The sequence below is a fragment of the Chrysemys picta genome, chromosome 13 (genome assembly GCF_011386835.1).
Source record: "Chrysemys picta bellii isolate R12L10 chromosome 13, ASM1138683v2, whole genome shotgun sequence".
NCBI lineage: Eukaryota > Metazoa > Chordata > Testudines > Emydidae > Chrysemys > Chrysemys picta.
Window position 1 is genome coordinate 9,164,966 of NC_088803.1, and position 283,250 is coordinate 9,448,215.

A 283,250-nucleotide genomic window follows, 5' to 3' on the forward strand; every position below is an offset into this window, starting at 1 on the left:
AACCCCCAAGGCTCCATCTATTCAGTTTAAGCAAGAGAGAAGGATAAGGAGTGATTTGATTGCAGGCTAAGTATCTACACACTCCATCTATTTATTAATGATTCCCCTTGTGACAGAATCCCCAAAGCTGTGAAGTAGCATCTTCTTCATCGGGCCCGGGAAACCTCCGAGGGATTTCAGAGCATCTCTGATGTTAGTGGCAGCGTTAGTGCATGGGTCAGATGTGATATAAGGGGAAGATTTCTGAGGCAGTGTCCTCTTTGGTACAACATCCTCTTCCCCTGCCTGTTGGGAGAACAATAATCAGTCTTCAAATGTGACTTTCCCTGGCCACCCCGATCATTAGGAGGCAGTCGGATCTGGGATCACCAACACGGCAGATTGTACGAGGTAGTGACTATTTTTATAAAAACTGAAATTTACTACAAGTGATGGGCTTTGTTACTGCAGGGGGGAAGAGGTGGTTGGGAGGCTTTTCAAATATAGGCATGTTGTTTAGAGACGTCTACGAGTTACGAGAACACCCCACAGAGCCTTTACAACCAAAACTATCTGAGACCTTTGTACGACAAGCTCTGTCTTCTCCTTAGGCAGCGGCTCTATGCTGCTCTGATCTGAAAAATGTTTCCCCTGGGGCTGGTTGGAGCTGGGAAGTTAAAAATGGAAAAAGCTGAGGGAAGTGCTCATATCTGCTTATGAAACCTAAGTGAGATTCCCAGCACCTACCTCCCTAATTCTACTTTGACAATCCTAGACTGAGAAGTGATGTGAGTTACGGAGGGTCCCAGAAGGTGTCCATGGTAGGGCAGAAATTGAACCCAACTCCCCAGAATCCACAGCCAGTGATGTATCCATAAAGCCATCCTCCCTCTCACCTCCTGACACAGAGCACTGTCCTTTCAGAATGTGACTTTTAGAACTGGTTGATATTTTTTGCCCAAAAAAAGAGAGAAAAAAAATCTTGAAGAAAATGAGGTTTCCTCAAAACGTAAATTCTGGGGAAGAAAATCAAGGTTTCCATTTTTTTGTTAGAAAATTGGATCTGAACATGTCACTTCTTCCTTTTTCATGTGCAAGCAAAGTGAAAGAAAGTGTTCCCTCACTGTGATGTTATCTAATTAAAATATAACCATATAGATTATTGTTGCAACCACTGTTATATATTTGCAGCAAATATTGTACAAAGTTTGTTGAGTGAGGTGTCTGTGAAAAGGTTATGGTTTGCTGGTTATGATTATGCTGTCTGTATGAATATACCATTTTTTGTATGTGAAGTTATAAGTATTGACTCTATACTTGGATTTCAAATGTTGGCTCCTGAGGTAACACCCACAAGGCAGCTAGCCAGCACATCTTGGAGGAACTGTTCAAATTAAGTGGTTCATCAAGAAACACTTGGTTGACAATGGACCATAGGAGATGCCCATCTACACTAAGTGGACTGTCGTGTAAATGTGCTGTCTGGAGTGTAGATAATGGCTTCCTGCAATGACTGAGGGAAATTGGGCATGAACATGTGACTTGCCCATGTGACTCCAAACTCCATCTTGTTGCTATAATTTTCCACAGTAAGAACAATGGGGTGCCCTCCACATGGCAAAAGCTATCAAAGGTCCTGGAAACACCTCCATTTTGTCTTCAATCCTGCTTCTTACCTCTGGAGGGACCTTGCTACAAACTGAAGCTCTGAACAAAGGACTGAATAACCCATCCAAGCTGTGCATGTATTCCAGAGACTTGACTTAAGACAGCAATTTATTCCATCACTGCTGCAAGCCTGAACCAAGAACTTTGCCATTACTGGATGTAACTGATTCCTTTAACCAATTTTAACTCTCACCTTTCTTTCTTTCTTTCTTTCTTTCTTTCTTTCTTTCTTTCTTTCTTTGAATAAACCTTTAGATTTTAGATACTAAAGGATTGGCACCAGCATGATTTTGGGGTAAGATCTAAGTTATATATTGACCTGGGTGTGTGGCTGGTACTTTGGGATCAGAAGAAGCAATTTTTTGATGAGATTATCAAATAATGTAAAGAACCACTCATCTCTGAATCCAGTGGTTGTGGTGGTGATATAAGAACTGGGATGCCTGAGGAAACTGCCTTTATGTTTTCTTGTTAGCCAATGTGCTGAACCAGGAGTTTACTTTTGTGGCTGGTTTGGTAAATCTTATAAAAGAATAGCCACCAGTTCTGGGTTCTGTTTGCCTATTTCTCAGCAGTTCGTCCTGAATTTGGCATCCTCAGTTGTGACCCACTAAGGCCTGGTTACAGTGGCGTAGTCTGGCTAGGATCCACAGAACCCCACGCTAGTCAACATTTGTTTTTTGATATTGAGAGTTTTAAAGGTTAAAGATCAGTGGCCATGAGGCATCAGCAGAAGCAATGAAACTTCAAGCCCTGAGAGACACCCCGTGTCTTAAACAGGAACAAAGACTGGCAGAGCTTAGAATGCAAGAGAAGCGAGCCTTGGCCCAGCTGGAAAGAGAAGCTTACAGGAGGCGTATGGAACGGCTGGCTGCAGAGGAGAAGGTTTGCCAGATGCAGCAAGAAACTGCCAGACTTGAGCTCCAAGTCAAAAAAGCAAGGGAAGAACAGCACAAATTGTATCATCTTTAAAGTCCAGTTTATAACAGTGTTGGTATGTTGTATGACTCTGAACGGTTCCTGTGTTTAACCAGGTTTGCTCTGGCCAGGGACGGGGTGACTCTAACCTGGGAAAGGTGGCAAATAGCTGTTGGTCTGTGAATGAGGTTTCTGAATGTCTGTCTAGTGTCTCAGAAGAACTCACTGATCAGGAAAATGTTTATCTAGAGCAGATTAAAGTGGATGGTCAGGTTGAAGCCCTAATTGAGGAAGAAAAGGGGAGAATTGTTATGAGTGATGGATTGTTGGTTAGTAAAGCGTGGGAAAGTCAGCCTGACCCAGGTAACAGTGATGTGCTTAAAGTAGCTCAGCGTAATAAGACACTATTTGTGGAAAACAGCAGTTTGTCTGTTAAGGGAGGGGAAGGCAAAGAGAGTTTAGATGAGCAGAGGCAGCCCTCTGAGCTGATGGCTTTATCTAATCAGCAGTTTGGGAAGGCCAGGTTAGTGGAACATGAGTATCCCTATACCTTACCTGTTACCAGTGTGGAGAATTGTGACAGTGAAGGAAATGTTCCTGTTTCCATTTGGGGTAATGACTTGCCCATGAAGGGAGCTACCCCAATCTCCAAGCCATTGTCTGTGAATAGCCATGTGTGCTGGGACAAAGGAAAGGATATCCCAAGCTGTCTGTCTGGTAAAGGGGACTGTTTCTCCAGCTCTTTCTTGTCTGTAAAGCACACAGAAGAAGGCTGTCAGCCTATGATGGTTGAAAATTTATCAGTTGACCTAGAGTTGATTCTGGATACAACTAAAACCCAGGAAGGAAGTGGTCCTGAATTTGTGTCTGCTGGGGATGATGACACTGTAATTAGGTTGCATCCAGTTAATGTCACAGATAGCTCCCAGAGACCAAGCGATTCTGGTGTTTCTATTTTGCCTGTTGCTAGTGTGTTGCTGAGTAAAGATATGACAACTTGTCTGATCAGGGTGGTATCATGGCCAAGGCACAAGGAAAGCATGAAGGTGAATTGACTATGTTACCCAATGACAGTGTGGAAACTTGTAACAAGGAAGAGAATACTTCTAATCTGTTAACTCTGAAGTCTAGTCGTTTACTTGAAAGGGGGTTGTGTGAAAATCCTCCTGATGGGCCAGAGGCGAGTCTGGATGTATGTGAAACTCAGAAGGAGTTTGATGATTTCTCTGTTGTGCCAAAAGGACATAAATAAATCTCAGAAAGAATCGGTTGCAGTGCAGGATATTGCAGAAGAAAAGGAATTTCTTGGTGAGGTCTTGAAAGTCTGGGAGAAGGAATTGTTTCCATTGACTCTTAATGGGCCATTGTTGATAGTAAACAGTCTCTCTTCTGAGGAAAGGTGTTGGTGCCTAATGGGCAAAGTCTTTCAAACGTGTATGAATCTGCTGGCCTTGCTTTAGAAAGACCCAACGTGAATAGCTTTGAAAAGAGTTCAGGCGAAATAAAATTTGTTAGGGAGTTTAAACAGCCTTATAAGCTTAACCAGCTTGTTGGGAAGACAATGTTATTGGTACACGAATGTCTCCATGCTGATTCTTTGAGTAAGCAGTCTGTGACTCAGGTACTGAGGAAAGATTGGGTTACTTGTTTTTCGGAGCAGAACAGCCTTATGACTGAACCCAGGAGGATGCAGGGGATGGCAGGTAAGCTCTCATCTCTAGACACTTTGGATATGACTTGTAGTCTCTTAGTGGACTTAACGTCTGATTCCATTTGGAAGCAGAGGTTGGTAATGGAAGGACAAAAGAACCTTGAGTCTAACATGCTAGTGAAAATGGATGGTATCTCTTTAAGACAGAGTCCAGCCTTGGAATTGGTAAATTAAGGATCTGAAAACTAGTAAACAAGCTAGTGTCTGTGTTGATGCAAATTACCTGACTGACTGGGGGGAGAAAGACTTGCCTGTAGCTGTTAGCAAAAAGGACAAACCCAGCCAGCCAATGGATTCTGTTAAGCAAAAGAGCTCAGATTTTGACCCTGTGGAACAGAGAGAAAGGGAAAAAGTTTATCATGCTAATGAAAGCCACAGGTTAACCCTAAAATGCCAAAATCCCAATGGTATTGAGCCAAAGGCGTGGCATGAAAAAATGATTGTCAATGTACACCTGCAATGAATTTGATGTTAATATTAATGCTAATGTTAACTCTTGTGACTAATGTGTTGCTAATACCAAGAACTGTAAAAATTTACAATGTGCCTAATCTTTTGGAAAAAACCCTTGAACATGTTAAGAGTGATACATAAGAGCACACTTTATGTTAAAAGACGTCGTGATACTAATATTTCACAGTTAGTGCCTGTAACTAATCTGGAAATTGTACACGGAACAGAAGACATTGCAGACCTAATGTGCAGTATGAGAAGGGAAACTGAGGCACACTACCATATTGGTTTCATGGCTAAATGCCAAGATTCCAAAACTATAAAGAACGTTAAGATCTACATTGACTAGTTCTTAACTGGATTCCAAACATTTGCCAGAGCTCTCTCTCTCTCTTTAACCTAAGAAAGCCAGCAACTTTGGGTCTCCGGGAGAGATTCTGACCAAGGTAAGGGTCAGTCACCATCTTTCTGGAAGGCTGTGGGTGAGAAAGATTATCTCAATCAAAGCCTTGAATCGAAACTTTCTAGATTTAGATTTTGACTTTTAGCTGTGTTTTCACTTTTGTTTGCTGGTAACCATTTCTAACTTGGTCTCTTATATTTGAATTCACTATAAATATTGTCTTTTTTGTTAATAAATTGGTTTTATTTGAAATCTAAAGCAATCCAATGCTGTGTTTCAACTGAACTGTTTGGTAACTCCAGTTTAACTAGCAAACCATTGAATATTGACTCTGTAGAGGAGCAATGAACCTTTACTAGTTGAACTGTCCAGCAGAGGGCAGCACAGTGCAGAACACAGGTTTTTGGGAAAATTTGGGACTGGGTGTGTGCTGGGGTCAACCTGCAAGTAGCAACCAAGGCTGGTGGAAGCCGCAGTGTGGCTGGTGTGTTGCTGACAGGCTGCTGGGGTCAGAGATACGGGACCAGTGCTGCATCTCTACACAGACACTCAGGGTGTAACTCGCATGCTGCTAGGCTGGCTGTGAGTGTCCCAGGTTGGGAGCTACACCAGCAAAGCATTGTGAGGCACACGGGGTTATGGAGCAGGCGGTGCCTCAAACCCTCACTGGTCTGGATTGCACCCCAGAATGTGACAGACCCTCCCCCCACTCCCGATGAGAAACCTGGACTGTTAGAACCCTTGGACTCCCAGAAAATCCACATTCTCCCCAACCCTGAACCTCTAGGCCAGTGGTCTCCAAACTTTTTTGATCACGCACCCCTATCAGTAAAAAAATTTTGAGCACGCACCCCCTGCCGCGCCGGCTCTACCATTTTTGCTGATTCACACACACACAAAAAAATAGCCGCTCGCACTCCCACCCGAACTGATGACGCAAAATAAAGAATTTTTTTTTTTAAAAGCGCTCCTCCTGCTGCACACCCCCAAGGATCTCCTTGCGCACCCCCCGGGGTGCACGCACCCCACGTTGGAGACCACTGCTCTAGGGCACATGCGGAATCTGTGGCCTGCACGAGGTGTGCACCACCAGGACTTCAGGAAGACCAATGGAGACAGTTGTTATCCGGGGGCATTACGAGTGTGTAGGTTGCTACTGTTCATGCCCAAACACCCAAAACTGGGGATAACCACTGGTGGGGTGTAGGTGTTTTGCTGTAGCAGGGCACTCACCACTGGGGCTAAGGACACAGTCTGGAATTTGGTAAACAAAGAAAATTTCCAAGCATGTGTATCAGTTAACATGGAGTTAGTATCCCTTTCATATCCGTAATGTACTAAGATCAAATTATAACTATTAACATCAGCGTTTCCTCTTCAGGACTATTTAGAGGTTAACAAATGGAGAAGAAGAATCTCACCAACCCAGTGACAGAATTTGTCCTCTTGGGCCTCACCCAGAGTCCTGAGCTGCAGCAATTCCTTTATGTGGCTTTCTTCATAATCTACATGAACACCTGGCTGGGAAACTTCATCATCATCACCACTGTGATCAGTGACCACCGGCTCCACACCCCCATGTACTTCCTGCTGGCCAACTTGGCTTTCCTAGACCTCAGCGACTCATCAGTCAATACTCCAAAATTGCTATCAGGTCTCCTCTCACAGCATAAAACCATTTCGTTCTATGAGTGCATTCTCCAGATGTTTTTCTTCCACTTCATTGCTGGTGCTATGGGGTTATGCCTTGTGGGGATGGCAATTGATCGGTATGTGGCCATCTATAAACCACTGCGGTACTTGACTATCATGAACCAGCGTGTGTGCGTGGGGATAATGGTACTGGCATGGCTGGGTGGATTGGCCCACTCTGCTGTTCAGATTGGACTGCTCCTCCAGTTACCGTTCTGTGGGCCGAACGTCCTGGACAATTTTTACTGTGATGTCCCACAGGTCATCAAACTGGCCTGCACTGACACTCAGTTGGCTGAACTGCAGATGATCTTCAACAATGGAGCAGTGATTATAATAATATTCATCATTCTGCTTCTTTCTTACACCGCCATCTTCGTCAAGATCAGGACACACATCACGGATGGGAAGCAGAAAGCTCTGTCCACCTGTGGAGCCCAGATTATCGTGATATGTTTACAATTCATACCCAGCATCTTCATCTATGCTCGGCCCTTCAAGAACTTTACCCTGAATAAGGTGATCTCAGTCATTTACACTGCAATCACCCCAATGCTGAACCCGATGATCTACACGCTGAGAAATGCCGAGATGAAGAAGGCCATCAGGAGGCTGATGAGCAGAATGCTGTGCTCAGGGAAAGAGATAAATTATGTCTCTATCTTTCAATGTCCATTTGTGTTAAAAACTAGGGCTGGTGCAAACATTGAGGAAAAGTAGGCGGCCGCCTAGGACGCCTAGTGGTTGGGGGTGCCTAAAAGCCCGCTCAGGCAAGGAGGTGAAGGTGAGCTGGGGTGGGGGGGCACGGGGGCGTGGGGGGGCCACCCTCAGTACCGGGGGGGGCGCACAGGAGAACCGCTCCCCGCCCCAGATCACCTCCACTCTGCCTCCTCAGCTGAGCACACAGCTCTCGCTCTAAGTCTCCTCCAATCGGCGCCGCAAGCCTGGGAGGGGAGGAGAATTAGAGCGGCGCCGGCATGCTCAGCAGAGGAGGCGGAGCCGAGGTGAGCTGGGGTGGGCTCCCCCGGGCGGGGTTAGCTGCTGCGGTGGGCGGGGGGGGGGGAGTCTCCCAGGGCGGGGTTAGCTTCCATGGCGGGGGGCGGGGGGAGTCTCCTGGGGCGGGGTTAGCTTTCTAATGAGAAATCCATGAAAATCAATATCCTCTTTACAAAAGTCTGTTGAATAAATTATGTATCATAATGAATGTACTGATTGTGATGAAGAAATTTCTATCAAATGTTTCAACAGAGAATAAGATAATTCTTTTACTTTATGGCTAATTCTTTATCATATCTATCTATCTATATATACACCACTTATCTACATTTATCGTGTCAAGTCTCATCAGAATTTTTTAATAAGATAAACAAAACCTACCTTCAAAAATAATTGATTTTAGTTGTGTCTAAATTACATTTCTATCTATAACTTCACAGGTTAAACTGAAGTTATCTTTGTTTCCTTTTTCTTCTAATCCCGATATAGAATGGGAGTAGAATAGGAAATATGTTTGATGGATTTTCTTAAAATTATCCTTTTCATTCAAAATATACAAATTTTGATTTTTCCACATTTACTCCTTTCTTTTCTAAGAAAGAAAGAAAGTGAAATTTATATAAAGCGGGGGGGGGGGGGAGCCTTTGAAATTATACTATAAGAAAAAAAAACAGTTCTTTACACAAATTTCAAAATAAAAAATATTTTTGTAAATTTTCAAAAAAAATGTCGGGATTCTTTCTCATCAGTTTCTATGTCTTTAAAGTTTAATTCCTGAAGAGACTGTTGTGCACTGAAAAATATTTAAGTAAAAATTAGCACTTCTTCCTGAACAAAGCTCTGGGAAATGAGTATCACACTTGGATTTTCTAATCCAAAAATGATTTAAAACTGTCTGAACTCCTTTTAGACCTCCTGACCAACTCTGCACTGAAAGAACAGCTAAATACTATTTCTGGCAGTAATATCTGAAAAAGAGCAGAGAGAGAAGGGGTCGGGGTGCAGAAAGGCCACTGAGGGCAGGGTGTGGAGGGGATGGGGCTGCACAGGGGTCACTGGGGGCAGTGTGTGAAGAGGAGGGGGCTACACAGACGTCACTGAGGGCAGGCTGTGGAGGGGAGGGGGCTGAAAAGGGGTCAATGCGTGAAGGGTGTGAAAGGTAGGGGGCTGGACAGGCGTCACTGAGGGCAGGTGGTGAAGGGGAGGGGACTGCACAGGTGTCATTGAGGGCAGGTGGTGAAGGGGAGGGGGCTGCACAGGGGTGACTGGGGGCAGGGTGTGATGAGGAGGGGGCTGCACAGGGGTCACTGATGTCAGGATGTGAAGGGGAGGGGGCTGAAAAGGGGTCACTAAGGTAGGACGTCAAGAGGAGGGAGATGCACAGGGGCTACTGGGGGCAGGGTGTGAAGGGGTGGGGGTTGCAGAGGGGACACTGAGGTCACTCTATGGTGGGGAGGGGGCCACACAGGTGTCACTGGGGGCAGGATGCAATGGGGAAGGGGTCTGCACAGGGGTCACTGAGATCAGGGTGTGGAGGGGAGGGGACTGCACAGGGGTCACTGAGGGCAGGATGCAATGGGGAAGGGGGGTGCACAGGGGTCACTCAGGGCAGGGTGTAAAGGGGAGGGGGATTCACAGGGGTCACTCAGGGCAGGGTGTGAAGGGGAGGGGGCTGCACAGGAGTCACTAAGATCAGGGTGTGGAGAGGAGGGGGCTGCACAGGGGTCACTGAGAGCAGGGTGTGGAGGGGAGGGGGCTGCACAGGGGTCACTGGGGGCAGGATGCAATGGGGAAGGGGGATGCACAGGGGTCACTCAGGGCAGGGTGTGAAGGGGAGGGGGCTGCACAGGGGTCACTGAGGGCAGGGTGTGAAGGGGAGGGGGCTGCATAGGGATTACAGGGGGCAGGGTGTGGGGGGAGGGGGTTGCATAGGGATTACAGGGGGCAGGGTGTGGGGGGGAAGGGCTGTCACGGAGTCACCAGGGCGATACTCTGGAACTGCTCCCTACGAAGCCAGGCAGGACTCTGGGGCGTCTCCTCTCTGTGATCAGACTGTCTCCGGGGCAAGAAGCTTCCACAGCTTCAACCTTCCTGGGTCTGAGCTCGGAGCATTCAGCTTCCCCTGCCCCACCGTGCGCTTCCCGCAGCGAGTCTGCCTCGGCGGGGTCCTGGGGGGGCCAGAGGGCCCTGCCCCCCGACTCCGCAGTCAGACGCGACTCTCAGCCAGCCGGTAAAAAAGAAGGTTTATTAGTTGACAGGAACACAGCATAGAACAGAGTTTGCTATTACAGGAATCAGTGACTTTCAGCCAAGTCCATCTTGGGGGGAGGGGAGCCCATAGCCAGGGCTCTGGTCCTCCCCCTGCGCCCCAAGCCGGCGGAGACTGACTCGCTTCCAGTTGCCTGGTCCCTGCCCTGCCCGTTGCTCCTCCGCCGGCCTTTGTCTTGCTTCCCAGGCCAGGGTCACCTGGTTGCATCCCCCTCCTGGATTTCAGGTTATGAAGCTGCGGCCATCGCATCCATGCAGGCAGCTGGAGCAGCCTCAGCAAAAGTCACACCCAGCATTAATTTACTGGTTTAGTTGGGGACTGGTCCTGCTTTGAGCAGGGGGTTGGACTAGATGATCTCCTGGGGTCCCTTCCAACCCTGGGATTCTATGATTCTATGATTCATGCAAAACAGTAAGACTCACAGACAACATAACAAGGGAAAATCCCCATTTCATCACTTCTCTCCCCCGAACTGAGCGGGGTCACTTTAGCCAGTGACCTGGGGAAGTTCAGGCCTCCTTCTCCGGGACAAGCATCAGCTATAACATTTGCATTCCCCTTAACATGGACCACCTCCATCTCATAATCCTGGATGGCAGACTCCACCTCAGGGCTTGACGTTGGTCCCTCTTATCTGATGCAGCCACGGCAGGGTGTGTGGTCCAGGTACAATGTGAAACGCCACTTAAATAGATCCAGCTGCAGGCTTTTAAGAGAGACAGGCAGGCTAAAGGCTCATAGAGGTGTGGCTTCAGAAGGTGCAGGAGCCTACAGCTTAACCCTGAGAAAGAGTGGACCCCCAGGAAGGGCTGTCACACTGAAGGGTTCCTCCCAGGGACCATGGAGAGCAGAGAGAGCACAGCCTGTGAGTCTGTGACCACTTGGGAGCAGCGTGGAGATGGCCTATAACCACCTCCTTAAGAAGGACATTGCAGAGCTGTGCAGAGAGAGGGCGGTGCATTGGAAAGCTCACTAATGCACAGCTGATTGCTCAGTTGGAAGAGGAGGATCGCTCTAAGGAGCTGGTTCCTGACCCAGCAGTGGGCACGAGAGAGGCTGGGAGGAGCCAGGCAGCCCCAAGACCTGCATCATCTCCTGATCCAGCTGGGGGACATGAGAGAGGCCGGGAGCAACCTGGCATTCTGGAGACCCGTGTCCCCGACCAGCCAGGGGTCTCCACCGGATTCCCCGTCGGTGGATCTGAGACGGAGGGAATTGCAGCGCCGTTTGAAGGAGTGAGAGGACCATGAGCGGTAGGGAAGGCATGAAGCAGAACAGCAGGAGAGACAGAGGTAGCATGAACTGGTGATGGCCGAGTTGAGAGGCAGAAGGACCCGCCGAGGGGTGAGTGGGGATGGACCCTGGGGTGCCAATTCAGCAGGGAACCTTGACACTAAATTGCTGCCCCAGGTTAAGGAGCGGGGAGCTATAGATGCCTGTCTCACGGCCTTTGGGAAGGCTGGCAATTGGAACCAGGCTGGCCCTGAGGAAAGGCTCCGGCATCTAGCCCCCTTCCTGGGTCCCAAGGCCATAGAGCTGTTAAACCAGATGGGTGGGGTGCCTGACTGGCTCTAACTCCCAGCCCCAGCATATATGTCTGCCTGGAGTCTTCTGGGCTGAGGACCCTCAGTCCCCCAGTGGGAGTGGAAGGTGGTGGTCTTTGGGGAGACATTCCTGGGATGGCGAGATCCAGGGACAGAGAGAACTGTTGTCAGACCCCGTGTGGTGCAGCCTCATGAGATGCTAAGGGGCTGTGTGACCTGGGTGAAGGTCCCAGGGATGAAGCCCCTCGCCCTGCCTATGACACAGGAGGGGTTGGGCTGGCTGGTAGTTGGGGTTCTCCAGGATACCGGCTGTGAGGTCCTGTTGAGGAATGAACTGTGTCTCTTTGGGACAGGATACAGGCCCTGCTCCTGTAAGGGCCGAGGATTTGAATTTGAATCCAGGGAACCAATTGGCTGAGAGTGAAGCAGTCCGTGAAAATACAAATGATCTGGCTGGCTGGCAGGAGGAGCCGCTGGGCTCAGGATACCTGCCTGTCTGTAAACAGAGCCCTTGAGCTGAATGGGACAGAGAGATGCCCCCCCCACCCCCACACACGAGGGAGGTGGCTTACGCTAGTTCTGGTGCTGTGAGCAAAGCCGCGGGGTCGCTGCCTGCCCTCACTGGGCTAGCAGGGGCAAAGCTGAGCCCAGGGGGGTCGGAGACCCCAGTTGAGTGTGGGGAACCACAGCCAGGGTGGGACAGCTTCCAAGCAGGGCTGCCTTGTCCAGAGGGGCAAATGGCCTGGGACAAGGGGAAAGCAGCCTTGTGACACCTGCCTGTCCTAGAGGAGCCTGTTCAGAAGGTGGCCTTGGGCTTGGTGAGGGACTGATGGGCGGGGAAGGCCTCCCCCGATGGAAAATCAGTGGTGGACCATGTGCTGACTTTCCGGGGAAAGCTCGCTGAGCTCATGGGTCTTCATGGGCATGGGGGCCTCTCCCATGGTGCTCGTCTCATGGGCAGGGTATAAGGGGAGGGTCACTGATGTGAAGGTGTGAGGGGGAGGGGGATGCACAGGGGTCACTGAGGGCAGAGTGTGGATGGGAATGGGCTGGGCAGGGGTCATTGGGGCAGGGAATGAAGGGGAGGGGCTGGACAGGGGTCATTGAGGGCAGGGTGTGATGGGGGAGGGGGCTGCACAGGGCTCTCTCAGGGCAGGGGTGAAAGGAAGGACGCTGAGTCGTGGTCACAGGTGACAAATCTGAAGACTCTGCCCAGCAGCCCAGCGACGGTCCATAGCAGCTTGCGGCATATGGGCCCTTGGCAGGGAATCGCTAAGGGCAAGGATTGAAGAGCCAGCTGTCATCCTGCCATGAGTTCCAGGACTCCATTTGTGGGGGTGCTTGTGATTAACTGCTCCCTAGTTCCGTTGACTGAAGGGTGAATTCACAGCTGTCATTCTCAGACATCTCTGCGATTCAACCACTCATCAGGACCTCTCCATTTCATGGCACAAGGCAGCAAAAGGGAAGTGGGGTAGACAGCTACAACTCAGGAACCCCGTGGTGCAATGACCCCAGATTTGGAACACTAACGCTGCACTATCCCACCATGAGACACACCAAACTTGAAAAGGGGGACCTAGACAAATTAGCGGATTGGGCCAAAAGAAACCTGATGAGGTTCAACAAGGACAAGTGCAGAGTCCTGCACTTAGGACGGAAGAATCCCATTCACTGTTACACACTAGGGACTGAATGGCTAGGAAACAGTTCTGCAGAAAAGGACCTAGGGATTACAGTGGACAAGAAGCTGGATATGAGTCAACAGTGTGCCCTTGTTGCCAAGAAGGCTAACGGCATTTTGGGCTGTATAAGTAGGGCATTGCCAGCAGATTGAGGGACGTGATCATTCCCCTCTATTCGACATTGGTGAGGCCTCATCTGGAGTACTGAGTCCAGTTTTGGGCCCCACACTACAAGAAAGCTGTGGAAAAATTGGAAAGAGTCCAGCGGAGGGCAACAAAAATGATTAAAGGTCTGGAGCACATGACTTATGAGGAGAGGCTGAGGGAACTGGGATTGTTTAGTCTGTGGAAGAGAGGAATGAAGGGGGATTTGATAGCTGCTTTCAACTACCTGAAAGGGGGTTCCAAAGAGGATGGATCTAGACTGTTCTCAGTGGTGGCAGACGACAGAACAAGGAGCAATGGTCTCAAGTTGCAGTGGGGGAGGTTTAGGTTGGATATTAGGAAAAACTTTTTCACTAGGAAAGTGGTGAAGCACTGGAATGGGTTACCTAGGGAGGTGGTGGAATCTCCTTCCTTAGAGGTTTTTAAGGTCAGGCTTGACAAAGCCCTGGCTGGGATAATTTAGTTGGGAATTGGTCCTGTTTTGAGCAGGGGATTGGACTAGACGACCTCCTGAGGTCCCTTCCAACCCTGATATTCTATGATTCTAAGATTCTATGATTCTAGGAAAGCAATCCTAGCGACCATTTGGATTTTAGAGCACTTACAAGAGTTAAGCTTTAAATCACATAACATGGCTGGAATGGAAAGCCAGGGCCCTATCTCTGTGTTGGTGCGTACGGACTGTTCACAGGGAACCTTTCCTTAAATACAGTGAGGGATTCGAAGCCTGAGGGAATAAACTGGGCAGATTGAGACCTTTTTGACCCGTATCACATTAATGGTCTGAGCTCCAGCACTGTGCACAAAAACAGCCCTAGAAACTTTTTCTCTCTGCAACCCCCTCACTCAAAAGACTTTTGGGAGAAATTGCTTTTCCCCCAGGACTTTTATCTCTGCAACTCTTAGCTCAAATGACCCTAAATTTGGGTCACTAACCCTACCTTGAACCCAGCTAAAGACCATCAAATGTCAAAGCACCAAGTTAAAAGAAAGCATGTCAATGATAGTGTTCTTAGAACGGTCACCTTTTAAACTGTAGTCATGATGCAACTTTGACTATACTGGTGCTGCTGCGCCCCCATATTAATCAGTTCATTTACCAGCTGGGTACACATCTCGCAGCTTTCTGCCTATTAACCATCAGCTTGGAATATTAAAACAGGATTTGGGTGTTAAACCGTGAGAACTCAGATGGAGGAATAAACATCACACTAAGTTTCACACTTCAGATGTTCAGCTCATGTAAATTGGCCCAGCTCCACAGCAGTATACCAATTTACACCATCTGGGGATCTGGGCGTTTATGTTTGTTGAGCCTCTCTGCCATACCTGCAACCAGGATGAACTAAACATCTTAAAATGTCATGCAGCATTGCACCTGCAGCCTAATGCGCCTTCAGGGTTGTTTGAGGTAAGAAAAAAATGCAATTGCTGAGAAAACAAGCAAGCAAGAGAATTTGGATCATTCATCCCAATACAAACTGAAGCTCAGATAGAGAAAATCGTAGCAACACTGAATTCTTCCAAAGTTCTGCCCTGGTGGGAATGAATCACAACATAACCTTTAAAAGTTACATTCTTGTAATTAATCCCATGGGACAAAGAACTAAGGGCACGTCTACACTACCCGCCGGATCAGCGGGTAGCAATCGATCTATTGGGGATCGACTTATCGCGTCTAGTGAAGACGCAATAAAATCGATCCCTGATCGCTCTGCCGTCGACTCCGGAACTCCACCGCGGCAAGAGGCGGAAGCGGAGTTGACGGCGGAGCAGCAGCGGTCAACTCGCCGCCGTCCTCACAGCCAGGTAAGTCGACCTAAAATACGCAACTTCAGACAGATCAATAATGACAAAATAATCAGAACCCTGGAGGATCAAATGCTTCGCTAGCTGTGAGAAATTCCACAAAAATCTGCATCGTAAGTTTGCTTTTTCAACTGAATATGTTGGTGTATTAATATAAAGGGCAGATTTAAGAACACAAATTTGTATGAGAGTCAGAACTCTTGAAGACTTTTACTATCAATTTAATCTGGCACCAGTCAGACTGATTTATTTGCATATTTTGTTGCAACAAAAATAGACTTTTCATTGAAATTGGGAAAACCCAAACATTTTTTGTCATTCTGGGAAGTGAGAACAAGACAATTTTAGGTAAGAGCTGTTGAAAACGGAAGAGTTTTAGCCTCTGCTATCCTTGAAAAACAAAATACATATGGAGGATAGCAGAGATTTTCCATCAACATGTGTTCAATTGAAAACCCAATTTTCCTTTGAGATAATTAAAGCCAAAAAAGTCTGATTGTCCTTAATTGGAAACTTAGATTTGTGCTAGGATGCGGAAAAATAATATTTTCTATTCATATTAAAATTTCATCCCCAAGTCCCTCTGCCCCATCCTCTATTTCTGTTACAAAGGGGTAGTTGCAGGCTGGTTAATCTGAGTGAGAAGCAAAGTTAACAGCCAGAATATATTTTAAACATACTAACGCCTTGAAGCGAAAACACAGAGTCAAAGCTCCCAGCCAAAACCTTTCCATCTTGACCATGCCCTAGGACATCACCACTGTAGTCTCTGTCCCACACTGCAGCCAGCTAAGCGGCAATGCTGCCAAGACGTGCTCAGAACATACACATAGACACTGGCCATCCACCCCACAGCTCCCAGTCCTAGAAGACAAGCCAGAGAAAGGGGTGTGGGGAATCAGTGGTACAGGGAGGGGAAGTGACTGGCCCAAGGTCACACAGCAGGTCAGTGGCAGAAACAAGAACAGAACCCAAGTCTCCTGCCTGTACAGACATAAAGTCACAGAGGGAAAGGATACAACACAGCAGTAATGGAGGGATGCTACTAGTCTGTCATCACCCAGAGATGGAAATGCAGTGGGATTTGGCGCCTTAAATAATAAGAACATAAGAACAGCTGCACTGGCTCAGACCAATGGTCCATCTAGCCCAGTATCCTGTCTGTGACAGTGGCTGGTGCCTGAAGCTTCAGAGGGAATGAACAGAACAGGGCAATTATCAAATGGTCCATCCCCTGTCGCCCATCCCCAGCTTCTGACAAACAGGTTTAGGGACACCCAAAGCATGGGGTTGCATCCTGACCATCTTGGCTCTTAGCCATTGATTGACCTATCCTTCATGGACTTGTCTAATTCTTTTTTAAACCCAGTTATACTTTCAGCCCTCACAAAATCCCCTGGCAATGAGTTCAACAAGTTGATTGTGCATTGGTTGAAGAAATTCTTCCTTTTGTTTGTTTTAAACCTACTGCCTATTGATTTCATTGGGCGATGCCTGGTCCTTCTGTTCTGTGCAGGGGTAAACACCACTTTCCTATTCACTCTTTCCAGAACATGCATGATTTTATAGACATTTATCATATTCCCCCTTAGTCATCTCTTTTCTAAGCTCTAGTCTCTTTATATCTCCTCATATGGAAGGTGTTCCATGCCCCTAAGCATTTTTGTTCTTCTCTATATCTTTTCGAATTCAAATATATCTTTTTTTTTAGATGAGACAACCACAACTGCACATAGTATTCAAGCTATGAGCGTACCACGGATTTATATGCTGGCATTATATTTTCAGCTTTATTATCCAACCCTTTCCTAATGGTTCCTAACATCTTGTTCGCTTTTTTCACTGCTACTGAACATCGAGCAGATGTTTTCAGAGAACAAACCACAATAACTCCAACATCTTTCTTGAGTAGTAATAGCTAAATTAGACACCATCATGTTGTATGTATAGTTAGGATTATGTTTTCCAATGTGCATTACTATGCATTTATCAATATTGAATTCCATCTGCCATTTGATTGCCCAATCACCCAGTTTTGTGAGATCTCTTTTTGACTCTTCTCTGTCAGCTTTGGACTTAATAATCCTGAGTAATTTTGTATTGTCTGCAAATTTTGCCACCTCATTGTTCTCTCCATTTATGAATTTGTTGAACAGCACAGATCTCAATGCAGATTCTTGGGGAGCCCAGGTATTTATCTCTCTCCATTATGAAAACTGAATATTTATTCCTATCCTTTGTTCCCTATTTTTTAGCAAGTTACTAATCCACGAGAGGACCTTCCCTCTTATCCCATGACTACTTGTTTTGTTGAAGAGCTGTAAGTGTGGGACTTTGTTGAAAGCTTTCTGAAAGTCCAAGTACCTTATACTAACTGGATCATGTTACATTAGCTACCCTGCAGTCATCTGGTCCAGAGGCTGATTTAAGTGTTGGTTTATTTCCCACATTTAGTAGTTTTTGCAATTTCATATTTGAGTTCCTTCAGAACTCTTGGGTGGCTACAATCCGCACCTGGAGATTTATTACTGTTTATTTTATCAATTTGTTCCAAAACCTCCTCTACTGAGACCGCAATCTGGGACAGTTCTCAGATTTGTCACCTAAAAAGAATGGCTCTTGTGTGGGAATCTCCCTCACATCCTCTGCAGCAAAGACTGATGCAACGGCCTTGTCTTCCTTGAGAGCTCCTTTTGCTCCTTGACCATCCAGCGACCCCACTCATTGTTTGGAAAACTTCCTGCTTCTGAAATGCTTAAGCAAAATTGCTTAGTTTTTGTGTCTTTGGTTAGTTGCTTTTCGCATTCTTTTCTGGCCTGCCTAATTATACTTTTACACTTCTCTTGCCACAAATCAATGTGTAAATCAGTAGTTGGCCATTTAAGGGATGTTGGAGTAGAATCGTTACAGATAAGCTGCCACGTAGGAGGCTGGGTGAATCAATGTTGAATTTCTCTGGAAAGTGGGAATCCCTATTTCAGCATTGCTATCAGTATTAGCTATGTTAGTATTTACATTTCACGGGCAAATTTAGAGCCTTCTGTTTCTCAGAATAGGGAACCATATTAGCTAGAAATGTTTTATTTGTGTTATACTTTATTCCAGCCTTAATACTGCATTGGTCAGATCCTCAGATGGTGTAAACTGATCCATCGCCCTTAGCTTTAAAGGGGATAATCCAGTATTCAGCGATGTGACAATGCATCTCACTAGTGCTCTGACTCTCAGGGGTAAGGAGCACGCTCAGTGGAAGTGACAAGAACTGTGCACCATTGACATGCCCATCATGGGATGTTAGGGAGAGAGAATTAGGTCATTTTCTCTGTCACCCTAATCTTGCCCATTGCCCTTGTCCTTCCATCCACAGGCAGGACACAATGTATGGAGAGGGAAATGTCCAACCGAACCACCGTGACCGAGTTCCTTCTCCTGGGATTCTCTGACATTCGGGAGCTGCAGATTTTGCACTTTGTGGTGTTTCTGGTGATTTACCTGGCAGCCCTGGTGGGGAATCTTCTCATCATCACAGCTGATGCTTTTGACCACGATCTTCACACCCCCATGTACTTCTTCCTGATGAATTTGTCCATTCTAGACATTGGCTCCATTTCAGTCCCAGTCTCCAAATCCATGGCCAACTCCCTCATGAACACCAAGTCAATTTCCTATTCTGGATGTGTCACACAAGTCTTTTTCTTTATGCTCTTTTCTTCAACAGATATTGCCTTACTCACCGTCATGGCGTATGACCGATACGTCGCCATCTGCCAACCACTCCACTGTGAGAGAGTGATGAACAGGAGAGCTTGCATCCAGATGGCAGCCAGTGCCTGGATATCTATTTTTGTCTATTTTTATCTATATTTACAACTGTATAAATAAGATCAGAATCTATCTATCTATCCTGTATTGCCACCCACCATCACACCATCTCAGCACCTTCCACCTAAAATGAATAGCCATAATCAAGATCCCAATGGACTCGATGAGGTCTCTGACCCTTTTCCTTTTGCGGGTATAAATGCTGATTTGGATCTGCCCGGGCGGACTCACTGTGGGAAGTGCATGGTGTGGAAGGGGATGCTGAATGCTCCAAGGAAGGTGGAAGTTGTGGAAGGTTCTTGCCCTGGAGACAGTCTGCTCAGAGAGAGGAGACTCCCTCAGAGTCCTGACTGGCTTCGTAGGGAGCAGTTCCAGAGCATCGCCCCGATGACTCCGTGACAAAGAGTTCATCCCCTCATTATTTTCTCCTCCAGTTTGGCTTAATATCCAACATACCAATTATTGCAGGTGGGGTGGGGTGGAGGTGGTCCCTTCTGCACCTACAGCAGCTGGGGCTGGTCCCTCCAGGAGTCACTGCTCTGAGCAGGGCTGTTCCCAGGAGCCTGAGGAAAGAGGCACCTTTATTCCCATAAAGCTCAGCTGACTCTCAGGGCTGGATCCAGACACGCCAGGTCACGCATGGGAAAGAGAAGCTGGGAACGTGGCAGGGGACCCCTGTTCCCTCCCAGAAGAGGCAGCAGGTGACTCTCCCCCACCCCTTGGGATCAGCAAGGTGCCCACAGACAGGCATGGGGCAGCCGTGATCACCCCAGTCTTCACCTCCACACCTAGGCTGTATCCCTTGATTGAAGGGGTAGGGAAAGCCGTGCTCCTCCCCTCCTCCTGCAGACAGAGCCTCCTCATGGGGTGAGGTGGGTAGGAGCCTCCAAAACAGTGGGCAGGAGTTCGAACCCATGGAGGTGCCTGGAGCAGTTCCCCCGTCTCAGAGCCATTGTCTCAGGCTCTCTGCAGACTCAGGCTGCTGCACTGGGGGCAGATCTCCACATCACACCCCTATTGTTACAGCCTGTGGGTAGCGCAGTGTCTGGAGCTGGCCTAGGGCACTGGACTCCTGTGGAAAATGGGAAAATTCTGGTGGGGCGGGCAAATATTTCACCAAGATCTCATTAAGAGCTCAAACAGAACTGAATCATGGATCATCTCTAAATAAATCATTCACTATGAATTATTCAGCCAGCCTCAGTTATAATCCTCCAGATTTTGGTAAAGTGAGGCACAGAGAGTTGAGCTGGGCTTAGATCACAGGAGTTCCTGGCATCTTGACCTCCTCTCTCTAGATGGCTGGCTCTACTTGTTATCATTTCAGACTGGGATTCTCAAGGGAGTCTAAGGGAGTTAGGATCCCAAGATGTATGTGCCTTAATCCCATAGGCTCCTTTGCAAACCCCAACCCTCGTTTTCTGAAATTTAGGACAAGCTCAGGCCATGGAAGTTAACAATACAGACGTGAAGCCAGAATTACAAAGGAGTTTAGGAACCTCAAGAAGGAGATAGGAGCCTATTGGGATTTACAATAGCATCTAAGCAGGTTAGGCGCCTAACTCCCACTGAATGACCATGGGGTTTAGCCACCTAGCTCACTTAGGAGCATTGATAATTCCCAGTAGGTGCCTGTCTCCCTCTTTGTAATCCTGGCCCATAGATAACGCAGAAGTTGGGCTGGAATCAGGGAACCCTGGGGGAGATCACGGGCTCTGTGCTATGTGGGGGTCAGACTAGAGGACCAGAATGGCCCTTTTTAGCTTTATCACCTAGGCATCTATGCACTTGCCTCTGGGCCTCTGCTGCTGAGCTGTGCAGAGCTCCAGGGAGTGAGTCCCACTAGCCCTTAGGAAATAGACCTGGATAAATCACCTTGCTGCAGCATCAGTCCTTTAATGGCAATGCAGCTCAGAGCCAGCTCCACACAGGTCATCTGCAGAGAACAACAGGTGTGAATCCAGTTGTGTCAGTTCAGTCTCAGATTGAGGGGTGAAGGATTCTCAGATACTTGTGCCTTCAGCTTCTAGATTCTACTATGCAGATGGATATTGAACAGAGAATCCTGGTGCTGGATGACTGCATGCGTCATCTTTAGGGGGGAAATCCACAAAGACCAGTACAGTAAGTTTGTTATTTCAAATAAATATATTGGGGGATCAACATACAGGGGGAAATTAAGATGATAAATATGAATTACAATATGAACTCATTAAGACTTTTCTCAGTTTAATCAATACCTACGGCTGATTGGTATTTTCCCACCCTGCAGGAAAATTTTGACTTTTCATTGAAAACCCAAAATCTTTTTTTTTTTTTTCCATTTTTTGGCAAATGAAAACTTTCTGCTGAAAACTGGATTTTTTAAAATCACAAACCCAAAACTCTTTGGTTTTTGAGTTTTCGTTTCTTTACAAACCAAACCAAAATGTTTGAGAGAAGCAGACAGATTCTGAGATTTGTTATTGTTTAGCAGGAAAACCAATCTCCATTAAAAGGAACACAGCTGAAAACTTCCAACCTGCCATACACTTTAAATAAATTGGGGAACATTAATATTGCCTGGTTAGACATTAATTCCAAACCCATTTATTCTGTTGCGTCTGGGCAATTTCTCTTTCAACGAGAGAGTTGCACAGAAGTAACGACTGAATAACCAGTAAAGTTGCCAGCGCACACAATGTTTTGTACAGATTAGCCCCTTAAACCCTGGCTTAGAGTAGAACCAAGCAGCCAACGCCTGTCTATCCTGACCCCATTCAAGGGCATACGGGAGCTCACTGGGAGTGGAACCCAGAACTCCACACTGGTGCTGGCTGAGTACAAATGGAGTAAATTACACATAACAAGACACGGGACCATGTTTTCAAAGGGATTTAGGCACCTAGTGGGATTTTCAGAAGCACCGAGGAGCCTGGGGTTGGGTGCCTAAGTGGTTTTGAAAACCCCACTAGGTTTCTCAATACCTTTAAAACTGCCGCACAGCCCCTTTGCAAAGGACCTTACAGTCCTAGTAGCCAAGGCAGAGAAAGGGAGGGAGGGGAAACAGAGGCAGAAAGAGGGGAAATGACTGGCCCAAGGTCACACAGCAGGTCGCTGACAAAGACAAAAGTAGAGCCCAAGTGTCCTGGCAACAATGCACCGCACAGTGCAGAGCAATTGAAACAACATGGCAGTAATGGAGGGGTGCTGCTAGCCCCGTGTTACATGCCGGCAGGAGAGCAGCTGGGATTTGGTGCCAGAAATCAATTTGGAAGCAGTCTATAGGCCGTCCAGGCCCAGATCTTGGGGTAGAAAAATTACCGATGAGTTGCCACTTATGATGTTGGGTGAGTCTATGTGATATTGCCCTGAAAAGTGGGAATCGGGCTGTGCTGGCATTTTAGCAGACCAGTTTCGTCGCCAAGCTGTGAGCTTGGAGAGGGACGTTCTTTGCAAGAGTTGCTGGGTTTGGATTGTGCTTTGTTCCGTCCTTCATACTGCATTTTAACAAGCCACACCCTGGGCCAAATCCTCAGATGGGGTAAAGTGGGGAAGCTCCATTGAGTTTAAAGGAGCTGACCCAATTCACACTAGTGTGATAACAGGACTGATGGATCATCAGAGGCGAGGAGCATTAACAACACCTGGTCATAGTAAATGATGAGTGCTGGGCACCTTTGACATTCATACAAAGAGATATAAAGAGAAGGGGAATCACGGCAATTCCCTCTGTCGCTCTTATCCTGACCATTGTCCTTCTTATTCCCCCTACAGCCATCACATGATGTTCGGAAGAAGGAAATGTTCAACCAAACGAGAATGACCGAGTTCCTTCTCTTAGGATTCTCTGACATTCAGGAGCTGCAGATTTTGCACTTTGTGGTGTTCCTGGTGGTTTATCTGGCAGCCCTGGTGGGAAACCTTCTCATCATCACAACCATAGCCCTCGACCTCCACCTTCACACCCCCATGTTCTTCTTCCTGATGAATCTGTCCATCCTAGACCTCGGCTCCATCTCTGTCACCATCCCCAAATCCATGGCCAATTCCCTCATGAACACCAGGTCCATTTCTTATTCTGGATGCGTCACCCAAGTCTTTCTCGTCTTCTTCTTTGCGTCAGCAGATTTTGCCATACTGACCATCATGGCATACGACCGATACGTGGCGATCTGCCAACCACTGCACTACGAGAGAGTGATGAACAGGAGAGCTTGTGTCCAAATGGCAGCCAGTGCCTGGATCTGTGGCCTTCTCTACTCTGCCCTGCACACTGGGAATACGTTTGCAATTATCTTCTGTGGAGGGAACGTGGTGGATCAGTTCTTCTGTGAAATCCCCCAGCTCCTCAAGCTCGCCTGCTCTGACACATACCTCAGTGAAGTTGGGGTTATTGTCTTTAGTGTGTGCTTAGTCTTCAGCTGCTTTGTTTTCATAATTGTGTCGTATGTTCAGATCTTCACCACAGTGCTGAGAATCCCCTCTGAGCAGGGCCGGCAAAAAGCCTTCTCCACCTGCCTCCCTCACCTCGTTGTGGTCTCCTTGTTCCTTTCTACTGCTACCTTTGCCTACCTGAAACCTACCTCCAGCTCAACCTCAGGTCTGAATCTCATGGTGGGAGTACGGCAGAAAGGGATCTAGGGGTTATAGTGGACCACAAGCTAAATATGAGTCAACAGTGTGATGCTGTTGCAAAAAAAGCAAACATGATTCTGGGATGTATTAACAGGTGTGTTGTGAGCAAGACACGAGAAGTCATTCTTCCGCTCTACTCTGCTCTGGTTAGGCCTCAGCTGGAGTATTGTGTCCAGTTCTGGGCACCGCATTTTAAAAAAAGATGTGGAGAAATTGGAAAGTGTCCAGAGAAGAGCAACAAGAATGATTAAAGGTCTTGAGAACATGACCTATGAAGGAAGGCTGAAAGAATTGGGTTTGTTTAGTTTGGAAAAGAGAAGACTGAGAGGGGACATGATAGCAGTTTTCAGGTATTTAAAAGGGTGTCATAAGGAGGAGGGAGAAAACTTGTTCACCTTAGCCTCTAAGGATAGAACCAGAAGCAATGGGTTTAAACTGCAGCAAGGGAGGTCTAGGTTGGACATTAGGAAAAAGTTCCTAACTGTCAGGGTGGTTAAACACTGGAATAAATTGCGTAGGGAGGTTGTGGAATCTCCATCTCTTGAGATATTTAAGAGTAGGTTAGATAAATGTCCATCAGGGATGGTCTAGATGGTATTTGGTCCTGCCATGCGGGCAGGGGACTGGACTCGATGACCTCTCGAGGTCCCTTCCAGTCCTAGAATCTATGAATCTATGAATCTATTCTGTGTTGCCACCAATAATGAATCCAATCATCTATAGCATGAGAAACAAGGAGATCGAAGGTGCACTGAGTAAATGGATAGGTTGGAGGTTACTCACTAAGAATAAACTGTCCATATTTTTCCTTCAGTAGCAATTTCATTCTGAGTTTCCTTATGAATATAATCAGCTGATGACATTATTGCCTCCATGAGAAAATACTGTGCAAACCATTTATGCCGAATTGGGTATTTACACTTGTAAAAGTCCCGACAAACATGACTCAAGATAAAAGGATTAACTATAGGTTTACACCAATCTAAGTAAGAGTGGAATCTATCGATCATATCCTGCTATCCATCACCATGCTATCTTGCCCATAAAATCAGTAGCCATAGCATAGTCCGTACTGGGGTCTCTGGCTTTTCTTATTTTGGGGGATAAAAACTCAGATTGAGGTATCAATGTATTTGTTATTTGTGCTTTTGTTTGTTTGTTTGCCAGATTTTTATATTATTTTTGTTTAGCTGGTTGGTTGGTGATTTGGTTTGTTTCTTTGTTCCAGGAGGTCTTAAAGGTGCAAAGGGGAGATGGTGAGCATTTGGTTAGGCAGGATTTTCAATGTTTGCACTCTCTTGGGGGGCCCATATGGCATCTCTTTGATGGGGTTTTCTGAGCAAGCTGAAGGTTTGCTCCCTGCAACGATAAAAGGGGGTAAAAGAGGTTTCTGCAGTGGCTTAGGACACACTGAAATGACTGTGTGTGTATTGTTGGGGTATTATTGGATTATTGATGGAAAGTTAAGGACATAAGAACCTCAGCTGGGCCTCTTTTTTATTATTTTAACCTAAATGAATATGTAAAAACGGTGTCATTCTTGCTAGGGTGGAAAGGCTGATTTGGAGAGAAACTTTTTCCAGAGTTTCCTAAGGAAAACCTGACTCAGGTAACGAGGCCAAATTGGGATTCCATGGAAATCACTGTGGTTTAGAACTTCACTTCAAGGACATCAAGATTTCTCCAATAGCCTCTACACACAAGGATCCAGATTTGGCTGACAGCACCCTGGAGAAAGTGAGTGTGACAGGGAAGTAAGGGTCAGATTTCCCAACTCAGCTAGACCAGCCCCAATGCAGAGATGACCCATTGGCATCACCAGTTTAATACTGAGGCGTTTCTGGCCCAAAGTCTCTGGGCTGCACTCAGTAGTGACATGAACACCAGTGTAATTTTCTTGTTTGGAGTCATTTTGTTCTAACCTTTGTGACGGGGCAAGGCCAGGTGGCTACAGTAAAGTAGTGAGGAACAGGTATGTTAGCCCCAGGCTAAACAAATCCCTGGTACCATGGTAACCAAATGGCAGTTGCTCCAGGTTAATCAAGACACCTGGGGCCAATTAAGATCCTTCTAGAAAGCAGTGGCAATAGCTAGATTGATTGGGACACCTGAAGCCAATCAAGGGCTGGTTGGAACTAGTTAAAAGCCTCCCAGTTAGTCAGTGAGGCGCGTGCCAGGAGTTATAGGAGGGAGCTGTGCTGTTGGAGGAACTGAGCAGTACAAATCCATATCAGGTGCAAGGAAGGAGGCACTGAGGTAACGGTTAAGTAGCTATTGAAGAAGTGGGGGCTGCTGTGGGGAAGTGGCCCAGGGAATTGTACATGTCCTATCTCCAAAAAGTCAGCTACCATAGCTGCTAATTTTAGGGTCCCTGGGCTGGAGCCCGGAGTAGAGGGCTGGCCTGGGCTCCCCCCTCTCCTCCCCAATTAATCACTGAGACTGGGAGGCAACAGAGACGTACGAGGGAGGGCTGCTTCTCCTCGCCTCCCTTGCTGGCTTCTGATGAAAATGGTTCAGTAGGCTGTGACCCTTGTCTCTAGAGAGAGAAGAGCTAATTTATTCATAATGACAGATTTCTATTTGATTGTGAATTATGTCAGCTAGCTAGATAATGGGTAATCTGTGGAGATGTTTGTGCAAATTATTATGCTTCTTTTCCTGTTAATGATTGTCTATGTCCAGATCATAATTTTCTGATGAGTACTCCTTAGTAAACATTATTTATCAAAGATTTTTTTATGACTACATCTTAGTCCATCACTCATTTACAAACAGTTCATCTTTAAGTGTGTGGGGTTTGAACCTGGAGCTGTTTTGACTGGATACATTTTGAACATGCTCTGGTTTGCTTCTCTGAACAAACGTCAGTTTCACTCTCGGTATCTTTGAAAATCCAGGGGCCGATCGTCAGCTGGTTTAACGTGACACAGCTCGACTAGAGCTCCGAGAATTGACACAGCTGAGGATCTGCTCCAGACACTCCTGATTCTGAATACAAGACTCATTTCCTTTGACTAGTCTGGACAGAGGCCCTGATTCCACAGCTGCTTCAGCACATTCTTAAATGTAATCATATGAGCGGCACCATTGAATTTAAACGCATGATTAAGTCCCTGTTGGATATGGGTTAGGAATATGGACAGGGTTGTCGTGGAAAAAGTCACCCACGCATTGATTTTAGTTCACAGACTCAAGCCTGTGGCCAATTTATTGCAAAACAAACCAACGCGTTGGGGTAGCAGTCCAAAAACTACCACACCTAGCACAGCACGCAGGCTGCTTTATTCGCTCAAACCGCAAGCATAGTACAAAGAATGGGTCATTTATGCATCATTTATGCGAAAATAAGAGTAGGGGTCTGTCCCTTTTTTCCGGTAGCTCCCTCATTGTTTACAAGAATTGGGGGCCTATTGGGTGGGGGGGTTTCCGACATGGGTGGTACTTGGCACCAGTTGGAGTGTTGTTTTCGTCAGGGTACATATTGTTTTTTTCCGGGGTTTTCTGGTTAAGGGCATGGGATGCCCAAAGATGATATATGATTGGCTGATTGGCAGATAGCTAGAACTATAGGGGAAGTTGGCCTTTCCTAGAAGCAATTTCTTCATATAAGCCGTTATTATTTTTCATCAACAAGCACTTATCATGTTTTTACAGATAGGCAGTTATCATGTTTCACAACAAGCGGCTATCATGTTTTTCATAAACAAGCCGTTATTATGTTGCTAAGCCTTTCGCATTGCTCCCTCCCGCCCCCCTTTCCCTCCTCTGGTCATAGCCTTGACAGGGGCTTGTACAGCTGTGTTTTGTTCAGGCCCTGGCCTGTACTGTTCTATGTAAAGGCCGTCAGTATAGTCAGCTTCTGTCAGAGGGCCTGAACTTGGGCCTTTGGTGTTACTTTGGCTGCCAGAAAGAAGGCCACCTAGTTCTTTGTCCCCACAGGGTTTAAGGCTAACACCAAATTGGTGTCAGACCCTGACACTGTCTCCATTTCTTTCCTTTCCCAGTCAAATAAAGCCCTACAATTGGTGCATGGGAATTACTCTCCACTTCTGGGGTCTGGATTAGTAACATAAAATAAAAGAACAGGAGTACTTCTGACACCTTAGAGACTAACAAATTTATTTGAGCATAAGCTTTCGTGGGCTACAGCCCACTTCATCGGATGCATAGAATGGAACATATAGTGAGGAGATATATATACACCTACAGAGAACATGAAAAGGTGGGAGTTGCCCTACCAACTCTAAGAGGCTAATTAATTAAGAGGAAAAAACTTTTGGAGTGATAATCAAGATAGCCCATTACAGACAGCTTGACAAGAAGGTGTGAGGATACTTAACATGGGGAAATAGATTCAATGCGTGTAATGCCTCAGCCATTCCCAGTCTCTATTTGCATATCACTTCAAGTTCAGCAGTTTCTCATTGGAGTCTGGTTTTGAAGCTTTTCTGTTGCAAAATTGCCACCTTTAAGTCTGTTACTGAGTGGCCAGAGAGGCTGAAGTGTTCTCCTTCTGGTTTTTGAATGTTATGATTCCTGATGTCAGATTTGTGTCCATTTATTCTTTTGCGTAGAGACTAGCAATGCCCCTCTGCCATGTACATTGTCCAAACCAGACAGTCTCTTATTTTGCAATAAGCTTCTGTAGAGGCAACATGATGGATCAATTCTTCTGTGAAATGCCCGAGCTGCTCAAGCTCTCCTGCTCTGACATGTACCTTGGTGAAGTTGAGTTACTCATCTTGAGTGTTTGCTTAGGCTTAAGCTGTTTTGTTTTTATAATTGTGTTGTATGTTCAGATCTTCACCACAGTGCTGAGAATCCCCTCTGAGCAGGGCCAGCATAAAGCCTTCTCCACCTGCATCCCTCATCTCATTGTGGTCTCCTTGTTTGTTTCCACTGCCATCTTTGTCTACCTGAAGCCCACCTACAGCTCAGCATCGGTTCTAGATCTCATGGTGGCTGTTCTCTACTCTCTGCTGCCATCAGTGATGAATCCCATCATCTACAGCCTGAGGAACAAGGAGATCAAAGCTGCCCTGAGGAAACTGACTCGGTGGAGGTTATTCACCAAGAATAAAATGTCCATATTTCTCTTATGAACATAGTTTTATCTGTGTTTCTTTACACATACAATCAACTGATGACATTTTCCAATAAGAATATGGTGTGTGATTTTTTTTTATGCAAAATGTTGTATTTAAAGTGGTAAATCCATGGTAACTCCACAAAATCCATGGAGTTATTCTAGGTTTATATCACTATAAGAAAGACGGATATCTCTATGTTTCCTGGTTTTATACTGCCACCCATTGCCATGCTATCCGAGTGCCTTCCACATAAAATACCCAGTGGATTTCACGCAGTATCTGGTGGTTCTGCTTTTCTGGGGTCAACATTTTGTTTGTGGTCTGATGGCTTTGGGGTGTTCTGTTCGCTGGTGTGGCAGAGTGGGCTATGACAGCATCAGATCATGGTCTCTGTGTTGTACTAGGTGTGGAACTATCAGCACGGTGACCGCCCCAGCCCGGGTTTGCTCCATAGCAGCCTATTGCTCTTTGTTCATCGCAGCTCTTCTACCTGAGAAAGGTGCATGTGACCTCGCTGAAGGACCATCACTCAGAGCCAGCAGGAGTGACGGTTGGTGCCTTTCACCTCCATGCCCTGCTGCATGGAACAAAGGCTTTGCTGTATAGGACGTCTGCCAGTGGGGGCTCGGGGAGCATGACTGGTGGGTCTGGAAATCTCACTTTTAGCACAGGATCCTTAGAGAGTGGACCAATTTATGTGGTCAACTGACTCAGGCTCATGGGGCTCGCACTACAGGGCTGGACATTCCCACTTGGGCTCCAAAACCCGGCAAAGGGGGGTGGGTCTGCAAGCCTGACTGGGACTGTCTACACTGCTATTTCTAGCACTGTAGTGCAGACCCAGTTCCAGGCTCTGAGACCTACTGCCATTGGCAGTGTAGACGTACCCAGCGAGGTATTACCCCTCTCTCCTGTCTGTCCCCCCGATCTGTTCCCGCCCCACTCTCCTGTCTGTTCCCGCCCCACTCTCCTGTCTGTTCCCGCCCCACTCTCCTGTCTGTCCTGGCCCCAATTTTTACCCCATAATAACAGGGCCACCCAGAGGATTCAGGGGGCCTGGGCACTTTGGCGGTGGGTCCCGGGCAGAAGGATCCCTAGCCGCAGGTCTTCGGGGCACTTCGGCGGCGTGTCCCGGAGTGGAAGGACCCTCCGCCGAATTGCCGCCGAAGACCCGGAGCGGAAGAAGCTTCGGGGGCTTGGGCCCCGCGAGAGTTTTCCGGGGCCCCCGGAGGAAGTGAAGGACCCCGCTCCAGGGGCCCTGAAAAACTCTCGTGGGGGCCTCTGCAAGGCCCGGGGCCTGGGGCAAATTGCCCCACTTGCCCCCCCCTCTGGGCAGCCCTGCATAATAATCATCCATAAATGAATCATCCACACCTCCCTTTGGAATTTTTTGGGGGTCTGCAAAAGAAAAACAGTTGAAAACCACTGATCTCCACCAGTCATGATTTTATAGACCTCTAGCATATCCCCCCTTAGTCGTCTCTATTCCAAGCTGAACTGTCCCAGTGTTTTTAATCTCTCCTCGTACGGAACGTGTCTGTAACTCCTCGGGGGAGGGGGATGGTTGGGTGACCAGATAGCAAGTGTGAAAAATTGGGACACTTATTTTTCGGAGCAGGTGTAGAGTTGCCTGGATAAGACAAAACCTCTAATATCAGGGGTCTGCTCACACTAGGGGATGATAATGTAGTTGCTCTGGTTATCAGCCCCTTTGAAGACACCCCCCTGGAGTGGTTCTCGTCTATTTGCACAAACTGGATTCTCCAGGAAGCTAACAGGCAAAGGAAGGGTTTGTAAATGAACCGCCTGGTTTTCAGTGGTCTTGGGCCTTTTTCCCAATGGACGGAGCCTCTGGCCCACGGCGGGTCGCCGAGCCTTAGGGTGCAGTTGCGAGGACTTGGCCCGCGGAGCCCCCCTAAGCCTGGCAGCTTGTTCTGAGCTGACGTTGTGATGAACAGAGAACCACAAGGAATTCCCGTGGGTGAGGTCTTGAAGCAGTGCTCCTGTTAGAGGACTGAGGTAGGGGGTGTGTGTGTGTGTGTGTGTGTGTGTGTGTGTGTGTGTGTGTGTGTGTGTGTGTGTGTGTGTGTCACTGCTGCCCCCTGCAGGAGAGGATGAGCCCTGCTGTGTGTGTATGTGTGTTTGTCCCTGCTGCCCCCCGCTAGAGGGGCTGACCGCCTAGAGGGATATGATGGGGTTCAGTGGCTAGAGGAGAGGGGACGTCCTGTCGTGACTGTGACCTGGGGTGGCTGCAGTATTGGGGTTCAGAGTTCACAGGGACAGTCAAGAGCCTCTGAACAGGGGCAACCGACGACGACAGCTGTTGGTAGTTGGGGCGCCGGAGTGGGCACCTGCTGGGACTGGGTACTGGAAGCTGGGTGAAGGATCCCATCCGGGCACCATCCAGATGGGCACCTCCATGTCCCCCTTGGGGAATGTCTGTCTGTCAAACGGGTGCGGGGGAAACCTGGCTGGGAACCCTCATCCCCCCGACCTCATTCTTCTGAGTGCTGTGCCCATTGGGCAACTAGCCGTGTATTTTGCTCCCCCGTCTCCTCTTCTCTTCCCCTGCTGACCAGGCACTGCTGAGGGGAAGAGAAGAGAAGAGAAGAGGGGGCATTGCGGTCAGCACTGATTCACAGGGGAGAGCACCCCCTACTGAGACCCCCACCCCGCTCCTTGCAGCACAGCGCCCCCATTGTATCAGTTTCACCCCCTTCACCACCCAGGGAGGTCTCCCAGCCAAACGCTGACCCTGGCTGACCTGCTCCACTACAGCTGTGATCACAAGCAGGCTAGGACAGACACAGGCTAGGGACCAGCTTCGCGGGTTTGCCATTTATGAAATTCAAGGAAAATCCCAGGATGGGGATCCAAAGTAGGAAAAAAATTCCAGTGTCTGATCACCTGCCCCGCCCCGTGCCTCAGTTTGCCCACCAGTCACATGAAGCTCATGAATCCTGCCTCCCATGGGGGAGGTTGTGATGGTTTATAAGTGGGGCTGAGCTGTTCTGCTCACATTCCTTTCCAGCTCCTGGATGGTGCAACCCTGTTACGCTAGAACCTCTGGGGTCACTCAGATCCTGCCATTGCAACCTTCCCGGCTTCTTCCCTCCAGAGATGAGAGTTTGTGGTTAATGTGAAAGCTGGGGGCGTGGGAAGAAAAGAAGAGGACGGAGAGAGAATAGGAGAGGGGAAAGAGCCCGGACTCCTGGGTTCTCAGAAGCCCTTAGAAAGGAACGTATTCTCCTGGTTACTGCAGGCTACTCCTTGCTCATTCTACCACAGACAGCACATGCCCTTGTTTCGGGCCAGTCGCTCTTCTCGCCTGGGCTGCTTTCCTGTGGTTGACATGCTCCTCACATTAGCTGTAGCCTCTGTCAGGTTTGTCCTCTGTGGTCCCTAAGAACAGGAAGGAAGCCGGGTGGCTCCTCACCCAACCACACTGCTCACTGTGACTCAGCCAGAAACGGTTGCAAAAACCTCCCGGCCCCGACCAAGGAACTTAAAATGCTCCATGCCGTGGAGCCTGGTGGACCTACCAGCTCACTCAGCCCCAGGACAATGCTGACCCACCGGACGTCTGACCCATCCGTAGTGGAACCTAAGTGAGATCTGGATTGGGCAGATGTTTTCAGCTGCAAAGCTCGGGCCCTCATCCGAGTCTGTTTCAACTCTGATCTGGCCCCTGGATGGGGGGATGGTTTGCTCAGGGGACTGGGACACGGGGACTTTCCTCTGTAGGTGGCATTGGCTCTGGTCAGGGCAATGGCTCTGACCTGGCCACAGGGCAGGGGGACTGGCTGACTCATTGAAGGAGGGTGATCGGCAAATCAAAAACACGTGTTTGCAGCACAGGCTAAAGCTTGTTGGAAAATTTTCCTCCACACATGCTGGTTTTGTCAAAATTGAAATATTTAGAAAAAAGTATCAATTTTGGCAAAATGTCACAAAACAAACCTGCCCCAAAATAAGCATGTTGATGATGATCCGTTTGGACCCTTTTAAAACTGAGCACTTTGATTTTTCATTTTGGAGCAAGTTGTTGCAGCAGAAATCTTTCTATACGGAAAAGTTTTTAAAGATCAAACTCAGAACAAAATCTTCTGTCCCTGTTCCGGCTGAGAGGTCATAAGAACATAGGAATGCCTTGCTGGGTCAAACCAAAGGTCCATATAGCCCAATATCCTCTTCCAACAGTGGCCAATGCCAGGTGCTTCAGAGGGAATGAACAGAACAGGTAATCTTCAAGTGATGATGCCATCTGAGATCTGGGTCCCTTTTGGGCCCAAAACTGTTCTGATTTCATCAAAACATGACGTTTCCCTCAACTCACTGGTTCGACCACTACCGAAATCCTGTGCCCAGCTCTGAGTTAAACGGGAGGTCGCACTAGATGGTCAGAAAAGCCTCGAAATCTTGAATTATGGACCCTGTAGATTCACAGGAGGATGTTGATAAATTGAAGAAGGGACAGAGAAGAGCTATGAGAAAGATTCAAGGAGTAGGAAACCTGCCTAGAGTGAGAGACTCCAGGAGCTTGATCTATTGAGATAAAGAAAGAGAAGATTATAGGGTGACTTGATCACAATTTATCAGTGCCTATGGGGGGAAGAGAAATTGGATAATTGAGGGTTCTTCCATCAGCCTACGAAGATCTAACATGATCCAATGGCTGGAAGTTGACGCTTTACAAATTCAGCCTGGAAATCAGGTGCAAATTTTCAACGGTGAGGGGAATTGAGCGTTGGAACCACATCCCAAAGTCTGTGGTGGGTTCTCTGTCCCAGCAATGTTAAAATCAAGATAGGACATTTCTCTGAAAGATCGGCTTTCGGAATTCTGTGTCACAGCAGAGGTCAGGCTGGGTCCTTGTGGTGACCTTCTTGGCATAGCTGATGAGTTCTTCTCATAATCGTATTTCACAGGGCATTTTGAAACTCTTGGTTTTCGTTTCAGAAGGGGAAGTAAAATTGAGATAGCCAAATCTACCACTGGTCAATACGCCTGGTTCCCAGGCAGATCTAGCAGAGACGTTGGCTTCACGATGAGGTCAAAGGGAACGGCACAGCTACCTCTACTGCAGAAGGAGCCCTGTGACCCTCCACCAGAGGGACCATCATGATCATCTAGTCTGACCTACTGCTCCTCACAGGCCACAGAACCTCGCCCACCTGCTCCTCTACTAGCCCCTAGCCTCTGGCTGAGTTACTGACTTTACTGTTGACTTCGTGACAGGCCCAACACCAGAGCCAGTTCCGTTGAACAAAACCAACCCTGCTCTCATCCCTGGCCGCTTGCGCCATGCCTCTGTGCTGCAGCTGGTTCCCTGTTCCTGGTCTCAGCACAATTTGGGGGACTTCTCTTTTCTGGGGGGACTTCTCTTTTCTGGCTCTGTTTTTCTTTAGAAAAAGAAACCCATGTGCAACGCAACCCCCTTGGTCATCAACTGCATTCTTCTATTTGTTCTAGTAATAGTTGCCAGTCTCTTTACTGGTTTTCATGAGCTCATGTTTGTAGTTAATATTTTTATTGTGCACTAAAACTGTGGATTTTACTTTTGTAACCACACAGATCTCTGTATTTCCCAGCATTATGTGAAAGTTTAGATGTCTTTGCCAGGAACTATGTGTCTAATGTAAATCTCAGATAAGATCACAGAACAATGGCATAGCAGTTAGAATGTGGTTAAAAACGAACCTTTGTTTTTTAATTCATTTTAGTTCATCTTCATTTATCTCCTCTTATCTCATGCTCACAGATTAACATAATACTTTGTAGCTTTACGTTTACTTAATATTTAAATATTGTATTTACTATTTAAATATTGCTTTCCCATAGTTCATCTTCCTCTGACTCCAGATTAAATTGGATCAGTTAATTTTCTTAATTCCTGCCCTTGCGTAACCCTGAAAGTGAAATTAGGTTCTTTCTGCTTCTTTCATCTTCAGCTGTAATGCATTCAACACTTCTGTTGTTGTCTGAGGCCAAACAGAAGAGAGCTTGTGTTCCTTGACTGATATTGGTTCTTGCACCATTAAGAGTAAAAACATGTTTGTACCCATAAAATGAACAGATTTGACCTGAAACAGAGCAAGTGGAGGCCTGTGACTGTGGTGATGTTTTTGCACAGCCGCTTTTCTAACTACATCTGGACTTTAGAGAAAAACCCACATTTATTTTGGTCAGGCTGGACATACAAGATATGCCAATGAACAATCTTATTCTCCATCATCTCAGTCATTAACTAGGAGAGGGAGCGGTCTGGAGGGTAGAGGAGCAGAATGGGGATCCAGGCTGAGAGACATTTCCAGCTCTAATACTAATATGTTCTGACATCTTGTGGTAAGTCACGTAACGTTTAAAAATGTAATGTTCCTGGCCCCACAGATCTCAATCGAATCCTTATACAATAATCCCATATGTCAGGCAGGCAAGTATTATTCTTCCCATTTCCCAGAGAAAAGCAGAGGTATGGGAAGAAATATCCCTAGAGCCCCAGGCAGGTGCAGTAGCCTGGCCCAGGAGCAAGGTGTGTGCCCGGGTTGAGCCCCGGAAATCTGCCAGAGGGGGCTTTGTGCAGCTGGCAGACGGGAAGTGCTTGGTACGGCCCCAGGCAGGACACGACGCCGGTGGCTGAGCAGAGAACTCAAATTTCAGCAGCAGAGAAACCAGCTTAGCATGGAATTGACTTTCCTTCTGACTGTGCTGGGTGAGAGACTTTCTTTCCAATCGCTCTCCTTTTCTTTCTTTCTTTCTTTCTTTCTTTCTTTCTTTCTTTCTTTCTTTCTTTCTTTCTTTCTTTTGCAGAATTCTCACTCCCTTGCTTCTCTTTTTCAGCCTCTCTCCAGATTTTCCCCAGCCTGGTGTCACCTACAGGTAAAGGGACTTTAATGTACCCAGAGGTGCTGTATCTGCCCTGGGGTATTTCCTCGTGTGGAGGGGGGAGGAAAGGGCAGGGGGATGGGGGAGGTCTGTGTCGGGGTTTCCTCCCGCATTTCCTCTCCCCCTCACTCCCCGGTGGTCTCCGCCTCTGCACTAACCTCTGTGTTTCCATTGCAGCTCCCCTATCAGCCCCCACACTCTCTCTGCACCCCCCACACCCGGAGTTCTTTGAGGGGGAGCGTCTGACACTCAGGTGCTCGGCTCCCAGGGCTGCAGAACTGACAGGGTACCGGTTCTTCGACCAAAGTGGGGAGCGGCTCTTCGAAACACCCCCTGATCTCTACAGGGAAGGCCACCTCCATCTCACAGCTCAGCTGGCCACCACCGGGGCCTACAGTTGTGCATACTGGAGGGGGGCATCTGGGCAAGAAACCCCATCTGAGAAGAGCCAGCCCGTCTCCCTTCAAGTGAAGGGTACAGTAACTCCTCACTTACCGTCCCCAGTTAACTTTGTTTCATTGGTGATTTATTAGAGAACATACTGGTTTAAAGTTGTGCAATGCTCCCTTATAACCTTGTTTGGCAGCTTGCTGTGCAGGTGGGGGGGAAGAGGGGTGCTGATGTCAGGGTGTCCACCTCCCCCCGCTCCTGAACCCCATCTCCACAGAGCGGGTGGGGGGACACGACAGGGCTCAGGACGGAGGGAGCTTGCTGGCACCAGCTGCTGTCTCAACTTGCTGATCTACTTAAAAAGGCAGTGTAGTTAGAATGGGGTCAGCGTACTTAAAGGGGCAATGCACATCTCTGTCTCTGTGTCTGTCTGTCTCTCTCTCACACACACACGGTGTGTGTCTTTGTCTCACACAGACATGCAGTTCCCCACCCCCAACCGCTGCCATGTGTCTATTGTGTGTCCTTCCTCCATCCCTGCTGCCTTGTAGAGGGTGAGGCTACATTAACAACAACCTGTTAACCCTTGCAGGCTCAGCCGAGTGCTAGTTCATCATTTAGCAGCAAGGAATTCCCTGGGAAATATCCCACCTTCTGACTCCAGCACCTCAAACAAGCTTCGCAATCAGCAGACTAGGGATGGGTCCCCCACAGTCTGAAGGGACTGGGTTGGGATTAAAGATGCTGGTCCTGTGTTCCTTAGGATGGATAGGTGTCATTGATGTTTCCCAGATGCTCCTGCGGCCCCATCCCTCTCCTTGAATCCCCGGCGCCGGGTGTACCATGCTGGTGACTCCGTGGGACTCGTGTGTTCAGCACCCCCTTCAGTGGACAGGGTTAAAGGTTTCCAGTACTTTGGAGATAGAATAGCTGTGTTAGCGCTGGCTTCATCCAAGAACAACTATACCTACAACTTGAACATCACTGGACCAACGGTATTTGGGTCGTACAGCTGTTCATACTGGGTACGTCTGTCCGGACGGAATGTCCCAGCCAGGAGGAGTGAACCAGTGGTCATCAGCATGAGAGGTGAGCCCTGCCAGTCTGTAATACCCCTGAGGAGAGAGCGTAGTACTTCTGCGCCTTTTATCCAGCATACCTATTTTGAGAGATTTCCATGTCCCCTTTTTGCTTTATGTCCCACCTTCCAGTCTCATTTACGGACGTGTGCACTTTTGCCATGTTGGGCATTTTGGAGAAAAGATTCATGTTTTCATTTTTCTTTCTGTGGGGAATTAGGAAGCTTGTGTGTGTTTTCACGTGTTCAGGTTAGAAGATTTTTGAACAAAACCGGGTGTTTACACATTTTAAATAACAGTGAGTAAAGGGAGGTTGAGCCCCTTTTAAATCATTTACAAAAGAAAGCGGATTCTCACCTAGCGATCAAGAAAGGAAAAGGGTCAGAGAGAAAGTCTGAAAACTGCAGGAAAGGAAAATAACAAGGAAAGAGTTTTAAAACTGCAAAAGAGGGAAAGGATAAAAAATGTTAAACCTGCAGGAAAGGGAAAAAAGGAAGAGAGTGAGTTTTAAATCAATCAGGAAGGAAAAGTGTTAGAGCATCAGGAAAGCCCTCCGGGCAGTCACAGAAAGAGAGAGAAAATCAAGTGAGAGAAAACGTTTTAAAGCGATCACGATCTGCGGCGGCAATTCAGCGGGAGGTCCTTCGCTCCGAGCAGGAGTGAGGGACCATCCCCGAATTGCCGCCGAAGAGCTGGACGTGCCGGCCCTCTCTGAAGTGGCCGCCCCAAGCACCTGCTTGGTAAGCTGGTGCTTGGAGCTGGCCCTGGGTAAATGCTGCTACCACCCATGTGCAAAAAAACCCTCTTTGGCCCCAGGAAGGCGCACTTGGAAATTCCTCCCTGTGGGGTACCCTCAAGCTCTTTCACCCCTCCTCTGGGGAAGAGATGAGAAAGAAAAGAAAGGTAATCAGCTCTTGCCACCAGCTAATCAAACAGGATATGCACAAACCTCTTAGGACACAAAAATCCAATCCTGTTCTTAAAAAGGGTAACTTTTCTTAAAAAAAAAAGAAAGAAAATACATCTAAAACTTAGGCTTTTTGCTAGATTTTAAAAGAAACACAAAAATTAAGCATGTAGATAGCTTTCTTGAGGTTTAGCTTAAAGGTTACAAGCAAAACAAAAGCATTTGGAGTTAGCACAGAGGAGTCCACAAGCGAATACAAAATAAAAGAAATAATCCTAATTGCCTCTTCCTAGACATTCCCTAATTTACTTACATGTCTGGGGTTTGAGATAAGCAAGATCTAGGTATGATCTGATGGTTTTTCATACCTTAAAGCTTCTAACAGCACAACTGCTGCCCTGTTCCCCTCTTCTCCCGAGAACCACAACACACACACAAGGAGTCTTTTCCCAATTTTAAAAAGTTCTACCCCTCCCATTGGCTCTTTTGGTCAGGTGCCCACTCACTTCCCTTTACCTGTGGGTTTCTTAACCCATTCAGGTAAAGCAAGTAGAGAAGAGCTACCAATAGTGTTTTTATAGCTAACTGGCTGGCTGGGTGTCCATAAAAGGAAGTAACCCCTCCCCACCTTCATTTATCACATGCACAAACACTTCCGCAAGTCATGTGGCATTATTTTCCCCACAGTCAGTGGGCTACTAAATAAATAAGACCAACAGAAACATTGGGGAAGACCGGAGATCTTTTGTACCTGTACCTGCAAAGCAACAGTTACATTTTGTGGTTGTTGTTTTTTTGCATTTGTTTATTATTGCAATCAAGTGACCCCAAAGAATTATTATATTATATTGTTTTGTTTCATACGTTGGATCTTCATTTTCTGTCTTTCTCAGTAGCTACCGGGATGTATGATCCCCAGCCCTCGCACGCACACAGACACATACACAGAGCAGGGCTCACCCCCTGCAGCAGGGGGTGGCAGGGACCCACACACACTCTGAGCAGTGCATTGCCCCTCCCTCACCATCACGTTTCTTCTCCACAACCCACCCAGGCAGCTGGTCCCGGGAGTTGGCCGTGGGGGGCTCATTCTTCACCCTCAACTGCCTCATCTTCCTCGTCACCTACTTCCTGATGAAGTGCGAAGGTAACTGGCTTCTTACGGGGAAGGCAGCTTTGATTGGCAGGGTCTTGGGGACTTGTCCCTGAACTCAAAACAACCCACCAAGGCTGAAATTTCTCCCCTTTTCTTTCTCAGCCTACACAAGGTTAGTTGCAGAGGGATGGTTGCACCTACCAGTACCACAGTTGGCTAGGTATCGTGTATGTCAGAGGCTCTGTTCCCATGGGCAGCTCTTCAGCCATCGGCTGACATGCAGCCACCTCTGGGGCGGGGTGTGTTGGGTACATGACAGCTGCCCAACCATTTTGGATGGGGAGCAAAGGAGTCTCCTGAACTGCACTGAAATGGCAGGGGTGGGAAGGGGGTAGGCAGAGCGGAATCAGCTGTGTTGGGATTGAACGCTGGGGGTCACACTCCAGCAGTCGGTCGTGGGGCTCCCGGCAGCACAGCGCCCCCTAGAGCCTCCCTGTGATATCGAAGTCAATCCCTGACTGCCAGGGGAGACCACCAGCTCCTGATTCCCCGCCCCGCGCCCCGCCCCGCAGTGCCCCGTATTGCAGCTCTGGGGAAGTGGGGTCACCCCTGGCTCCAAGGGGGACAGCGCCCCCTAGTGACCTGCTCACCCTGCTATCTGTAGCACAGGGCCCCTAGCCCCATGGAGAGCATCGGTGAGTCAGCCACCGGTTGTTACTCCAGCAGTTTCATCCCTCCTTCCTCAGAACTTGCCGTCCCCCCCCCTTAGCTAGAGATCTAAATAACAGGTGGGACTGAAGCGTGGTATAGACTCCAGTGTTGTCACTTTTTTGTTTGCAGGTTCCTAGGAGAATCACAGGATGGACATCCAAGCCCGAAGAAGAACCTCCAAAGGTCTTTAGCATGAATCTTTCCAAGCTGTCTGTGATGCCAAGTCCCAATCAGTCTTCCCTGCCCCCTGCCTCAGTTTCCCCATCTGACAAATGATGTTCATGATCTTCATCTTCTATGTGGGGTGTTGTGAAGCTTAACATATTTGCTTTGAATAGTCTGCAGGTCGCTTCCCTGGTCATGTGGTTTGGAGCCCTGTGCAGCACCGGGAATGCAACACAAAATATATTTTAGCCTGCTGTTGTAATTTTCCATGTCACATCACTGCCGTTGGTTCCACTGCTGACATTGGAGCCGCTTTTAAACTGAAAGAAAGAAAGAAAGAAAGAAAGAAAGAAAGAAAGAAAGAAAGAAAGAAAGAAAGAAAACTGACCTTTCTTCTCATTTTCCAGATCCCATCTGCCACTCGTTTCCAAGCTGAATGAATTCCTATAAACTCCCCTCCCTTCCTGCTTCATAATTAAAGTTTACTCCAACCCACTTCAGTTTCTGTCTCATTGATGGACCTGGTATTTGTGTGCTCTCTCACACGGTTTGTGTCATATCCTCCGCATTGCCAGCAGATGGGGTGATTCTCCCCCCACTTTGACCAGCAAATTCTTTCCCACATAGATTATTAGAGTCCAAGGCCAAAAGGGACCATTGTGGTCACCTAGTCTGAGTTCCTGGATAACACAGACCATAGGGCTTTCTCAAAATAATTCCTAGAGTGGATCTTTTAGAAAAATATCCAATCAGTCAAGTCCAGAGAGCTCCGCAGTCATCTCTTTTAAAACTCTTTGCTGCAAGTTACTTGCACTTGCTGATTTTAAAATATCTAACTTTAGTAGCTTCTGTTTAGCACCCTCTAGAGATACTAGAGGAATAGAAAGAGTGTTATAATCATCATATGAGGCGACTACATCATCTGTATATATACAGAACAGAAATATTTATTGAACACTTCAGCCTCTTCTGCATTACTATTGATAATTCTACCATTTCAATCTAGTAATGGCCCAATAATATTGTCAGGATGCTTTTTATTCCTAATATACTTAAAACCCTCCTTCTTATTGTCCTTAATGCTGCTGGCCATAGAGTTCTCCTTGTGTTCCTTTTGCTTCCCTTATCAATTTTCTATAATTCCAAGCTTCTGTTTTATATTTATTACTATCAATTTCCTTTTCTTCCATATGTAATTAAGCTGCCTTCACTTTCCCTCTAAGCCAGGTCAGGCTTTTAACCAATATGGCCTTCTTGTAGATTGGCTGGGCATCTGATCCTTTAACTTCAGTGCAGCTAGTGTCAATCGGCCATAGCAACATTGGAGTTTATGGACCAGATCCCCAGCTGGTGCCAATGAGCTATTTCTCAGACATTGACTGTGTCTATTGACATGTCTCAACCAAAGGAAGGAACATGTGCTTTCCTTAATTTGCATTTAAGCAGTAAACAGAGTCATCAAGCAGGGAGGGAAAACAGAGGAATTTCAAACCAGTGAAAAAAACCAGCAGGGAACATCCTTCCAAAGAGACTCTTTGGCTCCTGGGTCTTAGCTGGAAACATTTTCAAGAGGGGGACTGAAACTATCAAAAGGAATGACAAACACCCCAAGACACCCTCCCCACTCTCTCTCCCTGCGCACCTCATTCTCTGCACAGGAGAAGACAAAGGAAACAGCTGTTGGACTCTGTGGCAGAGGGTCCTGATGTGATCTGCTGGAGCACAAGGTGAGAAAGTTTGCTTTTCAACTCCAGTACTTTCTTAAGCAGATACTAGGAAGTGTTTTATCTTTATTTTTCTTGGAACAATTTCTGACTTTGATGCTTCATTGCTCATACTTTCTTGAAATTTGTCTCGTTATAATTAATAAATTTGTTCTACTGTTTTATCTAATCCAGTGTTGAAGTGTGTAGGTAAGTGTGGTGTTATTGACATGAACTGTGACTGTATAGATCATTGTTGCAACCAGGGTACTATGGTTGCACCAGATGTTGAACAGAGGAGGTCAAGTGGGAAGGTTGTAGTTTGCTGGTTATGGTTATGCTGTCTGTATGTTTGGGGGACGGAGCAGCAGCCCCAAGTGACTGATACCTCCGATGTTGGGCCAGGGGTAAATGACCTCAGATGACTTACAGGCTCTCTGGTTCCGCGCTCTGAGCCTTGTGAGTTTCAAGCCTTCGTACGAGGCAGAGGTTTCGATGAACCCAGTGACAAAGAGCTTTAGGGATTTTCTTTGTCTTCTCTTGCATGGCCCATAAACACCATGGATGTAATTTTCCAAGCTTTGTGGACATTTTGCAGTAGGAAAAAGCATAAAAGAGAACAACAACCAAAGCGGGCTGGAAAGGTTAACTGAAGGAGGAGTAACTGTGTTATTCCCATCTCCAACCCACTGGCTCCCACTTCCCTCCCAGAGCTTGGATTAGAACAGAAGCTTTCTGACTCTGAGCTCCCCTCTGCTCAAACCCATGAGACTCCACCCCACTCCCAGCGTCCAGAATAGAACCCAGGAGACCTGGTTCCCAGTCCCCCTGCTGGCTGCCTCAAAAGAACAAAAGGGAGGACCAGAGACAACTCTTCATCATGAACCTTCAGTCAAACCAATGGAGTGTCACAGAGATGAAGGGTACCAGAGAATGTCACTGTTCTCCTAGAGCCACTGTGGGCTCTGCCTGCGGGCCTCGTGCAATCCCCGGAAGACAGTAGCACAAGGAGCAATGAAGGGTCACCAACTCTTGGGGCTCCATTTCCCACAATGTCCTGCCTTGTGAGCTGTGATCCACTCCAATCTCTCATGCTCAGCAAGACTGAGTGACCCCAACCATGTTCGCTGGATTGCCCTGGGGGTGCCATGGCACAGGGAGAAAGGGGATTAGCAGGGGTGCTCTCCCATGGCAGGCAGTGCTGGCTGCCATGCCCTGCATAGTGCTAGGGGGCGCTGTGCTTCAGGAAGCAGCATGAGTGTCTCCTTATGGTGCATTGTTCTGCTGGACTTGTCACCTCATGGAAGGTGTGCAGAGAAGCTAATGACATGTAGGGTCATTAAATACCCACTGGCTCGTCTTGTCCCCAAAATTCCCACCTCCTCTTCCACTGGGTACAGAAATCTCGCTCTGCTGAGCTCATGGATTAGGTCTGCGCCTTTTTACAACAGCTCCGGTGTCCTACACTGGGGGGTTGGATGGGTCAATATTGGCTGGGATCGCTGCTCACTGACATGGCAGAAAAGCCGCTATCCCCCACAGGAGGGGGCTGAATGGAAGCGCTGGGTGTCACGTTTTGGGGTTTGATCCAAAGCCACCTGCCCTGTAACCCTGGTGCCTTGAAATGCTCAGCTGCTGCAGCTCCCTGTCTGGACATTCCCGGCCAGCAGACAAACATTTACTGAGTGTCTGCGATCAACAGCCCTGGTTTAGCAACACCAACTCCAGCAGCCTGCTTGATATATCCTGCCATGCCTGGTCCCCAGCAGCCTCGGTTACTGCTAGCCAAGGAACCCCAACATCCCCTCGGCCTGAATGTCCCTCAAACCATCTGCCCTGAAATGTCCAGCCCTCTCCTGCAGCATCCAGGGAAATAATAAGGTTCTCTGCTCCCTTTAAGAGACAATCCCCAGCTGCTCCCCACATTAACTGGAGTTACCAGTGCCTTGAATTCAAACCCAGCCCTCGGTTGGTTTAGATTGAAATAAACCAAGTTTATTAACAAGAGGCCATGGGTTAAGCGAAGCCAAGTGAAAATAAACCAAGTTAGGGATGGTTACAAGTAAATCAAAGTGAAAACACACAGCTGAAAGGCTCAAACTCAAGGCAGCAAGGCACAGTCTGCGTTGAAGGTGATTTCGCTTTCCGGTTACTCTTGGTCTGGCCTGGGCAACAGGCTCTCGATCCTGACCTTCCTGGGAAGTGCGAGGTGCTGGTTTCCCTTGTTGTCGTAGGGGGAAGAGAATTTGGGGGTTCACTGCCCCTCTCTCTATAGTCCAGGAGAGCATGTCTGTCTGTGTTCATTGACACTGCTTCAGGAAGGAAGGTCTCCTGGGGGTGCCTTCTCCCACCCTGTCGATAGCTGAGTCGTCACCTCCTCTCCTTGGTGGCTCGATGGCTTTGTTTAACACCCATGTACATCCTAATTCTCTTGTCACTGGTCACCCGGCTTCATTTCTATTCAAGCCCTGGGCAGACCTGGTTCCCCTGTGTTCAAATACAGGCTTTAAAACAGATTCACACAGGTCAGCCATATCTCCACCTGCAGCGTTCTCACCTATACTCCACAGTGATATTATTGACCAGTGTGTGGGAGTTTCAAATGATACCTCGCAAGGCAGAGTTTGTACACACGTCCTTTAAGCTGTGTGTAGGATGTGAATACAGGGGTGCCTGGGGTCACACTGGGCAAGCAAACCCTGTGCGCAAGGGTTGTGCAGCTGTGAAACAGCGGCCATGCCCCACCCCAAATAAAGCTGCATTTTGGTAAGTTGCTGAAGCGTTCATGGTGCCTAAAGCCCTTTCAGATCCTGTGGATGTTTCTCAGATCTCACACCTGGACTTTCCACCTGAAGCTCCCCCTCCAGGCTGTAATTGAAGGAGAGAGATTGCAGATCAAACGGGTCACCTTGTGGAGAGAATCCAAGGCACAGAATGTAGGGCCCCCTTCACAGAGGAAACCAGTTACGTGGATCTAGAAGCAGCAGTGGGAGACAAGGAAGATGAGGCCATTAATGAGGAAGAAGGAGCCACCTACCGCCAGCTCCTGGACCCAGAGGAAGCTGCGAGCTGCAGAGAGAGGAGAAGCTTGAATGGAACCAGCAGGTTAACATCTCTGCTGAGCGCGATGCACATGATGTCCATGTGTCTGTGCTTTTAAGACTTGTGATGAACTCCCCGGGATCTCAGGAGCCACCCAGCTGAGATGTGAAACCCACCCACAGCACTTCTCTCTCACGCTGGTGGACACCGATTCCTGATTATTCCAGTCTGTGTGTCTGTCCCCAGGGCCGGCTTTAGGCCGATTCAACCAATTCCCCTGAATTGGGCCCCGCGCCTAAGAGAGCCCCGTGCCCAAGCCCCAGTATAGCATACCGGTAAGAGCCCCAGGCCCTTTCAATTGCCACCAGAGCCCCACTGCTGGAGCCCTGGGTTAGGGTTGCAGGGCTCTGAGGGCTATTTAAAAAGTCCGGGGCTCCCGCTGCCTCTACCGCCCCAGCCCTTTAAATAGCCGCCGGAGCCCCATCGCTTCCCCAGGGCTCCCACGGCTATTTAATGGGCCGGGGCAGTAGAAGCAGGGGAGCCCCGGGCCATTTAAATAGCCCCCAGAGCCCTGGGATAGTGGGGGGCTCTGGGGGCTAATTAAAGGGCTGGGGCTCCAGCTGCCTCTGCTGCACCCCCCGCCTGCACCAGCCCTACATCCCCTGCCCTGCTCGCAGCCAGCCCCTGTCTCCAGCCAGCCCTGCACCCCCTGCCCGCAGCCAGCCCCTGCTGCACCCCCTGCCCTGCCTCCAGCCCCACACTTCCTGCCCGCACCAACCCTGCACCCCCTGCCCTGCTCGCAGCCAGCCCCTGTCTCCAGCCAGCCCTGCACCCCCTGCCCGCAGCCATCCCCTGCTGCACCCCCTGCCCTGCCTCCAGCCCCACACTTCCTGCCCGCACCAACCCTGCACCCCCCTGCCCTGCCTCCAGCCAACCCCTGCCGCACCCTGCTGCAGCACTGCCTGAAGCCAGCCAGCCCCACACACACCCCTGCCCACACCAGCCCTGCACCCCCTGCCCTGTCTCCAGCCAACCCCTGCCGCACCCCCCGCCGCACCCCCCTGCCTGAAGCCAGTCAGTCCCGCACTCCTCTGTCTCCAGCCCTGCCAACCCCTGCCGCACCCCCCTGCGGCCCAGCCTGAAGCCAGCCAGCCCCACACACACACCCCTGTCTCCAGCCAGCCCCGCACCCCTTGCCCTGCCTGCAGTCAGACCCTACCTCCAGTCAGCCCCTGCCCTGCCTCCAGCCAGCCCCATGTCCACTGGTGCCCTGCAGTTCCCAGGGCAGTAACCCTGCACACCTGCTTCAATGAGAGGGGCAGGGAGCAGCTGGGACCCACACATGTGCACACCACTAGGGTGACCAGGCAGCAAGTGTGAAAAATCGGGACGGGGGTGGAGGGTAATAGGAGCCTATATAAGAAAAAGACCCAAAAATTGGGACTGTCCCTATAAAATCAGGATATCTGGTCACCCTAGCACACCCCCAGGGAGTGGCAGGGACCCACATATGTGAAACGGAGCTCATTAATAACCGATCAACAGCATATATGACGCAATGTACGTAATATATACTTTTATTATTTATATAGTTATGGAAAGTAAATAATACATGGAAGAAATGAAAGGCTTTTTTTTACATGGGTTTTTTTTTTGTTAGTCATCCATGCTGGGGCCCCTCAAAAATGTTCGAATTGGGCCCTGCACTTCCTACATCTGGCCCTGTCTGTCCCCCTCCTGTCTGCCTGTCCTCCAACAGGGCCGTGACCTGCCCTGTCTTCATTTGGCCATCAAGGGAACTGGGCACGAGTGTGTGGGGTTAAGAGGGTGAATTTCTCTGGGGAGATGTTAGCATCCAAGAGCCGCCTCACCTGACACTGTGATGTTCCTGGCGACAGTCACGGCCTGGCTCCTGGGGGATGGGATCCATCTCCCGCCCACATTCTCCTCGTACCCACAGCTGAGTTCCCCGGTGTTGTTTGAACTGGCCAGCGGGATTCTGAGCACAGAGGTGTTCATAGAGACAGTCCTGGGATCTGTCGTGTTGATCTCAGACCACACGTCCCCAGGGATGAGCTCGGCTCTGTCCTTGTAGAAGTGAAACCTCCGCTGACCGGCGTCCCTGGGGGCCGTGCAGGTCATGAGCAGGTGGATCCCTTCGCTCACTGTTCCAAATGGGGGATCCACACTCAGCGCTGGCTGGGGAGGGGGATCTGTGGGGAGCAGGAAATGGGAGGCGTTCAGCTGGGACATGGCAGTGGGAAATGTGGAGATGGTGCCTAGAATTCCACTTATTCAGAGCTGACCTGTGTCCTCTCTCCAGAGCCTCTTGTTTCACCTCAGGATCCTGAGGGTCTCCCCCCAGAAATGAACGAGAAGTGGGTTAGGAGGAGGGGATTCTATATGGGTCCCAGATGTGGGATCAGAAGGAGCCTGGCATCACCAGGACATGACTTGTTTTTTGTTATATCTCTGTTACTAATGTCCCAGCCCCTGATATTTCTGGAGCCCTCTGTAGATAGGGAGGGCCCAGGACATCTGGCGATCCCGCCCCCTCTGGACATACTGTTTGAGAGCTGGGTGGCCCTGCTGGGATTCTACTGTCCCAGAAGATAGAGGCGCAAGGCGGCCATGTTGAATATCCAGATCTGTATATTCTTGGGCTAGCTGAGCAGCCATATCTTGTGCTGCTGTCTGAAAGTCAGTCAGATTGGAGATCAGGCAGCTTCTCCAGTTACATAGACAGGCTGCTGCAGGGACACAGTGAGCTGGGGAGCTGGGACGGGGGATGGAAAAGACAAGGGGGTCGGGGGAGGAGATGGCTACTTGGGCAGCTGGTGACACAGAAGCAGAGGAAGGGCCAGTGAAGAGCAGAAGAGGGCGGGATCCTGGACACAGACCCCAGCCAGCCCCAGCTCAGTGCCCAGGGACCACATCTCCGCCAGGCCATGCAAACACTGAGCAGCAGAGATCTCACTGCCGGGGAACCCAGTGGGATCAGCGTCCCCTCCTTGGTACCTGAGGGGGCAGCTCCTGCCCAGGGCCAGCTCAGCCTGCCGGGGCGGGGAGGGGAGGGCTTGTGTGGCTGAGACCAGGGAGTCAGGGAGCTGCCCCCAGCAAGCACAGACCAGGCTGCCTCACGCTAAGGGCAGGTGGAAGGAACGTGCCCCAGAGCCCTGGGTGTCCCCAGGGAGTGTCACACATGCTCTCTGCTGAGTAGGTCGTGCTGATCACTGACCATGTTGGATGCCCAGGTCTGTATCCAGGCTGGTGGAGAGGGACTGGCTCTTCCCACCTTGGATCTTCCGGCCGGATTGGGGTACCCGGTACAGACAGGTGCCGAACCCAGAGCCCCCCAGCTGTGCAATGCTCTAGGGATGAGTGAAGCTGCCCCTGAATGAGCCCCCAGCTGAGGTGCTCCATGCCCCCACCATGTTGAATTGGATCCTTCAGCTTTGTGACCCCAGGGGCAGCCCAGCATGTGAGGGGAACAGGCTCACTGGGCAGGTCCCCGGGGAGATCAGGACTCAGGGAGAGGGAGGGGGCCAAAGGGGGGTCTGGAAAAGACAATGGGTGAGATTTCACTGCAGGAGAAGGGGCTCAGAGAGCGGGGAGGCGGAGATGCCGGGGAGAAGGTTGTTACTGACTAACTGGAGCGAGGGAGGGATCCCACAGGAGGAATAGTTGCCCTGGCAATTCCACTGCATCCCAATCTGACCCTGCATCCCAATCTAGCATCACACCACTCCCCAATATTACACTGCACCCTGACATAGCACCGCGCCGCACCCCAGGATCTCACTGCAGCCCAATAGGAGAGGACGTTGTAGCCCTAGATACCTCCACACTGCACCCAGTACAGCATTGACCTGAAACCCAATGTACCGTGTGACTTGTGTGTGATGTAGGAGATCGGGTAGGTCGGCCACGGGGCTCAACACAAAGAGCAGCACTGCTATTGAGAGAGGGTCACTCACCGTGGATATGGCCTCTGCTGAACTCTTGTGTATTACGTAGTCACAGGAGTATGGCCCTGGCTCAGCCTTGGTTTCCACCTTGTCCCGGTTGTTGGGGTTGGGGATTTCACCCAAGTGCTTGTAGAACCTGGATTTCATCCCTCAGACAGGCCAGGGAGATGAGCAGATGAGGGTGATCGGCTCCCCTCAGAGATACACAGTGTGTGGGGGGCACAGAGAGAGTGTGGGGGTCGGCAGGGAGTCTGGAACAGAGATAGCGGGGAGACCCATAGGGAGTGAGGGGAAGAGCAGGTGGGGGAATGAGGCACCGACACAGGGCTTCAACCCAGCCCCATCTTCCTGCCCCATGACTGTGAAATAACCCATGGCAGATATACATGGAGGAGCTCTCCAGTAAACCAGTGGGAACAGAGCCCCCTTCCCGGTACCTACTGGGCCCAGCACAGCATGGTTGAATCCCTTCCCAGTGGTTGAGCCCTACACCCACCCACCTGAACAGGAGAGGAGCCAGGGACACCAAGGATTGGATACCACCAAGGAATGAGCAGCCTCCGGTCCCTGCTGGAGTCTCCCCTCCTTCCCGAGGGGTGTTGGAGTCTCAGCCAGTAACATGCTCATGCTAGAGAGTCGTGGGACTGGGTTCTCACTGCCACACATTCTGGGTTCTCATTGCCACACTGGGGGAAGTGGGGTGCAGAGAGGGGGTTGAATGGGGCAGGGTTGTTGATGCAAATGGTTCAGCCCCAAGACCCTCATTCCCATCAGGGTATTCACCCCACATCCTCCATCTGGGGGACAGAAGTGCAAGAGGGAGGAGAACCCATCAGCCGACTTTCAGACCTGCCTAGCAATAGCTGGAAAGCATCAAAATGAAAGAGAAATGAGGAAGCTCAGGCGGATGTGGGGAAGGGAGGGGGGAGTTTTTCTATCCCCCGTGTTTCCTCTGGGGTCTCTGCAGAACCTACTATTAATGTCCCGCTGGGCAGTTCTGGGTCTGTGACCCTGGCTCCGAGTTGACTGTGGGAGCCCAGAGCTGGGGCAGGGAGAGCTCCCCACTCCACACACAGCTCCACATGCATGGGGGGGACTCCATGAAATGGGGAGGTGGGTGCTCAGTCTCCACGGCCATCCAGCCCCCGCTCTATTTGCTGAGGCTGCCAATGAAGGACTGGGGCATCTTCTCCCCTATGGCCTGGGCTTGGACCCACCAAAGGGACCCCCCAGAGAGGCATTAGCTGGGGTTTCTCTTCTGCCCCCAACGACGTGGCTCTGGACAGGAACTGCTGCTGCTGGGGCAGGTTCCACAAGAGATGCCTGTGAACTGGACGACCTGACCCACCCAGGGGATGATCCGGGGGCATGCGGAGATGCCCCCTTCCTTGCAATGCCAAACATCACAGTGTGGGAGGAGGGGGATCCCATTGCCTGAGACCTCCCCACCCTCAACGAGAGCATCTCAGCAAGGACAGGAGACGTTGTTACCTGCAGGGGACACCGGCCTGGGGAGAATCTGGAGAGAGGCTGGATGAGAAGAGAACAGAGGGAGTGAGAGCTCTGGGGATGGGATGGGGGTGTATGAGGATGGAGGGATGTGGGACGGGGTTATTACTGGACAGACACACAGAGGGATGGGGGCTGAGGGAGATCACTTACCCAGCAGAGGAAGAAGGAGAGTTAGCACCATGCTGAGCTGGTCGTTCTGGGCTCAGAGCTGGGTTCTCAGCTCAGCCACCGGCCCTGTCTGGGTGCAGGGAAAGAGATGGGCCCCTCATCTCTGATGAAGGCAGAGGAAGTCACAGCCTCAGGTGTGGTCACTGCTCAGCTCAGGGACTGGAGAGACACCAGTGCCTGGTGCGTAGGGTGTGCGTAGGGGAGGTGGCCATTTTATCAGGGCTGACAGTGGGTGGGGGACGGAGCAGTAGTCCCAGGTTACTGACACTTCCAGGGGTGAGCCAGGGTGCAAAGGAGCTTCAGATGAGTTACACTGGCTCACACCCGCTGGGATCTAGACTTAGAGTGACTCCAGTGGAGCTACGGCCCATTGACCCCAGCTGGGATCTGGCCCATTCACTCACTGGAGCTACGGCCCATTGACACCCACTGGGGATCTCGCTCATTCATACCAAAGACTCGGAAACCAGCCCTCTGGTCCTGCTGTGGCCTTGGGGTGTGTTTTAAACTGACATTTGGAGGTGCTGGTGCGGTGCAGGGAGCTTAGCACACACGGGGAGTGATGGGCCTGGGGAGGGTTTCCAGTCCCCAATCCCTGACCCCGTGTGTTGGGTATTGACTCCGCACTGGCACTGAGAGGGGGAACAGGAGCTGGAGGGTGGGCCCAGCCCAGTTGGAAGTGGGGAAAGTGCATCATTTTTCATTCCCCTACCAGCCCCCGGGAATGGGGGCCGGGATTCCTAGACACAAGGAGGAGAAGCACCGCCGAGGTTGGGAGAGGGTCTCCAGGGGGAAAGTCCTAGGAAGCGTTGGTCTGTGCCAGAGCCGGATGAACCTGGGGAGGGGTGAAGGGGCTGCGGGGGCAGGGGAGCCGGGGGAGAGATGGAGAATTATGTTTATCTGAGTTGAGTTTACTGGACTCTTTGTTTATCCCCACAGGGGAGAGTCTTTAAAGTGACCCAGCTGAAGGGCCCCATCATGGGAGGAGAAATCATCCCAGGGCTTGAGCTGCGCCCCACCCCTGACACGGCTGCATTTCAGTAGGTTGCTGGAGCGTTCATTGACCCCTCTGCTGCTATTGTAGTTAGCCGGCCTTCCCCAGCAGTCTCTTGGGATCCCTGCTGCAGCCGGTTTGCTTCCGAACCGCACCTAGAGACCAACTGTACCCGCTCGTGCTCCACACGTTGCATTTCCTCACCCACAAAGTGGTGGGACTATTTACCACCTGTGGAGGGTGAAGAGCCCCAGTGGGCCAGTGTCTATTCCGCCCTGATCCCACGGCCCGCCGGGGATATCGGTTGGCGGCTCCTTCACAGAGCCGTGAGCACAGGCATCTATCTGGCATGGTTCACTCCCATTCCTGAGGCCTGCCCCTTCTGCAGCGTGAGGGAGAACCTGGCGCATACCTGCCTCGAATGCACCAGATTGCAGCCCCTATTTCGGCTCCTCCAGAACCTCTTGTTGAAGTTCTGGCTGCAGTTTTCCCCACACCTGTTTATTTTCGCACACCCTATCCTTGGCCCCACAAAGTCACGAGACCTCTTCGTCAACCTCCTCCTGGCCCTGGCTAAAGTCACCATCTAGAACACCAGGAGGAGGATGCTGACGAGGGGGTGCTCTGAGACTGTGGGGCCTATTTCCGTTCCTCCCTGCTCTCACGTCTCCGGGCAGAGTTCCACTGGGCAGCGTCCTTGACAGCTTTGAGGAGCAGTGGGCGCTGTCTGGTGTCCTCTGCTCGGTGTCCCCATCCGATACCCTCATTTTGAACCTCTGACCACCACTCCCAAACCTGTTTTCTCGTTAGTTGTCCCAAGGAATCAGTTGAAACCCGGGTCCAGTGGTTCCTCCCGCTAGGCTGGGGGAGGGGCCTTTAGAAGTGGGCGGCTTGCGCCCACTCACATTCCAGGCTTTCCAATAAGCCTCACTACACACCCCAACAGGTGATTGGTTCTATGATTAGATTTCACCAAGCCAGTAACAAATGTGGCCTCCTGGATCACTATACCAACCTTATCATGGAGTCACAGGACGGTCCCCTTAGGGCAGGCCTGCAGAACATACGGCCCGTGGGCTGCATGCGGCCCGTGGGGGCTCACTGTGCGGCCCGCGGGGGGATTCTAAACCCCATGCACACATCTGTCTTGCGTCCCAACCACACATTGGTCGGGACGCCCTTTAACCACTCGCTCACCATCACTGCCAAAGTCCCGAGGCTGGCGTGGCAGTGCTTCCTGGGGCAGCTCCCGGTGGCGTGCCCGCCCGCCGACAGGAGCCAGCAATGCGGGCGGCTGAGTCCAGCCCAATCAGAGCTGCGCCCCCCCCCCCCAACCCAATGCCGGCGCAAGGATATTTTTGCGCCTTCTCGTGCCACCGGACCCCCCTGCCCCAAGCAGGACACGGGCACAGAGCCCTCGCGCGCTGCTGGTGCCCCCCCCACACCAAGTGGGATACAGGGATGGAGCCCTCGTGCGCTGCTGGCCCCCCTCCCACTCCAAGCGGGACACGGAGCCCACGCACGCCGCCGCGCCCCCCAGTCCCCAAGCGGGACACGGGGATGGAGTCCTCGCGCGCCGCCCCTCCCCCACAGCGGGACACGGGCACAGAGCCCTCACGTCCCCCACAGCGAGGCTCAGCCACCGCCCCAGTCCTTTGCGCTTTTTGGCCCACCCCCCTGGGACTCCTGCCCCATCCAACCCCTCGCGTTCCTTGATGCCCTCCCACCCTCCTTCCCTGTCCCCTGACTGCCCCCCGCTGCCCCATCCAACCCCTCCTCTCATTCCTGATGGTCCCCCGGGACCCCTGCCCCATCCAACCACCCCTTCTCCCTCTCCCCTGACCACCCTTGGAACCCCTGCCCCTGACTGCCTCCCACCGCCCCATCCAACCCGGGCTCCTTTCTGACTGCTCCCTGGGACCCTTGCCCCCATTCAATCCCCCTGTTCCCTGGCCTCTGACTGCCCCGACCCCTATCCACCCCCCCACCCCTCTGAACTCCCCTGCCCTCTATCCAGCAGCCCGTCCCTGCTCCCTTACCGCGCTGCCTGGAGGTGGCTGGCGGCGCTACAGCCGCGCCGCTCGGCTGGAGCCGGGCCATGCTGCCACCGCGCAGTGCCTGGAGCACCGGGTCAGGCTGAACTTGCAGCCCCCCCGCTTCCCGCCAATCAGCTGTTCTCACAGGAAGCCTGGGAGGGCTGAGAAGCAAGCGGCGGCTTCGCGCTCAGGCCCAGGGAGGCGGAGCGGAGGTGAGCTGGGGCGGGGAGCGGTTCCCCTGCGTGCCCCTCCCCCCGGGTTACCTGCTGTGGCGTGGGCGGCTCCCCCCACCCCAGCTCACCTCCGCTCCGTCTCCGCCTCCCTGGACTTGAGCACGAAGCTGCCGATTGCTTCTCTGCCCTCCCAGGCTTCCCGCGCGAACAGCTGATTCGCAGGAAGCGGGGGGGGAGGGGAAGAAGCGGGGCGGAGTGTTCAGAGGCGGAGGCGGAGCGGAGGTGAGCTGGGGTAGGGGGAGCCGCGGGGTGGTGCTGAGGAAGGAGGGGTTGTTTCTGCGGGGCCGGGCGGCGCTGGGGGGGGGTGTTTCCGCGGGGACGGGGGGTTTCGGCCCTCAGCTGTTTTCTTTGCAGTAATATGGCCCTCGCCGCTTTACGAGTTGTGCAGGCCTGCCTTAGGGTCTACAGTCTACTTTGTCAGCCAAACAAACTGGAATTAATTGTAATGGTCTCTTACACCAAAAATCACATCACGTTTAGGTTGCTTCCAGGTCCAAGAGGCCAGTCACTTACCCCAGATCAACTGGTACCTTAGATCCTACACCAAAGACAACACCTGTAGCCAATCCTGTGATAAACTGTCTAAAGCTTTATTAACTAGGAAAAAAGAATAAGAGTTATCAGCAGATTAAAGTAAGAAAACATTTACACGACAATAAACTACCATCAAAATCCGAAGAGTGACAGATTTGTAGTGATCTGTCAATTCAAAGAGTCTTTAAGGCCAGACCTAGAAGGCAGCCCTGGGGATCTCTGGCTTCAGTTCAGAGTCTCTGGCCTCTCTGAATTCAAAAAGTCGAAAAGACGAAATTTCTTCTCGTCAGGGATTTTTATTCTCTTCCCCCAGATGTGAAGAGGACGGGACGAGTTCCCATCCACGTTTCCTCTTCATGTGTGGGGGGACACAATCAACAAAGTGTTTCGTCCTCTGATGTTCCACAATGGTGTGTCAGGTCTCTATGGGCCTTCTTTTGCTGGGCAGGAAATAACACCTCCTCTGGCAAAGTTGTATTTCACACTTGGTCATGCTTCTCTCCAGACTGCGTGGGCGTTTACAGTTACAGAGCAAACAAATATCACCTTATGACGTGGGATATTGACATTATGCATGAGATTAATGAAGGCAGCAACATACAAGCGTTTTATAGAGTCTAAACACGAAAGACATTCTTAGAAGAGTATTACCTATTTAGAGCAAAAAGAATATACAGGTGACCTGCTCTGATCTCCAGCTACGAGGTTGTCAGTTCTTAGCTAATGCCTGCAGCCTGGCAAGAGTGGAGATCAGACTTCCCAGCATCACACAAGCCATCCTGTTTTTCTTATCTGCCAGTTTGCTTGATGCATGGAGACTCATAAGTCCACATTCCTTTGTCTCGGGCCACCTTGTTTATCAAGAATCAGAGTGGTAGCTTATGCTCCAATACGTCTGTTAGTCTATAAGGTGCCACAGGACTCTTTGTCGCTTGTTTAGCAACCACACCCATAACATATTTCCAGCATACATATGTAACTCTTTCTAACAACCCCTACATACATCATACAGTGATATTCCCGGGCAGTGGGTCACAAGTTTTTATATGATACCCGACAAGCTGCTGGTTGGTTAAATAGTCTGACAAGTGTGTTGGGTGTGCGCTTAGCCAAGTGGCATAAAAGGGAGCTTGAGATATAAAGGGTTAAGGATACGGCTGCCTGGAGGAGGAGAAGATGCAGAGAGACGTAGAGAGGGTTTCCCCTCCTTATTTAGCTGCCTTTCGGGTGTGCGTTGTCACCACCTCGCTATACAGCACATGCTCATCTTCAGCAGGCTTGGCTTTGTTTTTCGACTGGGTTGCCTGGGCCTCCAAGGTCGGGAATACCATGAGCGCGTAAGTGACTTCAGAGCCCTGGTGGGGGAGAAAGAGAAAGGGTGAGAGGGAGGGGTGAACGGACTGGTTGCACTGGTTGCAAGGATATTGGAGGACAGGATGAAAGTGAGCTCAAAAAATTGGAGAATTGCCCTGAAATCTGTAAAATGAAATTGAGGGAATTACCAAGTACTCCAGCGAGGAAGGAAAAATGAAAGGCGGCAGTACAAAATGGGGTATAACTGACGTGACAGGAGTATTGCAGGAAAGGTGTGCTAGTGGGGCACAAAATCCATATGAAGTAACAGCATGGTGCTGCTGACAAACGGCTATCCCATAGGTAAGACATGGGAGGTAATTGTCCCGCTCTACTCAGCACTGGGGAGCTCTGATCTGGCGCGCTGGGTCCAGCTCTGGGCATCGCACTTTAAGAAAGGTGTGGATGAACTGGAAAGAGTCCAGAGAAAAGCAACCAAAATTATAAGACATTTAGAAAATACGGCCTATGTGGAAAGGGTGAAAGAATCGGGCATCTTTAGTCTAGAGAGGAGGAAGCTGAGGGGGGGACATAACTGTCTTCTAACATGACATTCTAAAGAGAACAGTGATCAATTGTTGTCCATGTCCACAGGGCCGGTGCAAGGAAGTTTCGTGCCCTAGGCGAAACTTACACCTTGCGCCCCCTCCCAGCTCCCTGCCCCCCTCTGCCCTGAGGCGCCACCCGCGGCAGCTCCCCTCCCCCCGGGGACCCATGCAGCTGCACCCCACCCCAGCTCACCTCTGCTACGCCCCCTCCCCGAGCACGCGGTCGCCGCTCCACTTCTCCCGCCTCCCAGGCTTGCGGCACCAATCAGCTGTTTGGCGCCGCAAGCCTGGGAGGGCAGGAGAATTCGAGCGGGGGCGGCGTGCTCGGGGAGCAGGTGGAGCAGAGGTGAGCTGGGCTGGGGTGCTGCTGCATGGCTCCCCGGGGGGTGGGGAGCTGCCGTGGGGGGGAGCTGCCGCAGGGCTCCCTACCCCAGCTCACCTCTGCTACACCCCCTCCCCGAGCACGCCGCCCCCGCCAGCAATGACAATAATTGCATGGAGTGGCCGCTGCGCTGGGAGAGGGAGTCTGAGCCAGACGTGTCAGTGAGCCGCCGGCAGCCCAGCCCAGGAACGCTGTAAAAAAAATTGGGGGCACTGCTTTTTGGTGCCCCCAAATCTTGGCGCCCTAGGCAACCGCTTAGTTTGCCTTAATGGTAGCACCGGCCCTGCCTGTCCACTGATGGTAGGACAAGACGTAATGGGTTTTATCTGCAGCAAGGGGGATTTAGGTTGGATATTAAGAGAAAATTTCTAATGAGATGACTCCTTGAGGTCCCTTCCCAGCCCTACATTTCAGTGACTCAGTGGAGGTTTGGGGTGATGGTGAAAGGGGTGACGAATTCCCAGCCCTGCCTCCTGGATGAACAAACTCTGTGCAGCATCTCGTTGTGTCTGTTCTCTGTCTGCCCCACCCTAGACAGGGAGCTCTATCTCAGGACTGCGGAGAAGATCCAGACTGTGCAATGTTGAGGCCATTGGACTGTGCCTAGGTTTGAAGCTTAGCCTATAAATCCATTTTGTTACCTGTTCCATCTGCTCTGCACCAGGAACCCTGGCTTCAGATCCCTGATGATCATGACCAGGATGCAGGTTTCTGGCACATCCTCTGGGCTCAGATCCCTCTGTGCTTTTCTGAGGCTTTGGAACTAAAAAGGAACCAGATGAAAATGGAGATGAAGTCTGGAGTATCATGAGGAAATGACTTGCTATAATGTGCAATCTGGAGAAAGAAGAAGTTACACTCATCTTTTTACCTGTTGATTTCTGTACGTGTGTGATTCTGCAGCTTCTACCAGGGCACAGGGTGAAAACGGAGCCAACAATTTATCTCTGTTTGTTTAAGTTTATATTTCCCCGAACTTAACCATAACCACAACTGACGATCTTCATACTCACATCTAACCATAGAGCTATTGCTTAGCCACAACCCAGCCCCTCACCATAACCCTAACAACTAACCCTAACAACCTGAGAAGAGGTTTGGACCTATCTCAGTGCTCTTGCCTTGGGTATGGGGAAACCAAGTTTGGACTGTCTGCTCTGCCACCCACTTCCTGTGTAATCTTGGACACCATGGGAGTTGGGCACCTCAATACCTTTAAAATTCTGGCCCATGGTGCCTCATTGTTCCGCATGTGAAATGGGGATAATTGTCTTTCTCTGTCTTGCAGCAGTGTTGGGAGGATAAACACCTTAAAGACTGTGACATGCTCAGACACTTTGGTAATGGTGGTGATGTAAATACCTTAAAAATGAAATATGGAGCCCTTAGCCCAAACTCAGCTAATTAGTGATGGGGTTTCTTAGAATGGAAATAGATGCCCAAATCCTGATGAAATTAATTAAGGGGAGAAAAACTTTTGAAGTGATAATCAAGATGGCCCATTTCGGACAGTTGACATGAACGTGTGAGGATACTTTACCATGGGGAAATAGATTCAATTAGTGTAATGACCGAGCCATTCCCAGTCTCTGTTCAGACGTCTAATGACTCTTTGCCTCCTTTGAGAGTCACAACCTACACTTAAGATGAACCTCAGAAACCCAAAATTCAATTTGAACCCAAACCCTGAAGTATCACTGTAATGTTAACCCTAATTCTAAATCCTATATTAAGTGTACCCTTGATCTAAGCTCTGAGGTCTGTGTGTTGTTATGAAGACACAGAAAACTTGCATCCAACAGTGGAACTCTCTGATATTCAAACAGAGTAGAACACAATAGCCAGAGTTTGCTGTTTGTAACAGTCCGTAGTTTCCTGGTCTACCTGCATCGCTCACCTCCGCCTTGCAAGGGGAAGGTTGATCTTTGATCTCTGTTGCCACATCCCACTTTCTTACACAACAATGACAGCTATTCATCCTCAGCCCCTAGCTCAAAGCAGCCGGGACCTTGGGTGTTTTTACCCGTCCTCTGCAGCAGGGGGAACACATCACCTGCTGGGATCATCTGAACACGTCTCTCCCAAGCAATCCCCTGCCCTTTCAAGTGTGTCCAGGCATTGGTGGGACGTTGGTCCCTCCTGTTCTCTGCTGGTGGGCTCAGTATAGGGGTGCCTGGCTGACATTAATAGCCCGTGATATATAGGAGGGGAGCGTAGATGATCTAATGGTTCCATCTGGCCTTGAACTCTATGAATCCCCTAATTCCTAGATTTAAATTATGCCCCAGTGTGACACAGGGGCCTACACGACTTGCAGGCTAATTGACCCGGATTCAACCTTTACAGGCAGATTAGTAGATAATGATTGTGTTTTGTGTGTGTTTACATATATATTGACAGGTTTCAGAGTAGCAGCCATGTTAGTCTGTATCAGCAAAAAGAACAGGAGTACTTGTGGCACCTTAGAGACTAACACATTTATTTGAGCATAAGCTTTCGTGGGCTACAGCCCACTTCTTCGGATGCACAGAATGGAACATACAGTAAGAAGATATTTATACATACAGAGAACATGAAAAGGTGGAAGTACCCATACCAACTGTAAGAGGCTAATTAATTAAGAGAAGCTATTATCAGCAGGGGAGAAAAACTTTTGAAGTGATAATCAAGATGGCCCATTTCAGACAGTTGACAAGAAGGTGTGAGGATACTTTAACATGGGGAAATAGATTCAACTAGTGTAATCACTGAGCCATTCCCAGTCTCTGTTCAAACCTAAGTTAATGGTATCTAGTTTGCATATTAATTCAAGTTCAGCAGCTTCTCATTGGAGTCTGTTTTTAAAGCTTTTCTGTTGCAAAATGGCCACCTTAACGTCTGTCACTGAGTGATTAGAGAGGTTGAAGTGTTCTCCTACTGGTTTTTGAATGTTGTGATTCCTGATGTCAGATTTGTGTTAGTTTATTCTTTTGCGTAGAGACTGCCCGGTTTGGCCAATGTACATGGCAGAGGGGCATTGCTGGCACATGATGGCATATATCACATTCGTAGATGTGCAGGTGAACGAGCTCTGATGGCGTGGCTGATGTCCATCCAGGACACACCACACGATCCATTGTCTACAGCCAAGCTCTAAGATACAACCGCATTTGTTCCAATCCCTCAGACAGAGACAAACACCTACAAGATCTCTATCAAGCATTCTTAAAACTACAATACCCACCTGCTGAAGTGAAAACACAGATTGACAGAGCCAGAAGAGTACCCAGAAGTCACCTACTACAGGACAGGCCCAACAAAGAAAATAACAGAACACCACTAGCTGTCACCTTCAGCCCGCAACTAAAACCTCTCCAGCGCATCATCAAAGATCTACAACCTATCTTAAAAGATGACCCCTCACTCTCACAGATCTTGGGAGACAGGCCAGTCCTCGCTTACAGACAGCCCCCCAACCTGAAGCAAATACTCACCAGCAACCATACACCATACAACAAAAACACTAACCCAGGAACCTATCCTTGCAACAAACCCCACTGCCAACTCTGTCCACATATCTATTCAAGTGACACCATCATAGGACCTAATCACATCAGCCATGCCTCAAGTACTCCTGTTCTTTTTACATATATATTGTTAGAGGTTCATAATGTAACCAAACAGTTCCTGTCTGTATTCTGTTAGTTCAGAGATCAAAAAGAGATGTTAACACTTAGATGAACTGTGAATGTAGTAATATCATCCTTCTTATTTCTCTTTGAAGTTTGTAGTAAACTACCTATAAATGGCTGAAGATGGGTAATTACCTTATGCTAATCAATGTAGCTAATTACCGGTGATGCTTAGAAAATAAGAGGCCTACTTCAAAGGGACAATGCTTTTCCTATTGTTCACCCAAGAACTATATGCTGTCCAGAAGCTGCAAGAGAACTACAAGATAAAAGGGATCTTGGGTCCTGATCGTGTTATCTCAGATCTGCTTAAGCTTCATCAGGGGATGTTTGAGCTGCAAGACAGAGGTTTCCAGTTCCATTCTGGATCGCCCTGATATTGGACATTGGACTGGAACCTATGGAACTTGTTTCAGAATTCTAAAGCTCACCATCTCTACTACGAAACTGACCTAAGATCTCTATTCAGACCGGTGTGTACAATGATCTGTTAAGCTACACTCTCCCTATCTTTTCCTTTTCAATACATCTTAGTGTAGTGAATAAGAATTGGCTGGCAGCGCGTATTTGGGTAAGATATTCATTATCTTGGTGGGTAAGTGTCCAATCCTTGGGGACTGGTAGAGCTTTTCATATGATGAACAAAATGTTCAGTAATATTTGACTTGGCTGTTGGGTGGGAGCCCAAGGCTGGGTTGCTTTAAGGGAACAGTGTTTTTGCTTCTGGGTAACCAGTAAGGTATCGTGGAAGCTGTTTTGTTGCTAGCTTGGTACATCTAAGTATTAGAATAACCATCAGTCTGGGGGATCATCTGCCCCTTCTTTGCCGTTTGCCCTGATTGCGCAATCTCAGTGTGGCCCCTCTGGAGCCCCAGTCACAACCAGTTCAACCCTCTTCTTAACCCTAACCCTAACCCTAACCACTGAACTAACCCCTCAGTCCCCAGCACAAAACCTGCTAACCGTTTTCAACTCTTTTGAATGTACTGATAATCTGCTGCTTGAAAACACAGATTACTGCCTCTCAAAAGCCTGTTTCTTTACCGGTTTATTGATGTTACTATTGGTAGTAAATATTAATCTTTTATGATGCTCTTTTGTATAAACAACTCTTGTTATTCCTCGGCCCAAAAGCTCAGCATCCTTTTAGCTAAACTCTACTCCCAAAGAGTGTTTTGGTTTAGACTAACGAATGTCTATAATCATAGTAGGTCTGTACTCAGCCTGTTCTCCACTCTACTTTTCCCCTGACCTTTTTGACCTACCCAGATATCCAGAAAGCAACTGCTAGTGAATGACGTGTCATTGCAATAGACTAACTGGTGTAGTTTATAAGGGATGCTTATAAATGCTCACTGTGGTTAATAAAATATTAGTAGTTAGCAACATTTACAGGGAATATTTGTTATAACACATGTATTCTATAATCAGTATAACTGCAAACCATTAAATAATGTATTGATTAATGTCCAAGTCATTAACAGCAAATTGTGGTGATAGACAGTCCCAGTAGTGATAGATTATCAGGGTTGAAAGGGACCTCAGGTCATCATCTCGTCCAACCCCCTGCTCAAAGCAGGACCAATCCCCAGACAAATTTTTACCCTAGTTCCCTAAATGGCCCCCTCAAGGATTGAGCTCACAACTCTGGGTTTAGCAGGCCAAATGCTCAAACCACTAAGCTAGCCCTACCCCTTCATCACAGGTGTCACTGGCTTATTAATTAAAAAAAAAGAAAACACAAGAAAGGATTTTCTTTGTTTTAAACCAGTATATAAAGTGTGACTTTGGGGGAGTGAGTTAGAGGTGAAGTAAGCTGCCAACACTTCTCCAGGCTCAGAGGGTTTGTACGTTTTCTTTCTTTTCTCCATAGACTGCAGTATTAAGTATTGATTCCCAGAGCCCAAAAGCAAGCTATTCCGCTGGTTAGGAAAGATAGAAAATGTGGCAAAAGACCACCTTGGCTTAATCATGAGATCTTGCATGATCTAAAAAAATAAAAAGGAGTCATATAAAAAATGGAAACTGGGACAGATTACAAAGGATGAATATAGGCAAACAACACAGGAATGCAGGGGCAAGATTAGAAAGGCAAAGGCACAAAATGAGCTCAAACTAGCTACGGGAATAAAGGGAAACAAGAAGACTTTTTATCAATACATTAGAAGCAAGAGGAAGACCAAAGACAGGGTAGGCCCACTGCTTAGTGAAGAGGGAGAAACAGTAACAGGAAACTTGGAAATGGCAGAGATGCTTAATGACTTCTTTGTTTCGGTCTTCACCGAGAAGTCTGAAGGAATGCCTAACATAGTGAATGCTAATGGGAAGGGGGTAGGTTTAGCAGATAAAATAAAGAAAGAACAAGTTAAAAATCACTTAGAAAAGTTAAATGCCTGCAAGTCACCAGGACCTGATGAAATGCATCCTAGAATACTCAAGGAGCTAATAGAGGAGGTATCTGAGCCTCTAGCTATTATCTTTGGAAAATCATGGGAGACGGGAGAGATTCCAGAAGACTGGAAAAGGGCAAATATAGTGCCCATCTATAAAAAGGGAAATAAAAACAACCCAGGAAACTACAGACCAGTTAGTTTAACTTCTGTGCCAGGGAAGATAATGGAGCAAGTAATTAAGGAAATCATCTGCAAACACTTGGAAGGTGGTAAGGTGATAGGGAACAGCCAGCATGGATTTGTGAAGAACAAATCATGTCAAACCAATCTGATAGCTTTCTTTGATAGGATAACGAGCCTTCTGGATAAGGGTGAAGCTGTGGATGTGGTATACCTAGACTTTAGTAAGGTATTTGATACGGTCTCGCATGATATTCTTATCGATAAACTAGGCAAATACAATTTAGATGGGGCTACTATAAGGTGGGTGCATAACTGGCTGGATAACCGTACTCAGAGAGTTGTTATTAATGGTTCCCAATCCTGCTGGAAAGGCATAACGAGTGGGGTACCGCAGGGGTCTGTTTTGGGACTGGCGTTGTTCAATATCTTCATCAACGACTTAGATATTGGCATAGAAAGTACGCTTATTAAGTTTGTGGATGATACCAAACTGGGAGGGATTGCAACTGCTTTGGAGGACAGGGTCATAATTCAAAATGATCTGGACAAATTGGAGAAATGGGCTGAGGTAAACAGGATGAAGTTTAACAAAGACAGATGCAAAGTGCTCCACTTAGGAAGGAAAAATCAGTTTCACACATACAGAATGGGAAGAGACTGTCTAGGAAGGAGTACGGCAGAAAGGGATCTAGGGGTTATAGTGGACCACAAGCTAAACATGAGTCAACAGTGTGATGCTGTTGCAAAAAAAGCAAACATGATTCTGGGATGTATTAACAGGTGTGTTGTGAGCAAGACACGAGAAGTCATTCTTCCGCTCTACTCTGCTCTGGTTAGGCCTCAGCTGGAGTATTGTGTCCAGTTCTGGGCACCGCATTTTAAAAAAGATGTGGAGAAATTGGAAAGGGTCCAGAGAAGAGCAACAAGAATGATTAAAGGTCTTGAGAACATGACCTATGAAGGAAGGCTGAAAGAATTGGGTTTGTTTAGTTTGGAAAAGAGAAGACTGAGAGGGGACATGATAGCAGTTTTCAGGTATTTAAAAGGTTGTCATAAGGAGGAGGGAGAAAACTTGTTCCCCTAGCCTCTAAGGATAGAACCAGAAGCAATGGGTTTAAACTGCAGCAAGGGAGGTCTAGGTTGGACATTAGGAAAAAGTTCCTAACTGTCAGGGTGGTTAAACACTGGAATAAATTGCCTAGGGAGGTTGTGGAATCTCCATCTCTGGAGATATTTAAGAGTAGGTTAGATAAATGTCTATCAGGGATGGTCTAGACGGTATTTGGTCCTGCCATGCGGGCAGGGGACTGGACTCGATGACCTCTCGAGGTCCCTTCCAGTCCTAGAATCTATAAATCTATGAATCTATGATTCATTGTCTTAAATCAAGCTTCAGCTCAGTTGGTTATTTGACAACATGTGTTATTAAAATAAATACGTACCAAGATACATTTGAAAACCCATAAATATTTTTACATCTCTATCTTCTGTTTAAACACTGCCTTCTCATTGAAAGGTACATACCTCATTTGCCAGGCATAGTTCAGTTTTGGTTTCCATACCCACACCATGGCCCGTTGCTTTGTGGTTGTTAATAGTTTAAAACTATTTACACTGATCACTACAGAATAGTTATTGGCAAAACCATATCGAGGGAGCAGATGGGCGATCACAGTGCGTCTCCCCCTTTCACTCACCTCTTTCCTTCCTCCCGCAGTAACAGATGAGAGCAGCAATGGCTCCAACCAGAAACAAGAGGCCACCTGTTGTCAGCAGAATATCACGGGTACTGTAAGAGGCTGTTCACGCAGCAGAATAAAAAAAGAGAGGGAAGGGCCATGAGAACAGCCAGACATCCCTGAGAAAAGTTCTGAGACCCACAAAGGAGTCAGATTTTGGTGCAAGGGCTTTCTAACCACTGTTCACTGTTGTCTATGGCACGTTCACTCTGTAATAGCCTTGTTCCAAAGAGGGGAAGGATGGTTCAGTGGTTATGGGGTTGGCGTTGGGTATTGGATATTGGAGTTCAATTCCCTGTTCTCCTGCAGGCCCCCTGTGGGACTTACCCTCTTCTTGCCTCCATTCCCCATCTCTAAAATGGGCACCGAAGGGCTAAATCAGGGGTTGGGCAACGGCGACGGCATGGCGACTGCGGCGGCGGAGCGAGCAAGCTGAGGCTGTGGGGGCGGGGGAACAGGGGAGGGATAAGGGAGCAGGGGAGGGGCTGGGGCTAGCCTCTCAGGCCAGGAGCTCAGGGGCCGGGGAGAACAGTCCCGCGGGCCGGATGTGGCCTGCGGGCCATAGTTTGCCCACCTCTGGGCTAAATCTATTAACAACATTGTGAGGGGCTCAGATACTTGGGCCATGGAAGTGTCATAGATAGAAAGGACCTGGGAGGAGAAGTGGGGTTTTCATCTCTACTTTGTTTTCTATCCCCATTTGACATCTGTCACCTCATCCGCCCTCCCTTTCCCAGGAGAGCTCCTGGGGATGGTTCTCCTCGAATGGGAGTAACACAGGGAGGTGAATTAAGAAATTAGGGAAGTCTGACCTGTCCCAGTGACATTCATAGTGACGTTCACAGCCCGGCTCCTGGGGGACGGGATCCACCTCCCGCTCACATTCGCCTCGTACCCGCAGGTGAATTCCCCGATGTTGTTGGGACCGGCCTGCGGGATGCTGAGCACAGAGACATTCACAGAGCCGGTGCCAGGCTCCATGGTGCTGATCTCAGACCCCATGTCCCTGGGGACAATCTCGACTCCGTCCTTGTAGAAGTGAAATCTCCACTCTCTGGCATCCCTGGAGACCGCGCAGATGATGAGCAGGGGGAGTCCTTCACTCACTGCTCCAGAAGGGGGATCCAGCCTCAGCCCTGGCTGGGGAGGGGGATCTGTGGGGAGCAGCAAAGGAGAGGGGTCAGCTGGGACATGGCAGTGCCCAGAATTCAATTTATTCACAGCTGACCTGTGCTCTCTCTCCAGAGCCTCTTGCTTCACCTCAGGATCCTGAGGGGCTCCCCACTGAAATAAGTGAGAGCCGGGCTAAGGGGTGGGGATGGCTTCCTTCAGATACAATATGGGGACAGGATGTGGGGGTGAGAAGGTGGCCGGGATGTGACTCTTTCCTGTCACTTGACCATTACTAATGTCTCAGCCCCTTGTATTTATGGATCCATTGGCAGATAGGGAGGGCTCAGGTTGTCTGGAAATCCCGCCCCCTCTGGGCAGACTGAGAGCTGGATGGCCCTGGTGGGATTCTACCGTCCCAGAGGGTAGAGGTGCAAGGCGGCCATGCTGGATACCCAGGTCTGTGTCCAGGCTGGTGGAGAGGGACTGGCTGTTCCCAGCAGGGATATCCCGGCCTGATGGGCATATCTCACGCAGACAGGTGCATGGCCCAGAGCCCCTGGCTCTGTGATGCTCTAGGGGTGAATGAAGCTGCCCGTGGATGAGCCCCCAGCTGAGATGCTCCATCAGCCCACCATGTCGAATTGGATCCTGCAGTTTAGTGAACACCAGGGGCAGCCCAGCATGTGAGGGGAACAGGCTCTCCGGGGAGTTATTTGGGGTGCTCTGGGCTCAGGGAGAGGGATGGGGCTGCACTGGGGTCTGGAAAACAGGTGTCAGCTTTAGATACCAAAGAAGGGTCAGACCTGGCAGGGATCTGGGAGGTGAGGGGCAGATGTTACTAGGTTACATTCATCTCAGAAATAAGGGGGAATGGAACTTCTCCATGGGAAACTCCCGGCACCCCTGTGCCTCACTGATCCCCAACCCTGCACTGTGCCCGTATGTAACACAGCAGGAGGCAGGGCCTCTCTGTGTGGGATCCCCTGGCTGGACTGCTTTAAGGGACAGGTGGTCTCTGTCTCAGCTGTGAGCATCAGCCGGTCACTCCACTGGGGACCAGAGAGCTTTTTAGAGACCAAATCCCTGCTTTGAGAGAAGAATTTGCATTGATGGCGCTTTCCCCTGGGTGCTGAGCACCTGTGGGTAGCACCTTCTCATGGGCAGCAGGGGATCCTGAGAGCATTGGCGCTGCCAGGGAGTCGGGGTAACATCAGTAACTGCTCCCGCTTGTGATAATAATCATGAATAAAGAGGCGGGGCTGGGACCTTAGAATTGGTTGCCCTGTCAGGTGGGATGACAGTGCAGCGAGCTCCCCCACAGCAGTGCCCTCTCAGTGCCAAACTTTACTGATCAGCTGGGAGCCTCTCCCCACTGCTGGGGCGCCCGACCTCCCCACAGCGTGTCTGACACCAGGGCCTGACCCCTGCTACAGATGGGGGAGATTTGAGGTTTGTTTCCTTAAAGCTCCCCAAGTTTTCAAAACCCAAAGTCGCACCAACACTCCCCCAAAACCCACCAGAAGAGCCAGAGAGCCAGGGAGTGACATTGACCCAGTGGGGGGCGTGGCCCTGTCCGGAGCTGAGGGACCGGGCGGTGTCACACCCTGTGCATGGAGCAGAGATACCCCACCAGGGGGCCATCAACAGCAGGACACAGGGGTCTCACCTGTCAGTGCTATGGAGATCAGTCGGCTCCTGTTTGATGTGATTTCTCGCCCAGACACTGTCTTCCAGGATTCACAGGTGTACACTCCGGCTTGTGATCTAGACACCCCTAACAGTTTAATCGATTTGGTGTAACTGTACCGAGGTGAGGGGAGTTCCTTCCGTTGAATTTCCTGATCATCTCTGAAGAACCGGACTCCGGACACAGTGGACGTCCTGGAAGCTGAGCACGTCAGGGTCACAGCTTCTCCAGTTACATAGACAGGCTGCTGCGGGGACACGGTGAGCTGGGGAGCCGGGTCACGGTCTAGAAAAGAACAGGGGGTAAGAGGAGGAGATGGCTACTTGGGCAGCTGGTGACATAGAAGCAGAGGAAGGGCCAGTGAAGAGCAGAAGAGGGAGGGATCCTGGACACAGACCCCAGCCAGCCCCAGCTCAGTGCCCAGGGACCACGTCCCCGTCGGGCCATGCAAACACTGAGCAGCAGAGAACTCAGTGCCGGGGAACCCAATGGGCCCAGCATCCCCTCCTTGGTACGTGAGGGGGCAGCTCCTGCCCAGGGCCAGCTCAGCCTGCAGGGGCTGGGAGGGGAGGGCTTGTGTGGCTGAGGCTGGGGGTGTCGGGGGTTTGCCCCCAGCAGGCACAGACCAGGCTTCCCTGCACTGGTGGTAGCGACGTGCCTCACAGCCATGGTACCCCCACCCCCGAGAGCATCACACACGCCAGCTGGAGTCTGCCCCATTGACTCCAGTGGAACTACGGCCCAGTGACCCCATCTGAGAATATGCCCCATTGACTCCATGGGCAGTAGGGAATTCTGCCGTACTGGTGCTGGCAGGAGGTCGGGTTATGTGATAGTAAACAATCCTTTTCCTGACAGAAATCATGACTGAGGAATCCAGGCAGCTGCAGGGCCAAAGATTCACATTTGGTCTTTGCTGATCAGCTGGCACCCTAAGCCCACTACAGAGTTGCTGAGATGTGTGGAATGGGGCTGACCAGAGACAGGGTGAAGCTGAGGTGTTGGGGTGGGCTTCAGATCCCTAGAGACTCTCCCATCAAACAGCAGGAAAAACAGGGGCTCACCTGTCACTGGGATGGAGACGGAGTTGCTGTTCTTAGATGAGATCTCTCGATTGGATTCCAGTCTCCAATACGCACAGGTGTATGTCCCAGCATTTCCCTTCTCAGCTGTGAGCTCCAGCCAGTGTCTTGTATTTGATTGTTGGACTATGTCGGAGCCCCACTGCCTTTTTTGATAGAAGAATCTGTATCCCGAAGCCAGCTCATGTCCAGGAGCCGAGCACGTGAGGGTAACCCGCTCCCCTGGGAGATACACTGTGTACCTGGTGTCCAGAGAGAGTGTGGGGGCTGGCGGGGGATCTAGAACAGAGGCAGAGGGGTCAGTGGAGAGGGAGAGGCCACGATGGAATGAGGAGAAGGGGAAAGAGATGAATCCTGGACAGACATGATCACAAACCAGCCTCATCTCACTGCCCAGCAGCCACCCCCACGCTGGGAAATACACCATGGCAAATAAACCATGGCTCATCTCTCTCTCTCTCTCTCTTCCCCCCCACCCCGAGATCTTTGTATAGATCCCAAGGCCAGTAGGGACCATTGTGATCATGGACTCCGATGTCCTGTGTCACCCAGGCCCTAGGGCTTCCCTGAACTGATTCCTCTGTGACCTAGAGCAGATCTCTGAGAGAAACATTCAGGCTTGATTGAGAAATAGCCAGCGCTGCAGAATCCACCACGACCCCTGGGGAATTCTCGCAGTGGTTAATTCCCCTCACTGCTAAAATCTGTTCCTTATTTCTAGTCTGCATCTCTCTAGCTTCAGCTCCCAGCTTTTGGGTTGTGTTCGTTCTTTGTCTGTCCAATTGAAGAACCGTCGATTATCAAATTTCTGTTCCCCAGATAGGAACCTTCTCGTTGTTACAATAAACAGCTCGAGCTCCTGGAGTCTCTCACTCTAAGGCAGGTTTTGCAACCATTTAATCATAACCCTGTGGAAGCAGAGAAAGAACTGACAGGAAGGGGATGCAATGCATGACAGTTCGTTAGCAAGAGTCAGGCTAATTGTAACCCTAATAACGCGAGATTTGTAGAAGCGAGGATTGTGTGAGGCGAGTGGGAAAGAACTGTGTGAGAAGTTGTTGCGACCTTGTGTAGATAATGGGTAGAAAATATTGTATGTAGACTAGAGTCAAAACAAGTGAGAAAAGTAAGATATCAAGATGGCCTATGTCTAAACAAAATGCAGCTGTTGCTTATTATTGTCTGTAATGAAAGGTATAAAGGTTTGCTGTAATTGTTTACCTGTAGAGAGACCTGCTTAGCTCTCTCCCTCTACGCAATTGTTAGAGAAAATAAAGTATCTGACTTGCTGTACCCAAACAAAAACTGAGAATTCTGTTTTTCTCCGACAATCTGGGGGCTCGTCCGGGATGGCAACGCCCGCAGAAGCACCGGCAGCTGCTACAGATCGTTCCCTTTCGAACCCCATGGCGCCACAATAGAGGTAAGAGACCTTTTGAAATCTCTATTGGGGTGTCGGAGGAGGACTGTCCATGGGGCCGTCTGTCCCTGTTGGGCTCACGCCATCCGAACTTATTGACTGTGCAGCAAGGTCAGATGCAGAGCGGTTCTGGGGAATTGTTTTGCCGCCCCCAATAAGGTAGTTGTATGCAGTTCTGGGGACCTGTTAGTTTGGCCGCCCCCATTTTCCAATCACACACACAGGGAGGAGGATGCCCTGTCCGCGCTAGCGGCTTATAAACTAAGGATCTCTCCCTACAGGGTACTCACACAGGGGAGGCTAACGAGGATGGCCACGACCCTCCTACACCTCCCTTCAGCAAAGAGCGTCGGCTAGTCTCAGAAAGACGGCACCGCTTACTCTGTTGCATCCAGTGAGATGATCAGACTGTCAGTGGCTCACACAGAGCGGAAAAGGGGAGGGAAGGCATTGCAGTGGGATCTGGGTGGGGGGGGATGGTTGCTGCAGTTAAACGAGATTGGTGTGCATTCGATTTCCCAGTCATTGCACATCACTACTGTCAACTTGGAAAGGGCCCTTCCAGCGTGGAGCCAGGGCAGTCTTTCGCTGATGGACCTTTATGTAGACCCAGTCTCCTGGTTCCAGCGCGTGGCAGGGCTGCACAGGATCCTTGGGTAGTGCTTCTTTCACCTGTGTATAAAAAGACTTAACACATTTCATTAGTGCCTGGCAATACTTAAGCATCGTGCCATCCATTAAATGAATGTCCATCTGAGCTAGGGTCTGTGGGAGTGCAGTTGGTAGTCGCATCGGACGCCCTGTCAAAATCTCCTGAGGGCTGAGTCCAGTCTTTCGATTGGGAGTGGCCCTCATACTCATTAGTGCCAGCGGACGGGCATCTGGCCACTTTAAGTGTGTTTCAGCACAAATCTTGGCCAGTTTATTTTTCAGAATTCCATTCTGGCGTTCCACTGCCCCGGCAGACTGCGGGTGGTGGGGGCTGTGAAGGTTGTGTTGGATCTGCAAAGCTGCACATAACTCCTTTACAATCTGTCCAGTAAAATCAGTTCCACGGTCACTGTTGAGACTCACAGGGATGCCAAATCAGGGTACAAAATCTTTAAGCAGAAGTTTCACAACAGTCCTGGCATCTGCTTTCCTGCAGGGAAAAGCTTCAACCCAATTTGAAAATACATCAACTAAAACCAATACATATTCATCACCACAACATGTAGACAGTTGAATAAAATCAACCTGAATATTTACAAAAGGTCCCCAAGGGGGAGGGGGAGCTGCCTGCCTAACTTGAACAGCTTTCCCAATGTTATGCTGCTGACAAATCACACACTGTTGACTGTAGTGATGTGCAATGACTGGGAAACCGAATGCACACCAATCTCGGTTAATCGCAGCAACCATCCCCCTCCTAGATCCCACTGCAATGCCTTCCCAGCCTCAGTGATATTCAATACCATCTCTGTCAGCAAACGTAAACTGAAGCCAGGAGAATTTGTCACTGTTCATGACTACGTTTGCTGGGAGGGTAGGGGACAAGGAAGTACCCTGACAGGACACTTACTTTTTCAAGCCAAGGATAGCTGTGTGTATGTTAATGCCACCACATTGCAAGACATACATTTTAATCTCACTACCACTGCAGGCAATCATATTATCTACTGGCCTGCAGATAGAGTTTTGCAAGTAGCTCTTAGGTTCCAGATACCCTTTAATTCCAGATACCCTTTAATTAGTACCTGATAGATTTCAGAATTTGTTTTCACTGTTACCAGAGGTTCAGAAAATCTCTGAAGTACAAGGGCGAATTCGCATGCTTCAAAATATATATCAAGTTGAAAAGTGTGCCTTTCAGACAGCCTATAGTACTAAGTATGATGTATTGTGTTTTATGACTAAGATTGTACAACAACCCCATTATATTATCACTATGGGAATGTTATTGCTTGTGTTGTTGTTAGCTAGTGTAGGAGTGTGTTATTGTTGTTGTAAAGGACGTAATAATAGTAATACCTTTCATGTCCATGCTCACCATGCATTGTCATTACATCCAATCAAAACCACTAAGGTTGAAGCATCTGATGTAGAATCTGAATTCCAAGACTTAATGCAAATAGAGATTTGAGAAGGTTTGTTGTACTAGTAGTACAAAAGGGAGGGGGGGAGGTTGTGGAAGCAAAGAAAGAACTGACAGGAAGGGGATGCAAACAAAAAGTGACCCTGCCCCGCCCCTCTCCAATTTATCTCCATCCTTGAATGGTGGAGAACAGAACTAGACTCAGGATTCCAGCAGTGCTCGCCGCAGGGCCAAATCCAGAGGTAAGATGACTCCTTGAACCCTGGTATGTTTGTATGTGTATGTGCCATCACCCCACCCCTGAGAGGCCAGGAGGAGGAATTATCCGCATTCTAATGGGGGAAACAGACGCCCAGAGTTCATCATGAGCTTAAAGGAGTTAGGCCCCCAACAAATCTCAATGGGATTTTGGCTCCAAACACCCTTAGTCTCCTTGGAGATCCCCAAGGGAAGTGACTGATCCAAGGTCAAGAGGAGAGTCTGTGGCAGGACTGGGAACTGGACCCTCTCCAAGTCCCAGTGCACTGTCGAATTGTCAAGGCACATCTGGCTCAGGGCTTCCTAGAATGTCTGCCATGGCACTACCTAGCAGTATAAATTGGACCCTGACCCACTGAGACTCAGTTCAGTGTCCAAACCACGCATCTAATCTGCCACCTCTGGGGTATATGGGGTGCTGATCGCTGTGGTGTCTAGGTGGATGACCAGCTCCCGGCTGCTCTAGGAAATAAACCCTGGTGTAGATTTTGCCAGGGAGAAGTGGCTGAGGAGCGGGGATGGGGAGGGCCCTTGATGGTCCTTGTACAGCCACCAAGGTCTCTATGTTCTCTCGCCAGCTGTAACTGGGCAGAGGCTGGGAAGCTGAGGCTGGGAGGATCATTGATGGAACCCTGACAACCCCATTCCCATTGTCCTTGTCACCCCACACTGTCCATCTGGGGATGTTGGGGAAAGGAGCTCAGCTGGAGGTGGGGGAAAGGGTTTGGGGGACTGGCATTCAGTAGAGATCCATGTATTAGTGTGTGTGTGTGTGTGTGTGTGTGTGTGTGTGTGTGTGTGTGTGTCTCTTTCCCTGCTGCCCCCTGCTGGAGGGGATCAGCCCTGCTCTGTGTGTGCGACATTCATCTCATTGGCTGCAGGTCCTGGATTCCCCAAAGGAAATGGGGTGTTTCGAGAATGTACATACTCCAAGAGAAGATGGAGACAGCTCAGAGGTCACATTGATGAAGACAGTGGAAGTCTCCACAGATTTCATCCTACAACCTGATGGCTCTACCCAGTACGCACAGGTGTATGATCCAGTGTCTTTCTGTGTTATATAGCTCAGGGGGTGTGTGTCACTGTTACCGGATGAGCTAATCTTTCCAGCAGCTCTGGAGAACTGGAATCCTGTAACAGTGTGATCACTGGGAGGAGCCAAACACGTGAACATAACAGACTCCCCGGAGAGGTACAGCTGGCATGGGGGGGCTCAGGGACAGGTTGGGGGCCACCGGGGTGTCTGATAAAGACAACGTGTGAGATTTCACTGCAGGAGAAGGCGCTCACAGAGCTGGGAGGAGGAGATGCTGGGGAGAAGGTTATTACTGGCTAACTGGCGTGAGGGAGGGATCCCACAGGAGGAAGTGTTGCTCCCGGAAATTACACTTCATCCAATCTGGCATCACACCACACCCCAATATAACACTGCATCTTGACATAGCCCCACGTTGCACCCCAGGATGTTACTGCAACCCAATAGGAGAGGAAGCTGCAGCCCTCGATACCTCCACACTTCACCCCAGTGCAGCATTGACCTGCAACCAATGTACCGTGTGACTTGTGTGTGATGTAGGAGATCATGTAGGTCGGCCCCAGGGCTAAACACAAAGAGAAAGAGGCCTTATTCTGGACTGATATTGAGAGAGAGTCACTCAGCATGGATACGGCCTCTCCTTGAACCTGATGTATTGTGTAATCACAGGAGTAGGGCCCCGGCTTGTTGTGTATTTGGTTGTCATGGTAATAGAATCTTGTGTTGCTATGGCAACTGAGTTAGATTATTAGGGGATAGCCCAGCCAGTTTTGGCTGGCGGTTGGCTAGTTCTGGTGTGGCAATAAATGGCTGCTCCAAGGTTTACAGCTCTCTGTGTCTCCAGTGATTTCTTCCTAAAACTGTTGCCCCCAAGGATATAACAACGTGGCGACGAGGGTGGGATCCCTGTGCTGCCCCAGTAACAGAAGGAAGTTGAAGTTAAGGTACAAAAAAAACAAACAAACCTTTTTGCTGCTGGAAGGGGGTGAGAACTGGCTTGTTTGCACTGACCGTGCAAACTGAAACTAAAACCATGGCTACACTTACAGGGCCGCTGGAACCTTTCGAGGAGACTGTAGTGCAATGGCCCATATATACTGAGTGTTTTGAGCTTTTTGTTATTGCAAATGACATTGCAGAAGAGAAGAAGGTGCCAATATTCTCAAGTGTTGTGGGGCTAAGACCTACTCCCTGCTACGCAGCTTACTCCACCCTGTTAAGCCAGAGACTAAATCTTACCAGGGTCGGATCTAGGTCTTTTGCTGCCCCAAGCAAAAAAAAATTTGGCCGCCCATCCCTCCCCCCCCCCCCATTTTTGGCTTTTACACATTTGCACTTTGCAATGTTGTTGTTTTGTTTTGTTTTGTGTTACTGGGTGCGGTACTGATGCAGCATTGGGGAACGACTGCATCTGAATCTGCTTGAGCCGGTGTATCTGCCTGAATTTCTTATTGAGACAGAGGAGCTGAAAAGCCCCATGGGCCACTAGAGCGCCGGAGTAACTCGTGCCCCTGGGATATGTGCGGAGGGGAAATACAGACTAGAGAGGGACATTTCAAGAGGCTTAAATCCCCGCGTGCTTTGCTGCCCCGGTGTCACGCCTGGGTCTCTTGAAGGAAGGCTACGGGGTTGTGCAGCCGCGATCGGAGGCTGAGCGAGAGCCCTCAACAGGGGACAGTTATCTCCTGAGACAGCCCTGGGCTTTCCTGGGCACGCTCCGTAGTTCAGTCTTACTAGGCAGCAGCGGCAGCAAACAGGGCGGCTAACAGGGGAGTTTGAGAGGGAGTTTGCAGGGGGAGGTAAAGGGGGAGGCAGGAGGGCGCGGTGTGGTGTGTGCTCTGAGTCCACAGGTGCTGTGGGCAGAGATTGCAGCAGCCATGAGCCAAGCAGCAGCAGCAGACAGAATGCAGATGGCGACATGTGGAAGCTGTGGTATGTATATGGTCCTAGCAGGGGAGCTGGAACACAGGTATGTGTGTATGAAGTGTCGCCTGATAGTGTTACTGGAGGAAAAGATTAAGGGGCTGGAGATGCAGGTAGAGACCCTGGTGGAGTTTAGGCGGGGGTTTGAGAAGCTGATGGAGGACAGGCAAAGGGGGGCTGAAGGAGAATGCCCTGTGGCGGAGGTAGAGGCAGAGGTAGAGGACGGTGAGAGGGGAATGGAGGGGGGAGAACATGGGAGGTGGAAGCATGTGACTGTGAGAAGCAGGCCAAGGAAAAGAAGGGCCAGTGAGGGGGGAATAGAACTCAGGAATAGGTTCGAGTGCTTGGATAGCGAGGTGGAGGGGCAGCGGGTGGCAACTGAAGGTGGGAGGGTGAGAAAGAAAAGAAGAGCAGCTAGTCCAAGAGAGAGAGGGGAGGAGTTGATGGAGACAGCACTAATTCTGGGCCCTGGGAGGATTCAGGAAGGCATAAGGGGGAGCATAAGGGAAGATAAGAACAGGTACAGGTCAGGACTAGAGGGATCAGAGACTAGATTACTAGATCGCACTGTTGCCAGGCAACAGCAGGTGTATGTAATTGGAGACTCTTTACTGAGGAGATTGGACAGGCCTGTGACCAGGGCGGACCCGGAGAACAGAAGGGTGTGCTGTCTACTAGGCGCAAAGATACGCGATGTGGACCTGCGGTTGAAAAGGATCCTAAAAGGAGCAGGTAAGAACCCCTTGATAATCCTTCATGTAGGAACAAATGACACGGCTAGGTTCTCATTAGAGAGGATCAAGGGAGATTATGCCAGGCTGGGGAAGACGCTCAAGGAGATAGAGGCTCAGATTATCTTTAGTGGGATTCTGCCCGTTCCGAGGGAAGGGCAGCAAAGGGCTGATAGGATTGTGAGAATAAATAGTTGGCTAAGGGAGTGGTGCTATAAGGAGGGCTTTGGGATGTATGGCCACTGGGAGGCTTTCGGGGACAGACACCTGTTCTCGCGGGATGGGCTTCACCTGAGTAGGGAAGGAAATAGACTTCTGGGAGGGAGGCTAGCTCATCTTATCAAAAGAGCTTTAAACTAGGAAGTTTGGGGAGACGGTTGGGAGATGCACAGTTAATCTCCACGCCAGATTCCAGTATGGAGAAGGTGAGTAAAATGAGAGGAGACATAGCCGGGGAGATGAGATTGGACATAGGAAGGACAGGGGGGACGGACACAAGGAGGCCCGCAACATATAGTGCTGCTAATGGGAGACAGGCTAAATGACATACATTAGGGTGTCTATACACCAATGCCAGAAGCCTAGGTAATAAAATGGAGGAATTGGAGCTCTTGGTCCAAGAGCTGAAACCAGATATCGTAGGAATAACGGAAACGTGGTGGAATGACAGTCACGACTGGAACACAGGTATGGAGGGGTATGCGCTGTTTAGGAAAGACCGGAACAAAGGTAAAGGTGGGGGGGTGGCATTGTATGTCAATAGTGAAATAAACTGTAAAGAAATAATAGTTGATGGATTAGATAACACAGAGTCCGTCTGGGCAATACTCACACTTAGTAAAAGGACTACTAGAGCCTCTCCGGGGATAGTGCTTGGGGTGTGCTATAGACCGCCGGGATCGACCCAGGATATGGATAAGGAACTATTTAATGTGTTTAGAGAAGTAATTACTAATAGAAACTGTGTAATTATGGGGGACTTTAACTTCCCGGATATAGATTGGGGAACAAACGCTAGTAGCAATAATAGGGCTCAGATGTTCCTAGATGTGCTTACTGATCAATTCCTCCATCAAGTGGTAGCTGAACCGACGAGGGGGGAGGCCATTTTAGATTTGATTCTGGTAAGTAGTGAGGACCTCGTTGAGGAAGTGGTAGTAGGGGACAATTTGGGCTCCAGTGATCATGAGCTAATTCGGTTTAAAATACGTGGAAGGAGTAACAGAATTAAGTCAAAGATTAGGGTTTATAATTTTAAAAAGGCCAATTTTAACAAATTAAGGGGACTGGTAAGGGAAGTGGATTGGGCAAACATATTAATGGATTTAAAGGCAGAAGAAGCCTGGGATTACTTTAAGTTAAAGATGCATGAGCTGTCGGAGGCCTGTATTCCAAAAAAGGGAAAAAGATTACTAAGCAAGAGATTTAGACCGAGCTGGATGAGCGACCGACTCAAAGGGGCGATTAGGAAAAAACAGAAAGCTTACAAAGAGTGGAAGAGGGGAGGGATCAGTAAGGAAATGTACCTAAGTGAAGTCAGAGAATGTAGAGAGAGAGTGAGAAAGGCCAAAGGCCGTGTAGAGTTGGACCTAGCGAGGGGAATTAAAAGCAATAGTAAGAGGTTTTACAGCCACATAAACAGGAAGAAAGCAAAGAAAGAAGAAGTGGGACCGCTGAAGACTAATGCCGGAGAGGAGATTAAAGACAATCTTGGCATGGCGCAATATCTCAATGAATATTTTGCATCGGTGTTTAATGAGGCCAATGAAGGGATTAGGGATACTAGCACCACTACAGAGGGGCATTCAGGATGGGGGATTACCGTATCCGAGGTAGAAACAAAACTTGAACACCTTAATGAGGCTAAGTCGGGAGGACCGGACGATCTTCATCCGAGAATATTGAAGGAATTGGCGCGGGAAATAGCAGGCCCGTTAGCGATAATATTTAATGAATCTGTAAACTCGGGGGTGGTCCCGTTAGACTGGAGAATAGCTAATGTGGTTCCTATTTTCAAGAAAGGGAAAAAAAGTGATCCGGGTAACTACAGGCCTGTTAGTTTAACATCTGTAGTGTGCAAGGTGTTAGAGAAAATTCTGAAAGAGAAACTAGTTGAGGACCTGGAGATTAGTGGCAATTGCGATAAATTACAACATGGTTTTACGAAGGGCAGATCGTGCCAAACGAATCTGATCTCCTTCTTTGAGAAAGTAACGGATTTATTAGATAAGGGAAATGCGGTGGACCTAATATACCTGGATTTCAGTAAAGCGTTTGATACTGTACCCCATGAGGAATTATTGGTTAAACTGAAAAACATGGGGATCGATATGAAAATCGAGAGGTGGATAAGGAATTGGTTAATGGGGAGAATGCAGCGGGTCGTATTAAAGGGTGAACTGTCAGGTTGGAGGGAGGTTACTAGTGGAGTGCCTCAAGGTTCGGTTTTGGGACCCATCTTATTTAATCTATTTATAACTGACCTCGGAACCGAGTGCAGGAGTGGGCTGATAAAGTTTGCGGATGATACGAAGGTGGGAGGCGTTGTAAATTCGGAGGAGGATAGGGATATCCTGCAGGGAGACTTGAATGAGCTTGTGAATTGGAGTATCAGAAATAGGATGAAATTTAATAGTGAAAAGTGTAAGGTGATGCATTTGGGGATGACTAATAACAATTTTAGTTACAAGATGGGGACGCATTGGTTAGAAGTAACGGAAGAGGAGAAGGATCTAGGGGTCCTTGTAGACCGCAGGATGACTATGAGTCGACAATGTGACGTGGCGGTGAAAAAAGCCAATGCTGTCTTGGGATGCATTAGGCGAGGTATATCTAGTAGGGATAAGGAGGTCCTGCTTCCGTTGTACAAGGCGCTGGTGAGACCTCATTTGGAGTACTGTGTGCAGTTCTGGTCTCCCATGTTTAAAAAAGACGAACTCAAACTGGAACGGGTGCAGAGAAGGGCCACTAGGATGATCAGAGGAATGGAAAACCTGTCGTATGAAAGGAGATTAGAGGAGCTTGGGTTATTTAGTCTGACAAAGCGAAGGCTGAGAGGGGATATGATTGCTATCTTTAAATATATTAGAGGGATTAATACAAGGGAGGGAGAAGAATTATTCCAGCTTAGTACTAACGTGGATACAAGAACGAATGGATATAAACTGGCCGTGGGGAAGTTCAGGCTTGAAATTAGACGAAGGTTTCTGACCGTCAGAGGGGTGAAATATTGGAACGGCCTTCCGAGGGAAACGGTGGGGGCGAGGGACCTGTCTGGTTTTAAGATTAAGTTAGATAAGTTTATGGAGGGAATGGTTTAATGGTAAAACATAGTAGTCAAGAAAACCAAGCAATGGTAGGTAAATAGCATAATGGCTAACAGGGGTCAGGATGGAGACTCTTGCCTATATGCTCGGGGTCTTACTGATCGCCATATTTGGGGTCGGGAAGGAATTTTCCTCCAGGGCAGATTGGCTGAGCCTCTGGAGGTTTTTCGCCTTCCTCCGCAGCATGGGGCAGGGATCTCTAGCAGGAGGGTCTCTGCCGATTGAAGTCACTAGTAACAGGATTGGGGACTTCAGCAGCAGAGTCCAGGGAAGGGGTAGGGACGGTTTTATGGCCTGCAGCATGCAGGGGGTCAGACCAGATGATCATAATGGTCCCTTCTGACCTTAAAGTCTATGAGTCTATGAGGTTATGGACCTGGTGCTGCATGGAACATCTCGACGAACCTCTCTGGTCTCATCCGACCTTGTTACCTACATGTCCAGGAGGACAGAGTTATCAATCCAATCTGGTTGTTTGTTGTGGGGGAGACGTGTAATTATCCCACCACCACTGAGATCACAGATGTTAGAACAGCTCCATTCCGGTCACTGTGGAATAGTGCGCATGAAGGAAATTGCAAAAAGCTATTTTTGGTGGCCTGGATTGGACAGTGCTATTGAAGAGAAGGCAAGAGCTTGTATGTCATGTCATTGTGTGAGGAATGCACCCCAGTGGGCACCCCTATATCCATGGGAGTGGCCTGAAAACCCATGGCAATGTATTCACGTTGACTTTGCTGGCCCCCTTGAAGGAAGCATGTTCTTGGTGGTGATAGATGCCCATTCTAAATGGCCAGAATGCAGTCCACTACTGCAGAGAGTACTACCCAAAAACTATGAGGACTCTTTACTCGTTTCGGTCTGCCAGGACAACTGGTGAGTGACAACGGACCGCAGTTCATCTCTCAGGAGTTTCAAAAGTTTATGAAGGCAAATGGGATACACCACATCACTTCAGCACCATATCATCCATCCACCAACGGATTAGCTGAAAGATTTGTGCGGACAATGAAACAAGCTTTGAAATCGGCAAAGGGACAATTATCCATTCAAAAGCGTTTGGACACCTTCTTACTATCCTACAGAAACACACCTCATGCTATGACCAAGGCGTCCCCAGCCTTTCTAATGATGGAATGACAGCTGCGCACTTGCTTTGATCTGTTGAAACCTTCTGAACCCCGACAAATTGTGCAACGTCAGCAACAAGATCAAGTCATCAGGCGTGCACCCAGAGCAAAAGATCGAACCTTTAGCCCGGGATAGCCGGTTTTGGCTCGGAATTATACTTCTGGAGCTAAATGGGTCCCTGCCACTGTCATCGCTCAAACGGGACCTGTTTCCTACACAGTCCGCACTGCAGAGGATCTCACCTGGTGGCGACATGTAGATCAGCTGCTGCCAGGTCATACCAGTCCTCAGGACACATCTTCAGTTGAGTTGCCCGACTTCACCACCTCCAGCGAGACACCAAATCAAGAGTCACCTGTTCCTGACTTTTCCCCTCCATTACTACCAGTGGCAGATACCCCTCTGCCTGTCACGAGCTGATACCCCATCCTCACACATTCACCCTACAAACCCTGAGCCCATTGACAGGCCCACGCCCAAGACACTTTTGGGTGCAACAACACCAGAAGTCCACCATAATCCACCTGGAGACAGAAGGCCTCCTCATCGTCTGGATCTTTAGCTAGGGCGAACCCACGGTTATGGGGCAAAATAATCCCCAGGGTTTAGCCGGGAACGGAGGCAGTCTACCCTCCTTCTCTAGTTTAGTGTTTGTTTTATTTAGGGGACATACTTATTAAGTGGGGAGGAATATATTGTGTATTTGGTTGTTTTGGTAATAGAATCTTGTGTTGCTATGGCAACTGAGTTAGATTATTAGGGGATAGCCCAGTCAGTTTTGGCTGGCAGTTGACTAGTTCTGGTGTGGCAATAAATGGCTGCTCCAAGGTTTACAGCTCTCTGTGTCTCCAGTGATTTCTTCCTAAAACTGTTGCCCCCAAGGATATAACAGTGGAATCTCCTTCCGTAGAGGTTTTTAAGGTCAGGCTTGACAAAGCCCTGGCTGGGATGATTTAGTTGGGGATTGGTCCTGCTTTGAGCAGGGGGTTGGACTAGATGACCTCCTGAGGTCCCTTCCAACCCTGATATTCTATGATTCTATGACACCAGGGCCTGACAGAGACCACATATGAGGGAGATTTGGAGTTTGTTTCATTAAACCACCCTAAGCTTTCAGATGTTACTACTGACTGGCAGCCCCTGAACCTCAACGTAGCAGCTATGCCCCCTCCAAACACACCAGGGGATCCAGAGACCCAGGGAGTGACACTGAGCAGAGACAGGGGTTGAAACTGACCCGGTGGACGGGCCCATCTGGAGCTGAGAAACTGAGCTGTGTCACACCCGGTACTTGGAGGAGAGATACCCAGGCACAGGCTGAGCAAACAGCAGGAGACAGGGGGTCTGAGCATGTCAGGGTCACAGATTCACCACTTTCAAATATCAAGAACTGTGAGCTCAGAGTGAGTTTGGGGGCAGATGGACGGACTGAAGGGAGGTGGAGGAGGGTGGCGAGAATGTTCTTTAGAAATGACATCCTACTCAAGTAAATAATACCCCCCAGTATGAAATAAGTTCCTGCCCCCTCAGCCAGCCACACCCAGAGATTCTCCCGCCTCCCCTTCATCCCAAGCTGCTCTGCACAGTTCTGGTGCCCCCTTCCAAAGGGCTCCAGTGGTGCCAGGGTGGAGGGATTGAGACCCATGAAGCGCACTGGGACCCGTCCTAAGGACCTGAGAGTGGGGTCCTTGAGTGGGCAGATCTGGAGCCCAGGGCAGGGGGAACCAGGGTCTCTGATGCTCCCTCTTCATCACCAAGGGAGACAGATGAAGCAGCTGCCAGTAATGCTGGCATGTCAGGCCGCATAGGATGGTCTGTCGGGATACCCAAGGCTTGGGGTCACCTGATTGGCTGGCACCCATTACGTAAACCAGGAAATGACCTGGCTGGGGGCTGTCAGAGCAGCTGTGACGTCCTGCTGCTGTGTGGGACCCTGCTCTTTGCCTGGCTCCTGAAATCTGCCTCCAGCCCTGTTCCTGCTCCGCTCCCATCCTGGTTCCTGCCTTGCTCCGAACTTGTTCCTAGTTCCGGCCCTGTTCAGACAATCAGGCCAGACCACCTACGTCCTGGCTCCCGGCACCCAGAGGGGGGCAGAGGGATGCCCCATCGCTGGTGATTTTTCAGTCTGGACGAGGTGTCTTTTCTCACAGAGCTGCCCTAGTCCAAGTAGGGTTAATCCAGGGCTCTTCTATGGCCTGTGTTCTGCAGGGGGTCAGAGCAGACGATCAGTCGTCTCCTCTGGCCTCGGAATCGATGTTTCTGTGATACTGACGAATGTTACAGTCCTGGCCCTAAATCTGGGTTTCAGTTAAACACCCCAGGTGATCAAATCCTGCTATAAACTGAAGCGACGTCTATTGGTTGCCTGGGACCTCCCCTTCCTCCCTCCCTCCCCATATCACTGCAAGCACCCCTCCCCCGAACCTCCAAACTACCAGGGTGCCCAAGGACCCAGGGATTGGCACTGACCAGAGGGGGGGTGAAACCGACCCAGTGGGTGCCCTTGTTAGGATATAGATATTCAGGCCTGTCTGCAAAGGCCTAGAGTTTAAGAATTTAGGTGTATTCTTATCACTTAGCTAGTTATAGACATACAAAACACGAATCCAAATCACTGTCTGCCTGTGTCTGGGCCTTCGCTCACTAGGACAGTCTGAGGCCTTGTTCTTAGGCTAAGGCCTTTGGCTAAGTAGCAGGGGCAGCCATAAGCTGGGAAGCAAACGGTCACATCCTCACATCCCAAACCAGCCCCACTGAAATAAGGTGGGATGGGCTGTTAGGAAGACAATCCTGTCCTGATAGTGCCCATCCCCACCAGATAAAGAAACAGATCTTAAAATCGTTAAAGAAAATTTAATTTGGTAGCATCCGGTCTGGCAAGAAATCACTTATCAATAGCTGGGATGTGAAATCCTCATTTCTTTGTTGTTCTATCACTGTAGTCCCCACTTCCCTATTGTTTGTCTGTATAATCTCTGTCTGGTTAGAATCATAGAATATCAAGGTTGGAAGGGACCTCAGGAGGTCATCTAGTCCAAGCCCCTGCTCAAAGCAGAACCAAATCCCAACTAAATCATCCCAGCCAGAGCTTTGTCAAGCCTGACCTTAAAAACCTGTAAGGAAGGAGATTCCACCACCTCCCTAGGTAACCCATTCCAGTGCTTCAACACCCTCCTAGTGAAAAAGTTTTTCCTAATATCCAACCTAAACTTCCCACACTGCAACTTGAGACCATTACTCCTTGTTCTGTCATCTGGTACCACTGAGAACAGTCTAGATCCATCCTCTTTGGATCCCCCTTTCAGGTAGTTGAAAGCACTATCAAATCCCCTCTTATTCTTCTCTTCTCATTGTTCTGTGATTGTTTCTGTCTGCTGTATATTTAATTTTGCTGGGTGTAAACCAATTAAGGTGGTGGGGTATAACTGGTTAAATAATCATGTTACAATATGTTAGGATTGGTTAGTTAAATTTCAGTAAAATGATTGGTTAAGGTATAGCTAAGCAGAACTCAAGTTTTACTATATAGTCTGCAGTCAATCAGGTAGTAAGGGGGGGAATGGGAACAGGGATACAGGCAAGGCTCTGTGGTGTCAGAGCTGGGAAGGGGGACATCAAGGAAGGAAATTGAAATCATTTCTTGCTGGAAGTTCACCCCAATAAACATCGAATTGTTTGCACCTTCGGACTTCGGGTATTGTTGTTCTCTGTTCATGCGAGAAGGACCAGGGAAGTGAGAGGATGAAGGAATAAGCCCCTAACAGCCCTGTGTGGAGCTGAGTGACTGGGCTGTATCTCACTCAGTACACGGAGCAGTGATTCCTGCTGTTTGCTGCCCCATGGCAGGGTGACAGGGGGTCTCACCAATCACTGCTAGTGAGATGGGTCGGCTCATCACTGATGGGATCTCTCGCCCAGACTCCATCTTCCAGTAAACACAGGTGTACGCTCTGGCATGCGATCCCGACACCCCCAACAGCTGAATGAAATCAGTGTAACTGTAACCAGGTAAGAACAATCCCTAGTTGTGAATTCTCTGGTTGTCCCTGAAGAACTGGATCCGGGCCACAGTGGACGCCCCAGCAACTGTAGCCCACGAAAGCTTATGCTACAATAAATCTGTTAGTCTCTAAGGTGCCACAAGTACTCCTGTTCTTTTTGCGGATACAGACTAACACGGCTACTACTCAAACCCAGCAACTGAGCACGTCAGGGTCACAGCTTCTCCAGTTATGTAGACAGGCTGCTGCGGGGACACGGTGAGGTGCGGAGTTGGGAGGGGGGCTGAAAAAACAGGAAGGGACTGACTGTCATACGGCAGAAATTAAGAGAGAGAGAGAGAGAGAGAGAGAGAGAGAGAGAGAGAGTGTGTGTGTGTGTGTTTGTGTCTCCACTGCCCCCTGCTAGAGATGACCAGCTCTGCTCTGCGTGTGCAACATTCATCTCATTAACTGCAGGTTCTGGATTGCCCACAGGAAATGGGGGGTCTTTGTAAAGCAAAGGCACCAAGGGAAGCTGGAGAAAGCACAGCACTCACCTCTCACAGAGATGGAGACCGGGGCACTATTCACAGATGGGATCTCCCTTCCGGATGGGTGTATCCAGTACAAGCAGGTGTACGACCCGGAGTCCTCTGGCTTCAATTTAAAGTTTGGGGCCCAGGAGTTGGATAAGACATCAGGTGAGATGTTGCTTCCCCTGTACTTGTAGAACTGAAATCTTGTAACTGCCTCATCTCCACGGGGAGGCGAACACGTGAGCCGAACAGACTCCCCGGTGAGGTACAGCTGGTGCGGGGGGCTCAGGGAGAAAGTGGGGGCTGCCGGGGTGTCTGGAAAAAACAACGGGTGAGATTTCACTGCAGGAGAAGGGGCTCAGAGCCAGGAGAAGGAGATGCCGGGGAGAAGGTTGTTACTGGCTGACAGTAGTGGGGGGAGGGGATACCCATAGAGGAATCGTTGCTCCCTTGCAATCCCACTGTACCCCAAACTAGCATCACACCACACCCCAATATTACACTGCACCCCAACATAGAACCACGCTGCACCCTCGCATCTACCACAACCCAATAGAAGAGGAAATTTCAGCCCTAGACACCTTCAGACTGCACCCAGTACGGAATCGACCTGCATCCCGATGTACCCGTCAGGTTATTCACCCCATTTTCTCCATTCTGGGAGCAGAGGCAGAAGAGGGGGGAGAACCCGTCAGCCGACCATCAGACCTGCCTAGCAGTAGCTAGAAAGTACTGCACAGAAATGAGGAAGCCAGTGTGGATGTGGGGAAGGGAGGAGAAAGCTTTTCCACCCACCATGTTTCCTCTCACTGCTCCCCTGTATCTCACTGAGCCCCAACCCTGCACAGTGCCCACATGTTTCCCAGCAGGAGGCAGGGACACTCTGTGTGGGATCCGCTGGCTGGACTGGGTTGCCCAGTGCACAGCAGGGGTACGGGACGGGTAGTCTCTGTCTCAGCTGTGAGCATCAGGCGGTCACTCCACTGGGACCCTGCTTTGAGAGAAGAATATGCATCCTATGGTGCGTTCACCCCCGAATGCCGAGCACCTCAGGGTAGCACCCTCCCCTCCGATACACAAAGACAGCAGAGGATGCTGGCGTACTGGTGCCAGCAGGGGGCCAGGGTAACATGACATTAACCAATCCCTGCCTGATAGAAATCATGACTGAGGAATCCAGGCAGCTGCAGGGATGAAGATTCACAGTGGGTGGCCCTGACACTGCCCAGCCAGGTCTCCAGCGCTGTGAGCTTCCTCCGAGCAGTGCCCACCTGGAACCCCAGGGCTGGAGCTACCCCACTGTAGTGCCCTCTCAGTGCCCATTCTTTGTTGATCAGGTGGGACCCCTGTGCCCACCACAGAGTGTCTGAGATGCAGGGAGTGGCCCTGACTAGAGGCAGGGAGTAAAGCTGAGGTGTTGGGGTATGTGACTCCCTGTCAATTTTCTATGAATATGGTGCATGCCTCAGTTTCCCCTATGTACTGCATGGGGAATGTTTACTCTTTTAAGAGACCCAGATATTGGGTGTGGCTGATGCGGACTGACCCAGATGGACTTTGCTGTAACATTCTGTTCTCTACCGTAACTAAGGACTTTTTACGCTGGTTCCAAAATAGCCAATAAACCTCCTGCTGTTACCGCACTCGCTGAGAGTCACTGCAGTTTAAGGAAGGTGGGGGCGCGTTGCTCCCTTTGGGTGTGCAAGTGTCTGTCTCAGGTGTGCAATGAGGTGGTGTCGCTGCGGGGAGCTCGAGGCGTGACCCAGGGGTGCTGAAGGCTCCAAGGTTCAGTCCCAGGAGGTGCTGCAGCCAAATGGCCCCTAGTGAGACTGTGACCCTACAGGGGCTGACACATGGAAGGGGCCGTCCCAGGCACGGCTCCAGAGCGGCTCTAGAGCACCGCACCTGAGGCTCTGTCACAGGGTGGGCGTCAGATCCCTAGAGACTCTCCCATCAAACAGCAGGAAAACCAGGGGTTCACCTGTCACTGGGATGGAGACGGAGTTGCTGTTCCCAGATGAGATCTCTCGATTGGATTCCCATCTCCAGTATGCACAGGTGTATGTCCCAGCATTTCCCTTCTCAGCTGTGAGCTCCAGCCGGGCGACTTCATTCCGGTGTTGGACTGTGCTGGGGTCCTGCTGCCCTTGATAGAAGAATCTGTATCTCCAATCCAGCTCACTCCCTGGAGCCGAGCACGTGAGGGTAACCCGCTCCCCTGGGAGATACACTGTGTACCAGGGGTCCCGAGAGAGCGTGGGGGCCGGCGGGGGATCTAGAACAGAGGCAGAGGGGTCAGTGCAGAGGGAGAGGCCATGATGGAATAAGGAGAAGGGAGAAAGGGGAAGAGATGAGTCCTGGAGAGCCAGCCTCATCTCACTACCCAACACCCACCCCCCATGGTAAATACACCATGGCAAATGAACCACAGCCCATCTCTCTCTCTCTCTCTCTCTCTCTCTCTCTCTCTCTCTCTCTCTCTCTCCAGGATCTTTTCATAGATCCCAAGACCAGAAGGGACCATTGTGATCACGGAGTCCGACTTCGTGTGTCACCCAGGCCCCAGGACTTCCTTGAACTGATTCCTCTGTGACCTGAAACAGATCTGAGAGAAACATTCAGGCTTGATTCAGAAATCGCCAGTGCTGGAGAATCCACCTTGACCCTGGGGAATTGTCCCAGTGGTGAATTCCCCTCACTGCTAAAATCTGCGCCTTACTGCCAGTCTGAATTTGTCTAGTTTCAGCTCCCTGCCTTTGGGTTGTGTTTGATCTTTGTCTGTTCAATTGAAGAGCCGTCGATTATCAAATTTCTGTTCCCCAGATAGGAACCTTCTCATTGTTACGTTAAACAGCTCGAGCTCCTGGAGTCTCTCACTCTAAGGCAGGTTTTGCAACCGTTTAATCAGAATCCTAACCCTGCCCTGCCCCCGCTCCAATTTATCACCATCCTTGAATTGTCGAGACCAGAACTGGAGGCAGGATTCCAGCAGCGGTCGGCCCAGGGCCAAATCCAGGGATAAGATGGCTCCTCTCACCCTGGCATCTTTGTATGCCATGGACATTTTGCATGTGCTATCACCCCACCCCGGAAAGGCAAGAAGGAGGAGGAATTATCCCCATTCTAATTGGGGAAACTGAGGCCAAGAGTTCATCAGGTGCTTAAAAGAGTTAGGCCCCCAAGAAATTTCAATGGGATTTTGGCACCAAACACCATTGGTCTCCTTGGAGATCCCCAAGGGAAGTGACTGGTCCAAGGTCACAGGGAGAGTCTGTGGCAGGCTGGGAACTGGACCCTCTCCAAGTCCCAGCGCACTGTCCAATTGTCAAGGCACATCTGGCTCAGGGCTTCCTACAATGTCTGCCATGGCACTACCTAGCAGTATAAATCAGATCCCGGCACACTGAGACCCAGTTCAGTGCCCAAATCACACATCCAATCTGCCACCGCTGGGGTTTCTCAGTTGCAGATGGCTGTGGTGTCTAGGTGGGTGACCAGCTCCCGGTTGCTCTAGGAAATAAACCCTGGTGTAGATTTTGCCAGGGAGAAGTGGCTGAGGACCAGGGATGGGGAGAGCGTTTGATGGTCCTTGTACAGCCATCAAGATTTCCACATTCTCTCTCCAGATGTAACTGGGCAGAAGGTGGAAACCTGAGGCTGGGGGCCGGCAGGGAGTCTGGAGTAGAGGCACAGGAGAGACCCCCATGGAGTGAGGGTGTCGCGGGGTGGCCACCCCGCTCCAGCCCTGAAGGGGTTAAAGCCGCCCTGGAGAGGGCTGTGCCTGGAAAAAGCTAGGCTGATTGGAGAAGCAGCCACAGCTGAGGCCATGCCCCACCAGGCCACAGCTGGCCCTAGAAGAGGGCTGAGGGCCAGAGGCTGTAGGAGAGACTCTCTCTCTAGAAGCTAGAGAGTGAAGGACCTGGCTGCTGGGAGCTGAGGTGGGTACCTAGGGTGGAGCTGTGCTGGGGAAGGCAGAGGGAGCTGGGGAGCTCCAGCCTAGCTAAGCCCAGGCTGAGTTAAGGGCCCACAACAAGGGCACTGGGGCTGCAGAGGGGCTGCCCAGGAATAGGCAGACGCCGCTGGTCCAACCCCCCTGGCCGATGATGAGTGGGTTACAGACGGTGTCTGCCCCAGGGAGCGGGGGCTAAATGGAGACTGGCAGTAGCCACTGAGGCAAGGTGGGGATAGGGGTTTGGGGGGTTCCCCTGGGAGGGGAGTTTGTGGGTTGCTGCTAAGGGGCAGAACCCTGATGTAAAGGACACTGGGGTCTGGGAGGGACATGGGGTCCAGTGGCAGGTGAGACACCGGCCTGCAGAGGCTGCTCCAGAGGCTGGAAGAGCTAATTCCCGAGATGACCGGCAAGAGGTGCCGCAAGGGTGAGTCTCACTTTGCTACAGAGGGGAAGAGCAGGTGGGGGAACAAGGCCCAAACCCAGGGCCTCACTTGATGGCTGATATACATGGGGGAGCTCTCCAGTAAACTTGTGGGAGCGGTGTCCCCTCCCCAGTACCTGCTGGGCCCAGCACAGCCTGGCTCTATCCTTTCCCAGTATCTGAGCTCCAACCCTCACCCACTTGGACGGGGGAGGGGGACAACTGTGAGAGGATCCCACCAAGAAATGAGCCACCTCTGGTCCCTGCTGGACTCTCCCCTCTTGCCTGGTGGGTGCTGGAGTCTCAGCCAGTAACACGCTCACCCTAGGAAGTTGTGGGGCTGGGCTCTCACTACCCCACACTCTCCATGCTGGAGAAGTGGGGTGCAGAAAGTGTGTTGGAGGGGGGAAGGGTTGCTGATGCAAATGGTTCAACCCCAAGACCCCCATTTCCATCAGGGTATGTTCTGCACTCTGGGGGCAGAGGCAGAAGAGGGAGGAGAACCCATCAGCGGACCATCAGACCTGCCTAGCAGTAGCTAGAAAGTACTGCACAGAAATGAGGAAGCCAGTGTTGATGTGGGGAAGGGAGGGGGGAGTTTTTTCACCCACCGCGTTTCCTCTCACTGCTCCCCTGTATCTCGCTGAGCCCCAACCCTGCACAGTGCCCACATGTTTGCCAGCAGGAGGCAGGGATACTCTGTGTGGGATCCGCTGCCTGGACTGGGTTGCCCAGTGCACAGCAGGGATACGGGATGGGTTGTCTCTGCCTCAGCTGTGAGCATCAGCTGGTCACTCCATTGGGACCAGGGAATTCTTAGGAGACCAAATCCCTGCTTTAAGAGAAGAATTTGTATCCTATGGTGCCTGAAAGCTGAGCACCCCAGGTTAGCACCTTCCCCTCTGATACACGAAGGCAGCAGAGGATCCTGGCGTACTGGTGCCAGCAGGGGGTCAGGGTAACATGACAGGAACCAATCCCTGCCTGATACAAATCATGACTGAGGAATCCAGGCAGCTGCAGGGATGAAGATTCACAGTGGGTTGCCCTGACAGTGCCCAGCCAGGTCTCCAGCGCTGTGAGCTTCCCCCGAGCAGTGCCCACCTGGGACCCCAGTGCTGGAGCTACCACACAGCAGTGCCCTCTCAGTGCCCATTCTTTGTTGATCAGGTGGGATCCCTGTGCCCACCACAGTGTCTGAGATGCAGGGAGTGGCCCTGACTAGAGGCAGGGAGTAAAGCTGAGACGTTGGAATGTGTCACCATATGGCAATTTTCTATTAATAGAAATAGGTGCATGCCTCTGTTTCCCCTATGTGCTGCATGGCTAACGAGGTGGTGGGAAAAGATTGTTTCCTCTTTACAGAGACCCAGATATCCGGTGTGGCTGATGCCTAGGGGAATTGGGGCATGGGGACCATGCACATGAAGAGCCCCGGAAGACAATGGCCACTCGAATTGCCTGGACACTTCATGTCTAGCAGCTAACGACCATGGATGGCCCACCCTCTGCAGGAAGGCAGTGGGCTGTGTCCAGCTGGAGAACAAAGGGCTAAGGAGAAAGGTCAGGTCACAATGCTTCCCTGGTAACAAGAACAAAGGACTGAGGAGGGGCAAGGTGGGGTTGCTAAGTGTGGGCTGCTGGAAGCAGAAGACGCTCAGGGACTGAGACTACGGAGGGGTGTGATGCTATGAGTGTAATATAATATCTCATTGAAAGGTGACAGGGCCAGAAAGAGTTAATTACCTCCCAGACTGACCTGACCCATGGCCGAACTTTAGTGACTGGTTAGGAAGATATGTAAATGACCAGAGCTTTGAAATGCAAGTCTGCATTGTTAGAGGTAAAAGGGGAGATGTTTGCTTACATCACAAGCCCTGAGCAAACAAGTCTTCTCTATTGCTATAGCTTTGATTCAAAGATCAAAAAAGGAGCATCAGTATTTAGGAAGACACTTGAGGGAAATAGTATTATTGTCTCTATAGCCTTGGCTACACTGGCGCTGTACAGCGCTGCAAGTTGCTGCGCTCAGGGGTGTGAAAATGCCCCCCCCACCCCCGAGCGCAGCGAGTACCGCGCTGTAAAGCGCCAGTGTGATCACAGCCTGCAGCGCTGCACGCTCGCTTGCAGCACTGCAAGCTATTCCCCTCGGAGAGGTGGAGGACAGACAGCGCTGCGAGAGCTCTCTCGCAGCGCTGGCGGCGCAACTACACTCGCGCTTCACAGTGCTGCCGCGGCAGCGCAGTGAAGTCCCAAGTGTAGCCAAGGCCTATGTCTCCTTGAAGGTTGTGGTAACCTGGATCTGAACTGTTCAATGGATAAATTACCCTGTGCTAATTGCCAGGATGTTTAGAAGAAGGAAAGCTGAGTTTTCTCAGGCCAAAAGGCTGCTGGAAATGTATAAAAACCTTGGGACACGATCCTTCTGCATCTCAGAGCTGCTCTGGGTTTCAAGAGGAGGAAACCTTAAGCCATAAGGATTGAGATCCCCAGTCACTGACTGGAGCCACCCTGAATGTGGACATTGGACTATAACCTATGGACGATATCAAAAAGGACTTTTGGCAATTACAAGCTCATCTCTGCTGTGTATCTGACCTCAAGAATTGAATTCACGTCTGTCTGTATATTGATCTTTTAACCAACTCTCTCTCTTTTCTTTTTTAATAAATTTTAGTTAGTTAATAAGAATTGGCTAAGATCTAAATTATAATTGGACCTGGGTATGGGGCTGATCCTTTGGGATTGGAAGAACCTTTTCTTTTATATGATCATCATCATATCTGACAGGTGTGTCTGGATGGAGGCCTGAGGCTGGGTACTTTAAGGGAACTGCGTTGTATGGACTTCTGAGTAACCAGTGAGGTACTATAGAAGCTGTTTTTTGCTGGTTGGTAAATCTAACTATTGGAATATCCACCAGCGTTTGGGGTTTGTCTGCCCCGTTTTGTTTGCAGTTCACCCTAATTGAGTGACCTCAGTTGGCTCCAACAGGCAGCACCGTCACAAGGGTTCAGAGGACTATGGACTCCGGACTGACCCAGATGGACTTTGCTGTAACTTTCTGTTCTCTACGGTAACTAAGGACTTTCTACGCTGGTTCCGAAATAGCCAATAAACCTCCTGCTGTTACCGCACTCGCTGAGAGTCACTGCAGTTTAAGGAAGGTGGGGGCGCGTTGCTCCCTTTGAGTGTGCAAGTGTCTGTCTCAGGTGTGCAATGAGATGGTGTTGCTGCGGGGAGCTCGAGGCGTGACCCAGGGATGCTGAAGGCTCCAAGGTTCGGTCCCAGGAGGTGCTGCAGCCAAATGGTCCCTAGTGAGACTGTGACCCTACGGGGGCTGACACATGGAAGGGGCCCTCCCAAGGACTGCTCCAGAGCGGCTCTAGAGCACTGCACCTGAGGCTCTGTCACAGGGTGGGCTTCAGATCCCTAGAGACTCTCCCATCAAACAGCAGGAAAAACAGGGGCTCACCTGTCACTGTGATGGAGACAGAGCTGCTGTTCCATGATGAGATCTCTCGATTGGATTCCCATCTCCAGTACGCACAGGTGTATGTCCCAGCATTTCCCTTCTCAGCTGTGAGCTCCAGCCAGGCGCCTTCATTCGGGTGTTGGACTACGCTGGGGTCCTGCTGCCCTTTTTGATAGGAGAATCTATATCCCGAAACCAGCTCACCCCTAGGAGCCGAGCACGTGAGGGTAACCTGCTCCCCTGGGAGATACACTGTGTACCTGGTGTCCAGAGAGAGAGTGGGGGCCAGCAGGTGATCTAGAACAGAGGCAGAGGGGTCAGTACATAGAAAGAAGCCATGATGGGATGAGGAGAAGGGAGAAAGGAGAAGAGATGAGTCCTGAAGAGCCAGCCTCATCTCACTGCCCAGCACCCACCCCCAATACTGGTAAATACACCATGGCAAATGAACCACAGCCTGTGTCTCTCTCTCTCTCCCCCTCCCTATGAGATCTTTTCATAGATCTCAAGGCCAGAAGGGACCATTGTGATCATGGAGTCCAACCTCCTGTGTTACCCAGGCCCAGGGCCAGCTCTAGGATTTTTGCCACCCTAAGCAAAAACAGGTTTGGCCGCCCCCCGTTTTTTTCTTACCCCACCCCTGGCCCCGCCTCAACTCTGCCCCTTCCCCAAATCCCCAGCCCTGCCTCCTCCCCTCAAGCCTAGGAGGGAGGGAGGGAGAGGGAGAAGCAGCGTGCGCGCCGCGGCCACTTGGGGTCTCCCCCTCCCTCCCAGGCTCTCAAACCTGGGAGGGAGGGGGAGCAGCAGCGCGCAAATCAGCTGTTTTGCACACCGCGGCCATTCAGGATCTCCCCCTCCCTCCCAGGTTTGAGAGCCTGGGAGGGAGGGCGAGCAGCGGCACGCGAATCATCTGTTTCGCGCTCCAGGGCGCGCGAGCGGCAGCAGCGGAGGTGAAATAGAGCGGCCAGGGCACATTTTTAGGGGCGGCATGGCCGGCGCCAGAATGCCGCCCCTAGAAATGTGCCACCCCAAGCACCAGATTGTTTTGCTGGTGCCTAGAGCCGGCCCTGCCCAGGCCCTAGGACTTCCCTGAATTGATTCCTCTGTGACCTAAAGCAGATCTCTGAGAGAAACATTCAGGCTTGATTTAGAAATCGCCAGCAATTGAGAATCCACCTTGACCCTGGGGAAATTGTCCCAGTGGTGAATTCCCCTCACGGTTAAAATCTGCACCTTATTGCCAGTCTGCATTTGTCTAGCTTCAGCTCCCAGCCTTTGGATTGTGTTTGATCTTTGTCGGTTCAATTGAAGAGCCGTCGATTATCACATTTCTGTTCCCCAGATAGGAATCTTCTCGTTGATCCACTAAACAGCTCGAGCTCCTGGAGTCTCTCACTCTAGGCAGGTTTTGCAACCGTTTAATCAGGACCCTAACCCTGCCCTGCCCCCGCTCCAATTTATCTCCATCCTTGAATGGTGGAGACCAGAACTGGATGCCGGATTCCAACAGCGGTCGCCCCAGGGCCAAATCCAGGGGTAAGATGGCTCCTCTCACCCTGGCATCTTTGTATGCCATGGACATTCGTGCATGTGCCATCATCCCACCCCTGAGAGGCAAGAAGGAGGAATTATCCCCATTCTAATTGGGGGAACTGAGGCCCAGAGTGCATCAGGCGCTTAAAAGAGTTAGGCCCCCAACAAATTTCAATGGGATTTTGGCACCAAACAACATTGGTCTCCTTGTAGATCCCCAAGGGACGTGACTGGTCCAAGGTCACGGGGAGAGTCTGTGGCAGGCTGGGAACCGGACCCTCTCCAAGCCCCAGGGCACTGTCGAATTGTCAAGGCACATCTGGCTCAGGGCTTCCCATAATGTCTGCCATGGCACTACCTAGGGTGACCGGACAGCAAATGGGAAAAATCTGGATGGGGTTGGGGGGGGTAATAGGAGCCTCTATAAGAAAAAGACCCAAAAATCAGGACTGTCCCTATAAAATCTGACATCTGGTCACCCTAGCACTACCTAAGAGTATAAACTGGACCCAGACCCACTGAGACCCAGTTCCGTGTCCAAACCACTCATCCAATCTGTCACCGCTGGGGTTTCTCGGTTGCCGATCACTGTGGTGTCTATTTGGGTGACCAGCTCCTGGCTGCTCTAGGAAATAAACCCTGGTGTAGATTTTCTCAGGGAGAAGTGGCTGAGGAACGGGGATGGGGAGAGCGTTTGATAGTCCTTGTACAGCTACCAAGATCTCCACGTTCTCTCTCCAGATGTAAGTGGGCAGAAGGTGGAAACCTGAGGCTGGGGGCCGGCAGTGAGTCTGGAATAGAGGCAGGGGAGAGACCCCCATGGAGTGAGGGTGTAGTGGGGTGGTCACCCCGCTCCAGCCCTGAAGGGCTTAAAGCTGCCCTGGAGAGGGCTGTGGCTGGAAAAAGCTAGGCTGATTGGAGAAGCAGCCACAGCTGAGGCCACGCCCCAACCAGGCCACAGCTGGCCCTACACGAGGGCTGAGGGCCAGAAATTGTAGGAGAGACTCTCTCTCTAGAAGCTAGAGAGTGAAGGACCTGGCTGTTGGGAGCTGAGGTGGGTACCTAGGGTGGAGCAGTGCTGGGGAAGGCAGAGGGAGCTGGGGATTTCCAGCCTAGCTAAGCCCCAGGCTGAGTTAAGGGCCCACAACAAGGGCACTAGGGCTACAGAGGGGCTGCCCAGGAATAGGCAGACGCAGCTGGTCCAACCCCCCTTGCCGATGAGTGGATAACAGATGGCGTCTGCCCCAGGGAGCGGGGGCTAGATGGAGACTGGCAGTAGCTACTGAGGCAAGGTGGGGATAGGGGTTTGGGGGTTCCCCTGGGAGGGGAGTTTGTGGGTTGCTGGTAGGGGGCAGAACCCTGATGTAAAGGACACTGGGGTGTGGGAGGGACATGGGGTCCAGTGGCAGGTGAGACACCGGCCTGCAGAGGGTGCTCCAGAGGCCGGAAGAGCTAATTCCCAAGATGACCAGCAAGAGGCACCACAGGGGTGAGTCTCACTTCGCTACAGAGGGGAAGAGCAGGTGGGGGAACAAGGCTCCAACCCAGGGCCTCATTTGATGGCAGATATACATGGGGGAGCTCTCCAGGAAACTTGTGGGAACAGCGCCCCCTCCCCAGTACCTGCTGGGCCCAGCACAGCCTGGCTAGATCCTCTCCCAGTATCTGAGCTCCAACTCCCACCCATTTGGATGGGAGAGGGGAGGGGGACAACTGTGAGGGGATCCCACCAAGAAATGAGCCACCTCCGGTCCCCACTGCACTCTCCCCTCCTGCCTGGTGGGTGCTGGAGACTCAGCCAGTAACACCCTCACCCTAGGGAGTTGTGGGGCTGGGCTCTCACTACCCCACACTCTCCATGCTGGAGAAGTGGGGTGCAGAAAGTGCGTTGGAGGGGGGAAGGGTTGCTGATGCAAATGGTTCAACTCCAAGACCCCCATTTCCATCAGGGTATTCACCCCATGTTCTGCCACTGCCCCCAGAATGCAGAAGAGGGGGGAGAACCCGTCAGCCGGCCATCAGACCTGCCTAGCCGTAGCTAGAAAGTACTGCATAGAAATGAGGAAGCCAGTGTGGATGTGGGGAAGGGAGGGGGGAGTTTTTCCACCCACCGCGTTTCCTCTCACTGCTCCCCTGGATCTCGCTGAGCCCCAACCCTGCACAGTGCCCACATGTTTCCCAGCAGGAGGCAGGAACACACTGTGTGGGATCTGCTGGCTGGACTGGGTTGCCCAGTGCAGAGCAGGGGTACGGGACGGGTGGTCTCTGCCTCAGCTGTGAGCATCAGCCGGTCACTCCACTGGGACCAGGGACCTCTTCAGAGACCAAATCCCTGCTCTGAGAGAAGAATTTGTATCCTATGGTGCTTTCACCCCCGAATGCCGAGCACCCCAGGGTAGCACCTTCCCCTCTGATACACGAAGTCAGGAGAGGATCCTGGCATATTGGTGCCAGCAGGGGGTCAGGGTAACATGACAGTAACCAATCCCTGCCTGATAGAAATCAGGACAGAGGAATCCAGGCAGCTGCAGGGATGAAGATTCACAGTGGGTGGCCCGACAGTGCCCAGCCAGGTCTCCAGCGCTGTGAGCTTCCCTCGAGCAGTGCCCACCTGGGACCCCAGTACTGGAGCTACCCCACAGCAGTGCCCTCTCAGTGCCCATTCTTTGCTGATCAGGTGGGACCCTCATGCCCACCACAGTGTCTGAGATGCAGGGAGTGGCCCAGACTAGAGGCAGCAAATAAAGCTGAGATATTGGGTTGTGTCACCATATGGCAATTTTCTATTAATTGGGTGCATGCCTCAGTTTCCCCTATGTGCTGCATGGCTAATGAGGTGGTGGGAAAAGATTGTTTACTCTTTGCAGAGACCCAGATATTGGGTGTGGCTGATGGCTAGCAGCCTCGGGCCCCATGCCCATGAAGAGCCCCAGAAGACAATGGCCACTCCAATTTTCTTGTCATTTCATGTCTAGCAGCTAACTACCATGGATGGCCCCACCTCTGCAAGACGGCAGTGGGCTGTGACCAGCTGGAGAACAAAGGGCTAAGGAGAAGGGGCAGGTGACAAGGTTTCCCCGGTAACAAGAACAAAGGACTGAGGAGGGGCCAGGTGGGGTTGCTAAGTGTGGGCTACGGGAAACAGAAGATGCTCAGGGGCTGGGCCTACAGAGGGGTCAGGACTCTGGACTCCGGACTGACCCAGATGGACTTTGCTGTAACTTTCTGTTCTCGACGGTAACTAAGGACTTCCTACGCTGGTTCCGAAATAGCCAATAAACCTCCTGCTGTTACTGCACTCGCTGAGAGTCACTGCAGTTTAAGGAAGGTGGGGGCGCGTTGCTCCCTTTGGGTGTGCAAGTGTCTGTCTCAGGTGTGCAATGAGGTGGTGTCGCTGCGGGGAGCTCGAGGCGTGACCCAGGGGTGCTGAAGGCTCCAAGGTTCAGTCCCAGGAGGTGCTGCACCCAGATGGCCCCTAGTGAGACTGTGACCCTACGGGGGCTGACGCATGGAAGGGGCCCTCCCAGGGACTGCTCCAGAGTGGCTCTAGAGCACCGCACCTGAGGCTCTGTCACAAGGTGGGCTTCAGATCACTGGAGACTCTCCCATCAAACAGCAGGAAAAACAGGGGCTCACCTGTCACTGGGATGGAGACGGAGCTGCTGTTCCTAGATGAGATCTCTCGATTGGATTCCTGTCTCCAGTACGCACAGGTGTAGTTCCCAGCATTTCCCTTCTCAGCTGCGAGCTCCAGCCGGGCGCTGTTATTCGGGTGTAGGACTGCGCTGGGATCTTGCTGCCCTTGATAGAAGAATCTGTATCCTGAAACCTGCTCACTCCCAGGAGCCGAACACGTGAGGGTAACCCGCTCCCCTGGGAGATACACTGCATACCCGGGGTCCTGAGAGAGCGTGGGAGCCGATGGGCGATCTAAAACAGAGGCAGAGGGGTCAGTGCAGAGGGAGAGGCCATGATGGAATAAGGAGGAGGGGGAAGAGATGAATCCTGGAGAGACATGATTGCAAACCAGCCTCATCTCACTCCCCAGCACCCACCCCCCACGCTGTAAAATACACCACGGCAAATAAAACACGGCTCCTCTCTCTCTCTCCCCCCCTATGGGATCTTTTCATAGACCCCAAGGCCAGAAGTGACCATTGTGATCATGGACTCCGACCTCCTGTGTCACCCAGGCCCTAGGACTTCCCTGAACTGGTTCCTCTGTGAACTAGGGCAGATCTCTGAAAGAAACATTCAGGTTTGATTCAGAAATCGCCAGTGCTGGAGAATCCACCTTGACCCCGGGGAAATTGTCCCAGTGGTGAATTCCCCTCACTGCTAAAATCTGCACCTTATTGCCAGTCTGAATTTGTCTAGCTTCAGCTCCCAGTCTTAGGGTTGTGTTTGATTTGTCAGTTCAATTGAAAAGCCGTCGATTATCAAATTTCTGTTCCCCAGATACGAACCTTCTTGTTGTTAGGCTAAACAGCTTTGGGTCCTGGAGTCTCTCACTCTAAGGCAGGTTTTGCAACTTTTAATCAGAATCCAAGCCCTGCCTTGCCCCCTCTCCAATTGATCACCATCCTTGAATGGTGGAGATCAGAACTGGACGCAGGATTCCAGCAGCGGTCGCCCCAGGGCCAAATCAAGGGGTAAGATGGCTCCTCTCATCCTGCCATCTTTGTATGTCATGGACATTCGTGCATGTGCCATCACCCCACCCCTGAGGCAAGAAGGAAGAATTATCCCCCTTCTAAGTGGGGGAACTGAGGCCCAGAGTGCATCAAGCACTTAAAAGAGCTAGGCCCTAACAAATTTCAATGGGATTTTGGCACCAAACATCATTGGTCTCCTTGTAGATCCCCAAGGGAAGTGACTGGCCCAAGATCACTGGGAGAGTCTGTGGCAGGACTGGGACTGGACCCTCTCCAAGTCCCAGTGCACTGTCAAATTGTCAAGGCACATCTGGCTCAGGGCTTCCTATAATGTCTACCATGGCACTACCTAGCAGTATAAATTGGACCCAGACCCAGTTCAGTGTCCAAACCACACATCCAATCTGCCACCGCTGGGGTTTCTCGGTTGCCAATCGCTGTTGTGTCTAGGTGGGTGACCAACTCCCGGCTGCTCTAGGAAATAAACCCTTGTGGAGATTTTGCCAGGGAGAAGTGACTGAGGACCAGGGATGGGGAGAGCGTTTGATGGTCCTTGTACAGCCCCCAAGATCTCCACGTTCTCTCTCCAGCTGTAACTGGGCAGAAGGTGGAAAGCTGAGGCTGGGGGCCGGCAGGGAGTTTGGAATAGAGGCAGAGGAGAGACCCCCATGGAGTGAGGGTGTAGTGGGGTGGTCACCCCGCTCCAGCCCTGAAGGGCTTAAAGCAGCCCTGGAGAGGGCTGTGGCTGGAAAAAGCTAGGCTGATTGGAGAAGCAGCCACAGCTGAGGCCACGCCCCAACCAGGCCACAGCTGGCCCTATAAGAGGGCTGAGGGCCGGAGGCTGTAGGAGAGACTCTCTCTCCAGAAGCTAGAGAGCGAAGGACCTGGCTGCTGGGAGCTGAGGTGGGTACCTAGGGTGGAGCAGTGCTGGGGAAGGCAGAGGGAGCTGGGGAGCTCCAGCCTAGCTAAGTCCCAGGCTGAGTTAAGGGCCCACAACAAGGGCACTAGGGCTGTAGAGAGGCTGCCCAGGAATAGGCAGACGCAGCTGGTCCAACCCCCCTTGCGGATGAGGAGTGGGTTACAGATGGCGTCTGCCCCAGGGAGTGGGGGCTAGATGGAGACTAGCAGTAGCCACTGAGTCAAGGTGGGGATAGGGGTTTGGGGGTTTCCCTGGGAGGGGAGTTTGTGGGTTGCTGGTAGGGGGCAGAACCCTGATGTAAAGGACACTGGGGTCTGGGAGGGACATGGGGTCCAGTGGCAGGCGAGACACCAGGCTGCAGAGGATGCTCCAGAGGCTGGAAGAGCTAATTCCCGAGATGACCAGCAAGAGGCGCCGCAGGGGTGAGTCTCACTTCGCTACAGAGGGGAAGAGCAGGTGGGGGAACAAGGCCCCAATACAGGGCTTCAACCTAGTCCCACCTCCCTTTCTCCTGCCCCGACTGTGAAATAACCCACGGCAGATATACATGGGGGAGCTCTCCAGTAAACCAGTGGGGACAGAGCCCTCTTCCCAGTACCTGCTGGGCCCAGCACAGCATGGCTGGATCCTCTCCCAGTGGCTGAGCCCTACACCCACCCCAGCTGGGTGGGAGATGAGCCGGGGACAGCTGGGATTGGATACCACCGGAATGAGCAGCCTCCGGTCCCTGCTGGACTTTCCTCTCCTTCCCAAGGGGTGTTGGAGTCTCAGCCAGTAACACACTCATGCGAGGGAGCTCTGGGGCTGGGCTCTCACTGCCACACATTCTCCACACTGGGGGAGTGGGGTGCAGAGAGGGGGTTGAATGGGGCAGGGTTGTTGATGCAAATGGTTCAACCGAAGACCCTCATTCCCATCAGGGTATTCACCCCACATCCTCCATCTGGGGGAACGAAGTGTAAGTGGGGGGAGAACCCATCAGCCGACCTTCAGACCTGCCTAGCTGTAGCTAGAAGTCGTGAAAGAGAAATGAGGAAATTCAGGCGGATGTGGGGAAGGGAGGGGGGAGTTTTCCACCCACTGTGTTTTCTCTGGGGTCTCTGCAGAACCTGCTTTTAATGTCCCACTGGGCGGTGCTGGGTCTGTGCCCCCTGGCCCCGAGTCCACTGTGGGAGCCCAGAGCTGGGGTAGGGAGAGCTCCCACCTCCACACAGCCCCATCCCGCTGGAGCCCTGTCTGGGGGGGACTCAGTGTAACGGGGAGGTGGGTGCTCAGTCTCCATGACCCGTCCAGCCCTCGCTCTCTCTGCTGAGGCTGCCAATGAGGGGCTGGGTAGCTCCCATGGGCATCACGGCATCTTCTCCCCTATGGCCTGGGCTGGGACCCAGCAAAGGAAGGCATCAGCTGGGGACTCTCTTCCACCCCCACGGACATAGCTCCGGACCGGAGCTGCTGCTGCTGGGACAGGTTCCACAGGAGATGCCTGTGAATGGGGCGGCCTGACCCACCCAGCCAATGACACGGGCGCACCCAGGGATCCCCCCTTCCTTTGAATTCCACACATCACAGTGTGGGAGGAGGGCGATCCCCACCCCCCACTGCCTGAGACCTCCCCACCCCCACCGCGAGCATCTCAGCAAGGACAGGAGACGTTGTTACCTGCAGGGGTCACCGGCGTGGGGAGAATCAGGAGAGAGGCTGGAAGAAAAGAGAACAGAGGGAGTGAGAGATCTGGGGAGGGGATGTGGGGTGTATGAGGATGGAGGGATATGGGACGGGGGTATCACTGGACAGACACACAGGGATGGGGGCCGAAGGAGGTCCCTTACCCAGCAGAAGGAGAGTTAGCGCCATGCTCAGCTGGTACTTCTGTGCTCGGAGCTGGGTTCTCAGCTCAGCCACCGGCCCCGTCTGGGTGCAGGGAGGGGGATGGGCCCCTCCTCTCTGACGAAGGCAGAGGAAGTCAAAGCCTCAGGCGTGGTCACTGCTCAGATCAGGGACTGGAGAGACACTGGCGCCTGGTGCGTAGGGCGTGCGTAGGGGAGATGTCCATTTATCAGAGCTGACAATTGGTGTGGGGCAGCAGCCCCAGGTTACTGACACCCCCAGGGGTGAGCCAGGGATTCAGCTGGTGCAAAGGAACCTCAGATGAGTTACACTGGCTCACACCCGCTGGGATCTAGCTCTAATGACTCCAGTGGAGCTACGGCCCATTGACCCCAGCTGGGATCTGGCCCCATTCACTCAATGGAGCTACGGCCCATTGACACCCAGCGGGGATCTCGCTCATTCACAGCAAAGACTCGGAAACCAGCCCTCTGGTCCTGCTGTGGCCTTGGGTGTGTTTTGATCTAACATTTGGAGGTTCTGCTGCAGCGCAGGGAGCTTAGCACACACGGGGAGTGACGGGGCTGGGGAGGGTTTCCAGTCCCCAAACCCTGACCCCGTGTGATGGGTATTGACCCCACACTGTCACTGAGAGGGGTAACGGGAGCTGGAGGGCCCGGCCCAGTTGGAGATGGAGCCGAGCTGGGGAAGGGCTGGGCAGTGAGCAGAAAGGGAGGCAGCCCAGAGGAGATGTGGGGCTGTGGGGAGAAGCTCTCTCACCTCTCTGGTCGCTGGAGGCTGGAGTGAAGGTCCAGAGAGAAGCATCTGTGCAAACAGCCCAGGGAGGAGCTGGGGAAAGGACCAGGAGGGAAGCCAAGGTAGGAAGGAGTCCGTTTATTGATCGATCCCTCTGCCGCTATTGTAGTTAGCCAACCTTCCCCAGCAGTCTCTTGGGATCCCTTCTGCATAGTGTACCCACAGGGGAGCAGGTTCTCCTGAGGTGTGAGGCTCCTTGGTGTGAACTGGTGTTGGGGTACAGATCCTTCTAGCCAAATAGGCAGCAGCTCCCCAACATAGTCCCAAATGCAGGAGCCCGGATGGAGCTCATGGCAGAGAAGTGAAACGCTGGGTCATAAACCAGTGTGTACTGGAGATGGGAATCCAATGGAGACATCCAATCTAGAGACCGTGTCCCCATCTCCACCACACTGACAGGTGAACCCCCTTTTCCTCCAGTTTGAGAGAGTTGCTGGGAATCTGAAGCCCACCTGAACATCCCAGTTCCTCCCTCTGTTTCTAGTCAGTGCCACTCCCTGCATCTCCGATACTCTGTGGTGGGCTTAGGGATCCCATCCTCCCCCCAGCAAAGACTGCGCAACCACTAGGCACTTCTGTGGGGAAGCTCACAGTGCTGGGCTCAAAGCCTTCAGCAGGTCCAACGTTCAGGGCAGGCAGGATATAAGTAGCAAAGGCTCAGGAGGCCCTTGGGCAGGGGCTCAGCATCAAACTGTCTGGGAGGCTCAGGCCAGGGGCAGGGCAGTGAAGGTTCAGGGCTCAGGCCCTGCTGCAGAGCAGAGCATGGAACAGTCTGGGAGGCTCAGGGCTTGGGCTGGGCAGAGCAGTGGATAGTTTAACGTCCTGGCTCTGGCGGACGGGAGGCTAGCACAGGCCTCCTGGCCTTGGTGGGAGCTGCCCCCTCAGGGGTGGGGTTGTCAGCAGGGCATAGAGGAACTGGGGCCCACCTGACTCCACCATCTCCCAGCCTAGGCCCTAACGGTGGTGCAGTGCACTGCCACTGGGTCAGCAGGGAATCCAGCCGTAAGACGCTGACTGCGTTCACACTGCAATGCAGCCAGACTGGAGTCGCTATCGCTGAGCCACGTCCTCCCCTCCCTTCGGGGTGTCCCTGGGTGACCTCTGTCTCCTCGGGGGAGGGAGCCAGCAGCGGTCACAGCCACTTCTCAGTGTCTATGTCGGCTGGCGGCTCCAGCAGCTCTGGCCAGTCCCCAGCTCGGCGAGGCTCCCTTCAGTCTCCAGGCTCGGGAGTGGGCAGAAGGCGTCTGTCTCCTCTGGGGGCTGCAGATCAACTGAGCTCCAGGACCCGCCCTTTATACTTCCTGTCCCGCCTCCTAACTTCCGATGGGAGGGTCAGTCACAGCCTGACTCTGCCCATCTGGGCTCAGAGCCTGGTCCCTCCCGCTTTGGCTCAGTGGGAGGCCACTCCGCCTCAGCACACACCATAACTGGTGGTTGGTTCTAGAATTAGATTGCACCAAGCCAGTAACAAATGTGGACTCCTAGATCACTATACCAGCCTCGTCATGGAGTCACAGACAGTCCCCTTAGGTTCTCCAGTCTGTCTTGCCAGCCAGACAAGCTGGAATTAGTGGTAATGGTCACTTACACCAAAAATCACATCACATTTAGGTTGCTTCCTGGCCCAAGAGACCAGTCATTTACCTGAGATCAACTGGTAGCCTAGATCCTACACCAAAGACAACATCTGTAGCCAATCCTGTGATAAACTATCGAAAGGTTTATTAACTAGGCAAAATATTAAGAGTTCTCTGCAGGTTAATTTTTTTTTTTTTTTTTTTTGCTTTAACACACCAATGAGTTACCATCTAAATCCAAAGAGTGACAGATTTGTAGTGATCTGTCAATTCAAAGGGTCTTTCAGGGCAGTCCTAGAAGGCAGCCCTGGGGATCTCTGGCTTCAGTTCAGTGTCTCTGGCCCTTCTGAGTTCAAACAGTTGAAAAGATGCAATTTCTCCTTATCAGGGATTTTTATTCCCTTCTCCCAGAGTTCAAGAAGATGGGACGAGTTCCCATCCACATCTCCTCTTCATGGGTGGGGGGATGCAATCAATAAAGTGTTTTGTCCTCTCATGTTCCACAATGGTTTCCCTGGTGTCTGTGGGCCTACTTTTGCTGGGCAGGAAATGATACCTCCTTTGGCAAACCTGTTTTTCACACTTGGCCATGCTTGTCTCCAGACTGTGTGGGCATTTACAATTCCAGAGGAAACACTTAAATATCACCTTATAACCCCAGTTGCCAACTTTCATGTGGTAAATCACAATAAGCCCAAAATCAAGCTAATCCAATTTCAAAACAAGGCCAAAACAAGCCAATCCCTAAGAACCCCAACACTCTATGTGACTAGATCCCCCCGGCGTGCAGTCTGGGACTGTGGTGGGCCCACTGTGCGTCCCTGACTCTCTCCCCCCTTGACCCTGCTTGCCAGGAGCCCATCAAAAAAAAGAAGCAACAAGCTACAAGAAGTTACAAGACAAACAAGCTACAAGCCAAAAAATAGCCAACAAGCAACTCACAAGCCAATTAAGCCAAAAACAAGCCCAATTGCCGCGTTTTTTTTCTGTGGGTTTGGCATGTCTGCTTATAACATGGGATATGGATATTATCAGTGAGATTAATGAAGGCAGCAACATACAAGCATTTCGTAGAGTCTAAACACTAAAGATATTCTTAAAAGACTAATACAGTAACTCCTCGCTTCATGTGGTAATTATGTTCCTGAAAAATACTATTTTAAGTGAAATGATGTTAAGCGAATCCAATTTCCCCATAAGAATTAATGTAAATAAGGGGGATTTGGTTCCAGGGAATTTTTTTTTGCCAGACACAAGACAATATACATACACATACACAGTATAAGTGTTAAACAAACAATTGAATACTGTACACAGCAATGCTGATTGTGAAGCTTGGTTGAGGTGGTGGAGTCAGAGGGTGGGACATTTCCCAGGGAATGCCTTGCTGCTAAATGATGAACTAACACTCGGCTGAGCCCTCAAGGGTTAACACGTTGTTGTTAATGTGGCCTCACCCTCTACAGGGCAGCAGGGATGGAGGGAGGAGACACAATGGACACATGGCAGTGGCTGCAAACATTCCCTGTGGAAACTGAACATGATGATGAACCCAGGTTATCCCACTGGAGCGCACCACTCCCATGGGCACCAGGTTTGTACAATTTTTGGTGGTGCCCAGAACAGGTCTAAGCAGAGCCGTCCTGTCCCAGTCCCAGCGCACCCCGCTCCGCCCCGCTGGCTCCCGGCCTCACTCAGGGAAGGGGGTGGAAGCCGGAAAGAGGCAGGGCGGGGGCTTGGGGAAAGGGGTGGAATGGGGGCGGAGCAGGGGCAGGTTGGGGCTGGCTCGCTAGCTGCTGCCAGCACCAGGCTGCCCACTAACTCCCCAGACCACCCTGGATCCAGAGCCATCCTGTCCACAGGACAGACCGGGACAACTGCCCCGGGCCCCGCGCTTTGGGGGGCCCCGTGCTTCAGGAGGACATGGGGTCCAGGGCGGCCTGGGGGGGTTAGCGGACGGCCTGGGGCCAGCAGCAGGGAGTGACCTGGCCCCAGCCCGCCCCCATTCCACTCCTTCCCCCAAGCTCCCACCCCCACCTCTTTCCAGCTTCCGGCCCCTCCCCCGAGCGATGGCAGGAGCTGGTGGAGCAGAGTGGGGCGGGCTGGGGCCGGGTCGCTCGCTGCTGCCAGAGACAGGCCGCCCACTAGCCCCCCAGGCCTACCTGGACCCTGTGTCCCCCTGAAGCACGGGGCCCCTCAAAGCATGGTAAGCCCAAACATTGGTGGAGCTGGGCCCACATTCCTAAATATTGGTGTAGCACGGGCACCACAGGCCCATATAAGTCGCCGCCTATCACCACTGCCTCCACTTTCCAAAGTGTGTGTGTGTGTGTGTGTGTGTGTGTGTGTGTGTGTGTGTGTGTGTGTGTGTGTGTGTGTGTGTAAAAGACCGAGACGCACCTTCCACCTGTAAGCAGTGATGAGCTGCCAAAATCTTAATGACTGGTTCCCTACCGGGACTTTGGCGGAAAGTCCTTCTCTCGCTCCGGGTCTTCGGCAGCACTTTGGCGGCGGGTCCTTCAGTGCCGCTGAAGACCCAGAGCGAGTGAAGGACGCGCTGTCAAAGTGCCGACAATGACCCGGTAGGGAACTGGTTATTAAGTGCTGCCCAGTGAGTACAAGCCCCCCACCCTAACTGCCCCCCAGGGCCCCACTCACTATCCAACTCGCCCCGCTCCCTGTCCCCTGACTGCCCTGACCCCATCCACCACCACCCCGACAGACCCCCGAACTCCCACGCCTACCCAGCTTTGTGGTGATGGGGTACAGGAGTGGGGGGCAGGAGCGGGGGGAGGGGTACACCCTGACATCAGCACCCCTCTTCCCCCCCTCCCAGCAAGCAGGAGGCTCCTGGGAGCAGCCCCAAGGCAGAGGGCTGGAGCAGCACAGGGCATTGAGGGGAGGGACACCTGAACTGCCGGCGATTGATAGCCTGCTGGGCGGCTGCCGCACAGGGAACTTAGGGGAGCTGCCGGGGGGGGCTGCCGGCCCACTCTGGTTCCAAGCCCCCACCAGCTCCAACGGCTGCTCTTCCTGCAAGCAGTGGATGAAGCGGGCAGCTGCCAAACAGCGTCAGAAGGGAGCATTGCACAAGGTGCGTTTCTCTGTGCAGCGCTGTATGAGGGATTGATTGATTGTCTTCCATCAAACGTCAGCTGAGCTGCTTATTGGACATCCTGCGCTCATCAATGGAACATGCACCAATGGACATTGGGAAGCCCATCGATATTTCTTTAGAACTCCATCTTCTTCTTCTACTTTGTCTTCTCATTGAAAGGTAAATACCACATTTGCGAAGCATATTTTCGATTTGGTTTCCATACCCACACCGTGTATGGTGCTTTGTGGTTGTTAATGGTTTAAAACTATTTACACTGATTACTACAGAATAGGGGTTTTTTTTGGCTAGACAATATCGTAGGAGCAGGTGGGAACTCACAACCCCTCACCCCTTTTCACACACCTCTTTGCTTCCTCCTGCAGTAGCAGATGAGAGCAGCCAGGCCTCCAACCAGAAGCAAGACGCTGCCTGTTGTCAGCAGAATATCAGGGGTATTGTGTGAGGCTGTTTATGCAAGAGACAAAGAAAAGAGAGGGGAGGGGACATGAGAACAGCCAGGCAGCCCTGGGACAAGGTCTGGGTCCCACAGAGGAATCTGCACTTGCAACAAATTTGCTGTGACAACCCTTTACCGTGTCTATGGCACGTTCTGTCTGTAACAGCCTGTTTCTTGTTCCAAAGAGGGGAAGGATGGTCCAGTGGTTATGGGGCTGGCCTGGGGCATTGGCTATCGGGGTTGGATTCCCTGTTGTACCTCAGGCCCCTTGTGGGACTTACCCTCTCTTTGCCTCCATTCCCCATCTCTACAATGGGCATGGAGGAGCTATATTCTTTAACGAATTGTAAGCCACTCAGATACTTGGGCCATCGAAGTATCATAGATAGAAAGGGCCTGGGGAAGAAAGGAAATTTCCACCTCCACTTTGTTTTCTATCTCAATGTGACATCTCTCACCTCATGTGATCTCCCTTTCCCAGGAGCTGAATTAAGAAATTAGGGAAGTCTCACCAGTCCTGGTGACATTCACAGTGACGTTCACAGCCCAGCTCCTGGGGGACGGGATCCACCTCCCGCTCACATTCTCCTCGTACCCACAGGTGAATTCCCCGATGTTGTTGCAACCGGCCTGGGGAATGCTGAGGACAGAGATGTTTGTAGAGCCGGTGCCAGGCTCCATGGTGCTGATCTCAGACCCTACATTCCCAGGGATGATCTCAGCCTCATCCATGTAGAAATGAAACCTCTGCTCACCATAGTTCCCGGGGGGCCACACAGGTAATGAGCAGGGGAAGCTCTTTGCTCACTACTCCGGATGGGGCACTGTGGTGCAGGGAATGTGGTAGGGGGCGCTCTTCCCACTGAGTCAGCACAGACTCTAGTGCGGCACTAGGGGGGCGCTGTGCTGCAGGGAGTTTGGTGTGGAGCTAAGCAGGGGGTGGTCTCCACTCACAGTCAGTTGTAATCCCACTGCTCCAGGGTGATGCTAGGGGACGCTGTGCTGCAGGAGCTGTATTGTCGTTTCACATGGAAATCTGGCTGCCTCTTCACTCACGTTCTTTATTGTTCCCCTGGCACCTCTGTGACCAGCTGATTCCCGAAAATGTCCCCTAAAGCCCCAAGTGCAGTCAGGCTTCTCCCTCTTTTGTCCCTTATGCAGCGTTGCCATGTGGCTCTTATAGATCTGCCATGGCCCACCCCAGAGGTGGCTGCATCTCAGCACCGGCAGCGAGACTCCTGCGTAGTGTTGAGTTTGGGCCTGTTTAAACAGCTTTCAAATCCCATCATAGATTCAGGGTATGTCTACACTACGAAATTAGGTCAATTTTATAGAAGACGATTTTTAGAAAGCGATTTTATACTGTCGATTGTGTATGTCCACACTAAGCGCATTAAGTCAGCGGAGTGCATCCTCACTACCGTGGTTAGCATCGACTTACGGAGCGGTGCACTGTGGGTAGCTATCCCACAGTTCCCGCAGTCTCCACTGCCCATTGGAATTCTGGGTTAAGCCCCCAATGCCTGATGGGGCAAAAACATTGTCGCGGGTGGTTTTGGGTACATGTCGTCAGTCGCCCCTCCCTCCGTGAAAGCAACGGCAGACAATCGTTTCACGCCTTTTTTCCTGGGTTACCCATGCAGACGCCATACCACGGCAAGCATGGAGCCCGCTCAGCTCACCGTCATGCACTTTAAAAGCTCACTGGCGCTGTTTGCTGACTAGATCAGACCTCAGCGCAACCAACATTCCCATTGTTATTGCTGCTTGCTGTGTGCTCCATAATATCTGTGAGAGTGAGGGGGAGACGTTTATGGAGGGGTGGGAGGTTGAGGCAAATCGCCTGGCATACAATTTTGAGCAGCCAGACACCAGGGCAATTAGAAGAGCACAGCAAGGCGCGCTGCGCATCAGAGAGACTTTGAAAACTAGTTTCATGACTGGCCAAGCTTCAGTGTGACAGTTGTGTGTGTTTCTCCTTGATGCAAACCCGCCCCCTTTACTGATTTTAATTCCCTGTAAGCCAACCACCCTCCCCCCTTTGAAATAAAGTAGCTATTGTTTTGAAACCATGCATTCTTTCTTTATTAATTAAAAAAAATGAGATAACGGACAAGATAATCCGGGTGGGGTGGGGGAGGAGGGAAGGACAAGGCTACATCGCTTATTGTAGCCACACTAAAAATCAAACTGTTTGAATGACAGCCTTCTGTTTTTTGGGCCATCCTCTAGAGTGGAGTGGCTGGGTGCCTGGAGCCTCGTCCCGCCACCACCACGTTCTTGGGCATCTGGGTGAGGAGGCTATGGAACATGGGGAGGAGGGTCGGTGGTTATACAGTGGATGCAGCGGGGGTCTGTGCTCTTGTTGGCTTTCCTGCAGCTCCAACAGATGCTTCATCATGTCCATTTCTCCCCCAACAGACACTTCATCATGTCTGTTTGCTCCCCCATTAGCCTCAGCATTGCGTCCTGCCTCCGCTTTTCATGGTCACTTAATTCTTTCCTGACCTCTGCCACTGAATGCCTCCATGCATTAAGTGGGAGGACTGCATGAGCTCAGAAAACATGTCATCATGCGTTTTTTTTTTGGTTTTTTTTGCCTTCTAATCTGCGATAACCTCAGGGACGGAGATGATAGGGGGAATGTAGAAACATTCTACGCTCTACGATTCTGGGGGGACTGCATGGTCACCTGTGCTGCTGAGTTCGCCACGCTGACCAAACAGGAAATGAAATTCAAAAGTTCCCAGGGCTTTTCCTATGTGCCTGGCTAGTGCATCGGAGTTCAAAGTGCTGTCCTCAGCGGTTACAATGGAGCGCTCTGGGATAGCTCCCGGAGGCCAATACCATCGATCTGCATCCGCACTACCCCAAATTTGACCCAGCAAAGTCGATTTTATCACTACTCTCCTCACCGGGAAGGAGTAGAGAAGTCGATTTTAAGAGCCCTTTAGGTCGACAGAACGGGGTTGGTTGTGTGGACACAGTCACTTTTAAATCAACCTAACACGACTAAATTCGACCTAACCGCATAGTGTAGACCAGGCCTCAGTTCTATCCCAGCATCAGCTAGCTGATCAGCTTGTGTCAATTTCACACTGATCAAGATTTCTCCAGGACCAACCAACCCCTCCTGGCTGAGAATGGTAGGGAGAGTTTTCCACCCACATGGGTCACTTTGATGGGAGACTCGGAGATGCAGAATGAAGGGCTGTTTACTGGGCTCTAGAAGCAGCAGTGGGTGACGAGGAAGATGAGGCTGTTGGCGAGGAAGAAGGAGCCACCCACTGCCAGCTCCCGGACCCAGAGGAAGCTGCAACCTGCAGAGAGAGGAGAATCACAAATGGAACCAGCAGGTGAACGTCACTGCTAATGGTGACCCAGATGATGTAGGTGTGTCTTTGCCTCTAGGATGTGTGACAAACTCCCCTGGATCTCAGGAGCCATCAAGCTGAGATGTGAAACTCATCCACAGGCCTTCTCTCTTAGACTGGTGGATACCGACCCCTGATTCTTCCCTTCTGTGTGTGTCCCTCCCCTGTCTGCCTGTCCTCCAACACCCCTGTGACCTGACCTGTCTCAGCTGCGCCGTCAGAGGCTCTGGGTGCTCTCCTGTGAGGTGTGTGTGAGGGTAAGAGGGTGAATTTATCTGGGGACACTTTAGCAGCCATGGGCCACTTCACCTGATACTGTGACATTCCAGGCCTGGCTCCTGGACCCACCTCCCGCCCACATTCTCGTCGTACCCGCATGTGAATTCTCCAGTGCTGATGGGACTGGCCCGTGGGATGCTGAGCACAGAGACGTTCATAGAGCCAGTGCCGGGTTCCGCGGTGCTGATCTCAGACCCTGCATCCCCGGGGATGATCTCAGCTCCGTCCTTGTAGAAGTGAAACCTCCTCTCCTGGCGTCCCCGGGGGCCACGCAGGTGATGAGAAGGGGGAGGCCTTCGCTCACCGCTCTAGACGGGGGATCCATGCTCAGCACTGGCTGGGGAGGGGGATCTGAGGGAGGCAACAAAGGGACGGATCAGCATGGGCTGGGCACCGTGGGGGAGGGGGGAAGGCAGACAACCCCCAGACCTTACGTTGGCGTGAATGGAGCTGGGTTCTCTCTCTGCAGCTTCTGCCCCTTCTCCCAGGTCATGCAGCAGTGGCGTGTGGTGGGGCTGGGGTAGATGCCGTGGTTGTGGGGATTGGGGGCTGGGTCCTCAGGGGACCAAGGACTGTGGGACCAGACAGTGTCCAGCACCTCTTGAATGCTAATGCCCCGGGCCTGGCTGTGCATGAATCCCCCAGCTGAGCTCTCCCCTGGGCCAGCCTGATTGGGATGTGGGGTGCTGGGGGACCCTCCAAGGGAAGCAGGCACTGGGAGGGGGTGTTGGGTAGAGGGCGGTTTGGTGCAGTGGGAGGTTTCGCTGGAAGATTTCCTCTTCTGCAGACAGGAATTGATGCAGGTCAGGTCTCTGGCTCATGTTATGCCGGAGGCCGGGTGAGATGATCAGACTGCTCCTTGCTGACCTGACAATGTATGATTCTTCAGATCCCCTCACCCCGACCCCACACACACACACTGAGCAGGGCTCATTGCCTCCAGCAGGTGACAGCATGGACACACATGCACACACACATGCACACATTGATCAAGTCTCATGTATGAATCTATGAGTTTCCCACCCTTTGACCTGCAGGTAGGTGACCTCACAATGCATTAGACAGCGACAAGTCAGGCCCTGAGTGGATCCCGGGGGCAGATCTGCAATTTAGAAGAAGCTAGTGTTAAAAAGTCGCATTTTGGAGCTGACCTGCTCTTTAAGAAGAGAGGGACGGGTTGTTGAGATCAATATAAAGCAGGGGGAGGGGGATACTAAAAAGGGCAATTTAAATAACCATCCCTGAGTAGAAATTCATTCCTGAGCTTGCATATAAAAGTCCATGCAAGTGAAGGAATTGTTGTGAGTTGGGTGGTACCTCTTTGAATACAGAGCTATGAGTGTAAATGCGACACTTCACGGAACAGAGTTGTAAGAAGCCAATAATCTCCTTTATAGAATGAGGAAGCTCAAACAAGCAGCCTCCACCCAAAGCGCACGTGTGGATATTGTTTTAATAGAGATGTGACCCTGTCATGGAGTTAACAGAGGTGTGTGTGGGTGTCATGATGAATAGTGTTGTCTCATTATTCCCTTGTACTCCCCTGTCTGTCGGTCTCCATCTGATTTCTCTTGTCTTAGATTATCGGCTCTTCATGGCAGAAATTTTCTTTTTGTTCGGGGTCTATACCGCAACTAATGCGGTGGGGTCATGGTTCATGACTGACGCTCCTGGGTGCTACCACAATACAAACAATAATAAGGAAGCAGATGACACAGCACAGAAGGAGACAGAGGAGGAAGTCCCGTACACAGCCCACAGAAGGACCGGTAACCTGACCCTGAGACAAAGCTACGAGAGAGAGAGAGAGAGAGAGCTGTTGGGCAGAGTGTTGACTGAAAGAGGCTCGGGATTGCATTTCAGTGCAGCCAAATGTAAAAAATGAAGCTGAAAGAAACTTCCTCCTGTTGTTTGAGTCCTTCTGTGTTCAGGCAAACATGATTTTGTGCGCTCTTTGTAAATCAAGACCATTGCATCACAGGAATAATTGACACCACCATCAATTTCTTCTCCTAACAGAAACAACACAGAAGACCCCAAATTTTGGATAGCTGCTTGGGTGACAAAGTGTTAACACCATCTTGCTGGCTGGGGGATGGTTTCTAGTTCCACTGGTCAACCTGACCTGTAGTCAAAATAATCAAAATCTAAAAAGAATTTTTTCCAGGCAGTTTTCAGCCTCCAAAAGCTAGGGGGAGGGATAGCTCAGTAGTTTGAGCATTAACTTGCTAACCCCAGCCTTGTGAGTTCAATCCTTGAGGGGGCCACTTAGGGAACTGGGGAAAATTCAGTACTTGATCATACTAGTGAAGGCAGAGGGCTGGACTTGATGATCTTTCAATGTCCCTACCAGTTCTAGGAGATAGGATATCTCTATTTATTTAGAAACCCAACATGGACTGAAAATTTTGCATTTTGGGGGGGTTTGATTGTCCAAAGAATTTTTTTTTAAAAAAATGGGGAAACAAGACAATTTCCACTGAAGATTTTGTCTAAGGGAAATTGGACCAGCGCAAATTGGTCCAATAAAAGATATCACCTCACCCGTCTTATCTCTATGAAACTGAAGGATTTTTGGTGAAAGCGTTTTCTCTGCCCATTTGGAGATTAGCTAGGATGGGAAGGAATTGTCCGAGCCTGATTTTGCCAAGTATTCACATCTGGATGCCCCATCAGTGCCAGGACTTCAGGACTGTGAGCTTCCCCACAGCAGTGCCCTGTTAATTCCTCCTCTTTACTGCTCAACTGGGCACCTGCCTCGGTGCTGCTGGCACCCCTGCTGCCTGCAGAGTGTCTGAGACCCAGAGAACAACACTGATCAGAGACTGGGTGAAGTTAATGGTGTGGGGTGTGGGGGGGAACTGCAGATTCCTAGAGATTCTCCCATCTCACAGCAGTTAAAGCAGGGACTCACCTGTCACTCTTATGGAGATGGGGTTGCTGTCCCTAGATGAGGTCACTCGCATGTTTTCCTTTGCCCAGTATGCACAGGTGTATGCCCCGGTCTTCCTCATCTCTGCTGTGACCTCCAGTCGGGCTTCTCCATTTGTATCTGGGATCTGATTGAAGATCTGCTGCCCTTCCTGATTGAAGAATCTGTAGTCCATCACCTCCAAGCCCTCCGGAGCCGAGCATCTGAGGGTCACACGCTCCCCTGGGAGATACGCAGTGTATGGGGGGTTCAGAGAGAGAGTGGGGACTGGCAGGGAGTCTGGAATAGAGGCATAGCAATGTGGGAAGGAATATGGAGGACAAATGTATTCTGCTTCTAGAATTGGTTGTAATTCTTCCCCAACATTTAGAATTTTGTCAAAAAACCCCAAACCAGAAGAGTTTTGGCTGAAAACTGCCGACTCCCCAAAGCTTTTTTATTTTGGCGGTGTCTAATTTTCCCCCAAATGGGAAAAGCCGATCCTTTCTGAGAACTTTTCTGTTTAATCTACACCCGTTTCCCAACCCCACGCCTTGCCCCCCATCCCAGGAGGAATGGAATTCTCTGATCTGTAATTGAGACTAAAAAAAGGTTTAAGAAAAGGCCAGGGGGAGGTCGGGCCTGAAATGAGCCTGGCTGAAATGATGAAAACAAAATGTTTCAATTGAGACAAATTGAAATGTTTTGGCTCCCAAAAATCCACGAGATGGTGCTGTTTTTGTTTGATCTAGGATGGAAAACTTTTCAAAAAACCTCACAAATTCTTCCAGGATGGGGAACCCCTATCCCACCCCACTGCAAGTTGAATATTACAATATATTCACCCAATATAACACCACGCCTTGTGTAAGAATAGGTGCGAAAACGGGCCCTAAGTAAACGGATGGTTTCAAATCGAGTTCAAACATTAGCATGAGTAATGGGCTTAAAACATGTGACCAAGATGGTAAGAAAGCAAAGTTGTTTGTGGTCAATTTGTAGGATCTCTGGATATACCAGAGTTAGTGTATTGAAGTCTGGGCTAAAGTAATGGAAATACAGAAAATATAGTTAACTGGCCATCATGTAGAGAGTGTAACCTTAAAACTCCCTTTTTTGGCGTTGGCTAACGTCCAATGACCAGCAATAACGTTACTTGTTTGTTTTAAGGGGTATAAAGCAAGAGTAGCTGTAGTCATGCCAGTCCCCGGATATTAGAGAGACAAACTTTCAGCCTTACACAGGGGTCTTTGTCAGCCGTTCACCAGCGCAAATTGGTCAAATAAAAGATATCACCTCACCTGTCTTATCTCTATGAAACCGAAGGTTTTTTGGTGCAAGCGTTTTCTCTGCCCCTTTGGAGAGTCACCAGGATGGGAACGAATCATCCAAGCCTGATTTTGTCATGAGTATTTTGACTTATAACTATATTGCTGGTAGGCTATAAAATCGAAGGGTCTGTAGGGCTCTGTTGGTATTTTCAGTGTAATTAACCCCAAATGGCCTGTGGACTAATAAAGGAATATGGAAGTGGAGTCGTGGGAAACCTTAATAAAAATCAACAGGAGATTAGTTCTACCACCAGGCCCCAATGTTGCATATTAAGAGGAGAAATGGTATGAAAAGGGGGAGGCTCGGCAAAGATACGACTTCCTGGGCGGATTGCCGGGTGATGAAGTCACAGGTGTATGGTCCAGGTGCAGCTGCGAGCTTGACCAGATCCTGCTGGGTCGGGTTTGGGATTTCTTCCAGGATCTTCTCCCCTTTTAGCTTCTAGAGCCTGTATCTCGTCGCTCTGTGGGCCCCAGGAGCCGTGCATTTGAGGGTGACCAGCTCCCCGGGGTGAGAGGCAGAACGAGGCGGGTGCAGCGTGAGCATGGGGGCCGGCAGGGGGGTTGGAAGAGAGGCAGGGGGGTCAGCACAGACAGGGAAAAACCCAGGGGAAGAGGATCCGAAGGAGCAAAACCCCGGCTAGGCTCCCGGTGCAATGGATAGGGACATCTCCTGCTATTCACATAGGCCAGCCCCACCTGAGCTAGCCCATGAGAGATGCAAAGAATATGGAGGTACACTAAACACCCCACCTCTCCCAGAGTTAGGTGGTTATCTCTGGTTGAGATTCTTAGTCGGGAGCTCAGCACCTTTTTGCAAGAAGCCAGGAGACTCACTGTGACATCTCAGCTCTCGAACCGAGGCCTAGGCATTCCCAGACAGGTGCCTCAGCCTCGTCTCCACCCAAGAACCCTAACAGCTGGTGGCACCAGAAACTAGGAGGACCAGAACCTCGGCCAAGGCACCACCCATAGGAACCATGATAGGAGGATCGCCCGTCTCCACCGATTGGCCTGACCACGCTATTTAAGCCAGAAGGAAGTTGTCTGAGCAGCTGTGTGATTTCCTGTTGTGGCTGCTTTCTGCACACAGCCCTGTTCCTGCTCTGTTGCTGTTCCCACCTTGCTCCTGCTCTGTGCTTGATCCTTCCTTCTCCTCCAGTTCCTGCCCGTATCCCTGGCCTTGAACCATTAGTTCCCAGTCCTGGCTCCGACCCCGGCCTCCAGCTTCTGACTCTGGCTCAACCCTTGTCCCTGGTGTTTGGTATCTGACCTTGGCTCCAATCCTGAGCTTCACTCTCTGCCTCTGGCTTGACCCTGACTCTCCTAACTGGCCGTTGTCTCTGGTGTTGACCCTCAGCTTTGTTCCCCACCTGGATGCCTGCTGTGCCCACTACACCGGACTACTTGGCCAGACCACCTGTGTGACTTTATCAATTAAAATATGACCATATAGATCATAGTTGCAGCAAATATTGTACAAAGGTTGTCGAGTGAGATGTCTATGAAAAGGTTTTGGTTTGCTGGTTATGTTTATGCTATCTGTATGCATGGATCACTTTTGTATGTGAAGTTATAAGTATTGGCTCTATACCTGGATTTCAAATGTTTGTTCCTCGGGTAACACCCACGAAGTAATTAGCCAGCACATCTTGCAGGGACTATTCAAATTGAGTGGCCCATCAAAAGAACATTTAACTGACAATGGACCATGGGAGACACCCACCTACACTAAATGAAATTTCTTTCTGTGACTAGGTGAAATGCATGGACATGTGACTTGCCCACGTGACTCCAAACTCCATCTTGTTGCTGGAATTTTCCACAATAAGAACAATGGGATGCCCTCCACATGGCAAAAGCTATAAAAGGTCCTGGAAACACCTCCATTTTGTCTTCAATCCTGCTTCTTATCTCTGGAGGAACTTTGCTACAAACTGAAGCTATGAACAATGGACTGAATGACCCATCCAAGCTGTGGATGTATTCCAGAGACTTGACTTAAGCCAGCAGTATATTGCATCACTGCTACAAACCCGAGCCAAGAACGTCTACCATTACTGTATGCAATTGATTCCTTTAACCTATTTTAACTCTCACCTTTTCTTTCTTTCTTTTTATAAATAAATCTTTAGATTTTAGTTAATAAGAATTGGCTGTAGCGTGTATTTGGGTAAAATCTGGAATATTCAATAACCTGGGAGGTAATGTGTCTGATTCTTTGGTATTGGTAGAACCTTTTCTTTTATATGATGAAAGAAGATTTTCAGAAATCATCATATTTGACGTGGGTACCTGGATGGAGGCCTGAGGCTGGATCACTTTAAGGGAACTGTGTTGTTTGGACTTCTGAGTAACCAGTAAGGTAATAAAGAAGCTGTTTTATGCTGGCTTGGTAAATCTAAGTATTGGAAGATCCACCAGCTCTTTGGGGTTTGGCTGCCCATTTCTTAGCAGTTCACTCTAATTGAGTGACCATAGCTGGATCCTCACTGGGACTCCGGTCACAGCCTGCATCCCACTTCTTAACCCTCATAGACTACAAGGCCAGAAGGGACAATTATAATAGTCTAATCTGACCTCCAGACCCACACCCACCCACCCCTGCAATAGGCCCCAGACTCCAGATACTGCAGTCCTCACACCTTCCACCAGTTCCTCTTGTTCCAATCAGAAAGTGACCCATGCCCCGCGCTGCGGAAGAAGGTGAAAGCCCCACAAGGTTGCTACCAATCTTACCTGGGGCGAGATTCCTTTCCCGACCACATGTGGTGATCAGTGAGACCCTGAGCATGGGGGAAAGAAGCATCAAGCTGAACACCTGAGACAGAGGATGCTGGGTGCCAACTCAGAGCCCTGCCCACCCCACAATGGCCCATCTCCAGCTGTGGCCATTCCTAATGCTTCAGAGCAAGAAGATAAAAAAAAAAAAACACAGAACACATGGGGGTGGGGAAAATCCCTTCCTGACACTTACGGGTGGCCGACTGAAACCCTGAAGCATGAATTTTAAGGAAAATAAGACCTAGCTTTCCTAGATTCCAAGGCCAGAAGGGACCATCTTAGTTTGACCTGCTGTGGGGGACAGGCCAGAGAACGTCCCCAACATCATTCCTCAAGCAGATCTCTTAGAAAAACATCCAAGGTGAGTGTCCCCCACTGAGCTATGGGGTGTTCTGATGGGGAAGCCTCTCAATCTCTCCTGTTGAACAGTTCCACTGGCATTGGAATGACCCTGGTGTGTAGAGCACTCCCCCAGCATGTGGAAGTCCCACAATCCAGTTTCCCTGCTCCCTGATCTGGGGTCAGTAAGGAATCTCCCCCTCAGGTCAGACTGGCAACAACCTTGGGTTTTTTTTGCCTTCTTCCATAGCAGGGGACAAGGAGGTGGGAAGTTTGAGGACTCCAGCTCCTCATCAAGCAGAGGGAGAACTCAAACTGGGGGGTACCTGGGCCTCTGGACTAAAAGTGAGGTGGGAGCTCCCGCTCTGGCTGTTTTGTGTGATTCAACCCCACAACTCCTGCAGCTGGGGCTCCAGGGAAAACACCCCACATTGTGAAACTAAGAGCATGGCTCTTGGCTAACCCCCTGGAAGAAACCTCTGGGGCTGCATTTTGGTGGTGGGTCCTCTCCTAGCCCCTGGGCAGAATCTGTCTGTGCTTCACCTTCACTGGGTGACAGGGGTTAAAGCAAAAGAGATAATGTGAGGACAGGAAGTATCACAAGTTCCTCTGTGAAAGGGAATCTATTTATAACTTCCTTGCAAATAACCGCTTGTTGGCCAGGTTAGGATAGTGTATACCATATTATATAAATCCTCAGCACTTATAAGAACTGATTTAACCCATGTTTTCCTAGAGTTCTGTTCACTTCTGCTAAGCTACACCCCACAATACCCTGCAATAACACAACTGAGCATTTCGAATAAACTGATAGGAAATGTGTTAAAATCAAGACATATTCATTCTCTGTCTTAGTACAAGCCAGGGAGATGTCTTCACGGATCAGTGCCCAGCTAAGGAAGGTACCGAACAAGTTAAGAAACTGATACAAACCAATAGGTTGGATTTGAGTGAGGTGCAAAAAGATTTTAACTTGTAAAATCATGCTATGACTACTCCTAGCTGAAACATGTACCTTTGGGGGCCCACCTTCTGCCTAACACTGCTGCAAATTCAATGTCAAGAAACAGAAAGTAATGCACATTGGAAAACATAATCCCAACTGTGCTTGCAAAATGAAGGGGTCTAAATTGGCTGTTCCCACTCAAGAAAGAGATCTTGGAGGCATCATGTGTTGTTCTCTGAAAACACCTGCTCAATGTGCAGCGGCAGTCAAAAAAGCTAATAGGATGTTAGGAACCTTTAGAAAAGGGATAGAAAATATAACGCCACTATCACACCTTGAATACTGCATGCAGTTCTGGTCGACCAATCTCAAAAAAAGATATACTTTAATTCGAAAAGGTACAGAGAACGGCAACAAAAATTATCAGAGTGTGGAACAACTTCCCTATGAGGGGAGATTAAAAGACTGGGACTGTTCATCTTAGAAAATAGATGACTAAGGGGGGGGACATGATGGAGGTCTATAAAATCATGACTGGTGTGGAAAGAGTGAACAGAGAAGTGTTATTTACCCCTTCTCATAACACAAGAAGCAGGGGTCCCCTGATGAAATTAATAGGCAGCCGTTTTAAAACTAACAAAAGGAAATATTTCTTCACACACAATACACAGTCAAACTATGGAACTCACTGGTGGGGGATGTGGTGAGATCCCAAAGTATAACTAGGTTAAAAAAAGAACGGGATAAGTTCATGGAGGATAGGTCCATCCATGGCTATTACCCAGGACGGCCAGGGATGCAACCTCATGATCCGAGCCTGAATTCTCTTGTCCTGAAATGCTCCATCTGCAGCCTGAAATCTCCATCCTCACCCCCTGAGCCAGTCAGTCCCCCACCCTGGAGCCAGATCAGAGACACCACCCGCTAGAGGGGAAAGGGCCCCATGTCCCATTCCCCACTCCATGAGCCAGTCAGTCCCCACCCCTGCGACCAGATTCAAAGGGGAACCTTCTTGCTTACAATTAATTGAATCTATTCATTGGAATAATCATCACCTTTTACTTCATTATGAAACAGCTGTTTCAGAACCAGCGGTGTCTCACGGCCCAGCTTTGATCTTCGATTCAGTGTTCAGGGCTTTGCACATGAGATTATCCTCTGTCTGTCCATCCCCAGACACATCTAATCTCTCTATCTACCTCCAAGAGAGGAACACGATTTATAAGTGACACCAGCTGATCAATATCATCTTTATTTCCACCTAACAGGAGCTGGGGGCGGGGAGGAGTTGGCACATCACCGAAGAGCAATACACACAAGAGCATCAGTAACCAGAGTGAGGGGAAAGCCCAGAAGCTGGAAATGCCACCAGGTGAGAGAACCCAGGTGAGCGTCTCTAGGAGCAGATCTTGGAGATCCCATGTGAGGCCTGTGACCTGGCCCAGGGAGATGCCAGGCCTGTGCCAACTGCTGGAGGGCCTGGGAGCAGAACCACAGGGAGGTTTAGGCCCTGGGACAGCATGCCTGCCCCACACAGGCCGGTTATGTTACCTAACCGCACCTGGAGGCAGGGCCGGCTCTAGGTTTTTTGTCGCCCCAAGCAAAAATTTTGGCTGCCCCCCACCCCAGCCCTGGGCTCCCCCTCACCCCTCTGCTGCCCCAACCCTGCCCCCCCCGCACCCCCCTGCCGCCCCATCCCTGGGCTATCCTCCCCCCCGCCCCCAACTACACCCTCCTGCCACCCCTGCCCTGGGTCACTGGTAACTGGCTCCCAGGGCGGGTCATTCAGCAGGAATTTTGGATGTGCACAGAACACAGACAGGATTGGTTCCCATATGGTTACAGAACAGCAGTAAAGTGGAACCATTTTCAGCTTGTGTGACTGGAGGATATCTGGATGCATATTATAAGACTGTCCTACATAAATGAGGAAAAGTTGAGGTGCCTTTATTATTCTTTCGTTCCACTCTTTGTTTCTATGGGGAATTTGCCAATGCAATATCACTGTCTTCCTTTTAAACAAACAAAACTAAAAAAAATGGCAATGGCTGTTGAAAATAACCACTGGGAAGCATTTCTTGCTCAATTTATCCTACTTTTTCTACAGCAAGTTACAGTGGATCAGTATATTTGATTTGGGAGAAATGAAGTAACAGCTGCCCAAATTGAGCGTGAGCACTCCTGAATTTTGGGGTGTTCAAATCTTCAAGGCAGGTGCTGGATTCTCTTTCTGAATATTGGCTAAATCTGGAAAGGAAAAGTCAATTTCTGCTTCCAGGGCTCAGAAGTGGAAAACCTCCTATGTGCCTGGTTCTGTATCTAAAGCTGCCCAGGTCCAGAGCCTCCCCTCCCTTACTTTTCATTTTCAATTCTAGTGGGATCCACGTACCTCCCTTGCTAGGCTTCAGATAGAGAGAGGCACTGTCCATTTAGTCCACCCAATTCTTTCTTTGGGAGCTGCCAGGTGAGGTCACACCAGTATCCCTAATCCAGTCTGGGGATGTCTTCTGAAGGGGCTATCTGGGCAAAGCCTTCTACTCCTTGGCCATACTTGTTCCCCATTCTAGAGTTACCTACTATCCGTCCGTATTTTCACAGACATGTCCGGCTTTGGGGGTTTTAAATAGCCATCTGGGAGGAATTTGTAAAACTCTCAAAAGGTCCGGGATTTCCCTCCCAATGCAGAGCACGGCACGGCTGACAGGGCGGCCCGGCCGGATTGACCCACTCACATCGGGGCCTCCAGGAGCCAGAGCCCCTCCCCTGCTCCCCCCTCTCCTCCCGTGCAGCCTCAGTGCGCCGCACCGGCAGCACTCTGGGGGAATGGGGCTGCGCGCTGCTCTGAGCGGCACGGTAAGGGGGACATGGGGTTGGAGAAGGGGCAGGGGATCCTGGGGGCAGTCAAGGGACAGGGAGGGTTGGATGGGTCCGGTGTTCTGGGGGTCTCTCAGGGGGTGGGGGTGTGGATGTGGTCAGGGCAGTCAGGGGACAGGTAGGGGGTGGGATCCTAGGGGGGCAGTTAGGGTGGGGGGTCTCAGGAGGGGGCAGTCGGGGACAAGGAGAATGGAGGCTTAGATAGGGGGTGTGGTCCAAGGAGGCCTGGGTCCTAGCCCTCAGTGCTCAAACCACTAGACCCAACTCCCCTCTCAGCATTAGGGACATGACAAAAACCTGTGTAGGGGGGGAGAATGAGCCCAGGGACCCTGAAAGAAGGGTCAAGCTGGAGCAGATGTGGGAGGAAAGCTGGAGAGAAGCTGGGCAGGAAGAAACCTGTGGGAAAGCAGCCCCAAGGCGTGGGGACAGGTGCAGACCTTGGCTTGCAGCAGGGGCCAGGTTGCCCACCCAGCCCTGGGACGGTGGCGTGAAGACCCCTGATTTAAGGGGCTAAGCACACTCCGGAGCCCGCAGTGATGTGCTGACCACAGGGAACAGAGATCCGACATAAGGTCTCAGAGTTACTTTGGTTGGTCTTTCAGTTGCTGCCACTTGTTACCCCAAAAAGGTTGGACATCAATAGCGTGACCTGGCCGAGGGACATCAGCAGGGGGTGCCAGAGCGACAGGCAGCTGCTACGCCCCACCTAGCCAGGAGAAGGCGCTCTCGCAGTGAGTCAACCCCTTCGCAAGCCCCTTAACCAGAGAAGGTTTCTCAGGTGCCTATGTAGGACGACGGGGGAGGCGTGTAGGTGGCTGCCTCATTCTTGGCGTTGCCACACAAAGGCCGAGCAGGGGCTGCAGATAACGCACCAAGTGGTTGGCCAAGTGAGAGGGACAAGGGCTGTTCTGGCTTCAGAGATTAACAGATCTCAGTGATTAGCCACTAACGAGGTCACCTGCTGTTTGCGGCAGAATGAGGAAGGAGTTCCCTGCAATACCCAAGTCCTGGCTCCCAGCCCTCCACTGCTCTAACCACTAGACCCCACTCCCCTCCTGGAGCTGGGGAGAGAACCATCTGCCAGGGAACTCGTGGGAGCATTTTCCTGAGTCAAAGGCTATGGCTGCACTTGCAGATGTAGAGCGCCGGGAGTTAAACCAGCCCCTGGAAACAGAAGCAGGGAAAGCGCTGTCGTGCGTTCACACTGTCAGCTGCAAGTGCAGTGATGTGGCCACATTAGCAGCTCTTGCAATGCTACAGAGAGCAGTGCATTGTGGTAGCTATCCCAGCGTGCAAGTGGCTGCAGCGTGCTTCTCAAATGGCGGAGTGGAGTGTGACAGGGAGTGTGTTGTGTGTATGTGGGGGGAGAGACAGTGTGTTTTAGGGGGCAGTGTGTCAGCATGCTGTCTTGTAAGTTCAGACAATGGCAGGGGGAAGGGGGAAACCCCGACATCAGCCCCCACCCCCTCACCTCTCTCTCACACACACACATGCACAAACGCCTGCCTCAGCAGCAGGAGTGTTCCACAGTGATGGTTTGCTGTGTCCCGGAGCAGATAAGCAGCCAGCTGTCAGAAATGGAGCTTTGAAAGGGGACATCCGCACGCCTGCAGCCGAGTTCAAAACAATGACCAGAGCGGCCACTTGACTTCAAGGGATTATGGGACGTTTCCGGAGGCCAATCACAGCGCAGTAATGCAACACGTCATCCACACTGACACCCTGGTGCTCCAGCCGGGGCGCAGCAAGCTCTATGCTTCTCGTGGAGGTGGATTACTGGGGCACTCCAGCCGTGCGGTCCAGGCGCTCTAAGTGCCTTGCCAGTGTGGCCACCTCAGGAGTTAGGGTGCCCGGGGCTCATTTAATGCACTTTAACTTGCAAGTGTAGCCAAGCCCTGACAGAGGTCTGATAAAGTGTGTGAGAACCAGCCATTGTTAGAGTGTCTGGGAAACCCAGGGGCCATAGCCTGGGGCATCTGAGATCAATTAGGTGACCAAGTACCTACTCCAGGTACTGGGAAAAACAAGGCCAAAACAAGCCAATCCCTAAGAACCCCAACACTGTATGTGACTAGATCCCCCCGGCGTGCAGTCTGGGACTGTGGTGGGCCCTCTGTGCATCCCTGACTCTCTTCCCCGCCCCGCCTCTCCTTGCCCCTGCCTGCTGGGAGCTCATAAAAAAAAGAAGCAACAAGCTACAAGCCAAAAAATAGCAACAAGCAACTCACAAGCCAATTAAGGAAGAAACAAGCCCAATTTCTGTGTTTTTTGTTTTTGTTTTTGCAGGTTTGGCCTGTCTGGTGCTGAGCTGCTGGTGGTTCTGCGATGGGGGGAGGTGGGTGTCAATAGCAACCAGGCTTCTTCTCCCCTGAGGAGAGAGCGTAGTACTTCTGCATCTTTTATCCAGCATACCAATTTTGAGAGATTTCCATGTCCCCTTTTTGCTTTATGTCCCACCTTCCAGTCTCATTTACGGACGTGTGCACTTTTGCCATGTTGGGCATTTTGGAGAAAAGATTCATGTTTTAATTTTCCTTTCTGTGGGGAATTAGGAAGCTTGTGTGTGTTTTCACGTGCTCAGGTTAGAAGATTTTTGAACAAAACCAGGTGTTTACACATTTTAAATAACAGCGAGTAAAGGGAGGTTGAGCCCCTTTTAAATCGTTTACAAAAGAAAGTGGATTCTCACCTAGCGATCAAGAAAGGAAAAGGGTCAGAGAGAAAGTCTGAAACCTGCAGGAAAGGAAAATAACAAGGAAAGAGTTTTAAAACTGCAAAAGAGGGAAAGGACAGAAAATGTTAAACCTGCAGGAAAGGGAAAAAAGGAAGAGAGTGAGTTTTAAATCAACCAGGAAGGAAAAGTGTTAGAACATCAGGAAAGCCCTCCGGCCAGTCACAGAAAGAGAGAGAAAATCAAGTGAGAGAAAACGTTTTAAAGCAGCAAGAAAGCTCTGCCCTGCCCCCCAGCCTGTTACAAGGTAAGTAAATGGCAGAGAGAAAAAAGCACCACACCCCCAGGGCGGTCCCCATCCCCACACAAATGCCAGCAAGTCGAGGAGCTGGCAGTCTCGGGGATCCACCGCCGCATGGCTGAGCCCAGCAGAATAGGTTTTCTAAAGCCGTTGCCGGTTATGCCCGGACGCCAGATCACTTAAGGACGCTAAGCCGCTGGGAGCTCAACAGTTCTCAGCAAGCATCGCGTCCTCCTGCCCTGTCCCCTGCATTTGAATCAAAACGTCAAACCTCGGGAATATTTTCTTCAAAATACAAACCGCAAGGGCTATTGGGTAGAAACAGTGCTCTTGAATCACTCGCTGATTGCCTGTTCTGCTCATTCCCTCTGACGCACCTGGCATTGGCCACTGTCAGAAGACAGGATACTGGGCTAGGTGGACCATTGCTCTGACCCAGTGTGGCCGGTCTTATGTTCTTATGAAAGTTTTGCCCAGGGTGCAAAAGCAACCCAAACTGCTTGAAAGACTTAAAGAGTAAAAGAGCTGATCGCCCTTTGCATCAGAGAGAAGAGCCTGACTTACTTTTCAAAAGCTGTTAAACCAAGGGAAGTTTCCACAGACTTTTATAACCAATCCTGTTTGTAGCTGTTGCCCACGCTTTCGAAGAGGGAAAATAACCAAAATCCTTGTTCTAGGGCCGTGGTTTTCAACCTGGGGTCCATGGATGTTTCCAGATTATTTTTTAAATTTCCAAAGTTTCCAATGTAAAACAGGGTCTGGGGATAAACATGCTGTCTCGGCTTGTAGGGGAATATCGATCCCTTTTTTTTTTTTTAGTGAAACCATTTTGTAGGTGGCCATTTTTTTAGTTGTCCCACAGGTTCTGACTTTTGTTTTTTCCTGGTGGGAGCTCCTCTCCGCCCCTCCCCCCATGTGAGTGGGAGGCAGCCTGTGGAGGGAAGAGGCTGCATGGGGGCGGGGCCTTGGAGCATTGCGGGGGGCGGGACCTCACGAGAAGGAGGCTAAGTGGGGGTGAGGTGTCAGGGGGAAAAGGCTGAGTGGGGACAGGGCCTTGGGGCAAAGCAGGGGGCGGGCCATGGTCCAGATGCCGGGCCCATGAAAGAGTCATCTATCCCTGTGGGTGCTGAGCACCCCCTATTTTTTTTGGTGGGTGCCTGAGCCCCGGAGCACCCGCAGAGTCGGCACCTATGAGTTGTTCTGCTCTTCCAGGGGCAAACGTTTGTTATGCACCGTCAAGGCTGATTCCCCACTCTGGCACTGCGAGTGCAGAAGGTGGGGCCCACAGGGATTCTAAAAATTAATACTGGCCACTCCAGGCTGCTATTAAACTCCCAACATCACAGCTTCTCTCTGACCTTGGATGGGTAGATGCTGCCACCACCCATGTGCAAAAAAAACCTCTTTGGACCCAGGAAGGCGCACTTGGGAATTCCTCCCTGTGGGGTACCCTCAAGCTCTTCCACCCCTCCTCTGGGGAAGAGATGAGAAAGAAAATAAAGGTAATCAGCTGTTGCCACCAGCTAATCAAACAGGATATGCACAAACCTCTTAGGACACAAAAATCCAATCCTGTTCTTAAAAAGGTAAATTTTATTAAAAACAAAAAGAAAGAAAATACATCTGAAACTTCGGCTTTTTGCTAGATTTTAAAAGAAACAATTACAAAAATTAAGCATGTAGATAGCTCTCTTGAGGTTTAGCTTAAAGGTTACAAGCAAAACAAAAGCATTTGGGGTGAGCACAGAGGAGTCCACAAGCCAATACAAAATAAAAGAAATAATCCTAATTGCCTCTTCCTAGACATTCCCTAATTTACTTATATATCTGGGGTTTGAGATAAGCCATCTCTAGGTATGATCTGATGGTTTTTCATACCTGGCTTAAAGCTTCTCACAGCATAACTGCTGCCCCGTTCCCTTCTTCTCCTGAGAACCACAACACACAGGGCTAGTCTTCACTTACCGGCTGGTCCGGAGGCACGCAATCGATGCTGGTTAAGACGCGATAAATCGATCCCGGATCGATCCCGGAAGTGCCCACAATCGGCGCCGGTACTCCAGCTCTCCGAGAGGAGTACGCAGCGTCGACGGGGGGAGACTTCCGGCCGCGTCTGGACCCCGGTAAGTCCGGACTAAGGTACTTCGAATTCAGCTACGTTATTAACGTAGCTGAATTTGCGTACCTTAGTCCGAAGTCCGGACTAAGTGGGGACCAGCCCACACACAAGGAGTCTTTTCCCAATTTTAAAAAGTTCCAGCTCTCCCATTGGCTCTTTTGGTCAGGTGCCCACTCACTTACTTTTACCTGTAGGTTTCTTAACCCATTCAGGTAAATCAAGTAGAGAAGAACTACTAACAGTGTTTTTATAGCTAACTGGCTGGCTGGGTGTCCATAAAAGGAAGAAACCCCTCCCCACCTTCATTTATCACATGCACAAACACTTCCCCAACTCACCTGGCATTATTTTCCCCACAGTCGGTGGACTACTAAATAAATAAGACCAACAGAAACATTGGGGAAGACGGAGATCTTTTGTACCTGTACCTGCAAAACAACATTTTGTGGTTGTTGTTGTTTTGCATTTGTTTATTATTGCAATCAAGGGACCCCAAAGAATTATTTTATTATATTGTTTTGTTTCATATGTTGGATCTTCATTTTCTGTCTTTCTCAGCAGCTGCCAGGACCTATGATCTCCAGCCCTCGTGCGCACACAGACACACACATAGAGCAGGGCTCACCCCATCCAGCAGGGGGTGGCAGGGACACACATACTCTGAGCAGTGCATTGCCCCTCCGTCACCATCACGTTTCCTCTTCACAGCCCACCCAGGCAGCTGGTCCCGGGAGTTGGCCATGGGGGGCTCATTCTTCACCCTCAACAGCCTCATCTTCCTCGTCACCTACTTCCTGATGAAGCGCGAAGGTAACTGGCTTCTTCCGGGGCAGGCAGCTCTGATTGGCAGGGTGCTGGGGACTTGTCCCCGAACTCAAAACGACCCACCAAGGCTGAAATTTCTCCCCTTTTCTTTCTCAGCCTACACAAGGTTAGTTGCAGAGGGATGGTTGCACCTACCAGTACCACAGTTGGCTAGGTATCGTGTATGTCAGAGGCTCTGTTCCCATGGGCAGCTCTTCAGCCATCGGCTGACATGCAGCCACCTCTGGGGCGGGGTGTGTTGGGTACATGACAGCTGCCCAAACATTTTGGATGGGGAGCAAAGGAGGCTCCTGAACTGCACTGAAATGGCAGGGGTGGGAAGGGGGTAGGCAGAGCGGAATAAGCTGTGTTGAGATTGAACGCTGGGGGTCAGACTCCAGCAGTCGATCGTGGGGCTCCCGGCAGCACAGCGCCCCCTAGAGACTCATTATGACATCAGCCCTGACTGCCAGGGGAGAGCGCCAGCTATTGGGTCCCTGTCCTGCGCCCTGCAGTGCAGAGCCCCGTATTGCAGCTCTGGGGAAGTGGGGTCACCCCTGACTCCAAGGGGGAGAGCGCCCCCTAGTGACCTGCTCACCCTGTTATCTGCAGCACAGTGCCCCTAGCCCCATGGAGAGCATCGGTGAGTCAGCCACTGGTTGTTCCCCCCAGCAGTTTCATCCCTCCTTCCTCAGAACTTGCCCTCCCCCACCCTTAGCTAGAGATCTAAATAACAGGTGGGACTGAAGCGTGGTATAGACTCCAGTGTTGTCACTTTTTGTTTGCAGATTCCTAGGAGAATCACAGGATGGAGATCCAAGCCCGAAGAAGAACCTCCAAAGGTCTTTAGCATGAATCTTTCCAAGCTGTCTGTGATGCTGAGGCCAAATCAATCTTCCCCGCCCCTTGCCTCGGTTTCCCCATCTGACAAATGGTGTTCATGATCTCCACCTTCCATGCGGGGTGTTGTGAAGCTTAACATATTTGCTTTGAATATTCTGCAGGTCTCTTCCCTAGTCATGTGCTTTAGAACCCTGTGCAGCACCGGGAATGCAACACAAAATATATTTTAGCCTGCTGTTGTAATCTTCCATGTCACATCACTGCCGTTGGTTCCACTGCTGATGTGGGAGCTGCTTCTAAACTGAAAGAAAGAAAGAAAACTGACCTTTCTTCTCATTTTCCAGATCCCATCTGCCACTCGTTTCCAAGCTGTATGAATTCCTGTAAACTCCCCTCCCTTCCTGCTTCATAATTAAAGTTTACTCCAACCCACTTCAGTCTCTGTCTCATCGATGGACCTGGTATTTGTGTGCTCCCTCACACGGTTTGTGTCAGATCCTCCGCATTGCCAGCAGATGGGGTGATTCTCCCTCCACTTTGACCGGCAAATTCTTTCCCATATAGATTCATAGAGTCCAAGGCCAGAAGGAACCACTGTGGTCACCTAGTCTGAGCTCCTGGATAACACAGACCATAGGGCTTTCCGAAAATAATTCCTAGAGTGGATCTTTTATAAAAATATCCAATCAGTCAAGTCCAGCGAACTCCGCAATGATTTTTTTTAAAACTCTATGCTGCAAGTTATCTGGACTTGCTGATTTTAAAATAGCTAACTTTAGTAGCTTCTGTTTAGCACCTTCCAGAGATACCACACCCCGCTCGGACGCATCTGTGGTTACTAGGAATGGTTTGTCAAAGTCTGGGGCCCTGAGCACAGGGTCAGACATGAGTGTCGCCTTAAGCTGGTTAAAGGCCTTTTGACACTCATCAGTCCACTGAACTGCATTTGGCTGTTTCTTTCTGGTTAGGTCTGGTTAGGTCTGTCAGTGGGGCGGCGATTTTGTTGTAGTGTGGTACAAATCACCTATAATATCCGGCCAAGCCTAAGAAGGATTGGACCTGTTTCTTTGACTTTGGAACCGGCCACTTTTGGATAGCATCTGCTTTGGCCTGTAGGGGATTTATAGTTCCTTGACACTTTTTAGCCTTAACAGTTAGTCCTGCCTGCCTGATGCGCTCAAAGACTTTTCCCAGGTGCTCCAGGTGTTCTGCCCATGAATCAGAAAAAATGGCCACATCACCTAGGTAGGCAACTGCACATTCTCCCAATCCCGCTAGGAGACCATCTACAAGACTTTGGAAGGTGGCGGGTGCATTTCGCAGCCCGAAAGGGAGTACATTGAATTCATACACCCCTGCCTGGGTGACGAAGGCTGACCTTTCCTTGGCGGGTTCATCTAGTGGTACTTGCCAGTACCCCTTGGTTAAGTCTAAGGTAGAGATGAATTGGGCATGTCCCAGTTTCTCCAATAGCTCATCTGTGCGTGGCATTGGATAGTTGTCAGGACGAGTTACAGCATTTAGCTTACGGTAGTCCACGCAAAATCGTATTTCCCCATCTGGTTTGGGAACTAGAACCACTGCAGATGCCCATGCACTATTAGAGGGGCGGATTATACCCATCTGTAGCATGTCCTGGATCGCCCTGTTTATAGCAGTTTGGGCATGAGGTGACTCCCGGTAGGGTGGGGTTCTAATTGGGTGAGCATTACCTGTGTCAATGGAGTGGTATGCGCGTTCGGTCCATCCTGGGGTGGCTGAGAATATTGGCGCAAAGCTTGTGCACAGCTCCTTGATCTGCTGCCGCTGCAGACGTCCAAGGGTCGTGGAGAGGTTCACCTCTTTCATGCCACCATTACTTTTTCCTTCGTAGTAGACACCTTCAGGCCACTCCACATTATCTGTTTCCTGGGCTGTAAACTGGGAAACCTTTAATTCTCTGGAATAGAAGGGGTTAAGAGAATTAACATGGTATACCTAGGCTTTATGTTGGAGGTGGGGGAGGCTATGAGATAGTTAACAGCTCCTAGGCGCTCCTGGACCGTGAATGGTCCTTCCCACGACGCTTCCATTTTATGGGCCTGGAGCGCCTTTAAGACCATGACTTGGTCTCCTACTTTGAAGGACCGTTCTCTGGAATGTTTATCATACCAGGCCTTTTGCTCTTCCTGAGCATCCTTGAGGTTTTCTTTAGCAAGAGCTAAAGAGTGTCGGAGGTTGCTTTGTAGGTTGCTCACAAAGTCTAGAATGTTAGTTCCTGGAGAAGGCGTAAGCCCCTCCCATTGCTGCTTCACCAACTGTAATGACCCCTTAACCTCACGGCCATACACAAGTTCAAATGGTGAAAACCCTAAATTGGGATGTGGTACAGCCCTGTAGGCAAAAAGCAACTGCTGCAACACTAGGTCCCAATCATTGGAGTGTTCATTTACAAACTTACGTATCATGGTCCTCAAAGTTCCATTAAACCTCTTCACGAGGCCATTGGTTTGAGGTGGTAAGGGGTGGCAACCAAGTGATTCACTCCATGAGCTTCCCACAGGTTTTTCATGGTCCCTGCCAGGAAATTAGTTCCCGAATCTGTAAGGATGTTGGAGGGCCAACCTACCCTGGCAAAAATGTCTGCTAATGCCTGGCACACACTTTTAGCCCTGGTGTTGCTTAAGGGTACTGCTTCCGGCCATCGGGTAGCAAAATCCATGAAAGTCAGTATGTACTGCTTTCCTCTGGGTGTCTTCTTTGGGAAAGGACCCAGAATATCTACAGCTACTCGCTGAAATGGAACCTCAATTATGGGTAGTGGCTGGAGAGGGGCTTTGACCTGGTCTTGGGGCTTTCCCACTCGTTGGCACACCTCACAAGACCGGACATAATTAGTAACGTCCTTGCCCATTCCCTCTCAGTGGAAGGACTTCCCCAACCGGTCTTTGGTTCTGTTCACTCCAGAATGGACACTGGGATGATCATGGGCTAAGCTCAAGAGCTTTACCCGGTACTGAACTACCAACTGTCTTTGAGGATGCCAGCTCAGGCTCACTAGTGCCCTCTGGCGTTGGAGTGGTAGACGAGTTTGCAAGCGCTGGACTCAGTGCTGACAGTGCTTCTGGTGCTGGTTGTGTTGCCAGTTCCGGTTCTGGGACTGGCTTTGGCTGGGTCTCTGGGATTGGATCCACTATGGCTGTTGCAGTCATTGGCAGGGGATCCGGTTCCACCACCTTTGTCTGGTCTCTGGGGCTGGTGTGGGCAGGGCAGGGGGTGCAGGGGCTGGAGGCAGGGCAGAGGGTGCAGCAGGGGCTGGCTGCAGGTAGGGCAGGGGCCCCCCTGCTTCTACCACCCTGGCCCTTTAAATAGCTGCCGGAGCCCTGGGGAAGGACCGAGGCAGCAGAGGGAGCTGGAGCCCCAGCATTTTAAATAGCTTCCGTCAGCTGGGGACCGGCCCCATTGCAACCCCCCGCCCCATGGCATGACTCCCCCTCACCCTATTGCAACCCCCCGCCCCATGGCATGACTCCCCCTCACCCTATTGCAACCCCCCTCCCCATGGCATGACTCCCCCTCCCCCCCTTGCAACCCCCCGCCCCATGGCATGACTCCCCCTCACCCTATTGCAACCCCCAACCCCATGGCATGACTCCCCCTCACCCTATTGCAACCCCCCGCCCCATGGCAGAACTCCCCCTCACCCTATTGCAACCCCCCGCCCCATGGCATGTCTCCCCCTCCCCCCTTGCAACCTCCCGCCCCATGGATGACTCCCCCTCGCCCTATTGCAACCCCCTGCCCCAAGGCATGACTCCACCTCACCCCATTGCAACCCCCCGCCCCAAGGAATGACTCCCCCTCGCCCCACTGCAACCCCCGGCCCCATGACAGCCCCTTGTGTGCAACCCCCACCCCATGGCATTACTCCCCCTCCCCCCATTGTAACCCCCCACTCCATGGCATGACTCCTCCTGCCCCCATTGCAACGCCCCGCCCCATGGCATGACTCCCCCTCGCTCCTCTGCAACCCCCCTGCTTCCCATTGCAGCTCCTGGCCCCATTGCATGAATCCTCCACGCACCCCCGGGCAACCGCCGGCCCCATGGCATGACTCACCCTTGCCCCACTGCAACCCCCCGCCCCATCGCATGACTCCCCTTCACCCTATTGCAACCCCCCGCCCCATGACATGACTCCCCCTTCCCCCATTGCCACCACCGGCCCCATGGCATGACTCCCGCTCCCCCACCACCGGCCCCATGGCATGACTCCCCCTCGCTCCTCTGCAACCCCCCCTGCTTCCCACTGCATGACTCCGCCTTCCACCACTGCAGGGGCTGGCTGCAGGCAGGGGCTGGCTGCAGGTAGGAAAAGGCAAGTGGGGCTGTTGGGGTCACTAGGCCTACCTGAGCCAAAGTTCTTCCATGTTTAAGTCTAATCAGCCTCAAAAACCAAGGACAGGAATTGGAATGTGTAAACAGCCAGTTAGCAATTCCGACCTTGCTCATACCAGGTACCAAACGATAACGATGAGATTTGCATGTTTCTAGCTGGGGAAGGGGTAATAAACTCAGGGTAAACAGAACCAAATAACTGTTTAGAGGAGTGTTACTAACAAGCTAGATTTATAGCCCTAGAATGATTTAATTGCTTAAATGTATAAACATGCCTTCGGTAGAGAGGGGAGGGGGAGTGGAGGGGGGGTGGTAGAGAGGGGGAGAGAGGGAGGGCTTAGTTTTAAAATGTATAAGAAGAGAGAAACTGTTTTTGCTGGTGTGCTGGATTTGAGACTTGCCTGTCTCCTTGTATCACTTTGAGATCTCAAATAAACTTTCATTGTTTCTCCATCCCGGTATGTTTATTGGCGCGAAGCACACTGGGCAACGAACCCCACTGTTGCTGTCCTCGCACCCCCTGCCTGCAGCCAGCCCCTGCTGCAACTCCTGCCCTGCTTTCAGCCCCGCACCACCTCTCCTGCCCGCAGCCAGCCCCTGTCTCCAGCCAGCCCCGTACCCCCTGTCCTGCCCGCAGCCAGCCCTGCACCCCTTGCCCTACCCGCAGCCAGCCCCACACCCCTTGCCCTGCCTCCAGGCAGACCCTACCTCCAATCAGCCCATGCCCTGCCCCTGCCCTGCCTCCAGCAAGCAATATATGTAATATATAATTTTGATTTTATTTATATAGTTATGGAAAGTAAATAATACTTGGGAGAAATGAAAGGGGGTTTTTTACATGGTTTTTTTTTTACTCATCCCTGTCGGGGCGCCGCCTAAAATGTTCAAATTGGACCCGCACTTCCTAAAGCCAGTCCTGCATACAGTAATGGCAAAGTTCTTGGTTCAGGCTTGTAGCAGTGATAGAAGCACAGATCAGAATGAAGTGCCTCTACCTTCAGCAGGGCTAGATAGCGTGCCTGAGGTAACATCAGACAGTGATGCACTCATGCAGTCTGAAATGGAAGAACCAAGTCTAGAGTCATCAGAACCAATGGAAGTTTACATGGAGAAATATCTTCCATACCCACCACCACCTTACCCATGAGGAGAACCAGAGGGACTGGGAGAGGACTCCTTCAGTATGCGACCCCCTGAAGTCACTGGACAGTTTTCCTTACCTCCTGGGAAGAGGACGAACTTACGTAAAACTGGCTCAGAGAGGATTGCCCATGGAATGAGAGTGAAATTCAACCCCCTTGCATTGCTTTTAGATTCATCTTTGGAGGGAGAATTTGACCTTGTGCAGAGAATCATTTATGAGGTTGAAGATCCCAGCCTGCCCAATGACGAAGGAATGACAGCACTTCACAATGCCGTGTGTGCTGGTCACACCGAGATTGTAAAGTTTCTGGTACAGTTTGGTGTGAATGTTAACGCTGCAGATAGTGATGGATGGACCCCTTTACACTGCGCGGCATCTTGCAATAACGTCCAGGTGTGCAAATTCCTAGTGGAATCAGGTGCTGCTGTGTTTGCTGTGACCTACAGTGACATGCAGACAGCTGCAGACAAATGTGAAGAAATGGAAGAAGGCTACACCCAGTGCTCTCAGTTTCTGTGCGGAGTGCAGGAGAAAATGGGGATAATGAACAAAGGAGTGATCTACGCACTCTGGGATTATGAAGCACAGAATGAGGATGAGTTGTCCATGAAAGAAGGAGACTGCATGACAATACTACGCCGGGAAGATGAAGATGAAATTGAGTGGTGGTGGGCACGGCTAAATGACAAGGAAGGATATATATCACACAACCTGCTGGGGCTGTACCCAAGGATTAAACCAAGGCAAAGAAGCTTGGCATGAAATTGCACAGAATCCCGAGTTATGAAGTTCTAATCAAGGGTGATTTATCACTTCTCTAAAAGAAATCATTTTGTGTTAGTTCCAATTTCATGAGAATTATTTTAATAACAATGTAACTTGAAAGCAATGAAGAATGTGCTTGAAAACAAATGAAGGATCAATGGATTCACAAATGGAGGAGGGCATTCCATAAGCTGAAATGCTGCTTACAAGCAAATGGCATTGTGCTACATCTGGCCTAAGCAAGCCTGACGTTCAACTAGTGCCCTCTGCTTTTCTAAACTGCAGGTTCAAATCAAGTCTTTGGAGTACATCCACAGCTGGGATGGGTCATTCAGTCCTTTGTATAGAGCTTCCTTTTTTAGCCAAGTCCCTCCAGAGGTATGAAGCAGGATTGAAGACAAGATGGAGACAAGGCATGAGCCTTTTATAGTCTCTTGCCGTGTGATCTTTGCTTTCTTAGTCCCAAGGACACTCTCTCCAGCATGTGGCATAGAAAAACCTTAGAGTTCTGTCCATAGGCAGGTCCCTGCATGCGTTGCTGAGTCACAAGGTGTATCTACCTTCTCTCAATGGGTCAGTTATATAGGTCATGGTCCGTAGTGGGCCATCAAGCAGGCTAGGCAGAACTAATACCAATTTGTCTGGGGTGTTCCCCGGAAGCATAGCACAAGTTTGAAATACAGACAGTATAGAGCCAATATTCAGAACGTCAACTACAAAACTGCTACACATATACAGAGAGCATAATTCTAATCAGCCAATCAGAACCTCTCCATAGACCCCTTCCACGACAACCTTTATACAATATTGGCTGCAAATATATAACAGTGATGGCAACGGTGATCTATACAGTTACAGATTATGTCAATAGCGTCACAGGAGGTGACACGGCATCAGTGAGACCGATATTGGAATACTGCATCCAGTTTTGGTGTCCTCCTTTGAAAAAGATGTTGTGAAATTGGAGCTGGGGCAGCAAAGAGCCACCAAATGTTCTGAGGGCTGGAGAAAAATGCCTTCTAGTGAGCGATTGAAAGAGCTCAACCTCTTTAGCTTATCAAAAGAAGATTGAAAGGTGACTTCATTGAAGTGTTGAAGTGCCTTAATGGAGAGAAAAGATTGGGTATTAAAGGGCTCTTTAATCGAGCAGAGAAAGGTAGAACAAGACCCAGTGGCTGGAAGGTGAAAAGAGACAAATTCAAGCTACCAAGGAAAGTGGTGGATTCTCCATCTCTTGATGTCATTGAATGAAGACTAGATGCCTTTCTGGAATGTGTTTGCCCCCAAAGTAGCTATGGTGTTATACAGGAGGCCTGTGACATGCAGGGGGTCAGATTAGATGCTCTAATGGTCTCTTCTGGCCATCAAGTCTAGTAATTTCTGAAAAACGGAGTGTGGCATTGGGAGCAGCGTCTGAGGTTTTACTGTCTAGTCGGCTCGCTTCCTAAAATGAACACGCCTTGAGTGGGGTGATCCACAGGGAGTAGCTCAAAGCTCCCAAGTGCTTGGCCAGGGGCAGGACATTAGCACAGCAAGGGAGGGGCATGGCAGTGACATCACAAAGGCCTTTTGCAGGACCTCAGACTATTGGTCAAAGGTGGTGACCTCACAGAGAGATGCTGACATCAGTCAGGCAGGACAGAGGCGAGTGGCCCGGGAAATCTCAGAGACCCCTGGGGCTTTGCTTCAGCAAGTCTCTGTCTCGAGGTCTCTCTTTGAGGACTGAGAGAATATTCGGGTTCACGTACGTGAGCGGCAGGAGGAACCTCTGTCGAGTGTTCTCCTTCCCTTTTCGTGATTGTACTAGAAAGCAGAGGTCACTGTGTAGAAGGTAAGAGCCTCCTCCAGGTGTGAAACCTGTTCAGTCTGATCCATCGGGTGGGAGTTGAATAATAGGCATGGAAAACACAAGCTTAAGGAGGCAGCATTTTATTCCGCACCCGGGATTTTGTCCCTTAGAATCACTGGGGACATTGGGGTCCGTTGTGTTTCACCTTTTCCTCCAGCCCTCCCTCCTTTCTCTTCTTCTCTTGCTTCTTTTGTCCTTTGCCCTGTTCCTCTCCCAGCACCTGAGGCTGGCCTGAGGAGCCAACGGGGGGGGCCGCGGGGGTGCAACGGCACGGCCGGAGGAGCCATGGAGATGGGGGGGCTACGCCACTGATCCCCACCAGAGACCTGGGCCATCCTTTGGGCTCTCTGGTGAGAACCCTCAGCCTCCTGTCCTCAGCCTCTACCCTGACTGGCTGAGCAGGGGGTTATTGATAGGGAGGAGACTCATGTCTTGTTATCTTTTAAGACTAAGTAAATAAGTCATTAGCAGTTCTAGATTTGATGAATTTTGCTGCTTCTCTACATGAATTGTCTCTGAGCAGCTCATGATTCTCTCTACCATTGCAGTTCTCCTCAAATACTTGCTGAATAATTACTGTGCACTGTTGTTGGTCTGGAACTCATCCGAGAGCACTTTATTCAGGTCATTCAATGTATGAAATTCAAGATCCGATGGTTAGTTTGAAAATCAGGGCTCTTGGGTCCTAGTCCCAACTCTGCCACTGACTGGCTGTGTGACCTAAGACAAGTCAATTCTCCTTTCTCAGCCTTAGCTTCTCCCTCTTTCAAGTAGGGATAATAATGATCCGCTCCTACCTACCTCACGGTGGGTGGAGGATGGGGATCCATTGGAGAGTGTCACTAGGAGCAGTGCATAAGATGAGGTGTCCTATCACGTTTACTCAGATCAGACTGTGACATAATAGAATAGCTGAAATAGTTGATTTTATTTGTATTTTTTTATTTTGAAATCGATAAGAGCAGCAACTACTTAGCTCAGGCCTGGTCTACACTACGACTTTAATTCGGATTTATCAGCTTTAATTCGAATTAACCCTGCAACCGTCCACACAACGACGCTATTTAATTCGATGTAAATGGCCCTTTAAATCGATTTCTGTACTCCACCCCGACGAGCGGAGTAGTGCCAAAATCGATTTTAGCAATTCGAATTAGGGTTAGTGTGTGGGGTTCCATGCGGAGCAGATAAAGCACACGACCACTGTGGTTGCAGGCTGAATCCGAATCCTGTTTATTGCAAGCTTTCTTTTATAGTTTTTTCTCAACATTACATAACACAATTAGGCTATAATCACACATCTACGGATTGGACAAGAAGGAGAATCATGTGTTTATCACATGTATAGCCCCACACCGATTGGTTCAACCGTTCCTTACATAAGGCCATGATTTGTTTACCTCATCTTATATAATCCTAGACCACCAGGGGGCCTTACATAAGGCCATGATCATCTTATATAATCCTAGACCACCAGGGGGTCTTACATAAGGCCATGATCATCTTATATAATCCTAGACCACCAGGGGGCCTTACATAAGGCCATGATTTATTACCTGGCAAGTGTCCCATCGTGACCCTTACCTCCTCATGGAACTTTTCATTAGGTTGGTGTAGGGATGATACATCCCCACACCTCCCCCCTTTTTCTTAAATAAGGCCTATAGGAGGGTCCAACTAACATTAGGACAATTACTAGCCACCTGACTACTTTTTTTTGAACCTATAAAACTGATGACAGGTGACATTTAACAACTGGGAAATATATGGAGAACTATTAAAAAACATAACATTACATAAATACCCACGAAAACCATTGGGGATCCGATGGGGTGGCCATGAACAAGCAAAAAGGGCTTTTTGGCCAGTTTGGTTTGCCTAGGTGATCCAAACATTTTGTCGTGGGTTAACAAAAGGTACAGAGTTTGGACATACAAAGACCCCTGCTCCTATAATAAGGAGTCCGAACAAACAGAAGCACAGCATTATCAGGTGTTTAGGTTGTAGCAAACAACAAGTGCAAGTCCGGTGCCGCGGGGTCGTCGTTTGGCTTCTGCGTGGCGGCATGGTGTTCGGGTAGCATGTGCCGGAGGGATCTTATCCGGTGGTTTTTTCCTATATGTCCTTTCAAAGTTAGATAAGCCTGGCTTCGCCATTCTTTTTAACCTATTCTGCAACTGCTCACCCTGCCCCGGGAACTCCGCCCGGAACTCTGGGGTACAAACATTATTGGTGACAGGAAAGCCGGGCTGTTTCAGGGCTCGCAATGTGTGGGACTGCGGGGGATGGCTCTCACCGGCCAAATGGGACAACTGATTCAGCATGTCCTGTAGCTGAAGGCCCTGTTTGTACATTCCCGCGTTTCTGCCCCCATTTCAACAAACGGGACAACGCGTCAGAGGGAAGCTTTTCTCCCCGCTTTTTAGCGATGCGTAATAAAAAATCATGCACCGTCTCCTCCTCTGCAGACAAAGCAGAGCCCATTTTATTAAATGCAGCCGCTCACCTGTGAGCTCACGAACGTCTCTCTCGGACGACCAGGAGCCGGTATCCTCCGGTACCTCCTGCCGCGGCTGCCACCTCCGCCTTTTCTCACCGAACGCTTCAGTCGGCTGTGAGCTCACGAACGTCTCTCTCGGACGACCAGGAGCCGGTATCCTCCGGTACCTCCTGCCGCGGCTGCCACCTCCGCCTTTTCTCACCGAACGCTTCAGTCGGCTGTGAGCTCACGAACGTCTCTCTCGGACGACCAGGAGCCGGTATCCTCCGGTACCTCCTGCCGCGGCTGCCACCTCCGCCTTTTCTCACCGAACGCTTCAGTCGGCTGTGAGCTCACGAACGTCTCTCTCGGACGACCAGGAGCCGGTATCCTCCGGTACCTCCTGCTGCGGCTGCCACCTCCGCCTTTTCTCACCGAACGCTTCAGTCGGCTGTGAGCTCACGAACGTCTCTCTCGGACGACCAGGAGCCGGTATCCTCCGGTACCTCCTGCCGCGGCTACCACCTCCGCCTTTTCTCAAACCATGTTCAGTTTTTGGTCATGCTCCAGTTGACACTGAGCTTGGCAAACCATCTAAATCTTGGTAGCCTGCCCTCTTATTCCCACAGATTCCCTTTCTCTGATGATCTCTGTGAAGAAGGCCTGTCTCCACCTTAACAGGGCATGTCTGTTTGCGCTTTTTGGTAGAAGGAGTGCTGGAAGGAGAAGAGCCAGCACTGAGAGCCTCTTCAATATCTAAATTCAATTGTTCCAGTTTCTTCATGAGAGATGACATAGAGTCTGACCACTCAGATCCTTTTTCTGGTTGGATCTGCTTTCTCTTTGCTCAGCTTCTGAGACAACACCTGTTGGGTCTACTGTCTGAGAACATTGATCCCTGCTCCACTGGCGGCTGTGTCTAGTATGATCTCTGCTAGCTCACTCTGGGCAAAGTCCTGGCTGCCTTGATGTCCAAGCCGAATCACGTCGGGGTCACCATTTGTGGGGTTCCATGCGGAGCAGATAAAGCACACGACCACTGTGGTTGCAGGCTGAATCCGAATCCTGTTTATTGCAAGCTTTCTTTTATAGTTTTTTCTCAACATTACATAACACAATTAGGCTATAATCACACATCTACGGATTGGACAAGAAGGAGAATCATGTGTTTATCACATGTATAGCCCCACACCGATTGGTTCAACCGTTCCTTACATAAGGCCATGATTTGTTTACCTCATCTTATATAATCCTAGACCACCAGGGGGCCTTACATAAGGCCATGATCATCTTATATAATCCTAGACCACCAGGGGGTCTTACATAAGGCCATGATCATCTTATATAATCCTAGACCACCAGGGGGCCTTACATAAGGCCATGATTTATTACCTGGCAAGTGTCCCATCGTGACCCTTACCTCCTCATGGAACTTTTCATTAGGTTGGTGTAGGGATGATACATCCCCACATTAGTGTGGCCGCAATTCGATGGTATTGGCCTCCGGGAGCTATCCCACAGTGCATCATTGTGACCGCTCTGGACAGCAATCTGAACTCGGATGCACTGGCCAGGTAGACAGGAAAAGCCCCGCGAACATTTGAATTTCATTTCCTGTTTGCCCAGCGTGGAGAGCACAGGTGACCACAGATAGCTCATCAGCACAGGTAACCATGCAGGCTGACAATCGAAAAAGAGCACCAGCATGGACCGTGAGGGAGGTACTGGATCTGATCGCTGTATGGGGAGAGGATTCAGTGCTTGCAGAACTTCGTTCTAAAAGACGAAATGCAAAAACTTTTGAAAAAATCTCCAAGGGCATGATGGAGAGAGGCCACAATAGGGACTCTGAGCAGTGCCGCGTGAAAGTCAAGGAGCTCAGACAAGCCTATCAAAAAACAAAGGAGGCAAACGGTCGCTCCGGGTTAGAGCCGCGGACATGCCGCTTCTACGCCGAGCTGCATGCAATTCTAGGGGGGGCTGCCACCACTACCCCACCTGTGTTCGTGGATTCTGGGTCGGGGATAGTCTCATCAGCGACGCCTGAGGATTCTGCCGATGGGGGAGAGGAGGAGGAGGAGGATGAGCTTGCAGAGAGCACACAGCACTCCATTCTCCCCAACAGCCAGGATCTTTTTATCACCCTGACTGAAGTACCCTCCCAAGCCTCCCAAGCCAGTACCCAAGACTCTGACCCCATGGAAGGGACCTCAGGTGAGTTTACCTTTTAAAATATAAAACTTGTTTTAAAAGCAAACGGTTTTTAATGATTACTTAAAACTTGTTTTAAAAGCAAACGGTTTTTAATGATTACTTTGCCTGACTTTGCATTCGCGGTCAGTTCAGCTACTGGAAAAGTCTGTTAACGTGTCTGGGGATGGAGCGGAAATCCTCCAGGGACATCTCCATGAAGCTCTCCTGGAGGTACTCCGAAAGCCTTGCCAGAAGGTTTCTGGGCAGTGCATCCTTATTCCCTCCTCCATGGTAGGACACTTGGCCACGCCATGCTTGCAGCAAGTAATCTGGTATCATTGCCTGACAAAGCCTGGCAGCGTATGGTCCCGGTGTTTGCTGGCATTCAAGCAACATCCGTTCTTTATCTTGTTGTGTAATCCTCAGGAGAGTGATATCACTCCTGGTAACCTGGTTGAAATACGGGAACTTAATTAAGGGGACAGAGGTGGCCGTTCCTACTGGGCTGTTTGCCTGTGGCGGAAAATAAATCCTTCCCTGCAGTTAGCCAAGCGCAGATGGGAAATTGGCCCTGAGTTTTTCGCGTTTGGCTAGCAGGGATCTTCCCTATTACCAGCCACGCGGTGGGGGGAGGGGTACCGTGATCATCCCAGAGAATTCATGGCGGGAGGGGGGCGGTGGCGGGGGGGGGTTAGTTTGGTGCCTGCAGGGATCTTCCCTGATACCAGCCACGCGGTGAGGGGGAGGGGTACAGCGATCATCCCAGAGAATTCATGGCGAGAGGGGGGGGTGGTTAGTTTGTTTTCTGGTGCTGCTGAATGTTAACAGAAAAACCGCAGCACTCTACTTGCCTGAAGGGGCCCAGACAAGCCCCCCCACACTGCCCCCCCCAACTGGCTGAGATTGGCCAGGCTTCTGCAGCACTCTACAAGCTATGCTTGGTATGTGGGAAAGGAGGGCGCAGAAGCTTACCATGGCCGCATGCAAGCCGAATTCTGTTGCCCAGACCTGTGATCTCTAGCAGCAAAGCCACAGGCACTCAGCATTAAGAGGCAAAATGCGACCTTGCACAGAAATCACATGTGCTATGTAATGTGAACAGTGTTGGTCACCGTGAAAGAGTATAAGCATTGTTCTGCAAAATGTAGCTTTTAAAACAATTCTCTCTTTTTTCCCCTCCCTACAGCAGCTGCAAATTCCTCAAGCCTCCCTCCTCCATCCCGAAGGTTATCACAGATAAGGTGTCGTAAGAAGAGAACGCGAGACGAGATGTTTTCGGAAATTATGGAATCCAGCTGCAGTGACAGAGCTCATCTGAATGAGTGGAAGGAAACAGTTTCAAAGTATAGGAAAGAAGTCAGTGAACGTGAGGAGAGGAGGGACCAACGTGAGGACAGGAGGGACCAACGTGAGGAGAGGAGAGACGCTCGAGATGAGAGGTGGCGTCAGGAAGACCAGAGGATGAAGGATGCAACGCTGGGGCTGCTCCGGCGTCTGGTGGAGGTTCAGGAACGGCTGCTGGAAAACAGACTGCCGCTTCAGCCCCTGTTCCACCCTCTCCCCTCCCCATGTTCCGTATCCTCCTCACCCAGACGTGTAAGAACGCGGGGGGGGAGGCTCCGTACACCTTCCCATTCCACCCCAGTAGACAGCCCAAGCAAAAGGCTGTCATTTTTTTAACCTTTTCTTTGTGGCTTTTTCCTTCCCAGCAATCCTCCTCCCAAATACCACCCGGGTTCCCTCCCTCTTTTTCTAATCTATTAATAAAAAATAAATGATTTTTAAATGATAGTGACTTTATTTGGTTTGAAAGAAAGCTGGGTGAAGGGGCAGGGTGGGTTCCTTACAGAAAATCAGTCAATAAAGGGGGCGGGTTTTCATGAAGGAGAAACAAACAGATATTTCACACTGTAGCCTGGCCAGCCATGAAACTGGTTTTTAAAGCTTCTCTGATGCACAGCGCTTCATGGTGTGCTCTTCTAATCGCCCTGGTGTCTGGCTGCGCGTAATCAGCAGCCAGGCGATTTGCCTCAGCCTCCCACCCCGCCATAAAGGTCTCCCCCTTACTTTCACAGAGATTGTGGAGCACGCAGCAAGCAGAAATAACAATGGGGAGATTTCTTTGGCTGAGGTCAGAGCGAGTCAATAATGATCTCCAGCGACCTTTTAAATGGCCAAATGCACATTCTACCACCATTCTGCACTTGCTCAGCCTGTAGTTAAACAGCTCCTGACTCCTGTCCAGGCTGCCTGTGTATGGCTTCATAAGCCATGGCATTAAGGGGTAGGCTGGGTCCCCAAGAATAACTATGGGCATTTCAACATCCCCAACGGTTATTTTCTGGTCCGGAAAGTAAGTCCCTTGCTGCAGCCCTTTAAACAGAGTAGTGTTCCTGAAGACGCGAGCGTCATGAACCCTTCCCGCCCAGCCCGCGTTGATGTTGGTGAAACGTCCCTTGTGATCCACAAGTGCTTGCAGCACCATTGAAAAGTACCCCTTGCGGTTTATGTACTCGGTGGCTTGGTGCTCCGGTGCCAAGATAGGGATATGGGTTCCGTCTATCGCCCCACCACAGTTAGGGAATCCCATTGCAGCAAAACCATCCACTATAGCCTGCACATTTCCCAGAGTCACTAACTTTCGTAGCAGCACCTGAGTGATTGCTTTGGCTACTTGCATCACAGCAGCCCCCACAGTAGATTTGCCCACTCCAAATTGATTCCCGACTGACCGGTAGCTGTCTGGCGTTGCAAGCTTCCACAGGGCTATCGCCACGCGCTTCTCAACTGTGAGGGTTGCTCTCATCTTGGTATTCTGGCGTTTCAGGGCAGGGGACAGCAAGTCACAAAGTTCCATGAAAGTGCCCTTACGCATGTGAAAGTTCCGCAGCCACTGGGAATCGTCCCAGACCTGCAACACTATGCGGTCCCACCAGTCTGTGCTTGTTTCCCTTGCCCAGAATCGGCGTTCCATGGATAGAATCTGCCCCATTAACAACATGATCTCCAAAGCACCGGGGCCCGTGGTTTCACAGAATTCTGTATCCGTGTCCGTGTCCATGTCCTCATCATGCTTGTCGCTGCGCTGCCGCCGCCGCTGCCTCCTCGCCTCATTTTTCTGGTCCTGGCTAAGCATAAACTCCACGAGAACGCGCGAGGTGTTTACAATATTCATGACTGCTGTCTTGAGCTCAGCGGGCGCCATGCTTGCCGTGGTATGGAGTCTGCAGTGTTCACCCACCCAGGAAAAAAGGCGCGAAAATGGTTGTCTGCCGTCCGTTGCTTTCATGCAGGGAGGGAGGGAGGGAGGGAGGAGGTGAGGCTGTACCCAGAACCACCTGCGACGATGTTTTTTGTCCCATCAGGCACTGGGATCTTAACCCACAATCCCAATGGGCGCGGGAGACTGCGGGAACTATGGGATAGCTATGGAATTGCTACCCACAGTGCAACGGTGCAGAAATCGATGCTAGCCCCGGTACTTGGACGCACACCACCGAATTAATGTGCTTAGTGTGGCCGCATTCATTTCGACTTTATACAACCTGTTTTTCAAATCCGAATTATCTAAATTCGGATTAATCCCGTAGTGTAGACATACCCTCAGACTGAGGCATCTTATCTAATTGTCGAGATCTAAGTGTCTCCTCTTGGTGTGCGAGGAGACAATTTAACACACTGTGACAAACAGGAGATGCTTTTGTTTTGCAACAAAATCTTTTTGCAAAGAACTTTCATCCCACTTGTTATGAGTTCAAGAAACAAACTGGTTTAGTCTGAATGGGATTTTCTGACTGAAACGGGACTTACAGACTAGCCAGCCTCACTTCCATAGCTGGAGAGAGACTGGACTGCATCATTAAACAATCCCTTTGTCAGCACCTCCAGGATAATTTGGTTCTTAGGACTAGTGAGCATGGACTTGTCAAGAACAAATCATTCCAAACCAATCCTAGCTCCTTCTTTGGCAGGGTTCCGGGCCTAGTGGAGGTGGGTAAACAGTAGATGTGATCTCTCTTGGTGTCACTAAGGCTTTTGACACAGTCCCATGGGACATTCTCACAAGCGAACGAGGGAAATGTGGTCTAGATGTAATCAGTGTAATGGGAGTGCAGAGCTGGTTGAAAGCCCAGACTCCAAGAGCCCTTCTCCATGTCTGGCTGTCCAACGGAGAGGCAGTACCTACTGGGTCCGGCAGGGATCAGTCCGGGGGCCGGTAGTATTCAATCTTTTCCTTAAGGATTTGGAAAATGGAGTGGAGAGCATGCTTCTACAATTTGCAAATGACACCAAGCACTTTGGAGCACAGGATTGGAATTCAAAACGCCCTTAACAAGTTGGAGACTTGGTCTTCTTGAGCCAGACTCCATGGCTGGGCCCCTCTCTCTAGACTGGGCTGAAGTGAAATCCCAGAGCCAAACCCTCCTCCTCCTGGGCAGTGCGCTCCCACCTTCAATGGGCAGATGCTGCTTAGCGCTGTCAGAGCAGCTTTTGCTGGGGGCTTCTCCCAGCACTTTCCAATAGCGGGAAAGTATTAAATCCCCATTTGACTGCTGGGGACAGAGCCAGAGAGGGGGGAGCAATTTGCTCAAAATCCCACAGGGAAAGGAAAACACCCAGCAGTGGAACCAACAGGAAACCCAGCAATGGAAGTCAGGAGTCCTGACTCCCAATCCCCTGGTCCAGTCACTCCAGCGGAGCACACTCCCTCTCAAAGCAGGGGGAGCGGACGTGAGGGCCTGGTTGTAATTGCCAGCTGTGGGAGGGAGTGTGCAGCAGTGGTTAGCGAAGGAGCCTGGAAAGAAGGCCTGCTGGGTCCCATCCGTTCTTCTGACACTTGGTGTGACCCTGAGCCAGTAGCTTCCCCTCCCCAGGTCTGGTTCTCATCAGTGGGGTTGGGGTCGCAGTCCCGACAGCCCAGGGGGGTTGGGAGGCCCCAGGAAGGTGTGTAAAGTGCTGGGATGTCGGGATCCCGGACGCACTGTCACCCCCGCACTAGGACGGTGTCCAGCACCCCCTGCCGCTGGCCGAGTTTCTCTGTCCCTTGGCAATAAGACAGACTCTTGTTTTCACAGCCAGACGATCGCCCCGTGCCATCACCCTGCCTGCTTGCTGGGCAGGGGAACTCCTCAGCTCACTACCACCCTCTCCAGCCTGCCTTGGGCTTGGAGAGTGAGGAGAAGGGCAAGCGACGACCCTGAACATCCTCCATCCATCGCTCCGTCACCAGAGCAAGGGAGTTGCATTAGGATCATAGAATCATAGAATATCAGAGTTGGAAGGGACCTCAAGAGGTCATCTAGTCCAAGCCCCTGCTCAAAGCAGGACCAATTCCCAGCTAAATCATCCCAGCCAGGGCTTTGTCAAGCCGGGCCTTAAAAACCTCCAAGGAAGGAGACTCCACCACCTCCCTAGGTAATGCATTCCAGTGTTTCACCACCCTCCTAGTGAAATAGTTTTTCCTGATATCCAACCTGGACCTCCCCCACTGCAACTTGAGACCATTGCTCCTTGTTCTGTCGTCTGTCACCACTGAGAACAGCCGAGCTCCATCCTCTTTGGAACCCCCCTTCAGGTAGTTGAAGGCTGCTATCAAATCCCCCCTCATTCTTCTCTTCTGGAGACTAAACAATCCCAGTTCCCTCAGCCTCTCCTCATAAGTCATGTGCTCCAGACCCCTAATCATTTTTGTTGCCCTCCGCTGGACTCTTTCCAATTTTTCCACATCCTTCTTGTAGTGTGGGGCCCAAAACTGGACACAGTATTCCAGATGAGGCCTCACCAATGTCGAATAAAGGGGAATGATCACGTCCCTCGATCTGCTGGCAATGCCCCTACTTATACAGCCCAAAATGCCGTTAGCCTTCTTGGCAACAAGAGCACACTGTTGACTCATATCCAGCTTCTCGTCCACTGTGACCCCTAGGATTCCTCGGTCGCGTCCCCTGTCTCTCCTTGGAGAGGCAGAAAGAGGGGGAGAGAATCTCTCCCAAAGGAGATTGGATTTGCAAACAGCCACCAGGAACCCCTCGCACTCAGACCGGGGAGGGGCTTCTCCAGAGCCATCTCCAGTGTGTTTGGCAAGGTCCCAGCAATGGGGTTCCCAGCCCTTCCCTTGTGGGAGACTGTTCCCCAGGCTGAGAGTCTCTGAGCTGGGCCAGACCTGGTGAGCTGCTGAGCATGGAAATCAATGGGAACTGAGGGGGCCCTGGCCTTGCTATGCCTAGGGACTTTGAAGTGGGGAATGGTTTCCCAGAAGAAGTCCGGACTCCTGGGTTCAGGGCTGGCTTTAGCAAGTGCGGGGCCCGATTCCTGGGGAGGTACTTCGGAGTGCCGTCTGCGGGAGGGGGCCCCGCGGGGCTTGCCGTGCTCCGTCTGGAGGTCTGGCCAGGGTCGCGGAGCTGCGGGGCTGTCACGGTCCAGCCAGGGTCGTGGGGCTGCGGGGCTGCTGCGCTCCGGCCAGTGCTCCAGCTGGGATAACGGGGATGCCGCGGTCCGGCCGGGTTCATGGGGCTGCGGGGCTGCTGTGGACTGGCCGCGGTCGTGGAGCTGTCGCGCTCCGGCCGGGGTCACGGGGTCACAGGGCTGTCGTGCTCCTGCCTGGGTTGCGAGGCTATGGTGCTGCTGCGCTCCGGCCGGCGCTCTAGCCAGGGGAGCGGGACCCCAAAGACGACTGCCGCCGGGGTGAGTGCGCGGGGCCCTCTTAGGCGCGGGACCCTATTCCGGGGAATCGGGCAAATTGGCCTAAAGCTGACCCTGCCTGGGTTCTGTTCCTTCTCTAGCCTGGGCTGGGGGTTGGGGGGTGTGAGTGTGGACTGGGGTGGCAGGAGGGAGCTGCCTGTCCAAAGTGACCAGTGGTCTTTGTGACTGACCCCAGTGCTCGAAAAGGACGAGACTCCCCGGTTCTTGCATCCCCAGGGATGACGAGAGGGAGCGTTGAGGGGGAGCAGAGCATACAATGAACTCCTGCCAGTGCGGGTAGCTTGCCCTCCCTATACCCGTGTGGGAGGAGGAGGAGCTGCTCCGGCTGGGGCAGGGATGGGGAGGGACCAAACAGGCTGGTTAGTGAGCGGCTGCCTTGACCGCAGACTCACGCCTGCTCCCCGCTGGGTTCCAGGATGGCCAGGCTCCTGAGGATGTTCAGGAAGAAGGCTCTGCAGGTGGCCCCAGAGCCTGAGGGAAGCAGCCACCATCTTCCCCAGGAGCAGAGTGGCCCCTCCATCCCCGCTGGGGGGGAAGCAGATCCCGGCCGCGCCAGGAGGTGGAAGCGCCCAGCCTTCTGGCGGAGGAAACCCACTCCCGGCGCAGGCGCCGAGGTGGGAGCATCACCTCCCAGGCCAAACTGGAGCTGGGCCAGGCTGCGGCTGGGCAGGCAGGACCCACCCCAGGGGCGGAACCGGGCAGGGTGGCTCTGGGGCTTGTTGTTGTGTGGGCAGCAGCGGCCCCAGGAGCCCAGCCCCAACTTCCAACAGGGGGCATCGCCCTGCTCCGTCAGTGAGGACCTTCCAGCCTCCCCAGGGCAGGAGGTGGAGGATCCCTCTGCCAGCCCCAGCAGCTCGGGCCGCTCCCCATCCGACAGCAGCAGCGCCTGTGACTCAGACAGCAGCCTGGCCGACGGACGCTTCTGCTTTGTTCAAGGTGAGGAGCCAGGCTGGGTTCAGGGAGGAGTGAGGAGGGGGCTGTGAACACCCTGGGCCCAGGCCCTCGAGCAGTGCTATGGGGGTGGGTCTCCATCCCAGGTTTCTGGCCTGAGCCATGTGAACCCCACCGACACTAGATGCTGCTACTTTGGTCCTTGGTGCTCCATTTTGTGTTGGGGTTGGGGGGAGGCACCTCCAAGGGAGTCCAGGACAGTGGGGGTGTCTCTTTGCTATGGGCTCCTGAAAGAGTTGGGGGCTGATGACATCACTGAGAGGGGGGAGTGTGGGGCCCAATCTGCCCTATGTCCCGGAGGAGGGAAGGGGACACATTGTCCCACCATGCCCCTGTCCTTCCCCCGAGTGGCAGCAGGCGTCACCCTGTCCCCATCTCTCCCTGGTGCAGCGTCCACCAGGCACTCCGAGGACGAGGACGAGGAGGAGGAAGTAGAACGGGTAGACTTGGTAACAGAGGAGGCTGCTCTCATGAACATCTGAGATCAGCTCCATGGCTGAGAAAAGGTACAAACATTCCCCAGCTGTGCTGGAACTGAGATTGTCCTGCTCTTTCCCAGCATCCCGACCCCCTGCAGAAGGTCTTGGCCCTAATGGGGACCTTTCTCCTTCATGATCTGGGACCCCCATGATGGGGGTGTTTGTCACACACCAGCCGGGGTCTCCTCCCCTCACAGGCACTGTCCCAGTTCCTGACCCTGATTGTGGAGGAGTCGTGGGTGATTTGGACAATAGGGGGGTCCCCACTATCCCCCATTCAGGCCTAAGTCCTGCAGCTGTTGTGGCTGGGGCAGGGAGGTCCCTGGCTAACTGGCTCTCTCTCCCCTAACCCCACTCCTGGTGGGCGCAGGACCAGGCGCAGCAGCTCGATTTCCTGCACGCCATCCACCCCGCGTGCCTCGCTGCCCAGCAGAGAGGGAACGACACATTGGAGCCACACTGCTCGAAGGCGGCTGTGGTGGAGAGGATTGTGGTGAGTGAGACACGGCGCCCGGCAGCTGGAGGGTGGACAGAGACATGGGAGGGGCAGGGATCTCCCCGGGCCGACGGTTGGGGGATGGCTGTTGCTGGAGGGCAGCTGAGGGCAGGGATTGCTGGGGCTGAAAATTGGGGAGAAGAGACGGCAGAACTAGTGGGCAGGAATCGGAGGAGCGGGAGGCAGCTGGGGGGATCCTGCTGGCTGTGTAATCTCCTCCTTGGCGAGTGTCCGTGAGGCCCGAATCTCACACGCTCCTTTGTCTCCTTTGCGTCTCACAGGAGCTCATTGAGGTGCTTCCTACTGACTCTCCACCCCGTGCCGTCCTGGCCAAGTCCCTCATTGCTGTGGCCAACCTCAGGTACCGAGACCCTCTCGCCCGGTTCCCCTAACCCCCGGCGCTGCTCAGGACCGTGGCTGGGAATCACTGCCCCTCCCACTCCTAGGTCACCTCCCAAACCGGGGGGGGGGGGGTCCTCTGGCAGAGGTGGGGGGAAGGGTCACTCCCTCTCCTGGCTGCTCTGTTCTTTTCACTCCAGCCACATTGCAATGGCTTTGGGGAGAGGCTGACTCCCAGGATCAGATACAGGAGGGGCAGCAGGGTCCAGGGAACAGGCGCTATTCCTGCCCTACCACTGTCTGTCTGGGAAACCTCGGCCTTATCATTCCCTGGCTCAGTGCCTCAGTTTCCATTCTTGCCAGCCTCTGCCTATTTCCCTGCAATTTCACGTCCGTGTCAGTGCCAGTCCCACCACCGCACTGCACAGTCTAATACCAGCTCCACTCTCTTGCCAGCATCATGACACCTGCCCTGGAGCCGGACCTGGAGACCCACCTCCTCCAAGCCACCCTGCACGCCGTCTTCACCCTGGGCACGGAGAAGGGCCCCACTCAAGTCCAGGTAGATCAGCGAAATCATGGATTAAAGAACCAGCTGTCATCCTGCCTGAATACTTGCTAATTGCCTGCAATGGGATGTGAATGAGAGAGGACAGGATATGTGTTTGGGGGGTCTCACCAGTGCTTCCCAGAGACCCCTCTTCCCATCCTGTGGCAGGTGTAGCCCCAGTTTCCCTAAGTCTGACCCATGGCTCTCCCTTCCTTTGCAGGATCTGCATAGGTTCATGCCACACCTTCTGGACGCCATGCTGGGGAACCTGCTGGCAAAGACCCCAGACACGGACAGGCTCCACTACATCTTGGAGGTGAGCCCGATGAGAGGGATGGGGGCAATTTGACCTTCACTCTTAGATCCATTTTCCAGTCTGTCCTCCTAGCTGGGCCCCCAGTGGCCGTCCTTGGTCAGGGCAGTCACTGCAATGCAGGGTCAGGCCCTTCCTCCTTGAAGGACAGAGGAAGGAGCCGGGACTTCACCCAGAGCTCTGCCTGGTTGTGTCGAGCACTAAGCACAGGGCCGCTGGCTGGCTTGGGGAGTGAGAGTCTGAACCCCTCCTGGGAGATCCAGAAGATGGTCCTCAGAGAAGAGCCACAGCCTCATTCCTAGAGAAACAGGAGGGCCCCAGAGAATCAGCCCTTGTCTCTGACGGGCCCCGAGATTCCTGGGGGGATTGTGCTCACACTCAGTCCCTTCACCCAGCCAAGGACTTGAGAACCAGGGAGGGGGGAGGGGTCTGTCTCCTTCCTGGGGAGCTATTCAGGAATCAGCAGTTCAGGGAGGATGGGACCAGTCCCGACACTGAGCATTGTCCCAATCTAGAGAGACAATGACAAGCTGTGACCTGAAGGATAGAAGCATCGTCCTGGGGGCAAGAGTCCCCTTCTAAAGCTCTGCGGTCAATGAATCAGATATTCCACCCCCACCGCATGCAATGTCTCAGCCCCCTGGGGATGGGGAGGGGCATTAGCACAACACATGCACCCCCCCCATCAATCCTGAGCTGCCTCGTTTCCCCACAGCACATTAACTACTGGACCGTGTCCAGGGTGCCACAAGAGAGAGCCAGGGCCATCAGGAGCAGCGCGGCCCTGCTCACGTCCGTCATCACCCTCCCTGACTTTGACGTAAGTGGCCTCTGAGCCCAGCTTCCTGACTCCAGGCGTAGGGGGACCGGCTCCAATGGGCTGGAGGATCTGCTGCTGCAGGGGCTGTGGGCTAGGAGTGTTCCTCTTGGGGAGGCAGAGTCAGAGCAGAGAATGAGCCTGGCTTGAGTCAAGTTCTTCTTGTCCTGGGTAAGTGGCGACTCTCGCTTGTAAGGGGAGCAGGCTCCAGGTTCTTGCCTTCTTGTCATCCTGAAGCAGCTGGGGAAGCAAATCCTCCTGGAGGGCCCTGCCCGCATCCCTGTTCTCCGGGCTCCCTTGCGGGCAGAGATAACTAAGGATCCAGCTCTAGCTACTATCCTCTAGCATCTCCTGCAGAGGGGCTGAGGGGAAGGAGAGTCCTGGCCCAGGCGGGGACTGGGAGCTGACAGGAAAATGCTGATGGAGTCCCCTCTCCCTCTCCCTTCCATTAGAACTCAGCCGAATTCCCCAGGATGGGCCACCACGTGGCACAGCTGGCTCTGTCCATCAGTGACCCAGACCAGGACATCAGCCAGCAGGCCAGGGAGGGGATTTACCAGCTCTACCAGCTCCTGCTGCGCCAGAGGGGTAAGGAACCCGGCTAGACGAGTGAGACTGGGACCCCAGCCAATTTCTCTCCGAGTGACCCCGGCTGGCGGATCAGTCTCTCTCTATCTCTTTCCGTGTTCTCCACCACCCCCGCAGTTCTGTTGGGCTCTGCCCACTGTGCAGCCCCCGATGGGGTTGGAAGGACACAAGCCCTGCAACCAGAATGACCAATGTGTATGTGTCTCTCTCTTTCCCAGACCTGAACATCTATGAGGTCGAAGACCTTTGGTGCTGGGACTGGCACCAGGATAGCAGGCTCCTGGGCTACAAGAACACCGCCAGGGTCGGGGAGGTAAGGACACTCTGCCAGGGCATGGCACAGCTCTGCAGGGCAGGTGGCTGCCTCCTGGAGCCATGCAAAGGAGTTGCCGTTCTAGGCCAGGATTTGGAGCCTGGTTCTGGGCAATCTGCTGAAGCCTCACATCTGGTTGGTTTCAGGTCTTTGGCAAATTCTTCTCGGAGGGGCAGAGAAGATTCTTCCTGCAGACAGCAGTGCTGGCCATGCATGACCCCCTGCTGCCTGTCAGCCAGGCTGGGCTGCTCCTCACTTACTCCCTCCTGGGGCAAGCCCAGCAGCTGATGGGGAGCAAGGTGAGCAGCTGCATTAGACTCAGGAGATTTGGGCGGGGCCCAGGCCTCTTTCCCATCCTCTGGCCATTCGCCGGCCTGGCAGCAAGGCGACTGGTGGGGAATGAGAGTGAGAGCAGCTGCTCCTGGGAAGGGAGATGAATTCACCTCCATGAGCAGGAGGGAGCCAGCTTGTCCCCTGAGCAGTTCCAGCCCAGCTCTTTAGCAAGGCTAATGAATGACAAGCATTGCCTCAGCACGGACTTCTGATCTTGGGAAGGGCAGCAGAGTCCTCTACGTGCCCTCTGCGAGCCTCTCCTGTCACCCGCGCCACCACCCAGAGCTGTTCCCGTCACTGACAGCCTGGGAGGCCAAGGACTGAGGGGTGATGGCGACTGACCGGGCAGTTCTGAGTCCCATGGGCGGGGGAAGCTCGTCCTGCTGCCGGCAGGGCTGGACCCGCTCTAGAGAGAACGGGAGGATTCAGTCAGCAGGGGCTGCTGATCTGCCCCATTCGCCAGGGCTGCCATCCTGTGGCTTCAGCCTCAGTGGCTGGGATGACTTGGGGAAAAGTCTCAAGTTCCCCACATCCCACTTCACTGCTGCCAGAATCCCTCCGCCCCGCCCCCTGCTAGAGCCCCCTCCCTGCCCAACCTGGGTGGGGGGGGAGGAGAGGGGTCGGAGAACTTGAGCTGTGGATTGGCGGTGGAACAGCTGTCAGGGGCACTGGGCGGGAGGTGGCAGGAGCTCCCCCTACAAGGAGCGGGGTTGTCACTGGAGGTCCCTAGAAAGACTCCATTTTGGGGGTCAGGAGGGGGACTCCATCCCTCAGAGGTGCGCGGGTGCTGGGTGGAAATGCTGCTGGTCCCAGGTGCCCTTAATTCCCCATGATTCCGTGGGGCCTCTGAGTCTCTGACAGGTCCTCGTTCTCTTGCAGCAGGAGGACGTCACGGGCAACATAATGAACCAACTTTACATCATCCGGCACTTGCGCCAAGTGCCGGAGGCGCTGCAGGAGTTCTGCCTCCAAGGCCACCAGCAACTCCCGCTCCCTCTAAACGGGGAGTGTAGTGAGACTGTGTGGCCTCCCTCCGAGCAGGAGAGCGACAGCCCCTCTACACTCCCCTTGGAGGGCGGAGCCTATATCAATCCATCCCCTTCGTCTGTTGGACGGTTTGTTGCCCGGCACCCGGGGCCTCTGGTACACTCTGTTACGACTGAGTGGCCTCCCTCCCAGCAGGAGAGCGAGGGGCCCTCTACATGCCCCTTGGAGAGCGGAGACTATATCGCCCCACCTTCCTCGCCTGGAATACTGTTTGTTGGCTGGCCACCAGGGCCTCCTTTGGACTCTCTTGAGACTGAGTGGCCTGCCTCCGAGCAGGAGAGCGAGGGATCCCCTACATGCCCCTTGGAGGGCGGAGCCTGTATCACCACGCCCCCCTCGCCGTAAGGACCGGGGCGTGGGACCAGAAATATAAAAGGCCGGCCCTGCACCACAGTTGGGGGACAGCCTGCAACAGAGGAGGACACTTGGACTGTTCTCCAGAGGCCCCTAACCCTAACTCCAGGCATGGACGAGGACTGGCCCGGAGTACCCACTGCGGTTTACCTCAAGGAGCCGGAAGAGGCCTGGAGGCCACAGCTACCAAACCCCGGGGAGGCAGGAAGTAGCCCAGGGGCAGCCCGGGAGCTGCTGTCTGCAGAGCCCGGCGCAACTCAGTCGGCGTGTTGCGGCTGGATCCCCGCTGACGCAGGGGCAACCAATCCTGCCTCTGCCAGCGCCTTGGGCTGGGACGCGGGGGAGGAGGGTGGGACCGCGTCCCCCTGCCATCCCACCCCGGGTGGTTGACCACCTACACGGTGCAAGGAGGCTGTAGCCCAGGACAGGAACTGTTTGTTGGCTGGCCACCGGGGCCCCACCCAGGCTAGAGCCAGCCCTATCAAGTCTGTCTGTTTGCTGGCTGCCAGGGTTCCACCCAGGCCAGGGCCCGCCCTTGAAGTTTGGTTGTTTGTGGGGTGCTTGGGCCCTGGCCAGGCCTGAGCCACCCCCGATACACTGTGTTGAGGGGCTGACCACTTGAGCGACCTCAGCCCAGCAGCGCCGGCTCAACCACGTTTGCCGCTCCAAGCAAAAAAACCCCAAAAAACAATGCTCGGACTGCCAAAGCGAGCAAAAAGAAAACCAAAAAATCCTCAACCACTTGGACTGCCACCACCCGAACTGCCGAAGCAGAAAAAAAAAAAACAACGCTCGGACTGCTGCCACCCGAACTGCTGAAGTGCAAAAAACAAAAAAGTCGCCCGGCCTGTGCTGCCCCAAGAATGGACGGAATGCCGCCCCCAGGCATCTGCTTCCTCTGCTGGTGCCTCGAGCTGGCCCCGCACCTGGTTGCGACAGCTGATCGCTGAGGTTTGGCGGCTGCTCCACCCCCATGCAAGAGGGTGCTAGAGTAGGCCAGAGCGGCTGCACAGGCTGGTAGCCAATCAGAGAAGGGCCAAATGAGAGCCAATCAGGGCCAAGATTAGAGCCAGCCAATCAGGGCTAGGCTAGGCCCTATATAATGGCTATCCAGGAGAAAAGCAGGTAGTCTGTCCCAGAACTTCATGGGGGAAGGTCTATCTCCTGAGCAGGAGACCAGCATCTTGGGCTGGTCAGTACTGTACCTAACTATCCGATGGCTGAGAAAAATTGGAACTGGCCCTTGAGACAAGGGGCTAGACTTTGGGGGTTGCGGTTGGCCACCGAGGAAGGTGCAAGGACTGTTGCTAACCCCCGCACCCTGGAATGGGGTGAGGATGGACTAGTGGGCACTGCTGAAGGACACTGTCAAGCGGTGAACAACGGGGGTCCAGATGCCAACAGAGGAAAAGAGATGGATGGGACGCTGCCAGCAGAGTGCATTCCCCATGGACTGAGCTAATTCCCGGAGCGACCAGCGGGAGGTGCCATGGTGGTGAGTCCCAACTCCGTGAAAACCGCCCAGCCTTATTGTGGGCCCACTGCTACCCTGCAGACTCTGGGCCGGACCAGACTGGGCCAGCCGGCGTGGCCTCCCTCGGAGTGGGAGAGCGAGAGGGAGAGCTAGTGGAAGGGGAAATGGAGCCCCCTGGCACTCACAGAAACTCTCTCCCCTCTCTGTGGAGCAGTGTTCTTCCCTCTGCCTCCCAAATTCCTTCATATGGGGCAGGACCTCTTTCCCTTGCACCTACTCCCCTCCCCCCTTTCCTTGGTCTACTCCCTCCCATTCCCGCTGCGCCCATGCAGAGCTCTCCCTGCCCCATGTGGTGCAGAAAGGCCCTTGTGTCAGGGTCACAGCCCTACTGGAGCTCGGAAAGCTCCACTTTTGAGGAGGTGGGGGTGGGACAGAGGCTCAGGGCTAGCTTCGTCTCCTGCCCTTTGTTCTCCTCTTGGCCCTTCTATGGGGTCTCTTGGTATGACAGGAATAGGAGCCTCCTTCCCAGCTGTCTTCCAGGCCCTGGGATCTGGCACAGCCTCCCAGACGGGCACATCCTGTAGCTGAGCCACGTCAGGGAGCAGTGGGGACAAGTCACCTCGTCCCATCCAAGCAAGCAATGCTGGCTCTCAAAGAGGCTTAGATGAAAGAAACAGTCCCTCATGGAGGTAAGAGCCATTTACTCCTTGGGGTGTGTGGGTCTCTTGGGGGAGAAATGGCATCCCCGATGCATAGCCTGTCTGGGAGCTTCCCCTGTCCCTGGCTCCCAGTTCTGGGTCAGAGACTTCTCCATCATCCTACCACCCAGGTTTCCTTCCTAGCAAGGGGCTCTCCAGAGACGTCCTCGAACCTGGACTCCTGGGAGCATTTCTGGCAAGAGACTCTAGCCCCCGGGCATGAAGAGAGCATCGGGTAGTCTTGATCACCTGGCATCTCCGGTCTCCCACTCCACTTCCCGCAGCAGTGGGGTTTCTCCAGCCCCCTCACCACACCTGTCAGCCTCTGAATGTCAGAGTCACCAGAACGAGCAAACTCCACTTCCAGGCAGAGGAGCCTGTGTGTCCTCAGTCCCTCTGGAAACCAGGTCTGAAATGGGGAGCAAGGACCCCAGGCCACGAACAGTCAGAGTGAGCAGAGCAGGCCTGTAACAGGGTGCTTTCCCCTGGGCTGCACAGCCTGGGGCCTAGCCAAGCTGACTATAGACTGAGCCCTAACTGAGAGGCAAAAGGAGAGGCCAGCCCCTCCCACCTCCCCTCCCCCTGGAGTGTCGCTAAACCATCAAAAATGAATACAGTGGAGTCACATCTTACGCGGGGGTTAGGTGCTAAGGTCAGCGCATGTCAGGGTTCCCTCCCCACTCTGAATTTTAGGGTACAGATGTGGGGACCTGCATGAAAGACCCCCTAAGCTTATTTCTACCAGCTTAGGTTAAAAACTTCCCCAAGGCTCAAATTCCTTCCTTGCCTTAGTAGCGCTGCCACCATCAAGTGATTGAAACATTCAGGGAGGGCCACTTGGAGCCCCACCTTGCCCCTGCCAGCCCCTCTGAGGGGGGTCAGTATTATCCCTGTTCGCTGGGGCATAGGGATAGAAAGCAATTGGCTGCAAGGTCACACACAACGTCCCTGACAGGGGCAGGAAGGAAGCGTGGGACTGATACCAGTCCAGCTCCAACCACTAAACTCCAGCCATTTCCAAAGTCAGAGTACCCAGGAGCCCTGACTCTGACACTAGGCCTTAAATGACAAGACCAACCTCCCTCCCACTCAGGAAGCCATAGAAGGGACCATCTGCTGAGCTCCCCTTGGCAATGCCACTGTCAGAGACCATTGCTAGTGGGTGCCAAGTGCCTGAGCAGGGAACTGCTTGAGAGCCTCCTAGAGACTCGCAGGTGTTTGACTGTGACCCTCAGGGAGCCGTGGCAAGAGCCTCTCCGGCTCTAACAAAGGGTTTCTGTTGTCCTAGACAGTCAGGCCGTGAGGCCAGTTTGCAGAATGTGGAAGAGCCCTTTGGCGAGGCGTTGGAGGATTCACCATGAAGGTGGCAGCAGCGGCAGTGCCTGGGTCCCCATGGGCCAAGCCTCCACTCCTGACACTCCAGGCTAATCTCCCCCTGCTCTCAGTGGGGCTTGGCTTTAGCTGCTGGGCCTGTGAGCCTAGACCAGGGGTCTCAAACTCAAATGACCATGACGGCCGCCTGAGGACTAGTTCATTGGCCCGAGGGCCACATCGCTGACACCCCCACTCGCTGTCCCCAGCCCTGCCCCCAGAGGGGGCAGGACGGGTGTGGCGGGGGCTCAGGGCGTGAGTTGAGGTGCAGGGGGCTCAGGGCAGGGAGTTGGAGGGGTGAGGCAGGGGGTTGGGATGCAGGGTGTAGTAGGGGGCTCTGGGCAGGAGGTCGGGGTGTGGGGTGCAGGTGGGAGTGCAAGGTGTGGCAGAGGGTTGGGGTGCAGGCAGGGGGCTCATGGCAGGGGGTTGGGGTGTGGGGTGCAGGTGGGAGTGCAAGGTGTGGCAGAGGGTTGGGGTGCAGGTAGGGCGCTCAGGGCAGGGGGTTGGGGTGTGGGATGCAGGCAGGAGTGCAGGGGGGAGGCTCAGGGCTGGGGGTTGGGGTGTGGGGTGCAGGAGGGATTGTGAGGTGTGGCAGAGGGTTGGGGTGCAGGCAGGGGGCTCATGGCAGGGGTTTGGGGTGCAGAAAGGGTGGGAGATGGAGAAGGGCGCTCAGGATAGGAAGTTGGGGTGCAGGAAGGATGTGGCAGGGGGCTGAGGGCAGGAAGTTGGGTTACAGCAGAGGGTTGAGATGCAGGCAGAAGGCTCAGGGCAGGGTGTTGGGATGTGGGGTGCAGGAGGGAGTGCGAGGTGTAGCAGAGGGTTGGGGTGCAGGCAGGGGGCTCATGGCAGGGGGTTGGGGTTTGGGGTGCAGGAGGGAGTGCAGGCAGGGGGCTCAGGGCAGGAGGTTGGGGTGCAGAAGGGGTGGGGGATGCAGAAGGGGGCTCAGGATAGGAAGTTGGGGTGCAGCACGGGGTTGAGGCTCAGGGCAGGGGGTTGGGATGTGGGGTGCAGGTGGGAGTGCAGGCAGGAGGCTCAGGGCAGGGGGTTGGGGTGTGGGGTGCATGCAGGAGTGCACACAGGGGGCTCATGGCAGGGGGTTGGGGTGCAGGACGGCATTGAGCTCTGGCCTGGAGCCGCTCACCTAGAGAAATAGCCCCACAGGCCGCGTGTTGGAGACCCCTGGCCTAGACAGAGCACTCAGGTATTTCCATCAGCCTGCTCAATGGCAAATGCAGCCACCCAAAGAAGGAAAGAAGAATGGAAGTGAGAGTAAAGCTGGACCATCCGCTGAGCTGCTGCAATCAAGTGAGCAGAGCCGGGGAGAGAAGAGGGAGAACTCGAAGGTGGCTGGCGGCAGTAGGGAGGAGAAGCAGTTTGGGAGCCAGGAGAGGAGAAATAAATAGTTAATGACAAATCCTGCAGGCTCTCTCTTGTGTAGTGAAGGATTGAAAAGGGGTCTCTTTACTATCACGCTGAACTTTAAAATAGCTGTGTATGATGGGGGGGGTCTATAAAGGTAAGAGATCACTCTAGGGGCTTGAAGTCCCAGATTCTCGGGCTATTGCCTCCTTCTACCAGCTGATCTCAACCCAGCAACTCCCTCAGATGGTAGCAGTAGTGAGCTCTTGTCCTCCTTTTCTGGACGAGCCACCAGAAAAAGCACCCAGTACATGTGGCCAAGGAAATAGAGGCATTGTTGCCTGTTCATATGGCTCCTGTGGGGGAACACGGCAGGTTACGCTGGACTAGGTAGGAGCCACGTCTCCAGACCTGCACGTTCCGAGGCTCCAGAGACGTCTCTCCAGATCCCAGAGCTTCCTCAGAGTCCTGAAGAGTCAGATGGAATCTGGCCTCTCTCCCCCCACCACAACAGTCCAGAAAAAGTTCTGTGTAGACATGTTGTGTCCTCTCCTACCACACTCCCCTGTTGGCGACTAATGCAGTCAGAGTCCAGGCTCGGTAAGAGGCATTGCTCTGGGCTGGGACAAGCAGGAGGACGTGAGCTGCAATGGATTCCCCTGTGCATGGGCTGAATGGGCAACCTCTCTCCTGCCATCTCTGCTTTCCAGCCCACAGGCAGTAAGGAGAAGGTGATGCACTTACCCCAAAGGTGGGGGTGGGAAGAAGCAGAGTGAAGAGGAGATCAGAGCGCCATCCCATAGCATTCCTCCTAGAGTCTCTCCAACCACCACCTGGCTCCTTCCTGCCATAGGCCACAGCCCCTAGGTTCTACAGGGACTTTCTGAATTAACCCTCTAGAAAGCTGCCTCTGGCTTCCTACAAGCTCTCACACGGCCCTGTCACGGGAGGTAAGGAATAAGGTCCTGCCTCCCCCAACTGCTCGGGGGAATCCTCTCCGAGAATCAGTGCAGGGCTTGGCCCCCCTCTTTCTCTCTCTCTCTCTCTCTGTTTTCCTTTCTACCTTAGGTATTAACCTTTAATCAGGTATGTTATGTTGGTTTAGTCCTCCTTGTGTAGTTATTACTATTATTCAATAAATAACTTCTATGGTTAAGTTGGTTGCTTCTCTCTCTCTTGCTGAACTTTACTCGTTCGTGTTTTTAGCTTCCCCCATTCACTCTACAGCAACGCTTCTTTTACCTAAGCTAAAGATCCCTGCAGCGCCCAAAATCCTGCGGGGTTTGCTCATCGAGTAGGTTACTGCCAGTACAATTGTCTTGGGGGAGTGGGGACAGGGACGTGCTGAATTTGGGACGCATAAGGGTAACAGCTTGAAAGTGCTGCTTGACCCAGTCCATGGAGCCCAGGGGCATATAAGGAGAGACAGCTTGAAAGTGCTGCTTCCTCCAGCCCAGTGAGTCCAGAGACATATAAGGGGCAGCTTGACAGTGCAGATTGACCCGGTCCGCTCAGACTTGCTCTGTTAATGTACGTGTGGGTGTGTGGGTGTTCATCTAGTTCTGGGGTGGGAGTAACCCAGCCCTAGGGACCCCAGGTCCTGCAAGATAGCTCCATTGGGAGGGGACTTGCAGAAGGGAGAAGTAGAGCTCCATATGTAAACACAAGTGACACAAGCAGTACATTGACAGGATTACAGAACCCCCTTCCCCAGAGGAGTAACCCCAATAAATGAGCATACCCCAAAGTAATGGGCAAATCTGGTAACAAATGGGTGGAGAATGCAGGCAGCACGTGACTCTAATCACGTGGTAATTGTTGAGTAGTTGCTGTGGAGTGGGGAAACTGAGGCACAGACCCTTTCTTTCTGTTCTTTTTTCAGACCAAGCTCCTTTAGCAAGGTCTCTCTCTCTCATACACTATTTGGTAACCTTCTGATAAGAATTGTGCTTAGAATACCTGTAGAACTGTGAAATAAGGAGTTAAGAGTAGAGCCTTCAAAGTAAAGGTGTTAGAAAGAGCTGTTGGTGGGGTCATTACTGAAATAAGGAAATAGAGATGGCTGAAAAAGACCTTTTTGCTGCTCGCTTGAGACAGGAGAAAACCAACAGATTAGAGAGATGGGTAATAAAAAGGGGGAAATGCCCTTGGGAAAGGGGGTGTTTTAAGGGGGAGAATCCCCTGACTGAAGCTAGTCTGAGCTTGGAACAATATTGCACAACCGTTAAGCCACGTGGTAGTGCAAAGGATGCAGCTGCTGCATGGGCATTATTTGATGCAGGTCTGGACATGGTTGAAATGGTAAAGAGAGGGCAGGAATTCGAGCTGGAGAAAAAGCAGTTACAACAGCGTTTGAATAAATGTGAGAGACGGGTGTGAGTTGATAGCAGAAAAGCTCAGAATGGTGACTGTACTCAGAGATATACAAGAGGAGAGAGACAAGGCCAGCAGGAATGCAGAACAGTAGAGGAAAGAGTTAACACACACAAAAGTTCTGTTAGAAGAAGCAAGAGCAGCAACTCGCTTCTTGGCAGAAGAGAACAGGGCAGCGAAGGCAGCAGCCGACCATCAGGAGCGTGAGGCAAAGATTAGTAACTTGCGTGCCCAACTTAGTGCCCAGAAGGGGGTGGTAGCAGCTGTAAGGTTAAGAGAGGATTGTGATTTGGAGCCCCCTGGGAAAACAAAGATACCCCCTGATGCTGTCCCACAAAACCCATTTAACCCCGATTGGCCACACAGGCATAATGTTGCCCATTTCCACAAGGGAGGTTAAGCGCATAGTTGCAGGAGCTGATCTTCCCACAACAGAGCTGGCCACGGATGTAGTAAGGTGGTCTCCTAGTCAAGCCAAGGCTATTGCTGAGAGACTGGGGCCACTGAACCGTGACACAGCCGTTGCATGGTTGGCCCGTGTTTGGCAAATGTACCCCTCTGCTGGTGGCATGGACTTAACCCAATTGGCTCAGTTATGCGCCTCTCCTTGTGATGCAGATGCTCTAGACATAGGCATAGGTTCTTGGGAGCGGACTGCCCCTGCACCCCGGGAATGGATGATAAGTGCTCTTAAAATATTACTGCCTGCGTCTTCCCTTAAGAAACTGTATATAATGGAAGAGCAGAAACCAGGAGAGGCCCCAGAAGCTTCCCTAATTCGAAAGAAAATGCTGGCAGCTGTCTCTGATTCATTACCCCAGACGGAAGAGAATGGGATTATCACTTTCCAGTATCAGGGACAGGAATTAGTACAGAGCACTTATGCAGGACTAAATTCTCAGACGAAATTGACCATGGGGACTGTGGATTTAGAACACCTAACCTGGAGTAAACTAGTGGCAAAAATCAAACAAGCAGGAGATTTGCTGTGAGAAACTGGTGTCTTAAAAAGACAAGTCAGCAAAAAGACTACCTCAGAGCCTGTGCAGGCTATCACATTTACACATAATGGTCCTCACTCTGCCACGCACCCTCCCAATCTTAATTCCCCTACCTCCCACGACCCTGGGCAGCGTCGACCCAAGGAGACCCTTAGGAACATGATTTGGAAGGAGCTGGTGAATTTAAGGGAGGATATGGGAAAATATGATTGCCAGCCCCTCAGCATCCTGCTTAATGCTTTGTCTCAGGTCATGCGGAAAATGGAGTTAATGCAGAGATCTCCCCCACAACCCACTGCCCCGGTACAGAGTCCATCCCCCACGTCCACTCCCTGTCAGATCCCTGCCCCCTCTTCTGAGTGGAGGCTCTGGGAGTCTGACGATCAGTAGGGGTGCCCGGTTCCCCACGGGCCTCCCCAGCTGATCGCAAGACGTCAGTGAGATGTATGGAGGAGACCCACTGTGCGGGCTACAGTGGGGAACCCAGGGATGTTAGCCCAATTGCCAGCGGACAGGATCTCCGAAGGGAGACCCACCACTAAACAGGTTCAGCTCAACGGGTATGAGGGAGAAACTGTCTCCCGTGGTTTGTCTCTTGGGAGTGGCGATTTGCCTGTTAAGAAAGCCATCCCAATCTCCCAGTGTTTGTCTGTGAAAAGCCAGGTGGTCTGTGACGACGGGGAGGGAAGTTCAAACTGTTTGTCTAGTCAGAAAAGCAGTTTAACTGCCGGGGGAGACACTGTCTCCAGTGTTCTGTCTGTGGAACAGGCAGAAAGGACCTCTCCGTTTATGCTGACTGAGGACTTGTCAGTTGTGCCAGATGTGATTCTGGACTCAACTAAAACCCAGGAAGGAAGTGTTCTTAGGACTGTGTCTGTTGGGGGTAATGACTTGCCCATGGAAGGAGATATCCCAATCTCCAAAAGTTTGTCTGGAAACAAAGCGGAAGAAATTCCAAACCTGGTGACTGTTAAGAATGGCAGTTTATCTGCTGGGGAAGAGTTTGTCTCCAATCTTCTCTCTGAGGAGCAGACAGAATGTGTCTCTCAGCTTACGCTGACTGAGGATTTGTCAGTTGTCTCAGAAGTCGTTCTAGACTCAACTGAACCCAGAAAGATGCTCGGGAAGATGTTTCTGTAGAGCAACCCCTAGCTGAAAAGGGAAAGGACAACATTTCTGGGGAAAATGAATTATTGCCTAAAAGTACTCCTGAAGGAGTAAAACCTCATGCTAGCTTTTGCAAGCAGTTTGCTGCAACTGAAGGGTGTGGAAGTGAGTTGATCGAGTTAGCTCAGAATGAATCCTTGCCTGTAGCAAGCAACAGTGTAGGTGCTGAGGAATTTGGTTCAGTTTCTAGCTGCCAAAGTTTCTCAACTTTGTATGAATCCACTGACTTTGTTTTAGAAAAATCCAGGGTGGAAGCCATCCCTACTAAAACCAACACTGCCTCTGTCACTGCTAAACAGCTCTTTACACACACCTGGGATGGCCGCTGCTCTATTGTGAATCGGGCCAGCCCCAGTGTGTGTCAGGTAGAAATCCTGAATGGGAGAAATGGAAAACCCTGGCAGAAATGTTTTCATTCTTCACAGCTCAAAAAATGGAAGGATAAACCACCTGACCCTCAAGACTGTCTTCTCCATTCTGTCGGCCACCCTTCTTGGCCATCAAGAAGGAACGGCTTTGAGCCGTTGGAAAATACGCATCGAGTGGGCTGGTCAGTGCCTACCCCGATGTTGAGACAGGAAAAGGCCAGAAAAATCCTTAACTTATTCTGGCCACCCTTACGTAGGTCACTGCTTCATGTTTACTCTGTAATATTGGTCCCCGTCTCTCCCAGTATATACGGGGGGAGTGTGGGAAGTTTTTCTCTCTTCTCTGCCCCCTCACAGGTCCCGTACACAAGTGACACAAGCAGTACATTGACAGGATTACAGAACCCCCTTCCCCAGAGGAGTAACCCGAATAAATGAGCATACCCCAAAGTTATGGGCAAATCTGGTAACACAGAAGGCTCCCTCCCTCCTTCTTCCCAAGAGCCACCCTCATCCTCTCTCCCCTTTCTGCTCCTGCATCCTCTGCAAACTTTCGAAGACGAACGCCGCGTGATGGCCTTCGCTCATGGGGGTGTTGCCTAGTGGTCAGGGTTTCAGCCCTTTGGGGGGGGAAGGGCGCGGCAGATGGTCGGGGAGCCCAGGGCTATTGTCCAAAGTTCACAGTTTATCACAGGAAGCTCTGAAGGGTGCTTGGCACCTCTTCGCGGCCGGGCGTGGCATGGCAGCTCTCTCCTTCTTGGGGTGGCAGCTGCCTCTGTAACGCTGACAGATCTCGGTCGGCGACTCGTCGGTGGCCGGGATCGAACCGGAGACCTCTGGAGCTTAGTGCATGGGCCTCTACAGCATGAGCTAAAAGCCAGCTGGCTGTTAGCTATGGCTGTGGAGAAGACTGGTTTTATCTCTCCCTCTAAGTGGTCTTGGTGCCACTGGCTGGGACACACCACCACACCCACAAGGTGTGTGGTTACATACTTCCCCTAGCTGAGGAAGCGCGTCCTGAGTTCCCAGTTGTAATCCCGGACGACCCCTGTAACAATGCGGCCTCTGGCGGGACCCTACCGAGAGTATCAATTCCGGACAAATTGCTTGGACCAGGGCAGTCACAGCCCAAGGCTGGGGGTCCTTTACTATTAAAGCCACACCAGCCATGCAGAGAGGACTTTGGTTTGACCCCACTGGCTAATCGGACGTCATACAAGCAATTCCTTCAGAGATTCCAGTTCCCTTGGATCACCACCAGCACCACTCCGTATGGGGATGAACGGTTATGAAAACCAATACCCCAGTAAAAGAAAAAAGGTTCTCTCAAAGGACCAAGCCCCACATCCAGGTCAATAGACAAGTCAGATCTTACCCACAAATCACACTGTTGCCAATCCTTCAGCATCTAAAATCTAAAGGTTTATTCATAAAAAGAAAGAGGAGAGTTAAAATTGTTAAAGGAATCAATTACATACAGAAATGGCAAAGTTCTTGCTTCAGGCTTGTAGCAGTGATGGAATAAACTGCAGGCACAAATCAAGTCTCTGGAGTACATCCCCAGCTGGGATGGGTCATTCAGGCCATTGTCAGAGTTCAGTTGGTAGCAAAGTTCCTCCCAAAGGGAGGGGTTTCCAGGGCCTTTTCTATCCTCTGCCGTGTGGAAGGACCCCTTTGTTCTTACTGTGGAAAAGCACAGCAGCAAGGTGGAGTTTGGAGTCACATGGGCAAGTCACATGTCCATGCGTGAGTCCCTTCTTTACAGGTAGAGCAGCCATTGCTCACTTGCTACCTTGAATGTTCCCAGGAAGGCGTCTCCTACGTGGATTGGAGTCTCCTAAGCTCCATTGTGAGTTAAGTGATTCTTGATTGGGCACTTAATCCGAAAATTCCTTTCTCAAGAAACTGACCAAATGCTTCACGAATGCTACTTAGAACCAAACACATTGCGATACAAGTGCATAGCCAATACTCATAACTTCAAATACAAAAGTGATACACACGTACAGACAGCATCATCATACCCAGCAAATTACAACCTTTCCATAGACACCTCACATGACCTCCTGCGTACAAGATTTGGTGCAACTCTAGGGCCTTGGTTGCAGCAAGGATCGATACGGTCACAGTTCATGTCACAACCCTCCACTTAGAACACCGAGAGACCCCGGTCGTCAGCGGGCAGGATCCAACCTGGGGGCTTCGTGCATGAGCCTCTCCAGCAGGAACTAAAAGCCAACGGGCTAGTAGCTAAGGCTATGGGGCTGACTCCTTTAATTCTCTCTCTAGGTGGTCTCAGCGCCACTAGCTGGGACAGACACCACACCCTGGTGCAACAGGAGCAGGTCCTCCCTTCCCTCCGGGCGAGGGACCTTCAAGCAGTTGCTGAGGGAGAGATCCTGCTTCCTTCAGTGCTTCTCTCCCGGGTCCCAGCAGGGCTGGACGGCCTTTTCTCCCTGTGCTGTGGGGAGCAGGTCCTGGGGACTAAGCATCTGAAGACGCTCTCAAGGACTCATTTTTTTAAAATATTTTGTATCAGTGAATTGGGAGAAAACATAGAATCACTGCTGCTAAGATTGGCGGGTGACAAGCTACTGGTGGAGTGGTAACGACTGATGAGGAGAGCGGGGCAGCGAGTTCTATTCTCCGATGGTGCCCAGGCTTCAGCAATATTCAGAGCCCAGGGGCCTGGCTCCAGCAATATTTGGGGCCGGGTCTCCACCACGGCCCCACCTGCCGCCCCCACACGTCCCCCGGCCTCCGCTTGGTGCCCCCACGCACCTCCTGGGACCGCGGAGCAGAGCGTCCCTGCTTCTCCTGTGCAGCTCCATGCTGCCTCCCTGCATCAACTGCCCCCTCAGGGTCCTAGTTCCCCCTTTCTCCCCAGACAGGGAAGACTGACCCTGAGCCTGCCCTTCCCCCTCAGATCCATCCCTTTTTCAGCAGGACCCTCCATCAGCACAGCCCGCCCGCAGTCACCGCTCCTGCCCCACACTAAAATCTAAAGGTTTATTCATAAAGGGAAAAACATATAGACGAGAAGTAGAATTGGCTTCTGTGTACAGCGGCTCTCGTCTTCCACAATGTGGACTCTGCTCTAACCACTAGACCCCACTCCCCTTCCAAGGCTGGGGATAGAACCTAGGAGTCCTGACTCCCAGGCCCCTAACTCCTGCTCCAGCTGGGGGCGGGGCTCTGATTCCTGCAGCCCCTAGCGCAGGGAGCTATGTCCCCTTCCTGTTTGCTGCCTCCCCCTTGCAATTTTGATGCCAGTAACAAATTCTGATGATAGCTCAATTCACACCCCCTGGCACTGAAGGACCTCACTGAGCTGAGGCTGGGGGGCCACAGGGGTGGGCTGGCTCAGCTGAGTGGAACAGCCCCTGGGGCCGTAAGAGGGACCAGAACCAGGTTACACTGCAGCTCCCCTGTGCCCGGCAATTGCCAGCCGCTACATAGGCTTGAGCCCCTACATATGTGGCAAAAATAGAACACCCTGGGAATGATTGACAGAGGCCCCCACCCATCACAGCGCAGCAGGTGGGACTGGTGGCCTAGGAAATGCTTTAATTGATAAATGCTCCCCTCTTCCCCACCCCCTCACAGGAGGGAAGCCAGCTGTTTATCCCGTAGCCAGATGTTTCAGGGTGTTTTCCACTACGAGGGGAGGGGGGAGCCCAGGCAGAATTGGCGTGTGTCTGAGGCGCACGCAATCAGGCCCCCTGACGCTAACACACATACACAGCCAAACACGAGTCCTGACGGTATCAGAACTGGTTGTTTCACCCAAGCCCCAGATTCCCACGTGTGTGTTTTTCACCGAGATCAGGGCCCCCGTCATGCTGGGCAAACCCTGTGACAATGCGCGGGGGAGGGAAAGGGGGAACTCCCCTCTGCTGTGGGCTTCCCCAGCCCTTTCCTTCCTGCAGACCCAAGCGCTGCCCCTCCCCGCAGCCAGCCTCCCCGAGCCTGGAATCCCCCCTCCCTCTGCCTGCCCCCGCCCCAGCTCCCACGCCCCCCAACCAACCTCCCCCGGCCTGGAAGCTGGGCAAAGGATCCCATCTGGGCACCATCCAGATGGGCACCCCCATGTCTCCCCAGGGAATGTCTGTCAGTCAATGGGGTGGGGGAAACCCAGGTGGGAACCCTCATCGCCCCGACTTCATTCTTCTCAGTGCTGTGCCCACTGGGCAACTAGCGACTAGCGGTGTGGGATCTGCCTCCCCCGCCCAGCGGATCCTGGGTGGGATGGTGTATGTTTGTTGGGATTTTGCTCCCCATCTCCCCTTCTCTTCCCCTGCTGACGGGACACTGCAGGGGAGAAGCTTGCAGCCCTGGGGGGTTGACAGGGCACTGTGGCAGGGAAGCTCACAGCACTGGGGGGCCCCAGGCTGGGCACTGCTTTGGGGTAGCTCACAGCACTGGGGGCCCTGGTTGGTGGCTGACAGGGCACTGCTGCGGAGAAGCTCACAGCCTCGGGTTCTCAAGTTTCTCTAACTGGTTCTCAGCTGTGCCGGGCTCCTTCTGGGGGTGTGTCCAGATGTGTGAGACTTGAGAAAAAGACTAGCCCCCTTCTACCTCGCCTTTCACCACCCTGGAGCTGCCTGCTGAGAAGCAGCTGCCTCTGGGGTGGGGTGCAGCTGCTGTTTAGTAGCCACCCAGTGCCATCGGCCAGGGCTAGATTACCTAGCACTGAAATGCAGCTGGCTCTGGAGCAGGGCATGGCGGCTGTTAACAGCCCACGTTTCCACACTGCTTGCCCCAGCCTTAGGGCAGGATCTGCGGTGCTGAGCCTGTGCCCTCCTCCCTGCAGCACAGCGCCCCCTAGCACAGCGTTGGGGCATTGCAGTCAGCACTGATTTACAGGGGAGAGCGCCCCCTACTGAGACCCCCACCTCACTCCTTGCAGCACAGTACCCCCATTATATCAGTTTCACCCCCTTCACCACCCAGCAATGTCTCCCAGCGAAGTGCTGACCCTGGCTAATTGGCTCCACTACAGCTGTGATCACAAGCAGGCTAGGACAGACACAGGGTAAGGACCAGCCTGGGGGGGTTGTCGTTTACGGAATCCAAGGAAAATCCCAGGTTGGGCAGAAAAAAAATTCCAGTAAGTAATCACCTGCCCTGCCCCGTGCCTCAGTTTCCCCATCAGTCACATGAAGCTCATGAATCACACCTCCCGTGGGGGAGGTTGTGATGGTTTACAAGTGGGGCTGGGCTGTTTTGCTCAGGTGCCCTCCCAGCTCCTGGACGGTGCAACCCTGTTACGCTAGAACCTCTGGGTTCACTCAGATCCTGACTTTGCAACCTTCCCGGCTTTTTCCCTCCAGAGACGGGAGTCGGTGGTTAATGAGAAAGCCGGGGGGCGGGGGGGAGAAAAGGAGAGGAGGGAGAGAGAATAGGAGAGGGGAAAGAGCCCGGACTCCTGGGTTCTCAGAAGCCCTTAGAAAGGAGCGTATTCTCTTGGTTACTGCGGGCGACTCCTTACTCATTCTACCACAGACAGCACGTGCCCTTGTTTCGGGCCCTTCCCTCTGCTCTCCCGGGCTGCTTTCCTGTGGTTGACATGCTCCTCACATTAGCTGTAACCTCTGTCAGGTTTGTCCTCTGTGGTCCCTGAGAACGGGAAGGAAGCTGGGTCGCTCCTCACCCTACTCCACCGCTCACTGTGACTCAGCTGCAAACCTGAGTCTGTTTCAACTCTGATCCGGCCCCAGGGTGGGGATTGGCTGGCTCAGGGGAATGGGACACGGGGCCTTTCCCCTCTAGGGAGTGCTGGCTCTGATCTGGCCCCTGGATGGGGGGATGGTTTGCTCAGGGCAATGGGACACGGGGCCTTTCCTCTGTAGGGGGCATTGGCTCTGGTCAGGGCACTGGCTCTGACCTGGCCCAAGGCAGGGGGACTGGCTGACTCATTGAAGGAGGGTGATCAGCAAATCAAAAACTTGTGTTTGCAGCACAGGCCAAAGCTTGTGGAAAATTTTCCTCCGCACATGCTGGTTTTGTCAAAATTGAAATATTTAGAAAAAATTATCAATTTTGGCACAATGTCACTAATCAAACCTGTCCGAAAATGAAGCATGTTGATGATGATCCGTTTGGACCCTTTCAAAACCGATCGCTTTGATTTTTCATTTTGGAGCGAGTTTTTGCACCAGAAATGTTTCTGTATGGAAAGGTTTTTAAAGATCAAACTCAGAACAAAATCTTCTGTCCCCGTTCCGGCTGACAGGTCATAAGCACATAGTCAAACCAAAGGTCCATCTAGCCCAGTATCCTGTCTTCCGACAGTGGCCAATGCCAGGTGCTTCAGAGGGAATGAACACGACAGATAATCATCAAGTGATGACGCCATCTGAGATTTGGGTCCCTTTTTGGCCAAAACCTGTTCTGATTTCATCAAAACACGACGTTTCCCTCAACTCACTGGTTCGATGGCTACTGAAATCCTGTGCTCAGTTCTGAGTTAGACGGGAGGTCACACTAGAGGTCAGAACAGCCTCGAAATCTTGAATTATGGACCCTGTAGATTCACAGGAGGATGTTGATAAATTGAAGAGAGGACAGAGAAGAGCTACGAGAAAGATTCAAGGAGTAGAAAACCTGCCTAGAGTGAGAGATTCCAGGAGCTTGATCTATTGAGATAAAGAAAGAGAAGATTATGGGGTGACTTGATCACAATTTGTAAGTGCCTATGGAGGGAAGAGAAATTGGATCATTGAGGGTTCTTCCATCAGCCTACGAAGTTATAACATTATCCAACAGCTGGAAGTCGACACTTTACAAATTCAGCCTGGAAATCATGTGCAAATTTTCAACGGTGAGGGGAATTGAGCGTTGGAACCACATCCCGAAGTCTGTGGTGGGTTTTCTGTCCCGGCAATGTTATAAACAATATGGGATGTTTCTCTGAAAGATCGGCTTTAGGAATTATGTGTCACAGCAGAGGTCAGGCTGGGTCCTTGCGTGACCTTCTTGGGATCGCTGATGAGTGCTTCTCAGAATCATATTTCATGGGGCATTTTGAAACACTTGGTTTTCGTTTCAGAAGGGGAAGTAAAATTGAGATAGCCAAATCTACCACTGGTCAAATAAGCCTGGTTCCCAGGCAGCTCTAGCAGAGACGTTGGCTTCACGGTGAGGTCAAAGGGAACGGCACAGCTACCTCTACTGCAGAAGGAGCCCTGTGACCCTCCACCAGAGGGACCATCATGATCATCTCATCTGACGTACTGCTCCTCACAGGCCACAGAACCTCGCCCACCTGCTCCTCTAATAGCCCCTAGCCTCTGGCTGAGCTACTGACTTTACTGTTGACTTCGTGACAGGCCCAACACCAGAGCCAGTTCCATTGAACAAAACCAACCCTGCTCTCATCCCTGGCCGCTTGTGCCATGCCTCTGTGCTGCAGCTGGTTCCCTGTTCCTGGTCTTAACATAATTTGGGGGACTTCTCTTTTCTGGGGGGACTTCTCTTTTCTGGTTCTGTTTTTCTTTAGAAAAAGAAACCCATGTGCAACGCAACCCCCTTGGTCATCAACTGCATTCTTCTATTTGTTCTAGTAATTGTTGCCAGTCTCTTTACTGGCTTTCATGAGCTCATGTTTGTAGTTAATATTTTTATTGTACACTAAAACTGTGGATTACTTTTTGTAACCACACAGATCACTTTATTTCCCAGCATTATGTGAAAGTTTAGACGTCTTTGCCGGGAACTAGGTGTCTATTGTAAATCTCAGATGACACCACAGAACAGTGGCATAGCAGTTAGAATGTGGTTAAAAACAAACCTTTGTTTTTTAATTCATTTTAGTTCATCTTCATTTATCTCCTCTTATCTCATGCTCACAGATTAACATAATACTTTGTAGCTTTACGTTTACTTAATATTTAAATATTGTATTTACTATTTAAATGTTGCTTTCCCATAGTTCCTCTTCCTCTGACTCCAGATTAAATTGGATCCATTAATTTTCTTAATTCCTGCCCTTGCGTAACCCTGAAAGTGAAATTAGGTTCTTTCTGCTTCTTTCATCTTCAGCTGTAATGCATTCAACACTTCTGTTGTTGTCTGAGGCCAAACAGAACAGAGCTTGTGTTCCTTGACTGATATTGGTTCTTGCACCATTAAGAGCAAAAACATGTTTGTACCCATAAAATAAACAGATTTGACCTGAAACAGAGAAAGTAGAAGCCTGTGACTGTGGTGATGTTTTTGCAGAGCCGCTTTTCTAACCACAACTGGACTTTAGGGAAAAACCCACATTTATTTTGGTCAGGCTGGACATACAAGATATGCCAATGAACAATCTTATTCTCCATCGTCTCAGTCATTAACTAGGAGAGTGAGCGGTCTGGAGGGTAGAGGAGCAGAATGGGGATTGGGGCTGAGAGACATTTCCAGCTCTAATACTAACATGTTCTGACATCTTGTGGCAAGTCACGTAAGGGACACTGGTTAGGTTTAAAAATGTAATGTTCCTGGCCCCACAGATCTCAATCGAATCCTTATACAATAATCCCATATGGCAGGCAGGCAAGTATTATTCTTCCCATTTCCCAGAGAAAAGCAGAGGTATGGGAAGAAACATCCCTAGAGCCCCAGGCAGGTGCAGTAGCCTGGCCCAGGAGCCTGGTGTGTGCCCGGGCTGAGCCCCGGAAATCTGCCAGAGGGGGCTTTGTGCAGCTGGTGGAGGGGAAGTGCTGGGTACGGCCCCAGGCAGGACACGAGGCTGGTGGCTGAGCAGAGAACTCAAATTTCAGCAGCAGAGGAATCAGCTTAGCATGGAATTGACTTTCCTTCTGCCTGTGCTGAGTGAGAGACTTTCTTTCCAATCGCTCTCCTTTTCTTTCTTTCTTTCCCAGAATTCTCACTCCCTCGCTTCTCTTTTTCAGCCTCTCTCCAGATTTTCCCCAGCCTGGTGTCACCTACAGGTAAAGGGACTTTAATGTACCCAGAGGTGCTGTATCTGCCCTGAGATATTTCCTCGTGTGGAGGAGGGAGGAATGGGCAGGGGGATGGGGGAGGTCTGTGTCGGGGTTTCCTCCCGCATTTCCTCTCCCCCTCACTCCCTGGTGGTCTCCCCCTCTGCACTAACCTCTGTGTTTCCATTGCAGCTCCCCTATCAGCCCCCACACTCTCTCTGCACCCCCCACACCCGGAATTCTTTGAGGGGGAGCGTCTGACACTCAGGTGCTCGGCTCCCAGGGCTGCAGAACTGACAGGGTACCGGTTCTTCGACCAAAGTGGGGAGCGGCTCTTCGAAACACCCCCTGATCTCTACAGGGAAGGCCAGCTCCATCTCACAGCTCAGCTGGCCACCACCGGGGCCTACAGTTGTGCATACTGGAGGGGGGCATCTGGGCAAGAAACCCCATCTGAGAAGAGCCAGCCCGTCTCCGTTCAAGTGAAGGGTACAGTAACTCCTCACTTACCGTCCCCGGTTAACGTTGTTTCGTTGGTGATTTATTAGAGAACATACTGGTTTAAAGTTGTGCAATGCTCCCTTATAACGTTTGGCAGCTTGCTGTGCAGGTGGGGGGGAAGAGGGGTGCTGATGTCAGGGTGTCCACCCCCCCCCGCTCCTGTACCCCATCTCCTCAGAGCGGGTGGGGGGACACGACAGGGCTCAGGACAGAGGGAGCTTGCTGGCACCAGCTGCTGTCTCAACTTGCTGATCTACTTAAAAAGACAGTGTAGTTAGAGTGCGGTCAGCGTACTTAAAGGGGCAATGCACATCTCTGTCTCTGTGTCTGTCTGTCTCTCTCTCACACACACACACATAGGATGTGTGTCTTTCTCTCACACACACATGCAGCTCCCCAACCCCAGCCGCTGCCATGTGTCTATTGTGTCTCCTCCCTTTATCCCTGCTGCCTTGTAGAGGGTGAGGCCACATTAACAACAATGTGTTAACCCTTGAGGGCTCAGCCGAGTGCTAGTTCATCATTTAGCAGCAAGGCATTCCCTGGGAAATGTCCCACCCTCTGACTCCACCACCTCAAACAAGCTTCACAACCAGCAATGCTGTGTACAGTATTCAATTGTTTAAAACTTACACTGGTTATGTGTATATATAAATATGTATAATGCCTTTTGTCTGGCAAAATTTCCCTGGAACCTATCCCCGCCCCCGCCACTTACATTAATTCTTATGGGGAAATTGGATTTGCTTAACATTGTTTTGCTTAAAGTAGCATTTTCCAGGAACAGAACTACTGCGTTAAGCGAGGAGTTACTGTGTGTCTTTGTGTTTGCATGTTCATCCCCCACTGTAACCGGGCCTCAGTGGGTTATAAGTGAGGATGTCAAATTCTGGATGAACTGTTTAGAAATGGGGCAGAGACACCCCAAGACTGGTGGCTGATCCCCCATAGGATTTACCAAACCAGCCACAAACAAACTCCTGGTTCCCCACACTGGCTAACAAGAGGACATAAAGGCAGTTTCCTCAGTTCTTATATCACCACCACAACCACTGGATTCAGAGATGAGTGGTTCTTTACAACCAGTCTCATCAAATAATAGCTTCTTCTGATCCCAAAGGACCAGCCACACACCCAGGTCAATATATAACTTAGATCTTACCCAAAAATCACGCTGGTGCCAATCCTTTAGTATCTAAAATCTAAAGGTTTATTCATAAAAAGAAGGAAAGGAAGCTGAGAGTTAAATTTGGTTAAAAGAATCAAATACATACAGTAATTGCAAAGTTCTTGGTTCAGGCTTGTAGCAGTGATGGAATAAACTGCTGGCTTGAGTCAAGTCTCTGGAGTACATCCACAGCTTGGTTGCAGACATGCCAAACCCGCGGAAAAAATGCAGAAATTGGGCTTGTTTTTGGCTTAATTGGCTTGTGAGTTGCTTGTTGGCTAGTTTCTGGCTTGTAGCTTGTTTGGCTTGTGGTAGCTTGTTGCTCCTGTTTTTTTAATCGTATCCGAGCAAGCAGGGTTAAGGGGGGGCAAGCAGTGGCAAGGGGCAAGCAGGGGTAAGGTTGGGAGAGAGTCAGGGATGCACAGTGTGCCCAGGGACTGCATGCCGGGGGGATCTAGTCACATAGAGGTTCTTAGGATTGGCTTGTTTTGCCCTTGTTTTGAAATGGGATTAGCTTGATTTTTGGCTTATAGCTTGATTTTTGGCTTATTATGAAAGTTGGGGTGCTTATTTACCACATGAAAGTTGGCAACTGTGCTTGAATGGGTCATTCAGTCCTTTGTTCAGAGCTTCAGTTTGTAGGTAAGAAGCAGGATTGAAGACAAACTGGAGGGGTTTCCAAGGCCTTTTATAGCTTTTGCCATGTGGAGGGCATCCCATTGTTCTTACTGTGGAAAATTACAGCAACAAGATGGAGTTTGGAGTCACATGGGCAAGTCCCATGTCCATGCATTTCGCTCAGTCATTGCAGGAAGCCATTACCTACACTCCAGACAGCATGTTTACATGACAGTCCACTCAGTGTAGATGGGCATCTCCCATGGTCCATTGTCAACCAAGTTTTTCTTGATGAGTCACTTAATTTGAATAGTCCCTCCAAGATGTGCTGGGTGCTACCTTGTGCGTGTTACCCCAGAAGCAAACATTTGAAAGCCAGGTATAGAATCAATATTCATAACTTCAAATACAAAAATGATACATGCATGCAAATAGCATAATCATAACCCGCAAATCATACCTTTTTCATAGATTTATCACTTGACAACCTTGTACAAGATTCACTGCAAATATATAACAGTGGTTGCAGCAATGATCTATATGGTCATATTTTAATCAGAGAATGTCACACCCACCCCCTGGGGCCTCCTCCAATCTGCCACCTTGTCCTAGCCGTATTGATCCCAGGATAGTAGATAGACAAGGCAGGGGAGGTGATTTTTTTTATTGGAACAACTTCTGTGGATGAAAGCAACAAGCTTTTGAGCTAATGTTGCCCATTTTGGTTGGACGTATTCCTGGAGGTTTCATCGCATGACATCATGGTTAATGAGAGATTATTCTTTAATTCCTTGAGACCCCAGGACAATCCTGGAGGGTTGGCAACTCCATTTTGGGCTATACAGAGCTCTTCTTCTGGGCTGGGGAAGGTTCTCGGGGTGTCACGGCGGAACGGCTACATCCAAGATGGAACCAATTATTCAGCACTAGGAGTTAAAGCACATTGTGAGCAACCATTCAAGGTGAAAAGGGTGGCGAACACCTCTGCAGTTATAGGATGAAGGAGGGTTAGTGGGTGAGAGACTGTTGCAATGAGCCATAAATCCAGTGTCTCTACTGAGTCCATGAATTTGGGTGTCCAGCAAAGTCATGAATTTAAGCTGCTGGGCTCATCCTTTGAAGGCATTTCCTTTCTTCTCAGTCCTGGTCCTGAACAGAAATCTGACCAATGCCGTCAAACAAGGAGCTTAAATTCCTAATTTAGCTCGGCCTTTTCTGTATTAGCTGTGGGAGGGAAGATGGCTCAGTGGTTAGAGCAGCCCCCTTAACGGGTGGAACCCAACCCCCACTGAAATGGAAATTACCATGCATTTTTAACTGTGAGGTTAATTAACCACTGGACCAATCTCGCAAGGGTCATGGTGGATGCTCCACCACTGGCAATTTTTAACTCCAGATGAGATCTTTTTTCTAAAAGATCCGTTCTAGGAATTATTTCAGGGCTGTTCTCTGGCAAGGGTGATAGAGGAGGTCAGACCAGATGATCACAACACTCCCTTCTGACCTTGGAATCTATGAAGCCATGAAATCCATGGGAGGTCGGCGCCTACCTCTGTCTTTAGGCATCTAAATAGCTTTGAAATTCATAGTCTCCATTTCTCAAAAGTATTTAGACACCTCAAGAGGCATTTAGGTCCCTAGTGGGGTTTTCAAAAGGGCCTGGGCCATTTAGGTGCCTAACTGCAATTGTTGGCTCTTTGTGCATCTGTTATGTGGGGGGAGTCAGGGATGACAGAACGGGGGGGGGGGGGGGGGCAGGGCCTCATCACTGTTATAAGTGGGAGGACTCTGCCCTCTCCATTTTTACCAGCTGTAAGGGCGAGGGGGCAGTGGTAGGGGGCAGAGCGGAGTGAGCTGGGGGTGGGGAGTTTTGGGGGAAGAGGTGGCGTGTGGGCAGGGCCTCAGGGGAAGGGGGTGACAAAAGGGTGGGGGCTCAGGGAGAAGGGGCAGGACCACGGTTTGGGTGCCCGTGGCCCACCCACTTTTAGAAAGCACCCATTGCTCCTGGGGGAAGTAACAGCACTGCCCCCCTCCTGAATTAAAGACTGGGAGACACTCAGCTACTCTGGCTCTATAAGCACCACAGATACATTTGCCATACAGAGTCCCCTTTAATCCAGGCAATGGGGTTCTTGGAGAGTTCTGACGAGGACCTCAGGAAGGACACGGGTGGGCCGCAGACTAGGGATGGGTCCCCCACAGACTGAAGGAACTGGGTTGGGATTGAAGATGCTGGTCCTGTGTTCATTAGCATGGATAGGTGCCATTGATGTTTCCCAGACGCTCCTGCGGCCCCATTCCTCTCCTTGAATCCCCGGCGCTGGGAGTACCGTGCTGGTGACTCCGTGGGACTCGTGTGTTCAGCACCCCCTTCAGTGGACAGGGTTAAAGGTTTCCAGTACTTTGGAGATAGAATAGCTGTGTTAGCGCTGGCTTCATCCAAGAAGAGCTACACCTACAACTTGAACATCACTGGACCAACGGTGTTTGGGTCGTACAGCTGTTCATACTGGGTACGTCTGTCCGGACGGAATGTCCCAGCCAGGAGGAGTGAGCCAGTGGTCATCAGCATGAGAGGTGAGCCCTGCCAGTCTGTAATACCCCTGAGGAGAGAGCATAGTACTTCTGCACCTTTTATCCAGCATACCAATTTTGACAGGTTTCCATGTTCCCTTTGTGCTTTATGTCCCACCTTCCAGTCTCATTTAGGGACGTGTGCACTTTTGCCATGTTGGACATTATGGGAAAAAGATTCATGTTTTCATTTTTCTTTCTGTGGGGAATTAGGAAGCTAGTGTGTGTTTTCACGTGTTCAGGTTAGAAGATTTTTGAACAAAACCAGGTGTTTAAATATTTTAAATAACAGCGAGTAAAGGGAGGTTGAGCCCCTTTTAAATCATTTACAAAAGAAAGCGGATTCTCACCTAGTGATCAAGAAAAGGAAAAGGGTCAGAGAGAAAGTCTGAAAACTTCAGGAAAGCAAAATGACAAGGAAAGAGTTTTAAAACTGCAAAAAAGGGAAAGGACAGAAAATGTGAAACCTGCAGGAAAGGGAAAACAGGAAGCGAAGGAAGGCACACTTGGAAATTCCTCCCTGTGGGGTACCCTCTAGCCCAGGGGTCGGCAACCTTTCGGAAGCGGTGTGCCGAGTCTTCATTTATTCACTCTAATTTAAGGTTTTGCGTTCCAGTAATACATTTTAACGTTTTTAGAAGGTCTCTTCCTCTAAGTCTATAATATATAACTAAACTATTGTTGTATGTAAAGTAAATAAGGTTTTTAAAATGTTTAAGAAGCTTCATTTAAAATTAAATTAAAATGCAGAGCCCCCCGGATCAGTGGCCAGGACCCAGGCTGCGTGAGTGCCACTGAAAATCAGCTCGCGTGCCGCCTTCGGCACACGTGCCATAGGTTGCCTACCCCTGTTCTAGCCCTTTAACCGCCGCTCTGGGGAAGAGATGAGAAAGAAAAGAAAGGTAATCAGCTGTTGCCACCAGCTAATCAAACAGCATATGCACAAACCTTTTAGGGACACAAAAATCCAATCCTGTTCTTAAAAAGGGTAACTTTTATTAAAAACAAAAAGAAAGAAAATACATCTGAAACTTAGGCTTTTTGCTAGATCTTAAAAGAAACAATTACAAAAATTAAGCATGTAGAGAGCTCTCTTGAGGTTTAGCTTAAAGGTTACAAGCAAAACAAAAGCATTTGGAGTTAGCACAGACGAATCCACAAGCCAATACAAAATAAAAGAAATAACCTTAATTGCCTCTTCCCAGACATTCCTTAATTTACTTACATATCTGGGGTTTGAGATAAGCCATCTCTAGGTATGATCTGATGGTTTTTCATACCTGGCTTAAAGCTTCTCACAGCACAACTGCTGCCCTGTTCCCCTCTTCTCCCGAGAACCACAACACACACACAAGGAGTCTTTTCCCAATTTTAAAAAGTTCTAGCCCTCCCATTGGCTCTTTTGGTCAGGTGCCCACTCACTTCCCTTTACCTGTGGGTTTCTTAACCCATTCAGGTAAAGCAAGTAGAAAAGAGCTACTAACAGTGTTTTTATAGCTAACTGGCTGGCTGGGTGTCCATAAAAGGAAGTAACCCCTCCCCACCTTCATTTATCACATGCACAAACACTTCCCCAGGTCAGTGGACTACTAAATAAATAAGACCAACAGAAACATTGGGGAAGACCGGAGATGTTTTGTACCCGTACCTGTAAAGCAACAGTTACATTTTGTGGTTTGTTGTTTTTTTGCATTTGTTTATTATTGCAATCAAGGGACCCCAAAGAATTATTATATTATATTGTTTTGTTTCATATTTTGGATCTTCATTTTCTGTCTTTCTCAGCAGCTGCTGGGACGTATGATCCCCAGCCCTCACGCGCACACAGACACACACACAGAGCAGGGCTCACCCCCTGCAGCACAGGGTGGCAGGGACACACACACACTCTGAGCAGTGCATTGCCCCTCCGTCACCATCACGTTTCCTCTTCACAGCCCACCCAGGCAGCTGGTCCCTGGAGTTGGCCGTGGGGGGCTCATTCTTCACCCTCAACAGCCTCATCTTCCTCGTCACCTACTTCCTGATAAAGCGCGAAGGTAACTGGCTTCTTCCGGGGCAGGCAGCTCTGATTGGCAGGGTGCTGGGGACTTGTCCCCGAACTCAAAACGACCCACCAAGGCTGAAATTTCTCCCCTTTTCTTTCTCAGACTACACAAGGTTAGTTGCAGAGGGATGGTTGCACCTACCAGTACCACAGTTGGCTAGGTATCGTGTATGTCAGAGGCTCTGTTCCCATGGGCAGCTCTTCAGCCATCGGCTGACATGCAGCCACCTCTGGGGCGGGGAGTGTTGCGTGCATGACAGCTGCCCAAACATTTCAGATGGGGAGCAAAGGAGGCTCCTGAACTACACTGAAATGGCAGGGGTGGGAAGGAGGTAGGCAGAGCAGAATAAGCTGTGTTGGGATTGAACGCTGGGGTCATGCTCCAGCAGTCGGTCGTGGGGCTCCCGGCAGCACAGCGCCCCCTAGAGACTCATTGCAATATCGAAGTCAAGCCCTGACTGCCAAGGGAGAGCACCAGCTACTGAGTCCCTGCCCCGCGCCCTGCAGCGCAGTGCCCCGTATTGCAGCTCTGGGGAAGTGGGGTCACCCCTGACTCCAAGGGGGAGAGCGCCCCCTAGTGACCCGCTAACTCTGCTATCTGCACCACAGTGCCCCTAGCCCCATGGAGAGCATCGGTGAGTCAGCCACTGGTTGTTCCCCCCGGCAGTTTCATCCCTCCTTCCTCAGAACTTGCCCTCCCCCACCCTTAGCTAGAGATCTAAATAACAGGTGGGACTGAAGCGTGGTATAGACTCCAGTGTTGTCACTTTTTGTTTGCAGATTCCTAGGAGAATCACAGGATGGAGATCCAAGCCCGAAGAAGAACCTCCAAAGGTCTTTAGCATGAATCTTTTCAAGCTGTCTGTGATGCTGAGGCCCAATCAATCTTTCCCGCTCCCTGCCTCAGTTTCCCCATCAGACAAATGGTGTTCATGATCTTCAGCTTCAATCTGGGGTGTTGTGAAGCTTAACATATTTGCTTTGAATATTCTGCAGGTCTCTTCCCTGGCCATGTGCTTTAGAGCCCTGTGCAGCACCGAGAATGCAACACAAAATATATTTTAGCCTGCTGTTGTAATCCTCCGAGTCACAACACTGCCGTTGGTTCCACTGCTGATGTGGGAGCCACTTCTAAACAGAAAGAAAGAAGGAAAGAAAGCTGACCTTTCTTCTCCTTTTCCAGATCCCATCTGCCACTCGTTTCCAAGCTGTTTGGATTCCTGTAAACTCCCCTCCCTTCCTGCTTCATAATTAAAGTTTACTCCAACCCACTTCAGTCTCTGTCTCATCGATGGACCTGGTATTTGTGTGCTCTCTCACACGGTTTGTGTCATATCCTCCGCATTGCCAGCAGATGGGGAGATTCTCCCCCCACTTTGACCAGCAAATTCTTTCCCACATAGATTCATAGAGTCCAATGCAAGAAGAGACCATTGTGGTCACCTAGTCTGACCTCCTGGATAATACAGACCATAGGGCTTTCCCAAAATAATTTCTAGAGTGGATCTTTTAGAAAAATATCCAATCAGTCAAATCCAGTGAGCTCTGCAGTCATCTTTTTTAAAACTCTTTGCTGCAAGTTATCTGGACTTGCTGATTTAAAAATATCTAACTTTAGTAGCTACTGTTTAGCATCCTCCAGAGATACTAGTGGAATAGAAAGAGTGTTATCATCATCATATGAGGAGACTACATCATCTGTATATATACAGAACAAAATATTTATTGAACACTTCAGCCTTTTCTGCATTATTATTGATAATTCTACCATTTCAATCTAGTAATGGCCCAATAACATTGTCAGGATGCTTTTTATTCCTAATATACTTAAAACCCTCCTTCTTATTGTTCTTAACGCTGCTGGCCATAGATTTCTCCTTGTGTTCCTTTTGCTTCCCTTATCAATTTTCTATAATTCCTAACTTGTGTTTTATATTTATTACTATCAATTTCTCTTTCTTCCATTGGTAATATAGCTGCCTTCACTTTCCCTCTAAACCAGGTCAGCTTTTTAACCAATATGGCCTTCTTGTAGATTGGCTGGGCATCTAATCTTTTAACTTCAGTGGAGCTAGTGTCAATCGGCCATAGCGACATTGGAGTTCATTGGCCAGATCCCCAGCTGGTGCCAATGAGCTATTTCTCAGACATTGACTGTGTTTGTTGACTGTCGAAAATTCTCTATTGCAATCTGTGCGCATCAGCTAGAGGTACTAGTCCAGTGATCACAGGAAAAGTATTGGGAGCCAAGACTCCTGGGTTCTATCCTGGCTCGGGAAGAGGAATGGGGTCCAGTGGGTTACAGCAAGTGGCTAGGATCCAGGATTCCTGGGTTTTATTCTAGCTCTGGGAGGGGAGTGTTTATGACAGAATACACTTCTATGTTGACGCCCTACACACTGTTGTAATAATCTTTCTACAAAGCATGCCTTATAAGGTACCATTTGAAAACTCATAATTTGCTGGTCATTATTGTCCTGGTAAACTATGTGTGACGCCATTGTATGTGACATTACAAGATTAACACATGCTCCAAACCCCACAGCTCTGCTCAGGCAGATCTGTCCCAACCAAAGGAAGGAACATGTGCTTTCCTTAGTTTTCATTTAAGCAGTAAACAGAGTGATCAAGCAGGGAGGGAAAACAGAGGAATTTCAAACCGGTGAAAAAAACAGCAGGGAACATCCTTCCAAAGAGACTCTTCGGCTCCTGGGTCTCAGCTGGAAACATTTTCAAGAGGGGGACTGAAACTATCAAAAGGAATGATAAACACACCAAGACACCTCTCTCTATCTCTCTCTCTCTCTCTCCCTGTGCACCTCATTCTCTGCACCGGAGAAGACAAAGGAAACAGCTGTTGGACTCTGGGGGAGGGAGTCCTGACGTCATCTGCTGGAGCACAAGGTGAGAAAGTTTGCTTTGTAACTCCAGTAGTTTCTTAAGCAGATACTAGGAAGCATTTTATCTTTATCTTTCTTGGAACAATTTCTGACTTTGATGCTTCATTGCTCATACTTTCTTGAAATTTGTCTCGTTGTAATTAATAAACTTGTTCTACTGTTTTATCTAATCCAGTGTTGAAGTGTCTAGGTAAGTGTGGTGTTATTGACATGAACTGTGATCGTATAGATCATTGTTGTAACCAGGGTCCTATGGTTGCACCGGGTCTTGTACAGAGGAGGTCAAGTGGGGTGTCTATGGAAAGGTTGTAGTTTGCTGGTTATGGTTATGCTGTCTGTATGTGTGGGGGCTGGAGCAGCAGCCCCAAGTGACTGATACCTCCGATGCTGGGCCAGGGACTGAGCTGGGGTAAATGGACCTTAGATGAGTGTCAGTGTATTACACCCTCTGGGGATCTGGCTCCATTGACTCCAGTGGAGCTACGGCCCATTGACACCACCTGGGGATCTCGCTCATTCACGGCGATGACTCTGAAACCAGCCCCCTGGTCCTGCTGTGGCCTTGGGGAGTGTTTTGAACTAACATTTGGAGGTTCTGCTGCAGCACAGGGAGCTTTTGCACAGAAAGGGGAGTGTCGGGGGAGGGTTTCCCATCCCCAAACCATGACCCCGTGTGATGGGTATTGACCCTGCACTGGCACTAAGAGGGGTAACTGGAGCTGGAGGGTGGGCCCAGCCCACTTGGAGATGAAGCTCAACTGGGGAAGGGCTGGGAAGTGAGCAGAAGGGAGGTGGCCCAGACAAGATGGGGGGTGTGGGGAGAAGCTCTCCCATTTCTCTATGGTCCCTGGAGGCTGGAGGGAAGGTCTGGAGAGAAGCAGCTGTGCAGAGAGGCCAGGGAGGAGCTGTGCAAAGGACCCAAAGGAAAGCCAAGGTAGGAAGGAGTCCAGGAGGCAGCTGGGAGGTGTCTGGGGGAGCAGATCTTAGCTGCTCACCACAGCACCCTGGGTTTGGTTCCCCTCTCGGCCCCTGGGAACGGTGGGTGAGATCCCCCGGCACAAGAAGGAGAAGCACTGCTGAGTTTGGGGGAGGGTCTCTGGATAGAAAGTTCTAGTCAGCGTTGGTCTGTGCAAGAGCAAGATGACAACCCTGCAGAAGCTGGGGAGCGGCGAAGGGGCTGCACGGGGGATGGCGGGTGTGTGTGTGGAGCGAGATGGAGAATTATGTTGATTTGAGTTTAATTTATTGGACTCTGTTTAGCCCATAGGAGGCAGCCGGCTGGAGGGCCCATCATAGGGGGAGAAATCACTGCAGGGCCTGAGGAACTGTCGGCACTGGTGCTATGCCAGGCCCTGCCACAAGGGGGAGCTTCAGCGGTGAGTCCCCTCTTCCCCACCCAGCCAGACTCTTGGCCTGGGGACAGACCATCTTTCCAGGGTGAAATATTCATGTTCCCCGATGAGAAAATCCATCATTTTCAGTTCACCGTGGACCTGCCGTCTAGAGACCAGCGTTGAACATGCTGCGGCTTTGCTCTCCGGTTCTGCGCTCTGAGCGTTGTGAGTTTCAAGCCTTCGTACGAGACAGAGATTTCGATGAACCCAGTGACAAAGAGCTTTAGGGATTTTCTTTGTCTTCTCTTGCACGGCCCATAAACACCATGGATGTAATTTTCCAAGCTTTGTGGACATTTTGCAGTAGGAAAAAGCATAAAAGAGAACAGCAACCAAAGCAGGCTGGGAAGGTTAACTGAAGGCGGAGTGTCATGGAGTCCCCGGGCGATGCTCTGGAACTGCTCCCCACAAAGCCAGTCAGGACTCTGGGGACCCTCCTCTCCCTTTGAGCAGACTGTCTTCAGGGCAAGAAGCTCACACGGGCTTCACCTCCTGGGTCTCTCTAGGGAGCATTCAGCCTATGCCCCTGTGTGCTTCCCACAGCGAGTCCACCCAGGCGGGGTCCTGGGGAAGCCAAAGGGTTCTGCACCCCCACTTCGCAGTCAGACGTGACTCTCAGCCAGCCAGTAAAACAGAGGTTTATTAGATGACAGGAACACGGTCTAAAACAGAGCTTGTAGGTACAGCAGCGAAAAGGACCCCTCGGCCGGGTCCATTATGGGGTTCAGAGAGCCAGACACCTATGTCTGCCCTCACTCCTAGTCCCCAGGTAGCTCCAACTCTCAACCCCCCTCCAGCCCCTCCTTCTCTCGGCTTTATCTCTTTCCTGGGCCAGGAGGTCACCTGATCTCTTTGTTCACCTTTAGCTATTTCCTTGCAGGGGGGAAGGGGCCCTGGCCATTTGTTGCCATGAGACTCCACACCACTCCCAGAGTCCAGAATAGAGCCCAGGAGACCTGGTTCCCAGTCCCCCTGCTGGCTGCCTCAAAAGAACAAAAGGGAGGACCAGAGACAACTCTTCATCATGAACCTTCAGTCAAACCAATGGAGTGTCACAGAGATGAAGGGTGCCAGAGAATGGCACTGTTCTCCTACAGCCCCTGTGGGTTCTGCCTGCGGGCCTCTTGCAATACCCAGATGACAGTAGCACAAGGAGCAATGAAGGGTCACCAACTCTTGGGACTCCATTTCCCACAATGTCCTGCCTTGTGAGCTGTGATCCACTCCAATCTCTCATGCTCAGCAAGACTGGGTGACCCCAACCATGTTCACTGTATTGCCCTGGGGGTGCCGTGGCACAGGGAGCAAGGCAGGGGATTAGCAGGGGGTGCTCTCCCCTGGCAGGCAGTGCTGGCTGCCATGCCCTGCATAGTGCTAGGGGGCGCTCTGCTTCAGGAAGGGGCGTGAGTGTCTCCTTATGGTGCATTGTGCTGCTGGACTTGTCAGCTCGTGGAAGGTGTGCAGAGAAGCTAATGACATGCAGGGTCGTTAAATCCCCACTGGCTCGTCTTGTCCCCAAAATTCCCACCTCTTCTTCCACTGGGCACAGAAATCTCGCTCTCCTGAGCTCATGGATAAAGGTCTGCGCCTTTTTACAACAGCTCCGGTGTCCTACACTGCGGGGGTTGGATGGGTCAATCTTGGCTGGGATCGCTGCTCACTGACATGGCAGAAAAGCTGCTCTGCCCCACAGGAGGGGGGCTGAATGGAAGCGCTGGGTGTCACGTTCTGGGGTTTGATCCAAAACCACCTGCCCTGTAACTCTGGTGCCTTGAAATGCTCGGCTGCTACAGCTCCGTGTCTGCACATTCCCGGTGAGCAGACAAACATTTACTGAGTGTCTGTGATCAACAGCGCTGGTTTAGCAACACCAACTCCAGCAGCCTGCTTGGTACCTCCCATACCCTGGTCCCCAGCAGCCTCGGTTACTGCTAGCCAAGAAACCCCAACATCCCCTCGGCCTGAATGTCCCTCAAACCGTCTGCCCTGAAATGTCCAGCCCTCTCCTGCAGCATCCAGGGAAATAATAAGGTTCTCTGCTCCCTTTAAGAGACAATCCCCAGCTGCTCCCCACATTAACTGGAGTTACCAGTGCCTTGAATTCAAACCAGCCCTGGGTTGGTTTAGATTGAAATAAACCAAGTTTATTAACAAGAGGCCATGGGTTAAGCGATGCCAAGTGAAAATAAACCAAGTTAGGGTTGGTTACAAGTAAATCAAAGGGAAAACACACAGCTGAAAGGCTCAAACTCAAGGCAGCAAGGCACAGTCTGCGTTGAAGGTGATTTCGCTTTCCGGTTACTCTTGGTCTGGCCTGGGCAACAGGCTCTCAATCCTGACCTTCCTGGGAAGTGTGAGGTGCTGGTTTCCCTTGTTGTCTTAGGGGGAAGAGAATTTGGGGGTTTACTGTCCCTCTCTCTGTAGTCAGAGCCGGCTCTACTGTTTTTGCCGCCCCAAGCAGCGCACCGAATTGCCGCCGCAGATGGCGGGAGCAGTCCGTGTACCGTTAGGGAGGCACGCACGTTTCCAGGGCGGTGGCAATTCAGCGGCTCCTGTCTTCAGCCGGAAGACAGAAGCCGCCGAATTGCCGCCGCGGGCAGCTGAACATAGAAGCTGCCGCCAAATTGCCACCGCCGCGGAAATGCACGTGCCGTCCTAATTGCACACTGACTGCCCCTGCCACCCGCGGCGGCAATTTGGTGCACTGCTTGGAACGACAAAACCACATGGAATGCCGCCCCTTGCAGATTGCTGCCCTAAGCACCTGCTTGGAATGCTGGTGCCTGGAGCCGGCCCTGTCTGTAGTTCAGGAGAACATGTCTCTCTGTGTTCATTGACACTGCTTCAGGAAGGAAGGTCACCTGGGGGTGCCTTCTCCTGCCCTGTCCATAGCTGAGACGTCACCTCCTCTCCTTGGTGGCTCAATGGCTTTGTTTAACGCCCACGTACATCCTATTTCTTTTGTCACTGGTCACCCGGCTTCATTTCTATTCAAGCCCTGGGCAGACCTGGTTCCCCTGTGTTCAAATACAGGCTTTAAAACAGACTCACAGAGGTCGGCCATATCTCCACCTTCAGCGTTCTCACCTATACTCCACAGTGATATTATTGACCAGTGTGGTGGGAGTTTGAAATGATACCTCGCAAGGCAGAGTTTGTACACACGTCATTGCAACCTCTTGTACGGTGTGAATACAGGATTGTCTGGGTTCACACTGGGCAAGCAAATTCTGTGCACAAGGGTTGTGCAGCTGTGAAACAGTGGCCATGCCCCACCTCGGATACAGCTACATTTTGGTTGGTTGCTGAAGTGTTCATGGTTCCCACAGCCCTTTCAGATCCTGTGGATGTTTCTCAGTCCTCACACCTGGACTTTCCACCAGAACCTCCCCCTCCAGGTTGTAATTCAAGGGGAGAGATTGCAGATCAAACGGGTCACCTTGTGGAGAGAATCCAAGGCACAGAATGAAGGGCCCCCTTCCCAGAACACGCCAGTTACCTGGATCTAGAAGCAGCAGTGGGAGACGAGGAAGATGAGACCATTAATGAGGAAGAAGGAGCCACCCACCACCAGCTCCCGGACCCAGAGGAAGCTGCGAGCTGCAGAGAAAGGAGAAGTTCGAATGGAACCAGCAGGTTAACATCCCTGCTGAGCGTGATGCATATGATGTCCGTGTGCTTGTGCCTCTAAGACTTGTGATGAACTCCCCTGGATCTCAGGAGCCATCCAGCTGAGATGTGAAACCCACCCACAGCCCTTCTCTCTTACACTGGTGGATACCGATTCCTGATTCTTCCCATCTCTGTGTCTGTCCCTCTGCTGTCTGCCTGTCGTCCAGCACCACCGTGACCTGCCCTGTCCTCATTTGGCCATCAAGGGAACTGGGCACGAGTGTGTGGGGTTAGGAGGGTGAATTTGTCTGAGGAGATGTTAACAGCCAAGAGCCGCCTCACCTGACACTGTGACATTCCCGGTGACAGTCACGGCCCAGCTCCTGGGGGACGGGATCCATCTCCCGCCCACATTCTCCTCATACCCGCAGCTGAATTCCCCGGTGTTGTTTGAACTGTTCAGTGGGATTCTGAGCACAGAGGTGTTCATAGAGACAGTCCTGGGCTCTGTCGCGTTGATCTCAGACTCCACGTCTCCAGGGATGAGCTCGGCTCTGTCCTTGTAGAAGTGAAACCTCTGCTGACCGGTGTTCCGCGGGGCCGTGCAGGTGATGAGCAGGGGGATCCCTTCGCTCACCACTCCGGACGGGGGATCCACACTCAGTGCCGGCTGGGGAGGGGGATCTGTGGGGAGCAGGAAATGGGAGGGGTCAGCTGGGACATGGCAGTGGGTAATGTGGAGATGGTGCCTAGAATTCCACTTATTCAGAGTTGACCTGTGTCCTCTCTCCAGAGCCTCTTGTTTCATCTCAGGATCCTGAGGGTCTCCCCCCAGAAATGAGTGAGAAGTGGGTTAGGGGGAGGGAATTTCGTCCTTCAGATACTATATGGGTCCCAGATGTGGGATCAGAAGGAGGCCGGCGTCACCAGGACATGACTTGTTTTTTGTTATATCTCTGTTACTAATGTCCCAGCCCCTGATATTTCTGGAGCCCTCTGTAGATAGGGAGGGCCCAGGACATCTGGCGATCCCGCCCCCTCTGGACATACTGTTTGAGAGCTGGGTGGCCCTGCTGGGATTCTACCATCCCAGGGGGCAGAGGCGCAAGGCGGCCATGTTGAATATCCAGATCTGTATATTCTTGGGCTAGTTGAGCAGCCATATCTTGTGCTGCTGTCTGAAAGTCAGCCAGATTGGAGATCAGGCAGCTTCTCCGGTTACATAGACAGGCTGCTGCGGGGACACGGTGAGCTGGGGAGCTGGACGGGGGCTGGAAAAGACAAGGGGGTCGGGGGAGGAGATGGCTACTTGGACAACTGGTGACATAGAAGCAGAGGAAGGGCCAGTGAAGAGCAGAAGAGGGAGGGATCCTGGACACAGACCCCAGGCAGCCCCAGCTCAGTGCCCAGGTACCACGTCCCCACCGGGCCATGCAAACACTGAGCAGCAGAGATCTCACTGCCGGGGAACCCCATGGGACCAGCGTCCCCTCCTTGGTACCTGAGGGGGCAGCTCCTGCCCAGGGCCAGCTCAGCCTGCAGGGACGGGGAGGGGAGGGCTTGTGCGGCTGAGACCAGGCAGTCAGGGAGCTGCCCCCAGCAAGCACAGACCAGGCTTCCTCATGCTAAAGGCAGGTGGCAGGAACATGCCCCAGAGTCCTGGTTATCCCTGGGGAGCATCACACATGTTCTTTGCTGAGTAGGTCATACTGATCACTGACCATGTTTGATGCCCAGGTCTGTGTCCAGGCTGGTGGAGAGGGACTGGCTCTTCCCACCTTGGATCTCCCGGCCGGATCGGGGTACCCGGTACAGACAGGTGCCGAACTCAGAGCCCCCCAGCTGTTCAATGCTCTAGGGATGAGTGAAGCTGTCCCTGAATGAGCCCCCAGCTGAGGTGCTCCATGCCCCCACCATGTTGAATTGGATCCTTCAGCTTTGTGACCCCAGGGGCAGCCCAGCATGTGAGGGGAACAGGTTCACTGGGCAGGTCCCCAGGGAGATCAGGACTCAGGGAGAGGGACGGGTCCGCAAGTGGGTCTGGAAAACAGGGGTCAGGGTTAGATACAGAAGGTCCGACCTGGCCGGGATCTCTGGAAGGCCTGGGAGGTGAGAGGCAGATGTTACCAGGTCAAATTCATCTGAGCAATTAGAGGGGGATGGAGACTTCTCCATGGGAAACTCCCTGTACCCCTGTACCTCACTGAGCTCCAATCCTGCACTGTGCCCACATGTTACCCAGCAGGAGACAGTGGATTATCCCTCTCCGGCGTATTGCTGCCAACGTGGGGACTGGGTAAGATGCCATTAACGGATCCATCTCTTGATGATAATCATGAATGAAGTGCTAGTTCTGGAGGCTTAGAATGGACAATGTAGCAAGCGCCCCAAAGCAGTGCCCAGGGCTGTGAGCTTCCCCAAAGCAGTGCCCTCCACATGACAAATTTACTGATCAGCTGGGAGCCTCTCCCTGCTGTTGGGGAGCCCAACCCGACCTGGGTTGTCTGGGGGATGTTTAGGTTGGATATTAGGAAAAACTTTTCACTAGGAGGGTGGTGAAATACTGGAATGGGTTACCTAGGGAGGTGGTGGAATCTCCTTCCTTAGAGGTTTTTAAGGTCAGGCTTGACAAATCCCTGGCTGGGATGATTTAGTTGGGATTTGGTCCTGCTTTGAGCAGGGGGTTGGACTAGATACCTCCTGAGGTCCCTTCCAACCCTGATATTCTATGATGCTATGACACCAGGGCCTGACAGAGACCAGAGATAGGGGAGATTTGGAGTTTGGTTCATTAAACCTCCCTAAGTTTTCAAATGTTAATACTGACTGGCAGGCCCCGAATCCCAAAGTAGCACCTATGCCCCCTCCAAACACACCAGGGGATCCAGAGACCCAGGGAGTGACACTGAGCAGAGACGGGTTGAAACTGACCCGGTGGACGGACCCATCTGGAGCTGAGAAACTGAACTGTGTCACACCCGGTACTTGGAGCAGAGATACCCAGCCACAGGGTGAGCAAACAGCAGGAGATGGGGGTCTGAGCATGTCAGGGTCACAGATTCACCACTTACAAATATCAAGTACTGTGAGCTCAGTTTACATGCATCCGACGAAGTGGGTATTCACCCACGAAAGCTTATGCTTCAATACGTCTGTTAGTCTTAAAGGTGCCACAGGACTCTCTGTTGCTTTTTGTGAGCTCAGAGTGAGTTTGGGGGCAGATGGACGGACTGAAGCGGGGGGAGGGAGGATGGAGAGAATGTTCTTTAGAAATGACGTCCTACTCAAGTAAATAATAACCCCCCTCAGTATGAAATAAGTTCCTGCCCCCTCAGCCAGCCACACCCACTGATTCTCCCGCCTCCACTTCATCCCAAGCTCCTCTGAACAGTTTGCTCCCCTTCCAAAGGGCTCCAGCTGCTCCATTGGAATAGTGCCAGGGTGGAGGGATTGAGACCCATGAAGCGCACTGGGACCCGTCCTATGGACCTGAGAGTGGGGTCCTTGAGTGGGCAGGTCTGGAGCCCAGGGCAGGGGGGAACCAGGGTCTCTGATGCTCCCTCTTCATCACCAAGGGAGACAGATGAAGCAGCTGCCAGTAATGCTGGCATGTCAGGCCGCATAGGATGGCCTGACGGGAGACCCAAGGCTTGGGGTCACCTGATTGGCTGGCACCCATTACCTAAACCAGGAAATGACCTGGCTGAGGGCCGTCAGAGCAGCTGTGACATCCTGCTGCTGCGTGGGACCCTGCTCTTTGCCTGGCTCCTGAAATCTGCCTCCAGCCCTGTTCCTGCTCCGCTCCCATCCTGGTTCTGCCTTGCTCCGAACTTGTTCCTAGTTCCGGCCCTGCTCAGACAATCAGGCCAGACCACCTACGTCCTGGCTCCCAGCACCCAGAGGGGTGATTTTTCAGTCTGGACGAGGTGTTTTTTCTAACAGAGCTGCCCGAGTCCAAGCAGGGTTAATCCAGGGCTGTTTCATGGCCTGTGTTCTGCCGGGGGTCAGAGCAGACTATCAGTTGCCCCCTCTGGGCTTGGAATTGATGTTTCTATGATACTGACGAATGTTACAGTCCTGGCCCTAAATCTGGGTTTCAGTTAACACCCCAAGTGATCAAATCCTGATATGAACTGAAGCAACTTCTATTGATTGCCTGGGAGCTCCCCTTCTTCCCTCCCTCCCCATATCACTGCCAGCATCCCTCCCCCTGCACCTCCAAACTACCAGAGTGCCCAAGGACCGAGGGATTGGCAGTGACCAGACACCGGGATGAAACTGACCCAGTGGGTGCCCTTGTTAGGATATAGATATTCAGGACGGCCTGAAATATTGGAACGGCCTTTCGAGGGAAACGGTGGGGGCGACGGACCTGTCTGGTTTTAAGATTAAGTTAGATAAGTTTATGGAGGGAATGGTTTAATGGTAAAACATAGTAGCCAAGGAAAACCAAGCAATGGTAGGTAAATAGTATAATGGCTAACAGGGGTCAGGCTAGAGACTCTTGCCTACATGCTCGGGGTCTTACTGATCGCCATATTTGGGGTCGGGAAGGAATTTTCCTCCAGGGCAGATTGGCTGAGCCTCTGGAGGTTTTTCGCCTTCCTCCGCAGCATGGGGCAGGGATCACTAGCAGGAGGGTCTCTGCCGATTGAAGTCACTAAAACACAGGATTGGGGACTTCAACAGCAGAGTCAAGGAAGGGTAGGGACGGTTTTGTGGCCTGCAGCATGCAGGGGGTCAGACCAGATGATCATAATGGTCCCTTCTGACCTTAAAGTCTATGAGTCTATGAGTCTATGAGGACTGTCTGCAAAGGCCTATACTTAGCTAATTATAGCGGTACAAAACAAGAATCAAAATCACTGTCTGTCTGTCTATGGTAGGGTTACCATATTTCAGCAAGCAAAAAAGAGGACGGGAGGAGCCCCGCCCCGTCCTGCCCTAGCCCCGCCCTGCCCCACCCACTTCCCGCCCCCCTCAGAACCCCCAACCCTCCCCCCGCTCCTTGTCCCCTGACTGCCCCCTCCTGGGACCCCTGCCCCTAACTGCCCCCCCAAGACTTCACCCCCTACCTAAGCCTCCCTGCCTCTTGTCCCCTGACTGCCCCCTTCTGAGACCCTCCCCCCATCCTAACTGGCCACCTAGGACCCTACCCCCTACCTGTGCCCTGACTGCTCCAACCCTTATCCACACCCCCACCCCCAGACAGACCCCTGGGACTCCCACGCCCCATCCAACCACTCCCCACCCCCTGACAACCCCCCCCCCAGAACTCCCGACCCATCTAAACCCCTCTGCTCCCTGTCCCCTGACTGCTCCGATCCCTCTCCCCACTCCTGCCCCCTGACAGCCCCCCCAGAACTCCCAATCCCCCCCCCTGCTCCTTGTCCCCTGACTGCCCCCTCCTGGGACCCCTGCTCCTAACTGCCCTCCAGAACCCCACCCCCTACCAAAGCCTCCCTGTTCCTTGTCCCCTAACTGCCCCCTCCTAGGACCCCCCCCAAACTGCCCCCCAGAACCCTACCCCCTACCTGTACCCTGACTGCTCAAAACCTTATCCACACCCCTCCCAGAAAGCCCCCCCCCGAACTCCCGATCCCCCCCGTCTCCTGACTGCCCCCTCCAGAACCTCCCTGCCCCTTCTCCGACCCCCTGGCCCCCTTGTCGTTGGCCTTCGGTTCGCCTAAGGTCTCTCTGGGAGCTTGCTCAGTCTGAGCCGTTCTCCCGGCACGCTGGGCAGCAGTGCAGGAGGAGCTCCAGACTGCCGGAGGCGAATGCAGGGAGGGAGGGAGGGAGTGAGTGAGCTCTGCTGCAGGAGGGAGGAGGGACTCTCTCTCGCTGTCGGAGCCACATGTAAGTGGCACCATCCGGCTGCCCTGTTAGCCGCGCATACTCTGCAAGGGGGGGGGGGAAGTCCGGACATTAACAAATTCCCCCCGGACGCTATTTTTAGTTCAAAAATCCGGACATGTCTGGGGGAATCCGGACGAATGGTAACCCTAGTCTATGGGCCTTCGCTCACTAGGACAGTCTGAGGCCTTGTTCTTAGGCTAAGGCCTTTGGCTAAGCGGCAGGGGCAGCCATACGGTGGGAAGCGAATGGTCACATCCTCACATCCCAAACCAGCCCCACTGAAATAAGGTGGGATGGGCTGTTAGGACACGATCCTGTCCTGATAGTGCCCATCCCCACCAGATAAAGAAAGAGATCTTAAGATGGTTAAAGAAAACTTAGTTTGATAGCATCCGGTCTGGCAAGAATTCACTTATCAATAGCTGGGATGTGAAATCCTCATTTCTTTGTTGTTCTATCACTGTAGTCCCCACTTCCCTATTGATTGTCTGTATAATCTCTGTCTGGTTAGAATCACAGAATATCAGGGTTGGAAGGGACCTCAGGAAGTCATCTAGTCCAACCCCCTGCTCAAAGCAGGACCAAATCCCAACTAAATCATCCCAGCCAGGGCTTTGTCAAGCCTGACCTTAAAAACCTCTAAGGAAGGAGATTCCACCACCTCCCTAGGTAACCCATTGCAGTGCTTCACCACCCTCCTAGTGAAAAGTTTTTCCTAATATTCAACCTAAACCTCCCCCACTGCAAGTTGAGACCATTGCTCCTTGTTCTGTCATCAGGTACCACTGAGAACAGTCTAGACCCATCCTCTTTGGATCCCCCTTTAAGGTAGTTGAAAGCAGCTATCAAATCCCCTCTCATTCTTCTCTTCTGATTGTTCTGTGATTGTTTCTGTCTGCTGTATATTTAATTTTGCTGGGTGTAAACCAATTAAAGTGGTGGGGTATAATTGGTTAAATAATCATGTTACAATATGTTAGGATTGGTTACTTAAATTTCAGTAAAATGATTGGTTAAGGTATAGCTAAGCAAAACTCAGGTTTTACTATATAGTCTGCAGTCAATCAGGTAGTAAGGGGGGGAATGGGAACAGGGATACAGGCAAGGCTCTGTGGTGACAGAGCTGGGAAGGGGGACACCAAGGAAGGAAATTGAAATCATTGCTTCCTCGAAGATCACCCCAATAAACATTGAATTGTTTGCAACTTCGGACTTCGGGTATTGTTGCTCTCTGTTCATGCGAGAAGGACCAGGGAAGTGAGAGGATGAAGGAGTAAGCCCCTAACAGCCCTGTGTGGAGCTGAGTGAGTGGGCTGTATCTCACCCAGTATATGGAGCAGAGATTCCTGCCGTTTGCTGCCCCATGGCAGGGTGACAGGGGGTCTCACCAATCACTGCTAGTGAGATGGGTCGGCTCATCTCTGATGGGATCTCTCGCCCAGACTCCATCTTCCAGTAATCACAGGTGTACGCTCTGGCATGCGATCCCAACACCCCTGACAGCTGAATGAAATCAGTGTAACTGTAACCAGGTAAGAACAATCCCTTGGTGTCAATTCTCTGGTTGTCCCTGAAGAACTGGATCCGGGCCACAGTGGACACCCCAGCAACTGTAGCCCACGAAAGCTTATGCTACAATAAATTTGTTAGTCTCTAAGGTGCCACAAGTACTCCTGTTCTTTTTGCGGATATAGACTAACACGGCTACTACTCAAACCCAGGAACTGAGCACATCAGGGTCACAGCTTCTCCAGTTATGTAGACAGGCTGCTGCGGGGACATGGGGAGTTGGGAGGGGGGCTGAAAAAACAGTAAGGGACTGATTGTCATACAGCAGAAAGTAAGAGAGAGACAGTGTGTGTGTGCGTGTGTACGTGCGTGCGTGTGTGTGTGCGTGCCAGGGCCGGCTCCAGGCACCAGCCTGGCAAGCAGGTGCTTGGGGTGGCCGCTCCGGAGAGGGGTGGCACGTCCAGGTATTCGGCGGCAATTCGGCGGACGGTCCCTCACTCCTGCTCGGAGCGAAGGACCTCCCGCCGAATTGTCGCCGCAGATCGCGATCGCAGCTTTTTTTTTTTTTTTTTGGCTGCTTGGGGCGGCCAAAACCCTGGAGCCGGCCCTGGTGTGTGTCCACTACCCCCTGCTAGAGATGACCAGCTCTGCTCTGTGTGTGCAACATTCATCTCATTAACAGCAGGTTCTGGATTGCCCACAGGAAATGGGGGGGTCTCCATAAAGCAAAGGCACCAAGGGAAGCTGGAGAAAGCACAGCAATCACCTCTCACAGAGATGGAGACCGGGGCACTCTGCACAGATCGGATCTCCCTTCCGGATGGGCGTATCCAGTACAGGCAGGTGTACGACCCGGAGTGGTCTAGCTTCAATTTAAAGTTTGTGGCCCAGGAGTTGGATAAGATATCAGATGGGATGATGCTTCCCCTGTACTTGTAGAACTGAAATCTTGTACCTGCCTCATCTCCACGGGGAGGGGAACACGTGAGCCGAACAGACTCCCCGATGAGGTGCGGGGGGCTCAGGGGGAGGGTGGGGGCTGCCGGGATGTCTGGAAAAGACAACGGGTGAGATTTCACTGCAGGAGAAGGGGCTCAGAGCCAGGAGAAGGAGATGGAGAGAAGGTTGTTACTGGCTGACAGTAGTGGGGGAGCGGATACCCATAGAGGAATCGTTGCTCCCTTGCAATCCCACTGTACCCCAAACTAGAATCACACCTGTCATAACTATAAAGGGAAGGGTAACAGCTGTCCTGTGTACAGTACTATAAAATCCCTCCTGGCCAGAGACTCCAAAATCCTTTTCCCTGTAAAGGGTTAACAAGCTCAGGTAACCTGGCTGGCATCTGACCTAAAGGACCAATAAGGGGACAAGATACTTTCAAATCTTGGGGGAGGAAGGTTGTTGTTTGTGTTCTTTGTTTGGGAGTGTGTTCGTTCTCGGGACTGAGAGGGACCAGACATCAATCCAGGTTCTCCACATCTTTCTAAACAAGTCTCTCCTATTTCAAACTTGTAAGTAAATAGCCAGGCAAGGCGTGTTAGTTTTCCTTTGTTTTCTCAACTTGTAAATGTACCTTTTACTAGAGTGTTTATCTTTGTTTGCTGTACTTTGAACCTGAGACTAGAGCGGAGTCCTCTGAGCTCTTTAAGTTTGATTACCCTGTAAGGTTAATTTCCATACTGATTTTACAGAGATGATTTTTACCTTTTTTTTCTTTAATTAAAAGCCTTCTTTTTAGAACCTGATTGATTTTTCCTTGTTTTAAGATCCAAGGGGTTTGGATTTTGATTCACCAGGAGTTGGTGGGAGGAAGGAGGGGGGATGGTTAATTTCTCCCTGTTGTAGATCCCAGGGGGGTTGGAACTGTATTCACCAGGGAATTGGTGAAGGTTTTTCAAGGTTTCCCAGGAATGGAATCCATTGAAATGGTGGCAGCAGAACCAGAGCTAAGCTGGTAGTTAAGCTTAGAAGTTTTTCATGCAGGCCCCTACATTTGTACCCTAAAGTTCAAAGTGGGGATCCAGCCTTGACAACACCACACTCCAATATTACACTGCACCCCAACATAGCACCACGCTGCACCCCCTCATCATACCGCAACCCAATAGAAGAGGAAATTTCAGCCCTAGACACCTTCACACTGCACCCAGTACGGAATCGACCTGCAACCCGATGTACCCGTCAGGTTATTCACCCCATTTTCTCCATTCTGGGGGCAGAGGCAGAAGAGGGGGGAGAACCCATCAGCCGACCATCAGACCTGCCTTGCCGTAGCTAGAAAGTACTGCACAGAAATGAGGAAGCCAGTGTGGATGTGGGGAAGGGAGGGGGGAGTTTTTCCACCCACCGCGTTTCCTCTCACTGCTCCCCTGTATCTCAATGAGCCCCAACCCTGCACAGTGCTCACATGTTTCCCAGCAGGAGGCAGGGACACTCTGTGTGGGATCCGCTGGCTGGACTGGGTTGCCCAGTGCACAGCAGGGGTATGGGACGGGTGGTCTCTGTCTCAGCTGTGACCATCAGCCGGTCACTCCACTGGGACCAGGGACCTCTTCAGAGACCAAATCCCTGCTTTGAGAGAAGAATTTGTATCCTATGGTGATTTCACCCCCAAATGCCGAGCACCCCAGGGTAGCACCTTCCCCTCTGATACACAAAGGCAGTAGAGAATCCTGGCATATTGGTGCCAGCAGGGGGTCAGGGTAACATGACAGTAACCAATCCCTCTCCTGATAGAAATCATGACTGAGGAATCCAGGCAGCTGCAGGGATGAAGATTCACAGTGGGTGGCCCTGACAGTGCCCAGCCAGGTCTCCAGTGCTGTGAGCTTCCCTCAAGCAGTGCCCACCTAGGACCCCAGTGCTGGAGCTACCCCACAGCAGTGCCCTCTCAGTGCTTATTCTTTGCTGATCAGGTGGGACCCCCGTACCCACCACAGAGTGTCTGAGATGCGGGGAGTGGCCTTGACTAGAGGCAGGGAGTAAAGCTGAGGTGTTGGGGTGTGTGACTCTATGTCAATTTTCTATTAATATGGTGCATGCCTCAGTTTCCCCTATGTGCTGCATGGGGAACGTTTACTCTTTATAGAGACACAGATATTGGGTGTGGCTGATGTGGACTGACCCAGATGGACTTTGCTGTAACTTTCTGTTCTCGACGGTAACTAAGGACTTTCTACGCTGGTTCCGAAATAGCCAATAATCCTCCTGCTGTTACCGCACTCGCTGAGAGTCACTGCAGTTTAAAGAAAGTGGGGGCGCGTTGCTCCCTTTGGGTGTGCAAGTGTCTGTCTCAGGTGTGCAATGAGGTGGTGTCGCTGCGGGGAGCTCGAGGCGTGACCCAGGGGTGCTGAAGGCTCCAAGGTTCAGTCCCAGGAGGTGCTGCAGACAAATGGCCCCTAGTGAAGCTGTGACCCTACGGGGGCTGATACATGGAAGGGGCCCTCCCAGGCACTGCTCCAGAGCGGCTCTACAGCACCGCACCTGAGGCTCTGTCACAGGGTGGGATCAGATTCCTAGAGACTCTCACATCAAACAGCAGGAAAAACAGGGGCTCACCTGTCACTGGGATGGAGACGGAGCTGCTGTTCCTAGATGAGATCTCTCGATAGGATTCCTGTCTCCAGTACGCACAGGTGTATGTCCCAGCATTTCCCTTCTCAGCTGTGAGCTCCAGCCGGGCGCCTTCATTCGGGGGTTGGACTACGCTGGGGTCCTGCTGCCCTTGATAGAAGAATCTGTATCTCCAATCCAGCTCACTCCCAGGAGCCGAGCACGTGAGGTTAACCCGCTCCCCTGGGAGATACACTGTGTACTCGGGGTACCCGAGAGAGCGTGGGGGCAGGCGGGGGATCTAGAACACAGGCAGAGGGGTCAGTGCAGAGGGAGAGGCCACGCTGGAAAGAGGAGAAGGGGGAAGAGAGAAATCCTGGACAGACATGATCACAAACCAGCCTCATCTCACTGCCCAGCACCCACCCCACATGCTGGGAAATACACCACGACAAATAAACCATGGCCCGTCTCTCTCTCTCTCTCCTCTCTCTCTCTCTCTCTTCCCCCCCCCCCCCCGAGATCTTTTTATAGATACCAAGGCCAGAAGGGACCATTGTGATCATGGAGTCCGACCTCCTGTGTCACGCAGGCCCTAGGACTTCCCTGAATTGATTCCTCTGTGACCTAGAGCAGATCTCTGAGAGAAACATTCAGGCTTGATTCAGAAATCGCCAGCACTGCAGAATCCATCATGACCCCTGGGGAATTCTCCCAGTGGTTAATTCCCCTCACTGTTAAAATCTGTTCCTTATTTCTAGTCTGCATCTGTCCAGCTTCTGCTCTCAGCCTTTGGGTTGTGTTCGTTCTCTGTCTGTTCAATTGAAGAGCCGTCGATTATCAAATTTGTGTTCCCCAGATAGGAACCTTCTTGTTGTTACGCTAAACAGCTCGAGCTCCTGGAGTCTCTCACTCTAAGGCAGGTTTTGCAACTGTTTAATCATAACCCTAACCCTGCCCTACTCCGTCTCCAATTTATTTCCATCCTTGAATGGTGGAGACCAGAATTAGATGCAGGATTCCAGCAGCGGTCGCCCCAGGGCGAAATCCAGCGGTAAGATTGCTCCTCCCCCCCGGCTTGTTTGTATGTGCATGTGCCATCACCCCACCCCTGAGAGGCAAAGAGGAGGAATTATCCCCATTCTAATGGGGGAAACTGAGGCCCAGAGTTCATCATGAGCTTAAAGGAGTTAGGCCCCCAACAAATCTCAGTGGGATTTTGGCTCCAAACACCCTTAGTCTCCTTGGAGATCACCAAGGGAAGTGACTGATCCAAGGTCAAGGGGAGAGTTTATGGCAGGGCTGGGAACTGGACCCTCTCCAAGTCCCAGCGCACTGTCGAATTGTCAAGACACATCTGGCTCAGGGCTTCCCATAATGTCTACCATGGCACTACCTAGCAGTATAAATTGGACCCAGACCTACTGAGACTCAGTTCAGTGTCCAAACCACACATCCAATCTGCCACCGCTGGGGTTTCTGGGTTGCTGATCGCTGCGGTGTCTAGGTGGGTGACCAGCTCCTGGCTGCTCTAGGAAATAAACCCTGGTGTAGATTTTGCCAGGGAGAAGTGGCTGAGGAGCGGGGATGGGGAGGGCCTTTGATGGTCCTTGTACAGCCACCAAGGTCTCTATGTTCTCTCGCCAGGTGTAACTGGGCAGAGGCTGGGAAGCTGAGGCTGGGAGGATCATTGATGGAACCTCGACAGCCCCATTCCCATCGTCCTTGTCACCCCACGCTGTCCATCTGGGGATGCTGGGGAAAGGAGCTCAGCTGGAGGTGGGGGAAAGGGTTTGGGGGACTGGCATTCAGTAGAGATCCATGTATTTGTGTGTCTGAATTTGTATGTGTTTGTGTATGTGTGTCTTTCCCTGCTGTCCCCTGCTGGAGGGGATCCGCCCTGCTCTGTGTGTGTGACATTAATCTCATTGGCTGCAGGTCCTGGATTCCCCAAAGGAAATGGGGTGTCTCGAGAATGTACAAACTCCAAGAGAAGATGGAGACAGCTCAGAGCTCACACGTCACATTTATGGAAACAGTGGAAGTCTCCACAGATTTCATCCTACTACCTGATGGCTCTACCTAGTATGCACAAGTGTATGATCCGGTGTCTTTCTGTGTGTCACTGTTACTGGAGGAGATAATCTTTCCAGCAGCTCTGGAGAACCGGAATCCTATAACAGCGTGATCACTGTGAGGAGCCGAAAACGTGAACATAACAGACTCCCCGGAGAGGTACAGCTGGCATGGGGGGGCTCAGGGACAGGTTGGGGGCCACTGGGGTATCTGGAAAAGACAACGGGTGAGATTTCACTGCATGAGAAGGGGCTCACAGAGCCGGGAGAAGGAGATGCCGGGAAGAAGGTTATTACTGGGTAACTGGCGTGAGAGAGGGATCCCACAGGAGGAATAGTTGCCCCCGGAAATTCCACTGCATCCCAATCTGAACCTGCACCCCAATCTGGCATCACACCACACCCCAATATAAAACTGCATATTGACATAGCCCCGCGCCGCACTCCAGGATCTTACTGCAACTCAATAGGAGAGGAAGTTGCAGCCCTCGATACCTCCACACTGCACCCAGTACAACATTGACCTGCAACCCAATGTACTGTGTGACTTGTGTGTGATGTAGGAGATCATGTAGGTTGGCCCCAGGGCTAAACACAAAGAGAAAGAGGCCTTATTCTGGACTGATATTGAGAGAGGGTCACTCAACATGGATATGGCCTCTCCTGGAACCTGGTGTATTGTGTAATCACAGGAGTAGGGCCAGGTTTGTTGTGTATTTGGTTGTCGTGGTAATAGAATCTTGTGTTGCTATGGCAACTGAGTTAGATTATTAGGGGATAGCCCAGCCAGTTTTGGCTGGCTGTTGGTTAGTTCTGTGTGTGGCAATAAATGGCTGCTCCAAGGTTTACACCTCTCTGTGCCTCCAGTGATTTCTTCCTAAAACTGTTGCCCCCAAGGATACAACAACGTGGCGACGAGGGTGGGATCCCTGTGCTGCCCCAGTAACAGAAGGAAGTTGAAGTTAAGGTACAAAACAAACAAACAAACCCTTTTTCTGCGGGAAGGGGATGAGAACTGGCTTGTTTGCACTGACTGTGAAACTGAAACTAAAACCCTGGCTACACTGGAACCGCTGGAACCTTTCGAGGAGACTGTAGTGCAATGGCCCATATATACTGAGTGTTTTGAGCTTTTCGTTATTGCAAATGACATTGCAGAAGAGAAGAAGGTGCCAATATTCTCAAGTGTTGTAGGGGCAAAGACCTACTCCCTGCTACGCAGCTTACTCCACCCTGTTAAGACAGAGACTAAATCTTACCAGGGCGGCTCTAGGTCTTTTGCCGCCCCAAGCAAAAAAAAATTTGACCGCCCCCGCCCCCTTTTTTTGGCTTTTACACGTTTGCACTTTGTAATGTTGTTGTTTTGTTTTGTTTTGTGTTACTGGGTGTGGTACTGATGCAGCATTGGGCAACGACTGCATCTGAATCTGCTTGAGCCGGGTGTATCTGCCTGAATTTCTTATTAAGACAGAGGAGCTGAAACGCCCCATGGGCCACTAGAGCGCCTGAGTAACTCGTGTGCCTGTAATATGTGCGGAGGGGAAATACAGACTAGAGAGGGACATTTCAAGAGGCTTAAATCCCTGCGTGCTTTGCTGCCCCGGTGTCAGGCCTGGGTCTCTTGAAGGAAGGCTACGGGGTTGTGCAGCCGCGATCGGAGGCTAAGCGAGAGCCCTCAAAAGGGGACAGTTATCTCCTGAGACAGCCCTGGGCTTTCCTGGGCACGCTCCGTAGTTCAGTCTTACTAGGAGCTGGGCTGCTGCTTCGGAGCGCTTTCTGCTCCTTTCCCTCATTTCAAATGAGCCTGACGTTCCCCAGATCATTCACTGACAGGGGTGAGGAGCGCGCTGGAGAATTGCCTGCTGTCCGACGGGGGCTAATCCCGACACTGCCACTTGATCAAAGGGTCGGGTCATTATCTTAAAAAGTTGTGCCTGAATGAAAGGATTTCTCCCGGCTCAGATTCGTTTCCAAGGGGGCGGGGGAGGGAGAGAAGAAGGGGGAAGCCGGGCTAACCCTTGAAGAGGTATTTCATGGCACTCTCTCCAGGTGCATCTCCCTGAGCCCCACCGGCTGTACGGCAGCGCAGGGTTACCTGGCTGGTGGCACTGACGGTGTTATTGGCTGCTCGGGGCTTCCTTCCCGGCCCTGGCAAGTTCTCGGCGGCTTTCTCGTTGTTCCTCGGGGGACTCGGGCTGTAGGGCTTTAGGAAAATGAAGTCGTTCTTGGTGGACTCCGGTGTCAGGCAGACTTTGTAGCACTGCTTGCCACATCCAGGCAGTTGGTGGGCACTTTGTTGCCCGAGGAGAGCTGGGGATTGATGTTGGAATTTTTGAAGACATTGGCCGGAATGCCACCCCTGGAAATGTGCCTCCCCAAGCACCTGCTTGCTTTGCTGGTGCCTAGAGCCGGTCCCGAATCTTACAGTGACATTGTGGGGTACTATTTTTCTCCCAAACCACTGGTAATTGCTGAACGATCTAGGTTCCACAAAAGAGACCAGAAAGAAGATGAAACAGTTGCACAATTTGTAGCAACTTTGAGAAAGCTTGCGGAACACTGAATTTAAGGAGATATTAAATAACGCCCTACATGACAGGTTAGTGTGTGGCCTGCACAGTGAAGCTATACGGAAGCGCCTATTGACAGAGGCTCAGCTTACCTTACAGAAGGCCATTGATATTGCGGTCTCCATGGAACTAGCTACAAAGGAGGCACAATGCATCGGTGCATCTCCTAGGGTGCATAAGATGTCACAAGAGCCTACCCACAAAACTGTGGGGAGTCAGGAATGTTACCGCTGTGGTAAGCCGGGTCACCAGGCATCAGAATGCTGGTGTAAGGACCTGGTGTGTCAACACTGTGGCAAAAAGGGACACCTTGTGTGTGCCTGTAAACAAAAGAAAAAGAGGCCTGTGGTCTGGCCGACTGAAAAGGGAAATGTGCGTACCCTAGAGCAGACCCAGGATGACCAAGGAGATACCTGCTCACAAGAAGAAGAGCCACTCCACGTTTTGTCTTTGGCAGTCGGCTCACACAAATAGTGGGTAACCCCGTTGTTGGATGGCAAACCTATATGCATGGAACTGGACACCAGTGCAGCCGCCTCGCTGGTCTCAGAGACTGTGTATAAAGAAAAGCTACAGCATCTTCCGCTTAAAGCAACAAAAACAGTGCTGAAGACATATACGGGAGAAGCTGTGCCAATGTTGGGCACTACGGATGTTAAGGTGGAGCTCAATGGACAGACTGCTAAATTGCCACTGTTTGTGGTGAGAGGTAATTACCCAGCCTTAATGGGTAGGTCTTGGCTTGGGAAGATCCAGCTGAACTGGGCAGAAGTGCAGCGAATGACTAAAGAAGAAACCGGTCTGAGCACTGTACTAAGGAAAAGTGCTGCTGTTTTTGGAGAGGATCTGGGAAGTATGAAGGGAATCACTGTGACACTGAACATTAAACCTGACGGTCAACTAAAATATCTGAAAGCCCGAACTGTGCCATATGCCATCAGGCCAAAGGTTGAAGTGGACCTGGAGCACCTGGTCACCAATGGAGTCCTAATACCAGTTACCCATAGCCCATGGGCAGCTCCTATCATTCCAATAGTGAAGAAAGATGGCTCCCTCCAGATTTGCAGTGATTTTAAAGTCATTTTCAACCCAGTGTTGTGTGCAGAGCAATACCCACTTCCCCGCATCGATGACCTCTTCGCAGGCCTGGCTGGGGGACAAAAGTTCAGTAAGATTGATCTGAGTCAAGCGTATTTACAGATTCACGTTGATGAAAAGTCCCAAGAGCTGTTGACTATTGTGACTCATAAGGGGCTTTATCGATACTGTCGCCTACCCTTTGGAATAACATCTGCTCCCGCCCTGTTCCAGAGGTCTATGGACCAGATCTTGTGTGGCTTGCCAGGAGTCCAGTGCTATCTGGATGACATCCTGGTCACTGGAAGGAATGAGGAGGATCACCTAAAGAATTTAGAGGCTACCCTACAAAGACTGGAAGAGTATGGACTGCGAATCCGCAAAGACAATTGTGAATTCTTCCAGCCCTCTGTTGAATATTTGGGACACATCATTGATGCTACAGGTCTTTGTAAGGCCCCTGCCAAGGTTAAGGCTATTGTGGAGGCTCCCCCTCCTTGAAATGTTAGCCAGCTTCGCTCGTTTCTAGGACTATTGAACTATTATGGAAAGTTCATCTCACAGTTAGCCACACAGCTAAAACCACTTCACGAACTCCTTGGGCAGAACAAGGCCTGGAAATGGACTGAAGCCTGTGATGTTGTATTTAACAAAGCTAAGGATGCATTGATAAATTCTGAAGTTCTGATGCACTTTGATCCATCCTTACCCCTACAGTTGGCCTGCGATGCGTCCCCTTATGGAGTGGGAGCAGTCGTGTTACACATTATGCCTTCGGGAGAAGAGAGACCTATTGCTTTTGCTTCATGCACTCTAAGCAAGGCAGAAACTAACTATGCCCAAATCGAAAGTGAGGCATTGGGAATTGTTTTTGGAATTCAGAAGTTTCATCAGTATCTGTTCGGATGGAAGTTTACTCTTCTCACAGACCATCAACCCCTGACTTCAATTTTTGGACCCCACACAGGCATTCCTCCATTAGCCGCTAGTCATATGCAACAGTGGGCATTGTTGCTTTCCGCGCACGCATATGAAATCAAATATTGGGAATCCACTCTGTACGGCAATGCAGATGGTCTTTCAAGGCTGCCTTTGCCAGTAAACCGTTGAGATATTGCCCAGAAGGAAATCTTTTACTTTGAACAGGTAGCGAATATACCCATCACCGTACTCAGGTAAAAAAGGCAACTCGAGCTGACCCAGTATTGTCCCAAGTTATGGACCTGGTGATGCATGGAATATCTCGACAAACCTCTCTGGTCTCACCCGACCTTGTTACCTATATGTCCAGGAGGACAGAGTTATCAATCCAATCTGGTTGTTTGTTGTGGGGGAGACGTGTCATTATCCCACCACCACTGAGATCACAGATGTTAGAACAGCTCCATTCCGGTCACTGTGGAATAGTGCGCATGAAGGAAATTGCACAAAGCTATTTTTGGTGGCCTGGATTGGACAGTGCTATTGAAGAGAAGGCAAGAGCTTGTATGTCATGTCAGGGTGTGAGGAATGCACCCCAGTGGGCACCCCTACATCCACGGGACTGGCCTGAAAATCCGTGGCAACGTATTCACGTTGACTTCGTTGGCCCCCTTGAAAGAAGCATGTTCTTGGTGGTGATAGATGCCCATTCTAAATGCCAGAATGCAGTCCACTACTGAAGGGAGTACTATCCAAAAACTATGAGGACTCTTTACTCCTTTCGGTCTGCCAGGAGAACTTGTGAGTGACAACGGACCGCAGTTCGTCTCTCAGGAGTTTCAAAAGTTTATGAAGGCAAATGGGATACACCACATCACTTCAGCACCATATCATCCATCCACCCATGGATTAGCTGAAAGATTTGTGCAGACAATGAAACAAGCTTTGAAGTCGGCAAGGGGACAATTATCCATTCAAAAGCGTTTGGACACCTTATTGCTATCCTACAGAAACACACCTCACGCTATGACCAAGGCATCCCCAGCCTTTCTAATGATGGGACGACAGCTGCCCACTTGCTTTGATCTGCTGAAACCTTCTGAACCCCAACAAATTGTGCAACATCAGCAGCAAGATCAAGTCATCAGGCGTGCATCCAGAGCAAAAGACCGAACCTTTAGCCCGGGACAGCCGGTTTTGGCTTGGAATTATACTTCTGGAGCTAAATGGGTCCCTGCCACTGTCATCGCTCAAACGGGACCTGTTCCCTACACAGTCCGGACTGCAGAGGATCTCACCTGGCAGCGACATGTAGCTCAGCTGCTGCCAGGTCATACCAGTCCTCAGGACACAGCTTCAGTTGAGTTGCCTGACTTCACCCCCTCCGGCGAGACACCGAATCAAGAGTCACCTGTTCCTGACTTTTCCCCTCCATTACTGCCAGCAGCAGACATACCCCTCTGCCCGGTACGAGCTGATATCCCATCCTCACCCATTCGCCCTACGAACCCTGAGCCCATTGTCAGGCCCGCGCCCAAGACACTTTTGGGTCCAACAACACCAGAAGTCCACCGTAATCCACCTGGAGACAGAAGGCCTCCTCGTCGGCTGGACCTTTAGCTAGGGCGAACCCACGGTTACAGGGCAAAATAATCCCCAGGGTTTAGCCGGGAATGGAGGCAGTCTACCCTCCTTCTCTAGTTTAGTGTTTGTTTTATGTAGGGGACATTCTTATTAAGGGGGGAGGAATATGTTGTGTATTTGGTTGTTGTGGTAATAGAATCTTGTGTTGCTATGGCAACTGAGTTAGATTATTAGGGGATAGCCCAGTCAGTTTTGGCTGGCAGTTGATTAGTTCTGGTGTGGCAATAAATGGCTGCTCCAAGGTTTACAGCTCTCTGTGTCTCCAGTGATTTCTTCCTAAAACTGTTGCCCCCAAGGATATAACAGTGGAATCTCCTTCCTTAGAGGTTTTAAGGTCAGGCTTGACAAAGCCCTGGCTGGGATGATTTAGTTGGGGATTGGTCCTGCTTTGAGCAGGGGGTTTGACTAGATGACTTCCTGAGGTCCCTCCCAACCCTGATATTCTATGATTCTATGACACCAGGGCCTGACAGAGACCAGAGATGGGGGAGATTTGGAGTTTGTTTCCTTAAATCTCCCTAAGCTTTCAAATGTTACTACTGACTGGCAGCCCCCGAAATCCAAAGTAGCACCTATGTCTCCTCCAAACACACCAGGGAATCCAGAGACCCAGGGAGTGACAGTGAGCAGAGACAGGGATTGAAACTGAGGGCCCCATCTGGAGCTGAGAAACTGAGCTGTGTCACACGCGGTACTTGGAGCACGGTCCCAGATTCATCACTTAGGAATATCAAGTACTGTGAGCTCAGAGTGAGTTTGGAGGCAGATGGACGGACTGAAGGGGGGTGGGGGAGGGTGGCAAGAATGTTCTTTAGAAATGACATCCTACTCAAGTAAATAATAACCCCCCAGTATGAAATAAGTTCCTGCCCCCTGAGCCCTATTGGTATCAACTGGGAGGTGGGCGGGCTTCCCCGCCCACTTCTAAAGGCCCCTCCCCCAGCCTAGTGGGAGGAACCACTGGACCCAGGAACCAAGTAATTTCTTGGGACAACTAATGAAAAAACAGGGAGTGAGGTGACGGTCAAAGGTTCAAAATCAGGGTACCCAATGCGGACACCGAGCAGAGAACCCCGGACAGCGCCCACTGTTCCTCAAAGGTGGCAAAGGTTCTCCCTCCTCCCCTTCATTCCAAGCTGCTCTGCTCAGTTCTGGTGCCCTCCTTCCAAAGGGCTCCAGTTTCTCCATTGGAGTGGTGCCAGGGTGGATGGATTGAGACCCATGAAGCGCACTGGGATGTGTCGTAAGGACCTGAGAGGGCAGGTCTGGAGCCCAGGGCATGGGGGAACCAGGGTCTCTGATGCTTCCTCTTCATCACCAAGGGAGACAGATGAAGCAGCTGCCAGTAATGCTGGCATGTCTGGCCGCATAGGATGGCCTGACGGGATACCCAAGGCTTGGGGTTACCTGATTGGCTGGCACCCATTATCTAAACCAGGAAATGACCTGGCTGGGGGCCGTCAGAACAGCTGTGACGTCCTGCTGCTGCGTGGGACCCTGCTCTTTGCCTGGCTCCTGAAATCTGCCTCCAGCCCTGTTCCTGCTCCGCTCCCATCCTGCTTCCTGCCTTGCTCTGAACTTGTTCCTAGTTCCGGCCCTGCTCAGACAATCAGGCCAGACCACCTACGTCCTGGCTCCCGGCACCCAGACAGGAGCAGAGGGATGTGCCACCACTGGTGATTTTTCAGTCTGGATGAGGTGTCTTTTCTAACAGAGCTGCCCTAGTCCAAGCAGGGTTAATCCAGGGCTGTTCCATGGCCAGTGTTCTGCTGGGGATCAGACTAGACAATCAGTCGCCCCCTCTGGGCTCGGAATCGATGTTTCTATGATACTGACGAATGTTACAGTCCTGGCCCTAAATCTGGGTTTTAATTAAACACCCCAGGTGATCAAATCCTGATATGAACTGAAGCAACTTCTATTGATTGCCTGGGATCCCCCATCCCTCCCTCCCCATATCACGGCTAGCACCCCTCCCCCTGCACCTCCAAACTACCACGGTGCCCAAGGACCCAGGGATTGGCAGTGACCGGAGACCGGGATGAAACTGACCCAGTGGGTGCCCTTGTTAGGATAAATATATTCAGGACTGTCTGCAAAGGCCTAGACTTTACGAATTTAGGTGTATTCTTATCACTTAGCTAGTTATAGAGGTACAAAACAAGAATCAGAATCACAGTCCACCTGTGTCTGGGCCTTCGCTCACTAGGATAGTCTGAGGCCTTGTTCTAGGGTGACCAGATCACCCAAGTCAAATATCAGGACGCGGGGGGAGGGGGGAGGGTGACGCGGGGGGGGCGCGGCAGGGGGGCGGGACAAAAAAAAACCCACCTTTCCTCCACAAGCGCTGGAGGGAGGCCCAGGAGACGCAGGGGAAGCGCGGGGCCGGGGTGAGTAAGAGTCCGGCCTGGCCCAGAGCAGGCAGGACTCAGTTGGTGGTTGGGAGAGGAGGGGGGCGGCCCGCGGGGCCAGGCGGCGGCTGTTCTTCCCCCTGGGCAGCGGGACTCGGGAGCAGCCACTGCTGCAGCTCCCACTGCCGCAGGGGAGGAAGCGGCCAATGGCCAAGCTCGGCGGCTGTGGCTCTGGCGCCTGGGCCCAAACCCCCCGAGCCGGGGCCTGCTGCAGGGACGCAGCAGCGCGTACGCTGGGCCCAGCCCCTGGCCAGGCGCGTCTGGGCTGCTGCCCAGCTGGTACTATCCCACAGCGGCCCCGGAGTGGGGGCAGCAGGCCCCAGCCCCCCCGTCCCGCTCGGGTCCCGCAGGGGAACCAACGGGGCTGGGCTGCCGATGCCTCCGCCCCGGGGCCGCCGCGGGATAGCACCAGCTGGGCAGCAGCCCAGACGCGACTGGCCAGGGGCTGGGCGCAGCGTGCGCGCTGCTGGGTCCCCGCAGCAGGCCCAGGCTCGGGGGGTTCGGGGGCGCCAGAGCTGCAGCCGCGGAGCGCCATGGCCGCTTCCTCCCCCGCGGCAGTGGGAGCTGCAGCAGTGGCTGCTCCCGAGTCCCGCTGCCCCGGGGGGAGAACAGCCGCCGCCTGGCCCCGCGGGCCGCCCCCCTCCTCTCCCTACCGCCCAACTGAGTCCTGCCTGCTCGGGGCCAGGCCGGACTCTTACTCACCCTGGCCCCGCGCCCCCCTGAGTCTCCCGGGCCTCCCTCCAGCGCTTGCGGAGGGAGGAGGAATGGTGAGCCTGGGGAAAAGGCGGGGATTCGGGGAGGGAGCCAATGTGGGGAGGAGGGGGCGGAGTTGGGGCGGGGGGGGGGTGCGAGCACTTCCGGGCTCCAGGCTCCGACGCATTTCCTTGTTTGTCCAGGACAAACAAGGAAATATCGGGACAGTCCCGATAAAATTGGGACGTCTGGTCACCCTACCTTGTTCTTAGGCTAAGGCCTTTGGCTAAGCAGCAGGGGCAGCCATACGGTGGGAAGCGAATGGTCACATCCTCACATCCCAAACCAGCCCCACTGAAATAAGGCGGGATGGGCTGTTAGGAAGACAATCCTGTTATGATATTGCCCATCCCCATTAGATAAAGAAACAGATCTTAAGATGGTTAAAGAAAACTTAGTTTGGTAGCATCCGGTCTGGCAACAAATCACTTATCAATAGCTGGGATGTGAAATCCTCATTTCTTTGTTGTTCTATCACTGTAGTCCCCACTTCCCTATTGTTTGTCTTTATAATCTCTGTCTGGTTCTTTGATTGTTTCTGTCTGCTGTATCCTTAATTTTGCTGGGTGTAAACCAATTAAGGTGGTGGGGTATAACTGGTTAAATAATCATGTTACAATATGTTAGGATTGGTTAGTTAAATTTCAGTAAAATGATTGGTTAAGGTATAGCTAAGCAGAACTCAGGTTTTACTATATAGTCTGCAGTCAATCAGGTAGTAAGGGGGGGAATGGGAACAGGGATACAGGCAAGGCTCTGTGGTGTCAGAGCTGGGAAAGGGGACACCAAGGAAGGAAATTGAAATCATTGCTTACTGGAAGTTCACCCCAATAAGCATTGAATTGTTTGCACCTTTGGACTTCGGGTATTGTTGCTCTCTGTTCATGCGAGAAGGACCAGGGAAGTGAGTGGGTGAAGGAATAAGCCCCAAACAGCCCTGTGTGGAGCTGAGTGAGTGGGCTGTATCTCACCCAGTACATGGAGAAGAGATTCCTGCTGTTTGCTGCCCCATGGCAGGGTGACAAGGGGTCTCACCTGTCACTACTACTGAGATGGGTCGGCTCATCTCTGATGGGATCTCTCGCCCAGACTCCATCTTCCAGTAATCACAGGTGTACGCTCTGGCATGCGATCCCAGCACCCCTGACAGCTGAATGATATCAGTGTAACTGTAACCAGGTAAGAACAATCCCTTGGTGTCTTGGTGTCAATTCTCTGGTTGTCCCTGAAGAACTGGATCCGGGCCACAGTGGACGCCCCAGCAACTGTAGCCCACGAAAGCTTATGCTACAATAAATTTGTTAGTCTCTAAGGTGCCACAAGTACTCCTGTTCTTTTTGCGGTTACAGACTAACACGGCTACTACTCAAACCCAGCAACTGAGCACGTCAGGGTCACAGCTTCTCCGGTTATGTAGACAGGCTGCTGCGGGGACATGGGGAGCTGGGAGGGGGGCTGAAAAAACAGGAAGGGACTGATTGTCATACGGCAGAACGTAAGAGAGAGACAGTGTGTGTGTGTGTGTGTGTGTGTGTGTGTGTGTGTGTGTGTGTGTGTGTGTGTGTGTGTGTGTGTGTGTGTGTCCACTACGCCCTGCTAGAGATGACCAGCTCTGCTGTTTGTGTGCAACATTCATCTCATTAACAGCAGGTTCTGGATTGCCCACAGGAAATGGAGGGGGGTCTCCATAAAGCAAAGGCATCAAGGGAAGCTGGAGAAAGCACAACACTCACCTCTCACAGAGATGGAGACCGGGGCACTTTTCACAGATGGGATCTCCCTTCCGGATGGATGTATCCAGTACAGGCAGGTGTACGACCCGGAGTCCTCTAGTTTCAATTTAAAGTTTGTGGCCCAGGAGTTGGATAAGACATCAGGTGAGATGTTGCTTCCCCTGTACTTGTAGAACTGAAATCTTGTAACTGCCTCATCTCCACGGGGAGGCGAACATGTGAGCCGAACAGACTCCCCAGTGAGGTACAGCCAGCGCGGGGGGCTCAGGGAGAGGGTGGGGGCTGCCGGGGTGTCTGGAAAAGACAACAGGTGAGATTTCACTGTAGGAGAAGGGGCTCAGAGCCAGGAGAAGGAGATGCTGGGGAGAGGGTTGTTACTGGCTGACAGTAGTGGGGGGAGGGTATACCCATAGAGGAATTGTTGCCCTCTTGCAATCCCACTGTACCCCAATCTAGCATCACACCACACCCCAATATTACATAGCACCCCAACATAGCACCATGCTGCACCCCCGCATCATACTATAACCCAATAGAAGAGGAAATTTCAGCCCTAGACACCTTCACACTGCACCCAGTACGGAATCGACCTGCAACCCGATGTACCCATCAGGTTATTCACCCCATTTTCTCCATTCTGGGGGCAGAGGCAGAAGATTGGGGAGAACCCATCAGCTGACCATGAGACCTGCCTAGCAGTAGCTAGAAAGTACTGCACAGAAATGAGGAAGCCAGGGTGGATGTGGGGAAGGGAGGGGGGAGTTTTTCCACCCACCGCGTTTCCTCTAACTGCTCCCCTGTATCTCACTGAGCCCCAACCCTGCACAGTGCCCACATGTTTCCCAACAGGAGGAAGGGCCTCAGTGTGTGGGATTCACTGGCTGGACTGGGTTGCCCCGTGAACAGCAGGGGTATGGGACGGGTGGTCTCTGCATCAGCTGTGCAAATCATCCGGTCACTCCACTGGGACCAGGGACCTCTTCAGATACCAAATCCCTGCTCTGAGAGAGGAATTTGTATCCTATGGTGCTTTCACCACTGAATGCCGAACACTTCAAGGTAACACCTTCCCCTCTGATACACGAAGTCAGTAGAGGGTCCTGGCTGCAGGTCCTAGATTCCCCAAAGGAGATGGGGTGTCTCGAGAATGTACATACTCCAAGAGAAGCCAGGGACAGCTCAGAGGCCACACATCACTTTGATGGAAACAGTGGGAGTTTCCACAGATTTCATCCTGCGACCTAGTACGCACAGGTGTATGATCCGGTGTCTTTCTGCGTTATATAGCTCAGGGTGTGCGTGTCACTGTTACCGGATGAGATAAACTTTCCAGCAGCTCTGGAGAACTGGAATCCTGTAACAGTGTGATAACTGGAAAGAGCCAAACACGTGAGCAGAACAGACCCCCTAGAGAGTTACAGCTGGCATGGGGGGCTCAGGGAGAGGGTGGGGGGCACTGGGGTGTCTGGAAAAGACAACAGGTGACATTTCACTGCAGCAGACGGGGCTCAGAGAGCCGGGAGAAGGAGATGCCGGGGAGAAGATTGTTACTGACTAACTGGAGCAAGGGGGGCGGGGGGAATAATTGCCCATGGCAATTCCACTGCATCCCAATCTGACCCTGCACCCTAATCTAATATCACACAACACCCCAATATTACACTGCACCCGGAGATAGCACCATGCTGCACCACCACATCATACTACAACCCAATAGGAGAGGAAGTTGCAGCCCTTGATACCTCCACATTATACCCCATTACGGCATTGACCTGCAACCCAATGTACCGTGTGACAGATCATGTAGGTCGGGCCCAGGGCTCCTTCATTCGGGTGTTGGACTACGCTGGGGTCCTGCTGCCCTTTTTGATAGAAGAATCTGTATCCCAAAGCCAGCTCACGCCCAGGAGCCGAGCACGTGAGGGCAACCCGCTCCCCTGGGAGATACACTGTGTACCCGGGGTCCTGCAAGAGTGTGGGGGCCGGCAGGTGAGCAAGAACAGAGGCAGAGGGGTCAGTGGAGCGGGAGAGGCCATGATGGAGTGAGGAGAAGGGGGAAGAGATGAATCCTGGAGAGACATGATCACAAACAGTCTCATCTCATTGCCCCGCACCCACCCCCCAAGCTGGAAAATACACCACGGCAAATGAACCATGGTCCACCTCTCTCTCTCTCTCTCTCTCTCTCTCTCTCTCTCTCCCCCTTTGGCAGGGCCGTCCCTACCCATACGCAAATTACGCAGCTGCCTAGTGCACCAGGAAATTTGGGGCAACAAATTTCCTGGTCCCCTGCGCCGCTGCGTGCTGCCCCAGCCCATTCTACGCGTCTTCCCCATGGCCCCCACCCCTGCTCTGACCCAAATCCGCCTCTTCCCGCCCCTGCTCCACCCCCACTCCCTGAGGACTGCAGAAGTGGTCGGGCCTGCCCTCACCGGTAAGTAGAGCGACCCGGGCCCAGCCTGTTTCGCTCCCCTGGCTCCCAGCCGCACTGCCAGCGAGTACTGGGAGGAGGTTCTCCCCTGCCCCCCAAGCCTAGGAGTCAGGGGAGTGGAGCAGGCTGGGGCCAGTTCACTCCACTTCCCGCAGGAAATGGCTAGTTCCCCTTCCCTCGGAGGACTGGGGCGGGCCCCACACAGCCCCCCAGTGGAGTCCTGGGACCCCACACAGCCCCCCCCCCGTGGAGGCCTGGGGCCCCACAGAGGCCCCCCTCCTGGCATCAAAATAGCTAGGGTCAGCCCGGCCACTGGGATCTTTTTATAGATCCCAAGGCCAGAAGGAACCATCGTGATCATGAAGTCCAACGTCCTGTGTCACCCAGGCCCTAGGACTTCCCTGAACTGATTCCTCTGTGACCTAAAGCAGATCTGAGAGAAACATTCAGTCTTGATTCAAAAATCGCCAGCGTTGGAGAATCCACCACGACCCCTGGGGAATTCTCCCAGGGGTTCATTCCTCTCACTGTTAATATCTGAGCCTTATTTCCAGTCTGCATCTGTCTAGCTTCAGCTCCCAGCCTTTGGGTTGTGTTCGTTCTCTGTCTGTTCAATTGAAGAGCCGTCGATTATCAAATTTCTGTTCCCCAGATAGGAACCTTCTCGTTGTTACACTAAACAGCTCAAACTCCTGGAGTCTCTCACTCTAAAGCAGGTTTGCAACCATTTAATCATAACCCTAACCCTGCCCTTCCCCCTCTCCAATTTATCACCATCCTTGAATGGTGGAGACCAGAACTGGATGCAGGATTCCAGCAGTACTTGCCGCAGAGCCAAATCAAGAGGTAAGATGGCTCCTCGCACCCTGGCATGTTTGTATGTGCATGTGCCATCACCCCACCCCTGAGAGTCAAGGAGGAGGAATTATCCCCTTTTTAATGGGGGAAACTGAGGCCCCGAGTTCATCATGAGCTTAAAGGAGTTAGGCCCCCAACAAATCTCAATGGGATTTTGGCACCAAACACCCTTCATCTCCTTGGAGATCCCCCAGGGAAGTGACTGCTCCAAGGTCACGGGCAGAGTCTGTGGCAGAGCTGGGAACTGGACCCTCTCCAAGTCCCAGGGCACTGTCGAATTGTCAAGGCACATCTGCCTCAGGGCTTCCTATAATGTCTGCCATGGCACTACCTAGCGGTATAAATCAGACCCCAACCCACTAGTTCAGTGTCCAAACCATACATCCAGTCTGCCACCGCTGGGGTTTCTCAGTAGCCGATGGCTGTGTGTCTAGGTGGGTGACCAGCTCCCGGCTGCTCTAGGAAATAAACCCTTGTGGAGATTTTGCCAGGGAGAAGTGGCTGAGGAGCGGGGATGGGGAGGGCCTTTGATGGTCCTTGTACAGCCACCAAGGTCTCTATGTTCTCTCACCAGGTGTAACTGGGCAGAGGCTGGAAAGCTGAGGCTGGGAGGATCATTGATGGAACCCCGACAGCCCCATTCCCATCGTCCTTGTCACCCCATGCTGTCCATCTGGGGATGATGGGGAAAGGAGCTCAGCTGGAGATGGGGGAAAGGGTTTGGGAGACTGGTATTCAGTAGAGAGCCATGTGTGTTTGTGTGTCTCAATGTCTGTTTGTTTCTGTCCCTGCTGCCCCCTGCTGGAGGGGATCCGCCCTGCTCTGTGTGTGCGACATTCATCTCATTGGCTGCAGGTTCTGGATTCCCCAAAGGAAATGGGGTGTCTCGGGAATGTACATACTCCAAGAGAAGCTGGGGACAGCGCAGAGCTCACACGTCACATTGATGAAAACAGTGGGAGTCTCCACAGATTTCATCCTGCCACCAGATGGCTCTACCCAGTACGCACAAGTGTATGATCCGGTGTCTTTCTGCATTACATATCTCACTGTGTGCGTGTCACTGTTACCAGATGAGATAATCTTTCCAGCAGCTCTGGAGAACTGGAATCCTGTAACAGTGTGATCACTGGGAGGATCTGAACATGTGAACATAACAGACTCCCCGGAGAGGTACAGCTGGTGTGGGGTCTCAGGGAGAGGGTGGGAGCTGCAGGGGTGTCTTGAAAATATAACGGGTGAGATTTCACTGCAAGAGAACAGGCTCAGAGAGCCGGGAGGCGGAGATGCCGGGGAGAAGGTTGTTACTGGCTAACTGGAGCGAGGGAAGGATACAGGAGGAATAGTTGCCCCTGGCAATTCAACTGCACCCAACCTGACCCTGCACCCCAATCTAGCATCACACCACTCCCCAATATAACACTGCACCCCAACATAGCACTGCACCACACCCCAGATCTCACTGCAATCCAATAGGAGAGGAAGTTGCAGCCCTAAACACCTCCACACTGCACCCCAGTGCAGCATTGACCTGCAACCCAATGTACCGTGTGACTTGTGTGTGATGTAGGAGATCAGGTAGGTCAGCCCCAGGGCTAAAGAGAAAGAGAAAAAGGCCTTATTCTGCACTGATATTGAGAAAGCATCGTTCAGCATGGATATGGTCTCTGCTGGAGCCTGGCGTATTGTGTAGTCCCAGGAGCAGGGCCCCAGCTCATCCTTGATTTCCATCTGGTCCCAGTTATTGGAGTTGGAGATTTCACCCAAGTGCCAGTAGAACCTGAATTTCATCCTTCTGACAGCCTGAGAGCTGAGCAGATGACTGTGAGCGGCTCCCCTCGGAGATACATGGTGTATGGGCGGGAGGTGGGGAGGCACAGAGAGAGCCTGGGGGCTGGCAGGGAGTCTGGAACAGAGGCAGGGGAGAGACCCCAAGGGAGTGAGGGGAAGAGCAGATGGGGGAACAAGGCCCCAACCCTAGTCCCACCACCCTCCTCTCGTGCTCCAGTGCCTGTGACATACTTGATGGCTGATATACATGGGGGAGCTCTCCAGTAAACCTGTGGGAACAGTGCCCCCTCCCCAGTACTGGCCACTCCACTGGGACCAGGGACCTCTTCCGAGACCAAATCCCTGCTTTGAGAGAAGAATTTGTATCCTATGGTGCTTTCACCCCCGAATGCCGAGCACCTCAAGGTAGCCCCAGAAGACAATGGCCACTCCAATTTCCCGGACAGTTCATGCCTAGCAACTAACGAACATGGATGGCCCACCCTCTGCAAGAAGGCAGTGAGCTGTGTCCAGCTGGAGAACAAAGGGCTAAGGAGAAGGGTCAGGTGACAAGGTTTCCCCGGTAACAAGAACAAAGGATTGAGGAGGGGCCAGGTGGGGTTGCTCTGTGGGCTGCTGGCAGCAGAAGACGCTCAGGGACTGGGACTACAGAGGGGCCAGAGGACTCTGGACTGACCCAGATGGTCTTTGCTGTAACTTTCTGTTCTCTACGGTAACTAAGGAATTTCTACGCTGGTTCTGAAACAGCCAATAAACCTCCTGTTGTTACCGCACTCGCTGAGAGTCACTGCAGTTTAAGGAAGGTGGGGCACGTTGCTCGCTGTGGGTGTGCAAGTGTCTGTCTCAGGTGTGCAATGAGGTGGTGTCACTGCGGGGAGCTCGAGGCGTGACCCAGGGGTGCTGAAGGCTCCAAGGTTCAGTCCCAGGAGGTGCTGCAGACAAATGGCCCCTAGTGAGACTGTGACCCTACGGGGGCTGACACATGGAAGGGGCCCTCCAGGGACTGCTCCAGAGCGGCTCTAGAGCACCGCACCTGAGGCTCTGTCACAGGGTGGGCGTCAGATCCCTAGAGACTCTCCCATCAAACTGCAGGAAAACTGGGGCTCACCTGTCACTCTGATGGAGACGGAGTTGCTGTTCCTAGATGAGATCTCTCGATTGGATTCCTGTCTCCAGTACGCACAGGTGTATGTCCCAGCATTTCCCTTCTCAGCTGTGAGCTCCAGCCGGGCGCCTTCATTTGGGTGTTGGACTACGCTGGGGTCCTGCTGCCCTTCTTGAGAGAAGAATCTGTATCCCAAAACCGCTCAGGCTCAGGAGCCGAGCACGTGAGGGTAACCCGCTCCCCTGGAGATACACTGTGTACCTGGTGTCCAGAGAGAGCGTGGGGGCCGGCGGGCGATCTAGAACAGAGGCAGAGGGGTCAGTGCAGAGGGAGAGGCCACGATAGAATGAGGAGAAGGGGGAAGAGATGAGTCCTAGAGAGACATGATTGCAAACCAGCCTCATTTCACTGCCAGCAGCCACCCCACGCTGGGAAATACACCACGGCAAATAAACTACAGCCCATCTGTGTAAGTGTAAGAGGGGGGAGAACCCATCAGCCGACCTTCACCCCTGCCTAGCAGTAGCTAGAAGGCGTGAAAGAGAAATGAGGAAATTCAGGCGGATGTGGGGAAGGGAGGGGGGAGTTTTCCACCCACTGTGTTTCCTCTGGGGTCTCTGCAGAACCTGCTTTTAATGTCCCACTGGGCGGTGCTGGGTCTGTGCCCCTGGCCCCGAGTCCACTGTGGGAGCCCAGAGCTGGGGTAGGGAGAGCTCCCCCCTCCACACAGCCCCATCCGCTGGAGCCCTGTCTGGGGGGACCTCAGTGTAATGGGGAGGCGGGGTGCTCAGTCTCCATGACCCGTCCAGCCCTTGTTCTCTCTGCTGAGGCTGCCAATGAGGGGCTGGGTAGTGCCATGGGCATGGGGGCATCTTTTCCCCTATGGCCTGTGAGGGGACCTAGCAAAGGGAGGCATCAGCTGGGGTCTCTCTTCCACCCCCACGGACATAGCTCCGGACCGGAGCTGCTGCTGCTGGGACAGGTTCCACAGGAGATGCCTGTGAATGGGGCGGCCCTGACCCACCCAGCCAATGACACGGGCGCACCCAGGGATCCCCCCTTCCTTTGAATTCCACACATCACAGTGTGGGAGGAGGGGGATCCCCACCCCCCACTGCCTGAGACCTCCCCACCCCACCGCGAGCATCTCAGCAAGGACAGGAGACGACGTTACCTGCAGGGATCACCGGCCTGGGGAGAATCAGGAGAGGGGCTGGAAGAGAAGAGGACAGAGGGAGTCAGAGCTCTGGGGAGCGGATGTGGGGTGTATGAGGATGGAGTGATAGGGGACAGGGGTATCACTGGACAGACACACAGAGGGATGGGGGCCGAGGAAGGTCACTTACCCAGCAGAGGCAGAAGGTGAGTTAGCGCCATGCTGAGCTCGTCGTTCTGGGCTCGGAGCTGGGCTCTTAGCTCAACCACCGGCCCCATCTGGGTGCAAGGAGGGGGATGGGTCCCTCCTCTCTGACGAAGGCAGAGGAAGTCAAACCCTCAGGCGTGGTCACTGCTCAAATCAGGGACTGGAGAGACACTGGTGCCTGGTGCATAGGGCGTGCATAGGGGAGGTGGCCATTTATCAGAGCTGACAATTGGTGTGGGGGTGGGGCAGCAGCTGCAGGTTTCTGACGCCCCCAGGGGTGAGCCAGGGATTCAGCTGGTGCAAAGGAACCTCAGATGAGTTACACTGGCTCACTCCCACTGGGATCTAGCTCTAATGACTCCAGTGGAGCTACGGCCCATTGACACCCAGCGGGGATCTCGCTCATTCACAGCGAAGACTCGGAAACCAGCCCTCTGGTCCTGCCGTGGCCTTGGGGTGTGTTTTAATCTAACATTTGGAGCTTCTGCTGCAGCGCAGGGAGCTTAGCACACACGGGGAGTGACGGGGCTGGGGAGGGTTTCCAGTCCCTAAACCCCGACCCCGTGTGATGGGTCTTGACCCCACACTGTCACTGAGAGGGGTAACGGGAGCTGGAGGGCCCGGCCCAGTTGGAGACGGAGCCCAGCTGGGGAAGGGCTGGGCAGTGAGCAGAAAGGGAGGCAGCCCAGAGGAGATGTGGGGCTGTGGGGAGAAGCTCTCCCACCTCTCTGGTTGCTGGAGGCTGGAGTGAAGGTCCAGAGAGAAGTATATGTGCAGACAGCCCAGGGAGGAGCTGGGGAAAGGGCCAGGAGGGAAGCCAAGGTAGGATGGAGTCCGTTTATTGATCCCTCTGCCGCTATTGTAGTTAGCCGACCTTCCCCAGCAGTCTCTTGGGATCCCTTCTGCATAGTGTACCCACAGGGGAGCGGGTTCTCCTGAGGTGTGAGGCTCCTTGGTGTGAACTGGTGTTGGGGTACAGATCCTTCTATCCAAATAGGCAGCAGCTCCCCAACATAGTCCCAAATGCAGGAACCCGGATGGAGCTCACGGCAGAGAAGCAAAACGCTGGGTCGTGAACCTGTGCGCAGGGCCGGCTCCAGGCACCAGCCGACCAAGCACGTGCTTGGGGCAGCACCTTGGGGCAGGGCGGCGCTCGATTTTTTTATTTTTATTTTTTTGGATTCGGTGGCGTAGCGCTCGGAGGGGGGGTGGGGGCTTCGGGCGGCGCGGCGCTCGGAGGGGGGGGCGCGGGCTTCGGGCGGCGTGGCGCTCGGAGTGGGGGGCAGGGGCTTCGGGCAGCGCGGCGCTCAGAGTGGGGGGTGGGGGCTTTGGGCGGCGCGGCGCTCGGAGGGGGGGTGGGGGCTTCGGGCGGCGTGGCGCTCGGAGGGGGGCGGGGGCTTCGGGCGGCGTGGCTTTCGGAGGGGCGGCGGGGGCTTCGGGTGGCGCGGCGCTCGGAGGGGGCGGGGGCTTCGGGCGGCGCGGCGCTCGGAGGAGGGTTGGGGGCTTCGGGCGGCGTGGCGCTCGGGGGGGGGCGGGGGCTTCGGGCGGCGTGGCGCTCAGAGGGGCGGCGGGGGCTTCGGGCGGCGCTCGGAGTGCGGGGCGGGGGCTTCGGGCGGCGCGGCACTCGGAGTTGGGGGGGCTTCGGGCGGCGCGGCGCTCGGAGTGGGGGGCGGGGGCTTCGGGCGGCGCGGCGCTCGGAGGGGGGGCAGGGGCTTCGGGCGGCGTGGCGCTCGGAGGCGGGGCAGGGCTTCGGCCGGCGTGGTGCTTGGAGGGGGCGGGGCTTTAGGTGGCGTGGTGCTGCGGGGGTGGGGATTTCGGCGGCGCTCGCGTGGGGCGGGGTTCGGCAGGGCGGCGCTCTTCGTTTTTGCCTGGGGCGGAAAAAAACTTAGAGCCGGCCTTGCCTGTGCGTACTGGAGATGGTAATCCAATGGAGAGATCCTATCTAGAGACAGTACTCCCATCTCCACCACAGTGACAGGTGAACCCCCTTTTCCTGCAGTTTGATGGGAGAGTTGCTGGGAATCTGAAGCCCACCTGAACATCCCAGTTTCTCCCTCTGTTTCTAGTCAGTGCCACTCCCTGCATCTCAGATACTCTGTGGTGGGCTTAGGGATCCCATCCCCCCAGCAAAGACTGCGCAACCACTAGGCACTTCTGTGGGGAAGCTCACAGTGCTGTGCTCAAAGCCTTCAGCAGGTCCAGCATTCAGGACAGGCAGGATATAAGTAGCAAAGGCTCAGGAGGCCCTTGGGCAGGGGTTCAGCATCAAACTGTCTGGGAGGCTCAAGCCATGGGCAGGGCAGTGAAGGTTCAGGGCTCAGGCCCTGCTGCAGAGCAGAGCATGGAACAGTCTGGGAGGCTCAGGGCTTGGGCTGGGCAGAGCAGTGGATAGTTTAACGTCCTGGCTCTGGCGGACGGGAGGCTAGCACAGGCCTCCTGGCCTTGGTGGGAGGCTGCCCCCTCAGGGGTGGGCTTGTCAGCAGGGCATAGAGGAACCGGGGCCCAGCTGACTCCACCATCTCCCAGCCTAGGCCCTAACAGTGGTGCAGTGCACTGCCACTGGGTCAGCAGTGAATCCAGCCGTAAGACGCTGACTGCGTTTACACTGCAATGCAGCCAGACTGGAGTCGCTCCCCTCCCTTCGGGGTGTCCCTGGGTGACCTCTGTCTCCTCGGGGGAGGGAGCCAGCAGCGGTCACAGCCACTTCTCAGTGTCTATGTCGGCTGGCGGCTCCAGCAGCTCTGGCCAGTCCTCAGCTCGACGAGGCTCCCTTCAGTCTCCAGGCTCGGCAGTGGGCAGAAGGCGTCTGTCTCCTCTGGGGGCTGCAGATCAACTGAGCTCCAGGACCCGCCCTTTATACTTCCTGTCCCGCCTCCTAACTTCCGATGGGAGGGTCAGTCACAGCCTGGCTCCGCCCATCTGGGCTCAGAGCCTGGTCCCTCCCGCTTTGGCTCACTGGGAGGCCACTCCGCCTCACTACACACCCCAACTGGTGGTTGGTTCTAGAATTAGATTGCACCAAGCCAGTAACAAATGTGGACTCCTAGATCACTATACCAGCCTTATCATGGAGTCACAGACAGTCCCCTTAGGTTCTCCAGTCTATCTTGCCAGACAGACAAGCTGGAATTAGTGATAATGGTCACTTACACCAAAAATCACATCACATTTAGGTTGCTTCCTGGGCCAAGAGACCAGTCACTTACCTGAGATCAACTGGTAGCCTAGATCCTACACCAAAGACAACATCTGTAGCCAATCCTGTGATAAAGAATCTAAAGGTTTATTAACTAGGCAAAATATTAAGAGTTCTCTGCAGGTTAAAGCAAAAAAAATAACATTAACACACCAATGAGTTACCATCTAAATCCAGGTTTCAGAGTAGCAGCCGTGTTAGTCTGTATCCGCAAAAAGAACAGGAGTATTTGTGGCACCTTAGAGACTAACAAATTTATTAGAGCATAAGCTTTCGTGGACTACAGCCCACTTCTTCGGATGCATATAGAATGGAACATATATTGAGGAGATATATATACACACATACAGAGAGCATAAACAGGTGGGAGTTCTCTTACCAATTCTGAGAGACCAATTAAGTAAGAGGAAAAAAAACTTTTGAAGTGATAATCAGGGTAGCCCAGTACAGACAGTTTGATAAGAAGTGTGAGAATACTTACAAGGGGAGATAGATTCAATGTTTGTAATGGCTCAGCCATTCCCTGTCCTTATTCAATCCTTTGTTGATTGTGTCTAGTTTGCATATCAATTCCAGCTCAGCAGTCTCTCGTTGGAGTCTGTTTTTGAAGTTTTCCTGTTGTAATATAGCCACCCGCAGGTCTGTCATAGAATGACCAGACAGGTTAAAGTGTTCTCCCACTGGTTTTTGAGTATTATGATTCCTGATGTCAGATTTGTGTCCATTAATTCTTTTGCGGAGAGACTGTCCGGTTTGGCCAATGTACATGGCAGAGGGGCATTGCTGGCACATGATGGCATATATCACATTGGTAGATGTGCAGGTGAACGAGCCCCTGATGGTATGGCTGATGTGATTAGGTCCTATGATGATGTCACTTGAATAGATATGTGGACAGAGTTGGCATCGGGCTTTGTTACAAGGATAGGGTCCAGGGTCAGTGGTTTTGTTCAGTGATGTGTGGTTGCTGGTGAGTATTTAGGTTGGGGGGTTGTCTGTAAGCGAGGACAGGTCTGTCTCCCAAGATCTGTGAGAGTAAAGGATCATCTTTCAGGATAGGTTGTAGATCTCTGATGATGCGCTGGAGAGGTTTTAGTTGGGGGCTGAAGGTGACAGCTAGTGGTGTTCTGTTATTTTCTTTGTTGGGCCTGTCTTGTAGGAGGTGACTTCTGGGTACTCATCTGGCTCTGTCAATCTGTTTTTTCACTTCAGCAGGTGGGTATTGTAGTTTTAAGAATGCTTGATAGAGATCTTGTCTCTATCTGAGGGATTGGAGCAAATGCGGTTATATCTTAGAGCTTGGCTGTGGACAATAGATTGTGTGGTGTGTCCTGGATGGAAGCTGGAGGCATGTAGGTAAGTGTAGCGGTCAGTAGGTTTCCGGTATAGGGTGGTATTTATGTGACCATCGCTTATTAGCACAGTAGTGTCCAGGAAATGGACCGCTTGTGTGGATTGATCTAAGCTGAGGTTGATGGTGGGATGGAAATTATTGAAATCATGGTGAAATTCCTCAAGGGCTTCTTTTCCATGAGTCCAGATGATGAAGATGTCATCAATGTAGCGCAAGTAGAGTAGGGGCGTAGTGGACGAGAGCCAAGGAAGCGTTGTTCTAAGTCAGCCATAAAAATGTTGGCATATTGTGGGGCCATGCGGGTACCCATAGCAGTGCCGCTGACTTGAAGGTATATATTGTCCCCAAATGTGAAATAGTTGTGGGTGAGGACAAAATCACAAAGTTCAGCCACCAGGTTAGCTGTGACATTATCGGGGATACTGTTCCTGATAGCTTGTAGTCCATCTTTGTGTGGAATATTGGTGTAGAGGGCTTCTACGTCCATAGTGGCTAGGATGGTGTTTTCTGGAAGATCACCGATGGATTGTAGTTTCCTCAGGAAGTCAGTGGTGTCTCGAAGATAGCTGGGAGTGCTGGTAGCGTAGGGTCTGAGGAGAGAGTCCACATAACCAGACAAGCCTGATGTTAGGGTGCCAATGCCTGAGATGATGGGGCGTCCAGGATTTCCAGGTTTATGGATCTTGGGTAGCAAATAGAATACCCCTGGTCGGGGTTCTAGGCATGTGTCTGCACAGATTTGTTCCTGTGCTTTGTCAGGGAGTTTTTTTAGCAGATGGTGTAGTTTCTTTAGGTAATCCTCAGTGGGATCAGAGGATAATGGCCTGTAGAATGTGGTGTTAGAGAGCTGTCTAGCAGCCTCTTGGTCATATTCCAATTGATTCATGATGACGACAGCACCTCCTTTGTCAGCCTTTTTGATTATGATGTCAGGGTTGTTTCTGAGGCTGTAGATGCCGTTGTGTTCAGCATTGCTGAGGTTATGTGGCAAGTGATGTTGCTTTTCCACAATTTCAGCCTTTGCAAGTTGACAGAAGCAATCTATATAGAAATCCAGTCTGTTTCGACCGTCCGGAGGAGTCCATGCAGAATCCTTTTTTTTTGTAGTGCTGGTAGGGGGGATTCTGTGGGTTAGTATGCTGTTCAGAGGTATGTTGGAAATATTCTTTGAGTCGGAGACGTCGAAAGTTGGATTCAAATCCAAAGAGTGACAGATTTGTAGTGATCTGTCAATTCAAAGGGACTTTCAGGTCAGGGCAGCCCTAGAAGGCAGCCCTGGGGATCTCTGGCTTCAGTTCAGCGTCTCTAGCCCTTCTGAGTTCAGACAGTTGAAAAGATGCAACTTCTTCTTATCAGGGATTTTTATTCCCTTCTCCCAGAGTTCAAGAAGATGGGACGAGTTCCCATCCACGTCTCCTCTTCATGGGTGGGGGGATGCAATCAATAAAGTGTTTTGTCCTCTCATGTTCCACAATGGTTTCCCTGGTGTCTGTGGGCCTACTTTTGCTGGGCAGGAAATGATACCTCCTGTGGCAAACCTGTTTTTCACACTTGGCCATGCTTGTCTCCAGACTGTGTGGGCATTTACAGTTCCAGAGGAAACACTTAAATATCACCTTATAACCACAGTTACCAACTTTCACGTGGTAAATAAATAGGATGACCAGATAGCAAGTGTGAAAACTCGGGACAGGGAGTGGGGGCTAATAGGAGTCTATATAAGAAAAAGACCCAAAAATCGGGACTGTCCCTATAAAATCGGGACATCTGGTCACCCTATGAATAAACACCCTGAATTTCACAATAAGCCCAAAATCAAGCTAATCCCATTTCAAAACAAGGCCAAAACGAACCAATCCCTAAGAACCCCAACACTCTATGTGACTAGATCCCTCCGGCGTGCAGTCTGGGACTGTGGTGGGCCCACTGTGCAGCCCTGACTCTCTCCCCCCTTGACCCTGCTTGCCGGGAGCCCATCAAAAAAAAAGAAGCAACAAGCTATAACAAGTTACAAGACAAACTACAAGCCAAAAACTAGCCAACAAGCAACTCACAAGCCAATTAAGCCAAAAACAAGCCCAGTTGCCGCATTTTTTTTCCGTGGGTTTGGCATGTCTGCTTATAACATGGGATATGGATATTATCAGTGAGATTAATGCAGGCAGCAACATACAAGCATTTCATAGAGTCTAAACACTAAAGATATTCTTAAAAGACTAATACAGTAACTCCTCGCTTCACGTGGTAATTATGTTAGTGAAAAATACTATTTTAAGCAAAATGATGTTAAGCGAATCCAATTTCACCATAAGAATTAATGTAAATAAGGGGGGTTTGGTTCCAGGGAAATTTTTTTTGCCAGACACAAGACATTATATATATATATATATATATATATACACACACACACACACACACACAGTAGAAGTGTTAAACAAACAATTGAATACTGTACACAGCAATGCTGATTGTGAAGCTTGGTTGAGGTGGTGGAGTCAGAGGGTGGGATATTTCCCAGGGAATGCCTTGCTGCTAAATGATGAACTAGCATGCAGCTGAGCCCTCAAGGGTTAACACGTTGTTGTTAATGTGGCCTCACCCTCTACAAGGCAGCAGGGATGGAGGGAGGAGACACAATAGATGCATGGCAGCGGCTGCAAACATTCCCTGTGGAAACTGAACATGATGATGAACCCAGGTTATCCCACTGGAGAGCACCACTCCTATGGGCACCAGGTTTGTACAATTTTTGGTGGTGCCCAGAACAGGTCTAAGCAGAGCCATCCTGTCCCAGTCCCAGCCCACCCTGCTCCGCCCCGCTGACTCCTGGCGTCACTCGGGGGAGAGGGTGAAAGCCGGAAAGAGGCAGGGCGGGGGCTTGGGGAAAGGGGTGGAATGGGGGCGGAGCAGGGGCAGGTTGGGGCTGGCTCACTGGCTGCTACCAGCACCAGGCTGCCCACTAAATCCCCAGACCACCCTGGATCCAGAGCCATCCTGTCCACAGGACAGACCGGGACAACTGCCCTGGGCCCTGCGCTTTGGGGGGCCCCGTGCTTCAGGAGGACGTGGGGTCCAGGATGGCCTGGGGGGTTAGTGGACGGCCTGGAGCCAGCAGCAGGGAGTGACCTGGCCCCAGCCCGCCCCCATTCCACTCCTTCCCCCAAGCCCCCGCCCCCACCTCTTTCCAGCTTCCAGCCCCTCCCCCTAGCGATGGCAGGAGCTGGTGGAGCAGAGTGGGGCAGGCTGGGGCCGGGTTGCTCGCTGCTGCCAGAGACATACCCCCCGCTAGACCTCCAGGCCAACCTGGACCCTGCGTCCCCCTGAAGGACAGGGCCCCCCAAAGCACGGTAAGCCCAAACATTGGCGGAGACAGGCCCACATTCCTAAATATTGGTGTAGCCCGGGCACCATATCGGCGGCACTTCGGCGGAAAGTCTTTCACTCGCTCCAAGTCTTCGGCAGCGGGTCTTTCAGTAGTGCCGCCGAAGACCCAGAGCAAGTGAAGGACCCGCTGTCGAAGTGCTGACAATGACCCGGTAGGGAACCGGTTATTAAGGGCTGCCCGGTGAGTACAAGCCCCCCACCCTAACTGCCCCCCAGTGCCCCACTCCCTATCCAATTCGCCCCACTCCCTGTCCACTGACTGACCCGACCCCATCCACCACCACCCCGACAGACCCCCAGAACTCCCACGCCTACCCAACCCCCCAATCCCTGTCCCCTGACCGCCCCCCCAGAACCTCCGCCCCCTCCAACTGCTCCCTGCCCCTTATCCAACCCCTCCTCCCAGCCCCAGCCCAGCCCCCTTACCATGCTGCTCAGGGCAGCGTGTATGGAAGCTGCACGGCCCACTGGAGCTCGCAGCCCCACCCCCTTACCATGCCGCTCAAAGCGTCAGGAGCTGCAGAGCTGCCCAGGAGCCGTCCAGAGCGCTGGCACCGGGCTCTGCGAGAGGGGGGAAGGTGGGGGAGGGGCCGGAGGAGCCTTCCCAGCCGGGAGCTCAGGCGGGCCGGACAGGACAGTCCCGCAGGCCGGATGTGGCCCGCTGCCCGGAGTTTGCCCAGCCCTTTAACAACCGGTTCTAAACCGCTTCTAAATTTAACAACTGGTTCAGGCGAACCGGTGTGAACCGGCTCCAGCTCACCACTGGCTGTAAATACGCTGACCCCACTCGAAGCACATTGCCTTTTTAAGTAGATCAGCAAGTTGAGACAGCAGCTGCTGCCAGCAAGCTCCCTCCGTCCTGAGCCCTGTTGTGTCCCCCTCCCCAGCTCTGTGGTGATGGGGTACAGGAGTGGGGGGCAGGAGCGGGGAAAGGGGTACCAGGGCCAGCTCCAGGCACCAGGCACCCAAACACATGCTTGGGGCGGCACCTGGTAAGGGGCGGCGGGGGGAGCGCAGCGCAGCATTCCGCGAGGGGGGGCGCTCCGGCGGCACAGCGCGGCGGGCTCCGGTTGCGCGGGGCTCGGCGAGGGGGTGGCGCGGGCGCGGCGCTGGAGGGGGGGTTCCGGCGGCGCTCGGCGGGAGGCGGGGGAGGGCTCCGGCGGCGCAGCGGGGGGGGCGGCGCGGGGCTTGGCGCTCAGGGGCGGGTGTGGCGCGGGCGCGGCGCTGGGGGGGCAGCGCGGGGCTCGGCAGGGGGTGGGGGGCGGGCTCCGGCAGCGCGACGGGGGGGCAGCGCGGGGCTCGGCGCTCGGGGGCGGGTGTGGCGCGGGCGCGGCGCTGGAGGGGGTTTCCGGCGGCGCTGGGCGGGGGCGGACTCCGGCGGCTCGGGGCTCGGGGGGGGGGGTCCAGCGGCGCTCGGCGGGGGGGTGGCACGGCGCTCGGCGGGGGGGCTCGGGGCGGCACTTTTTTTTTGCTGCTTAGGGCAGCAAAAAAGCTAGAGCCAGCCCTGAGGGGGACACCCTGACATCAGCACTCCTCTTCCCCCCTTCCCTCCCCCCCAGCAAGCAGGAGGCTCCCGGGAGCAGCCCCAAGGCAGAGGGCTGGAGCAGCACGTGGCAGTGGCGGGAGGGACACCTGAACTGCCGGCGATTGATAGCCTGCTGGGCAGCTGCCGCACAGGGAACTTAGGGGAGCTGCCGGGGGGGCTCCCGGCCCACTCTGGTTCCAAGCCCCCACCAGCTCCAACGGCTGCTCTTCCTGCAAGCAGTGGATGAAGCAGGCAGCGTCAGAAGGGAGCATTGCACATGGTGCGTTTCTCTGTGCAGCGCTGTATGAGGGATTGATTGATTGTCTTCAATCAAACGTCAGCTGAGCTGCTTATTGGACATCCTGCGCTCATCAATGGAACATGAACCAATGGACATTGGGAAGCCTATCGATATTTCTTTAGAACTCCATCTTCTTCTTCTACTTTGTCTTCTCATTGAAAGGTAAATACCTCATTTGCGATGCATATTTTCGATTTGGTTTCCATACCCACACCGTGTATGGTGCTTTGTGGTTGTTAATGGTTTAAAACTATTTACACTGATTACTACAGAATAGGGGTTTTTTTGGCTAGACAATATCGTAGGAGCAGGTGGGAACTCACAACTCCTCACCCCTTTTCACACACCTCTTTGCTTCCTCCTGCAGTAGCAGATGAGAGCAGCCAGGCCTCCAACCAGAAGCAAGACACTGCCTGTTGTCAGCAGAATATCAGGGGTATTGTGTGAGGCTGTTTATGCAAGAGACAAAGAAAAGAGAGGGGAGGGGACATGAGAACAGCCAGGGAGCCCTGGGACAAGGTCTGGGTCCCACAGAGGAATCTGCACTTGCAACAAATTTGCTGTGACAACCCTTTACCGTGTCAATGGCACGTTCTGTCTGTAACAGCCTGCTTCTTGTTCCAAAGAGGGGAAGAATGGTCCAGTGGTTATGGGGCTGGCCTGGGGCATTGGCTATCGGGGTTGGATTCCCTGTTGTACCTCAGGCCCCCTGTGGGACTTACCCTCTCTTTGCCTCCATTCCCCATCTCTACAACGGGCATGGAGGAGCTATATCCTTTAACAAATTGTAAGCCACTCAGATACTTGGGCCATCGAAATATCATAGATAGAAAGGGCCTGGGGAAGAAAGGAAATTTTCACCTCCACTTTTTCTATCTCCATGTGACATCTCTCACCTCATGTGACCTCCCTTTCCCAGGAGCTGAATTAAGAAATTAGAGAAGTCTCACCAGTCCTGGTGACATTCACAGTGACGTTCACAGCCCAGCTCCTGGGGGACGGGATCCACCTCCCGCTCACATTCTCCTCGTACCCACAGGTGAATTCCCCGATGTTGTTGGGACCGGCCTGGGGAATGCTGAGGACAGAGACGTTCATAGAGCCGGTGCCCACATTCCCAGGGATGATCTCAGCCTCATCCTTGTGTAACCCTTCTGCCCATCTAAGTTGGCAGCAACAAGGGCCGGGTTCTGTATCTAGGGGTTCCGTTTCAATAACGCAATGCAAAACCGGCTGGAGCCCCCACCCAGTGACCTGGGACAATTACATACCACCCCCTGGGCGCCTCTAAGAGGCAATACTTCCCCTCTCGCAAGCACGGAGTCTGAGCGTAACAGAAAATGTTTAATAACATGAGGTAAACGACATCAGCATTAAATTGGAAAAACAACACAAACAGGCTTCATGAGCAAAAAACCCACCCCAGCAAATTGGGCTGTGTCCTTTCCCTTTGGTTCTTGAGACCAGCAACCCAAGAATCACCAAAGTCCGAAGGGTCCAACAACCCCAAAGTCTCTTGGGTCCAGCAACCCAAGGATCACCAAAGTCCCGAAAGTCCAACAACCCCCCAAAGTCTCTGTCCCTGGTCAGTGCAGCCCCAGAGTTCAAGCGGGGGGGGGGGGGAAGGCACGCAGGGTGTTAAGGGGCACCTTACATGATCCGAGGCCGACTGGCTGCCTCTCCGTGGGGTTCTGCCGCAGCCTTCTCCCCGAGCCGCTCCACTCCACCAGCTGTCCCGTGAGCTGCTCCCGCCGTCCACGAACTGCTCTGGCAGCTGCTCCGCTCTGCTCACCAACCTGTGAGCTGCTCAGCTCCGCTCTAACTGTCCCCGTGAGGCTCCACTCTGCTAGCTGCTCCGCCAGCCGCTTAGCAATATAAGCTTCAGGCTCCCCCACTAGTTAACACAGCCTCAGTGATCTCAGCTCTTAATAACTTTAGCTCTTTTGTGATTGCAGCTCATAATAGGGGAGCCCCAGTGCTAGTGCATCATTGGCCCAAAGTGAATTCAGCTCAGCAGCCTGTAACTAGACTCCTAATGGAATCAAAGTTAGCTCTGACATTCAACAGTGGAGAGAGAAGGTAGGGCAATTGGTGTTTCAACCCCTCAAAGAGGGCCCATACCATCAGATAGAAATACCTATCCCCATCCTCTCTCTCAATTCACTGGGTTTTGTAACCCATGCCCCTTGTCAAGCAAGTGCTACTTAGGTAATGGTGAAGGACTCACTCAGTCCTTCTGTCATACAACAGTTCCACTGGCCTTGATTCACAGAATCAGGGTAACAAAACTTTATTCTTCCTGCCCCAATAATAGAGAAACTGGGGATCCCACACCAGCCAAAGTAACCACTTTGAGTTGCTGTTGTTTCATGCCAGGCAAGTGGGTGTGGCTATGCAAACCAGATCAGCCCCTGGAATTCTTTTCCACACTCGCCATAATTCACCACCAGATGTCAGGGTAGAGCTCATCCTGACTCTGCTTACACTTGTAGAAATGAAACCACTGCTCACCAGAGTTCCCGGGGGGCCACACAGGTGATGAGCAGGGGAAGCTCTTTGCTCACCACTCCGGATGGGGGATCCACGCTCAACACCGGCTGGGGAAGGGGATCTGCAGGGATCAAAAAAGGAGAGGGTTCAGCAGGGACATAGAGGGAGAGAAAGTGGAGATGGTGCCCAGAATTCAATTTATTCATGGAAGACCTGTGTTCTCTGTCCAGAGCCTCTTGATTCACCTCAGGATGCTGGGCAGCCCTGTTGGGCCTGAATGTTGTGGCGTGAGACTCATCAGAAACATGAAAGAGCAAAGAGGGGGCAGAAGAGGAGGGGAATAAAAGGAGCAAATGCAAATTCAGAGACTAGAGTCTAGCATGGAAGGAGGGAGAGAGGATAATAAGCAGAACCAGAATCAGAAGAGGCAGGAGTGGGGGCCAGAGGGACGTTAGCGCTGGTTCTGCTCTAGTTCTCTGGCCTGTGCAATGCTGGAGGTCAGACTAGATGGACACAGTGGTCCTTTCTGGCTTCATAATCTATAAAGTCTGATCTGTAATCCATTGACTGGCCTGGATTATCCAGGCCTGAGGTGCTGGTTTCTTTGCCTCAGCTGTGTACCGCAGATGGCGCCTCCTGGTGGAGATGGGAACCACGTCAGAGATCAACTCTCCTCCTTGGCTGTGGGGTCTGTGCTATTTCTGAGGCATGTGGATATCACGCAGATATACTAGGTATATTTGCTAGTATTATTTGAATCAAAACTAAAGAATTTACACTTATTTATTTCATAAAAGAGTACCGATTGGTATATTTATGTACTAAATAATTACACATGATACATTGCTCATTCTTAAAGAAGTCAATAAAGTTAGTTTTGATAAGTAAGTGACTACTGCAGATATTTCAATTGTCCCCCAAATTTTTGCTTTTTCTGGAAAAAAACTTAGTTTTTTCCCATGCATCCAACATTTCTAGACATTTCAGATCCCTAGCGAAACCTGTGCAATGCACATTAAGGGGCACTGTGGTGCAGGGAATGTGGTAGGGGGCGCTCTTCCCACAGAGTCAGCACAGACTCTAGTGCAGCACTAGGGGGCATTGCGCTGCAAGAAGTTTGGTGTGGAGCTAAGCAGGGGGTGGTCTCCACTTAGACTTAGTTGTGATCCCACTGCTCCAGTGTGGTGCTAGGGGGCGCTGTGCTGCAGGAGCTGTACTGTCGTTTCAGATGGAATCTGGCTGCCTCTTCACTCACGTTCTTTATTGTTCCCCTGACACCTCTGTGACCAGCTGATTCACGAAAATGTCCCCTAAAGCCCCAATTGCAGTCAGGCTTCTCCCTCTTTTGTCCCTTATGCAGCGTTGCCCTGTGGCTCTTACAGATCTGCCATGGCCCACACCAGAGGTGGCTGCATCTCAGCACCGGCAGGGAAACCCCTGTGTAGTGTTGAGTTTGGGCCTGTTTAAACAGCTTTCATATCCCATCATAGATTCAGGGTATGTCTTCACTATGAAATTAGGTCGATTTTATAGAAGTCGATTTTTAGAAAGCGATTTTATACAGTTTATTGTGTATGTCCACACTAAGCGCATTAAGTCGGTGGAGTGTGTCGTCACTACCGTGGCTAGCATCGACTTACAGAGCGGTGCACTGTGGGTAGCTATCCCACAGTTCCCGCAGTCTCCACCACCCATTGGAATTCTAGGTTAAGCTCCCAATGCCTGATGGGGCAAAAACATTGTCGCGGGTGGTTTTGGGTACATTTCGTCAGTTGCCCCTCCCTCCGTGAAAGCAACAATCGTTTCACGCCTTTTTTCCTGGGTTACCCATGCAGACGCCATACCACGGCAAGCATGGAGCCTGCTCAGCTCACAGTCATGCACTTTAAAAGCTCGCTGGTGCTGTTTGCTGACTAGGTCAGACCTCAGCGGAACCAACATTCCCATTGTTATTGCTGCTTTCTGTGTGCTCCATAATATCTGTAAGAGTGAGGGGGAGACATTTATGCAGGGGTGGGAGGTTGAGGCAAATCACCTGGTGTCCGATTTTGAGCAGCCAGACACCAGGGCAATTAGAAGAGCTCAGCAAGGCGTGCTGCATATCAGAGAGACTTTGAAAACCAGTTTCATGACTGGCCAGGCTTCAGTCTGACAGTTGTGTGTGTTTCTCCTTGATGCAAACCCTCCCCCTTTACTGATTTTAATTCCCTGTAAGCCAACAACCCTCCCCCCTTTGAAATAAAGTAGCTACTGTTTTGAAACCATGCATTCTTTCTTTATTAATTAAAAAAAATGAGATAACAGACAAGGTAGCCCAGGTGGGGTGGGGGAGGAGGGAAGGACAAGGCGACATTGCTTATTGTAGCCACACTAAAAATCAAACTGTTTGAATGACGGCCTTCTGTTGCTTGGGCCATCCTCTGGAGTGGAGTGGCTGGGTGCCTGGAGCCTTCCCCTTCCCCCCTCCCCCCACGTTCTTGGGCATCTGGGTGAGGAGGCTATGGAACATGGGGAGGAGGGTAGGCAGTTATACAGTGGATGCAGCGGGGGTCTGTTCACTTGTTGGCTTTCCTGCAGCTCCAACAGATGCTTCATCATGTCCGTTTGTTCCCCAAACAGACACTTCATCATGTCCGTTTGCTCCCCCATTAACCTCAGCATTGCGTCCTGCCTCCGCTTTTCATGCTCACTTAATTCTTTCCTGGCCTCTGCCACTGAATGCCTCCATGCATTAAACGGGAGGACTGCATGAGCTCAGAGTGTGTTTTTCTTGCCTTCTAATCTGCGATAACCTCAGGGATGGAGATGATAGGGGGAGTGTAGAAACATTCTACGCTCTACGATTCTGGGGGAACTGCATGGTCACCTGTGCTGCTGAGTTCGCCACACTGACCAAACAGGAAATGAAATTCAAAAGTTCCCGGGACTTTTCCTATGTGCCTGGCTAGTGCATCGGAGTGCAAAGTGCTGTTCAGAGCGGTCACAATGGAGCACTCTGGGATAGATCCCGGAGCCCAATACCGTCGATCTGAATCTGCACTACCCCAAATTCGACCCAGCAAAGTCGATTTAGCGCTACTCCCCTCACCGGGAAGGAGTAGAGAAGTCGATTTTAAGAGCCCTTTAGGTCAATGGAACGGGGTTGGTTGTGTGGACACAGTCACTTTTAAATCGACCTAATGCAGCTAAATTGAACCTAACCCCGTAGTGTAGACCAGGCCTCAGTTCTATCCCAGCAGGCCAATGATGCTAGCTCCAGATCAGCTTGTGTAAATTTCGCACTGATCAAGATTTCCCCACGACCAACCAACCCTTGCTGGCTAAGAATGGTAGGGAGAGTTTTCCGCCCACATGGGTCACTTTGCTGGGAGACTCGGAGATGCAGCATGATGGGCTGTTTACCAGGCTCTAGAAGCAGCAGTGGGTGACGAGGAAGATGAGGCTGTTGGCGAGGAAGAAGGAGCCACCCACTGCCAGCTCCTGGACCCAGAGAAAGCTGCGACCTGCAAAGAGAGGAGAATCACAAGTGGAACCAGCAGGTGAACATCACTGCTAATGGTGACCCAGATGATGTCTGTGTGTCTTTGCCTCTAGGACGTGTGACAAACTCCCCTGGATCTCAGGAGCCATCAAGCTTAGATGTGAAACCCACCCATAGGCCTTCTCTTAGACTGGTGGATACTGACCCCTGATTCCCTTCTGTGTGTGTCCCTCCCCTGTCTGCCTGTCTTCCAGCACACCTGTGACCTGCCCTGTCTTAGCTGGGCCGTCAGAGGCTCTGGGTGCTCTCCTGTGAAGTGTGTGTGGGGCTAGGAGGGTGAATTTATCTGGGGAGACTTTAGCGACCATGGTCCACCTGACCTGATACTGTGACATTCCAGGCCTGGCTCCTAGTGGACTGGACCCACCTCCCGCCCACATTCTCGTCGTACCCACATGTGAATTCTCCAGTGCTGTTGGGACTGGCCTGTGGCATGCTGAGCACAGAGACGTTCATAGAGCCAGTGCCGGGTTCCGCAGTGCTGATCTCAGACCCTGCATCTCCGGGGATGATCTCAGCTCCGTCCTTGTAGAAATGAAACCTCCTCTCTCTGGTGTCCCCGGGGGCCACGCAGGTGATGAGAAGGGGGAGCCCTTCGCTCACTCTCTAGACGGGGGATCCATGCTCAGCACTGGCTGGGGAGGGGGATCTGAGGGAGGCAACGAAGGGACGGGTCAGCATGGGGTGGTCAGCATGGCGGCGGGAAGGCAGACAACCCCCAGACCTTACGATGGCGTGAATGGAGCTGGGTTCTCTCTCTCCAGCTTCTGCCCCTTCTCCCAGGTACGGAGGAGGCTCATGCGGCAGTGGGGTGCGGTGGGGCTGTGGTAGATTCCGTGGTTGTGGGGATTGGGGGCTGGATCCTGAGGGGACCAGGGACTGTGGGACCAGACAGTGCCTAGCACCTCTTCACTGCTAATGCCTCGGCCCTGGCTGTGCATGGATCCCCCAGCTGAGCCAGCCTGATTGGGATGTGGGGTGCTGGGGGGCCCTCCAAGGGCAGCAGGCACTGGGAGGGGGTGTTGGGTAGAGGGCGGTTTGGTGCAGTGGGAGGTTTCGCTGGAAGATCTCCTCTTCTGCAAACAGGGATTGATGCAGGTCAGGTCTCTGGCCAGTGTTATGCAGGAGGCCGGGTGAGATGATCAGACTGCTCCTTGCTGACCTGACAATGTATGATTCTTCAGATCCCCCTGCCCCCCGACCCCACACACACACACTGAGCAGGGCTCATTGCCTCCAGTAGGTGACAGCATGGACACACACACACACACACACACACTGATCAAGTCTCATGAATGAATCTGGAAGTCTCCCACCCTTTGACCTGCAGGTAGGTCACCTCACCATGCATTAGACAGCGACAAGTCAGGCCCTGAGTGGATCCCGGGGGCAGATCTGCAATTCAGAAGAAGCTAGTGTTAAAAAGTCACATTTTGGAGTCAATCTGCTCTTTAAGAAGAGAGAGGCGGGGTGTTGAGCTCAATATAAAGCAGGGGAGATGGGTGTTCTAAAAAGGGCAATTTAAATAACCCTCCGTGGGTAGAAATTCATTCCTGAGGTTGCATATAAAAGTCCATGCAACTGAAGGAGTTGTTGTGAGATAAGTTGTACCTTTTTGAATCCAGAGCTATGAGTGTAAATGCAACACTTCACGGAACAGAGTTGTAAGAAGCCAATAATCTCCTTTACAGAATGAGGAAGCTCAAACGAGCAGCCTTCACCCAAAGTGCACGTATGGATATTGTTTTAATAGAGGTGTGACTGTGTCATGGATTTAACAGAGGTGCGTGTGGGTGTCATGCTGAATAGTGTTGTCATTATTCCCTTGTACTCCCCTGTCTCTCTGTCTCCATCTGATTTCTCTTGTCTTAGATTGTCGGCTCTTCGATGCAGAGACTGTCTTTTTGTTCCCAGTCTATACAGCACCTAGCGCGGTGGGGTCATGGTTCACGACTGGCGCTCCTGGGTGCTGCCACAATACAAACAAATAAGGAAGCAGATGACACAGCACAGAAGGAGACAGAGAAGGAAGTCCCGTACACAGCCCACAGAAGGACTGGTAACCTGACCCTGAGACAAAGCTACGAGAGAGAGAGAGAGAGAGAGAGAGAGAGCTTTTGGGCAGAGTGTTGACTGAAAGAGGCTCGGGATTGCATTTCAGTGCAGCCAAATGTAAAAAATGAAGCCTAAAGAAACTGCCTCCTGTTCTTTGATTCCTTCTGTGTTCAGGCAAACATGACTTTGGGCACTCTTTGTAAATCAACAACATTGCATCACAGGAATAATTGACACCAGCATCAATTTCTTCGCCTAACAGAAACAACACAACAGACCCCAAATTTTGGCTAACCACTTGGGTGACAAAGTGTTAACACCATCTTGCTGGCTGGGGGATGGTTTCTACTTCCACTGATGAACCTAACCTGTAGTCAAAATAACCAAAATCTAAAAAGAAATTTTTTCCAGGCAGTTTTCAGCCACAGAAACCCAACATGTCTGCCAAAAAGTACTGAAAATTTTGCATTTTGGGGGGGGGTTGATTGTCCAAAGAATTTTTTTTTAAATAATGGGGAAACAAGACAATTTCCACTGAAGATTTTGTCTAAGGGAAAATGCAATTTTCCACCACGAAAAAAGTTTTGATGGCCCTGGGGTTGCTTGACTTCAAGCATTCACATCTGGATACCCCATCCGTGCCAGGATCAGAGACAGGGGTGAATTTAATGGTCTGGGGTATGGGGGAACTGAAGATTCCTAGAGATTCTCCCATCTCACAGCAGTTAATGCAGGGATTCACCTGTCACTGTTATGGAGACAGGGTTGCTATCCCTAGATGAGGTCACTCGCATGTTTTCCTTTGCCCACTATGCACAGGTGTATGCCCCGGTCTTCCTCATCTCTGCCGTGACCTCCAGTTGGGCTTCTGCATTTGTATCTGGGATCTGATTGAAGATCTGCTGCCCTTCCTGATTGAAGAATCTGTAGTCCATCACCTCCAAGCCCTCCGGAGCCGAGCATCTGAGGGTCACACGCTCCCCTGGGAGATACGCAGGGTACGGGGGTTTCAGAGAGAGTGGGGGCCAGCAGGGAGTCTGGAATAGAGGCATAGCAATGTGGGAAGGGAATATGGAGGACAAATGTATTCTGGTTCTAGAATTGGTTGTAATTCTTCCCCAAAATTTAGAATTTTGTCAAAAAACCCCAAACCAGAAGAGTTTAGGCTGAAAACTGCCGACTCCCCTAAGCTTTTTTATTTCTGGGGTGTCTAATATTCCCCAAAATGGGAAAAGCCAATCCTTTCTGAGAACTTTTCTGTTTAATCTACACCCCCGTTTTCTAATCCCACGCCTTGCCCCCCATCCCAGGAGGAATGGAATTCTCTGATCTGTAATTGAGACTAAAAAAAGGTTTAAGAAAAGGCTGGGGGGTGTGGGGGAGGTCGGGCCTGAAATGAGCCTGGCTGAAATGATGAAAACAAAATGTTTCAATTGAGACAAACTGAATTGTTTTGGTTCCCAAAAATCCACGAGATGGTGCTGTTTTAGTTTGATCTAGGATGGAAAAATTTTCAAAAAACCCCACAAATTCTTCCAGGATGGGGAACCCCTATCCCACCCCACCGCAAGTTGAATATTACAATATATTCACCCAATATAACACCATACCTTGTGTAAGAATATGTGCGAAAACGGGCCCTAAGTAAACGGATGGTTTCAAATCGAGTTCAAACATTAGCATGAGTAATGGGCTTAAAACATGTGACCAAGATTGTAAGAAAGCAAAGTTGTTTCTGGTCAATTTGTAGGGTTTCTGGACATACCGTTAGTGTATTGAAGTCTGGGCTAAAGTAATGGAAATACAGAAAATATAGTTAACTGGCCATCATGTAGAGAGTGTAACCTTAAAACTCCCTTTTTTGGCGTTGGCTAACGTCCAATGACCAGCAATAACGTTACTTGTTTGTTTTAAGGGGTATAAAGCAAGAGTAGCTGTAGTCATGCCAGTCCCCAGATATTAGAGAGAAACTTTCAGCCTTACACAGGGGTCTTTGTCAGCCGTTCACCAGCGCAAATTGGTCAAATAAAAGATATCACCTCACCTGTCTTATCTCTATGAAATCGAACGTTTTTTGGTGCAAGCGTTTTCTCTGCCCCTGTGGAGAGTCGCCAGGATGGGAAGGAATCGTCTGAGCCTGATTTTGTCTTGAGTATTTTGACTTATAACTATATTGCTGGTAGGCTATAAAATCAAAGGGTGTGTACGGCTGTGTTGGTATTTTCAGTGTAATTAACCCCAAATGGCCTGTGGACTAATAAAGGAATACGGAAGTGGAGTCGTGGGAAACCTTAATAAAAGTCAGTGGGAGATTAGTTCTACAACCATGCCCCAATGTTGCATATTAAGAGGAGAAATCCTCACACCTCAATGGTATGAAAAGCGGGAGGCTCGGCAAAGACACGACTTCCTGAGCGGATTGCCGGGTGATGAAGTCACAGGTGTATGGTCCAGGTGCAGCCGCGAGCTTGACCAGATCCTGCTCGGTCGGGTTTGGGATTTCGTCCAGGATCTTCTCCTCTTTTAGCTTCTAGAACCTGTATCTCGTCGCTCTGTGGGCCCCGGGAGCCGTGCATTTGAGGGTGACCAGCTCCCCAGGGTGAGAGGCAGAGCGAGGCGGGTGCAGCGTGAGCATGGGGGCCGGCAGGGGGTCTGGAAGAGAGGCAGGTGGGTCAGCGCAGACAGGGAAAAGCCCAGGGGAAGAGGATCCGAATGAGCAAAACCCCAGCTAGGCTCCCGGTGCAATGGATAGGGACATCTCCTGCTAGTCACATAGGTCAGCCCCACCTGAGCTTGCCCATGAGAGATGCAAAGAATATGGAGGTACACTAAACACCCCACCTCTCCCAGAGTTAGGTGGTTATCTCTGGTTGAGATTCTTAGTCGGGAGCTCAGCACGTTTTTGCAAGAAGCCAGGAGACTCACTGTGACATCTCAGCTCTCGAACCCAGGCCTAGGCATTCCCAGACAGCTGCCTCAGCCTTGTCTCCACCCAAGAACACTAATAGCTGGCGGCACCAGAAACTAGGAGGACCAGAACCTTGGCCAAGGCACCACCCATGGGAACCCTGATTGGAGGATCGCCCGTCTCCACCGATTGGCCTGACCACGCTATTTAAGCCAGAAGGAAGTTGTCTGAGCAGCTGTGTGATTTCCTGTTGTGGCTGCTTTCTGCACACAGCCCTGTTCCTGCTCTGCTCCTGTTCCCACCTGTTCCCACCTTGCTCCTGCTCTGTGCTTGATCCTTCCTTCTCCTCCAGTTCCTGCCCATATGCCTGGCCTTGAACCATTAGTTCCCAGTCCTGGCTCTGACCCCGGCCTCCAGCTTCTGACTCTGGCTCAACCCTTGTCCCTGGTGTTTGGTATCTGACCTTGGCTCCAATCCTGAGCTTCACTCTCTGCCTCTGGCTTGACCCCGACTCTCCTAACTGGCCGTTGTCTCTGGTATTGACCCTCAGCTTTGTTCCCCACCTGGATGCCTGCTGTGCCCAATACACCTGACTACTTGGCCAGACCACCTGTGTGACTTTATCAATTAAAATATGACCATATAGATCATTGTTGCAGCAAATATTGTACAAAGGTTGTCGAGTGAGATGTCTATGAAAAGGTTATGGTTTGCTGGTTATGTTTATGCTATCTCTATGCATGGATCACTTTTGTATGTGAAGTTATAAGTATTGGCTCTATACCTGGATTTCAAATGTTTGTTCCTGGGATAACACCCACGAAGTAATTAGCCAGCACATCTTGCAGGGACTATTCAAATTGAGTGGCCCATCAAAAGAACATTTAACTGACAATGGACCATGGGAGACGCCCACCTACACTAAATGAAATTTCTTTCTGTGACAAGGTGAAATGCATGGACATCTGACTTGCCCATGTGACTCCAAACTCCATCTTGTTGCTGGAATTTTCCACAATAAGAACAATGGGATGCCCTTCACATGGCAAAAGCTATAAAAGGCCCTGGAAACACCTCCATTTTGTCTTCAGTCCTGCTTCTTATCTCTGGAGGAACTTTGCTACAAACTGAAGCTCTGAACAATGGACTGAGTGACCCATCCAAGCTGTGGATGTATTCCAGAGACTTGACTTAAGCCAGCAGTATATTGCATCACTGCTACAAACCCGAGCCAAGAACGTCTACCATTACTGTATGCAATTGATTCCTTTAACCTATTTTAACTCTCACCTTTTCTTTATTTCTTTTTATAAATAAACCTTTAGATTTTAGTTAATAAGAATTGGCTGTAGCGTGTATTTGGGTAAGATCTGGAATATTCAATAACCTGGGAGGTAATGTGTCTGATTCTTTGGTATTGGTAGAACCTTTTCTTTTATATGATGAAAGAAGATTTTCAGAAATCATCATATTTGACGTGGGTACCTGGATGGAGGCCTGAGGCTGGATCACTTTAAGGGAACTGTGTTGTTTGGACTTCTGAGTAACCAGTGAGGTAATAAAGAAGTTGTTTTATGCTGGCTTGGTAAATCTAAGTATTGGAAGATCCACCAGCTTTTTGGGGTTCGGCTGCCCCATTCTTTGCAGTTCACCCTAATTGAGTGACCATAGCTGCTCCTCACTGGGACTCTGGTCACAACCTGCATTCCACTTCTTAACCCTCATAGACTACAAGGCCAGAAGGGACAATTATAATAGTCTAATCTGACCTCCAGACCCTACCCACCCACCCCTGCAATAGGCCCCAGACTCCAGACACTACAGTCCTCACACCTTCCACCAGTTCCTCTTGTTCCAATCAGAAAGTGACCCATGCCCCGTGCTGCGGAAGAAGGTGAAAGCCCCACAAGGTTGCTACCAATCTTACCTGGGGGGAGATACCTTTCCTGACCACATGCGGCGATCAGTGAGACCCTGAGCATGGGGGCAAGAAGCATCAAGCTGAACGCCTGAGACAGAGGATGCTGGGTGCCACCTCAGAGCCCTGCCCACCCCACAATGGCCCATCTCCAGCCGTGGCCATCCCTGATGCTTCAAAGCAAGAAGATTAAAAAAAAAAAACAGAACACATGGGGGAGGGGGAATATCCCTTCCTGACACTTACAGGTGGCCGACTGAAACCCTGAAGCATGAACTTTGAGGAAAATAAGACCTAGCTTTCCTAGATTCCAAGCCCAGAAGGGACCATCTTAGTTTGACCTGCTGTGGGACACAGGCCAGAGAACGTCCCCAACATCATTCCTCAAGCAGATCTCTTAGAAAAACATCCAAGGTGAGTGTCCCCCACTGAGCTATGGGGTATTCTGATGGGGAAGCCTCTCAATCTCTCCTGTTGAAGCAGTTTCACTGGCATTGGAATGACCCTGGTGCGTAGAGCACTCCCCCAGCATGTGGGGCTCAGGTCAGCCTGGCAGCGACCTTGAGGTTTTTTTGCTTTCTTCCATAGCGGCGGACAAGGAGGTGGGAAGTTTGAGGACTCCAGCTCCTCATCAAGCAGAGGGGGAACTCAAACTGGGGGGTACCTGGGCCTCTGGACTAAAAGTGAGGTGGGAGCTCCCGCTCTGGCTGTTTTGTGTGATTCAACCCCACAACTCCTGCAGCTGGGGCTCCAGGGAAAACACCCCACATTGTGAAACTAAGAGCATGGTTCTTGGCTAACCCTCTGGAAGAAAGCTCCGGGGCTGCATTTTGGTGGTGGGTCGTCTCCTAGCCCCTGGGCAGAATCCGTCTGTGCTTCACCTTCACTGGGTGACAGGGGTTAAAGCAAAAGAGATAATGTGAGCACAGGAAGTATCACAAGTTCCTCTGTGAAAGGGAATCTATTTATAACTTCCTTGCAAATAATTGCTTGTTGGCCAACAGATAGCTAGGTTAGGAGAGTGTATACTACATGGCACAAATCCTCGGCACTTACAAGAACTGATTTAACCTATGGTTTCCTAGAGTTCTGTTCACTTCTGCTAAGCTACATCCCACAATACCCTGCAATAACACAACTGAGCATTTCGAATAAACTGATAGGAAATGTGTTAAAATCAAGACATATTCAGTCTCTGCCTTAGTACAAGCCAGAGAGATGTCTTCACGGATCAGTGCCCAGCTAAGGAAGGTACCGAACAAGTTAAGAAACTGATCCAAACCGATAGGTTGGATTTGAGTGAGGTGCAAAAAGTTTTTAACTTGTAAAATCATGCTATGACTACTCCTAGCTGAAACATGTACCTTTGGGGGCCCACCTTCTGCGTAACACTGCTGCAAATTCAATGTCGAGAAACAGAAAGTAATGCACATTGGAAAACATAATCCCAACTGTGCTTGCAAAATGAAGGGGTCTAAATTGGCTATTCCCACTCAAGAAAGAGATCTTGGAGGCATCATGTGTTGTTCTCTGAAAACACCTGCTCAATGTGCAGCGGCAGTCAAAAAAGCTAATAGGATATCAGGAACCTTTAGAAAAGGGATAGAAAATATAACACCACTATCACACCTTGAATACAGCATGCAGTTCTGGTCGACCAATCTCAAAACAAGATATACTTTAATTCGAAAAGGTACAGAGAACGGCAACAAACATTATCAGAGTGTGGAACAACTTCCCTATGAGGAGAGATTAAAAGACTGGGACTGTTCATCCTAGAAAATAGATGACTAAGGGGGGGGACATGATGGAGGTCTATAAAATCATGACTGGTGTGGAAAGAGTGAACGGAGAAGTGTTATTTACCCCTTCTCATAACACAAGAAGCAGGGGTCCCCCAATGAAATTAATAGGCAGCCATTTTAAAACTAACAAAAGGAAATATTTCTTCACACACAATACACAGTCAACCTGTGGAACTCACTGGTGGGGGATGTGGTGAGATCCCAAAGTATAACTAGGTTAAAAAAAGAACGGGATAAGTTCATGGAGGATAGGTCCATCCATGGCTATTACCCAGGACGGCCAGGGATGCAACCTCATGATCTGAGCCTGAATTCTCTTGTCCTGAAATGCTCCATCTGCAGCCTGAAATCTCCATCCTCCCCCCCTGAGCCAGTCAGTCCCCCACTCTGGAGCCAGATCAGAGACACCACCCGCTCGAGGGGAAAGGGCCCCATGTCCCACTCCATGAGCCAGTCAGTCCCCACCCCTGGGACCAGATCAGAGACACCACCCGCTAGAGGGGAAAGGGCCCCATGTCCCATGTCCCACTCCATGAGCCAGTCAGTCCCCACCCCTGGGACCAGATCAGAGACACCACCCGCTCGAGGGGAAAGGGCCCCATGTCCCATTCCCCACTCCATGAGCCAGTCAGTCCCCACCCCTGGGACCAGATTCAAAGGGGAACCTTCTTGCTTACAATTAATTGAATCTATTCATTGAAATAATCATCACCTTTTACTTCATTATGAAACAGCTGTTTCAAAACCAGCGGTGTCTCACGGCCCAGCTTTGATCTTCGATTCAGTGTTCAGGGCTTTGTACATGAGATTATCCTCTATCTGTCTGCCCATCCCCATACACATCTAATCTATCTAATCTATCTATCTACCTCCAAGAGAGGAACATGATTTATAAGTGACACCAGCTGATCAATATCATCTTTATTTCCACCTAACAGGAGCTGGGGGCGGGGAGGAGTTGGCACATCACCGAAGAGCAATACACACAAGAGCATCAGTAACCAGAGTGAGGGGAAAGCCCAGAAGCTAGAAATGCCCCCAGGTGAGAGAACCCAGGTGAGCGTCTTTAGGAGCAGATCTTGGAGATCCCATGTGAGGCCTGTGACCTGGCCCAGGGAGATGCCAGGCCTGTGCCAAGTGCTGGAGGGCCTGGGAACAGAACCACAGGGAGGTTTAAGCCCTGGGACAGCATGCCTGCCCCACACAGGCCGATTATGTTACCTAACCGCACCTGGAGGCAGGGCCGGCTCTAGGTTTTTTGTCGCCCCAAGCAAAAAAAATGTTGGCTGTCCCCCACCCCAGCCCTGGGCTCCCCCCACACCCCTCTGCCGCCCCAGCCCTGGGCCCACCCCTCACCCGCACCCCCTTGCCGCCCCAGCCCTGGGCTATCCTCCCTCCCACAACTGCACCCTCCTGCCGCCCCTGCCCTGGGTCACTGGTAACTCGCTCCCAGGCGGGTCATTCTGCAGGAATTTTGGATGTGTACAGAACACAGACAGGATTGGTTCCCATATGGTTACAGAACTGCAGTAAAGTGGAACCATTTTCAGGTTGTGTGACTGGAGGATATCTGGATGCATATTATAAGACTGTCCTACATAAATGAGGACAAGTTGAGGTGCCTTTATTATTCTTTCGTTCCACTCTTTGTTTCTACAGGGAATTTGCCAATGCAATATCACTGTCTTCCTTTAAAACAAACAAAACTAAAAAAAAATGGCAATGGCTGTTGAAAATAACCACTGGGAAGCATTTCTTGCTCAATTTATCCTACTTTTTCTACAGCAAGTTACAGTGGATCAGTATATTTGATTTGGGAGAAATGAAGTAACAGCTGCTCAAATTGAGCGTGAGCGCTCCTGAATTTTGAGGGTGTTCAAATCCGGAAGGCAGGTGCTAGATTCTCTTTCTGAATAGTAGCTAAATCTGGAAAGGAAAAGTCAATTTCTGCTTCCAGGGCTCGGAACTGGAAAACCTCCTAAGTGCCTGGTACTGTATCTAAAGCTGCCCAGTCTAGTAGAGCCTCCCCGTCCCTTACTTTTCATTTTCAATTCTAGTGGGATCCACGTACCTCCCTTGCTAGGCTTCAGATGGAGAGGGGCACCGTCCATTTTGTCCACCCAATTCTTTCTTTGGGGGCTGCAAGGTGACGTCACACCAGTATCCCTAATCCAGTCTGGGGATGTCTTCTGAAGGGGCTATCTGGGCAAAGCCTTCTACTCCTTGGCCATACTTGTTCCCCATTCTAGAGTTACCTACCATACGTCCGTATTTTCAGAGACATGTCCGGCTTTTGGGGATTTAAATAGCCATCCGGGAGGAATTTGTAAAACTCTCAAAAGGTCCGGGATTTCCCTCCCAATGCAGAGCGCGGCACGGCTGACAGGGCGGCCCGGCCGGATTGAGCCACTCACATCGGGGCCTCCAGGAGCCAGAGCCCCTCCCCTGCTCTCCCCCTCTCCTCCCGTGCAGCCTCAGCGCGCCGCACCGGCAGCACTCTGGGGGAATGGGGCTGCGCGCTGCTCTGAGCGGCACGGTAAGAGGGACATGGGGTTGGAGAAGGGGCGGGGGATCCTGGGGGCAGTCAAGGGACAGGGAGGGTTGGATGGGTCGGGGGTTCTGGGGGTCTCTCAGGGGGTGGGGGTGTGGATGGGGTCGGGGCAGTCAGGGGACAGGTAGGGGGTGGGATCCTAGGGGGGCAGTTAGGGTGGGGGGTCTCAGGAGGGAGCAGTTGGGGACAAGGAGAAGGGAGGCTTAGATAGGGGGTGTTGGTCCAAGGAGGCCTGGGTCCTAGCCCTCAGTGCTCAAACCACTAGACCCAACTCCCCTCTCAGAGTTAGGGACATGACAAAAACCTGTGTAGGGGGGAGAATGAGCCCAGGGATGCTGAAAGAAGGGTCAAGCTGGAGAAGCCGTGGGAGGAAAGCTGGAGAGAGGCTGGGCAGGAAGAAACCTGTGGGAAAGCAGCCCCAAGGCGTGGAGACAGGTGCAGACCTTGGCTTGCAGCAGACAGGGCCAGGTTGCCCACCCAGCCCTGGGACAGTGGCGTGAAGACCCCTGATTTAAGGGGCTAAGCACACTCCGGAGCCCGCAGGGATGTGCTGACCACAGGGACCAGAGATCCGACATAAGGTCTCAGAGTTACTTTGGTTGGTCTTTCAGTTGCTGCCACTTGTTACCCCAAAAAGGGTGGACATCAATAGCGTGACCTGGCCGAGGGACATCAGCAGGGGGTGCCAGGGTGACAGGCAGCTGCTACGCCCCACCTAGCCATGAGAAGGCGCTCTCACAGTGAGTCAACCCCTTTGCAAGCCCCTTAACCGGAGAAGGTTTCTCAGGTGCCTATGTAGGACCACAGGGGAGGCGTGTGGGTAGCTGCCTCATTCTTGGCGTTGCCAGACAAAGGCCGAGCAGGGGCTGCAGATAATGCACAAAGTGGTTGGCCAAGTGAGAGGGACAAGGGCTGTTCTGGCTTCAGAGATTAACAGATCTCAGTGATTAGCCACTAATGAGGTCACCTGCTGTTTGCGGCAGAATGAGGAAGGAGTTCCCTGCAATACCCAAGTCCTGGCTCCCAGCCCTCCACTGCTCTAACCACTAGACCCCACTCCCCTCCTGGAGCTGGGGAGAGAACCATGTGCCAGGGAACTCGTGGGAGCATTTTCCTGAGTCAAAGGCTATGGCTGCACTTGCAGATGTAGAGCGCCGGGAGTTAAACCAGCCCTTGGAAACAGCAGCAGGGAAAGCGCTGTCGTGCGTTCACACTGTCAGCCGCAAGTGCAGTGATGTGGCCACATTAGCAGCTCTTGCAACGCTACAGAGAGCAGTGCATTGCGGTAGCTATCCCAGTGTGCAAGTGGCTGCAGCGTGCTTCTCAAATGGCGGAGTGGAGTGCGACAGGGAGTGTGTTGTGTGTATGTGGGGGGAGAGACCCTGTGTTTTAGGGGGCAGTGTGTCAGCATGCTGTCCTGTAAGTTCAGACAATGGCAGGGGGAAACCCCGACATCAGCCCCCACCCCCTCACCTCTCTCACACACACACATGCACAAACGCCTGCCTCAGCAGCAGGAGCATTCCACAGTGATGGTTTGCTGTGTCCCGGAGCAGATAAGCAGCCGGCTGTCAGAAATGGAGCTTTGAAAGGGGACAGCCGCACGCCTGCAGCCGAATTCAAAACAATGACCAGAGCGGCCACTTGACTTCAAGGGATTGTGGGACATTTCCGGAGGCCAATCACAGCGCAGTAATGCAACACGTCATCCACACTGACACCCCGGTGCTCCAGCCGGGGCGCAGCAAGCTCTATGCTTCTCATGGAGGTGGATTACCGGGGCACTCCAGCCGCGGGGTCCAGGCGCTCTAAGTGCCTTGCCAGTGTGGCCACCTCAGGAGTTAGGGTGCCGGGGCTCATTTAATGCACTTTAACTTGCAAGTGTAGCCAAGCCCTGACAGAGGTCTGGTAAAGTGTGTGAGAACCAGCCATTGTTAGAGTGTCTGGGAAACCCAAGGGCCATAGCCTGGGGCATCTGAGACCAATTAGGTGACCAAGTACCCCCATGCCCCTCCCAGAGCTCAGGATAGAACTGGGAATCCTGGTTCCCAGCCCCCCTTGCTTCAACTACTAGACCCCATTCCCTTCCCAGAGCTTGGAACACAACCCAGGGGTCCTGGCTGCCAGCCCTGCCTGCGCCAACCCAGTAGACCTCCTTTCTGTCACAGAACTGGAAACAGATCCTAAGTGGCTTAAATAAATAAATAAATTAATTAATTAAGATATCCCATCTCCTAGAACTGGAAGGGACCTTGAAAGGTCATTGAGTCCAGCCCCCTGCCTTCACTAGCAGGACCAAGTACTGATTTTGCCCCAGATCCCCAAGTGGCCCCCTCAAGGATTGAACTCACAACCCTGGGTTTAGCAGGCCAATGCTCGAACCACTGAGCTATCCCTCTCCCCTGCTCTAACCCCTGGGCGTGCAGCCTCTGAAGAACCCTTTCACCCATAGAAGGACACAGATGGGAGCATGGAGAATTCTTGGCCCACGGCATTCACCAAAGAAACGGACTGCATCGTGAAACGGAGAGCCTGAGAACAGCCGGGAGCCTTTTATTGATCCAAAATCCCCTACCCGATTCTGCCTGGGAGCGTCCTGCAGACCCTGGGAACACAAACGCAAGAAGCAATGAGCATTCTTTAGCCCTCTCTGCCTCACCACCCAGTGCGCTTCAGCTACTGCTCTCCTGCCCCAGGGTTGGGAACTCAGAAACACCCCCCAGCTAAACAGGGTTGGCTAGAGCCACATTCGGAGGCAAAAAATTGAAGAGAGCAGGGTGTGGGAGGACTCACTAGGGGCGCTCTCTTCTTTGAGTCTGTTCAGGCCCCAATTCCCCTGAGCAGCTCTAGGGGGCGCTATGGTGCAGGGAGCAGTGTGGTGCAGACCCTCAGTAGAGGTGCTGTCCTGTTTGTACCCCACTGAGGTGCTAGTTGGCGCTATGCTGCAGGGAGTGTGTTGGGGGCTCGGTACGGGGTGCTGTCCCAATTGAGTCCTTCCTGACTGTAATACCCCAGTGTGCTGCTGGGGGTCGCTTCACCATGCAAACCACCTTCACCACCACTCATGGTCATTCTGGATCCCCTGGCATTTTTCATTCATAGCTTTCATCTCCTGACAATTCCTCCTCCAGGTTCCAATGGATGCAATAGCCTCCATGTCCCCATTTCATGCACGGCTGTTGCATGGTCCTGCTCCGATTCCTGACCTTGGCTCTGCCCCTTGGCCTCTGACTCCAGTTCTGACCCTTGCCTCCAATTCCTGATGGCTGCTCTAGCCACTGGCCACAACTGCCCATGTCTCGGTCACTGGCATTAGGATTGCCTGCAGCTCAGAGAGTTGGTGATATCTCACAGGTCGCAGATTTCCCCTGTAAACCCACTGCTCTGAGCTGAAAATGGGGTGGGGGTGGACTTTTGAGACCTCTAAAGGTTTATTTTCTTGGGAACAGTCCATGCATCAGAGCTGCCGCATTTAAGATATCTCTTCAGAAGCTGGTTTACCTGCTTGGTCTCTCTCTCTGTCCCGAGAGCTAACGAACAAAGAGAGCGCAAACAAAACCTTCCCCCCCCCCCCCGCCCCCAGATTTGAAAGTATTTTCTTTCCCCATTGGTCCTTCTGGTCAGGTGCCAACTAGGTTAATTGAACTGATTAACCCCTTACAGGTAAGAGATTCTGTACCTCTGGCCAGGAGGGATTTGATGTCACTGCATACATACAGGTTGTTACCCTTCCCTTTCTATTTATGACACTAGGATTGTCTGCAGGTCAGAGGGTTGGTTATTTCTCACAGGTCCCAGACTTCCCCTTAAACCCACTGTTCTGAGCTGAAATTCTGGAGGGGTGCGGGGGGCAGGGGACATTTGAGGCCGCTAAAGGGTTATTTTCATGGGAACAGTCCATGCATCAGAGCTGCCGCCTTAACCAGTTACCTGTGTGCTACAAGCAGCAGTGGGAGATGAGGAAGATGAGGCCATTGATGATGAAGAAGGAGCCACCCACCACCAGGAACCGGAGCAGGAAAACTTTGTCCGCTGCAGAGACAGGAGAGAAAAGAATTCCCCTGTGAAATGATGCACTGAATCTTGTATTTGGTTATCTGCTGCCCCCTAAAGGAGGGATTGAGACTCTTTCTCTCTCTCTCCCTCAATGTGTGTGTGCAGGTGCAGGTACGTGCTGCCCCCTGGTGGAGGAAATGCAGCCAGCTCTCCAGGTGTGTGAGTCACTCCGTGGTGTGGATGGCCGCACAGAATATACAAGTATTAACGCTGCTGCAGTGACAAGAGACTTCCGTTGTTATACAAGGGCAGGGGGCCGGGCTGTGGGATCAGTGGGTGCCGCCAGGTTCTGTCCCTAATACTGCACGTTTCCCCAATACGCTCATTGTGTTCTCTGCTCTCTCTTTGCATCATGTGGCATTGATGGGGGAGTCTTTATCTTGGTAGTTAGGAAGCAGGAGTTTCCTCACCTGTCACGGTGATGGTCACAGCCTGGCTCCTGGGGGACGGGACCCACTTCCGGCACACTTTCTCCTCATACCCGCAGGTGAATTTCCCAGTGATGTCGGGACTGGCCCGTGGGATGCTGAGCACAGAGACATTCATAGAATCAGGCCCTGGCCCCGTGGTGTTGATCTGAGACTGTGTGTTCCCAGGGATGAACTCAGCTCCATCCTTGTAGAAGTGGAACCTTTGCTCACCGGTGTCCCTAGGGGCCGTGCAGGTGATCAGCAGGGGGAGCCCTTCCTTAATTACGCCAGATGGGGGATCCAGGCTCAGGGCCGGTTGGGAAGGAGGATCTGAGGGGAGCAGCAAAAGGAAGGGGTTAGCAGAGGCAGGTCTCATGTGGTGTGGGACACCAGGCTAGAGGAGGAGATTAAAGAGGTGAAATGGTTTTATTCAGAGGGACTTTGGGGTCTCTGGGACCCAAGAGACTGGAAATAAATTGCAATCCCTTCCGAGTCATTGTCTTTCCATTGCCACCAGCATTGCCCAACTCCCTGGTGTCCATGAAGACCTTCATCAATGGGAAAGCATTGAGCACATACATAAGGCCCACTCTCTGTGGCCAGGATGACTCTCAGTTGAAAGGTCCTATTGGATTCTGCAGTGAGCTGGAGTAGCCAATTAAGGCGGTCACATTAGACAGCCCTATCTTTGGTACTATTGGAGACCATATTGCTAGACATTGGCCAGCATATTGATCAGCCATGTTGCTGGCAATTGGCAAGTCATGTTGTCACTTGGGTGCCAATCTTGGGCTGCTTGGTTTTGGCCATTGTCCCTTTTGTGAAACATATTGTTGGCTGTTGGGTTGCCATGTTGGCAGTTGCGTTTCCATGATATGCCCCTCAAATTTTGATCATTGGCCATATTGAAAGGCCATATTAGGCAGTCATATTGTTGGTTGGTTGGCAATCATGTTGGCAGTTGGGTTGCCATGTTAAGTGGCTTGGGTCTGCCCATTGGCTCTATGGAGAGGCTGTTAGGTGGTCATGTTGGCTATTTTGGGCCCAATTTGAGAGACTCAGAGAATGGAAGGAGTGGGGAGGGGGGAAATCACAGATCAGGAAAGAATTCTTACCAGGTTCTGGAGAGGAAAGAGGAGAAACTCTGGAGAGAGGCTAATGAGCAGAAACTAGTTCTGCAGGGTCAATTTCACCCCAATAACATGATCTCACCCTCTAGTGCTATGGAGATAGGCTTACTCTGCTGGATGGGACATAACCTCAGTTTAGTAACACTCACTCCTACAGCTGGTCAGAAGAATTCCAACTAAACAGGTGTTTAACTGGAAATTGCCAATTTGTGACAATTGAAATGTTTCACGCAGACGGTTATATTTCAACCAAGTTCTGATGGAACCCAGGCCGAGTTCCATGAGAAATGACCTGGCTTCCTTCCAGTTTTCCCACCCAGCATGGGCTCCAGCTTCTTGGTAAATGAGGAGCTGAGGCCTTGGAAGATTTAGCTCCCAGGGCTTCCGGGCTCACCCGGTGGATTGCCCCAGAGTCGCAGCTCCATTCCCTTCAAGGGAGAACTTTGAAATTCTTGGCTTTTGTTCCAAACTGGAATGAAACCAGATTTTGAACTATGGAAATCCTCAGTGAAATGGGATCAGCTTTCCCCACCCATCCTCCAGCTCCATCAAAGAGCAGCATGAATGGGGGACTCACCCAGCACTGAAACAGAGACCGGTTGGCTTCCCACTGACAGTATCTCTTGCCCAGACTGTGCTCTCCAGTATTTGCATGTATATGATCCAGCATCAGCCATGTGAAGTGCAAGGAAGCCCAGTTTGGCTCCCCCGCTTGGGTCAGGTTTATAGCTGGAGATCTCCCCACTTCTTTCATTGTAGAATCTGTATCCTGTCACCTCCCCGACTTTGGGATCTGTGCAGCTGAGCGTTGCCTGTTCCCCCAGCAGGTACTCGAGGCAGGGGGGGTCCAGAGAGAGTGAGGGGGGTGGTGGTCGGTCTGGAATAGGAGCAGAGGGGTTAGTGAAAAGAGAGTGACTCAAAGTTATACCCGATACACTGGTACAAACAACCCCACAGTTTGGTTCCCGCCCCATAGCCAGTGAACTATCCCCTAAGAAACAGATCTTGTGATAGCTCAACAGGAGCTGATTCCTCTCCAAGGGATGTATCTCAAGAGAAGCAGCGATGTGGGGAGCATGAAGTTGTCTCTGAAAAATGTTCATCCCCCAGTTCCCATTACCAGAGCACTCTGTGTCTGGAGATACAGTTAGTTAACAGATAAAACACCACTAGATGGCGCTCAAGAATATGTAGTATGGTTCTTGTTAGAACATTTTCCACTGAATGGATTTATTTCATTGGAAAGTGGGGTTGTTGTTTTTTTTATTTAAATGGAAAGAAAATAATTTCTAATGATGTTTTTTTTCATTTTCTGAAATTATTTCATAATAAGGAAAAAACTGGAAATAAAACCTGAGGGTTTTTCCTCCCAAAATGAAAAAAATCAGTATTAAAACATCCAATATTTTGAAAATGTTTGTTTCAAAACCATTGAGTTTTCCTCCACATTTTCTTAACTCACCACTTTGTTACCTTTTTCCATTGGGCAAAAGTTGGAAGAAAGTTTTCCAGACACAAATGAATACTCTCATTTATAAGTATGGAGAGAGAATCTTTGAATCATAGGACTGGAAGGGACCTTGAAAGGTCATCTAGTCCAGTCCCCTGCACTCATGGCAGGATGAAGTATTATTTAGACCATTCCTGACAGGTGTTTGTCTAACCTGCTCTTAAAAATCCCCAATGATGGAGATTCCACCACCTCCCTGAGCAATTTATTCCAGTGCTTAACCCCCCTGACAGGTAGGAAGTTTTTCTTAATGTCCAACCTAAATCTCTCTTGCTGCAATTCATGCCCATTGTTTCTTGTCCTATCCTCAGAGGTTAAGAGAACCAATTTTTCTCCCTCATCCTTGTAACAACCTTTTATATACTTGAAAACTGTTCTCATGTCCCTCTCAATCTTCTCTTTTCCAGACTAAACAAATCCAGTTTTTTCAATCTTCTCTCATAGGTCATGTTTTCTAGACCTTTAATCATTTAGTCGGTCTTCTTTGGACTCTCTCCAATTTGTCCACATCCTTCCTGAAGTGTGGCACCCAGAACTGGATACAATACTACAGTTGAGGCCTAATCAGTGCAGAGTAAAGTGGAAGAATTACTTCTCGTGTCTTGCTTACAACATCCCAGAATGATGTTTGCTTTTTTTGCAACAGCATTACACTGTTGACTTATATTTAGCTTGTGGTCCACTATGACCCACAGATCCCTTTCCGTAGTACTTCCTAGGCAATCATTTCCCATTTTGTATGTGTGCAACTGATAGGGTGACCAGACAGCAAATGTGAAAAATCGGGACAGGGAGTGGGGGGTAATAGGAACCTATATAAGAAAAAGACCCAAAAATCGGGACCGTCCCTATAAAATCAGGACATCTGGTCACCCTAGCAACTGATTGTGCCTTCTTAAATTGAGTACTTTGCATTTGCCCTTATTGAATTTCATCCTATTTACTTCAGACCATTTCTCCAGTTTGTCCAGATCATTTTGAATTTTAATCCTATCCTCCAAAGCACTTGCAACCCCTCCCAGCTTGGTATCATCCACAAACATTATAACTGTACCCTCTCTGCCATTATCTAAATCATTGATGAAGACATTGAACAGAACCTGACCCAGAACTGATCCCTGCGGGACCCCAATTGTTATGTTCTTCCAGCATGTCTGTGAACCACTGATAACTACTCTCTGGGAATGGTTTTCCAACCAATTTTGCACCCACCTTATAGTAGCTCCATCTAGATTGCATTTCTCTAGTTTGTTTGTCTAGTCAAGATATACCACGCTTCCCCCCATCTACAAGACTTGTAACCCTGTCAAGGAAAGCTATCAAGGTGGTTTGACATGATTTGTTCTTGACAAATCCATGCTGACTCTTACTTATCACCTTATTATCTTTAAGATGTTGGCAAATTGATTGCTTAATTATTTGCTCCATTATCTTTCCGGGTACAGAAGTTAAGTTGACTGGTCTGTAATTGTCCTTATTCCCCTTTTTATAGATGGGCACTATATTTGCCCCTTTCCAGTCTTCTGGAATCTCTCCTGTCTTCCATGCCTTTTCAAAGATAATCACTAATGGCTCAGATATCTCCTCAGTAAGCTCCTTGAGTATTCTAGGATGCATTTCATCTGGTTAGTTGAAGACATCTAACTTGTCTAAGTAATTTTTAATTTGTTCTTTCCCTATTTTAGCCTCTTCTGATCCTACCTCATTTTCACTGGCATTCACTATGTTAGATGTCCAATCACCACCAACCTTCTTGGGGAAAACCGAAACAAAGAAGTCATTAAGCACCTCTGCCATTTCCACATTGTTATTGTTTTTCTCCCCTCATTGAGTAACGGGCCTACCCTGTCCTTAGTCTTCCTCTTGCTTCTAATGTATTTGTAGAATGATTTCTTGTTACGCTTTATGTCTCTAGTAGGTTTGATCTCGATTTCTGCCTTGACCTTTCTAATTTTGTCCCTACATACTTGTGTTATTTGTTTATATTCATCCTTTGTAATTTGACCTAATTTCCACTTTTTGTAGGACATTTTTTTTTAAATTATTTTAGATCATTGAAGATCTCCTGGTTTAGCCAGGGTGGTCTTTTGCCATACTTCCTATCTTTCCTACACAGTGGGATAGTTTGCTCTTGTGCCCTTAAGAATGTCTCTTTGAAAAACTGCCAACTGTCTTCAATTGTGTTTCCCCTTAGATTTGCTTTCCATGGGATCCTACCTACCAAAACTCCCTGAGTTAGCTAAAGTCTGCCTTCTTGAAACCCATTGTCATTATTTTGCTGTTCTCCCTCCTACCATTCCTTAGAATCATTAACGCTGTCATTCATGATCGTTTCACCCAAGCTGCCTTCCACTTTCAAATTCTCAACCAGTTCCTCCCTATCTGTCAAAATCAAGTCTAGAACAGCCTCTCCCCTAGTAGCTTTCTCCACCTTCTGAAATAAAAAATTGTCACCAATACATTCCAAGAACTTACTGGATAATATGTGCCCTGCTGTGTTATTTTCCCAACAGATGTCTGAGTAGCTGAAGACCCCCATCACCACCAAGTCCTGTGCTTTGGATGATATTGTCAGTTGTTTAAAGAAAGCCTCATCCACCTCTTCTTCCTGGTTAGGTGGTCTGTAGCAGAGCCCCACCATGACATCACCCTTGGTTTTTACCCCTTTTATCCTTACCCAGAGCCTTTCAACAAGTCTGTCTCCTATTTCCATCTCAACCTCAGTTCAAGTGTATACATTTTTAATATATAAGGCAACACCTCCTCCCTTTTTTCCCTGCCTGTCCTTCCTGAGCAAGCTGTACCCTTCTATACCAATATTCCAGTCATGCGTATTATCCCACCAGGTCTCTGTGATGCCAACTGTGTCAGAGTTGTGTTTATTTACTAGCATTTTGAGCTCATCCTGCTTCTTCCTCATACTTCTCGCATTACTATACAGACATCTAAGATACTGATTTGATTCTTCCCCCAGTTCTGTCTCGTATCTCCTTTATCCCTGCTATAACAGCCCATGCTCCCACTTAAATCTGAACCTTCTCCCAGGTCTCCATGTTCTTGACTTACCTGTGGGTTTTGGTCACCTGCCTCCTTCGAACCTAGTTTAAAGCCCTCCTCACTAGGTTAGCCAGTCTGTATCCAAATATGTTCTTCCCCTTCCTCGATAGGTGGACCCCATCTCTGCAATACCATCCTTGCAGCCAGGCATTCACCTCCAGGATGCATCTGTCTCTACCTCACAGTATCATTAGTGCCCATATGGATAAGTAGCATGGGGTAGTAGTCAGAGGGCCAGATGATCCTCGACAATCTCTCTGTAAGATCTCAGATACAGGCCCCTGGCAGGCAGCATACCTCTCGGGATGCCATGTCAGGGCAACAGATGGGTGCCTCCGTCCCCCTCAGAAGAGAGTCACTAACCACCACTACCCTACATTTCCTCCTGGGAGTGGTGGCTGCGATTCTCCTAGCCTTGGGGATACATGGCTTCTCCTCCTCCTCCTTTGGGGGTGATTCCTCATCGCTCGTTGCCAGGCCAGCATATCGATTTTCCATCATCATGGTGGGTGGTTTGGGAGTAGGGGTGGAGTACTGCCTTCTGCCAGAAGTAACCAGCAGCCAGTGTCCTCCCTGTGACAGAGCCATATCCTCCTCCCCCGGTGGTGTGACAGCAGTCGTCTGTAGCTGGATAGCTTCCTCAGCCTTGGATGTCTCCATGTGAATACTCTTGAGGAATTCTTCGTGGGCACGGATGCCTAGCCACCTCCTCCTGCAGCTCACTCACCTGCTTCCTGAGAGATTCCACCAGCCGTCACCTCTCACACTAGATGCTCCCCCCCGCCTGGGTTTCTGTGAGTGGGAAATGCAGGCCACACTCTTTGCAAGTCCACACCAGGATCTGGGTCGAGGTATCCGTGGTCAGGTTGTCTGTCTGGATACAGGCGCAGGTGGAGGAGACAGGAGCAGAGTTGGCAGTGGCGATGCGGCCCTTCCTAACCATAGAAACTATATTGTAACTCCCTCCTACAACCTCCCTCTCAAAATCCCCTGTGCGCTAGCTCCCCTTGGTCACTTAGCCTCCAGCTTTTAAGGCCTTCTCTCCTAGGTCAGTCCTACCCCCTCGTTACTCACACGGGGAGGGTGATCACAAGGTTGAGTGAGGCTGATCTAATATGATCAAGGATGATCCAGGGAACAAAGGCTCAAAGAGGCCCCAGACACACACAATCCCACCTGACCCAGTAACTGAAATAACTGAAATAACGGAAAGAGAAAGAAACACACAAGCAGTCAAACAAACTCACTCACCCCAAGGTTAGTATTCGCATCTTGTTCATTCAGCTGGGAGATCTCCTTCTCCCCCTCTCAAATTGCCCTGTTTGCGGTTCCCGGTTTGCTAGCTGAGATGGTGGGTGAGGTAATATCATGTATTGGATCAATTGTCTGTTAGTGGAAGAGACAAAGAGCTCTGTGTAGCTTGAAAGCTTTTCTCTTTCACCAACAGAAGTTGATCCAAGAAACAATATTACTTCATGCACCTTGTCTCTCCAGTGTCCTGGGACCAACACTGCTCCAACGACACTGCATACAACTATTGAAATGAAACATTTCACAGAATCCTCTAAATGTTGGACTGGAAGGAAACTTGAGAAGTCATAAATCCAACCTCCTGCGCTGCGGTAGGACCAAGTAAACCTAGACTATCCCAGGTGGATGTTTGTCCATCCTGACCTTCAAAACCTCTAGTGATGGGGATTCCACAACTAGCCCTGGAAGCCGATTCTAGAGCTTAGCTCCTCTTAGAGTTAGACATTTTTTCCTTCTATTTAACCTTAATTTCCCTTGCTGCAGATTAAGCCCGTAACTTCTTGTCCTTCCTTCACTGGACATGGAGAACAATTGATCCCCATCTTCTTTAGCACAGCCCATAACATAGCTACAGATTGTTATCTGTTTTGCAGATATTTCCAGCCCATTCACTGCAGTCCTCTTTTCTGAAGACTAAACATGCCCAGTTTTTTTAAACCTTTCCTCTTGGATCTGATTTTTCTAAACCTTTCATCATTTTTGTTGCTTTCCTCTGGACTCTTTCCAATTTGTCCACAACTCTCCTAAAGTGTGGCGTCTTGAACTGGAGCAGTACTCCAGTTGAGGCCTCACCAGTGCCGAGCAGACCAAGACAATTACCTCCCATGTCTTACATATGACCCTCCTTTAATGATATTTGCCCACCCCACAATGATATATGGCTTTTTCTCAACTGCATCGCATTCTTGATTCATCTTCAATGCGCGATCCACTATATCCCCCAGATCCTTTTCAGCAGTACTACCATCTAGCCAGTTATTCCCCATTCTGTAGTTGTGCATTTTATTTTTTTCCCTTCCTAACGACTATCTAAGTGTAGCACTTTGCACTTGTCTTTATCGAATTTCATCTTGTGGATTTCAGGGCAATTCTCCAATTTCTCAAGGTCCTTTTTAAATATAACTAAAATCAACCTACAGTAAAGTTCTCTCTGCTTCCTCTTGAAACTTTCTGAGATTGGGACATTCCCACAGGGTGTTTTGATTTTGACAAAACCAGATACTTCGATAAAAACAGCTCTGGTTGAAACTTTCCAGCCAGCCCTGTGAATAGCTTAGTCTTGTACATAGGAACAGAAGAACAGCCACACTGGGCCAGACCAAAGGTCCATCTGGCCTAGTATCCTGTCTTCCAACAGTGGCCAATGCCAAGTGCCCCAGAGGGAATGAACAGAACAGGTAATCATCAAGTGATTGCCCATTCACAGCTTCTGGCAAACAGAGGCTAGGGACACTATCCCTGCCCATCCTGGCTAATAGCCATTGATGGACCTATCCTCCAGGAACTTATCTAATTCTTTTCTGAACCCTGTTATAGTCTTGGTCTCCACAACATCCTTTGGCAAAGAATTCCAGTCAGAAGGGACCTTCTGTGATCATCTACCCTGACCTCCTGTAGGATAACGCAGGCCAGAGAGTCCCACCCAATCATTCGTCCATTGAGCCCATATATTGTGGTTGAGGTAGAGCACAAAATATTCTTCCAAGCCCCAGTGACAATTGAAATGCTAACACCTAGTCTATAAGAGCGAGGCTCTAACCACTGAGCGATGGGGCCATTGTAGCTGGAAGACCCACCACCTGATACCATCAACTCACCGTAGACATTTAGGGTGATAGGATCACTCAGTTTGGACGGGATCTTCTGCCCAGGTGTCCAGTACCTACAGTGGTAGGTCCCGGAGTCATGCACATTTAGATTAGGCAGATTGTAGGTATGGGGAAGCTGACTTTGGGTCTCTGGAGAGTCCACTTCAGCTCCATCCCTTAGAAACTGGATGGCCTGGTGCCCTTTGGGTGTTAAGCATGTGAAGGTAACAGAATCGCCAACACGGTAGGTGGAATATTCTGGGCTCACAGTCAGCATTGGCTTCAGGGAAGCTCCATCTGGAAGCAAAAAGTGGTTTAATAATAATATTTCCTAGCGCTTTTCATCAGTCAATCTCCAAGCATGAGGTCTGTCTCATTATCCCCATTTTACAGATGGGGAAACTGAGGCACGGGGTGTGGAAATGACTTGTCCCAGGTCATGAAGCTGGCCAGGACAGCTCTAGACCACAATACCCACAAATTAGTAAAAGCTGCAGCAAGTAGAGTGTGATAGAGGTTAGATGCCCCCGCCCCCACCCCTACCCCCATGCCATCCCAAACTTGCAGTCTCTGGAGCCATCCCAGCCCACTTCCTAACCTGCCCAGGAACTGAACTTCTTCAGCTGACCCCAGGGCACAGTCCTATAGCAACAGAGGGATTGCCACCTGGATCAGACTCCAGGTCGCCCAACGCAGTATCTCGTCTCAGTGCGGATGTTTCAGGAGAAGCTGCATGGGACCTTGAGGATGTGGAATAATCTCTCCTCCTGAGTTACTGATTGGCCTAAGCCCTGAAGCTTTGTCTCCACAACATCCTTTGGCAAAGAATTCCAGTCAGAAGGGACCTTCTGTGATCATTTACCCTGACCTTCTGTAGGATAACGCAGGCCAGAGAGTCCCACCCAATCATTCGTCCATTGAGCCCATATATTGTGGGTTCAGAGTTAGTGATTGGCCTAAGCCCTGAAGCATGAAGTTTAATATCCCTTCCAGTGTTTTTTGTTAGCATTGTTCTGGCCATTCTTGTTAAACATACAACCCCCTCTTTGCATCTTGCTAAACTTGTGTCCTCAGCCATGTCTTGTGGCAATGAGTTCCAAAGCCCAATGATCTGTTGTGCGGAAAAAAAATATTTCTTTTGGCTGGTTTTGAATTTGCCGTTTTTCAATTTCACTCTTTTTATTGCATTATGAGCGGAGCTGTTTGAAAAATGGATTTTTTTTTGTTCAAAAAGTCAAAAAGAAAATGTTTTGCGTTGGACTGAACATTTCTAAGATATGTGGCACACCAAAGAGTAACAACAGCAAAAAATCATTTAGCATTGAAGGAACCATTTAGTTCAGAGAAAATCAAAATGTCTCGTTTTAACTTTGAGCATTTGAACACATTTCTGACATTTAAAACAAAATAACATGGAAGGAAATGTTGAAAGGAAACATTCTTTCATTTAGAGAATATCAAAACTCTCCATTTTGTTTCATTTCCCTAAAAGAAAAATAGGATGAAATTCACACATAGTTATGAAATGTTTTGACATCACCGAATCTGCATTTCTGGATGAAAAAATGTTCTATGTGGCAAATTTTTGCCCAGCCCGAGTGGTTATAGAATTGTAGGAGTGGAAGGGACCTCGAAACGTTTTCTAATCCAGTCCCCTGCACTCAAGACAGGACTAAATATCAGCTAGACTTATGAGATAGGCAGAACAGTAGCTCCCAGCTGAAGAGAACATTCCAGTCTCCTTCTCTACAGTTTGATATGTCTCATTCTCAAACACACAGCTGTCTCCAAAGGCTGAGGACTATAAGGTCAGTGGAGCCGCGAGGGGTACTGAGCAATGGCTGGAACAGGGAAAGTGTGAAAGTTGTGCGGTCGTGGGGAGTAATCTTTTAAACCGTGAGCTCCCCCTGCGACTCCGTGGCAAAAAGGGCTAGCGTGGCCTTTGGAGGCATAAACAGAAATCTCGGATGGGACTAGAGAGGTTATTAGCCCCTGTAGTTGAAACTGGGGCGACCGCTGCTGGAATCCTGCATCCAATTCTGGTGTCCTCAATTCAGGAAGGATGGTGATAAATCAAGAGGGGTCAGAGAAGAGCTAGGAGAATGATTGAAGGATTAGAATGAGAGACTCAATGAGCTCAATCTATTAGTTTACCAAAGATCAGGATAACGGGTGAGGTGATTACAGTACCTACAGGGGGACCAAAAATGTGATAACGGACTGTTCACTCTAGAGGACTAAGGTCTAAGAAGATCTAATGACATTAAGCCTGATAAACCCAGATGCTCTCATAATCCACATAAAGGTCCCTCCCCACTTTGAACCTTGTTAACTCTTGGCCCTTGCGACATCCTGTGGGCAGGAGATCTGCAGTCTAACCACAAGTTTTATGTGAGTGTGTTTACGGGGTAAAGGCCCTGCCCCACTCCTGCGGCCCCTGTCTCTCAGGGCAGGGCAGGGCTAAGGAAGGAGTTCCTGTCTTGTGCATTGTACCAGATTTGTCATTACTCGTCCTGGCTGTGACTAGGAAAAATGAGGAAGCTGAGTAGTGAGTGCAATGCACAAATGAGCTTCTCTCCATGACTGCAGACCGGGGGCGGGTGGGAGCGGAAGTCTATTCATAAACCACTTTAAACGTTTCCTCTGCAGCCGTGCTAGCAGCCCCTGAGGAACAGACTGTCTCCTTCCCAGGACAGGCGTCATCTGGGTGAGCTCTCCGTATGCCATCCTGCTAACATGCAGAGAACCCAAAAACTGAGTCATTACGTGACTCACTCTTCAGCCGTTGAGCATGTTTGTGTGGGGGGAAATCAGAGCTACTCATTGCATGGGTAGGTGGGTGGGTGTTCAGGGACAAGACAGTTTTCCCGGCGTGTGAGAATTTGTGACCCTTTGAAATTTTTGTCCAGTCCCAAATTGTGAAGAAAATTCTAAATCTCCCAAAGTGTGTGAATCTAAAATCTGAGCAACACTCCAGCTGGGGGCCAATTGAAATGATGGTTTTGAGAGGCCCGCATTTGGTTCTCCAACTCTTTTGGAATGGAAATTTACTAACATTTCCCCAAAAAAGTTCACCTCGGAAAAAGGAAAGTTTCTGGTTCAACAATGCCAAAACTACTTTCACCCGAAACCTCAAAACTTGTTTAACCGTTCTTTCCCCACAAAACTCTTGCTGTCAACAAAGTGGCATTTCTCAATGAAAAAACAAAACAAAATGTCACCGGAGAATTCCTGACTATATCTAATTGTGAGACCCTCCAACTCATTTCCCCCAGCGGCCATCATGCAAGTCTAGACTGAAGCAGGTATAGGAGACGCACCAGAGGGGTAAAAGGCAAACGAGACTGTGGAACTACGTGTGATGTGACCCGAGACCCTTCAACTCATTTCCCTCAGAGGCCACCTCCTGAGCGTGGACAAAGTGGATAGTTGGCTTCCACAGGAGACCCTCTGGAAGGGGAGTAGGCAAGTGAGCCTGTGGGTTGAGGTAAAGGACTTAACAGGATTCAGAGAGGGCTGGAATGTTTATCTGACTGCCACAAGCTACCAGAATTTATGCCAATGTAAATGTTGCCAGGGGTATGAAACCTCAAGCTTCAAGCTTTAACCCAGTCTCTACCCACTAAGGATCAAGGTGAGAGATTCGAGTGAGGGTCAGATTACCCCACGCCTTTGGGCACTGGCTGCTGTCAGGGACAGGCTGGTGGAGTCAACAGACCTTGGGCCCCTTGAGCCATCCACAGGGGTGGCCATGGGCTCGGGGCTGAAAACCCCTCCTTCCCCTCTAGGCGAGAGCGTTACCTGCGGGGGACGCCGGCCGGGGGAGGATCTGGAGACAGGCTGAAAGAGAGAAGAGAGGGGATGAGGGGTCCAGATGTGGGACCGAGGGATTCAGTGAGCTCAGGACAGACAGGCGGGGTGAGGCCTGAGGGAGGTCACTTACCCAGCATGGGCAGAAGGAGAGTTAGCGCCATGCAGAGCTGGTGGCTTGGGGGCTGGGAGCTGGGTTCTCTGTTCTGCCACCGGTGCCGTCTCCAAGCTGCAATTAGAGACTCGTCCCCTCTGCACATCCCCTGTGGCAGGAAATGCAGATGCCAGGCCAAGCCGCCTGTTCCCCCTCGGAAATGTCAAAACCCCGGGCAGGCCAGCTAATGATGATGCACCATCTCCCACGGAGCCTTGCAGTGAAGCAATGGTCTCTTCTGGTCATAGAGGCTGGATCCAGCTTTGATCCCCCCCACCCCCCCGCAGCCCGGACCTGGTGCACCCTAATCTCCCCGCACACACACACCAAATTCGGTCAGGGTGCATCAAGGTGGGGCTGGATTAGAAAAAGGAACAGATCCCGTATCTCATTCCCTGAGCCAGTCCAGTCTCCCCACCCATGGGGCTGGATCAGAGCTGGTGCCCCTACAGGGGAAAGCCCCCATGCCCCATTCCTCATCCCTTGAGCCAGCCAGTCCCCCACCCTGGGGTTGGATCAGAGCCGGCACCTCCTAGAGAGGAAAGGCCCTGTGCCCCATTCCCCACATCCTCACTCCCCCCAGTTGGAATCCCAGTTTCCCATGCTCTAACCAGTAGAGCACACTCCCTTCTCAGAGCCATGGCAGTTTATTGATTTAAACACCTAATCCTCTGACGCTTAAGTATAAATCAACCCTAGAACAGTATCGGCAGAGTTCAGATGCCTTCCAAAGCTGCTGGTTATTTTGTTAGGAGTTAGAGCTGTAATAGTCTTGTCTTTCACATAGACGTGTTTCACCCTATTTGTACTGCTGCTTTGCTCCCGGGCTCAAAATGTGGTCATGTGGCAAGGAGTCCCACAGGCTAATGCTGCATTGTGAGTTTTTTTTTTAATGTTACTATTTCTATGTATTGGTGCAGACTCAGCCGGGAGATGAGGATGGCAAGGGTCAAAGCGCCTGTCTGTGTGAGGAGAGGAAGGTTGTGATTTTGTTTAAGGGATTGGAGCTGGGCTCTGGTGACCTGGGTTCATCTGCTTCTCTGCCAGACTTCCATTGTGACCTGGGGAAAAGTTTGTGTTGTCAAAGTGCCTAAATCCCCCTGCAATCCAGTGGGAGTTGGGTGCTTGGCTTCTTTATGCTCCTGTTACTCTCTGTGATTCAGTTTCCCCATTTGTCAACTGCTCTGTAGCTCACGAAAGAGAAAGTTAAGGGAGGTGGGGAGACTTGATCCCAGTTTGTAAGTACCTAGATGGGGACCAGATATGTGCGAATGGGCTCTGCAATCTAGCTCAGAAACGTCTAACACGAGCCAGTGTCTGGAAGCTGAATCTCCATAAATTCAGACCAGAAATAAGGTGTCCATTTGTAAGACTGAGGATGATTAATCTTGGGGACAATTTCCCCAGGGACATGGTGGCATCACTGGCTGTGTTTCAATGAAGATGGGATATTTTTCTACATGACCGACTCTAGGTTGAAGCAGGAATTCATTCAGGGCAGTCCTATGGCCTGTGTTATACAGGAAGCCGGACGGGATGGCCACTGTGGTCTCTTCTGGACTCGGAAGCCATGAATTGATGGAAATACACATCATGTTGAGAAAGTCACACATCCCTTGTCTGAGTGGGGATCTGTGAGCGCAAATCTCCTAAATATTTGGGAGTCATCCAGTATCTTCAGTGATGGAGGCCATATCAGGACCTGGGTGGAAAGCTCATGGAGTGGAGACCATTGGGTAGATATGATCAGCACTCGGAGCGATGGACTTTCTAGTCTCGGAGATGAATGGGCCACGTTGCAAGACATTGTGGGAAATGAGGTGACGGACCTGTGACTGTGGGCAGCTCCCTTCAGTAGTTGCTGTGTGATTCTGAAGATGGTTCTGTGACCCTCTCAAGCGCCCTGGTGTGACCTCACCTCTCTACGGGCAGGGCTTTCTCCCCCTACAATTCCTGGTGGTTTCAGATCTCGTCTGAGCTCATATCCTGCAGCTCACACTTTCCCAGGGGGAAGGAAACTCGGCAAACCTTCCCCATGATGTTGGAATGAGATCTATGGCCCACACCAGGTGTAAATCACGTTGACAAAGTCGAAGCAATAGCCTACAAGATACTGTGTTTGTCAACCCCCTTCACCTACAAGGGTGGCAGGGTGCCCCAAATGGAGGGCTCTGTCTGTCTTATCACATCTCCTCTTAGCACCATCAGCTCCAATCCCAACCCACATTGGCAGTAACCAAGAGTCATTCCCCCACTTCCCCGGCTGCTCCTTGGGTGAACTGAATTTGCTGACTCTTGGCCCAGTTCAATGGTTGCCCATATGGCACAAGTGCCTGACACTCGCCAGCTGCCCTCCATGACTGCTGGCTAGAGTGAGCAATGGACAATGTCCTTCTGTCATAACTATAAAGGGAAGGGTAACAGCTGTCCTGTGTACAGTACTATAAAATCCCTCCTGGCCAGAGACTCCAAAATCCTTTTCCCTGTAAAGGGTTAAGAAGCTCAGGTAACCTGGCTGGCATCTGACCTCAAGGACCAATAAGGGGACAAGATACTTTCAAATCTTGGGGGGGGGGAAGGCTTTTGTTTGTGTTCTTTGTTTGGGAGTGTGTTCGCTCTCGGGACTGAGAGGGACCAGACATCAATCCAGGTTCTCCACATCTTTCTAAACAAGTCTCTCCTATTTCAAACTTGTAAGTAAATAGCCAGGCAAGGCGTGTTAGTTTTCCTTTGTTTTCTCAACTTGTAAATGTACCTTTTACTAGAGTGTTTATCTTTGTTTGCTGTACTTTGAACCTGAGACTAGAGGGGAGTCCTCTGAGCTCTTTAAGTTTGATTACCCTGTAAGGTTAATTTCCATACTGATTTTACAGAGATGATTTTTACTTTTTTTCTTTAATTAAAAGCCTTCTTTTTAAGAACCTGATTGATTTTTCCTTGTTTTAAGATCCAAGGGGTTTGGATCTTGATTCACCAGGAGTTGGTGAGAGGAAGGAGAGGAATGGTTAATTTCTCCTTGTTTTAGATCCAAGGGGGTTGGATCTGTATTCACCAGGAGTTGGTGGAAGGAAGGAGGGGGGATGGTTAATTTCTCCTTGTTTTAAGATCCAAGGGGTTTGGATTTGTATTCACCAGGGAATTGGTGAAGGTTTTTTCAAGGTTTCCCAGGAATGGAATCCATTGAAATGGTGGCAGCAGAACCAGAGCTAAGCTGGTAGTTAAGCTTAGAAGTTTTCATGCAGGCCCCTACATTTGTACCCTAAAGTTCAAAGTGGGGATCCAGCCTTGACACCTTCTTAGAGGGAACACAAGGACATCAGGTCAGTGTTACAGCTAGCCCAGTATCCTGTCTTCCAACACTGGCCGTTCCCAGATGCTTCACAGGGAAGGGACAGAACAGGGCAATCATTGAGTGATCCATTCTTTGTTGTCCACTCCCAGTTGGAGGTTTAGAGGCACCCAGAGCATGGGGTTGCATCTCTGAACATCTTGGCCAATAGCCATTGATGGACCTACTCTCCATGAACTTCTCTATTTCTTTTTTGAACCCAGTTATATTTTTGGCTTTCACAATACTCCCGGGCATCACGGTCCATGGGTTATGTTCTTACCATATCCCTCCTAGAAGGGAGGTCCTTCCAGGGTAGGCAGGACTGTGTTTTTTGGTGGAGGCTAGATTCAGTGAATCATGGCCTTCCCCACACCATGCCCCCATGGCCCTACCTGTGCTGGAGGTTCCCCATTTCTCAATCCCTGTAACTCCTTCCAGCCAACGGAAATTATCCCCCAAGTCCCATCTGGATGTAGAGTGTGAAGCTGAAGATGCAAAGGAGGAGGATGCATCAGAAACTTAGATGACCCCCAAGATCCCAGATGGGAGACATCATCTTGTGGGGTTTTGTGGCTTTCACCTTCCTAGTGTCAGTCAATCATTCCTTCTGGGAGCTCTGGTTTCCAGTGGGCCCTGAGCACTCATCGGGAAGTCAGAGAGGAGAGTATCAAGGGAAAGGAAGAGAAACACAGGGTGGAGATAGTGTTGACCTAAAGGGAAGGACAGTGGGTTCATCTATCCATGGTGGCACATCTTAGAGCCCAGGTCAACTGACTCAAGCTCATGGGGCTCGCACTACAGGGCTAGACATTCCCACTGGGGATCCAAAACCCGGCAAAGGGGGGTGGGTCTGCAAGCCCGACTGCGACCGTCTACACTGCTGTTTTTAGCCCTGTAGTGCAAACCCAGATCCAGGCTGTGAGACCTACTGCCATTGGCAGTGTAGACGTACCCAGCGAGGTATTACCCCTCTCTCCCATCTTTCCCAACACCTCTCTCCCATCAGTCTCTTCTCCGCTCTCCTGTCTGTCCCCACCCCACTCTCCTGTCAGTCTCTGCTCTGCTCTGCCCCACTCTCCCATCTGTCCCCACCACACTCTCCCATCTGTCCCTGCCCCGCTCTCCCATCAGTCCCCACCCCACTTATTAAATAATTATCATTCATAAGTGAATTTTAGGGAGATAGATGTTTTGAGAATCCCACTGGGCCCCTAAATAACCGGTATGAAATACTATGAAGTCCTGAATTCATATGCCAACCCATGGGCCATATTTAAACATAGAATCTACCCCTCTCCTACCTATCTGTCTCCCATCACTCTAGTATGTGGGACCCACCCGACCTTTAATGAATTCATCCTCACAGCCCCCTTCCCCCATGAGATTGGGCAGGGCTACTCCCCTCCATTTTTCAAGGGGGGGAAGTGAGGCACAAGATGTCTGTGGTAGAACAGGGAATTGAACTGGGCTCTCCCAACTCCTAGGTGAGCATCCTAATGCTTGGTGCATTCTTCCCTGTCGTTAGTTAAAATACTAGAGATGTTCTCCCAGGCTCTGAGTGACCCACTCGCATTCACCACCGAATAAATGTCATTCAGTTAAATCCCAACCCTGAGAAATCCTCAGTGCCGTGGGAGCTCAGCTGGCCTCTGCCCCCTTTCATCATCTGCGAAGCAGACCTTCACCTTTCTCCAAGACCCTCCCAGTCTTTTGCAGCATAGCCAAAAAGCCAGCAAATTCACGCAAATTCAGAGCAACGGGGAAAGAGTCTCAAGCAACTGTTCGGGGATCAGTCTCCAGTGCCCATCCCACACTGGAGCCCCTGTTACGCTCACCAGCTTGGCACCCAGGGGCTATCACCCTAGCTGATTCCAGTACATCAAGGACAGGACAGAAGTGGCGTATGGATGGGCTGATGAGGAGCACTCCTGGGGTTACCAGATCTCTAGTCTCGGTGTGGACAACTCAGGCTCAGATGTCTGCACATACTTGGCACAGCTATATGGGGGGGAAGCGCCCGTCCTTGAAGAATGCCTCTCTGTCTCTGGCCTGGTCCACACTAACCCCCCACTTCGGACTAAGGTATGCAAATTCAGCTACATTAATAACGTAGCTGAATTCAAAGTACCTTAGTCCGAACTTACCGCGGGTCCAGACGCAGCAGGGAGGCTCCCCGTCGATGCCGCGTACTCCTCTCGCCGAGCTGGAGTACCGGTGTCGACGGCGAGCACTTCCGGGATCGATCCCAGAAGATCGATTGCTTACCGCCGGACCCGGAGGTAAGTGTAGACCTACCCTCTGGCATGTGAGTACTGTGATAAAGCAGCTCAAGGGTGGGAGAGGGTGACGGATATAACAACATCCTGTACTTACCCTATGGTGTTCAGATAAACGTTATGAAATTTTGAGTGGCCCAGTCCCAGCTTCCGGCAGTCAGAGGCTTAGGGACACCAGAGCATGGGGTTGCATCACTGAATCTCACTGCTAATAGCCATTGATAGACCTATCTTCCATGAGTGTATTTCCTTCTTTTTTTGACCCCAGTTATATTTTGGGCCTTCACAACATCCCCCAGCAGTGAGTTCCACAGGTTGACCGTGCTTTGTGTGAAGAAGTACTTTGTTCTGTTTGTTTTAAACCCACTGCCCAATAATTTTTTGGGGTGGCCCTGTCACGGAGTGTGGGGGAGTCAGGGTCCTGCACCCCTCTCTTCCTGAGATTCACCGTGACTCTCAGCCAGCCAGTAAAACAGAAGGTTTATTAGATGACAGGAACACAGTCCCAAGCAGAGCGTGTAGGTACAACCAGAACCCCTCAATCAAGTCCTTCTGGGGGGTTTAGGGAGCTTAGCCCCCAGTTTGGGGTTCCCTGCGTTGCACCACCCAGCCTAAACTGAAACCAAACCCAAAAAACCTTCAGCAGCTCCTCTCTTCCCCATCCCCCCAGCTCCTCCTCTCCTTTGTTCAGTCTCCTGGGCAGAAGGTGTTATTTCTCCCAACCCCGCTCCTGGCTCAGGTTACAGCTCAGGTAGCTTCCTTCAAGGGAAGTCCCCCATCCCCAATGCAACCCCCCTGCAGCAGTCCCAGGTCAAATCTGCCCCGCTCCCTGCTCCGTCACAGGCCCCTAGTTCTTCTGTTATGCAAAGGGGTAAATAACACCTCTCTCTTCGCTTTCTCTACATCCATAGTTTTCAACCTGTTATCCGTGGACTCCTGGGGGTCTGCAGACTTCCTCTGAGATTTCCAAAGGGCTCTGAACCTCCCTTTGGAATTTTTTAGGGGTCTGCAAATGAAAAACAGTTGAAAACCACTGATCTTCACCAGTCATGATTTTGTAGACCACTAGCATATCCCCTCTTAGTCATCTCTTTTCCAAGCTGAACTGTCCCAGTGTTTTTAATCTCTCCTCGTACGGAACGTGTCTGTAACTCCTCAGGGGAGGGGGATGGTAGGGTGACCAGATAGCAAGTGTGAAAAATTGGGACATTTATTTTTCGGAGCAGGTGTAGAGTTGCCTGGATAAGACAAAACCCCTAATATCAGGATGTGTGCTCACACTAGGGGATGATAAAGTACTTGCTCCGGTTATCAGCCCCTTTGAAGACACCCCCCTGGAGTAGTTCTTGTCTATTAGCTCAAACTGGATTCTCCAGGGAGCCAACGGGCAAAGGAAGGGTTTGTAAATGAACTGCCTGGTTTTCAGTGGTCTTGGGCCTTTTTCCCAATGGACAGATCCCCTGGTCTGCGGATGATCACTGAGCCTTAGGGTGTGATTTAAAGGACTTGGCCCATGGGGCCCCCCTAAACCTGGCAGCTTGTTCTGAGCTGAAGTTGTGATGAACAGAGAACCACAAGGAAATTCCATGGGTGGGGTGTTGAAGGAGGGCTCCTGTTGGAGGGGATGAGCTCTGTGTGTGTGTGTGCATTTGTGTGTGTGTCACTGCTGCCCCCTGCTGGAGAGGGTGAGCCCTTCTCTCTCTCTCTCTTTCTCTCTCTCTCTCTCTCTCTGTATCACTGCTGCCCCCTGCTGGAGTGGCTGACCCCCTAGAGGGATATGATGGTGAGGACACTGCTTCCCCCAGCTCAGGGTGAATTATCGGCATGCGAGCTCCATGGTAGTTTATCTGCTGGGGGCTATTTTACACCAGTGCGGGGGGCCCAGCCTTGCCTGGTTACAGGGCCATGGGCCAACTCCTCCACTGCCCCAGCTTCTCTCTCTGTTCTGCCAGCCTCCCAAAATGACCCTTCACTCCCTTTCATCCTCTGATTTCCAGCCCCCACATGGATCCTGTCTCTCCAGAGCACCCCCTCTCCTCAAGGAGCTGGGATCTGGTTCTTCCAGGGCGGTTGGAGAATTTATGCCAGGGAGCTGCATGCCCCATGGGGCGAACCAGGGGCCAGGGCACCTGATTACTACATGTCCCACCTGGCATCGGGGAGCCCTGTGGCACCAGGTGCTGTGTAAGCCCCCCTCTGCCCTAGATCCGGGGCTCCTTTGTGCCTGGCACTGCACCGACACCCCTCTGCCCCAGCTTGGGGTCTCCCATTGTGCTGGGCTCTGCATGGACCCTCCCCCAATAAAACACACCGGAGAAGGAGGGAGCTGTCATTGGATCAAGAAGCAGACCAGGAGGGTGGATTGGGGGGAACACCCAGATTTACTGGGAGCGCGGTGGGGGAGGAGTAGGGAACTCCCCATCTCTGGGTTTTATCCTCTCCTTGGTGGGGAGATTTCTTGTGGCCAAGCCTGCTAGCCTTTCACTTCATCCTCCCAACTCCCTGTTTTCCAGCCTCCCCTGCCCCTGAGGTCTTGGCTTACCGGGACGTCCTGTCATGATCGTGACCTGGGGTGGCTGCAGTATCGGGGTTCAGAGTTCACAGGGACGGGCAAGAGCCGCTGAACAGGGGCAGCCACCGGCGACAGCTGTTGGTAGTTGGGGCGCCGGAGTGGGCACCTGCTGGGACTGGGTACTGGAAGCTGGGCGAAGGATCCCATCTGGGCACCATCCAGATGGATGTCTCCATGCCCCCCGGGGAAGGTCTGTCCGTCGAATGGGGTGGGGGAAACCCAGCTGGGAACCCTCATCTCCCCGACCTCATTCTTCTGAGTGCTGTGCCCATTGGGCAACTAGAGGTGTGTGATCTGCCTCCCCCGCCCAGCGGATACTGGGTGGGGTGGTGAATGTTTGTTGGGATTTTGCTCCCCCGTCTCCACTTCTCTTCCCGTGCCGACGGGACACTGCTGGGGAAAAGCTTGCAGCCCTGGGGGCCTTGGTGGGGTTGACAGGACAGTGCTGCAGGGAAGCTCACAGCCCCAGGGATCTCCAGGCTAGACACTGCTGCAGGGAAGCTCACAGCCTTTGGGGTCCCCAGGCTGGGCACTGCTGTGGAAAAGCTCACAGCCTCGGGGGTCATTCCCTCCTGCAGGGGCCAGCAGGAACACGTACACCAGACTTCATTCCCCAGCCTGGGCAATACAAATCAATGAGTGTTTCTCTCTCCAGCTCTACGCTGTCCCTGGCTTTGGAAGCTGACCCTGCAAGCAGTTTTCATCATTATCATCCTCCTCATCATCGTCATTCCCAGCTGCCGCCTGCAGAGACAAAGGAAGTGACTTGCAACCAACATCCGCTTGAGCTTTTTCCTTTGCCACTTGCAATTATCCGGGGCCTGGTGGGTCCCCTGGCAGGACCTGTTCAAACCCTAGTTCCTCTAACTCAGGGGCCTGAGGGCTGCATCAAGTTTCGTAAATTATATGGCGGGCCGGTTAGGGGAGAGGGTCGTGGCCCGGCCCCCACCTCCTATCTGCCCCCCAGGATTCCTGCCCCATCCAACCCCCGCTGTTCCCTAATGGCCCCCCCGGGACCCCTGCCCCATCCTCATCCCCCACTCCCTGTCCCCTGACCATCCCCGGATCCCTGCCACCCCATCCAACCCCTCCTCTCATTCCTGACGCCCCCCCCCGGGACCCCTGCCCCATCCAACCATCCCTTCTACCTGTCCCCTGACTGCCCCAGGAAGCCCTGCCCCTGACTGCCCCCTGCCACTCCATCCAAAACCCCTCCTTCCTGACTGCTCCCCCGGGGACCCCTGCCCCCATTCAACCCCTGTTCTCTGCCCTCTGACTGCCCCTATCCACACCCCCGCCCCCTGACCACCACCCTGAACTCCCCTGCCCTCTATCGAACCCCCCCTGCTCCGTGCCCCCTTACCGCACTGCCTGGAGCACCAGTGGCTGGGGCACTGGAGCCGGGCCACGCCACTGCCACCACACAGCACAGAGACCGGGTCAGACCGGGCTCTGCAGCTGCGCTGCCCCAGGAGCTCACAGCCCCACCGCCCAGAGCATGGCGCCGGCGGCGGAGTGAGCGAGCTGAGGCCGCGGGGGAAGGAGGACAGCAGGGGAGGGGCCGGGGGTAGCCTCCCAGGCCAGGAGCTCGGGGGCCGGGCAGGACAGTCCCGTGGGCAGGATGTGACCCGTGGGCCGTAGTTTGCCCACCTCTGCTCTAACTGGTTCTCAGCTACACCAGGCTCCTGCTGGGGGTGCGTCCAGGTGTGCGAGCCTTGAGAAAAAGACTAGCCCCCTTCTACCTCACCTTTCACCACCCTGGAGCTGCCTGCTGAGATGCAGCTGCCTCTGGGGTGGGGCGCAGCTGCTGTTTAGTAGTCACCCAGTGCCACCGGCCAGGGCTAGATTGCCTAGCACTGAAATGCAGCTGGCTCTGGAGCAGGGCATGGCGGCTGTTAACAGCCCACGTTTCCACACTGCTTGCCCCAGCCTTAGGGCAGGATCTGAGATGCTGAGCCTGTGCCCTCCTCCCTGCAGCACAGCGCCCCCTAGCACAGCGCTGGGGCATTGTGGTCAGCACTGATTCACAGGGGAGAGCGCCCCCTACTGAGACCCCCACCTCGCTCCTTGCAGCACAGCGCACCCTATTGTATCAGTTTCACCCCCTTTCACCACCCAGGGAGGTCTCCCAGCCAAACGCTGACCTTGGCTGACTTGCCCTACTACAGCTGTGATCACAAGCAGGCTAGGATGGACACAGGTTAGTGACTAGCCTGGGGAGTTTGTCATTTATGAAATCCCAGGATGGGGACCCAGGGCAAAATAAAAATTCCAGTGTCTGATCACCTGCCCTGCCCCGTGCCTCAGTTTCCCCACCAGTCACATGAAGCTCATGAGTCCCACCTCCAATGGGGGAGGTTGTGATGCTTTACTACTGGGGCTGGGCTCTTCTGCTCAGGTTCCCTCCCAGCTCCAGGACAGTGCAACCCTGTTACGCTAGAACCTCTGGGTTCGCTCAGATCCTGCCATTGCAACCTTCCCGGCTTCTTCCCTCCAGAGATGGGAGTCAGTGGTTAATAGGAAAGCCGGGGGCAGGGGAGAAAAGGAGAGGAGGGAGAGAGAATAAGAGAGGGGAAAGAGCCCGGACTCCTGGGTTCTCAGAAGCGCTTAGAAAGGAGCGTATTCTCTTGGTTACCTCAGGCAACTCCTTGCTCATTCTACCACAGACAGCATGTGCTGTTGTTTCGGGCCAGTCGCTCTGCTCTCCGGGGCTGCTTTCCTGTGGTTGACATGCTCCTCACATTAGCTGTAGCCTCTGTCAGGTTTGTCCTCTGTGGTCCCTGAGAACGGGAAGGAAGCCGGGTTGCTCACTGTGACTCAGCCAGAAACGGTTGCAAAAACCTTCCCGCCCCAATCAAGGAACTTAAAATGCTCCATGCCGTGGAACCTGGTGGACCTACCAGCTCACCGGGCCCCAGGACAATGCTGACCTCCTGGACGTCTGACCCATCCGTGGGGGGACCTGAGTGTGATCTGGATTGGGCGGATGTGCTCAGCTTCAAAGCTGAGGCCCTCATCTGAGTCCGTTTCAGCTCTGATCTACCCCAGGGTGGGGACTGGCTGGCTCAGGGGAATGGGACATGGGGCCCTTCCCCTCTAGGGGGAGCTGGCTCTGATCTGTCCCGAGTGTGGAGGACTGACTGGTTGTCTCAGTGTGGCAGGGAATGGGACACGGGCCTTTCCCCTCTAGGGGGCACTGGCTCTGGTCAGGATGCTGGCTCTGATCTGGCCCCAGGGCAGGGGGCTGGCTGACTCGGGGGGCAGGTAATGGGAAATGGAGCCTTTCCTCTCTAGGAGACACCAGCTGCAATCCGTCCCTAAGGTGGGGCCTGGCTGGCTCAGGGGAATGGGTCATGGGGGCTTTACCCTCTAGGGCAGAGGTTCCCAAACTTATTTGGCCTACCGCCCCCTTTTCAGAAAAAAAATTACTCAGCGCCCCCCTGGAAATCTACCTTCTTTAAGCGAACAAACAAAGAGGCAGTCACAAATTTGCGTTCTTTTATGTATCTATATTTCTACCTACGTCCTACAATATAGTAAAGAAAGATGTTGTTGTAAATAAGACACCTTGAAGCTTGAAATTATAAAATTATTTATTAAAATCAACCATAGTAACATTCGCATTACACACAGAAAATTAAGATAACGAAGGATAATATTAAAATAAAAATTACGAATAACATTAAAAATAATCCTAATGAGAAGGATGAACCTGGTGCGCTGCTATCAATTTATTAATGTTCGGCTCTATTTTTGTCAGCAGAATTCTTAAATCACCGCGATTAGCTATTTGCAGTCGGTTTCTTTTTTTAGTTAACAGATTTGTGATCGCACTGAACCCACATTCCACTAAATATGATGAAGGAAATGCAATTAAAAACTTTTGTACTATAGCCCATAATCCAGGATAAAGTGTAGGTATCTGCTTTTGCAGCCAGAACTGTTGGTAGCCGTCTTTGAATTTAAATTTCAATTCCTCATTTGTTGTTACTTCTATCAGTTCTTCTTGTAATTGTGGAGATTCTTCTGTGTTTGTACTTGAAAAAGGGTCCAAAACCCAATCGGGTATGTTCATTTTAAGAATATCTTCAAATCGTTGATTGAAGTCAGAATGGAGACCCTCCAAGTGCTGACAGTAGGTAAGCAAGTCTTCATCATGTTTTTCTACTGTTGATAAATTTGGAAACTGGCTGAATTCTCCTTGTCCTAAATTTCATTTGTACAGAAGAAGTTTTGCCACAAACACGGAAATAAGTTTTTGTTTTGATTAAATTCAGCTCATCGCCTTGGAGCTGTGAATTTGTTTGTTTAAATTTATTAAACAAGTCTGTCAAATAAGCTGTGTCATTTTTGGAATCAATCAAGTTGGCTCGTAAAGCATCATCTTTGTTTTCTAGGAACTCTAGCACTGAGTCAAAGAGTTTATAAAACCGATCCAAACAGGCACCTTTTGATAGCCAACGAACTTCTGTATGAAGCAGCAAGCGATTGAATTCTTCATCGTTTTCAATACAAAGTTGTCCAAACAATCTGTCATTCAGTGAATTGCTTCTGATTTTGTTGATTGCTTTAATGACATAATGTAATGACCTATGTAGGCGTTCACTCAGATTTTTGGCAACTAAATGTTGACGATGAATGACACAGCATACAGCGAATACATTCGGAACCGCTTTTTTTAAATATGCAAGAAAACCCCTGTAGCGCCCTATCATCGCTGGAGCACCATCAGTAGCAACTGACAAGATATTACTCAGGGGGATTTCTTTTTCTTTAAAAAAAACTCTTCCAATGCATGAAATATCGATTCTCCTTTAGTATCAGTTTGCAAATTTTTAGCAAATAATAATTCTTGGCAATTTTTTTCTTCTTTTATGAATCGCATGTATGCTAAAAGTAAGGCTTCATTTCCTGGCAAAGTTGACTCATCAAGCTGTATAGAGAACTGGGATGTTTTTAAATACTCACATAATGAGTCTTCAACATCTTGAGCCATTTCATCAATTCTTCTTTGCACTGTATTATTGCTCAAAGAAATTTTCTTGGTAATATTAGATGCTGACTTGTGTACTATAGTGCGTATTACCTCACTTATAGCCGGTAGAATTAGTTCTTCACCAATAGTATGCGGTTTTCCCGATTTAGCAATCAGTAACGAAATGTTGTAAGAAGCACGCAACCCATCGTCATCTTCTTTGGATGCTATTGAAAAGAGTTTTGCCAATGTCGGCTGTCTCAAAAATTTTTCTTTAAATGCTTGAAAATAAGATAAATCCTTATCTTTCTTATCAGCATGAACTTTTGTCAAATGTTCTTGTAGTCTTGAAGGCTTCACAGCTTCATTTGATAAAACTTTTTGGCAAATCAGGCACATTGGTAATGTTTTGTTTGTAGGCGACTGAATAAAGCCATAGTTCAAATATTCAATACTATATTGTGTACATTTTTTCTTGGGTTCAGCCATGATATTATCTGTAAAAGAAATAAAATTTGTGTGTTTATCATAATGGGGTATAAAATTATCAAGATATATAACAATTTATATAATTGAAAAAGTGCAATTTCTCTCGCCGGAACCAACATTTTTTTGCAATAGTTGTGTTGTTAGAATATCGCCCACGACATCAGGTATACAGTGGTTTTTGCATAAGACGGCAAAAGACAATCAAACTAAAATACTAATGAAACTAATAAACTGGGTTTTGTTCTTTGCTCAGCATTAGATATATGTATTTGATATTGAATTGTCAAATATCAAACTAAATTTATCAAGAAATAATTAATTTAAAAAATAATCAATATGCAATTAAAAATCAGTTAATAGTTTTACTTTAGTTTGCCCTTATTTAAATAATTGTTCCTTATTAACACATGCCTTATTTACCAATTAACACAAATGATTCGATAGATATAAATAAATGTTAATAGTTAACAGTTTTTTTATGATTTCATTCCCCTGTTTTCGTTAATATTGTAATAAAAAATATGACAAATATATTGACTGTACACTTCAAATAGTACTGTACCGACACAAGCCTGCTACGATTTTATTATTAGTAAGCACAAGAGACACAGAAACGTACGGTAGATATGTAAGAAAATGTATAAAAATACTCACGTGTAAATTGCTGTTTTATTGAAACAACAATAATACAATTTGCTTTGTATGTGATCCATAATCCGTAAAGATTGAAGGTATCAAATATGAATAAATATTTTTAAATACTTATTGCACTAGTGTTAACTGCTTTTTACACAATTCAGAAACAATCTAAATTAGATTTCATACATGTCGCCTATTTATAGTATCGTATTGTAAACAAGTCATTACACGCACATATTGCTGCCGATGCATGCTGGACTTCCCGACAATGCGCGACATGCTCGCCTGCCAACACTTGCTTGTTAAGAGCTGTTGGCGGACTTGACACCTGATCGGTTATAATTTGTGAATTTATTTGGAAAATAAAGTAATCACTACAACTTTGAAACATGTATGAACGGTTTTTCAAAATTTTCTTATATTCTCTTCTTACTTTATGCTTCCACCGCCCCCTTATTTTTATTCAACGCCCCCCACTTGCACCCGAGGCTACTACTGCCCCCCTGGATCGTTCCAGCGCCCCCCAGGGGGAGGTATCGCCCACTTTGGGAACCTCTGCTCTAGGGGGTGCTGGCTCTGGTCAGGGAGCTGGCTCTAATCTGGCCCCAGGGCAGGGGGACTGGCTGACTCAGTGAAGGAGGGTGGTCAGCAAATCAAAAACTCATGTTTACAGCATGGGCCAAAGCTGGTTGGAAAATTTTCCTCCGCACATGCTGGTTTTGTCGAAATTGAAATATTTAGAAAAAAGTATCAATTTTGGCAAAATGAAGCATGTTGATGATGATCCGTTTGGACCCTTTCAAAACCGATCGCTTTGATTTTTCATTTTGGAGCGACTTGTTGCAGCAGAAATGTTTCTATATAGAAAGGTTTTTAAAAGTCAAAATCAAAACAAAATCTTCTGGCCCTGTTCTGGCTGACAGTGTAACAGATTTTTGTTACCAATCGGCCTGAGGTGTCAGGTGATCAGGCTGAGGCCGCAGGATTGGTGGGGGAGGGGATGAAGGAGCATACCAAGTGTCTACGTTTTAAAGCTTTATTAATAAAAATAATAAAATAACAGTGGAGAGTGCAGGGTGTTCTCCACGTCACTCAGAGGAGGGAAGAAAGCGTTAGCCCTAACCCACTTTCATACTCACACACGCACGGCCTGAGGCTGGCCAAGGCTGGGTGTAACGTAAGAAGAAGAGGGGGAGGGGTGGATGGGAGTTCTTGTCCTGGGCCCAGGTCGTCCAGGGTCCACTGGGATCTCCGAATTGCTCTAGCTCTCAGGATGGTTTTTAACTCCACGGTTCCTTTGGGGGTGTTTCGTTCCACAACCTCTGTTCCTTTGTACCAGTCCAAACCGGCTTTCTGTGGTCTCCTCAACTTTACCAAAACACACCAGTTTCAGGGATGCAAAGCTCTGCTTCCCCCCTCTCCCCCCCCCGCCCCTTCCCCATCGTCTCACCTGTGTTTTCCATCTCTGCAGCCCTGGTTCAGTGTACTTTTTCTTTTCTCATGGCTGGCTGTGGCTCAGTGAGAGATAAATGCAGCTGCAGATTTCTCGTCTAGGGCCGTGATCTTGGACTGGGGCCAGCGTAGCATCTTATCGTCGGACTGAGCTAGCTAGCTACAGTGTTGAGTTAACCCGTTCTCTGCTCTCTTCCTCCTTCCCCCTCTTGGCCTCTTGTACCCTGCAAAGGAATCTTCCATTCCACACTCACACCTTTGACCCTCCCCAAAATGCCCTGCAATGCCTGCAACAGCGTTAGCAATATACAATGCTGATCTGCCTCCCCAGGGGGACCCCTTGAGGGAGGGGGCCATTGGGGTGTGACAACAGGAACGGCCATGCTGGGTCAAACCAAAGATCCATCTAGCCCAGTCTCCTGTCTTCTGACAGCGGCCAATGCCAGGTGCTTCAGAGGGAATGAACAGAACAGGTAATCTTCAAGTGATGATGCCAGCTGAGATCTGAGTCCCTTTTTGGCTGAAAAATGTTCTGATTTTGTCAAAACACAACATTTCCCTCAACTCACTGGTCCGATAGCTACTGATATCCTGTGCCCAGCTCTGAGTGAGACGGGAGGTCGCACTAGATGGTCAGAACAGCCTCGAAATTTTGAATTATGGACCCTGTAGATTTACAGGAGGATGCTGACAAATTGAAGAGGGGACAGAGATGAGCTACGAGAAAGATTCAAGGATTAGGAAACCTGCCTAGAGTGAGAGACTCAGGAGCTTGATCTGTTTAGTTTCACAAAGAGAAGATTATGGGGTGACTTGATCACAATTTATAAGTGCCTATGGGGGGAAGAGAAATTGGATAATCGAGATGGGATGTTTCTCTGAAAGATCGGCTTTCGGAATTCTGTGTCGCAGCAGAGGTCAGGCTGGGTCCTTGCGGTGACCTTCTTGGGATCGCTGATGAGTTCTTCTCAGAATCGTATTTCACGGGGCATTTTGAAACTCTTGGTTTTCGTTTCAGAAGGGGAAGTAAAATTGAGATAGCCAAATCTACCACTGGTCAATATGCCGGGCTCCCAGGCAACTCTAGCAGAGACGTTGGCTTCACGGTGAGGTCAAAGGGAATGGCACAGCTACCTCTACTGCAGAAGGAGCCCTGTGACCCTCCACCAGAAGGGACCATCATGATCATCTAGTCCAGGGGTGGGCAAACGTTTTGGCCCGAGGGCCACATTGGGGTATCAAAATGGTATGGAGGGCCGGGTAGGGAAGGCTGTGCCACCCCAAACAGCCTGGCCACTGCCCTATATCTGACCAAGGGGAAAATTCCTTCCTGACCTCAAATCTGGTGATCAGTTAGACCCTGAGTGTGTGGATGAGACCCACCAGCTAGCCAACTGGAAAAAAATTCACTGTAGTATCTCAGAGCCATCCCTATCTCTAGCCGTTGGAGATATTTGCTAATATATATAACTACAGCAGTTGCAGATGGGCCATGTGCCATCATAGGCAACATCATCAGACCATCCCCTCCATAAATTTATTAAGCTCAGTCTTGAAAAAAGTTAGGGTTTTTTTGCTCCCATTGCTTCCTTTGGAACTTCACTCCAATGTTAAATCTTAATTCAACCCTGTTCAATAAGGTTTGTCAGGGATCTTATAGGACGATTGTGACGATTATGGCGATGGGAAGGCATGAGATCAGGCGAGGTATTTCTAGGAGAGATGTGGAAGCATTCATGCCATGGGATAAGGCACTGTTTGGACCACCTCCGGAATAGCTTGTCCAGTTCTGGTCACCCAGGTCACCCAGGCTCAAGAAAGAGGAATTCCAACTGGAACAGGTTCAAAGAAAGGCTGGTGGGATGTGCAGAAGATGGGAGAGGAAAGTGAAAAGCATCAAATGCAGGCTGAGACAGGACCTAGTTGCTCTCTAGAAATATTTTAGAGGGCTAAACCCCTGGGAGGAAGAAATAAATACTCCTGGAGCAAAAGGAGGCACGAGAAAAAATGGGGAGAAGAAATGGTCTCAAGAAGAAATCTGGCCAGGGGTCAGTTGAAGCTGGAGATGAGGAAAAGGTTTCTAACCATCAGAAGAGGGAGGCTTGGAACAACCTCCCAGAAGGAGCAGCAGGGGGCAAACAACCTGATTAGCATGAAGACTGAGCTTGATAAATTTGTGAATGTTATTATAGAATGGGGGCTGCCCGGCCTCAAGGACTGGGGAGGTCCCTTTGTGTCCCACGTTCCTATCTCCATATCTCTCTTATTGACTCCTCTCTCTGGGCATTAACCTCTGTGTCTCTCTTCCAGGCCCACCACCAGGCCCTACGCTCACTTGGGACCCCTCCAAGGTGGCGTATCTCCCAGGGGAATCTCGTAACTTCACATATTTGGCCCCTGGGCACCAGACACTGATCCGATTCCAGTTCTTCAAAGGGAAGCTGGAAGTGGCCTCTCCAGAGGCCAAAGGTCAGCACACCCAGAGTTATCAGATCCCGGCCTTGCGGTGAAAGAGACTGGGTGATAGGGATGTCGCATCCCAGGAGAGTGGGCCTGCCTCCGTGTCCTTCATGGGTAAGTGTGTGCTACCGGAGTGAGCTTCCTATACCTGGAGCATGGTTTTAGGGAAGGATTGATGCAATCTAGCCCCCTCCCTAAGGACTCAACTCCGGAAGTCATGTGGTTAGAGTGGCATCTGCTCCGTCATTGAAAAACAAAGTTGGTCTCTAGCACTCTGGGCTGGGAGGAAAAATTTGATAATGTAATGGGATTTGCACTGATGCAGTGACTCTGCCTGAGTATGCAGAGAGCCTGATCCTGTTGCTGTGAGAG

General features: G+C 51.2%; 9 protein-coding genes and 2 long non-coding RNA genes across 13 annotated transcripts; 7 read left to right on the forward strand and 4 right to left on the reverse strand.

Moving 5' to 3' along the window:
- Positions 1-6,533: 6,533 nt before the first annotated feature.
- On the forward strand, positions 6,534-7,544 carry LOC135975482 (olfactory receptor 4D2-like). Its single transcript, XM_065566533.1, has one exon. It carries the CDS (start codon positions 6,534-6,536, stop codon positions 7,542-7,544), a length of 1,011 nt encoding a protein of 336 aa, XP_065422605.1.
- Positions 7,545-20,425: 12,881 nt separating this feature from the next.
- On the forward strand, positions 20,426-24,555 carry LOC135975221 (olfactory receptor 14A16-like). Its single transcript, XM_065565357.1, has 2 exons — positions 20,426-21,238; positions 22,871-24,555. The coding sequence occupies exon 2, from the start codon at positions 22,898-22,900 to the stop codon at positions 23,735-23,737; it is 840 nt and encodes a 279-aa protein (XP_065421429.1). The 5' UTR covers positions 20,426-21,238; positions 22,871-22,897; the 3' UTR covers positions 23,738-24,555.
- A 774-nt stretch (positions 24,556-25,329) lies between these two features.
- LOC135975222 (uncharacterized) lies at positions 25,330-28,651 on the forward strand. Its single transcript, XR_010592151.1, has 3 exons — positions 25,330-25,468; positions 26,629-26,797; positions 28,531-28,651. It is a non-coding gene; the product is annotated as an uncharacterized LOC135975222 (long non-coding RNA).
- Positions 28,652-33,484: 4,833 nt separating this feature from the next.
- On the forward strand, positions 33,485-41,931 carry LOC135975483 (uncharacterized). Its single transcript, XM_065566534.1, has 5 exons — positions 33,485-33,551; positions 35,662-36,180; positions 36,889-37,185; positions 39,137-39,229; positions 40,019-41,931. Exons 1-5 carry the CDS (start codon positions 33,485-33,487, stop codon positions 40,024-40,026), a joined length of 984 nt encoding a protein of 327 aa, XP_065422606.1. The 3' UTR covers positions 40,027-41,931.
- A 12,348-nt stretch (positions 41,932-54,279) lies between these two features.
- On the reverse strand, positions 54,280-220,545 carry LOC101949741 (Fc receptor-like protein 5). Of its 3 annotated transcripts, XM_065565359.1 has the most exons (12): positions 101,595-101,693; positions 101,425-101,463; positions 97,828-98,121; positions 92,659-92,955; positions 86,792-87,085; positions 84,832-85,125; positions 68,378-68,674; positions 67,293-67,598; positions 65,326-65,667; positions 64,472-64,573; positions 57,169-57,290; positions 54,280-55,599 (listed from the first exon to the last, which is right to left on the reverse strand). In XM_065565359.1, exons 1-12 carry the CDS (start codon positions 101,617-101,619, stop codon positions 55,453-55,455), a joined length of 2,559 nt encoding a protein of 852 aa, XP_065421431.1. In that variant the 5' UTR covers positions 101,620-101,693; the 3' UTR covers positions 54,280-55,452. The 3 variants fall into 3 exon arrangements, with proteins under 3 accessions (XP_065421431.1, XP_065421432.1, XP_065421433.1); XM_065565360.1 differs by lacking the exons at positions 92,659-92,955; positions 101,425-101,463; positions 101,595-101,693 and adding exons at positions 220,222-220,260; positions 220,394-220,545; XM_065565361.1 differs by lacking the exon at positions 92,659-92,955 and having other exon boundaries at positions 101,595-101,767.
- On the forward strand, positions 134,465-135,704 carry LOC101944021 (apoptosis-stimulating of p53 protein 2-like). Its single transcript, XM_042847262.2, has one exon. The coding sequence runs from the start codon at positions 134,678-134,680 to the stop codon at positions 135,398-135,400; it is 723 nt and encodes a 240-aa protein (XP_042703196.2). The 5' UTR covers positions 134,465-134,677; the 3' UTR covers positions 135,401-135,704.
- Positions 140,777-141,204, reverse strand: LOC135975226 (uncharacterized). The gene is made up of 2 exons (XR_010592160.1): positions 141,124-141,204; positions 140,777-140,967 (listed from the first exon to the last, which is right to left on the reverse strand). It is a non-coding gene; the product is annotated as an uncharacterized LOC135975226 (long non-coding RNA).
- Positions 141,272-143,740, forward strand: LOC135975225 (uncharacterized). Its single transcript, XM_065565362.1, has 2 exons — positions 141,272-141,945; positions 143,111-143,740. Exons 1-2 carry the CDS (start codon positions 141,405-141,407, stop codon positions 143,602-143,604), a joined length of 1,035 nt encoding a protein of 344 aa, XP_065421434.1. The 5' UTR covers positions 141,272-141,404; the 3' UTR covers positions 143,605-143,740.
- On the forward strand, positions 148,432-182,123 carry LOC135975435 (uncharacterized). Its single transcript, XM_065566485.1, has 13 exons — positions 148,432-148,608; positions 149,361-149,562; positions 149,968-150,026; positions 150,834-150,913; positions 151,348-151,453; positions 151,662-151,757; positions 153,619-153,771; positions 154,685-154,700; positions 173,885-173,953; positions 174,137-174,433; positions 178,512-178,808; positions 180,743-180,965; positions 181,633-182,123. The coding sequence occupies exons 1-13, from the start codon at positions 148,432-148,434 to the stop codon at positions 181,697-181,699; spliced, it is 1,842 nt and encodes a 613-aa protein (XP_065422557.1). The 3' UTR covers positions 181,700-182,123.
- LOC135975436 (uncharacterized) lies at positions 188,556-190,933 on the reverse strand. Its single transcript, XM_065566487.1, has 4 exons — positions 190,886-190,933; positions 190,480-190,612; positions 189,101-189,442; positions 188,556-188,746 (listed from the first exon to the last, which is right to left on the reverse strand). The coding sequence occupies exons 1-4, from the start codon at positions 190,931-190,933 to the stop codon at positions 188,652-188,654; spliced, it is 618 nt and encodes a 205-aa protein (XP_065422559.1). The 3' UTR covers positions 188,556-188,651.
- A 30,811-nt stretch (positions 220,546-251,356) lies between the features above and the next one.
- LOC135975076 (alpha-1B-glycoprotein-like) lies at positions 251,357-261,014 on the reverse strand. Its single transcript, XM_065565117.1, has 4 exons — positions 260,730-261,014; positions 253,612-253,911; positions 251,905-252,234; positions 251,357-251,470 (listed from the first exon to the last, which is right to left on the reverse strand). Exons 1-4 carry the CDS (start codon positions 260,995-260,997, stop codon positions 251,376-251,378), a joined length of 993 nt encoding a protein of 330 aa, XP_065421189.1. The 5' UTR covers positions 260,998-261,014; the 3' UTR covers positions 251,357-251,375.
- Positions 261,015-283,250: the final 22,236 nt, after the last annotated feature.

What these genes read in the sequence shown, in the direction of transcription:
- LOC135975483 (XM_065566534.1), top strand. Translation starts at nt 33,485, where the DNA reads ATGATCCAATGGCTGGAAGTTGACGCTTTACAAATTCAGCCTGGAAAT. An exon ending in CGTCTCCCTTCAAGTGAAGG is followed by an intron (nt 36,181 to 36,888) that starts GTACAGTAACTC and finishes GATGTTTCCCAG; the next exon opens with ATGCTCCTGCGGCCCCATCC. An exon ending in AGTGGTCATCAGCATGAGAG is followed by an intron (nt 37,186 to 39,136) that starts GTGAGCCCTGCC and finishes CAACCCACCCAG; the next exon opens with GCAGCTGGTCCCGGGAGTTG.
- LOC135975482 (XM_065566533.1), top strand. Translation starts at nt 6,534, where the DNA reads ATGGAGAAGAAGAATCTCACCAACCCAGTGACAGAATTTGTCCTCTTG.
- LOC135975225 (XM_065565362.1), top strand. Translation starts at nt 141,405, where the DNA reads ATGCAGGCTGACAATCGAAAAAGAGCACCAGCATGGACCGTGAGGGAG. An exon ending in CCCCATGGAAGGGACCTCAG is followed by an intron (nt 141,946 to 143,110) that starts GTGAGTTTACCT and finishes CCCTCCCTACAG; the next exon opens with CAGCTGCAAATTCCTCAAGC.
- LOC101949741 (XM_065565359.1), bottom strand. Translation starts at nt 101,619, where the DNA reads ATGGCGCTAACTCTCCTTCTGCTGG. An exon ending in GGTCTCCATCTCTGTGAGAG is followed by an intron (nt 68,675 to 84,831) that starts GTGAGTGCTGTG and finishes CCTCTGTTCTAG; the next exon opens with ATCCCCCGCCAGCCCCCACA. An exon ending in TATGAATGTCACTGGGACAG is followed by an intron (nt 64,574 to 65,325) that starts GTCAGACTTCCC and finishes CTGCGTGAACAG; the next exon opens with CCTCTTACAGTACCCGTGAT.
- LOC135975436 (XM_065566487.1), bottom strand. Translation starts at nt 190,933, where the DNA reads ATGGAGAAGTCTCCATCCCCCTCTAATTGCTCAGATGAATTTGACCTG. An exon ending in AGACCTGGGCATCAAACATG is followed by an intron (nt 189,443 to 190,479) that starts GTCAGTGATCAG and finishes TGCTCCCCACAG; the next exon opens with ATCCCCCTCCCCAGCCGGCA. An exon ending in CGGGAATGTCACAGTGTCAG is followed by an intron (nt 188,747 to 189,100) that starts GTGAGGCGGCTC and finishes CTTTCTCTGCAG; the next exon opens with CTCGCAGCTTCCTCTGGGTC.
- LOC135975076 (XM_065565117.1), bottom strand. Translation starts at nt 260,997, where the DNA reads ATGCTGACTGTGAGCCCAGAATATTCCACCTACCGTGTTGGCGATTCT. An exon ending in TATCACCCTAAATGTCTACG is followed by an intron (nt 253,912 to 260,729) that starts GTGAGTTGATGG and finishes CTCCTATTCCAG; the next exon opens with ACCGACCACCACCCCCCTCA. An exon ending in GGTCTCTGTTTCAGTGCTGG is followed by an intron (nt 252,235 to 253,611) that starts GTGAGTCCCCCA and finishes TGCTCCCCTCAG; the next exon opens with ATCCTCCTTCCCAACCGGCC.
- LOC135975221 (XM_065565357.1), top strand. Translation starts at nt 22,898, where the DNA reads ATGTTCAACCAAACGAGAATGACCGAGTTCCTTCTCTTAGGATTCTCT.
- LOC101944021 (XM_042847262.2), top strand. Translation starts at nt 134,678, where the DNA reads ATGCGACCCCCTGAAGTCACTGGACAGTTTTCCTTACCTCCTGGGAAG.
- LOC135975435 (XM_065566485.1), top strand. Translation starts at nt 148,432, where the DNA reads ATGGGGCTGCGGGGCTGCTGTGGACTGGCCGCGGTCGTGGAGCTGTCG. An exon ending in ACGCTTCTGCTTTGTTCAAG is followed by an intron (nt 149,563 to 149,967) that starts GTGAGGAGCCAG and finishes TCCCTGGTGCAG; the next exon opens with CGTCCACCAGGCACTCCGAG. An exon ending in TCTTTCTCAGACTACACAAG is followed by an intron (nt 180,966 to 181,632) that starts GTTAGTTGCAGA and finishes TTTTGTTTGCAG; the next exon opens with ATTCCTAGGAGAATCACAGG.